Genomic DNA, 288,358 nt, shown 5'->3' on the forward strand with positions numbered 1-288,358 from the left:
TCTGAGACTGAAAAAAGGTACAAAATGAAAAGCAAAGACCTGACATTTAGAAAGGTAGCACATAATTGTTGCTCAAGTGGAATGATAAAAAAGAAAAGAAAAGAGTTGATGTTATTTTTTTTTTAATAAACATAGTAGGACCCTCGCTTGGAAAGCCTACAGATGATAAAACAGGTGGATAATGCCCCCTGCAGGTGTTTACAAAAAGTGAAAAATATCTTATGTCTCTGTATCACCACTGTGTACAACATCTTCCTCAATGTGCTTCATTTGGAAATAAAAGTCACAGCTGGTTCATGTACACCAGGGAAAACAGACATAACCAACATTAAGTGCTACATGCCAGTATGACATCTTACGAAGGGGATTAATTACATTTAAATGTAGCCTTTCCTCCATACAAGATGGGCCATCTATCTCATGATGTAGCCTTTTATTTCCTGCTGATGACCTGACCCTAATTGGCATGCTGTGGGTACATTCACTGCAATTTTCTTCAAAGAGCCTCCTCTGGACACCTGCATGTGCTCAGTCTCTTTGTCAGGGAGCCGGCAGAGGCGAGCATCACCCCTCTTTGTTCTAATTGCTTTAATCAGATAGCGGACTGCATACAGAGGCCTTAATAACAAACTTGGGGATGCTCTGACTGTAACTCAAAGCTAATGTTCACTTTGAGGACGGCTGGAGCTACATAATAGTTCTGTTAGCAGCAGTCTGTTAACAACCGGCCTAATTTTAAGCAGGATTCCCAGTCAGCAAGTGTAAGTTTACCACAGTTTGCTTTTAACATACAAAATCTATATTATTTGATCCCTGACAAGAAAAGTTAATTATTTTTTTCTGAGTTTTTTCTGCTTTGCCATTTTTCGGCAAATTTATGTAGTGGAAAATTTATTTGCATTTTTCTTTTTTCTTTTTTTTTGGCAGGTTAATGATTGTGTGTGAAAAAAAATGAAACATTTCTTAAAACCAATTTGTTCTGATGACATATCATCCCGGTGTTTGTTGAAACAGCCTAAATATCAGGCATTTCAGTCTCATTTTATTTTTCTACAGAACACAAGTTAAATCAGTCAAACAGATTTTGAAGCATTTGCCTCACTGAGTATGCAGCCTCAATGCTCAGATGAGCACAAGCAGTGTTGTCATATTATTTGCTGCTCAGATACCACATCAAACTACTTATGAGTATGCCTTCTCATGGGCTAAAGCAAGAACAACTTGTCAAACAACACAAAACACGTTCAAAAACAGGCAACTGTTGGGCACCTGCCATGATAACCGAATTCCATGTGTAACATTGTGGTGTTCCCGTGAATGAATGAATGAATGAATGAATGAGTGGTGGAGATCCACTGACACACTGAGGTTCACAAGCAAAGTTATCATTCAGTGAAGAATATTTATTCCACCTGTAGTGGCTTACTTATAACAATAATAATTTACTTAGGTGACATGGAAATGACTTTAAAATCAAAGGTGGATTATAGCATTACGGATTGCTGACATTTATATTGGTGAACATGTACACAAATCAGCTCAACCAACAGCTACCAACTCAAAGTCATGAACAGTTTATGGTCTGAGTTGTGAAACATTTTAGGTATTAGTATTATGGCCACCTTAAACAGATGACACTGACTTCGAAAAGATTATTCCATCAGGATTTGCAGGTGAGATGATTCCATTCACAGTGTGAGTCACGCTTCTTTAAATCAGTATTCATTAGTGATTCACTATGCTGGTTTCCCAAATTTGATTGCTTTCTGTATTTTTTAGTATTTACTACTTTTTTTGTTTCTTTTACTTATATACTTTGTCACTGAAATTAGTGGGTCGTATCTCTTTCTACACAAACTAATAATGGTATACACTCACTTTGGCATATATCACCCACTATCACACTATGATTGAAGAAATATGCACAGCAACAACTGACATAACATACATCCTAAAGTTAAATCCTTCAGAGTAAGATAAACTATAAACAACATGAGTCACTTGATCATATTATACATGCATAACAAAACTCTAGTACATTTGTTGGATTCAATTCTTGCACTAATCCAGCAGATTTACAGACGTGTGTATTGTATTTTTCAATTTACATGTATAATTAAAACATATATCAGCTTAAACATTGGTACAAGGCAGGAAGCCATGCTTTCATCTTGTTTACATCAAATTCTGACCCTACCATCCAAATGTCACAGTAGAAATTTAGACTGATCAGATCCAACTATGTTTTTCAATTTTCTGTTGTCCAATTTTTGTTATTTTGGTGAGCCTGTGAGAGTTGTAGCCTCAGTTTTCTGCTGTTAGCTGACAGGAGTGGAACCCAATGTGGTCTTCTTCTGCTTTAAGGTGTGATGTGGTACGCTTTGACAGATGCTCTTCTGCAGACCTTGGTTGTTATCTGAGTTACTGTTTTCCTATCAGCTTGAAGCAGTCCAGCCATTCTCCTTCTTTTCACCCAGAACTGATGGTCACTGGATAGTTTCTCTTTTTTGGATATTCTCTATAAACAGTATAAGTGACCTTGTAGGAAAATCCCAGAAGATCATCAATTTTTGAAATACTCATACGTCAACAACTGTGCTGTGTTCAAAGTCACTTTGAACACAGCACGGTTTGAACTTTAGGAGGTCGTCTTGACGTCTACATACTTAAATACACTGAATTGCTGCCATGTGATTGGCTGATTAGAAATTGGCATTAATAAGCAGTAATACAGCTGTAACTAATCCAAAACAAATAAAATAAAAAATTCAAAAAATTCTACATTTCTCACACTTGAATGTTTCAGATCATCAAACAAATTGTAATCTTAGAAAAATATAATTTGAGTGAAAAGAAAATGCAGTTTTTAAATTAAGATTTAATGTAAATGTCCAAATCGACCTAGCCCTGTGTGAAAAAGTAAACCTAAATATAACTGCTTAAAACTAACAAATGGCTGCGCCATCCTTGACAGCAAGAACTGCAATCAAGTGCTTGAGATAATATAAAATAAGATAAATGAGTCTGCAGTATAACATCCCTGTGGAGGAGCTTTGGCCCACTTTTCACTGCAGAATTGTTTTATTTCAGTCATACTGCAGGAGGTTTAAACTGCAGGAAGCACAAGCATGAAGACCCTGTTTAATGGTCATGCTAAAGTATCCATCCACTCTCCTCTTCTTATTCATGAGGTCACCAATCTGTTGCAGGGCCAACATAGAGAGACTGACAACCATTGACACTTACACCTACAAGAAACTTAGAATCACCCTTAACTCCACTAACTGCATGTCTTTGGACTGTGGGTGGAAGCCAAGTGAACATTTAAACTCCACACAGAAGGACCCCAGCCAGATAGTGGAGCTGAACTCAGGACTTCCTTGCTGTGAGAGAGTACGAACCACCATGCCACCGTGCTGCTAAAGTAATTCAATTGAATTTAAGTCTGGGTTTTGACTGGGTACTTTCAAAAGGTTAATTTTGTTTTTTTGAGCAATTCTTTTATGACTTCCTGGATAAGTCACGGAGGCGCTGTTGGAATTATTTTGGTAGGAAAATGACTCCGAGGAAGGTTCACTCTTGTGGTAGTTTTCCTGATGTCTTTTTTTTTCATTTGTGGATAATGACTCTCGCCGCCTTTTAAAAAGGAAGTTAATCACAGTTAAATTATGATTTAACAAGGAGAGAGTGGCAACTACTAATGTAAATTTATATTTTGATGATCTGAAACATGTAAGTGTGTCAAATAGATTAAAAAAAACCAAACTAAGACATCAGGGAGGGGTCAAACACTTTCTATTATCAGCACTGTAACTGCTGTGCTGTCATAGTGCTATTTGAGTAAATCTTTTAATTTAAGGATATTTGTAAATACTGTTCATACGATAGTGATTGTGATGATAATGATTATAATAATAATTGTAGTGGTAGAAGTAGTAGTAGTATATAAATTTAACACAATAACAGGCTGTAAAGTTATGTGTAAAGTTCACAAGTTAAAATAATTTCTGTGGTGTCTTATGAAAACTGTTTGGGTTTCCCGCTACAACCACAGGTGCACAGTTGTTTGCACAGTTTGTACAGTCGTGTTCAACTTCATGATTTTATTTAAACTGAAATGCACTGGCTGATCATGCTTGTACCATCATGCATGTATATCACTCTGTCTTTGCAGTGACTTGTTTACAAGGACCAAACCTGTGTAGTCAAACAGGTTAAGCGGTTTTAAGTATTAGTTAGCATTTTGTTAATTGTCTCAAATAGGATGAAACAGATACCCTGAGGGATTATCCCTTTGGGCTTTGCACTTGAGATAATCCTGATACACAGTGTGAGAAACGCTTTACTTTGGTGTTCTCATAACAGCGTTCACTAATTATTTCCTTTGGAAATATCTCCATTAGTTTTTTTTTAGTATTTCCTCACTTTCAATGTCCTTTGTTTTGTTTCTTTTTTTAATGAAAACATAGAGATTGACATCTTTTACTGAAGAAAGTAACCACAGAATACACCCTGATTAAACTGTGACTACCTAAAAAATCAACCATATAACTGAAGAATATGCAGTGAAACATGAAATAGGCTGAAAATCCCATGAGCACATACAAGCACAAGCAGGTAAAATATACTTACGCCTGTTTCATGTTAACAGTATGATTTCAACATGAAAATTATACTGATATATTGGAAGGGATATATAAAGGAAACATTCAGCTTTGATATAACTACGTCAAAAGGTGACTATGCATGCATTTACAGAAGCACATATCTATTAATACTCATAAATGTTCAAATGGAGACACTGCAGTGCTAATAACAAACAGAATCAATTATGCAGAACAGTCAAACAAATAAATATTCATGGGAGAATGCTCACACACTGGTTACATGTATTTGTCCACTGATACAACATATTTCCATATTACATATTAGAGAGCACTTTAGTGTGATGTGTTTTTTCATTTAAAGGTAAGATCAAGCACTTATAAAGTTTGTAAAGTAAAATCATTTCTTTATGAAGAACACAAAGCCCCAGAATGATAACGCTAAAGCAACCAGATCCTATCTCAGTGTAACTGTGAAAGGATATTTTAATTGTTTTCTGGAAATGTAGAGTTTAGATTAGATTTAGATGAAACTTAGTCTCCCCCCCCCCCCCCCCCCCCAAAAAAAAAAAAAAATTGTCCACAGAAAATAAAAGGAAAATAGAAAATGCACAGTAAAACATGCAAAAGGACCCAGAGATCTCACAAACAGTATTCTTGAGCAATCATGAGCGTATAAGTTTATGTAGAGGATAAACTACGTTGTGATCCAAACCCTTCAGCATTACATTTAGTCAGCAATGATGTCATTTTCACAAACTCAAAACAGCAGTAGCAAATTTTCATTCAGTTCTCTACGTGCATGTGCACGGTCAAACTCTAAGTCACATCTCATTGACAAATATCATTGGACCTTGAGAAGCCACTTTATCTTCTCTGTCATAAATTACCGGTTTACCAAGATATGTCTGTGGTAAGCTGAAGCTTACCTGTGTCTGGTTGATGCTAGCTTGCCTCTGCAACTGGTGATCAAAGTCTCCCTTTGACAGATTGAAACTGTTTTGTCGAGAGGGAGCAAAGTTCTCCTCTGGCTGGTCGAAGCTGCTCTCGCTGTAGAGCCGCTGTCGCATTGAACCGGAGCGTTTCCCAGACGCACTCCTGGTCGGATATCTCTGTCCAGTCTTGTACCAGCCCGTCTCTTTGAAGACAAACCAAATATTCCCAGACCAAAGGACAACATTAACAAAGCCAAAGACCTGGAGGAAAAGAAAAAACACACTAATATAAAATCGCTTTCAATAGCAGTGCTTCAGAACGTGCGTCATTCTTTAATTATAGACATACCACAGATGTGTTAAGACGTGACCAGAGAGGCTCCTCTGTAGCTGTGCATTTGTTTTCCTGAGCTCTGCAGGAAGTGATGAGAAGAAGCACCTGTGTTGGGTTGGTGACTGTCTTTATATCAGAAAGAGTTTTGGCCCAACAACAACTGCTGACCAACCACATGAAGGAGAAGATGATCGTAACAACAAAGTCCTGAGACACAGGAGAAAGGAGAAAAAGTCAAAAACCAAATTGAGCAACGACTTAAAAAAAAAAAAAAGTAAAGTTAGATCATGAATGTCAGCCTCAGGCCTAATACCAGCAGATATGCTTATATTAATGCCACCTCATATCAGCCAATGATTCCACTACACAGTTGGGTATCTCATACAGAGTTAGTGCAAATCTGCAAGCTACTTGACAACCAGTCTCCACCCTAGCTCCACTTTTATGCCCTGTCTGACTTAATAAGCAGGTCTTGATGCTGCTCCCCACTTTATACACTTCATGTATATGGATGTGCAGGAAGGCTCCAGAGTGGAGTCACAAAATACTGCAACTATTATTTTAGCTATATTGGTCACGTCTGAATTGCATTTTATATAATACATAAACAAGACTCTATCAGACGGTAATATGAAGCTGGAACACTGAAAAATCTGAACATGAAAACTCACTGACCACAAGTGGACCTCTGTTGTTCTTCAAGTACTTGTTCTGGTAGAAGACATAGACAATCGTTGCCAACAGCGAGTACAGGAAAGCAAAGACACCCACAGTCATGAAGTATTGGGCAGCTGAGGAGAAGTCACCTTCCAGGAAAATAATCTCATCTCTGTTCTCTTTGCACAAAGGAGCTTTAAAATGCACTTGCTGTAATCTACAAAACAGAAAGAGCAGGTTTACGTGGAGAAGCGGGGGAAATTTGTTGCTGCAAAACTGATTGGTTAAATAACTCTTTATATACAATCAGTTTTCAAAGTCTGTCTGAAACTTGTTCACCAGTGTTTGGGAAAAAACAAAAAGGAAAGTTTGTGAAGGACAGCTTAGAAATCTAGTGGTGCTTTAATAAAAAATAAAGCTCAGTTTTCTCTTTCTTAGCTGTTGTTTTTGTTTGTTTCTCACGAGACTCTTGTGAATTTGGTGTTGCTCGTATAAGAAGCAATGCAATACAATATTTATAAAGTAGCTGCAAAAAGAAAAAAAAGCCAAGGACGTCTGCAAGATCTCTCTCCAATATGACGAAAGGACAGTGAAACTGCTTCTGAAATATGAAGCACTGACCAGTCTGATAACAGCAAACTGAGCAACTGTTACCCTGACAGGATCAAGTTTAAATCTTCATTAATCCTTCACTCAGTGAGGATTAGTCACTTTTTTCAGTTAGCATTTTATACTGGTTTATACTGGTTTATAATGGTTGATAAAACTTGAAAAACCGCAGACGCTGTGCTTCATAGTTGATGCTGTTTTCTGTCTCCTCCTCAGAGAGAAAAGTGTGATGCAAGGTGTTGCGTATTTATGCATGCTCAAAAAGTACAATATGGCCTAAAAAGCACTGAAGAAAAAAAATTCTACTAAGTAGACCCAATATTAATTAGGTCTTCATTATAAAATACTAAAGCATAAGGAGTACATGGTAAATGGACTGGTACTCATATAGCACTTTTTCTACTCGAGCACTTTCTTACTACAAGCTTCATTCACCTACACAAGCACCAGTTTTACCTTACTAAGTGCTTTTAACTTAATATTCACACAGATCCATCCACATTCACTATCTTGCCAAAGGATACTTCAACATGCAGATTAGAGGAACTGCTGACCTTCTCAAGCAAATGACCTGCTCCACCTCCTGATCCACCGCTGCCCAGTATTCTTAACAATGTATGTTTGACTTCTCTCAGCATCTATTCTAATGCAGTTGTACAGGGCATGAGAGGTTTGAGTGGGTCGGTTCATGTGGCTGGTTGTTTTTCACCAGGGTTTGGCTTTTGATCAGTTTGTTATAAATTAATGATTAAAAAAAAAACCCATCACAAATAAGAGCATGAAAAACAGAAGCAATTTTTTCAACACAACTCCCACTTTTACACTGTTCACATGCTAAGCGAGTTAAAATATATGCATAGAAAAGCAGTGTAGACATATTTGCCAAATGAACATTTTATTCATTTGAATGAAATAGCAAAGCAGTTGTAAATGTTCATATTTTTCATATCGTCTCAACCCCTTTTCCGGTTCAGGACAGTAAGCCAGCTGTGCATGGGCAAGAGGCAGGATACAGGCCTGGACTGGTCTATCACAGGCTGAACTCATGGAGACAGAAAATCATTCACACTCATATTCACATCTACAGTCAATGTAGCACCAAACTCTTTGGAGAAAGTCCATGCAGGCACAGGAGGAGCATCCAAACTCTACAGACAAAGCCAACAGAACCTATTTGCCATGATAGCAACTTTTGCACAACTGTCAACATTTATTTTCCACAATTACACTGCGAAGGTTGACTAATACCTGCACACACACACACACACACACACACACACACACACACACACACACACACACACACACACACACACACAAGACTAGTAATTATGATTAACAGGCACACCACTCATGGCTCAAATGAAATGATGTGAAAAGTGTGACCTCCCTGTGGAAGCCACTCACCTAAACCAGGCTTTTTTTAGACAATAAAAACCCCCAATGTTCATGCATTGCTCTTTGCACTTTACTGGTATAAAATTAAACTCTTCAACATCCACTTTTGGCTGGATTCTCTGTATAACACAGCAATTTCATTTAATCAGTGGGTAATTATATTCTATATTCCCACCACAGATCTGAAAATATGTAATTGCTGTGAATAAAAAGGATCTGCCAGATTCAACAAAGCAATAAGAACAATTTTTTTTTGTCATCCTGGAAGACAGCCGAGTAATGTTTATGTAATGGTTCACAAAGAAAGGCTGACATGGCCCCAGGTCATTGATGCAGTGTTTTCGAGTTGTGGACTTTCTAGTATTGTTCATTTTAATATTTTCTGTTGATTCTTAGGTTGCCTTGTTATTTGCTTCATGATTTCAATTTCCTTAGTTCCTGTCTATCTTCTCATGTCAGTTTCCCTGCGTTAGTTCAGCCATGTCTGGGTTTCCCCTGTTTAGTTATCATGCTTCACTTCCTGCTTTATTTTTATAGTTGTATTCAGTTTTACTTCTCCTCATCTTATTTTCCAGATTGTTTGCAGCAGACTGTGAGCACCTGTGTTGTTCCCCAGCTGCGTTCACTTCCCTTGAGTAGCCTTGTGTGCAGAAGCAGCTTCACTTTTCCTGTTATCCTTGCTCTGTGCATTTGTTATTCCTCCTGCTGATGTTCCTAGTTAGGTTAGTGTCCATTTTCCTGGAGTCCTTGGATTTTGTTATCTTTTTGATCTCAGTTTTCATTTGAACTGCTCCCTCATTTATTTATTAAAGGCATGATTTAGATTTTACTCCTCACAGTGATTTTTGGGTTCAAATTTGGGATCCGCTACCACACACACTATGACAAAGATACTAATTTGTGGCTCATCATAATATCATTGGGTCGCTAAGCATTCAAATCACCTACACGTACATGTTGTAAGATGAGAGCGAGTGGTAAAATAGAAACACTGGAACAGAAGTTAAAAACAAAAGCACCTGAAGCTAAGATTTTTCTCATAGGAGTCCAGGTACGGATGAATCTAATGATGCGGGGAAGTATTTTAGACTCTGGGACAATAAATGGGTCAGACTCCTGCTCAGCTGTCAAGCTCTCTCATCCTAAGTTGGACAAAGAAAAAGCAGCTCCTCTGTTTTAGAGCTGTCATGTCAATGGAGCAGGCCTGTACAATTTTAAAATACTTTCTGGGCCTATTTAAGATGATTACTGTGGACATGCTTTTTTAGGAGACTATTCACATTTCAGCTCTTAAAATAATAAAATGTAAAGAGATTTATTTAAAGTTAGCTGTGAAAGATTAAAGGAATCTTACTTAGAAGCAAACAACCAAAAGGGATCAAAAAGGAAACATAAGCAATTCGTTTACCTGAAAGGATACCCGAAATCAATGTTGATGCTGCGGTTATTCTGCCTCCTGTCTGCACAGTCCACCTTAACCTGGAGATGACCATAGTATCCTCCACATGTTGCAAAAGCACAGATGGCAAAAATCTTTGAAAGAAAAATCATAAACCAGTAACCATTAGTTGATCATTTATTCAGACTCTCCAAAAGTAGTTGACTCCAATCAGCGTGTGAGTGCAGCTTCCTGCATAATGTATACACATCAATAAATTATATGACAGATTATTAAGATTTATAATTGGTTTGAAAACAAAACCTGAATAATTTAAAGGTTGGAAGACAACAAACAGAGCTCCTGACTGTGCCCTGGAAGGAGGCCACAGCAGTACAGTGAGATTCAATTTGTCAATGCTAATACCAAACTCAGAGGTCTAACTTACTGTGAGACCCAACTGACTGTGAGGCAGACAGCTTCCTATTTCTTCCACTTCACTGACACAAAGAACAAGAGCTTTACTCTGCATCGGCAACTTTGAGTCCATTTATTACTTTTAACATCAAACACAAACTAAAAATGATCCCTAATTAAACTGCTGTTATTGATACAATTACATTTTAAATGTGAATAGAAGCAGACGTCATCATTTTCACCAACCCGAAGAGATAAATACAGAAAATAAACCACCAAGCAAAGAAACTTACCGGAGCAAATATAACCATACACATTTAAAAATCACAGAGCTCAACTCCGCACAGTGCAGACAGCTTTAGTCACCAGGTTGAAATGTCACTGATGTAGATAGGAAAACCAGAGCGACTCCTCCAGCAGAGGGGAGGGCTGACAGGAGGTGCCTTCCCCAAGGAGGAGTCGGAGACATAGTCAGATGCTATATTTATTCAAGCGCTGCAATAAGCTGTGTAAAAAATATCAGGTAAATATTTTGTTTACTTTACTTGTGTTGCACTGATTATAAGAACAATTCCTGTTTTTTAGGATTGGCGTGTCATGGCAAAAACATCTTTTCAAAATAAAGCTGCATTAGGAACATGAAACAGATGCAAATATCTGGGGCAGTGTTTTCATCATGACAATTATTTCTCTGAACTTAATCAGGTGAATTTGAATGCTGAAATTAAGGTTAAACATAAAACCTTCAACATGAGACACATAAAATTGAGGGAAATTGTGTTCGTAAACATAAAAAAAATGAAACAAATTAGTCTTGTGTTGTCTACCTTTGATTTCTGGGCTTTGAGCTGAAAATGAAAAAGCAAATGAAAGACTGGAGGTTTAATTTTCTCCTTCCATTTGGGATCATCACAGCTTATTTAGATATCCAGTGCATTACTGAAAAACTTCAAAGTTGATGGCACCCTTAAGCCGAAATCATCCTAAAAATATTAGTTTACATGCTGTAGTTGTTTATTTCTACCGTAATGAGGGAGTCGAATTGACACAGATATGCAGTTGGTTACTCTGGTTACTCTCATTTTAATGTAGCTCCAGTGTAGCTGTGTTGCTTACACTGAGGTCTGATGAGTATATTAATTACAGTTCCTTTGAATTGCTTTGTATTCATTAATAACAACATATGGGTCTCAGTAATTATTGGGGCTCAGTAAGCCCAGAGTGTCAGGGGATCTTGAGTAATAATCCTAAGTAATATTAGTTCAGTGACCTCCACAGACAAGTATATTTCCCTTCAATATTAATTTTGATCAGTTTAACAACTGATTGAGTTAAAACTATACCTGCAGCTGCCTGTGTTGAAATGAGAGAAAGCATCACAGCTCCTGTGCATTTTGCAGATTTTAATAATTGCTGGATTCTTTAATTACATTTTATTTTCTAAGCAACTGCTGATATTTAGGTCATGTGTGCTGATATAAAAAGTATCTTGCTGACCTCTTTTGGTGACAAATCTGTACTACAGATGAATTTTTAAGTAAGGACGGAATTAGGGTTGTGCATGTCACTGAAATATGTTTGCAATATACTGAACTACAACCTGGGTTTTAACTGCTTATTGGTGATCTGAAGATACTGCAGCAGGACTGTGCTTTTCCTAAAGCATACCTAAAGCAAATAAACAAAAACAAAAAACCTCTTTGTAGGTTTTGGCTTTTTGTCAAAATCTGATTCTGATTAGTCTGAGTACTCAAAGTGAAGCGATTTATTTACAGTACAGTACCATGAATATGTTTAGAGATTAAAATGAGGGCGAAAGAGAGGGAAGGTATCATCAAGAGAGAACAGGCCGGTTTTGTTGGTACAAGAGCAGCTACTGGATCTCTTCAGCAGACTATCTCAGTGAAATGTAGTTTCCATTTTTATTTTTCACCGGGGCCTCTATAAAAGCATCGCAATTACTACACATCACACCACCAAATGTTAATACTCCTGCTATCGATCATTTAAAGTGCTCCCACTAATAACGATCTAAGAAGCAAATAAGCATCGGGTAAATACATAACACACAGTAATTACATCATAAAAGCAACAATATAAAAACAGTATATAATGAAATAGATATTGTGAAATATCCTTTTACATCATGTGAATTGTTGGAATATATACTGGAATAAATATCCACTCAAATCTTGAAAGTAATCATTGAAGAGCAGCAGGCAGTGCGTGATTAAATAACGACTTAAAAAAAGTCAGAAGCCTGTTATGAGAAGTTATTTTAAAATAGAAAGTGACATTGATTGCCCAATTCCCTCAGGCAGTGACCAATCACAATTTAAGTCTGCACTGAGAAGCAGCCAGAATGAGCCAGTGCCAGAGGAAACCTAGATTCTTTGAGGTGAAAGCATCTGAAAGGTAGCAAGACGGCAGGTTTAATGTGTTTAGAAATCTCTCAAAATCAGTTGTGAAAGTGACGGATACCCAGTGTGCGAGAGTAAAGACAGATGTCATGTGGATTCTTTTAGAACCTATTTTGTTCCAGCTGGAGGCTGACAGGACCATTAAACTGATGTAAAAATAGAGGTTGATGCTGCAGTCTTGATGAGAAGAGACATGAAATCCCCTCCCTCGTTTAAGCAGAGATAAGAATAGTTTGTTTTTTTTGGTAATTCCCACGAGTAAAGACTGCTGCTTTGGGTTCTTTGCACCTCAAGTTAGTTTTTAAAAATGCTGTTTCTATGGAATGAGCCAGATAACTGTGGAGAGACAAAACAAAAGTCTTTGTTGTGAGACATTTTACAACATCCAGCTCTGTTTCAAATGAACTCTCATGAAGGTTGTCAGAAATGTTTTGAAAGGTCCAGTGCGTTTCAGCAATATAAATGTTTGTTGTTGAAAACTGCAATAGAGAAATTTAGATTGGGAAAAAACATCAGTTCAAATAGAGGTTGTTAGTCAATCACCTAAGGGGAAAGCGAATATCCTGTTCAGGAGGTTACATGAGCTCTGACCCACTGTGTCGATCGTTTGTTCTTCACTCAAAACAAAACTCCTAAGCACTGGGTTGTTTTTTTTAAAAAAGGACAAGAAAAAGTAAGTAAAAATCAACAATATGGTGAATCAGTCTCACTCTTTTTTTTCACTCAGTCTACCATAAAGAAAGATAGCCATTCACACTGACTTTCACAAGGTCTTTAGATCGTATGGAAACCCAAAAAGGTGCAAGGAGAACATGCAAACCCCAGATGACCAGCGGGTCTGATACCACTGCTGCTGCCATGCAACAATGATAGCCACTCCATCACTACACTTTATTGCAGGTCCAAGATGTATCCAAAAAAAAGGCAATCAAAAAGGCTGATAAATAAATGGCATCCAGGGAGCACACAAGGGTGGCAAACAGGAACACAACCAGATCCACAATCAAGACCGTGGCAGTTAAGTCTTTGTAAGTGTTATATTACCCTGCAGTACTTAAATGTTATTCTTTACTAATACTCATACACTGTGAAATTATCTGTGTTATTCATGCATATAAAGAAAATCCTTCTGAAAATGTGAAAATGCTCAATAACTGACATAGCCCTACTATTGTTAAGTAGTCTACCTCACCTTTATTTAAAAAGAGTGATTCAATTAATGCAATGTAATTGATGTCAGTGTTCCCCAAGCCTCACCAGCATGCACACAGCCTGAATAAATTCAACAGACCTCACTGTTAATCTTCAGGATGTAAAACCAAGAAATTACAGATAATCATCTTTTATTTAACACTCTAAAAGATGGATTTCACTGCTAGAAAGTCAGTCACGTCATGGAGCTATAATACTGGGATATAAAATGGTAACCCATACCTGACAATAAAATAAAGAGACAGCTGTGTTTTAAAGGGGCTTGAAAAGAGGAAATGACCACAATGTCTTGCCGGCCCTCTCTTCCATTATTGTTCAACTGGTAACCATTAGTAGTTTTGTCACGATTGACGCTGGCCAACCGTGGGGATGTAAGGAAGGAGGACCCAGGCGTGGAGCTCTGAATGCAAACAGCGCGTTTATTTACAGTGAAAATGGAAAACACAATAAATCCTCAGTGCGTTCCCGACTCCTTTGACATGTCCTCTTCCCAGTGCTAGTGTTCCTGTCTCCGCTTCTCAGTGTCTGAGCACCCCGTGCTCTCTGCTCTCTCGTCTCCACGCTTCTCCTGGGGAAATCAATCAATCAATCGATCAAAATTTATTTATATAGCACATTTTAAAGACCGAAGTACACCAAAGTGCTTTCCAGTAAAATCCTGATACAGATAAAAATCACAATATAAAATATAAATTACAGATATAAATAAAATATAAATTAATTAAATAATCTAAATGCAAAGCCAGATGTAAATTACCCTAATTAGCCTTAAATGCCAGGTTAAACAAATACGTTTTTAGACGTGATTTAAAAGACTGAATTGAATCGGATGCGCGAATATGAAGAGGAAGAGTATTCCATAACCTCGGTGCGGCAACGGCAAAGGCACGGTCTCCTCTGGTCTTCAGCCGAGACCTAGGTTGCACTAAGAGCAGTTGGCCCGATGATCTTAGTGCTCTCTGAGGGCTATACAGACAGAGGAGATCAGCTAGGTAGTCAGAAATAACAGAGAGGCCACCATCAGACATACCACCATGCAGCAGCCTAAACTTAGTAACTGGTCAAGAGACTAACTTGAAGCCACGCAATGATCCAGCATCGGAGGGAGCTCCACCACACTCTAAAGCAGGGGTGCCCAATCCCGGTCCTCGAGAGCTACTATCCTGCAGCTTTTAGATGCATCCCTACTCCGACACAGCTGAATCAAATGGTTTGATCTCTTCAGCATGCCATCATGTTTGGCAAAGGCCTGATAACAAGCCATTCATGTGATTCAGGTGTGTGGGAACAAGGATGCATCTAAAAGCTGCAGGACGGTAGCTCTCGAGGACCGGGATTGGGCACCCCTGCTCTAAAGTAACTCCTCCGACGGGGCTTGATCAGCTGTATGATGGTCTTCAGGTGTGGCCAACCACCTGGCAGGGCCACACCTACCAGGCCTGAAGGCGCCTGTAAACAGGTGCTCCCAGACACACCAAGACACACACACACACCTGCAAGCAGGGAGAACGAGGGACAGCAACATCAAAAACACATATAATAAAATACAGGTCCATAACTGCTCAGAGACCCTGGATCGCTCAGATCCAGGGTCCCTGACAAGTTTGTATTAGGCTGGTGTTTATTAAGGTTTTTTCTTAGTTCACTGCAGAGCAAGTTAACCACAAGCCCTTTTCACAAAAGATATGCTGACATTTCTCAGGAGGAAAAGCATAAATAAATGCCAAAATGTCAGTTTCGTGAACTGTGTGGATCATTAAGTGGATGAGAAACCAAACTGCAGAACAAAGGACATGTAAACAAAGGCTCATTGGGGGGGCTGATGCAAAGCCCAAAACAAAACAAGGTCCCAAAGGTGATCAAACATATCCAAATCTGACCACAAAAGGAATTAGAACCACTAGGGATCTATCCAGGAAATCTCAGAGGAATGCAGGCAGACAAGCAGGCAAGCTACACAAACAACACAACAGAGAACAGAGAGAAGACTGAGGCTTTAAATAAACAGAGGCGTCACAGAGGACTGGACACAGCTGTGTCAAGAGAGACAGGTGAGGACACAAAGACAGTCAATGGGATGAAGTCAAATTCAAAATCAGACATGATTTTAACAAAGTAAAATAAGAAGTAACTCACAGAGCAACCATTAAACACAGACCCGAGGCAGCTAAGCACAAAGCACACACTTCACTAATACTAAACTAGGATTAAATATAACAACTAAAAGGCTCAAAATGCAAGTGTAACTAAATAAACAAAGCAAGAAAAGAGGCTCAGGATGAAACCAAACAGAAAACGCCTAAAGATACAGAACTCAAAGAATATGTGCTAAACATAATGTAAAACGACAGAGGGGAGGTTAGAGTAACATATACAGAACATTAATGAACTCAAAAAGAAAACAAGGGAACACAAAACCAAAGATTCAAAAATATAACAAAGGACCAATCTGAGGAAAATATGTCAACACAAAATCTAAACTATTATCTTCAAAACAAGACTAAAACCTGTGACTCATAGCATTTAATCAATAATGGTTAACGTCAGGGTTTAGCTCCTTCAGTTTGTTGAGGCCAAGTGTTGGTCTTTGCTCTAGAAAAAATTACATCTTAAAAAACAAGAGTCCCAGTCCCCAGGGGGACTAAACGTTTGGGAGGACTTGAGCCTTACATTTGTGTCCCCATGCAGCTGATATTCTAGCGTATTCCAGCTGCCACAGCGCAAAAGCCAGGGAACAATCTATGCCAAGGCCATAGATATGTGAATTTTAACAGTCATGTTTCACCTAAAATACACATCACATCTTTGGCCATACTCATCTTCAAACGCAGCAGCTCAGAATACTTTAAACGACCTTTCATCATTCAGCCAACAGGGGGCAGTACTTAGCCACGGTGATGAGAAGAAAAATCTCTCGAGCTGCAGTGACGTGTTCTCTTCCTTGATCCTTCTTCTCGCTTCAAAATTCAGTTGACAAATGTGTCAGCTGTATGCACAATAAGCTAAATGCGCTGTAACTCATCTGCTGCTGTGTGCACTGGTTGGGTAAACTGTATCCTCCAGTGGGTAAAAGGACTGTGCTGGCCTAACCTGGGCTTTTCTTTTCGTCATGTAAAGTGGTGAGGCTCCAGCCTCTCGCTGCATTATTAATGAATCTTTTTCTGGCATCACATCCCTTCTATACTCTGAAAACTGTGGGAGGAAGAGACAAGCATAAATCTGGCGGTTGTCATGAAGCCTCCACCTATCAAGGCGCCAAAACATATATAATACACTCTGAGACCCAAATGAGTTGAGTGCAGGTTGTTTTGTTTTTTCCTGAGGACTTATCTGGAGCACACAAAGATACAAATCCAGATTAACCCAGAGTTAAGACTGATTACATTTAACGTATATGAAAATGTTCTCTGCAGCCTTATACTTAAGAGAAGGAGCTTAAAACTATGCATGCTATATACTGTAAAAGGAGTTCATGCCACTAACCTTTGCATTTTTAGCTGTTAAGAAAAATGCTAATAAAACAAAACACTGAATGGGCTCTTCTGAACCTGCTGGGTAGCACTTAAAATTCACTGCAAGATTAATGTCAGGAAGGGAACATGAAAATACTAAAATTACGATTTCTAGTTTTTGGCCAAAGGGGTTTGGGGGCGGGCGTGGAAGGCCGGGTTATGTAAAAGGATTTGTAGATTGGTAATTTCCTCAGAATAGCTTTCTCTTTTCTCCTTTCCATTTTAAACTCATAAACTGTTTCCCTCCCTGCAATCCATAAGTCCTCTCCACCGTGTTACACTTAGAACAATATCGGCTTAATCTGAAAGGGCTTAAAATCCCAGTTTCCCTGGATGTAAACTCATTCCTGGTGAAATTAATCGTCATCACTTGCTGGGTGCGAACTTCCCTAAGAGACACGGCTATCGTAGCTGGAATGCTGACACTGACCCTATTCTATCAATCTCGCATTAAAAACACTCCGAGCATTTAAATATTTCAAAGAGCTCCTCCAGAGAAGCTCTGAGTGTGCGTGTGTGTTGTATGTGTGTGCCATTTTCCTACTGACAAACACTATTGAACTTAAAACACCAAATGAAGACTGTAGAGCTGAATGACATAAACTCCAAGTTAAATCTGTTAGTGCAAAAGTAATCCCGTCTTTGTTGTTTCCCTCCATTATTTACACTGTTTCAGAGGATATAACATCACGTGAATAAAATAAACATGCTCAGTGTCTATATACCATAGAGAGGTTTGAGAAACGACTGAAGTGAGAGAGGGAAGTTATGAATATATCATCAAGCAGTTAGTCTGAGATGTTTCCACTGTGCTGCACTGTTTGGTGCATCGCTGTGCAGTTTACCTATCCAGTCTCTGCTAGCTTTACAAAGAAAAGCACTGTGCAAAAGAGACACACATGTCTATGTACTTTAAACAGGTAAAATCGACATTGACCTGGCCAGCAACAAAGACAGGTCCGTAGTGTTTTCAAGGCTTTTGTTTGTGTGGTTATGATCTTTGTCCTTGTTTTCTTGATAGCTTTCATTAGGTCTTTTGATGTGTACTTTAAACCTTCAGTGTAAAATCCCATCTGAGAAAGCGGCTGCCATTTAACATTCACACTGGCATCAGGTGTGATGATGAAGTCAAGCAGGTCCTCAAAGAGTATGCCTGTAATTAATATTATGTTTCTAAGATAGAGTCAAGGATAGTTCAAATGATTCATCTCATCTCTACAAAAATCTCTGCTCAAAGTCACACATGGTCATTTTATTTACTCCGAGGGTTTTCGTTTTATGAGTTATTTGACAGATGTGTTGATAAATGTGAACACGGCTGAAGTAAAAACAAAAAATAAATAAAACATTTTGTCTGGTGTTGATTTGTTACGTGAGCAGCACATTATCTGAAACTTCATAAAACTCAGGTTCAAAGTTCAATATTTTGTAAACAACAACAGCTGAGAGAAAGAAAATCTCACCAAAAGGTCAGTGCTGTGCTTGTTTTGGAGCTTTCCGTGATGTCACATGCTTTTCATCACCAGATGTCCTGCTCAGTGAATTGCAGATGTTAAAAATCAGTCATTTATTCTTTTTTAAATAGTTTTTTGGCTAACAACAGATCACATGACTGTTTGAATTTGACAAACTCATCGACAATACATTTTTGGGCAATTGCATAAGTTTTGTCATTTTTACTCTTCACAGAAGATTTTAAACCAAACGATAAAGATAAAGTGCAGACTTTCAGCTTGAATTCAAGAAGCTTAACAAAAGCATTGCATCAACTGTTTAACTGCAGCCATTTTTATACACAGTTCCTCATTTTCAGAGGCTCCAAAGGAATTGTGCAATTGACTGATAAATTATTTTATGGCCAGACAAGCCTTGTTCACAAGTTGTTACATGAAAAGCTTAATAATTAAGCAGAAAAAAAGATTTTCCACGTTGATTCCAAGAGTTGATCTTGCGTTTTCACTGAAATACTCGAAGTCCAAAGAGATTTTGATGTCAGTGAAAGAATGCATGATTGGGCTGAAAATCCAAAATAAACCAATCAGCAAAATTTAAAAAAACAAAAAACAAAACAAAAACTTAGGAGCACCCAAATCCAAGTTAGTGTAGCTCAGTCATCAACTAATTAGAAGGTTGGTTTTTGAATCCCTGCACCAGTCTGCATGCCCAAATATACTAGGGCACACTCCATGGCCACTCAAGAACAAGAAGAGCAGATTAGACTTTGCTGGTGAAAAGAGCCTGCACAGTTCTGGAAAAAGAAATCTCAAATAGATGAAACCAAGATTAATTTGAGAATGATGGCAACAGAAAAGTACGGAGCATATCACATCATCTGTCAGACGTAGTGAAGACAATGTTATGTCATGAGCATGTATGGCTGCCTGCAGAGCCAGGCTGTTGACAGGAGTAGCAGGAAGGCCTAACTGCTCTGTTCAGATTCATCTGAAAGCTAAAAAATAATGATTGGGCAGCATTTCACAGTGCAAATGGATAGTAGACCATCTGAGATAGTAGCCAAGTCAGTCACCTGAACAACCCAACAGAGCAGCTTTTCAAGCTGAAAGACTCACAAACAAGCATCAATTGAAAAACCTATGGACCTAACTATAGCCATACTCTGTGCTTCCCAACATGTTGTAGATTTCCAGCTTCCTACCTCACTGTTTAGATCACTCGTGCCAGTCTCATAAAGACACTATTGAAAAATTTATCAAAAGTTCAACAAGAGACTGTCCTCCCAGGAAAAACAACTTCAGTCATTTCAGCCTGTAATGAAGACCTCTAATGACTGCATTTATTATCATGGGAGCAAAGAAGAAAGTTCTTCTTCAAACTTAAAGTTTGTTTTTCATGTTTCCAAGTGTCAATACCAAAAATAAAACTTTTGAGCTGTAACAGAGGCGAAATCTTCAAATGCTTAAATTTTTGGGGCAACTGGTATCTCAAACTAAAGTGAAGAAAAACAATACTGCAAATGTTTCCTTTAAAACAAAAACGAAAACAAATTTTGCATCAGTTGCACAACAAGAAGTTTTTTCTGCACTTTCAGTTACATTATAGTACCCTGGAGAACATCAACATTTAATGTGTACACACTCTAGCAGAAGTAGAAGAGTAGGGTGAAGAGCATCAGTCAATAATTAATGTTTAAAAGGTTTTGAAAGTTCTGCTGCTAGTTTTGGTGCTAAACCTCTCCAAGGGCTCAAAAATGTGTGCAGAAAACCGAGCCGTGTCAATGTACAAGCACCCAATGAGAGCTGTCAGTGGTCTGTTGAGGACTTAATGAGCTGAGGACTATGGGGAACAAAGGCAAATGTCATGCTTGGTATTAACGTGGACAGGCTGTGTGAGTAAAACCTGAAGAAGAAGGACAGTTAAATGCCAAGTCAGGGCAACAGAAAATACGGGAGTCCTTGAAAGCATGGTTACTTGCTGCTCAGACACTTAAAGAACATCTGGAGTAGCAGCCAGTCAGTCCAGCTGTCAGAATCAATTAAATCACAGATGAAGCATGCAGGCCTGCTCATCCTCCGTCCATGCTGAGCTCACACTATATGGGCTGTCATGGATGTTCTGGATCTGGAAGTATTATAAGAGTGGGCAGGGAAGGTAAACACAAACCAGGGTCAAAAGGACAAAAAATAGTAAGGAAAGATAATTTTGCAGCCAAACATAACCTAAAAATAAAGTTGGTTTCCTAATTCTGAGGAAAGGTCAAAACTACTCAGTCAACACATTCAGAAAGTCTGCTCATAAAATGTTACTACTTTGCACCACTTTTTTACACAAAATCAAATTAAATCTTCACACTTTTAATTACTCTGATTATTTGTGAATTTGTATCCATCTAAACCTAAATAAGCTACACTGAAAGGAAAAAAAGATTCTTTACTCTCGATAAACATGAAGCAATAATTCTGAGTCAGATGCAAATGCAAAGGTTTATTCATTCAAATAACGAATCACTGAGGGATGATGTGCTTGGTATAAACTGGATATCGATTAAGTAAATTTCTTTAAATGTAACATTTTATATTGTATTTTGAGCAGATTTTTTTTTTATTATTTCAGTGTGTGATATATGTGAATCTCCTGAATTTGAGTTGAATTGTTCAGTACCTAAGTAGAGCAAAACAAGGGTGAGCTGACAATTGTAGAGCCAAAGAAAAACCAATTATATCATAAAAAACTTTAAGTAGTGGAAACTTTTGGGTATTTTAGTGCGGCTACTTCTTGAATTTTAACACACAATATTCTTGGCAGTGCAGGTTTTATTATAAAGTATCCTAGCTGCCCTAGACTGTAGAACACATACATTTGGATACTGACTTTGATATAATTCAGTTATTGTGTTTTGTTGTGTGGAAAGAACTTCTAACATAAGGAGGTTTTGCAAGTTCTCTCATTCAGCAGGGAATGTTAAAAAAGATTGACTCTTACCAATTTGGCATTTCAGAAGCTATTATACTCCAGATTAGAGCATTTTTTTCATGCTTTTGTTTTCTAATTTGGTTATATCATTATTTATTCAACAGAGTTTGTCCATTATTTATAGTTTTTCATTATTTTTGAAAAGGTAAGATAAAAACAATATTTATTTATTTATCTGTTTAACATTCAGTTTAATGGTGTCTGTTGAAAGTTGTTTTGTGGTTGTTTTTTTTTCCTCGTGTGTGTATGTATCTATAATAGAAGGGAACAGTTGAGAAGCAGATATTCCAGCCCGCACCTCAAAAATAACCTTGCTTTCTAAGATACAGAAAAATGTAGTTTGTGCTGTTATGGGGTTGCAAGTTCTTATTGCCAGGGTTGATTTTGTGTTTTACGGACTCTGACCTCTGATCTGTTATTTAGCATTCTCTGCTTTTGATCATAATCTGAGTTTAGTTGTTTGGAGTTTTTTGTCTCTATTCTTGTAACGCTTCCTTGTTTAGTTTTTTTTTCTTACAGCTTTTGTTACCTGGTTTTCTGTTAGATCAGTATTGTTTTGACCCTGGTGTTTTACTCTAGCCTTCCCAGGATGGAAAAGCTAGACAAAGGCTTCCTTTTGTGACTTGATAAGCCTTTGCCTCAGTTAGTGATTCCCTGTTTAGTTACTTCCTGTTTGATTTTGGTACTCTGCTTTTGCTGACACCTTGTATTTAATTTTACTTCCTCCCTGTCGTTTCAGCCACGAATCCCACCAGCTACCTCTCCCCTAATTATTTTGTGTCCATGTTGTTTGAGCCTCTCCTTATCATGTTGTCCACATTTCCTAAGCATATTCTGGATGTTTGGCTTCCTTGTTATCTTCGTGATTGTGAACTTTGTGACTTTGTCATTTTTTAATTTAATTTAATTTCTGCTTTTTTTGGACCATGAAGTATTAAAGCTTGTTAAAACTTTATCTCTACCTCAAGAGTCCCACATATGTCAAACTTTGTCGTTTACACAGAATTCTGGACATTTAATGCTGGCACTGTTAATAATAATATTTACATCAAATGCAAGAAAAGGACTTACTAGTTCTAAAATGCCCAGATGGGACACTATTTGGACTAAATTGGGCCAGCTACACATGACACATTACAGTAGTTTTATTACTGTATTACAGTAGTTTTATTACAACCCTGTATGCATTACAACCCTGATGTTGGATGAGAGAGTCTGGCTTTCAGCCACCATTCATTCCAAAGGAGATCAGGGCCAGTCAAATTCTTCTATAGCAAATTCATCCAACAGAGCCATAATACACCTTGCTTTCATCATGTCCAAACGGGCTTTCTCAAGCTGAAGCATTTAGATTTCGCTTCTCTGGAACTAAAAAGGAGGCTCTCAGGTTCAAGCCCACAACATTTCCCCCCAAAATTTAACTGGCACAGTGGAGAGAGACAGGTAATGTTATCCTGGCATTTCAAAAACTCAGATTTATCCATCAAACTGTCAGGTAGAGAAGCATGAGTCGTCACTCCACAGGACAAGTTTCCACGGTTGCAGAGTCCAGCGGAGACATGCTTTACACCGCTCCATTCAAAGCTTGTCAGTCTTCTTGGTGATGTAAGGCTTGAAGGCAGCTACTCCGACATTAAAAGCCATGCCACACCTGGCTCACAGTTTTTGTGCTGATGTTAATGATGATGTTTACTCACTATGAAGCTCATCCCTCGGTGACCCCTCTTTGTAACTTTACTGCCTGAGTTGCTGTGGTTTCTAAACACTTACTCCTTTGCAATAACACCACTTACATTTGATGATGGAATATCTAGTAGGGTAGAAATTTCACAAGCTAACTTGTTGCATCAGTGGCATCCTATTAAAGTAACATGCTCAAATTTATTTAAGTCTTTAGAATGACCCATTATGTCTTAGTCATCAAATTTGGCATTCTGAGTAAGAGATGTGGTCCAATACTTTTGTCCATATTGTTGTTTTCGTTACCGCAAAAATTTTGTCTTTGTCTTTGTACTTTATTTTTTAAAATTCTTGACGTATAATTCATTTATCCTTTACTTTAAGGCTGCTAGTTTTTACTTCCTTGTTCCACAGCACAAGTAGAACAGCTCCCAATACTTACAAGGGAGTAAGGATCTTAGGAACCAGCAAGTATTTTTAGCTACCGAAAACACCCTGAATTTAGAAGAACTATGGGGTGAATGTTCAGAAATTACACCATGAGTCAAGGAACATATAAGCAAATATGTCCTCTTCTTTTACTTTAACAGAGCCTTTCCATGAAATCTATTTTTGCTTGTTGCTATATTGAAGACGAATATTAAGTAGACTTTGCACAGAGTAAGATCTAAAAGACTGGGGGATGATAACCATTCCTTTCTGCTCTGCTTACAGTGAAATCGAAAGCTTTAAAATCTGTACAGGAAACAATTTTTTTTTGTTAAACTGCTTCAGAGTTATCAGTACAGGTCTATGTTAAGTACTACCATAAAAGACTGTAAGACACTGCAGTGAAGGCAAATTGAAGCATTTTATTTGAGAGTTTGTAGTTCCAGTCAGGATTAACAGGTCAAACAAGCACATCTCAGTCTCACACTCAGGAAAACTGTCTCACTGGAGTTACTATAATTATCAACAAAATGTCAATACTCTGAGCCTCAGTATTTAAAGCTAATGCTGTGAGTACTGGACTGGGGTAGGGTTTCTTTGGGGGGGCTGCTATAAATATTGCATGGAGGACGGATGAAGGGAATAAAAATGTCCTTTTTCCCCTTTTTTTTATTAAGAAAAATGCACTTCACGAGGAGAGCAAGCCACGTGTCATATAAATACGGTCGGACTGTGCTTCCAGTATTGTAGTGTCTGCAGGATTTAAAGTATCACGTGACTTTTCGTGTGCTAAGCTCTGGCAGAACATCACAGATTAGTGTTGCACGAAACGACTTACTACAACACATCTGTACTGTAACACAGCCAAAACGGTGTTTTTGTTTTTGTTCTCTTTTAAAGTCCGATTCACATTAAAGATCAACGCGTTATGCAGCATATTCACACTGGCCCAGTAACTAACAGTGAGTCAGACACCTGGGGGATTCTGTTCAGCTTGAATAATTAATTCCTGTTTAGTAGAAGAAACGCTTGTGTGGAGAGATTTCCTGACAAGGGATGCCAGCACGCGCTGTAACAATTAATTTGTGTAGCTTCAGAGAGGTCGCTCCGTGTTGCAACCCCACCCTTCGACAGCACACGGCATTTTACACCCGCTGTTCTGCATCCCGTGCGCGGCCCGTGCACTTCATAATGTTCCCCATTTCAGTCAGTGACAATATCAGAGAAATCCGGTGGCAGCCATCTTAGGTGTGCCACTGCGTGAAGTTATGAGGGGCTACACTAAACGCGGAGCCGCGCGCGCTTCAGACTCGGATCTTTGCTTAGAGTGCGAGTTCAGGACCACGGCCAGCTCCGGTCGACCGGGTTGGCAGGAAGGAAGAGGCCATCTCCCGCTTTCACCGAAAAAAAAGGAAAGGGGGAGGGAAAAAGCCGATCTCGTCCCCTCACAATCCCTACACTACAATCCCTCCACCCCTCCTCTCCCACTCTTCTCACCTCCCCCTCTCACATCCGCAGCAGCGACTGGCCAATAAAATACCGAAAATACGTAAGCACCGACGAGTGCTCGGCGCAGGCGGAGAATGGTCAGTGTGAAGCAGACTATAGCTCTTCCAGCATTACTCGTATACAGCTGACATCCCTCAGCCAGCGAGTACAACCAGGGCCTATCCCTAACTCGACTTCAGGCACATCCTGCAATATATCTATGCACGGGTAAGACAGCGGCTCGGCCATCATCTGGGGATATATACATATATATATATATATTTAAAACAATTAAAAAAAACCCAAACAAACTCAGTTAGTAGGTTCGGATTTCTGTATAGGCGCACCACTTCTAGTGCAAGATGTTAGATCCGTCGTCCAGCGAGGAGGAATCTGATGGGATAGTGGAGGAGGAAAGCAAAGAGGCAATGGCTCCTCAGGCCGGATCCCGCATCTCCCCGAGCAGGACCAGCGAGAGCTCGGGTGGACTAGCGCCCAGCAGCAGCCGCAGCAGTGCCCGTCCTACTAGCCCGAGCCCCTCGGCCGTCAGCGAGGAGAAGGAGGATCTGGAGAAGCTGCACAGAGAGGAAGAAGACCGCAAAAAGAAGCTGCAGCTATATGTTTTTGTCATGCGATGCATCGCTTACCCGTTCAATGCAAAACAGCCCACAGATATGGCAAGGCGGCAGCAGAAGGTAAGAGCACCCGGTGCAAAGGCATAACTGATAGCCACATGATGACGAAATACCTCCTTTCATATCGCAGATGTTGTCATTGATGACCTACATAAACCAGAGTACAGGTCTGGCCACTAGGCCCTATCCGAAAGCGCATGGAGACAGCAAGGTGCCAGTGAAAGCACCGTTTGTTTGTTTGACGCAAAATGTTGAATTCATGGAGCATGACAGGAGCATATAAAGGTGCTTCGAGCTTCTGGTAGTGAAGGGGACTCGTGGTGCTGCAGAGCTGCAGGCTGAGTGCAGTCCATGTTCCTCCAGCACTCTAGCTTGTAGATGAAAGCAGCCCTACAGCCCAGCAAGCCCATTAAGTGAAAGGGCGTTCAGGAGATGGTGGATGGCAAGTCACAACAGGACAGTGTTATTGCCCTTGTTGGCCTACATTTTTACCGAACTCCCGATGTCAATTAGATATGCAGCTGTATATTGCTCTGTCCTGCCTGCTTGGCGGATACCCAATCCCAACCCGTTTGCGCCATCACTTATCCCGTCAATTTGGCCTCCCAAGGTGACTTTTAGGCACAGACCTCTTGAGGAGGGTAGCTTAATGGCCTCTCTTCTCTGAAGATGAGCTTTGCTCCTCTCAGTGGCCTGTAGAAAATTAATTGCATTAAAACATTTTCAACGTTGACACATTTTTAACCTTTTACTATTTATTATTATTATTATTATTATTATTATTATTATTATTATTATTATTATTATTATTATTATTATTATTATTATTTTAACAGGACATTTATCTTATAAGATTTATATACCTTAGCTACTGTAAAGGACAGGGCCAACACCCTGGCTTCTCAGGCTGCTATGTTGGTCCACTGATGTTGATGCCAGTTTTGGGTCATGCTGTCCTTACTGTCAAAGTCACCATGCACAGGCCTACTGTGCTAAGGGGAACGTTCAACTGATTGTAAGTTAGGATAATGCCCCTTGTATATTTCCTTTGCTGTATGCAGACTATCTGTTTGACTGACCTGTCAGTTATGAATTAAGAAGCCTCTGTATGGATCAGCATGTTTTATATAGAACTGCTTGAATACTGAAACCTTGTCATCACATTGCATGACAGTATCAGGTTCCTAAATCTCTCCTCAGAAGGAAGAAGTTCTTTGTTACTCACTGTGGTCAGGAGGCTTTCAGAAGAGTCATTCATTTTGGTCGCTCATTCATTTTAACACCATGAATACTACTATGGAAATATGCATTTATAAGTGCTGCTTTCATTTAACATGCAGACAACTTGTCTTCCTCTGGTCACTGTTAAGCCATATGGTCTGAATTTTCTGCTGACTCATGCACAAGTCCATGTAGGAGGCATAAACTGCAGTGTTTCCGTCCATTTGTTTGTTTGTAGTCTGTTGAGCGTAGGTTACTGATAGTCTAATGCACGCCTAGTAATGCACTTTCATATCTGGTTGCTCAGGCAGCCACAATTCTCAGTTGTGGGTGAGTGAATATCCGAACAAACAATCAAACCAGGAACTCAGAGTGTGTCTGTCTGCCCACAGTCTAGCTGGTGTTTCTGATTTGATCCAAACATGGATAAAAATCACACATTAAAATAATTGAAAAAAAAAAATCTCAATTTTAGGCACAGTGAATTGGTTCAATCCAATCACTTGATGAGCATGGCTTATAACACAGAACTGTTAACAAAATGGTGAGCACCAACATCTACGTTGATTATTTTGAGGCAGTTGTGTGCATTTATAACATCATGGAGTTAGACAGTAGTCATCAGTTCACTGTCTTTTAATTATATTTCTGTCTTGGGTGGATATGGAGAAATAATTTATCACACAAAAAGAATATTTAACATTTGTCTAATTACATTTCTATGGATTCATCTTAGCCATGAACCTCATGTGAATGTGGGCTCCTCAGATGTCCATAGACAATAATTTATTAAGGTAATTCCTCACAGTGTTGGCAGCACAATCTAATATGTGCCCTATTACAATTTTAGCTATTATAGATTAGTCACAGAAAAATGATGAAGCAATTTCTGTAATGAAAAGACTTAAAGGCCTCAGCAAAACATGTGGAGCAGCTCCATGATAATCCGTTATTAGAAGCTCTGGCACACAAACAGCAGTGATGGGCTATCACAGAGAAACAGGCCAGGCTGTAGACTGTGCAAGCTCCACTGCTGCTTCTTGAAATATGTTGCCATAACCTTGTGGAAGATAAGCCAACAGGGCAGGAACAGGAAGGTGACTCTTTTTCAGGGTATAAAAAGTAAATCTTACAGTACAGTCTGAACAATGTCTTAAAAAAACAGCAGTTTGTTCCTGCTCACTGCTAGCTTGGGTGTATGTGCATGACTGAGTGGTGACACATGTGTTTGCTTAAAAGGCTAAGTATCTTGGGACCCACACAGCGAATGTGTTGAGTATTGAGGTTACAGACAGATTGCGTTGGTACAATTTATGAAATTTTAGCATCATTGTGATGGTCCCAGAGGGCAAAAACCTCTTTCATTCAATGGGAATAAACTGCACACACAGAGGAGTTAAATAAATAAAATACAAAATACCAAATTTCCCCTTGTGGGACAATTAAAGGATTATTCTATTCTATTCTATTCTATTCTAAAGACATGTTGGCAATACAGTAAAATCACAATTTTGCATTTTGTTTTCAAAGTATAATGCAAAAAGAAATGTATAGGTTTAGAAAAATATGACTGTTTTTAATGGCTAGCAATGTTGATCTGATGGTTGTCAGCTTGTTTGGTTGGTCAGTTTGACTTTATTCAGAAAATGTCAATATTATGTAACAAGTGTTTGGTATTTAATTGGACTGCCACTAAATGTTTGTTAAAGGAACACCTACCAAATGTGTCAATGAGAGCTTAACTTGTTGATGTGTACAGCTCAAAGCACAAGAAACAAGCAGGAACGAAATTCTGCTTTGATTCAAAAATGTAGCCAAGGAGAATAAAATGTTTGCAGTCTGATTAATCAAACCAAGACCATTTGCTTTTATAGATCGCAGTTTATGTTGATTTTCCAAAGTGAGTAACTGTCCATGTCAGAATTACAAAGTGTGATTCCCTTGAAGATAATCTGACCTAATCAGTTCATCTGCCAGCAGGTTCACTTAATAGAGTTCCTTCTGGCTCAGCATTTTAATACTATACAGTATGCCATTTATACTGTGAGGGAGAGGGGCTGTGAATTGTACAGCAGGGTTTGTGATGTGAATTTGAATTAGACTGAAGTGCAAACCGATGTTTGCCACACAGGTGTTTGCAGAGAACTGTGGGAGTTCCACTGTGAACAACTTTTCAATGAGTGAAAAAGATGATTGTAACGTTGCACTTGGCTCACAGATTGCAGATCTGTCTAAATGAACATCTAATTTTTTTCATTGGTGCTTTTGAACAAAAGCATCAATTTTGCCCCTTTCAGTTTATATTTCTCAGTGTTTCATTTTCGTTTCGATTGTTATCATTTCTGAGGTTTAATCTTTCATTTGTTTAGGGGCCAGACTGAATATGTTAAGAATTGGTATAACAACGCAAACACTTTGTGAAAGCAGTTGATTTACTGCCATGCAGACGTTCCTGTATTAATAGCAGCTGCTGTTAGCTGTGTAAATACAAATTATATACAATTTCAGCTGCTATTTGTTTCTTTAAAGTATGGTAATGTTTTATTTTTGTTAACTAAATCCACTTAATCACACTGACTTTCAGTTTTTAGTTTACTCTAACTTTGGCAAAAGACAGGAGATTATCAATATCGAAACAATAACACTGGTAGCGGTCAGGGTGTTTGCATAGACATTCAATGTTTATCATTGCTATTGACAGCTGCTACATTTGTTTATTGGATAATTATTGTAATATTCACGATTCAAGTGACTACTGCACGGTTTTAAAAACTGCACTGTGTAGTGTGCATTCATCTCTTTACTCAGTGGCATGTATATTGCCCCTATTGCCTTCTAGTTCTACCAAAAGACACCAGATTATCTGAATGGTGAATATGTAGATATAAACAACTCAGAGTGAACTGACAAACCTCAATATATTCATAAGACATTCAGTCATATGTGCAAAACACAGTGGCACTAAATGGAGAGCTGAAGTATGGCACTGAAATCATTTGCATTATTATGTAAGATCGCTGAATGGTGTTCTGCTTGAAATTAAAAAAAGACATCCTTCGACAATAAAAGAAGCTTCGCTGTCAATGGCAAAGTCAAGCATTGAGCTGAAAATAAAACATGTCAGTCAGCGCTTGAGAGCTGATAATAGGAAAAATTGTTCTCTCCCATTAAGCAGCAGTCTTGGTAGCATGTTTTAGCACCGCTAGTATAGGAGAATAAAGGTGTTTATTGACGGTGCGGATAAGCAAGTGAATTCAGAAGGGGTGACAGCTGAAAAGCAGCAGGCGAAATACCCCCTCACCCACGATCTGTGCAGCCACGTGTAAATTATCACAGCTTCTCAAATTAAACATCCTCTCTATGGGGACATAACGAAGGAGGGAAGCTTAGATCTTATTTGTCAGAATACTAACAATGTCTTTTCCTAACAGCGCTGTACTTTGAAGGCAAGAAATAGGGATCAAATTGAATAATATGTGCTCTAGTAATAATCCAACATTTTGGTGTGATGCTCACATGACATGTGCCATGTGCTCAAAAAACAGGCTACCAAAATGCAAATGTTAGAGCACAGAGTCCTGGCATCTAAATGCATGGGAGTTTAAAGCTGGTATGGATGGCATCATGTGAGGGATTATTCCACATAGGTGGGAAGACGTGAGCGTGATCTGGCTTAAAAGCAATATCCCACGTAGTATTTTATCTCCTTCAATGGCTCTCAAAATACAGGATGTGCTTGTTAATTATAGTCTCGTGTGTCCTCACCCGGGCTATGAATTCTTGTTGGCCTTTCAAAGCAACAGATACATTTGTGCCAACGAATGTTAACCACCAGTGTGATGTGAGGCAAGATTTGTCTGGCTGAGAATAGCTGCTGTGTCCCAACACTGCATTCATGCATGGAGACAAATTAAGCAGGATTGTTTAATTGCTGCATAAGTTTTCATTCCTGCTCCCAGTATTGCACATTCGCCTTACTGGAAAAAACTAGTGCAAAAATAAGGGTCGGCTTATTGAGAGAAGACCAAACATTAGCAATTCTAAAGCGGCATTTCATTTATCATTTTTACTGGTATACAAGTTTTTTTTTTTACTGAGCTTACCATAATTAAAACTGCTACTGCTTTAGTTTTATGTATTTAATCATTTTGGTCTATAATAAGCAAAAAGCAGGGCAAAGCTGTATTTATTCAATGTATTCTCATGTAAGTTCACAACAACAGGCACAAGCTCACTTTTTATCAGTCAGAAAATTTGACTTTGAAGTTATTTTTGTTTACATTTTTGTTTGAAAATTGATTAATGATCAACGAAATGCTGAAATGTTCCCATTTGCTGTTACATCAGTTGACTATGTGATTAATCAACAAACTGTCTGAGCCCTGATCAACATGCTTCCTGTAAGCAAAGACCATTTTATTGGAAGTGTAGTGGAAGAAAACAGCAGGGATCCATTTGTACTTTGTGCCAAATGTTGACATTTACACTGCAGCAGTTGCAGCATTTATAATGCCTGTCAAACTTTGCAGAGATGGAGAATTCATTCTGAGATTGGTAGCCTGCTAGAGCGAGATCAAAACAGGTCTGCACGTTTGACAAAACACTCCTTTAACCTTGAAAACGTGCAAGGTTAAAGGGCTATTCATAATGACATGTGCATTGCCTAGTCACGCCTATAAGTGTGTCATGTAAAGGAAAGCAAATCGAAACGAAATCAGCTATTGTAACATCTTCCTATTTCTGGCTATAATCGCATACTTTTTTCTTATACTGTAATTGTGACATAATTACAAGACAGTTGTCTCATAATTATGGGACTCTGATTATGCGTTATGGAAGTTATAATCACTCTAAGAGAACTTTTGTGAGTCTTTTGATGGATACTATGTGCGGCTGCATGTCATCACACTTTCTGATCATTGTTGAGTCCCCTAAGAGAACTCAGGCGGCTGTTGGTGGTTATTTAGGGCTCAAGAGTTTGTTGGTGCAAATGTGTGCTGTTATGCTGAACCCTGTGTAACATTGCTTCAAAGGGAAAATTACACAGGTATGAGTAAAAAGGACAACAAGGAGAGATACTGAGAGAGAGATTACTAGTGGTGATTTTCCACATTAAAGACAGAAGAGCTATAGCAGGGCCATTACTGCACCTCTCCTATGAGTCTCTCTTTCCCACTCTCCACTGAGGCACAAAGAGCACAAACAGCAGCCTGGAGCAGGCATGAGGCGGTATGTCAGGTAGATACTCTGAGTTTATTGTCACATGTTCATGCAACCAGTGCTTTAATGGTTCCCTCCTTAATGAAGCTCAAACTTTATACTCTTTCAGAGGCATTCTTCTGTGATATTGATGTAAAGTAACACAGGGGGTGTCACCAAGCAGTAAGACAACATAAAAAACAGACTTAAACATAGTGAGAAACTGTTAAAACATCTCTCAGGACATGGATTAACGCTGAGTCTACAACCTTTTATTGGTGAAGACTGTTAAGCCTTCCCAGCCAATAAATATTGGATGCGCGTTGATCTTTCCTATCACTAATTCTACAAAAGTTTTTCAAAAGCCTGATTAATTCAGTCTGTGTGATCTTTTTTTTCAACACATCTCGTGCCGCTTTCTATTGGTGAAAACCCACAAAACAAACCTTATTGAACATCAAACAAGACTCTTGTGAGATAATCACCTTTGAAAGCTAAAAGGAGGGAACGAAGAGAGAAAGTCGGAGAAATTACAAAGGAAGACAGTAAGTGATTTGTGATGGGAGGGTGGTTGCAGACTCTTAATGAGAGTAATGCACCAGGAATGGAGTTACTGATTCACAGTCAGCTTCGTGTGCTCTACGGTATAAAGTAATGCAGTGGTACTGCAGTGTGTAGCCCTTTAATACAAAACTGTCATGGTTGCGGCTGTGTGCAGGCAGGATGAGGACCCAAACGCAAGCTCACAGAGGCAGGAATGAACTCAAAACACAGCTTTATTGCTGGAGAGAAAAACTATACAGACTAAACTGGAAACTATAACATATTACACAGAGAAACACACAGCCATGAATGAGGGAGATCGCAACACTGACACAGGGAAACGCAGGTCTTAAATACACTGGGAAATAATGAGGGGAATGAGACACAGAAGGGGAGCACAGCTGGGAGAAATCGGACATAACAAGACCCAAGGGAAGCGAAACTCAATACATTCATGTAGGACACAGACCTTCAAAGTAAAACAGGAAATGTAACATAGACGCAGACTTGACTAGGGGAGACAGAGCAACTAAGAAACACAGAGAACAATAACAGCGGCTAACTAAATACTCAGAAAACTAAAGAGAATACAAGAAAGCCAAACTAAGACACTAGACTAAAGAATAAACTGGGGCAAGAAAGAGAACTACGATCATAATACAAAAACTCAGAGACACAAGAAACTCAAAACACTGGGTCACCGACCCAGGACCGTGACAAAAACAAAGAAAAAACAATATCAAATCTTTGCTTAATTGCCTATTTGTGTTAACATATTTGTGTTTGTGTATTTTAAGTTCTGGGAGCATGCTCCAAAGTCACTTTCTTCCAGTTTCCAATTTAACTATAGATTTAGTTCAGGCCTCCGTCATTCGTTTCTCCAAAATTCAACAGAATCTGTGGCTCTTGTTTATCATATTTCGTACGTACATTACCACACATTTCTAAAGTGATCGAGGAGTACAACACATGTGCATTTAATTACAGGTCAACAGATGAATTTCATCAAAATCTGTCAAAGAGAATTTGAGTTTGGTGTTCTTAATTTGTGAGTGTTCATATTCATGTGGTTTTACGTTCGCTTCTGCTAAGCGATTATTTTCATCAAGCGAATGAGCAAAATGAAGAACCAGCAGAACAGACTGCTGCCTGTGAGATGGTGGTGTGTGGTAATGGATGACACTTACTAGAAGGGGCTTTGCTGGTTGTGAAAACAGTGTTTTTCTGAATATATCAGCAGCTCCACAGCTCCCGAATATGACAACACCGTGAAGGCTAGTTATACAGAACCGGAGCCTCTTGTTTTATCCCTGTTTGCTGTGTGTCAGGCTCTGTCTGTGGAGTCTGCACCTGGCTGTTTGCTAACCCAGCGGAGTGGTATTTACTCACACAATGCTGTGTGTGCATGTGACTTCAGAACAAATCTACGAGTGCATGTCTGGTTCCAGGATAATAGCTTGTGGATGTGTCTTTGTATAATTGTAGTTTTGTGACCATAGTCGCTACGCAGTGTTGGTGTTTTGTGTTTGATGAAGCCTGCTGTTGGTAGATTTTGTGCAGCTGTCATGCAGTACTTGCTCCTGTACCCTTGTTTGCTGTTTACTCAGATGTGGGCTGGTGGTGTCATCTACAACATGAATAACCTTGTCTGGTGATAGCAGCCACTGATAACATATTTGCTAAAAACCAAGCATTGAGACAGGGCAAACAGCGGCAAACAATAGAACTGAGTTTATATAACACCCTTTCTCCAATTTTTACATTAGATTTCACAAATGTAAAGTTTACATTTTTTTTTTATCTCTATTGATATACAGATGTGTAATTGTATGTTTTCTTTTTAAATATTTTATTTCGTTTTAATGAATCGATTACACATCTGTTTTACTTCTGCCCAACACAGAAAACTGTTCATTTATTTTGCTGCCATTTAATTTGGGAAAGCAGCCTAATTTAACTTCCCCCTCCCCTGACATTATATAACTTTAAGGAGCTCAAGTGTGAGTCAGCAAAGCAAAGTCCTTATCGTGCTAAACTACACAAGCTACAGTACAGTGCACCACATTCAATTAGCTAATTACTCCACCGCAGACAGTGGATACAGTATACATCACAAGCTGATGACATGTTGATTCAGTCAAAGAGATACAAATATCTATATGAATCCAATCATAATGTACTGTGTACTGAAAATTTACTGTGAATCAGGTGTTATCCAACTTACTGTACTTCAGATTACATTCAGGATCTCGGATACAACATTTAATCTCAACAATGTCCATTGTTTTAGTTTTGCACATATTTATAAAACCTTAAATTAATTTACACTTCCCTTTGATGGTTTAAGATTAGATCTCATACATTTAGAGTAGTACAGGTACATTTTTTTTTTCAATTTTAAATATCATGCAAAAATGGCAACTACAGTTGAGGTCATTTGCTACCATTAGATGTTCAGTTTTCTAAATGTAAAATGTCCTGATTAGAATGCATGTTGATCACAGTTTTTAAGATAAAACCAATGTACACGAAGAATCAAAAACAGAAAGACTGGGTTTTTTAATCTGTTTTTATTGCAATTTTTGAAAGTGGTTTTGAGCAAGATTTTTCCAGATTTTCTGAAGATCTTTTTGACAGCTTTTCTCTTATTTATTTATCAGTTTTAGAGAACTTTTGTTTGTTTGATAAGCCGTTTCACTCTGAGCTATGAATTATTCAAACATAACAAAAGCACCAAACTCAAAGGAAGAACCAGTATTGTGTCTACGCATAACAGACAACTGAAATACAACAACTTAGCACTTAGTTTCTAGCAACCTGTCACAAAAACATATAATTTGCTCTGATTTCCTGAGTTGAATCTATGGAAAATGCCAAAGATAACACAGTTCAATAGTTTTACAACAGCAACAAGGTCAGTCCCAAAGAGTGATTAGCTGAAAAATTGTCGTATCCCAGCATCATGCACAGTATCCTTAAAAGTTTAAGGAAAATGGAAAACTGGTAGACAAAAGATGAAAAAGTTATGTACAGCAGAGGCACACTTTCTAAAAGTTGTGTCTTTCAACAAAAGAAAGGAAAATCCAGCAAAGACCTGACATAGGACCTGAGAAATGCATCTGGGTCTTTAGCTGAGACATCTACTGTTCACTGGAGCCTCATCAGAAATGGTCTCAGTGGAAGGACAGCTGTTCTTGACAGCCACAGGAAGGGAAACTATGAAAAAAATGGACTGGACTGGAAATCAGTGGGCTGATGGACTGATGAATCCAGTTTTTTGGGCTTAAATCATTATTAACACATTTGGAGGAGGTATAACAGTGACCGTCTACAGTCATCCTTAAAACACGGTGGAGGCTCTGTCATGACTTTAAGTCAGTGGTTCTGCAGATCTGGATCTGGTCAAAAATATAAATACAGAAAAGTGTGGTTCCATAGTGTAGTGGTTTATGCTGACTCAAAATGCCTTGGGGACTGCGTCAGGAACAGCATCCAGCATAAATCTGCTAAAACAAGCATGCGGCTCTGAGAGAAGCCAAAAGTAAATTTACGAACACAGAAAGGCACCCTCAGAATTTGGTCCATCATGTAATGCCATTGGAGAGCATCTGATTAGCAACAAACACAATGGCATTGCAATACAAGCATAGCTGGATAAAAAACATCAACAGCAACAGAAAAAATGGATCACAACCAATCAAGGATCGGCCTCCGCAGAGCCTCAACATTATTGAAGCAGTGTGGAATCATCTTGACAGAGAGCAAAGGGGAGCCAAATTCCCCCAAAAAAGAGCTTTGAGTGACCGGGAGAACTATTCATAAGGACTCGTTAAAAGAATGACAAGAAAGCTTCTCTAAGAGGGTTCAGGCTGTGTTGAAGAATAAAGTAAGCCATACCGAATATTGACTTTCAAGATCATTAGTATAGCACAACCCTTGCATTATTTGATATACTGTATTTCAGATGCAGTAAATCAGAGCGCATTTTTACCATTTTCCTTGTAAAGGCTTTGACCCCATCATGATGTACAAAACCAAAACAGTGTACAAATGAAAAATTAACGTCCTAATTCCAAATAACAAAAACAAAGAGTTATTTCACAGCAAATGCAGAGACCCCGACTCAGACTGTGGCAAAATAGAAACATACCAACAGAAGAACAGAAAATTACTCCATAAGCTCACTGAAGAATGACTAAAGGTCACTGATGTTTTATAAGACATGCGCCTGAGGGAACTTAGTACCGCGAATCTCTGTTAGAGACTCAGTGGGCATTTAGATACAAACTGAAATTATGCAAAGTTAAAGTAGACGGACTTTCTAGCACACAGTAACAAAGAATATTCCCTAGAAAAATTAGCAGGGAATTAGGGAATTTATCAGCGCTAATCCTTCATCGTGGCCAGTTCCCTATCTTGTGACGTAAATCTGCTTTTGGTCATACAAAGTTGAAATACTGAATTTATTGAAGTTTTATGCAACCTAACTATCATCCACATGGCCGAAGTGAAATATTTACTCTCAGTTTAAACTGCAATGAAGCTGCTGTACATGTGCATGGCTCCTCTATTGATATGTGAACGGTGATTAATACCAATGCCCACTTCATTGCCAGCGAATGAATCACTGGGTAACACTGCAATCTTGATAAGAGCCACAGAGAAGAATCAATATGACCAAAGCAGCAAAGTATGTCTTGGGAGTCTGGCAATACTGATGAAAATGCAGGCATTTTCTTTCATCCATTAACACAGCACGGTTCTCCAATGAGGGAATAAATGAAAGCACAAAAAACTCCAAATACTTCCAGTAGTCAAGCTGTGCTTCAGCTTTCTCCCCACATATGCAAACTTGAATGGAGTTAGTAGCTTATTATGTTGTCACATGATCTCAGATCAGCCCGAAGAAACTGTCAGTGGAAGAACTATTAGCTTTGACCTTTCAAGGTAAAATCTTCAAGTAAAACACAAATGTGCTCTCCCACTGTTCCAATCACAATATCCCATCTTTTTGTCATTTTTACTCCGGTACCTTTTTAAATGTTATATTTGAAAAGAAATATCTCACATTCATATCATGTTATTGAGGACAGAAACAGTGAGGTTTTCTGTATTTCATTTTAATTACTGAAAGAACAGATTAATTATTGAAAGAGCTGCCTGATTCATTTTCTGCCAGTTGATACCTTGACTAATTGTTTCAGCTGTAATTACAAACGCTCATTAATATCCAGTCATAATGGTCACAAATCTGTTCTGGTCTACACAACACAGACTTTGTGTTGTGCACAAAGTCTGCAGTATAAAGAGTATATATCAGTGCTTGGCTCTATTTATGCAAGCTACACTATGAATGACCTCAGAGCTAGTATTACAAGTGTTAGCTTTGCTAAAACATTTCAGTCAGCCTGATTCATCTTTGTTTTTTTCCTCTTTTGAAAGCTCAGCAGTAAAAAGCATCTCTCAGGATGCATTTTCCTCTCTGTTTGACATATTATTCACATTGCTTTCTTTGCCTGTTTTTGAAAAACATTGTACATCATTACTGAGCATGCGACTTCAGTCTGAAGAGCCACACTCCTGTTTAGAGTTTTATTACACAGAAAGCTGCTTAGGAAATTTCCATCCGTCCATTCACTTTCTTAATTGTGCTTCTAGGCTACCTGTAATAGGAGGAGAGGTAGGGTACAACCTAGACAGGTTACTAGTCTATCACAGGACCAACACAGATAAAAAGAAAACTAGAGCCAGTTTAGAATCACCAGGGAACTTAACGTGCATGTCTTTAGACAGTGGGAGGAAGCTATAACCGGTATAAACCTGGTATAAACCCGATATGGATTTATACCAGATACAGGAAGAAAATTCAAACTCTACACAAAAAAGCCAACCAGGACACTGAGGTCAGACTTCTCTGCAGGTATTTCTGAAATGTATAAGAAATGTGTTATTGGGAGGAAATATAAAGGGAATTAAATCTTCGAAATTAAAGTAACTCAGTTTATTATACAAGTGAAAACAGATGTTTTTATCCTCAACCTCACTTTCAGATATGGATAATATCTGACTATGGACAAGTGTGTCAACCCCAGCTCCCGTGTATCCCCATAGACCAGAGCAGTTTGCATACTCGTGTTAATATTAACATCTCTTGCCTTAGGATGTTCCTTAAACGCCATGGTTTATTAAAACACAGCAGGAATTGCCTAGATTTTTCTTTAATCTCACATCTAGCTGTGGGAAACATGAATTAATCTGAAACCTGAAGCAGAGGGGCAGTATCGATCCCCGATGTAGATGTGCCGTTTTATGTTGTAAGTGGAACTTGTTTGGACGTTAAGTGGATGTATCATCCTGAGATCCTCTGTACCACAACAATCGCCTAAAGTAAAAGAGATGTCTTGGTGAAATGATTTGTGATACCTCCAGTTTCAGTCCATATTATTTTTACTGGACAGGTCATCTCATTTTTAACCTCTGGTGATAGTATCGACTGGCTGGGTGTTTGTATTTTGACATGAATACGTTAAAGCTTTCTAACTCTGGCACTTGGCTCTAATAGTGAATTCTTAGAGGCTATTACTTTCTGAGCACTATCAAACGGGGTTGGGGTAATATGATGGACACACAGATGGTGTTGAAATTGCCTCACAGGCACACGATATGTGGTGCTTTTCCACCTCACTCCTACACCAAAGTCTGTCACTTGCAATGTGCTGCTGAACGCAGGCAGACACACACATTACCAGCAGGTCCCGTATAATAACAGGTTGAACTGTAAGATTGAAGGCACTTATCAGAGGGAGACTGTCAGTCTTGACCTTTAGATTACTGAGTCAGTAACCATGTGTGAAATCAATATATGGACATCAAGACTGTAATGAAGATCGAAACTGGAACAAAAGGAAGTGATGGAGAAAATCTTACTCATGTGCACAGATGTATCTCAGGAAGTTCACAGATAACAAGCACGCCATGTTATGTACTTTAGCTCAGAATAATTTTATTTAACTGATGTTATAACATGTTATAACAAGTTTATAATCTATAGTGAGCCATTCTGTAATGCTACATAGGTCAACATGATGATGTTAAACAATTTTATATTGACTGTAGTTTTGCAATTTAGCGTGCTTTGCTAGCTGCTAATCAGCAAAATTCGAGAGATTGCTGAGACAAATATAGTCAGTAGTTTTGTAGGGGTTTAATATGCAACCATTGCACACCTTTTTAGCTGTGTGTGATTTATTTAGTTTGGCAGATTTCCACTGTTTAGGTTTCAAGTGGGGAAGCCATTAGGCAACGCATTTCATCTATAAGTGATGGTAAAAAAGGAGTATGATTGGCTGTTGTTCAGAGGCACTAGAGGTAATGTGGGTTTAGGATGTAGATGCAAAGCTGGAGCTAGCAAACACTCAGTGTAACATCATAAATCCACTTGCACTTATATTCTGTGGGCTACGACTGAAGGAATGAGTCACAGAATGAGATACAGTTAAATGAAATGAATTTGAATAAGAGGAGATATTTGGTGAAAATGGCGAGAAGCATGCTCGATGCTTGTTCCGTGATTTGTGTGAATCTGACCGAGGTAAACAATGAAAAACTGGCTTTATTATTTGGTTTAAACATTTTTTTCTCATGACACAATCTTTGTTTGTTCTTGCTTCCACAGATTACCAAGCAGCAGCTTCAGCAGACCAAGGATCGCTTCCAGGCCTTCCTCAATGGAGACACACAAATTGTGGCTGATGAGGCATTCATCAACGCTGTGCAGAGTTACTCTGAGGTACTAACAACCCACCCTACGTAGCCATAGCAGCACAATCACAGTAATAACCTTTTCATTCAAGCTCAGGCGCTTAATGCTTCCAAATATGCTGCATTTCGTATGATTCTAAATGTTCACATTTTCACTCTTGTAAAGAAAAGCGCTTTTTGTTGTGTGTGCAGGATATTCCGCATTATTCTCTCTAAAATGTGTAGCTTTCAATCTAAAAAGTCAGAAAAGCACTGCACAGCGCTCTTGCTGTTCCATGTCAAAATGCCTGAATTCTGAGTGGTAAAATGGTGGCTGAAGCTTTTCACTGCACAGATTATGAGTCAGAGCATGTGGTTGACACAGCCATCTTTTCCAAGCTCACTATTCAATCTGCAGATGAAAAAGTCATTACTACAATGCTTACAGGACAAAAGGAATTACATATAGGGGGATGTGTTAAATTAGTGATGGAAAAACAAGCCATTATGAAAAACGTTAATGTGAGACTGGAACCCTCAGGAAGCGCACACACAATTACTCTTTTTGCAGAAGTTAATTAGGAGATAACTGACACAGGCGTGACAGCTGAACAGGAATCTCATTTATTTTGTGATATTTAATATTAATGTGAAATACACAACAAGTGTTCAGAATTAAATATTGAAAACCTGAAAGTGTGCATCCCTCTTGCACTCATATGTAGGGTACAAGATGTCTTATATGGTCATTCAGCCATCATTGGTGTCATAGAAAAATTTATGGTAAACACATTTTCATAAAATAAGGACATATGAATTTCAAAAATAAAATGTCACGAGTAATTTACTGCTGCACTCTGGTGTTTCAGCACAGTAGTCACTGCTTTGAGTCATAATGAATGCTAAGAACAAAATTTGACTGTCAAAATAACAAAGCAGTCATCTTTGATAATTGCTTCACAGTGACAATATTGCCTTGTCTGGATGTCTCCCTGTTAGGCTGTCATTAGCTGCACACAGAATGCCTGTCTTGAGTCACAGCAAATGCATACATGCTCTGATTTTTCACTCCAAAGTTATTATTCAGTTTAATGGTTTTGTTTTGCTGTTGAAGACAGATATTTGCTGTTTGAAGCCAAGAGTGACAGCAGAGCTGCCATATAATTACTGATCAACATTTTTTTTTTTAAATCCATTTCCTATTCAGCTGCAACTATTGACACTGGTCTTTCACAATGTAGGTATTTCTTAAGAGTGACCGTGTGGCAAAGATGGTCCAGAGTGGTGGCTTCTCAGCCAACGATTTCAGGGAAGTGTTCAAGAGGCACATCGAGAAGCGCGTGCGCAGCCTTCCGGAGATCGACGGTCTGAGCAAAGAGACGGTGCTCAGCTCCTGGATGGCCAAGTTTGACACCATCTACCGTGGCGATGAGGATCCGCGGAAGGCGCAGCAACGCATGACTGCCAGCGCGGCTTCCGAGCTGATCCTCAGCAAGGACCAACTGTACGAGATGTTTCAGAATATCCTCGGCATCAAAAAATTTGAGCACCAGCTGCTTTATCAAGCCTGCCAGGTAAGGCATCACACCTGTGTGACACATGGCTTTGCTCCTTGACTCAAATACATGCAAATTCTGTCCCAAGTTGGGACATGCCAACCTCTGAGCATGGTCCATCGACTTCTAATTCCTTAATTAGACTAACTGTTTAACATTATGCACAGTGCAAACTGTTACTGTGGTTTATTAGATCCCTCCTTTGTGTTTACTTTAATGCTGCAAGTTTATTTCTTCACCTTTTTTTCCCCCTTTGCAACTATACGCCACAACTTCTCGGTTCTCCTGTCTGTGCTGTGGTTAGAACACAACAACAACACACTTTATCCTTATAATACCACAGGCTAGTTGCCTTTTTGCAGGGTGTGAACCGGATAATTTGTTCATAGATTATTAATAATAACAGTGGCACATTTATGACTGTAGGTGCATTTAGAGTTATAAATATTTGTCCCATATGGAACTGTTAGTGCTAGTGTTAAATGGGGATATTATAAAAGCAAATTAGTCTCCTTGACATATATCCCTTGATACCAGACAAGCAATGCTCCATTGTAGTGGAGATATATTGTGATTGCTGGTGGATAAAAGTGGACACTTGGGTGCTTGTGTCAGACATAACTCTCCTTCCCTTGCTGTCTTTACTGCTCACTATGAGAAAGCTAAAAGCACTGCTAATGTTGCCTTTCTTTGCGATTTGGCAGCATTTGGAGGAAACCTCTGAAATGTTCGTATCTGGTCACTAAATAATTTCATTTAGTTCTAATGAACACATCTTATGGGAGGCAGTTTAGTTTTTAAAGCACTTAGCTACTTTGGATCAGGTGTCATTCTACCTTCAGCAGCTGCTAAAATACAAGCAGATGGCATGAGATGCTAGTAAGCTAATTAAATTAGTTTAGTATTATTGAAATGTTTCAGATGGAAACTAACTATATAGGCAGTGTTCTGCATGTGTGTATTGCTTATGAGCAATACATGGCGCTCATATTCAGTGTGTTTTTCCTCCCAAGCCTTTAAAGATGCTTAACCTATTTTTTTATACTCTGGCAGCAGAGCTGATGGTATAGGGTCACAAATTTGCATGCAAAACATGCAATTTCTTCAAACGGAACCTAGCTTGAACAATGCAGATCAAGAATCAACAATTCACCAGTACAAATGAACAAATACAAATACACATGGTGCATAATTGTATTTCTTCACCCTTGCATTGCAGTTGCAGGTAAGTTGGTCATTTACGTGTCTCCTCGTGAGTGAAACAATCTGAATAAGTGCGTTTGTTTTTATATCTGTTTTCACTGTAACTGTTTTTCCAGGTGTTCTTGGCATCTTGTTTCATTTCTTTTGCTGCTGTAATAAATGTATTTGACTGTACTATTGGTGCCTTGGAGCATCTCTCAGTAAGCAACCAGCTGCTGCATACTGCCCTCTACTACACGATAAAATCCGCACTAAAAGGAAATGCAGCAATCCAGTCTGCATGGCTCAGGGCTGCTGGGATTTGATGAAAGGTTTTCATGGATTGGCTGGGATTCAGAGGCCATCATTTTTTAGCTGTTATCACTGGGGATTTATATTTTTTGCACTTGCATTCAACTAGTCAAAGGAAACACTGGTCTATTTCTGTCTCGTGCTAAAGTAAGAGCAGCCCCTGGAAATGACTAACAGACTGATTAGACGTGTACGGCCAGCTGCTGCGCCAGCCAAACTCTGAGCATGGTCTACTGACTAATGGCTGCACATTTATTTATCTGCAGTGACACCAAGCATGACCAAATAACTTAAAAATGTGCTTGGTGTCTACACTGAAAAGTCATAATTAGTCTAATCTATGGTGAAGTCTGTGTCCACTTGTAATTCTTCATATGATAGCGTTTATAGAAAAATATGTTTGTATTGGGTTTTTCTTGAGTAAAATAGTAATGTGAGAAACCAGTTTTAAAACGTCTAGGAAAACTTTTCATGTATAAGTGTTGAGAGTTTTGTGAGCATTGGTTAACCTGCGATGGAAGAGCTTTTTACTGCTGTTACAATCACTTTTTGTGTGACCTTATTTGTATGATTGATGGAGTGCTAAGTTATTAGCTAACTTGCTGAAACTTAAGTTTCATCAGTAGACTGTAAACAATAGAACCAGGCACCTACCAATTAGCATTCGGTAGCAAATAAAATACTCAAATTTCACTAACCAAAATTGGAGCACAGACTTTCTTGACGGCTGTCTGTATTTTTGGTCAAATATTTGCAATAAAAATGTTCCAAAAGCCATTAGGACTACAAACAAGGATAAATTTGGTCCAAATTTCATGACTCAAATTAGCTGAGGTGAAGCCAAGAAGACACCTACTGTTAGCAAAGATTAGGCCTTTACAAAATTTGAATTCCTTTTGTAGCCAATATACAGTTGTTGTGATTGTTATGGTTAGCTTTATAGACAAAAATTGCTATGTGTTGTTGTGAAGTTTAACATGGGCACCTAGCATGCAGCTTTATACTTGGATGTTAATTCTACAGGGATGTTATAACTAGGGCTGGGTATCTTCACTGAATTCTAGAATCGATTCGATTCAATTCGATTTGAATCTGGGAAATTTTGCCTCAGACAGTCAGAAATATTATAATTCAGATCAGTACATTTACATATTTTTGTATCTATAAAAAGGAAGCTGACACTTTCCAGACTTTATCAAAGGTGTGAGCGTCACAGCAGATGCCTTTGTGTCAAAGTAGCTGAAGATAAAACACAGAAAAACATGAAGGTGATTTTCCTGGCCTGGGATTTTATAAAAATATTCTGCAGTACATCAAAAACAAAAGAAAACCATTAATCAACATATGAACATTACCTCTGAAATTACAGCGGTTTTATTAGAGACACAGCGTTTTGCATTTTGTATAATTTTAAAAAGTTTAAATTTGTTCAGAAGCCTATTGAACGGCAGAAATTAGGTTTTCTTTTCGGAAGTAAGTAAAAGGAAAAAAAAACATCGACCGACAGCGCTGTAAATAACGGTAGTCTTGTGCATAACAAGCAAGTGAATAATGCAGAAAACAGATTTCGGGGATAGACGGGAAACTGTTCTTGAAGTACACTGAGAAAGAGAGAGAGAGAGAGCTGTGCATGAAGTGTGATTTTATCGTGGTAGAAGCAAAACAGTGAAAGTCAGAGGGAATCCATGACGATGTTTATGTGAAGCGCAGTTTGGATCTTCTTTTGCTGCTGGTTCAGTCAATATTGTTTGGAGAGAGATAAAACTAACAGCTTTGGAATCAGCGCAAAAAGGGAGTAAACACAAAGCGCGGACCCGCCGAAACATCAGAATCAGCGAGCTGTCGGCTTTCAGCCCCGACCGTGTCCGTGCCGTCGGGTGAGAAAGGCGACATCTCACTGATTCTGATCCGCAGGTCCGCGCTTTGAGTTTACGTCTTTGTGCAGAAGCCGTGTACCTGCTCTCATTTACTGTTTTAAATGTTTGGTGGTTGTCAAAATTTTGTGACGTTTCACCTGAGATTCTGGAATTTTGGGCAAAATACATTTATATAAAAAAATCGATTCAGGATTTTAATGAATCGATATCACGTTATCCAAGCCAGAATCGATTTTAATCGATGAATCAATTATTAAAACCCACCCCTAGTTATAACCCCCTCTGTGGCATAACTTACACCATAATCTGATGGTGCACCTCTATTGAAATGTAATTGTCACCTTGTCACCACCTTCTTTTATATGTGGCAAATCAACAAGGTAACTAACACATAAAACAACACACGCATGAAAGCTGGTAACAAGTTCAGCCAATTATGTAGGTTACATTGTAATGTAGGCTCTACAAGGATTGCCTGCAGAAGCCTAAATCAGAGAAAACCCACTTTAAGTAGCCAATACAGCTTTTGGCAGTTTTTTCTTTCTTTCTTTTTATTAGCTCAAGAGTTGATGCCTGCTTTTATTGCTATTAGTTTGATTGTGTGACTGAATTTTTTTAAGGTATTAGTTAAAATTATGGAAGTAACACAAATCCAGAAACAAACACACTGCTTTAAAGCAGCAGTCCGGCAGCTCCTATGTTCTGCAAGGTAAAATTATAGCTTTTGTAAAAAAGAGTCTGTTGATTTTTACAATCGGTTATCCATCAGGAAGAACTGCGGTGAAAATAAAATGCAGACTTAAACTGAGGAATTGATTTTTACTTTTTTATAGATTTCCGTCTCTGTCCTCGGCAGTGCATTCTTTAGCTTTGGTCCCTATGATAAGTAGCTGATAGTGTAAACTACAACACAATTTAAAACACAGAAACAAGCAAACAAAGAAATCAAACCAACCCTTAAGCACTTACAGTATGTTTGCTCTTGCAGCTAACAACAGGACATTTTGTATCCATTGCTAGTGGCTGATGCATTTTTGTTAATGGCATGAAACTCACTTCTCTTGCACTCACCTCAGGAGAAGTGAGCATGAAGGGATGGCATTATGCACGCTTTCAGGTCAACAACTGCTCGGTAAAGTTCTTACTCTCTTGTAGAGCTTGGTGGGAACCTAGTTGCTGAAGGAACTGAAGTAATTAGCTGACAAATCATTTCGGCACGAAATGCTACCACTGCTCGCAGATTCTCATTCTGAGTTGTTTTAATCACTGATATTTATTCACATCAATGGGCTCTCACTTAGTGAAATGATTCTCTAATCTCGAGCGACTGATTAAATTACCTAAGCCTGGGAATAAGAAGAAAAGCACAAACAAAATGAAACTTTCCCCTCTGAAGAATTGCAAATCATGGCCTGTAGACACCCACCCAGAGCGAAAGATGATATTCCAATCAGTTTGCCTTTGACAGGTTTTTAAAGGAGATCCCTCCTTTTTCCCTTAAATTTGTTATGTCAGCAACTGTTAGTTGGGAAATGAGGCCTGAGCTCTTCCTGGTTTAGCCTGTTGCTGATATAATGGCGTAATGGAGCCTCTTCACTCCACACAGGATTGGGAGAGGATGAAAGCATTTGCTATGCCTGGCAAGCCACCTCTTAGCTGAAAAAGCAGTGATGTGAAGCTTGATGTGTGGATGGAATATAGACAATATTTATTATATGGGAAAACTATAAAACAAACTATTTCCATGTTTTCCAAATCTCCATTATCACAGCAAAATAACAACCTCTTTTCCTGAAAAGTGTACTAATAGACTATTTTATAGTCCTAGCTTGAAATATTCCCTAAGTCCAGTCCTTAAGACATGGTGCCAACTCTCTGTGGGAACACCAAGTGAGTCGTGACATCTTCTTGTTTTTCCTCTGTGCTTTGATGCATTTGAGCATCCCAGCTTTACCTATAAGCAGAAATCAGTACTTGGAAACCCATGTGGAGTCATTTCTCTTTATCCAGAGACACTCACTAACCGGGGAGGCTTTTGCATGTTGATGGGCCCTCTCTCACACTTCCATCTTACAGAATAGCCTTGATATTGATGTGGTTCTGTAGCCTGTTTTGGTTTTCTAGCCACAGATTGCATTGAATCCAAGCTCAGTTTACTTCAGCTTCTTGCATTCAAAGATCTACCATACCGTTCCATCCCATATTCTCTGGAGGTTGCAAAACATATTAGGAAACCCTGATAGTGAAGTTTTTTCTGAAGGTCTCCATCTGCCGTAGCTCAGCTCTCTCCGATCTCAGCTTTTGTTCTTCCCTTGTCTGAGTGATGACCTTCCCGCCTACTCTTGCTGATAGTTTCTCAGGCAACACAAGCCTTTATCTCTGAGACAGACTGCCCTTGTTTCACGGCACACTTTGGCTACAGCGTTGCTGTGCTTGAGCACCAGCTTTGCCTGCTTCTAATGGGGTTCACTCTAGCTCTAGGATGCTTTTGCCAAAAAGCCCTATGACCAAATTTTCCACCATTGTTTCATATAGAGTACACTGCCAAATAAGGCATGGACGTAATCAAAATCACTTACATCATAGCACCAACTTGCAATTAAGTGTTGTTCTGTTGATAGAGTTATTATAGGTCAGCTATAAAGATCAAAAAAGCTATGCCCATCACAATGTATAATAGGCTGGACCTGGTTTAAAAAGATCATGCAACAGGTTTGAAAACAGATTCATCCACATGTCAAACAGCTTCCATAAAATGATTTCTGTGCAATGCTTCGAGTTCAAGGCTCTTATCAAGGCTTCTGAAAAGTAGAGTTACAATCTTAAACACTCATATAATAAGTGTAACGTAACATATCTTATGTGTTGTTAAGTGCTGTAAGCAGGAGCCCATTGATGTGAATTTGTATTTGTATACAAGTCTATCTCTAATAACTCAAATCATTTTTTAGGACTTTTTAGGACTCAGGGTGAATATAATTCATGCCTACTTCCTGTTTTGAGGTGTCCCTAGGTTTTAAGAACAAGGCACTGTGTTGAAGATGAGCAGAAATGAGATGGATGTTCTTGAAAAAAAAAATGTAGTTGCAATTACATTTTCTAACTGGGGTACCTTGCACGATGGTGCGCTCAAATAACTACAGCCTTTTCTCACATCGTGCAGATTAACACACATAAAGCACAAACGCATTGATGCACACAGCAGCAGTTCTAAATATAGGACAGCTTCAAGTCCTGCAGGTCCCATCTAGCTCCGATCTAGCCCTGCCCGCCCTGTCTTTGGTCTTTATAAAAATCTGCCTCTGGCAATGTTTACAGGCTGCCGCTAATGTCCCAGCATCCACCTGGGAATGTGTTATCAGCTGAGCTGTTAACTACCCGCCTGCTTCTGCTCTGTCACCTTTAACCTGCTGTCAGTCTAGCTAACACTGAGGAAGTGTCACCTTTATTTAGCTGCAATGGTGCTGTAACATAGACAGAAATTTACCTTTTAGCCAGTCTTATTTATATGAGATTACCTGTCCACCTATATTGTCCCTGAGAGCCACTGACAATAGTGACCTTTCAGTAGTTGTAGGCTTGATAAGATTGGGGTGCAGTGGGCCTCAGTAGGTGGTGGCTGTTAGTTCCATCAGCTCTCCTCCCCTTTCACAGCAAGCACTGTCTTTCCTTTTCAAAGCTGTCAGGGCAGAGATGACAGTAACAGGAGAAATGCGACCCCATCCCCCCCTTCACATTGCACCCGTTAGATTCACGTGCTCTTTCCATGTTAGCAATTTTGCAGATGAACTGCAATTTACACATATCTGTAATAAAATATGTGTTAATGCCTTGTTCAATTTCACTTATAAAAGATTTTCCTGTGAAGAGATATTTCCTTGACATATGGGTTTAGGTCCGTCGTATTCTCTGGATTTAGCAGGAGGGGGAAAGCACACAGCACACATACAATAAAAATGCAGCGTCAGACACTAACAGGCTGAGCTGCTGAATTTCCAGGCTGTTCTTTTGGGATTGCAAGAATCAGATGTCGCTTGCACCGCAGTCCAACAGTACCCAGATCTCTGAGCGTTTTGACAGGCAGCACAAGACCAGCAGCAGCAGGGAAAGAAGGGAAAGGAAAGCATATAGGATCATTCAGAGCTGTGGCTGTGGATAAATCTGTTTTTGGGGTTTTTTTGCTCTTGGACAATGAAAATAATACTCTGGTTCATGATATTTCCTGCCACAGGATGCTCTCCATCATTTAAGAGTCTCAGCGTGGCAGAGTACTGCTGTGCTTCTAATGCAGACATTCTGCTGCAGCTGGTGGCAAAGTCTGATTATGTGCTCTACTAAACAGGAACTCTGGGTTATGTAGTAGGGTGGCTGTTCAGTGGCCAACACTGGTAGCACACCACACTTGACAGTTCACCATTTAACACACATCTGAATATATTACAAACTGATAACACATTTCAGTAATGAAAACAATATTCCATTAATTGCATGACTAAGCTTCTAAAATGTATTGCCTTTTTTTCAATGTACAGACCGTGACCACGGGTGTCTGTGTCAGTCTTTTCCCTCCTGTGTGTTACTTACTACACCCCTCCTCTGCTTCTAATGGCTGCACCGTGACTTCACCTCATTCTCTCTTAGAAAGGATTGCTGGAAGGGGCGAAGAATCAATATGGCAAAGCCTGAAAGACAAGGCCTGTTAATGTAATATAAGTGAGTGAAATACCATAAGGCACAGAGAGGTCAGGTCTGGCACGCATCCCATTAGCAGGAGACCAGAGGAGTTTAAAGCACTGTTATCACAAATAGAATCGGGAGCTCAGCTGGTGAGACCAAGTGGCTGTTAGTGATAAAATCAAAAATTGACTGTGATACATTACCCCTCTCAAGAACACCATGCTATATGCGTTGCATATTTTATGGTATCCTGCTTCTGTTGGGGCACTATTTCATGTTATTTTCAAGCTTGTCATATTGAAAGTCACTTAACCCAATAAGGGACATATAGTTGGAAAAAGTATTGCCACATTTTCAAATAACTGAATGATTTTTTTAGACAGTGAGAAATATAAAATATTTTAAAGAACTTATATTATTACAGTGCAGCTCATGCTCCTGCTGTGCATTGAAATATTAGAGATCACAGGTTTCTTCTACAATTTTGCAATGTTTTTATCGACAGTCTCTTGTCCTGTATGTTTGGCAAACTGAAGTATTTTTATTCTAGAGATTTACTTTCTCTTGAAAGTAAATCTCTGATACGGTATGTGTGTGCCACGAAAACTGTAGCGTCACATTTTCCCACCAGTTTTTATGCTCATGTAAACCTCAAGAATTTTACAGTTTAACAGCGCCTTGGTGAGACGGGGCTGATTTTTATTTTTCACTGTAAAACTCACGCACACCACACCGCTGGGTGGAGAGGTTTGTGGCTCCCCAGGTGCAACTGTGCTGCAAAAAACACCCCATCTCAATTAGGCTGCAGACCTCATAGTGGGAACGGTGCTGACTGGTGAGTCACAACATCAAATCTGACAAGAATGAGACATTTTGGCTGAGAGAATAACTGAAGGAGTGAAACATGCAGAAGCACAGTGCATGAAAAAGACATCAGCCATTTCCACTACATCCTCGTGTCAGCTAATATAAAACTCTCATTCATTATTGATGTAAGAAAGACGCAGATTTCTCTGCTTATCATTACTCTGGGGCAAATTTTAGGCGAACAGATGTCAGGCCTGCATCTAATGTTGTCGAGTCGAGGCACTTTTCAAATATTGTAAATGAGTTGCGTTATCTCTCGTTTTGATCCTGTGCACCAGAAAACGTTCTGGATGGCTCATTTCAAGACAGAGCTGTTCTTTATCACTGTTGTTGTCATTTCTTTTGGCCCACCCAGCTTAGCCTTTCCCGAGGCATCAATTTAAGATCAGCTGTTTGAAATGTGCAGCTTGACCATGGCACATCTACACCAAAAGCTATAATGTGAATGAACCTGCGATAAGAGTGAAAGCACTCAATTAAACAAATGACCCAAGCTCGTGTATTTAATTTGGGATGCTAGAACAATAGAAAGCAGCAGCTTACTGATTTTGGTAATTCATTATTAATGGTGGCACAGTGGTGCAGTGGTTAGTGCTGTCACTTTATAGCAGGACGTTCCTGGAGTTTTAATGCAGTGGACAGCCGGGGTGGGTGTCCCACATGCTTGTTATGTTAACTGGTGATTCTAAATTGGCCGTAGGTGTTAATGTTAGCATCTCTGTGTTAGCCTTGTGATACACTTGTCACCTGTTCAGGGAGCAATACTGAGATACCCTCCTGCCTCTTTATGATCCTGAATTGAATCAGTGTTTAAGAAAATGGATGCGTCATTAACATTGGATGTACTGAGAGTGGGCTGAGCAGTAATAGCAAAGGATGTGTGTCATAATGGAAAAAATAAATTAATAAATAAAAATACAAACAATTGCCCCGAACAGCTAATTGTAACCAAATGAGCGCCCACGCAGTTGCTATGCTGTATTCCCATAAACTAGTTCAACTAGTAATCGGAAGGTTGGTGGTCCGATCCCTTGCTCCAGTCTGCATGCCAAATATCCTTGGGCAAGATACTGGCTGCTCTCCGATGCATCCATCAGAGCGTGAATGTGTGTAAATGTTAGAAGGCACTTAGGCTTGAATGGATGTGAATGAGGCATGTGCATGTCTTCAATTGCTCAGGTAGAGTAGAAAGGTGCTTTATAAGAACCAATCTATGTACCATGTACAATAAACAACAGCTCCACCAGTGTCGCAGTATTTTTTAGTAATAGTAGCTTTTTTGTTTACAACTTTTACTTTATTCTGTTTCTTGTGATAAATTAGATACTTGCTAAAAAAAAAGGCCTCTCAATAATTATCCAGTACCTTAAATTTAATTATCTAAATTTAGAGTTTTCTTTGTTCCGCTTCCAGCATCTGCAGCTGAAAGTGTGCGTGAGCCGATGTTGCCCACATCTTTGTTATGTCATTAATTATTTATGACAGCTTGCCAGAGCTCAAAGACAAAACCACATTCAGTAGAGTGTTTTTCAGTATTTTAGCAACACCAAGTCAAGTTGACTGTCCTTGTGTTTGCGAATCCGGTGCGACTTGAGTCCGAGTCCCAAGTCTACAGCCTCACAGTTCATTCACTCAAATTGAGTCATTGAAAGCAACGCCTTATGTGACTCCACAGGGAGCATAAGACCAGCATAAGACCTCGGGCCATGTGACTTGACTCAGCAACAGCTGTTCCTGAAGTGAAAATCTGAGAGTTTAATAATAAAATTAAAAATAAAAATCTAGGGAGCTTACCAGATCTCTGTAACGTGCTCATATTTTCTGTCCAAGGCAAAGCAGTTCAAGGTGGCATTACTTGCTTCTAATCTCACTTAACTGTTGTGGCCCAAATTACATTGTAGGAAATGTATGTGGCAGCGCGTGACATGGAGGAAGACTGCGTGAAATGAGAAATATATGTGTTCCTGCTGTATCAGTGTTGATTGTTTCCTTAGACCATGTGCCCTCGAGGTCTGATAAACATATCAAATTTATTGTGCTATATGTCATTGTGTTTACTACCGTTCTCTGTGTATTATCACCAACAACTGTTATCTGGCTGTATACAATAAGAGCAATATGCCGTGCAGGTCCTGTCTGGTTCCTCATGAGCGTACGTGCACCTCGTCAGTTGCCATGACATTCCAACAAAACTGGCTAAATACCTATATTCCTATGCAACCTAAACAAGTCATTATTAACAGTAACAATAATGATAATATTTCACATTTAAAGCATTGCAATACCTAGTGGGATTCAACTGACTTGCTTTTCTCTGGTTACCAATAGCTGGACAACCTGGATGAGCAGGCTGCACAGATCAGACGAGAGCTGGATGGTCGTCTTCAGATGGCAGACCAGATTGCCAGAGTGAGTCAGACTCAGCGGGGGAATTCATGCTTTGTTATATAGTTAATATGTTGCCAATATGGTGTAACTTTTATAAACATCGTAGTGGAAGAGAGTAGTGTATGGGCAGTATTTACAAATGTTGCTGTATTTACTTTACACATAATTAGCATTGCTATAGGAAACTAATTAAACTGACGTAAATGAACCTTTCTTTGATATTTTTATCATTTTTATTTTACCCGACTTGTAGTTCTCTTCTGAGCCTTTTTATATTTTTGTCAACAGGGTGGAAAGTTCCCCAAATTTGTATCTAAAGAGATGGAGGCCATGTTCATCGAGGAACTCAAGTCTTCAGTGAATCAGCTGATGGCCAACTTGGAGAGCATGCCTGTGTCTAAGGGCGGGGAGTTTAAACTCCAGAAGCTGAAGCGGGGACACAATACCTCTATCATCGATATGGGCCAAGAGGATGAGAACACGCTGTCCAAATCTGATGTGGTCCTGTCATTTACTTTAGAGGTAATTAGATACTAGATATGAGTGTGTGATGATCAATATGTGAAAATCACAAGCATTACAAAGTTTCGATGGTTTTGAGATGGAGTACTGTACAAATGTTTCAGGCACTCAAAAGAAGTAGGGATATTTACAGAAAATAAACTATTTTGACACATTCGCTGCATCCCTAAACCGTTCTAGACTTTTAGAAAGGTTTAGGGATAGACCCTACGGAGATGCATGTGAGAACACAAGTGTCTGATGCAGCTGACATTAAATAGTCTTTAATTTACTTGTTATTAAGTCAGTGTGACATCTGATTGTGCTATTATGAGAATAAAGCAGGTAATAGCCTGTTGAATTAGATACAAGGACTTCTCTTTCAGAGACATCCTTGTATCTTCTTCCTTTTCGAGCCAGCTCTTTATGAATGTCAGAATGAGTCTAGGACTAATCAGACACCTTGATGATGGTATTGTGAAATGGATATCTGACATATAGCCAACTGTCATATAAATGCAAAACTGCATCTGTCTACAACATAACTTTTAATTCATAACTTGTATCAACTACTTGAGACTAAGTATAGAAACACACAGCAGACCTGTTCAGGGGACTGAACAGACGCCGTGCGAAGAGCAGACTGGCATAAACACATACACACAAAAACCCCCTTTTATCTGCTCCTTAACGGAGCAGGTAAATGTGAGTCATCTTGTTATCGGCTTGTCTGAGATGAGCTATTACCATGGAACAGGGAGCTATCGCACCTCACTTCTTATGATGCGGTGCTATTTTGGAATCAGGAAGTACATAATGTGCAGAAGAATAAGACCCTGCTTCTTCTGTTTGCTCACAAACAATTTGGCACACCACTCTAGAGATTGAAGTCTGAAATTATTTGCACAGTAGCAAAAGAAGTATGTGTTTTTGTGAGGTGGCACTGTGATAGGTCTTTGGTAAAGCACCAAGTTTATTTCCAATCGCTGAAAGAATTCACCTCTTCAGAAACTCGAGGTGGAATCACTTGTGATACACAACAAGTCACTTGATTCCTGCGTTGAGTACATAGAAAGAGCAGATGTTAAGATTTTCATGCACTGTTCAAAAAATTTTTAGAGGAACACCTTGTAATCAGAGTACATCATCAAGTCAATTACATTTCTGGAATATTGATCTGATCAGTTAAGTAGCAGAGGGGGTTGTTAATCAGTTTCAGCTGCTTTGGTGTTAATGAAATTGTACTGGAGGGTCAACAATGAGGCAACCCCCAAATGAGGACTTATTTTACAGGTGGAGGACACTATATTTTCCCTCCTCTTGTTTTCTTACAGTTTATTTCCTAGTTTTGCATTTGATTAAGGCTAGTGTCACAACTGGCAGCATGAGGCGATACTTGGGCCCTGTAGAGGTTGCACAGGTAGTCCAGCTCCTCCAGATTTGCACATCCCAGATCCCGGAGCAGATCCCCTCGCACACCGTCTGCTGTTTAGGAGCATGCCGCAATGTTGTTAAGCCATGCAAACTATCATGTTGGTGCTGCAATGAAATTTGAGCACAATGGATTAGCCTGCTGCAGCATTTTTGGCTTTGGTTATTGGGTGTTTTTAAATTCAACCCCTTGTTGATCATTTCCATTTTCATCAAACCATGTGGCATCGTTTTCTTCACAACACGTTATGCAGTCCATATCAGTAAAGATATCTAGCATGATATTTCTCTCATTGAGATCTGATGCATTTTCTACGTGTTCCTTAAATTTTTTTGAGTGCACCCCCCCACCCCCCACCCCCACCCCCACGCAAAATCTGCAAGATGACTAGATAACAAACAGCATAATATACAGGAAAGTTAAGAATTACTTTTGCTAAGTAAACTCTTGTCTTGCCAGCACATATTTCTGCCTTTGGCTCTCCCATTTGAAATTCATGGTTACAATTTAAGAGTTACCTCTGGCAGTGTTATCTCTATATTGTGTTCAGAGTTATTAAAGAGTGAATATAAGACCTGATGTGACAGATTATTCCTACTAGCACTTTTGATGATAGAGAGTTATACTTCACTGGAAGGAAATCTGAAATTATTACAGCCTGTTCCAGTAAAAAAAAAAAAATCAACTACAATCTACATTTTTGTACAACGAGGGCACTGGCCGTAAGCTTAAATCGTCTTTGTGGCTGGCATACTGTTTCGAAAAATTACTGCCTAGAACTGCTAGCTGCTCATAAGATGCTGACTTTTTAAACTCCGTTCAGATAAATCGCTTTACATCAGTAACCTCCACTGAGGTGTCTATGCTTCCCAGGTGGTGATCATGGAAGTGCAGGGCTTGAAATCACTGGCTCCAAACAGGATTGTTTACTGCACCATGGAGGTGGAGGGAGGCGAGAAACTCCAGACTGACCAGGCAGAGGCATCCAAGCCAACGTAAGAGCCTTAGCACGCACCTGCATGGTTTTCCACATGCATATATATGAATGACAAATACCTTAATAATGTAACTCAAATCAGTAGAGCGTAGGCACTGATGCCTACTGAGGAATCTCTGAAGTCAAACCTCTGGTTTAATGGAAGATGAATGTTAATGAAGTGTTAATAATTGATTTTTGTTGTTTCCTTTAGATGAGCCATCTGTGGTTTTGAGCTTTGCGATCAAAACTATGTAATGGTAACACGAAGTGTAATGTAAGATCCATGCTGAACCACACTTTGAGAAATTAATTGGCTCTGAGAAAAATACTCTAAACGTATGCTGTTAAACTCTCCCACAACCCAGTGGCTTCTTGGTGTTCTCTCTAGTGTTCCTCATTCTCTTTCACAGGCACTTTGTATGTAAATGACTGCATTAAAAGGAAATGGAAAAGCACTGTGAAGTTTACCAAAACATGAGTTTGCTTATTTTCTCAATTGAAACCTTTTTTCTTTTTTTGGACCAGGGCAGGAAATTCAGATCTCAAACACCTATATATGGAAAATACCTGCACTTAATGATGATTATATGATTTGCAGCAGTTGTTGGGGTATTATCTAGAAATGCAACATTCAAACTTAGGCTTTCGTTCCTGGTTCAGTGAGATAGAGAGAGAGAAAGTGAACAGCAGTTGAGGAAGATAGAAAGCGAATGAGAAGTGCAAGCATCAATAGCGAGAACAAGAGATATATTTTTAAACATATTTTTTGATATTCTTTTATTCATAGCAGTCATTTTTAAAGCACACACAACCTTTACATAACCCTGTGAAAAAGATTCTCAATAACTAGACTTTGTGTGAATGCAGAGCAGAGACATAGACCGTCTTGTCTTGCAATTTTAATGAAGTCTTCTTCAGACTCTGTACACTTGTACTGGCTTGGGGAGGGGGACTGCACATTTAGAAAATAAACAGTGGAACAGGGAAACACTGTATCCTGGCATTCACATTATGCTTCGATGCATACCGCTTATGTTTTTGAAGACGATCGTCGGGATTGATGGGCAGCAGCAAGTCTAGAGTCTGTGGGAGCCCTAGACAAAAATTCTCATTGTGTTATAAATTATCTATCTACTCGTTATTATCTATGCCATTCAGAATTGCCTTACCTTTTTCTCCTCTTCCTCTTCTTTCGCCTTTTTCTTTTGTCACTCCCAGATAGACAAAAGAAACAGAGAAATAACCTCCTCTTCATTTTTATTGATTATCTTTCTTTGTATTCAGTAGTGTGTTTAAGTGGTGTCATTCAAGCCAGACTGAGTGAGTCAAGTGAGTGGACCTGCCCAGGCTGCACTCTGTTGATGGATCAGGGCGATTCTCAGTAGCTTCCCAAACAAGGCATTTTTTAGCCCATTATATTATTGATGTACTCAAATAATATTATTATGTTTATTAGATTTATATTAAATTCAATCTGCGTACTATAGATGCTATAGATTCATGTTAGCATCATTATGTATAATGTATAGTTGGGACAAAGGTGTGTGTAAGCACAGCTGTGTATCCTATCATTTTTCCAGAGTAAGTTGAAGCAGAAATGCTGTGTTTCTCTTTGATTTTAAATTGGAACTGAAAGTATCAGAGACCACACACTTCTGGTGACCCGTTAGTAATGATTTTGTCTGGGTGGAGGAGGGGGTTGCTTTTGTAGAAGTCTACACATATAGAACCTAATGCATGTTCCACCTTTAATAAAAGTGGGTTTAAGGAAAATTTGTCTTAACAGTAAATCTCTAGACTCATGGGACAGCACAGATCTTTATTATTAAAGCTGCTGGAGTAAGCTATGATCTACAGCTGAAACCAACGTTTTTGACTGGTTGAGGGTTGTTAAAATCCCATAGCATGTTAAATACAAAATGGCATAACATAGTTCCCTTCTGTGAAATTCCCCATGGTTTGTACATATCCTATATCATTCCGTTGCTTCCCTTCTTGTTACCAGTTCATTAGACTCGATTAACAACAATGACGGTGGTGATGAAAAATATATCTGCTGCTAAATATATCTACCCTTTTTCCTCTAATTAACCAGTACTGCACAGTACAAGATACAAGATAAATGTCCATGAAACATTCATGCAAATTTGAGCTATTTTAAGGCCCAAATGTCTTCCTCTGATCTCCTTAATTTAAGAACCATTTTATGAAGAGAGACGGAAGGACATGAATGAGGGGACGGATTAGAGGAGAACAAGGCAAGGGTAATGTGTGTGTGTGTGTGTGTGTGTGTGTGTGTGTGTGTGTGTGTGTGTGTGTGTGTGTGTGTGTGTGTGTGTGTGTATTCCAGCATATTCCATATGTTGTGGGGGCATAAAGCTATTTACAGCTATTGTGAGGAACCCACACATTAAAGTTGCTTTTAGGTTAGGGTAAGCCTCCCAGAAATTATTGTAGTGACTAAAACACAACCGTGTGCGGTTGCTTATATGCAGCACAAACAAGTATACACAAAAAACATTGCAAAGACCTATATGAGATAAATGTGTTAATGTACAGACTGCTGCAGGATATTTGCATACAATAATTGGATGTGTTCAGCAGCCATGTGCTCAGACTGACATTGAACTGACTATCGTGGTTCTGATTTAACTCGGATGAGCCGATAAATTTTTTGACATTCATTTAATTCTCTCGTAATTTTGTAACTCAGATTTTTTTCATTTGACCCATTTGAGCAAGCACATAGTTGTATCATATTTTGTAGGAAAAAATTGCAGGAGGGTAGCGCTTGCACGTCCATTAATAGACCTTAGAATAAGCCACAAGGTCACCTTCATGCTGGTACAATGGTTCCATCTGAAATCAACACAGCTCACAGTCACTCCTCACTGTCAGTCACCAGCTCTTCTTCTCTTCCTCTACATGCTGTGTCTGCAACATCTTTGTGTACATAAAGCGGCAATTAATTATGAATGTTAGAAATGCTTACAAGAAAAAAATCCTTTTCTAGACTGGAAACTGACACCATGTTTGTCGTGTCTTGCTGCAGAGTGAGAACTTAGAGCGTGGCATTCATGTTGTATTGCTAAAGCTTCATGAGGCAGCTTTGGCACGTTAGCAGCTATAGATGACAATGAGAGATAACAGAGGCTTATATATGTTGTATCCTATGATTGCAACAAACTGCTTAGTTTCTTGTCATTCTTCTTGCTTGTGCATAGCATAGCTGGTGAGATTCCAGTTTGATATTAATGGCTTGCTGTTAAATGATAGCTTATTTTAATATTTTTGTAAACACTGCCACACTCATGAATGGCAGTTTAAACTAAACATTTCAAAACTAATTCTGCAGAATCAGATATACAGTCTCATACATTACCTTACCTGTCAAAACATGGTGCCTAATTATTATATTAAACGATACATACAGGTGAAGTATCCTAGTGCCATAGCCTAAGGCAAATATGTTGAGTCACTGACAGATATCTAATGAAGCAAAAGCTCTGAGCTATTTCAGAAGTGAGCTGTAAGACTTCACTCTCACTCCTCACATCATATACTGTACCAAACACACCCTCACAGTAACACTGCAAAATCCCACATCGCCTCAAGCTGCTTTTGCCGCTCTGGACTGCTTCCTGCTATTTCGGATCCTCCAACACCCGGACATCCATCTGTAGGCTTCTAGGGCATATATGCACAACACTAACCAGTTTTAGTTGGATATAGTTACTTAGAAGTTCAGAAATAGAGCCATACTTACATGTATATTACTTTTCATTTACCCCAACCTGCCTCAACCTGTTTCTTTCTTTCTCAGTTTGGTACCAGGGGTATCTGACCAGTGAGGCCTTTCCCTAAGCACAGTCTCAGACCTAGATCTTACATAGTCTATTGATAAATGGTGCCTTGCTAGTAAATTGAACATATTTGCAAATAGTAATGAGTTTCAAGCCTACATGGGAAACTACATATATATAGATATATACACTAAGATGTAGTGCGCTGCGTTAACCTCAACTATACTTACTGTTTTAAAACACTCTTTGTATTAGGATATTTTCTTAGCCGATTCCCAACTTTCCTAAGTGTGACCTGTCAATAGTCATTTTTGCCTTTCTTTGCTGTAAATGACAACATATGCAAAACAACATCTAATTTCTCTTAATGCAATAACTTATTTTCTCAATAAAACAACTGAAAATATAGTGCTATGCTTTGGGAAAGATGTCCCTGAGGGGACTTCCCCAAGAGATTAAAAAAGTCCTATTCTATTCTATTCTATTCTGCTCTATTTTATTCTATTAAATGAAGATGAGTTGCTGTACAGCCACCTTTATCTCACATATTTTAGCTTAGCAAACAATAGCAGGAGCAATGAATTTATGCAACAAAACAGATGTCAGACTTTTTTTTTAAATTTTCTTAATTTTCCAGTATGTGTATAAGTATCAGCAGATACCTTGAAACTGCTTTGATCCTTGTACAGCTCACACTGAGGCTGCTGGCTCATGGCTGCCTATAAGCTCTGGATCGCTGAAGTCCCTTTGCCTTTGTTGCTTCTTTGTCCATGTTCAGCTGGGTGAGGGTGATTTAAGGGTCTAATTAGGTTTGTTGTTACAAATGTTTGTCTGGTGATTCCTTTGCAGTTTACTTTGGTGAACTTTGTGTCTTCACTTACAGTGAGTAGCTACTACACTAATGGCATGTTAGTGTGTGGCTGTGATGGCTGTAAGTGTGCGTGAAAGTATTTGCCTGGCTGCTGTGCACATTTTGCAAATGTTGCACACCCATGAAACGTGGAGAATGCTGGAAATCACATGATGTCAGTGTCTAGGGCTAATATGTAGTCAGTTTACTTACTGTCCTGGTAGAAATGGTAATAACTAAATGACACCTTTGATACCAGTAGATACTGAAGTAAATTTAATTGTTTTTTCTTTCTTTCTTTCTTTGTGTTTCAAGTATGCAACTTTCATTGTGACCAGACTACTCCAGTCTGGCTGGAACAAGTCATGATGGACTATAGATTGATTCACAACTTGTCTAGAGTGTTTACTGCCTCTCACTGGCTCCAATCCCTCCCGTGGATGAATTATTTATAATACAAATATGAACGAGGACACGTTTTGTTTTGTTCTTTTAAAGACAGCTAGAAGTTCCTGTTTTGCTCTCCACGTGGACCACTCGGCTGCAACTGATAAATTGATACTTCTCACAATATAAACAGACTACAAATCGACTCGAGAAATCTTCAGTACCAAAAATATTGCAGTTGCAGTTTGTCTCTATATAGATTTTAAGCATTTTAAAGATCCTTGTCTTACTTTTGAGTCACAAAAATCAAGTAGAAAAGATACATTGATTTTGACTATTCTCTGGTCTCTGACTGTTTGTTTATTTATTGCTGACAGAGAACAACAGTCAGAACAAATAAATTGTGTCTGCTATCTTGTTTGTTTTATCCTGACTTTGATTTACTGTAAGTTCATGCAACTTTGCCGTAATCGTTGTTTTTTTTAATTCCTTCAATCAGACCACCTCTATCTTTCTCCTGTGATACAAAAGATTGGAGTGTTTGTGTGCATAAACATTGCATTGTATGCTTCAGTCCCAGGAGGCTCAGCTGAATTTATTTGATTAAACCAAAAAGCATCTGAAAACGGTTTAATTTGAATTTGAAATTGTTTACTGACATTTTCGGTGTAATTTACATATAAAATACTGCAACTAAGGTGAAATCTGTCTCCCAGACTGACTAGCAATTAAAAATGACAATTGATGGGAACATGGACTCACCGTGGTGTCATGGAAACTAACCTCTGGAGTGCTTTTTGTTGTCTGTTTCAGCTGGGGGACCCAAGGTGACTTCACCACTACACACCCTTTGCCTGCTGTCAAGGTGAAGCTGTTTACAGAGAGTACAGGGGTGCTGGCACTGGAAGACAAAGAACTGGGCCGGGTAACATTTCTGCTTATTGTTTTATTAGCGCACTAACACTCTGATGTTGACATAGCGATGAAAATAGTGCAAACTTGTGTTTTGATTATAGAAATACATGCACAGTCACTCAAAGCAGTTTTATTTATGTAGCTGTGCATCATTCTGATTGTAATACGCTCAAAAGAGTCTCCAGGGTCCCGTCACATGACTGCGATTTATAAATAGGGTTTTGTTATTTTGCTCTAGTTCCAGTATTTTTTTTTATTTTTATTTTTTTCCATGAGCTCCTTTGAAAGTACAAACGGCTCTCACATTTTGAAATTTTCACATTGTGCTGTATCTGAATTTGACTGCTGCACATCTGTTGAGAGTAGACTGATAAAAAATTCTTGCCTCATTCCTAACAAGAGACTTCCAGCCTTTGAGCATTACTCAAACATGACTCAAACGTGAACAAAGCAGAAACATGAATCGCTTCTTTACCCTGCTTTTTCCTGTCGTGTAAATGTGACAGGTAGTTAAGGAAGGTGGTGTTGCTGGTTTGCGTCGGGGCAGCGGCGCCTCAGACGTCCCTGTAGTGGCAGTGACCTTGGTTCTTTGATCTCCCACTGCAGCAGAGTTGGCAGGCTTCCTCAAAGCTCTTTAACTCAGCAAAGAGAGATTAGACCCCCCTCTTCGGGGAGGGAGAGCAAAGCACAGTTCTTCTTCCTCGCTACCTTTTTTTAAATTTCTTTTGAAAAGCAAACACACCACAAAATCACTAATGCATGCAAGCAGACTGATTGACACTGCTCAGTGTTGTACAGATCAAAGATTTACCACCTGGTCATGTATAATTTCTTTTATTTAATGATCTACTTTTCTGCGAGTGCAGGTTGTCCTCCACCCAACTCCTAACAGCCCCAAACAGTCAGAACTCCACAAAATGACTGTGACCAAGGCCTGCCCTGACCAAGATCTCAAGATCAAACTGGCCATACGTATGGACAAACCACAGAACATGAAACACTGCGGGTAAGCGACCCACTGTCAAGCAGCACGTGCAGTGGTGTTCTTATTTTTATATTCCACATCTTTCCTATAGAACTCCAACTCTGAGCTCCTTGGCCTCATTTCTACTCACCTACCATGGAAAAGTACTGTGAAGTGCATTACTCCCCCTGGTGGATGCCAATGTGTAGTTTCATTTAATCATTTTAGAAGATGCTAACACATGCAAAGCGTTTGGCATTAATCACATTTTATTCATGTAACAGTTAAAGTGCACTTCTTAAGAATTTCAACTTCTAATTTCTATTTTTTCGTTATTATGTAGCAAATCCACATAACTTAAGATCAAATATAAAAAACTCCGCTTCAGATGGAGTTAGCATTTGTGTTCTTTATGACAGCTTTACTGTGTTTTGTCATCATGTGTGAACAATGTTTTGACAGGTATCTGTGGGCTTTTGGGAAGAATGTTTGGAAGCGCTGGAAGAAGCGTTTCTTTGTCCTCGTGCAGGTAAAAAACAAAACATGTTTTTAAGATCATTGCAGTGTTTCGGGTTTTGGCTTAAAGGTTCCTGTAAGCCTACCCAATCAATATAGAGCACATGTCACTCAGGAGTCCGTGTCGTTGTTTTATATAAAACTAGCATGTCCCAGTTTACAACCCCAAAAGCTTTAACATCCTACATCCCACATTTTTTAACCGCTAATAACAATTAAATAGTAGTTTATTTGGTCTTATTCCTCACTAGTTGGGCCTGGTCACAGTTTGAGAATCACTAGCTTAAAGATTGTATAGAAAGATTTTATTTGTGACTCATTTGACTGCAATTTTTTTCTTTTTACAGGTGAGTCAGTATACGTTTGCGATGTGCAGCTACCGAGAGAAAAAGTCAGAACCACAAGAGCTTTTGCAGCTGGACGGATATACTGTGGACTACAGTGATCCCCAGCCAGGTGAGGATACACACCAGGACATACCTATACTCACACACACATAAACAAAAGACACACACAATGTAAATATCTACCAGCTGATCCCCAGCTTTGCGTTATTAGGCTTAGATGGTGGCAGGGCTTTCTTCAATGCTGTGAAGGAAGGCGACACTGTGATCTTTGCCAGCGACGACGAGCAGGACCGCATCCTGTGGGTCCAGGCCATGTATCGCGCCACTGGCCAGTCCCACAAGCCTGTCCCACCCACTCAGGTCCAGAAACTAAATTCCAAAGGGGGTGCCTCAGCCCAAATGGATGCTCCCATTTCTCAGTTCTGTAAGTAGCCCAAAACACAACATAATCACCCAAGCAATAGCAGTTTTCATCCACAAAGCAGCGAAAGCTCTAACCCATAACTGTCTCACGCCATGCGCTCCACACTGCAGTCACAATACGTGCTGATAGAACTAACACACAAGCACGCACGCACATGCATTTATCTCTCACAGATCCCTCCAGCATCTGATGGACTTCCACTCATTGTCACCACTCCCACAGTGTGTAAAGGTGCGATTCCATGCTATTTCATCAGTCTGTTCTCAAGGAACAACCAACCTAAAAAAGACCTTATCATACAGAAGTAGGCCATGGCGTGCAAAGATTTTATGAAGATTAAATAGGTCACCATACATAAGATTTGAACATTCAAGCCTACTGGGGTTGAATTCAGACTGACAGTGCCAGGGTGTGCTGCTCTTGTCCGAACCATAGCCCTGTTTTAATACAGTTGCCAACTCTAGATGGCTGCTGCGAGGGCAGCTGTTATTCTGAGACAGTTTCTCAGATGGTCCTCATGTTGAAAATTTTAACCAATTTGTCACTGTACTTGCACTTCTAAGCAGTCCACAGGTCAGGTAGCAAAGTGAAGGTAAGACTGTCTACAGTAGTGTGGCATCTCTATCACCTTCTATTCTGACCGTCTCTTATGTCCCCTCCCTCCTCATTAAAGAAGGGAAAAATATATATTTTTGTAACTATAAAATCTAGAAGCAACATCTGTATTTATTCAAGTGGTTACTAATATGCAGTGAGTCATAATCACTAAGTTCTTATTATTCTTGTGCAAAGGTTTAAACTACCTTAAATTTGCCCATGAGAACACTAACACAAAGCTTATTTACTTACTAAATGTAAACTCACATGCTGCTTAACAATTCACAATAATAGATCCTGCTATTCAGAACCAAACACGACTTTTTTGTGTGCATCTTTTGACTCTTTGGGCTGAGAATAATTTCTTTTTCAATTGTAATGAGATTTTTTTTTTTCTTAGAATAATTATGTAAATTTAATTGGCTTTAAATACAAATACAAAAAAAACAACCTCAGGGTTGCAATAATACTATTCAAAAGTGCAAAGCCCCAAGTTTACTCCACTCTTTTATAAAAGTATCAGAAGACATGAATTGGGTCACTCAATGCAAATCCTGTCACATGAGATTCTATGTTGTTTCTCCATCGGTTTTTTTGTCCAGTATGTGATCGTTCTTGTGGTTAGTTGACTCCTCTGATGCCAGCTGTTGCCATTCAAAGCCTCTCACAGTGGCACAGACCTCCTTCCCCTCCCTGAAACATTGTGGCACACCACGCGTACATGTTTCACCCCCTGGTGGTCTTGAATGGCACTGGGACCATAACATACACAGCCCTCCTGACTCTGCTGCAGTGAAAGGATGGAAAAGAAGAGTGCTATGAAGGTTCTGCAGCTTTAGTGCACATCAATAAAATGTTAAATAACACAGGTTTAGTCTGTGCAACAGCTTTCTGACATAATACTGCAAATAAATATGATAGAGTGTGAGGACATCCGATCAAAGGCCTTTATTTAAAAAAGAAAACCCCATATCTTGTCGTCTGTCCTTGACTGTAATATTAAAAGGGTTGTTTTCTTGACCTGACTCAGCTCCTCCAGAACACAGAAGACAATTTCTCTCGTGAGGCGTTTCTATCGACTCGGTGCGTTTTTTTGTTTTTTTTAATTTGTTCAAAAACAGATGGACTTGTGGAAATTGTAGAAAAAGAATTACATCATTGCAGAAAAGCTTCCATTTCTGGCTATAGCGGAAATATCAAGCGCAACAAAAGGCAATTAGAATCAGACAGTAAAGTGCAGTAGTGACAACAATTACTTGCAAAACGAGTAGAGTGCACCTTTAAAGTGTGCTTAAATTTGTTGCTATAATTGTAAGAGGTTGGTGATAAAAACCTGACCTTCATTTCATCCAGCACCTTCATAGTCTCTTTTTCTTCTAAAAACGATTCGGGCCACCTTTTACAGTTTCCTTTATAATGTAGGTGTTTGTGTTTGCCAGTGTCCCTTTTAAGAGTAAGCCTTGTGTTTGCTCTGTAATCAAACAAAGGGACAGTACTTACTGTGTAGCTCTTAACTCTTTAAGTAGCTGTCCATAACCAAGAGTAAACTGCAGTAGAGTGATGAGGATCGTAAGCTCTGTCTCCTTCCTCTGTCTCTGTCTGTCTGTCTCTCTCTCTTTCTCTCTCTTGCTTTCTGTCTCCCTCTTCCTTTCTCTAATATGCCTCAGCATCTGTTGTTCACATATCCTCACATGTACTCACACACCACCACCCACAAACTATCATGTTGGTATAGGTTGTTGTTTTTGAGTTGTGTTTTCTTCTTCATGCTTTGCCTGGACCCTTCTTAAGTAATGCAGCTGCTAGGTCAGGGTCTCTCGTGATTGCTCTCCTCCAGCCTTGTTGCTAGTCTTTATGTTATTCTGGTTTGTCCCTTCTTACCCTGCTGTCTTCTAGCTGGACTCAAGGGTAAGTGCTTCCCTGTAGCCGGCACAGCTCAGATAATCCCCGCCGATTATCTGACAAATGCAACGTCCTTTTCTCTCTTCTTTCCTTCTTCTCCTTTTTTTTCACGTCTCGCTTCATGTCTTAGATATTAGTTGAACCTTTTTGTTTTTAACAACCTCAGCTCTGAGGATGAAAGTATAAGCATCCATTCGTGCCAATATAGGATGCATGTATTTTATTCTTAGGAATTATTATTTGGCTCAATAATAGTTAAAGTTGATATCATAGTTGTTTCTGCATAATTGCCTTCTCTCTTTATTCTTATTGGTGGAAGGACCCCTCAGAGTAAAGCGATATCAGGCTAAAATGTGACGTGCTATTCATGAAGAAATGATTTCATAGTTTTGTATTACCAAGAATATTTAGTGTAAATGTCTTATCAAAATCAAGAGCTGCAAACAACCCGATTCACAGACGAAACTGTAAAAGACTAATGTTTACATGTGTTTCTTTAAAGATAGAGATATGGATAAATTACGATGACAGCCTGTGTATGCAGTTGTTTCCCCAAAGTGTTTATGTTAATTATGCTTTACTTCAGAGGGCTCAATTGCTTTTAATTCTTTTTCTTTGAACTTTTCTTGACGAGAGTTGGCAAATATGTACGCGGAGTATTCTGAATGCCAAAGACAAGGAGTAGCTAATGCCGCCCCGTCTTATGATAAAATACTCCGGACTCCCACTCCTTCCTCCTACAGTAGATGGGCCTGTAGATAGAGGCTAGACCGGTAACTACACCTCCAGAAAGGAGCAATCTCATTTGATTTCTTTTGACTGCCCTTGTTTGCCTGAATAGGAGAACACCTGTGTCATGTGTCCATACTTTTGTACAAATACAGGAGTTTTCATTCATTTCCCCCATCTCCCAGAGAATGATACAGTTTTGCCTCTGTCGGCTTCATGCTATTTACCCATGTACTTGCACCAAAATTGTATTGCTACCCTATTAGAGTTCTCCGGTAGTGGTATGCCTGTTAGTGTGCTCTGTAGAGATCATGAATACACTGCAACATATTCAAGTATTGTCAACTTGCAAATGCGTAGAGAAGGGAAAAAAAGAGGAATGCATAAAAAAAATGATCAAAATTGCAAATTTGAAAATGGGTCTGCAGATGTGCATGACATAATTAAAAGCTTTACGAAAAGTCACACTGTTCTCCAGCATGTAATCATTTATAAATGTATGCAAAAGTACTCTCATATTTACTTTGGCAATTTGGTTATTTTATCTTGAGAGTTATAGTAATGTTACTATAGCATTGAGTGTTTTCTGGACTTAAACTCCATTTTTATTCCAACTAAAGGAAATGTAGCCCACTCTCTGTGTCTCATAGTCCAACACCTGACACCTTGTGCTCACTCTTTGGATGTTTTCTCAACGCCTCACTTCCTTTTTTGTCTGCCACAGTGTTTTCTTTGTCACCACTTTCCACCATGTTATTGTCAAATTGAAAGATTTTCTGACCAACCAGATCCTTTTTCATCCTGTCATCATCTCTTAACCAACGCTCCACTCATCTGTAACGCCGTTCACTGTCTTCTTTCATAGCGTTACCTTTATACATGATAACTTACTGCACCTGTCTTGTCCCTCCTCTCCTCTTCGCTCTGTTTCCCTGTTTTATTGTCCACATTTTACTTGTTGTCTTACAGGTTTTCTTTCTCAGATTGGATTAAAAATTTGCTAAAATGTACCTTCCTTCAGGTTCCTTTTTTGGCAAACTTCAGCTAAGTTTTAGCACCCACATTAAACCCTTCCCCTCTTCCCCCTTCACTGACCTGGAGGTTGATAGATGTCACTTGTGCTTTATTCAATATTTTCCTGCTCTACCACGATCAGGTCTCCGCTTCCCTCACCCACCCCCCAAAATCATCATCACTCATGTCAGTGTCTCTCGGACATGACACCTGTCACTCACACAGAGGACATGGCTGTGCCTCTTATCTATTTTGAAACATCTTCGTCCCCATCATTTTTTCCATTTTTCTCTTTGACAGCTTTAATATCTGCAGAACAAGAAATGACTGTTTTGGTTTAGAGGGTAGAAAAAAAAGATTATCCCACTAATGGTTTCAACACCCATTTTTACATTACTTCCATTCCATGTTTTTCATTTTGTCATTGTTTAATGTTACTAATGTCTTTCTTCACTTAGGGAGCAGGTTTAACATTTTGAAAAGTCCTCTTGTTACAGAGAAGGTTAGTGGCAAAAGCACTGTAGCAAGATAAACATTAAAAACCCAATAGAGCTCGAGTAGAGGTTCAGCATCCATATTCAGAGAGAAATCTGCAAATCTTAAGAATTTGTTTCTCAAAATAACTTTTTTTTTCTTTTGTTAGAACTGTTTTTTACAGCATGTTCAAATGATTTCTCCTTTGCCATATTTGTGCCTTTTTTATTAGCACACGTGTCAATATTTATCAGGACCTGAGTGACAACAGTCGCGAATGGCAGAATCTATTGAATACATAAAGAAGAATGGATCTAATATTTTTTTTTACATATTATTTACAGCATTTCATCCAAACACCTTTTGGCTCTTTTAGGATTTTTTTCCCCTGCAAAACTTTAGATGCATGAATGCACATACAGTAGAAACACTCGTCCCTTTGAGTTTAGCTTCAGTTTGATAGAATCTCATCCACCAATACAAGAAAACTCTTTACGCTATCTGACACAATGCAAGTTGACAATGTAAGCTGTAAGTGTTTATAATTTGCCCTTAGAAGTAGCCCAAAAAAAAAGCCTCCCTGGTGTTTCTCGTGTTGTAATGAAGACTGTTGCCCTGTGCCTCACTGATGTCGTCTCCTCTGAACCATGTGCTTTTCCCTGTGCCTTTGGCCGGATAGACGCTGACAGAGCTCAGAAACATGGCATGGATGAATTTATCTCCGCTAACCCCTGTAGCTTTGACCACGCCTCGCTTTTTGAGATGATGCAGCGACTCACGTTGGACCACAGGCTCAACGACACCTTCTGCTGCCTGGTGAGTTTGTTTCCGCTCGTTGTCGCATGAATGACAGTGAGTGCTCTTTAGTCAGTTGTTATCAAGTAGTACACTGTGTGTCTGTGTTTGTGTGGTGTAGGGATGGTTCAGTCCGGGCCAGGTGTTTGTCTTGGATGAATACTGCGCAAGGAACGGAGTTCGGGGTTGTCACAGACACCTGTGTTACCTGCGTGATCTCCTGGAAAGGGCAGAAAATGGGGCCATTATCGACCCCACACTTCTTCACTACAGCTTCGCTTTTTGTGCCTCTCATGTCCATGGGAACAGGTGTGCGCTAAGTCCTTCTTTATGAAACATTATGACATTTATAAACATATTTACATTTTATGACTTTCAACCTTCATTTGTTACAAATTACACTTTGTCAGGCAAAGCTATGCCTCCTATGGATGCAGCAGTTGAGAAATTTAAAGATGCATTAACACAGGATAAGATCAGAACGGAAAGGTTTTGTTTCCATCAAATTATTTTTGTCATGTTTATGTTTTCTTAATTTTTTATGTTGTTGTACATTTTTTTGGCCTTTCTTTCTGTAATTTCATGTTATGTTGTTAATCAATTGCGTATCTCTACATATTTCCTTGTTTTCTACCACTTTCTTTGTTTTTTTTTTCTTTTCTCTCTGTCCTTTGTTGCCATAGTCTCTTACTGTCCATATTATTCATCCTCCCATGCATCTGTTAAAGTCAGAGAGGGCATCAGTTACTGGGGCCCACTGGGCTATGAGGTCCTAAAATCCCCAAAGAGCTCCCAAAGCCCAGATCCCCGTGCTGCCTCTAAACGAGCATGCATATTCAAGTTTAGAAAGAAAAAGGAGTCCAAAAATCCACTGATTCAAGGTGAAAACAGGTGAGACATGGTCATTTTTTCAATGTGTAACACTGGAGGGAACTCAAGAAAAAGAAAAAAAAAATCACTCAATCAGTTCCCTGGGGTGTGAAAGCTGTTAACCAGAGATTTGGGGGCTTAGATAAAGGGTTATATACGTTGGACTTTGGGGTTGCAGCTGGGTTAACGTTTGTGGGTGCGATCTTCATAGGCCAGACGGGCTGACTACAGTGATAGTGGATGAGAAGGAGCGCTTTGAAGACATCAAGGAGCGGTTGCGTGTGATATTGGAAAACCGGATTGTAAATTTCAGGTGATTGCCGCCTCACTAAAACCAGATTACACCAAGTCACAAAACATCCCGGTTATTGGTATTTTTCTCTGTTATTAAATCTTCGGTCTTCCCTTGTAGATATTGTTTCCCCTTCGGTCGTCCAGAGGGTGCACTGAAGGCCACTTTATCTTTGCTGGAGAGGGTTAGTAAATGCTTAAATAAAAACATTTTATGAACAATGAAAAAGGTGCCCTCTGAAATATTGAGGTTCTGTGAGTCATCTTCGATGTGGCCTGCAGGTCCTGATGAAGGACATTGTGACCCCGGTTCCACCAGAAGAAGTTAAAGGGGTAATTCGCAAATGTTTGGAGCAGGCTGCTCAGCTCAACTACCAGCGGATTAAAGACTATGCTAAAATTGAAGGTAACCAGAACAACACAATTCACTGTCACATAATGACTGCTGGTATCAGGGTACAAATGCTATGCATCTGCTAAACATTCCTACTGATCATGAAGATGTCATGTTTTACAGACTCAGATTGAAGTGCCCAGTCAGTGGTTTGGTAGAAAACGGCAGAGTGAACAATCAGTATATCTCCATATGTTCTTTTTCTTCTGTAAGACTGCCTGTCATGTTATCAATTAATTTACACATGGTAAATTCACTTGGTATATGGTATATTTGTGTCCATATCCCAAATGATTTGTGGCAAATGATTTGTCACAGTCACTTTCTGTCTCTCAGTCCAATAACTCTCTCCTTTGTTTCAGGCCTGCTTTAGCTCTGTGCTGTTCTGTAGGTCAAGTTGGCTTTTGTGTAGAGGTGTGTGAGTAAAAATGCATTCAAATCCAAAGCCCTGAAATCTGTTGATGTGCCGATCTCTCTTTGTGCCTTGACTATTCGAGCTGTGTAGTATCCTGGCTTCTGACATTTGATGATTGGATTGTAAGTTCAGCTTAAATGACTCCCAGCTCCCAGTCGACACACACTCCCTCTCTTCCACTATCTTACTGTTAGCTCCAACCTCTCTGATACCTCCAGCTGACTCTGCCCGCCCCTCTTTACACTCCCTGCCTTGAAATACCAGCAGCTCTCCTGTCAACTGTGTCTTATGCTCTTGCTGAAGACCACTATCTTCTGCTCCCTCCCCTGTCTGCTCTGCTTTTTTTCCCCCCTCTCCACACAGATGTCACTTTTTCTAACCTCTCCACTATGTGATGAGTGGCTTCTAACCAAAGGAATGCTGGGATTGAATGCATACAAACCAGCATCAGCCTTGCATGTGCTTTGAGACATAACACGGCCTTTCTTTACTGGCATGGATTACATATGAAAAAATACATAAAGACATTTTAGGATGTCTTATTTCTTCCTCTTGCTGTGTCTATTTTTCAACATACCAGTTGCACTGACATGCACATTTACATAGAGATCTCTGATGTTGTTTATGCCTTGAAAGAAATCCCTCAGGGTGCTAAAGATACTAAGGATTGAAACCTTACTATCTTTTCATGCTGTGTGAATTTATTTCCACCTGTCCTTGTGAGGCATCTGATTCAAATTTTACCAACGATTTGACCTTATTATTGGGCCTCCTGCCCAACAGATTGTCTCCTTCACCTGGACAGCCCTCTTCCCATCACCCTCTGACCTCTAGACTTCCCCCTTCTGACCCCATCCTTTTGCATGCCCCGATCCTTTTTTATAGGGAAAAAGAGGGAAATGTTTGAGCACCCTGTCTTCTGCTTGGCATCTCAAGTGATGGATTTAACCATCCGTGAGTACCTTCATCATCTCTTCCCATTCCCCCCCTCATTCTTTTAAGCGCACCTTCACCTCATCCCCTCCCTTCTGCCTCTTCTCTTTCTCCAGAAATGTTGCTCCTGCCATGCTTGTTTTTATCTGTGCCTTTGTCTGTGAGAGTGAGTGGGGAGTGCACCAGTCGAGAGATCTGAGCAGTACCACACAGAATCAGTAGGGGTCCATTTTTTTGCACCATCTGTTTGTGATGGACATGAATGAGCGGTCTGGTCTGTAAGCTTCTTTCTTTTGGTTTGAAGCCCATTCCTTTGACTTGAATGCATTTTTATATTGCTTACATTGGTATCTGTTTTCAGTCATTTGGTCTGATCATGTGTCAGTGGTGTGCTGTGCCGAACAGGTAGGCTTGTTTGTCACCGTGTCTCCAGTGACAGTGAAAGAGCATCTGTTGACAGAGCTATTGAATGGGAACAACAGGATAGAGTGTATGGATGTAACAGCTCCAGTTTGTGTTTTAACTTGACTCAGGTCAACTCAAGTCACTCAGCGTGTCCTGTCTACGGTCCTTTAAGCTGTTTGTGTCCCCTACCTGTTTGCAATAGTCGAAGCTTTGTCTGTTTGTTAACAAAAAAACCATCTTATCACTTTTTTTTAAATTTTCCACAGGCTACTGGTTCAGTGTTTCTATTTTTTATTGTGTGTTTGTGACGTTTGTCTGTTGCCCAGAAGCGTCAGTCCCTGGAGCTGAAAGTGTCCCAGCAGATTCATTTAAAGGGTCACGTGGCGATGAACAACAAGCCTGAGTTCCCCCAAGCCCCCATCCCCTTTCGTGAAAATAACCATAGAGCCGTGCTAATTCTAAACATCTCCTTTTTATCTTTTCTCTCCCCTTTTTCTCGCTGAAGTTGAGAAAGGTCAAAAGGATCAAAAGGATCCAGGTGAACCCATGTTTAGCTTATGGTTTATCTATAGTGCACACTTACATTTACATATACAAATACACCCACACCTTACACACATGTTTACTGCAAATCAGTGTAAGACATATGCATGCATTTACCATTAGCACATCTTCTATACACACTTTAAATATTGTACAAGTTCTCAAATGTCTTGGCATGTCTTAAAAAAGCAGTAAATCTGTAGAGATTGTACTACTTTATATTTTTCCAGATTCAAATCTGGAGCAGTGAATTATACGGCTGAAAATGTTATTCTCACTCAATTCAAATGTAGTGTACTCACACTTGAATAAAGGTGAACAAGTGTGTTTTTCGGTAGACATGTTAAGACACCATCAAAACCATAAAGTAATGCAATCTCTTACATATGGTCCTATATTTTTATCTACATTATAATGTAATTTAAAAAGACATAAGCAACACTTTAATGCAACCTCCCCCCCCCCCCCCCCCCCCCCCCCCCATCACACAAATTAGCATACATTTTCACCACAGGCCACACATGAAAATGAGCTCATTATATAAAGATATGCATTATGGGGATTTTTGTCTGGGAGTAAAGTAAAGCAAAGATGTAGCACAGATGCTAAAGACAACCACAAAACCTCAAGTATAAGAAATTTGAGACATCTGAAACCATCCCAAATATCCCCATTGCCTCCCAGTCAGGAGGCCCTGGGTTTAAACCTGGACAGGGCCATTCTTTGTGGAGTTTGTATGGCTTTCTCTTGGAGCGCATGTGCAATGGAATAAAAAAGCAACAACAAAACAAACAAAACTTTGCTCCTCTTTAAACCATATTATATCTAATTCAAACCCTCGTGATCAGGCATTATTAGAAGTCTTAAATATTACTTTACAGCTCAGTTCCCTCTATGTGGCATTTGAAAGTGTAATCTCTACTGCTAGCTTAGGGTTCCTTCATTTAATTTTTCACCAGGCTCCGAAAAAAATATTCATTTGGCTTGAGCAGCAATACCTGCAGAACCCTAAAATAATAATGAAAACAGCAAAAGGCTTCCAGTTAGAACTGCCGACTGCAGACTTCTACTGTTTTATGTAGAGTTATGTATTTATGTGCTTTTGATTTCAGATCTGTGTAGCCATTCAGTTCCATGTTCAAAATATGTCATGCCATATAATCACAGTGTTCAAGGAACAACTCCATTTCATGACACATATCTGTTTTTATCAGATCGTTCTGCCGACAAAGGTACGAGCAAGTGATTTGGAGCTTTTGCTAATCATAGACCAAAGTCACCAGCTGATAAGTGAGGAACAGCTTTCATGAGCACATAAGCACAGTTTAAGAGAAATCCAAAATCAGCACGCTTGTAAAAAATATTCATTACCTTCAGGAATTTCATCAGATAATTGGCAACTATTTTATTAATTTGATCCAAGCACCTGCCTTTTTATAAAATTAGTTCTAACAAAGAAAACTATGAGCCAGCCAATGTGTGTATTATTATATTGAGATCAGATTACTTATAAAATAATATATATTTAAGAAGATTCTTATACACTTGTTGGTCTTAAGAAAAAAAGAATTACAGAAATATGTATAAATGTCCCTTTCATGTAGTTCTAGCCACGAGTGTTTGTAGAGAACCCGATCCTTATTAGACATCCAGTACTATTAGCTTTGAATTAATAATCTCATCCAATCAGATAACTTCAAAGAGAAGGAATGAATAATTTTTACTGTGCGTGTTCACAGAGTATTTTTGGCCATGAGACAGCTCCTTATACAGATGGCTTATTCAGTACCGCTACACAATATGCATGTTTTCAATGCTGCATTGCACCTCCATCTCAGCGCCTCTATTCCTGTGTCTGATACTCCTCCAACATGAGTCTGATTATCCCATAAATGCATCAACTCTGTTGCTTTATGTCATGCAGCCCAAAATGCATACACAGTAAATAAGAACACGCTTTACTTGTTATGGGGGGTATGGTAGGTAAACATCACAGCGTAAGTGCTGTGTTTATACTTTTATTAAACGGTCAAAAATATAAACAGAAAAAAAAAATCTTTTGAATAGTCATAAAAATCCCCCTGGAATCCTCTGTGCTTGACTAACCACTCATCCCTCACCCTCATCCTTTTGTCTCAGAGAACGTAGGCCGCTTAGTCACGCCTGCCAAAAAGCTGGAGGAAACAATTCGCCTGGCGGAGTTAGTCATAGAGGTCCTCCAGCAGAACCAGGAACACCATGCGGAGGTGAGTGAGAACCCTCTCCTCCTCTCCTCCTCAAAGCACTTTCCCTCTATGCTCTCACTCTTATCTCACTTGCCCCACAGCAGGGAGCTAGCCTTATTATCAATCCTCTATAAATAAAGCTGCTTTCATCTATGGGTAACTAAAAAAAAAAGGAAAAAACTTTCAAAGATTAATTTAATTTCGGAAAGCTCTAATTGGTGTTCAACGGACCATCGCCACATGGAATCAGAGGGCCATGTTTGAGGGTAGACTGTAAATTAGACAGAAATGGTACAATGGCATCTTTTTTGCTGTGATGACAGTGCATTAGTTTTACATAAGTTGTTAAAACGATAGTATTATGTTGAGGATACTCCAGTATAGATGTTTGGCTAGAAGAAAAAACACAAGGTGAAACAAGTTAATGCGCATTTTCATGGCTTCTACTGCGCTGCTTCCCTTTGGTCACACACAACAAGATCACTTATAATAAACCTCAGGCCTTACACTGAATTTAAAGTAGTAAGTAAAACACATTGTTCCCAAGAAAACTGATCTTTGTGAAATTCAATTAGATGCTTTTATCAATAATACTAAACTGCCATAGTCTGTATTGTAGTGTGTTTTGTGACTCTACCAATGAAAAACAAAAACATTACCTGATTTAAATATGGCTGTTATCTTCTCCAGCGCCGTCTCCTTGTACGCTTTAGGCACCGGCATGTTTAGATTGCTCCCTTGCAGTCCACCATTGTGTCAAAATGGTCAAAAGCCTTTAGCTTGAATTGCATTTTGTGGAAGAGGCCAGAGTTACAGGGACCTAAGTCTGGCAAGCTGGCTTAGCGGGGAGCAACAATCGAAAGCATTAACATTTAAATTCTGAGGGATGAATTCAAAGCTGGTGAATTTTTAAAAAGGAAGCATACTCCTGCTCAGGGCTGGACTGGGACACAAAATCGGCCCTGGCATATTTGGTCCAGGCGTCTCCCTCGCTGTGGTCCCTCCTCGTGCACTTTTTTACGAGGAGGAGTTGACGGTGCAGCAGCCCCGACAGCTAACATGTCGGTTAATTTTGCTGCATTTATTTCTATTTTTCTGTCTCAGCATTTCAGCTCCACTTTTTCGCTACCTCATCAACACTAAGCTACTTGGGCGAATGTAGAGGCGGGCTTGGTAGTTAAGACATTTTATTGGGCAATACAGTGGCAGTAATGAAGCTGAATGAATGGGCTGCTGTCAGTGCTTGTGGGGCCAGTGTGCAGCGGTCTTTTAGTTGCCCCATTGGTCCAAAAGTGAGTCGGCCCACTAGGAAAATGCCCGGTATGCCAGTTTACCAGTCTAGCCCTGCTCTTGGTCCTGCTCCTCACCCGATGAGCCACCTTCAGTCTTGTTGTCTGTTGGCTCTTCCACTGAAAACTGTTTTTTCTTCTCTGGGTTGTACTGAAAAGCCAGCTCAGTAATGAGTCTCGACAGGTTGAGGTAGTTTGACACAAAAGTGCAAGTTTGAGATTTGCGGTGAAAGGCTTTCCAGAGGTGCACAGGTAAAAAGCCTTCAAGGAGAGATCACCACATTTAAATCAGATAATGTTTTTGCTTTTTCTTGGGGGAATCGTGAAAGCCATGTAAATGAAACCTGAGAGGTTTAGATGGGAATTCACATAGCCACATGTGAAGTATTTCAAAAAGGTTCAAAAGCCTAAAAAACTGACATGTATGGGTTTAAATATAAACAGAGCATTCTAAGTTGTAAGTTCAAATAGGATTTTATGTGAATAAATATAGTCTTAAAGAAAAGATGTGTGTTGAATAAATCTAGTGGAGTCACAAGTATAATACATCCCAGTGAAATGGAGTGGAGTGGAGGTATAAGGTAGCATAAACTGTAACAACTCAGTCAGTCTTAATTTCACCAGTTTATTCCAATGGAGTCAACAAAGATATACTGCTGTTTTGACATTTAGCATATTTTTGTCCCAAATAAAATGGTGAAATTGACATTAGTTAACTTTTTACTTAAACACAGTCTTTGCTACTGTTTTACCTTTAGATCTGTATGGCTTTGGTTTAGCACTACAAGCTAATGGACATGTTCTCATCCCAGGGTGTCAAACACTGCTGTCCTGTCTAATTCTGCTATATATGTTTGCAGATATATGCAAAAGTTCTTCTTTGTCAAATGTGCCGTGACACACGAGCTCTAGCAATACAGGACACCTCCACAGATCCTCCTTTAAAGAAACCAATTTGGCATTAAGTGATTGGAGGAGTCTTTGTGGAGCAAATCACTTTGGTTTGTGAGCCATTTGCGCTTTGTGCTTTGTTTTGCTTGTTTTTCACTAACTAATTTTAAGCATTTAGGCATAAAAATCGACTCGGTTAGAAGTAGGAAGAGATCTCACTTTGGATTTTGCCCCTTTACAACTGTGCACACTGACAAATTGCACTTACCCAGTGGGTTTAACTGTGATACGAGTGTCATCACCAGTCAACACCTTGCGCATATCTCAATATATTAACAGCTTTTGACAGAATGGTAGTATTTGGCACTCTGGGAATGAGAACAAGCTGAACCAATATTCAAGGAAGGCATCTCCTTTTAAAAATCCATCTAGCTTCCTTATTCCATCGTGTTGGCGACTTTAGACATCAAGCTGATGGAAAGCATGATGAACATGTGCAGCTGTGTAGATCTGAAGGTGATCCAAATGTGATCTTAGAATATACAGATAAAGCAGATTTACTGTATCTCTCTGAATATGCTTGACAGGCGGCAGTCACAAGTTCTGGAGATCAATCGGTACAGTATTTTTTTTTCTTTTTTTCCTCTTCAGTCCCCATCACGACCCTCCTGTATGGCATGTGCGCCACTATGGCAAGAAGCACGTTTCTAGACAGAGAATGAACTCAGTGGGTGGGTTTGTAGGCACAGAAGTGAGAGCAAATCTGTTTAAATATAAATTTTTAAAAAAACACTTTAGCTTGCACAACATAATTGTTATCATAAAGCATGTTCATCGGGCCATAAAGAGGTTTCCTTTCTATCCTAGCATGCTGAACCAGTAAATTTCCTAAAGTATGCTCCATGTGAACCTTTGAAGTTTGATCCTCCATAAACATTTGTTTCCCCTCCATCCAGCAGTTAATTTCACAGTCCGCACCTGTTTAAGCATTACTTCTCCAGCTTCTCCTCTTCCATCCCTCTCTGCTGTCTATTCTCAGTTTACAAACCCTAACAAAGAAATGCTTCAAAAATACATTATTGTTCTGAACATCTTCCTGTATTCTCACTGTCATATGATTGGTGACTGCCCAAGCAGGGAAAAGAGGTATGTAGTCAAGTTGAATGAGAAACTCCCGTAATGCTCTGTGCATGTCCAGTAGATGATTCTACATCTCTCCCCTAAGCAAACTACACCCCCTTTAAGACTGGTCCCTTGACATGGTTGCACTGATACAGCACTAGAGTTTGTTTTGGCTGAACAGTGGGTCTGCCGTAGATTTCTCAGGGTCCTGTATGTGTTCCTTAACCACTAACAAAGGTTGGAGGCTACTCTGCCTGGTGACCTTTGAGCCTTTCCCCTTCCCTGTTGGAAGCTATTTACTGTCCTCCCCTTTAGCTGATATAAGAGTATATATCCTTGAATGCGATGGAGAAGAGCCTTGTTTGCTGCCTGTGTTTCTGACATTAGAGCTATCATGATTTTTAAACGTTTGAAGTGGACAGGTAAGTAGGAAGGTAAGTACGGTTCTGACTGCTGCTGTGGTGGTTAAATAAGGTGGTCGATTAACAATAAACAGCAGTAAAGTAGAGCATGCAGCATAACTTGGAAAAATTCAGCTTCATTAATTGAACTTGGCAATATGTTAGTCTGAATGATAAGCAAATAAGCCAAGCCAAGACTGCCAGCAAAGCAACTACTGTACCTCTGCTGTCAAAGGGTGAGAAAGTCCTGACTGTGCTAGAAAAACGATCCGCTGAATCTCAGACACCTACTTAACTAATTGGAACAGACACACTCCAACACTAGAGATGCTGTATGCTGCAGTCTTTGGTGTGTCTAGACAGTGATGTGCATGAGACACATTCACATCTAGTGGGCTATGGGTTTGTTGGTGATGTGAATGGTGGACCCCCTCATCTCTCAGCTGGAGAGAAAAGCATGCAGGGAGATCCACGTTTGCATGAGAAGAGCACCCTAGATGTAAAGATACTGTCATGAATAGAAGGCACAAAGATGCAACCCCACTGTGCAAATCTTCTCCCAAGTATAATCTGGATTTGAATTCATGTACCAATTAGGAAGAGCTGTGGATTTGATCTAGTTGTATGCCATGGAAAACATACACAAGCACACAAGCTGACAGCTGTGATAGAATTTCTGTTCATTTGAAAGGAAATACCCGGCAATTACAGAATTCACACACGGCACGGAAAAGTCATTCGGTATCCACAAATATAACCAAATATCTTCTCAAATTAAATAACAGGGGACGTCTAATGGACACCTGTAACAGAGAGAAGCAGCTGGACTGCTCAAAGGTAGTAAATCAGTCTTCTGGCAACTCTGTTTACACTCAATTTTAAAATGCTAACCAGATCACAGATAAACAAATGCAAATAGCTACAGGCAGGTTTTGCAATTACTGAAATCATTTGAGAGGGTGGTCTGTGGTGCATTCGGCTTTATATGTTTTCTACTATAACAGGAAATGTATCATCAATGCTTGGTTGAGAAAGAGAAGCGCTAGGTTATACAGTGATGCTAGCAAACTTGTGCATATGAATACTGTGTGACCTGCCAATTAGTGTAGGTAATACAAAAAGCCCACTTAAAAACCAGGAGTGTGCCCTGCCTCTTACCCTGTGCTGTGAGACCCTGGTAGTCTAGCTGCTTCCCTCTGTTTCAAGTGTTTAAACTAAGTAAACCCAACCAGCTTCTGACTTTAGCTTCATATTCAAGTGTTACATCCAACGTATGAAAAATCAAGTCCCAGCAAGAAAGGGTAAGGATATTTGCCGAAATGCCAAACTATTCTCTCAACACACCAAACATGCATCAACCCAGTGGTATTTCCTTTTAAGAGCGATACTGTCCAGTAGTGTTTATTATTCCCTCCTTTCCCTCTCATCTTTTAACAAGAGGACTTGTTCACCTGTTTGCTTTCCCTCCTGCTGTGTCTCTAGGCATTTGCATGGTGGACAGACCTTATGGTGGAACATGCAGAAAACTTCCTGGCCCTCTACGCCATCGACATGGATGCCGCTCTGGAGATCCAGTCACCTGAGAGCTGGGACAGCTTTCCCCTTTTCCAGCTGCTCAATGACTTCCTCCGGACAGATTGTAAGTTCATGCAGTTGGCCCATCTTTATGTTTCAGCTACCTTCAGGTATTTTCATCTAAAAAAAAAAAAAAAAGTATGATATCCTTTTGTAACACGCTTTTTTCCCCCCTCATAGATCATCTGTGCAATGGAAAGTTTCACAAACATCTTCAAGATCTGTATGCTCCTCTGGTGGTTAGATATGTGGATCTGATGGAGTCCTCCATCGCACAATCAATTCACAAGGGCTTTGAGAGAGAGTCCTGGGAGCCTGTAAAGTAAGGAGCTTCCGTCTTTATAGCTAGGCTGTAGGATGGCTGGAGATGCAAAGCTTTTTTATGCAGATGACAGACTGACTGACTGTGTGGAGGCTGAAAAATCTGGTAGCGCAGCTGTAATGTTCATCCAAGCTTCCTGTAGCTTCACTTTTAAAGAACGAGCCAAGTGTGGGCTGAGCAACCTCTTTATCCTGTAGAAGAAATTGGTTTTTCTAGTCTGAAAATAGTGCTTGATTAATGTATGTCTCACCAATTCTCGCCGACACATTGGGGTCAGGGCAAAACATAGTATCCCTGTTGTTCTGTGTGTGAACTAACATTCATGACGTGTGCTTTGACATGTTACCAGAAAAAAATTTGCCTCCAGTGTGTTATGTTGCTACTTTATTTGTTGTGGCTTTAATATGTCTGCTTTCACATTTTCCTTTCATTGCAAAGATTATATTTAAAGTGTATTAAGGTAACCTGTATTTTCTTGGTCTTTATTCGTGTTCATTTTTTGGGTTTTCGGTATTACTTTGCTTGTCTCTATCGCTGCATTTAATACTTTATGTGTGTGTCCAGCTCTCTTTACTCTTGAGTATTTTTGTAAAATGTGAGTCTTTGACAGTTACCGTCCCTTTTATGTGCGTTACTCTTTGTTCCAGTCTTCACATATTTTCAGATTTTACTTTTATGATGAGTGTTACATTGCTTTCTGCAGCTCCCACGCCACTGTTATGGATTCTTTTTTTTTCTTTTTGTCTGTCTTTTCTGCAGGAGTTTAACAAGTAATCTGCCCAATGTGAATCTACCAAATGTGAACCTCCAAATTCCCAAAGTACCAAATCTGCCAGTGCCAGTAGCAGGACTATCAGTTAACCTTCCACAAATGCCTAGCTTTTCTACCCCGTCATGGATGGCTGCTATATATGACTCTGAGTGTGTATTCAACTAGTTCACTTTAGATTTACTGAGAAAGCAGTGATAACTTGGTATGAAGATGCCCATGAGTAAGGACAATTAAAAAAGATTTGCCAAATTTTGAAATTGTAGCAAAAAATGTAAATGAAGTCGAAACTGACATTTAAATTCAACAAAATCTGAATCGGTTTTCTCCTGTGAATACTTGCCACTTATTGCTGTTCATGTTCATGCCAAGGTCACTGAGAGGTGTTAGAGTAGATGGGGACGTGCTTTCTAAAATGAGAGGCTGTAATGCTCTCATTTGTCTCAACATGCATGCTGTTGAGCTGAGGTGTGGAGATACAGGCTGAAAAAAAAAAAACGAATCAAGCAAAAAAAAAAAAAAAAAAGTAGTTCTAAGGCTATTGGAGTTCTACCGTGCAGAAAATGTTCCCCATTTGAAACATCAAGATCTCCATTGTACAAAATGTGTATCTCCCCAGAGTTGTTGTCCACAAACATTTGCTCTAGTGATGCTTAGCGAATTGTAGATTGTACATGGCCGTAGGTTCATCTCTGACCTTGACCACCTGCTAGTAGTCTGATTGGGAGGGCAGACAGAGCGGTTCGGAGTGGAGATGATAAAGTGTAGAGGCTTAGAGGCAGGAGTTCAAACCTCTCCGCCTCTGTTTTTATCTCCTTTCCTTCCTCACTCTAAATGTAACACTTTTCCCAATCAGCTCTACTCAGGATGGCTAAAAAGGTCTGCATGGTTTGTTTGATAATCCTTCCAGGGGTCCCACCAGCCTGGGGACATGGATGTTGAGAGAGGGCCTGTGATGAGTGAAGCCAATTTGGAGATTTTTTTAAAATGTTTTTTGGACACTGACTATAAATGCCTTTTTTTTTTCTTTCTTTTTTTTGCACGCCCTCCCTCACTTCCTCCATTCCCTACTCCTTTGTGTGATTAGCTACTGTATCTGCAGTGACTTTACCTGCATGTGGCCACTTCACATACCAGTCAATAATCATACTCTGTAGCATGGTTATTGATCTGTTACAGTAAACCCTTCCCGCTCCTTTTTCGCCCATAAACTGACTGTCCAGAAACTCCTGAACAAACAGGAAAGGAGACACGTAGGTGGACCAGTCAGTATATGGCCAGAGCAAAATTGTGTTAAAAAAAAAAAGTGTAGCGGCACAGCATCCACCTCTGCTCCTGCCACTACAACCCCCCCCCCCTCCAAACCTTTAATCCCCCCCCCCCAGGTAACAGGTTGACATTTGTCTTCTGACCTGTGTATGTGTGTTTGGGTCAATGGCAGTAATGGCTCCGGGACATCGGAGGACCTCTTCTGGAAGCTGGACGCCCTCCAGACTTTCATCAGGGACCTGCACTGGCCTGAGGAGGAGTTTGCCAAACACCTCGAGAGCCGCATCAAGCTCATGTCGAGCAACATGATCGAGAACTGTGTCAAACGGTGTGTATTTGTGTGACTGTGCGGGAGATGATGACAAACTGCGAGAGACACAAAAGCTCCAAAATGCAAAGAGTTTGTTTTCTGCATAATGAACATCTGCAGCACATTTTCATTTTAGAGTGTATCATTTTTAATTTGCACTGCAGCACCAGGATGGCATTTGAGTCCAAGCTGGCAAAGAGCAGCAAGTCCACAGATTTCCGCATCTCTCCAACATTATGCACCATGTTCAACGTGATGGTGGACGCCAAGGACCAATCAGCAAAATTGTGTGCTATGGAGATGGGCCAAGAGGTAAAAACTTCATCTGGGGCAATGATTGCATGTTGGACAATGAGGCTTTGTGCTTTTAATTTGCTGACGTGAATACTTTTGTTGGAAATTCTTCTGCTTTCCACAGAAACAGTTCCACTCCCAGATAGACGAGCTGATTGAGGAGAGTGTGAGGGACATGATTCAGCTTCTGGTTGCAAAGGTGCAGCTTCATATCAGCTTACTTTGATAACAATAGTAGAAAAAAATTTAACTTGACTTTTTTAAAATATGATTATTAGATTGTTCATGATTCCTCTCGTTTTTCAGTTTGTTGCCATATTGGAGGGAGTGCTGGCCAAAATTTCCAGATATGATGAAGGCACTCTCTTTTCTTCATTCCTTTCATTCACGGTAAGATTTTTCTTTCTTCAGTCCCTCAGTTTATTTTTCTTGAAAGTATTCTTTAAAAAAATTCACTTTATATTCTGAAAAACTGAATGTATTTCCTGAAAGCCTGCTTTTTTTTGTCTCATGGGGGGTTAAAAAAGGGTAAAAGAACTCTAGTTTTGTATCTTTAATAGTAAAATATTCCAAGCCCTAATGAATCTGACGATAATTAACATTTCACCTTTCAGCCACTGTTTGACGGTTTTGTTTCGACTTTCAGGTGAAAGCTGCTTCAAAATATGTGGATGTACCTGTAAGTTTAACAGCCTCCGACTTTCCTGTTTTGTTTGTGAGCATTTAGAGCTGAACAAAATATCATCTGAGTGATTTTGTTCTACCTTTTTGAAGACAGTAATTATTGGTACAGCCGCTTGTTTGCTCTTCTCCTGAGTCGTGACCCTATTCTTTGTCTGTTCTTATAGAAACCTGGAATGGATGTAGCTGACGGCTACGTGACCTTTGTGCGCCACTCTCAGGATATGCTTCGTGATAAGGTCAATGAGGAGGTGTATATAGAAAGGTTATTTGATGTAAGTAAGATGCCGTCTCCTCCTCACAAAAAGGGAGGGGCCTTCCAAAATGTGGCAAAACAACAGGGCAGAGAGGGATAAGTCCCATTTTGAGACCAGGAAATGTATTTCTGCCTGGAAGAAGAGGCTTTTCTGATCCCTTCTCGACTTTTCTGTCTCTCTGTCTCTTTTCTTTCCGAATCTCAGCTGCCCTCTGCATTCTGGTGTGCATTGCCACAGTGCTTTTGGGCCTTTGTGTATTAAAAAATCAAACTTTTACTTACCAAAGAGTCCATAAAAGCATCTTCAGAAAGGATTATCTAAAGCAGTGCTCTCTGTGGAAAGAACAGAACTGTCCATACTGATCATACGCCAGGACACCAAGTTCTTGTATTTTTTAAGTCACCACTGTCCTCTGCTTTCAGATGCTTTCCACACAAAACATGTCAGCCTCCTGAATGAAAATAAAAACCCACTCAGTCCTTTTGTCGTCAGTCCACAGTGAAGCACCTGTGCCGTTTCTGTGTGTGAAATGAAAACGCTGGGTGAATGATGCACTGCTGGACGGGCCTGGGTCAATCTGAGAGGCTGACATGGCAAATACCCTTGATCTGTTAGAACAGTGGTTCCCAACCACCCAAGGAAAATGCGATCAGTCATGACGATGATGATAAATATGAACAGAAAGGAGACATCACACCCCCCTTTTTTTAATTACACCCCGAGCAGTCTGTTGCGCAACTTAGACTGAGGTGAGTGAACAGCAGTGTAAGCATAAACCAAATTTCATCATTTAGATAAAATGCAAGAGAAAGATGAAAATAGATGCACTGGTAGTAAAAATGATAACCTGCAACAGACTTTTCAGTCCTAAAGTGCAAATTTATCTTTGTAACACCTTTTAAATAAACATTGCAATTCAAAGCATCCCCCAGGAGAAAGTAAAAAGGGGAATAAAATGAACACAAAATGAAAACATGCTTTGAAAAAAAAAGCTAAAACTGAATAAAAAACAGAGTTCGGGAGTCGAAGGTATTGGGAAACAATGCATGTTTGACTCATTAATACTTTAATAGGCAATTACAGATCGCTTTATCTTTTAATAAAAATGAATTCAATTCATGCTTATTTATGTATCACCAAATCACAGCAGTAGTCAGCACAAGGCTCTTTATATAAAAGTAAAGACCCTACATCGATGTACAAAGAAACCCACTGATCCTCTGCGAGGAAGCACTTGGCGATAGTAGTGGCAAAAAACACAACAATAAAAAAAAAATTCTCTTTTAACACAAGCAAACCTCCAGCAGGGCCAGGCTCAGGGAGGGGCAGCCATCTGCTGCGAACAATTGGGGTGAGGGGAAAGAGAAACGAAGGGCAACGAGACATGACAAACAACAAACCGGACAAAGCACAAAAGACTAAGCTTTTTCAAATATAAATATAGTCCTAAAAACAGCACAAACGCCTTCTCCCTTTTCTATTGTTGTTTTTACACAATTGATGAGAACAGATGATGAATGACTTCCACCTGCTCGGACCAGGTTTGCACTTTTATGCTCTGGGGGCATTAATAGATCTACTTTAGCTTTCTATTGTTAGTATTCTGAGGTCCGAGCCATTTTTAGTCAGTTTTATGTAACTCCCACGCTGCTAAACTGCAGCTGAACTTCCACACGGCTGTTTCCATTGCCTCCAGGGATTTGAAACATTAATGAAAGCAACCTAAGAAGAAAACATGATGCAGGTTAAAAAAGTATAAGGTCTAATGAGGGTTCATAAAAAGGCATGACTTGGATGTGAATTGTTGGGAACCAGTGTGTTACAGGGGGAAGAGAGCACTGTCTTACCAAACATAATCCTAATGGGATACATTGACATAAATGTGTCCTCCATGTGTGATTCAAACAACACATAATGCTGTGATGTGTCTGCTTCATGTCATTTAGAACCTGTTTGTAAAGACCTGTGTCTCCACAGGCGTGTGATTGCTTTGTGTGTCTGACAGATTCTCAGTTCTTTCTGTGAGGCAGTGACGTCACGTTTTTATGTCTGACAGACAATGGTTTTCTATTTTTGTGCCAGATGAATATGACTTTTTTTTTTAATCTTCTTTTTTATTTGGAGCCAGGAGTGATGCTGTTGTGAAGTGGGTTTTGCTTTTGTCTTTGAGGTCCACACTGGCTCCCCTGTCTCCGTGTGTCCTTAATTTTTTCTACTGTGGAGCTTTTTACCCCCTTGTGTCCCCCGTGTGGCCCCAGAGTGCCCAACTGAGATCCTAGTCAGCACCGTTGTGTTGAAATTGACTTTTTTTTGTTTTGTTTTGAGCTGTGAGTGTTTCAGTTTTAGCAAGTTCGAAGCCGTCAATGTTTTTTTCCTTTTGATTTGAATGCATTTCCATTCATTCATTTGCATGCATGTGGAAGTCGTTCCTAGACGCTGCATAGGCTCTACTTTATCTCTCTTTCTTACGCTGATTTATTTCAATCCTTTTAATCTCCTGTTTTCTGATTAACTTCATTCCTGCTGCCTCCTCTAGTCAAAAAGTGGCACTTATCTCTAGCGTTGCGTTGCCTTGTTTTATCACATTATGTTGGTTGGCATGATTTTAGAGTCAAATAATCTTCCTGTGTACATCTTCTAGCATGACCCTCCTCAGAGTTCTGCCTCATTTGCACATAGAGCAGTCGTCCTTAGCACGTACTCAGCCACTCACCCACCCACCCACCCGCGAAGTCTGCATGCACTGCACGCTCAACTCGACTGTGAAGTGGACAGGCATCTGCAAGTTCAAACCTTTCAACCATTCACCTAATCCTGATCTCAATAAACCTCAACCTAAAAACGAAAAACACACCAACTAAGCTAACTCCTTCCACCTCTAATTCGGGCCTTGTAAAGCTTCTCTGCGTTCCTGCCTACTCACAAGTTTAAAGTTGACCTTTTTTGGAGGTATGACGCCCGTTTCTATCAAACATGGGTGCTGTTCTCTTGTAACTTTGGTGCAGTCTGGAAAATTGCCACCCCAAGGAAACGAGAGCGAAAAAGGTACAAGAAAACAGCACCGCTGCTCCCTGCCTGCAAACCATTTACTCACTCTCATTCTATTTTTCTTTTGCTAATGTACCCGTGTCAAAACTATAATTTCAATTCCCCATAGTAGTTTTCTATCCACAGTGTAGGGCATTTCAAACGCAGCACCGCGTTTCCACTTGAATAAATTATAAATAAAGGCTTAGTAATTGCCTTCAGTAATTGATGGGCCATGCAGCTGCTACAAAATATCGACTTGAACATTTTTTAGAAGTTGAAAAGGTAATTGCAGTTCAAGACAGATACATTTTTCAATGCGTTATGACTTCCCTCTTTTTAATTAATTCCTTCAAGTCGCTGTAATATCAGTGCACTCAGGGAAATTCCATAAACTTGCTCCTTCCATCTCTTCGTAGCGCTATAAATGCAGTTTCCTTGTGTAAAAGGTAAACGTGTGTCTGTTTGTGTCCTTGAGTGTGTTGGGATCACTAAATGAAATTCAAGCAGTTTCCATTTACTTTAGTAAACATTACATAGAATTTAATTTGATTCCATCTGTTGGTTTAGTGCGAAGTGTCGTTGGGGGATTTGACACCAAAGAAGCTCTTCTGTTTTTTGTGTGTCTTATTGACCACTGGGATAAGCTTATAAGTCCGTTGTTTAGTAAAATGACCCGAGTACATATTTCTATGACAGGGAACCTATTTTGCTCATTTCAAAATGATATTTTAATTCTTGGATATTGTTACTGTAGCTTTTCATGGTTTACTGCTCAGAATAATCATCTTCTGTTGTTTAATGGCCCTTGGTGGAGCCGCTCAATTCACCCACTGTCTAAAAACAAGCTGTCTTGGCTCCCTTTACCCTCCCTTGAAGCCAGTTTTCTTCTGATTGGTTGCCCCTCACAGACATAAGGTGGGTAGAGACTCTGTGCTCACAGCCACATCTGTGTCTGAGACGACCAAATTGACTATATCTCCTCACTTTTAACATCATGACACCGAGTGTTTAGAGCAGTGTGGATCCTGAGTTTTTGGCACACAGCTCAGTAAGGTCTGCTTTTACTTTTAACTCTTAGTATGACAATAATTGAATATTTCTTATGGATGAAGTCAAAGCAAGGAGACAGTTTATTGCTTCATGTTTTATGCTAAGATAAGTTTTGCACTAACATTGTGCAGTTTCTCTTACTCAGACCTAAAAAGCATGTTAATTATGTTTGAGCTTTTTGATTGTACTTACCTATTGTTAAAGCCAGACTAGCTGTTTCACCGTTCCCATTCATTGTGCTATCCTACCTAGAGACGTTGCACCAGTTTTGATCTTTTCATCCAAATTAGAGACCCCCAAAAAGTGAGAGAAATGTTTGAGAAATGTAGCAAGTCTAATGTTTTACCATACAGTTTGAAGTTGTCACCACTTCAGTGCACCAGCGTTAACTTCCAAAGTTTAACTTTGATATCGGCTCAGTGATTTATATTTAATGCTGTCCGGAACTCCGAGTTAAAAGCACGCGATGAAGAGATGAGGCGATCTGACATGTAGAAGTTGGAGTATTATATCTTTTAATCTACGATCAAAAGAAACAGTTGAAGCACGTCCATGTTCTGTAGCTTGTAATACTTCTGTGGCTCGTGAGATTTTATTTATTTTGAACATGATTTCCCCTTTTTCGAAAACCTCTTAACTTGCATTATTTGCTCGTTCTGACTCATGCAAGAATGGGTTTCTTGTGAAGTGCGATACAGACTTTGTACTGAGCTTCAATCCGAGTGACTGAATGCTGATGTTATTATGAAATGTACATGTTTAGTTCTGGTTTTATACCTGCGTCTTAAAGGTTAGCTTTCTGTCATGGTGTCTTTAGTATGTGTGTGGGTGTGTGTTTTGCTGGAGAGTGTTGTGTTTGTGTTTCAGCAATGGTACACTGCCACCATGAACCTGCTGGGGACCTGGCTCACTGAACGCATGGATCAGCAGCTCCACGTCTACCAGTTAAAAATCCTCATCAGGATTACAAAGGTAAGGTGTTGATAAACTGGAAACTTTTTTTTGTCTACAAATCCTAACTTGGTCTATCTTAGAGCACCGTGGGTTCACATGGATGGGTTTTGGACTCCTGCAGCTTACGTGGTCCTTTAAGATCCAAAAGCTGGCCCATGGTTTCACTATTTCTCTGACTTCCATGTATCTCATGTCAACTTTCTTTTGTAGTAGACACAGCAGGAAGCGTGTCACGTGACATATATATTTGTCTTCATGCAGAAAAAGTACCGGGACTTCCGCCTGCAGGGTGTCCTCGACTCCACCCTGAACAGTAAGATGTACGACACGGTGCGCAACAGGCTGACCATGGAGGAGGCCGCTGCTTCGGTGAGGGAAGGAGGCATGCAAGGCATCTCCATGAAGGACAGCGACGAGGAGGACGAAGAGGACGACTAGACACCGAGACTTCAGCCCCGGCCTCCCTCTAGGACCCTCCCTCACCCCGACCCCCTCCCTTTCACACTTTTGACTTTAGCCTGGTTACCGATGCATGTACCAACTCAGATAGCCACTCTAGGACCTCTTTGTCAGCTCGAAATGCCTATGAAGGAACTATTAACTATAAAAATAGTACTTATACTGAAGAAAATCAAAATAAAAATGTTTTAAAAAAAATAACCATGATTGGCAGTTTAGCTGTGTCATGATAAAGATAGCACCTATCTTGGATTCATTCATTTCTAAATTCATTTCTATGTGTTACTAAGCAATATGGAGAACCATTTGTTTGACAATGTTGAGTGAGATTAATAGGTGTGTCCCTGTCCAATGCAATCCTATATGGCGCTTCTTTGTCGTATTCTACATTCATTAATGGTACATTGTCGTGATGATGAGTGTGTGGACCCTTTTCTTTGTCTCGTCTGTTTTTAAGTGAATGCCAACTGCTTCGAACTGAAAATAAAACCTCTGTATTTGTTTACGGCTGTTACAGATAAACCGTCGTCTACTCACTGTTCTTAACATCGACAGTAAGTCTAGACCTGCATTTTTTATCATGTGTCAATGCTATGTGATCTCATCTCAATTACGAATTAGACATGGTTCAACAGGAATCTTGAACTTCGAGTGGGTATTCTAGAGATGCAATATTCTCATAGCTCCATTTTGATAACTCGGGAGATTCTATTTTTATTTCAACATTAAAAGGCCTTGAAACAGGTTCTATTTTAATTGAGTTGCACTTTTACAAGGAAAAAGAGCAAAAAGAATTTTTTTTATTAAAAAAAAAAAAAGTTGGTCCGTCTTTGTTCTGTAATTGTGTAGAATGAGATGTCTGGCATTTGTTTGGGTCTCACTGTTGTTTTGTATATATTATATAAATATATATAAATATAAAATGCTGTACATTGCATTCTGAGCCATTGCTGCATGCCCGTGGGTTCCCACCCTCCCCAAATGCTTTCTGTTTTCTGTGTGAATTAGCTGGTGGATTCATTCTTGCTTTTGCCTTATGAAAGCCAACAGTTGTAATATGCAAGAGCTGTGGCCTCTAAATAAAAATTACTGTACATGTGCATCACCTGTCATGTTTCCTAAGCTGTACCTGGGACACAACCGTCAACACTGAACACAAAGAGTTCCTGGTGCAAAGTAACAACATTTAGTAGTTTTGAGTATGAGGATATCCGTGATCTTTAGATTCTGTAATATATGTTTTTCCCCTCTGTATTGCAGTTTGTACATTCATACAGGACTAAATTGAGCGTGTGGACTGCTAAAAGTTAATTATGCCTATTTTTTTCCTAGCACGTATTTATCCATTTTAACCTTTTATATAGTGACAGTTCAGATGGAGAGCAAAACGAAAGAGAGAAAGAGTAGAGAAAAGAGCCCGAGGCGGACTCAAACCCACCCCTAATTTACAATACTTTTAACAGTGCCAATTTCTGCCAAAATAAAGTGCGGCATTAGGGGAAAATGAACCTATGGTGCCATTTCAGCTCATTCGGATTTTCAATTTTATGCCACTTCATATGTCTACTCCACTACATTTCACAGGGAAATATTTCAGTCCACCACATTTATTTCATAGCTCGGGTTACTCGATGTATTAGGATTTTACAGTCATTTCATCATGAGTATAAATATGAATTAGAGGATGTGATAGGTTGACACGGCAGTGTATAAAGATTTAAATGAGCAAATCACTTGCATATATTAACACACAGGATTGTGCGTACTTCTTCCACCACTGTTGTTCGGCGAGAGTGTGACAGCAGGGGGCGACATGGAGAGCAGGTTCCTTATTTTATTTTCCATACTTCATGTAATACAAGGATGCAGTGCACCCAAAGCCAGACTTTATTCAATGCAGAGCAATACAATTTACCTAAATGACAGTATATTATAATATGGTATATAATAGCATCATAGGAATAACTATGATACTGTCATATAAACACGTAATGTGACTGACAAAACCTTTTTTTTTTTTTTTTTGAATTTTCGTAAGTTACAGATTAGAGTTAATGACCAGCGTAGCTGAAGTGATCCGAGACCAACATATCTGATATCTGATCTAAATCGTCATGGCGGATCTCAGGAGGGCAGCTTCGTTTGTTGGAGTTTTGCTGAGGTGTTTTCACAAAAGTACAATCTGTTACAGGTCCTCTGTACAAACCAAATATTTGTATGAAAATATAAACTTCTATGATCACAAAGGTTACAGATTTTTTTTTTTCCTTTTTAAGTAAATGCGTGAAGCTACAGCACTTGTGTTTCAAATGTGAGCAGAGAAAGATGCTGGCATTCACACTCACACACACACCAACACGAGGTGAAAATTTAAAAATGAAAAAAAGTTTCGCTGTGGAGTTTTGATGTTTCTCCAAATGTCAGAGGGGTTTCAATGGATTTAGCAAACTCCCGGGTGGAAAGGAAATAGATGTTATCAGATGAATTTAAAAAATATACATGTTAAAAAAATCAAATTGAATTAAAAAAAACAAACAAAATCGATCTCAGAAAACACAACCAAGAGAGGAATGTTAAGGGTTGAAAATGGGTTATAATTACAGTTCCAAACTAACGCAGTAAAGTCCAATAAAATACAATTTACAGTCGGAATTTGAAACCTCGTCACACAAGTCTTTGATCTTGAGCTTGTGGAAGGCGAGTTTGAGGCTAGAAGTGAAACATGCTCAAAGGATAAGTTCACACTTTCCACAGGGGAAATCTGCGAGATTTAACAATATGGATTTCAAATTCTATCTGGTTTAATAGATCTCAGGATAAAACCAATAACATGTTCCAAAGCGGGACCACATCTTTGGTTACAAATAAAGCATCACCTCCCCCCCCCCCCCACACACAGAAAGATTTCACCTAATTTGACTTTTTTCAGTGTTTGTTTACAATTTTAAATGGAAGTAACATAATTTTTTTTGACACTGATCAACAGCGGGAGAAAAATGACCCATATCAATATGTCTTTATATGAATGTAGATTCAGATCGATTAATTTGCAAACACATTCACCCCTTTTAATAAAATCTAAATAGTCCATCCTTCCGTAAGTTAATCCACTTTGTGATGACAGTACATTGAGCAATTTCAGTCCCATGAAGTCCAAGTCCTAGTTCCATTTTCCTGCAATAACTTCATTACGAACAAAGATAACTATCGAAGATAACTATCCAAAAAAAACCCCAAAAAACAAAACAAAACCCAAAAACATCTGAACAAGGCACTGAATAACATCTTCACCAGGACGCCTGGCGGGGATTCTCCTCTGTGGTAAAATTGGGTAAAACAATGAACTATAAAGCATGAATTTCCTTAATTGAGAGCAATTTCTACTCATTTCCTGCTTCATCTTTTTTATTGTGGCACTCTAATGGAGCAGCCTTGAATGATTCACAGTTTAAAACAGCCTCAGTTTATCCTCTTTTAGCTCCTGTCTCAAAGTCTCTCTGCCTACTTTCTGTGAAGGGCTTCCACAAACCTTATGCTTGTAAGGCTCACCTCCACATCTCAAGCTCAGGCATGCACCATATTTTATTTTGATTTATTTATTTATATATCTATATATATCTATATCTATATATATCTATATATATATATCTATATCTATATATATCTATATATATATATATATATATATATATATGTATATGTAGAGAGAGAGAGAGAGAGAGAGAGAGAGAGTCCAGATTAAGTCTTGAAAAACTGGCAGTTTCCTCACATCAGCTTGGCAGGATTATAAAGGACAACAAAACTGCAGTATCTTTATCCACAAAACTGATGTGCACATATCCTCAAATGACTCAACCCAACCAACTTCTACATGCTGCCAAAGATCCCTCTGTGAATGTGGCCTTGAAGTCCTTGAACGTTTGTGCAGAAAAATGTGGGATTTGGATTTTTAAATGTTGAAGACTAATCCGCTGCCAGTTGTTTTCACTTTGACGTGAATTTTATTTATTCATTTATTCAATTTTGGTGTTGATCAGCGTCAAAAATAAATTCTCGTTACATCCACTGCATTGCAAAAACACATGGAGAAAAAAAAAATGATGTAGAGCAATTACATTTTGTTGGTACAGATGTTTAACAGCTGAGCTTGGACCGCTTGGGTTAGAAAAGCTCAAAGAAATGCTGGAAAAAAAGAAAAAAAAAAAAAGAAAGAAAAGAAAAACACAGCTGGAGATTTGTAGGCAATACATGACAAGCTACAGATCTCCATTTATTTAAAAAAAAGAAAAAAAAAGTAAGTTTACACCAAGGCAGGTGGACAAATAAGGAAAAAACAAAACAAAAAAAACAATCATTGGCTGGCTATTAGGGATATAATATTTATAGATATATTTATATATATTACAAAACAATTTAACAATATAACAATATAAATCCCTGTAAAAAGCAATAAATGTTCACATTAGATGTTGTAACACACTTTAACAAAATAAGCCATAGGTACATTTTACAAGACAGCAGTGAGATACTGGGGAAATAATATATAGGCAGGTGTGAGTCTCTCACGAGATAAAAAGCTTCACCCCTGTGGAGCGGAGCCTCAAAACAGTTAGTCTGACTGAAGTGATAAAGTGACATAATTCATGCTTGTAAAATGAAGTGAAGTTTTGTTCCGAGACAATCAGGAAGCGGATCGCTTCAGCGCATCCCGGCCTTCGTGCCTCGCGTTTGTCTCAGCGCGGTCCAAGATCCGAGTTTCCTCGCGATGCCAGGATTTAATGATGTCATACTTTTGCTCACTGGATTTTAGGCAGTAACACTGATAGTATAGTGCAAACTGGACAGAGCTGCTTATTCCTCGTGTCAAATTAAAACAGGTGCAAACGCTCAGCAGGATAACATTTAAGACAAGAAATAAAGGACAAAAACATAAATATCAAAAAACTTTTATCAGTATAAAAAGTAATAAGGTTATTCATTTTAATCAATAGTCTGGCAAAAAGGCCTCAGAAATGTTCTCGGATTTTTACAAATTAAGTGCCTGTAAGAATGTCCTCAGACGAGCGACTCCATGCTCTCTGCGGGGTCCGACTCGTCTGCGATCACCACCGCCCCATTAGTGTCCATGTGCATGGGGCTCAGGCCACACTCTCGGTTACTGACCAGGCTGAGCATGGCTTTGTAAAGGTACTGGTACTGCTCCTGTGCACACAAACACAAAAATAGGCACCAAGTTCACTCTAAAGATCACTTAATTTTTTTAATATAATCACAAGCATGTCTCTAGGTACCACCATCAAAGGACGTTTCTGTTACAAACAGATGAATGAAAGTAACTTTTGCAGTGAGTCACCTAAAAAGTAGAAACATCCAGTTCGCCAGCCTTTTTGCCCAAATGATCCATTTATGAATTCTCACCACATACCATAGAAAGCTTTAAAAAAAATTATACTAGATGGTGAACACCATGAGGCATTTAGCAGCTAAAGCCAAAGACATTTTGTCAGGAATTGGTGAAGAAAACAGAGCTTAAGGAAAACTGGACAAAGCCAAGAATACTAATGGAGCTCCATCTCTGCTGAATGAAAAGTGTGCTTGATGTGAAGACACCTGGCAATTTGTGTATCTGCCAGCCTGTTTTTCTGCCTGCTGTTGACAAGAAAATAATCAATGCAGCAGTAAATGCAGCTTAAGGCAGTATTAATTGACTTTCTGGCCACTTGGGGGCAGCAGAACAAGCTGTAAACGCAACAATGTCAATCGCAAGCTAATGAAGTTGATATGCAAAAGGTGTTAGCAACCCAATCCAAATCTATTTATACTTCCGGCAGATACAGAGCAACATTTAGCATTAATTCAGAGGCCCATTCGGAGCAGATACTCGTTTTTAGTTGGGTTTTATGGAAAATGGTGACAGTAGACTACACAGTAAAGCACTGTGCAAGCAGACAATCCACTTCAACTTCAAAGGTGTTTGACATGCTTGTTAAAGGAAAAAAAAAATGATAAAAATATTTGACAATTGTAACACAAAATTTTAGGCACTCGATGTTTTACCACAGTGTGAACTTACTATGTCAGTGAAGACTCCTGGCCTCATGAGATTGATCATCTTAGCCACCTGATAGATGTCGACAACACCCTCGTTCTCCAGCTGCTGGGACAGCGTGGTGAGGGCACAGAGCATTCCTGCTGACACTGCTCCATACCTGAGAGGAGATACCCAGAATCAGCTCTGCTGGCTGTTTTCCTATTTTTGTGTTATCGCCTTAATGACTGCATATGTAGGGCTAATTTCTTGTATGTCGCTTTATAGCTTGAATACAGCTACTACAAATAAGCTGCTGACGTTATGCATAGTCACTGCTGGTTTCTGGACTACTGTTTTGGTTTTGTTTGTTTTTTTAAACCGCAAACACTACACGTTCGTTCTGCAGCAACTTATCAAGTAAAATGTTGCCAGGCCTAAAAGTAAACTTTGCTTTCTTACTTATTCAACTCTAATTGGGACAAAATGAACATCATGTTCTATTAAGGAAGACTTGAATGTAGCGCTTGTGACCACAAACTCATACCAAAGGGTTAATTAGGCATGGCAAAATTATTAAGTGTCATAAATTGTTATTTTTGCCCTGCACATGCATACTAGTCAAAGACATCGGAAAGGTTCTTCCTCCCTCCCCCAAAGTTAACGGTTTCACTTTGCCATGTCCCTTTCACATTGAATAGTTCCTTGTGCTTATATCACTCTTAAACTGAGGTTAGATCATTGTGATCTTCATTGTGTGCTCTAAAGACTGACATGTCACAACACAGTATCACTCAAGGTTATCGGACACTGAGAGAAAGGGCTGTCAGCGAGTACACTTGAATCACAATGCCTCGGCAGTCTCTGCACTAGAATCCAGTTGAACTGCATAATGTTTGAACATTACCAGTTAAGAGTCATGCATGCAGTTGCATATAGAAAGCACTGATGGAGGTCACAACTACATTTGCCACCACTGTAAATAACTGAATAAGTAAAAGTGAGAAAAACGTCAAATTAATTAATATAAAATAAAAGGTACAGTGCCAATTTAAAGGCAAAGTTGTAAGCAAATTAAATTAATTGGGCAGTAAGATGTGTTTCCCACTGACCTCTAATACTACTGGGTGTCTTTCTGCAAGACTCACAACAAGTTAATTTATAAAGAAAAAAAAATCATCACTGCACTGAATCAAAGAAAGCAAAAACCTGGCTGCATACAGCTTCCCTTGTCAGTCATAAGCATCCCATCATGTTCACACCTAGTATATAAATGAGTGGGGGAACACTGGGGCTATTTTTTTGCTCTTTGACAACTACAGGGAGCAAACAGATTTATTTTTCATTGTGAGGACATTGTGCAATGAGAACTATTCTGATAGGCGCTGCTGTTACCAACAGCAGCTAAGTATTTGTACAGACGTCTGGAGGAAAGACATCAGCTGGGAACATGGAAAACGTTTTGGTTGCCTGGTTACTAAAAACACTTCTGGCGTTTTGGTTTATCCTCCAAGTGCACACACTTAAGGATTTTTCAAAGCCCAAGCCATGGAAAGCACTCCATCTGTATCCCACTCGTGAAGACCCTACAATGTCACCACATCTACCAAAAATTAAGTTAACATCTGAGGAGACCTTCCCTTCTGAACTCTTCACATTTAGATTAACTTAACTTGAACCTTAACCCAAAGATTATTTAGTCTTTTCTCATCACAAAAGCCATAAAGGTAAATATAAACATACTCATCATGCACAATAGTGGGGCCATCTCGAGTCATGGCTTCCTCCTTGATGACACTAATGAGCTCGAAGGTGCTGCTGAGAGGGGCATCAGGGTTTGGCCATTTAGGGCACTGGAAATGCCTCACCTCCAGAACGTAATCGTCCTGTTGGAGAAGAAGAGCGCACACCCATGACATGTTTAATTAGGATTCTACACATTACAGCATTTCCCCACTGAAATAAAATGTAATAAAGATGATGAACTCCTGACGTGATGCGTCATGTAATAATAACCCAACACTGATGTAATGAGGCAGAGGAGCAGCTACCTGTGTGGCCTCTAGAATGAAGTCATGGATGATGATCTGCTCCTCGTTGGAGAGGCACAGTCTGTCCTTACTGATGAGTGTGACAGTGAAGGCGATGCAGTTCATGGCCTCTTCGCGACTCGGCCAGTAAACAAATTCATCCTCAGCCTGCAGGGAAACCATGAAAGAAACCTGGTATTTACTTTTTCACTAATGATTCATTTTCATTCTAAATGTTCACGTACAAACGGCGCACATCCATCAGAAACTGCGGGACAGACAAATAAGAAACTTCAGAGAAAAATTGTATATTCTTCCTCCATTACTTACCAGGCCGTGGTTGTCGGGCAACATGACAATAATTTGAGCGTTATGGTCCCAAATCATTCTCCAGAAGTCTGTGGTGGTATGAGGCAAAGGATGCTGGGTAATGATGAACTCATTGCTCCTGTAGTAGCCCTGAAATGACAGACAGTGAGCTTTTAGTTTTTCTCAAGGCCACAGCACTCATGCATATGAAATATTTCCCACACTAAAAAAAAAACCTTAAACGTAGTTAGGTCCATAATTTGTGGAAAAAGTAATTTTGCCTCTGTACACCACCACAGGTGATTTTAAATCAAACAACTGAAATGTGAATGAAATGCAGATTTGAGTTCAGTTGAAATTAAATTTCGAATTAAATGTTTAAGAATTCCAGGCATTTTAATACAAGAGATCCAAAATTTAGTAAAGAATTGACTGACGACCACATTTCATGTCCAGGTGAAGCTTTGTAATTTCACGACAAATGAAGAAGACATAACATCTGAAGCAGATTCAATGTAGTTTTGCAGTTTTTCCTTGTAATTTGAAATAAACAATCAGGAGACGCTTTCATGAATGTAAATACAGAGGGTTTACGACATGGTGCAAACCACTGGTTACGCTCAGGAACGAGAAGAGCAGATCAGACTTTGTCGGGAAACATTTAAAAGAACTCTGAAACAAAGACTTCAGACCGATGAACCGAGACTAATGTACCAGCATGATGACGAGACAGGAATACGGAGAAGGAGAGAAACAAGCATGACACGTCATCTGTCAAACAGGGTGGAGGCAATGTTAATGGCATGGGCATGTATGGCTGGAAATGGAACTCAGTCCCTAGTTCTTATTGATGATGTGACTGCTGACAGAAGCAGCAGGATGAAATGTGACATGTTCAGGGCTATACTCTGCTCAGATTCAGCCAAATGCTGCAGAACCGATCACATAGTAAAGACAATGTGGTGGTTTTGTGAGGTAGAACTATAAAATTCATGTCTCTGCTCAACAAATTATGGACCTACTTGTAACCTCCACATCACAATCACCATCATTGTCATTTAAATATAGATCGCTCTTTCAGAACTAGCCAGGGACACAGCTACAAACTAGTCTATAGCTCTAACTCTGGTTCATTTATAGCTATTTTCTCAGACACTCAGCACTGTCCCTGTCAAACAATTGCAAGACAGGAAACATCAGTCAATAAAATTCTTCAAAAAAAGACCACCCCAAAACACAAAAAACCCCACAATGACAAAGAGTAAACAAACAAAAAAAAATCTCTCAGGAGCTATCACACTGTACCATTATGTAGGATGCATTAATGTAATCTGTTCCTTTCATGCCAGGCAGAGTGGCGAGTCCAACCCTTGCTCGCTCCGCTGTTGAGAGGCAGAGATAGAAAAACACATTTTGAATCAGAACCCCGGCCTCTGTAATATTGCACTGACTGATAATGCACACATTTATTACCAGTCCCGACTGTTGCTATAGCAACAAGGACCTCCTTTTCCATCATCAGGGTTTCACCAAGGCATGGAAAGATTAACTTATAGGACTACGGCAACCGATTTTAATGTTGGAAATATGAATAAAGAGAGGCTGCAAAATCTGCCATAAGCAAATCTGAGTCCAATTCTCATTTCCTTTCATTTACAAAATTAACCAACACAAGATTGATACGATTCGTGGAAGATTATTTAAAACACGTTCTTGCCGAGAGCTTGTTCGACATGACCTTGGTTCGCCGAAGCCTCGGCTCCATGTCAAGTATGCTGTTGTAAATACTCACAGGGAACCACTGAGGAATTGCGGTTCTTTTCCTTGTTGCAGTCTTTGTGGGCGCTGAAGCACTCCACAAAGCGTGTGTTGCACTGAGTCAGCAGCTGGCGAGAGAGAAGGCAAAATTAGATTTTAGTCCGGAGAGTCGCTGTAAATTAAAATCAAACACATAAAAACTAAGATATAACACTGTTTAAACCCCAAAATTAACAGCAAGTCTTTCACATTAATAACAAGCATGTGAATCTCAGGAGGAAGTGACATTATGTGGGAGCAATTAGTTTGTCTCTCCTGATGTTGAAAGAGCAGGAGCTTAATGAAACATTCATCAAGCTTTGCATAAGGCGGCAGGGGTGACAGACATGACTTTATTAGCATCAACATCAGAGACGCTCTCAATTTATTTCTGTCTGCGAGTGGAAAGCCGCCTGCGTGTTGCTAACAAGCTTCTGAGTCAAAGACCACCTCAAATGCAGCTGATGGAGCCACTGCTGATGCAGACAGCTCGTCTAACGCGACTAGTTAGACTTGCGCGCTTACTAACCCTGAACTGCTTCTCCAGCCGTGTGCGGCCTGTTGAGTTGGGTGTAAGGACGCTGTTGACATAGCTGTGAAGCTGCCAGGCGGGCACCTCCGTCTCTCTGCTCAGGATAGCCTCCATTAAAGCATCGTGGATGAAAACATACTGCTCCTGGTGGGAGACAAAAGGTATAGAGCATTCAGAAATGTTTCAATGTATCTTTATATTTTGCTTCCAAGGAGCCAGATTCTTTTAAAGTAGTCTCCAGCAATATCTCTCCAGGCTTTTTGAAGGTGTTTCAAAGTTTTTATTTTGACAACGCTCTCTTTTCGCTCATTTTCAGTCCAGTCGTTATACCTAAACAGTCTCACAGGAATTTTTTGTTTTGTTTGTTAAGTCACTTGACACTGACCTACGAATCATTCAAACATAAAAAGGCACCAAACTCAAAGGATGAATCAGTGATGTGTCAACACATAAAAGACAACGCAGCAAAGAACTGATTTTAAATTGTATCTTTAGGCACTTTGCTACTGGTAACCTGCTGCAAAAGCACAAAATTTGTTCCCATTTGTTTTGTTGAATATGTGAAAAAAGCCAGAGACAACAGGCACAAAATAGTGTTTTCCCTCCAACCAGATGATTCCCAAAGAGCTTTAAAAAAAACAGAGGAAGATGGACATGTGGAGAACAAAGGAGCCATTCTTACCAGAAAAAGCTGATGTATCCCAAATTACGTAAGAACTAGACTTCATCCAGTTATAGCCACCAAGCCGATTTACTTTTATTGACAAAAAGTGAGTTTATTAATTAAAATGCTTATTTAAAATGATTGTTAGGAAAAAAACATTATTATTATTATACATTTTTAATTCCAAGTACTCTTCCATGCCAAGTTTTAGCATTGTTTACTGAAGATAAAAATCAGACATCTACAGACATTATAAAAACAATATATTTAATTAAAATATAAATGATTAGATCATAAATATTGGATTCTGCAGAGTAACTAGTAGAGTCAGTCAAAAGAAATAAAAAAAGAAAACAAAACATTTAATCTGAATTTGTCCGATTCCCCTTTAAAAGTTGCTTCCTGGAAATCTTTCACTGCAGACGTCAAACTGACAGCAGGCAGAAACCTCTCTGTCAAACTGAACCTTTCACGGTGAGGATCATCAGTGCTGATCAGAGCTGGGTCTGCCGCTATGAGCCCGATACCAAAAGGCAGTTTTCAGTTTGAAGAGTTTGCAGGTCAGGAGCGTGACCAGGAGTCTGCTTTTTGTTGGACATTCTCAGGGTTGTATGCCGTGAGGTGGGTCAGCCTGTCATTGTGGACTTCTAATGTAACATCCAAATCTTTGACAGTGAAATCAAAACTACAATACCTGCCTCTAACATTTAGTGAGGGTATTAAGATAAAATATGTAATATCTGGTTAAATTAACTGTTTTTTCCAAGGTAAACTGGTACTAAAAAGCTTACATGAAACCGTGGAAGAGACAACAACATCACATTTCCTGACAGTTGTCTGTGAACTGATCTCATAGAGAAGATAGCAGGAATATAAATGGATAGGGGCAGCAGGTAACTATGACCAATCATCCCATAGTTAAAAAAATGACTAAAGTGCTGCCAGAGGACAGCCAGTATGGACTCATTCTGGTCTCACCACATCACATTTTGCTCTGCGTGTTGCATTGAAACTGCAGGAAGCGTGACCTTTACCTGAGCTTAGAGTATCAAAGTGAACAGCTTTCATAACTCCCTATCCATCTTTAATCAGAGATGACCTTTAGAGACATTTCCCAGAGTAACTGATTATTTAGTGCTTCTTACCTCAGTCTGGACTAGGTAGTTGCGTTGTGTGCGGATATGTTTGAGAAAATCCAGGACGCTGACTGTGCTTTTGTCCTTGATTTGTTGCAGCATGCTGTCAATGACAATGTATGTTCCGGTGCGCCCCACGCCTGCACTGAAGAGCAGAGCGACAAGCAATATAAGCAAACCCGTACAGGAAGCTTTTGGCCAGGTCAGCAAATATGAGCCTAATGCTAATAAGTAACACTCATCTAGCCCAGGAGCTAAGTAATAATGATGTACCTGCAGTGCACCAGGACAGGGCCCATGTCTGCAGCACGAGCTGCAGACGAGCGGTTGATGAAGGTGAGGACAGGAAGGGTGTACTCCGGTACTCCCATGTCAGGCCACTGAGTGTAGTGATACTGGACCACAATGCGCTCGTTTAGTTTCCCTTTCGGGTTCCCCTTCTGCCCCTGAAAGACATCAGAAACAACATTTCTGAGCACGGAACAAAATAGTCGGGAGATAAACAGCATAGCATTTGAAATCTCCCACTCAGCATTTCTAAACAGAAAAAAATAAAAAAATAAATAAAAATAAAGCCTTTATTTGTTCTTTACAACATTATAATGCGTGTCCTAGCGTAAGCATGTACAAAAAACTCTGGATCTCCCCGTGGTTACCCATGAACTGTGTACGGCTGGCTACTGAAAGAAAAATGGGTGATGAATGAATAGAAAAACTCGCACCGTTCACCTTTACACAAGGACATCCTGTGACTGCTCTGTGCTGTTTGGGTCCACATAATCCCTTAGAGGGTAGGGATACTACAAATCAATATTTCTCAGTGATTGCTTTTATTCTGTCCTGACGCAAATTTGGCACGGCCTCCGTTCACAGGACATGAGGGCTCACTAATGGTTTGATGAATATGACATTTTACTCTGTAACCTGCCCACAATCACTTAAAGTTCTATCCCCACAACAAAAACAAGTTCTAATATTAAGAATAGTTGTTACTAAATATTCGTTTCCAGGAAATGACTGGTGCAAGGTAGTCACTATGGTTACTGAATGTCTGGGGGTGGGGACCATACCAAAATGAATGATAATGAAAGCTGCGTTAAGATTTAACAGTCAGAGAGAGAGAACATGTTGGATAAATGTGACCTGATAAATCTGATTACCCTTATAAATCTGTCCTGATTTCATTTTTTGGGAAGGTTTTTAATTATAATCCACAAACCCCCGCGCCCCCCTCCAAAAAAAACATGACGCATCTCATGTTACACATGGATACAACCTTGGCTTGATCCGTTGATCTGTTCAGTGTAATCAGATGTTTCCCACTAATTCCAAATTGGAACAATATTAATAATTTTCAGAGTACACAAAAATTCTCTGCCATTAGAGCAGATTCATATTTACGAAATACATTTCTGAAGCAGGCAGATGTCGACCAGTGTTTTCTTTTGACTGGACCGTGATGTCGATGTTTCAATATTTCAGCAGGTTCAACCCACTAAGACAAAGTTTATTATAGTGCAAGTGTCTGGTTACCTTTTTAACTTTAGTGTTCCTAATGAGGAAACGGCGCAATGTGTAGCAAGCGTGCACTTTGGTGCTTTTCAGGGTCACCACGATGCTTCCATACTGCTCGCTGTTCTCTGTTGGCCAGTACTGGTCACATTTCCTCTGAAACACACAGCATGCACAGAGTTACATTTGAACCTATCTGAATTACAGTCAAATGTTTGCTTCGATTATGCGATAGATCAAAGTGAACCTACTCTTCCTTTCTCCACAAGGTTCGTGATCATGACTATGACTCCAGTGTTCTGCTCCCACACCATCCTCCAGAAGTCCTCGAATGTAGACTTGAGAGGGCCCTGAGCAGCTATATAAGCTCTGGGCTGGTTGTAGCCCTGAAAACAGGAGAGTGGAGGGAGTGTTGTTTACTGGTAAGATGCAATCACTCCTCTATCAATATTCCTGATATAGCTGATGCAACCGATTTACTGGCGAAACATTTGCCGGTCATGAAATTCACTCCTTGAGCTGACAGTAATGATACGTATTCATGCATGAATACATTTCTCAAATATAAATGTAAAATTTTTTATTACTATCTGTCAGGTTTATGACTTGGACACCTCGATTGATATTTTAAACAAAGCTGTCAGCAAGCCGTTTAGCACTGCCAATAACTCTTTCACATCGCACTATTGCTTCATTCAAGTCGCTGTTCAGCTGAAGCGGTTCAGACTCGCAACCTTTCCATTTCAAAAACAAAAAAAAGAAAAGTAAACCTTCAACAATGTTAAGTGGCTGGTTGAACTCACATCCACATAGTTGGCATTAATGTAATCCGAATGTTTGGCATCTTTTCCTGCCAAAGCCCGTAATTTCACCCGGCTGTGGTCGTCTAAGGGGAAGCATTGACATATTTGTGAGAATTATTAAAAAGATGAAAACCCGTTTTATGAACACTATTGGAATCCAAAGCGGCAGACGTAATCAGATTTTACAGCTGACTCACAGGCCACAATGTTGATGTATCTGTTTTTGTGCTTGTTGTCAGGATGATTGGAATGTTCTGCTGTGATTTTCAGGTCGGCTGTGGAGCGTTGGACCTCCTGCAGGGAGGGAAAAAAAATAAACAGAAATTGATTTTATTAAGGAGGCTAGATCTAACAGAATTACATTCTAAAAAGAAGTTATATTTACTCAAAATCTCAGTGTTCTTTCTGATACTATATTGTTGGGGAAGTTTTATTTTTTTCCACCCTACAGATCTCCCCTGTGCACAGCTCATAGCCCCCAATTTAAAGCCGAACCTCTAGCATGGATTCTGTGCCTTATTCAAGGACGCTTCAGAGCAGATGCTTGCTGCAACTGGGGCTTGAACTCGAGCCTCTAGTAGAACAGCCTTCTTCTTTTCTACAGCACGATGCATTCAGTCACCCCCCCAAAAAAACAATCACGTCCAAAACGGCTTCGTCGTGGTGCATTTGAACATTGCGCACACAGGCATCACATTACATGACCCCAATTAGAAGGAATACACTGGGGGTGAAGCTTTTGCCTCCTTTCTTAACCTAGTTACACAGAGAGTGTGTTCCCGTCCGGTCAACCGGCAGACAGACCTTCTCTAATTAACCTTCATCACTCTGGTCTCTCTCTCCATCTTTCTCTCAACCATCTGTTCAAAATTAGCAACCCCGCGCACGAGTGTGTGCATGATATAATGTCCAACCATTGTTCAGATTTGGCAGGCCCATTTGGAGAGAGCGTGCACAAAAGATAAATTCTGCGCTCAGTAGTTTAGCAGTATCAGCACTAGTTTATGTGCTTTTATGCAAATTTACGTAATTTTTTCTTTTTTTTTTTTACTTCAAAGAAAATCTGGAAACTTCTCATTTGGTTTGTTGGGTTTGGACTGGTGTGAAAACCCCTTAGTAGATGTATCTAAAATAATGGAAAGTGAAGATTGCAGTGACAAGATTTTCATAAAGCTTGACCTCTGACCTTTAGATTGATCAAACTTGCCTGAGATTACATTAGATACAGATACACAGCCTGTCTGACTCGGTGACAACAACATACCATTGGCCTTTTATGGCTGAGCGGTAAACTACACAGAGGAAGACTACGAGGAAAGTTCTTCCCTCGAGCAGAGTGTGGCGAGGTTTGTGGCGTGAAAGCAAAGCAGATCCACTGGATTGGCTCGATTTTATGGTTCTTTGTCTAAGTGAAAGAAATACATAAAACGCAGCAACAACACAGTAATTATTTTAAAAAGCTTTTCGTACCCTTTCCACTCGCTCATCTCCATTCATGATGATGCTCCTTTATCAATAAACCTTCAGGACCTTTTCTTTTGTAAATACAAATGAGTAGTAAAGGACTGCAAGACCTGCTGTCAGCACAAAGTTGTCAAAACTGCCCAATCAAAGAGCTGCATGTTGGCATACATGACCTCTTGTTTAGTTTGTAGGTAACGTAAAGCAGAGTAGAACTAAAAGGCAACAATGGATGTTTTAGCTCCTTCATGCAGACCAACAAAACCCAGCTCTGATGTAAAACACGACTCTGTACGCAGCGAGGGTTAACAATGCTTCACAATGTTGTGTCAAAAGAGTACCTCAAACTCCTCAGCAAAACCCTGCATGTTGTTTTTGTAGAGCTCCATGACGTGTTTCACAAACTGCTTAACAGGGATGGCCTCCATGTCATCTGCAGGGGAAGCAGTAAAAACAGCAAGTGCCCATTATGTCATCGCTTTTTTACTCACTAACAGAAATTAAAGAAATTTGTGACTTTGTTTACTTTTACGCGGCATCACTACATCAGTGAGACTGGTAGATTATTTTTAACAAAAGGAAAAGATTTAAAAAATAAATAAATAACCAAGTGACCTCTATCACAAACACCTAGATTTTGGCATTTTGAGCTGTACAGGAAGACACATCTGTCTCATCTGAGCCAAATCAGCTCCAAATCACACATGAAAGATCTTTGATAAGGCTGGTCAGCATCACACAGGGACAGTGCAGGAGACCCAGCTGTCATCGCTGCCGATTCCGGCCAATGTCTTAACTAATACACACTAGCAGCTGGGGCCTCCGAGGCTTTTACTTGCCTCAGTGGCTACAGCATAGAGGTGAATTCTTGCCTATTAATCTGGTCATTTATCAAAGTGTCTTTTTTCCATCTATATTAGTGTCAAGAGACTTATCAGCCTGATCAGTTCATCAGAGTAGCTCTGGGTGAAATGTGGCTTTGTGGCAGCTAGAAAGTGTAATAGACTAAGGCTGATTAGGCCCATTCTTGACAGGACATAAAGCTGAACAAAAGGTGGGCTTAAAGGTCCCACGGCTCCATTTCAAACTTCTGAATCACTACAAATACACACAAATAGATAAGCAGAGAGAAAATATAGTGGGGGGAAAAAGAGAGGAACAAACAAACAAACAACAAGAGAAACAAGGGAAGAAACAAAGAAAGAGCAATAAAAACAGAGTGCATGCAGAGTCAATACTAGCATCATGATTATAGCTCGACTGATGTCACAGCCTTGAAATGTCCCTGAGCTTAAAGCGACTGTGAAAGTAAAGTCTGATATCGACTAGCTGCCACTCCACTGCTGCCTGGGACAATAAGGGCTAAGAAAAGCCAGTCACACAACTTCTACAGTGCTGTTTCCGGAGTCAATTCACATGTAAATGAACAGAAACTGCAAAGCAGACATTAAGGTAATACAGAAAACCCTTTGAAAAGATTTAATGACGCCTTGTAAATGTGCAATACATCAGTAGACATAAATCGATAAAAGTCAGTCAAGATTCCATTAGTCCTCTGTTTATGTCTTAAAAAAAACTATTTTTAAGGTTACAGAACAGATTTAATAAACTAAATTTAAGTTTTGTCTTAAATCTTTTTATGGTTAAAAAACAGATTTATTAGATCAGACTCAAAATTTCTGCAATGGGAACATCTGCAACAGTGATTCCTTATATTTGTAGTCTGATAAATTACCTCTTCACTGGCACCATCATGTACCTGAACCATTTATGGATTACCTTTAGCAAACAAATGCTGATCTGCTACTGTTAGCCTAAAGCGGTGGAGAACTTGAGAAAACACTTCAGCCATTACTTTATTTTTTGGTTCATTTAAATCACTTTTAGCAAACTTCAACTTGCTTGTTGTCCAACTTTTTTTTTGCACATTAACTAATACAATACAGTACTTTTTTAAAGCCACAACCTCACATACAAATCATACCAAACAGGCTTCATGCAAGTCCCGTTTCAGTCTGATGTGTGACAAAGTACACGCTGGCTCGTTAAAACTGATAAATTAAATTTCTGGCACAGTATAGAAAACATAGCTCACCTGGTATAGGGATGACTGGGATATTCTCATTGGCCACCACCCGTGGAGAGCTGCTCTCCTCCACATAAAAGTGAGCTGTCTGGAAAAATCTCCTGCAGGGACCCAGAGAGATAAGTATAGTGAATGTGGCACAGTAAACCCACCCACTATCAGCTCAAATGATGCAGCCAAGTGTATTGAGGGAGTCGTTAGCCGGTTGTTCTCAGATCCGGTCCGTCAACATCAGCATAGAAATGTTGAACAGAATGACAACAGCAGAAAACTCCTAATGAAAACCCCAGAGAAGTTAGGACACAGCTGATCGCACACAGAGTGAGTGGCTCCTGGAAACAGAGCCTTCGCTGACTATAGGGACCAGGTAAACAACTCACGGTGACACGCTGCAGCGCCGAGCCGAGTTTGGCTCTTTATGCAAACCGAAGACAACTAATCCAAACACATTTTCTCTTCTCAGGGCCTCTTTCAAGGGACTTTGAGGACAAGGAAATCAACTTCAAGATGCATTTTCTGGAGTAAATACTCATTGTTGGCAGCAGCTGCTGCCTCTGCTGCTGCTCAAAAAGCTGTTTCAAAAAGCCTGGATCTTTGCAAATACTGCCAGGACAATTCAATCAAAATTTTCATACAGCCTGAAGTTCAGAGTTCACAGAGTGACAAACTGCAAGCAGCCATGCTCTTTCGTAAGTATTGAGGTTATTTATGTGGTGATATTAAAACAGATTTGTAAAAAGGTCAGCTGTGCATTAAAAATAATCAGCAGCTCTAGCGTGACTGACAACAACCAGTGAGGAACCGGAACACCTGGTATACCAACTCGCATGCAATCTGTCCTATAAGACCCACGTTTCATCCCAGTGCTAACATACCCCAGTTTTAACCCTACCTGTACGCCATGCAGAGGAGGGAGCAGATGCTAGTCATTCTTAGAGAGATGAAACCGAAACAAAAAGGTGGAACTGCATTTAAAAAGAAAATGCACAAAGAGAGGAGCCAAACAGAGACGGTGACAGAGAGAATTGATAGAGAGAAAAGAGAGCGCGAGAGAGGAAAGGTGAAAACAAACGGGGGAGGAGCGCTCCCCCCGGTTTCAGTCGCAGCCTCCCGATCTAATGGCCTCCTTTGAGGGCAGATGTGGTCCTGCTAACTAATCGGCATCGTCCATGTCGTCTTCCTGACTCTCAGAAGAGCAGCTTGCATTAAGGCCAGTTTAACAGCTTTATTAATGAATTCCAATTAAGAAGAAAAAGAAAAGAAAGGAGGTGGGACTGGGTTTGTTCTCGGTTTTATATCCGTCAGTTTTCAGCCAACACCTTGAGCCTCACAGGCTTCCAGATGGGCAACACCAGCAATTAACACCAGACTCATAACCTCAGATAAACCCAAACAGGGAAGCTTTAATAGATAATTCACTGGCCACACATTTCTCCATAGACGCCTCTAAAAATCAAATGTATGGTGGAATTAAGCCGATATGATAATGAACAAAACATCTGGAACTAGAGAAACTCACGGGTTTAGCCTCTGTGTCACTAAGAGAGACCACGCAGAGGATGAGGAGTAAACGGCTTGATTTCATCTTTCACCGTAGCCTTTTCCCTAAGGGAAGCAGGCATTGTCTGTGAACTGTCTGAGCTGTCACAACAGCAGCTGCGATGGCCATTTCAAATCTCAAAGCTGCCCCTGCTTTTCTACTCAAATACCCAAACTCTCGCTAACCGAATCTGTACAGTCATCTTGCTTTCAGCTCTGGTTTTTTACACCTCTGTGGAGCCAATAACCCCGCTTTTAATTATATCTCACTGTTTTATTATCTGTCACAGCAAGGTGATATAAACATTTGCTGTGGCGATCAAATCAAAAAAAAAAAAAAAAAAAACATTTAAATGCATTTAACACATTTCAAATATTTATTTCTAAAGAGTCTATAAACAAATAAAATCCTTTACAAGTAGCGGCAGTAAATATACACAGGACCAGCTGAGGAAGTAGCCTACAGTGCCATTTGTTACTCATTAACCAGCCGACATGTGCTTGTGGCCTGGCCTGTGTAATTACTCGGGCTCCAATAGCATGGCTGGAAATTAGCCCAGCAGATGAAGACACAGCTGGGACCCATGCTGGCATTGCGGGGCCTTCAGGTCTCCTGCCCCTCACCCAAGTGGGTGATGGGCAAAATGTACAAAGCAAAGGGAAGAAAGCAGCATTAGTACCCTTGCTAAGCCCAAACCATGCTGAGGACACTTAAACGCAGGTGGTTTACTTAGTAGAAAACATGAACAGAGAAAAAAAATGCATTCAAGAGGTCCAGTGTGAGTGAGGGGCAGCTGTATTTTTATACCTCTAAAGGAGGAATCAGAGACATCATCATCCCCACACCCAGTAAAGATAAGGCTTTTTATTTTCAATAAAAGGCTACAGCACTTCATCATAGCAATTTACTGTTCTAACAAACTAAGATGGAGCCCCGGGAATGAGGTTGTGAACTCTCTCTCACCTCCAGTAGACCATCACAATTAGCAGCATGATGAGGCACAGCAGAGTGAGAGCAGACACCACCACCAAGGGGACAATCCACACCATCCTGCCCATCCCCGGGTGAGGTGGCGGCATCCCATTGGACATGGTGGTTCTGTCTGAAAGACAAAACAAACACATGTTAAATGTCTAAATATGTCGTACCGACTTATACAGTTTCATCTGTGCTCTTATAAAGTGCCTCCGTGAATATATTTAAAGGCTATTCTGATGTTTTGTTCGCAGATAAAATGGAAATCTTGGAACAGAGTAGGGTTAGTCTTTGCGTCTTCTCTTCAGTTAAACGCTGGGACACTATGCTAGGCTTTTCTCCATTAATTCTATAATGTTCACGAAATAAATTGTTTCCTAAAATTAAAAGCCTAGACAGAAGTCATTATGGAAAAAAACAAAAACAAACACAAACACAAATCAAGGAGAGAACAAACACATTTTACAAGAGCTCAAGATTAACTCTAATTAGATGATTAAAACAATGTGATTGGGTTGGTTGATCAGATTCAAAAGAAAACCGCAGTGTTGTTTGTTTATATTGTTATTGATAATCACTAACGGCAACTGCCTTTTAACATTTTTCAGTGCCACTTCTAGTATTTTCATGGTTTGTTGAGGGGGAAATAAGACAAAAAAAAGAGGCAAAGACATCTTCATAAATGCTCTCCCTCGAAACAAACTCTTTTAAAACATGCTTAAAGGAATTCCTTGAGGCGCAAGTCCCTCTGGCAGACAGCCTACTTCTTCCTTCAGGTCTCTGTGTTGTAGTGACACAAATGCCTGGGGCTCCGTCTTTGACCGAGATGGTAACCAGTGTAGTTAGCGTCTTATATCAAGTTATTTGTTCTGCTAAACTGGTCTCTGTAAGTGCTGGTGGTGTTTACAGAACTGTGCTTTGGAAAGAAGTCTTGCCTGGCACAACAGCCGACAACAAGGGAAAAAAGGCTTAACAAGAGTTCAAAAGATTTTTCAGTATGAGGAGGGGGAAAAAAAGAAATAAAAAACAACAACACAGGAATCGAAATGTCCTGCTCACCAGTGTGGACAGAGAAAGGCCAGCTGTTTGCATTTTCATTTTCAGTGGGGATCTTTGTAGGTAAATTCTTGGGAATTTGCGTCTTTACGCTGCTATTACGCGGCTCCTGAGTGGACACTGGGTTTACACCTGTAGGGTTGCTCTCCACGTCTTCACCAGTGCTCGGAGGTACTGTGGTGCCTTTAACTGTAGGTTTCCCTTCTCCTTTCTCTTTGGCTGTGGATGCGGGGGTGGGGATTAAAGGTTTTTTGGCCAGAGTGCTGTTTGCTTGTTTCTCCCCATTGTCAGTTCCAGTCTTTTCCTTCTTCTTCTTCTGCTGCTCTTCCTCCTCCTCCTTCTCCCCATCTTTCTCGCCTTCCTCCCCCTCCTCTTCACCCTCGTGCGGAGCATTATTCTCCTCAGACGCGTTGTCTGTCTCGGAGCCCTGAGGTGGCGTCTGCTCGTTGTTGGACTTTGCGGGCGCGGTGGATGGACGAGTGGGGTTCTGAGTGGCTTGAGGCGCCTGCGTGGGCCAAACAGAGCTGGGCATGGAGGAGATGACCCCTCCGCCGACACCCAAGCCTGCCAGCAAGGTGCTCGTCACTACCGATGCCACCGTGGCCTGGCTGCCACTAGAAGAGGGGCCCATCCCTGTTGCCATGGAGACAATGGAGAAGTGGATACCAGAGGACGTCCACGTGGAGGAACCAGAACTGATTGGAGCCATGTCTGCTGAGGACGCAGGAGAAACTGTGGGCTGAGGGAGATGGGCAGAGAGGGGGGGGGAGAAATGGTTACCCAACAGAATATGACATGAACGTCACTGAGATGCAAAAAGAAATGTGCACTGCCATCTTCTGGTCAACTAACCATCCCAGTCTTCACAATTCGAGATCCTTCAAAAATTCTTGTCGTATTAGCTGTGAAACAAAAGAGGGAGGGACATAAAATATTTATATATTCATCTATTAGTGCATTTGAAGACGGAACAAAGGCCTTAGAGTACACCTGCTGTGACCACATACCTCTGAACAACAGTGTTTGGCTAAAATCACTGCGCAGATCATGTTGACACACTGCCTGCACTCTGAACAGGTACAGGATGTCAGGAGAAACGTTAGTGATGACTGCTTTCTGTAAGAGAAAACACACATAAAATACTGTCAATTCTAACTGAAATTGCATCGTAATAGATGAACACATTTGAAAAGGCAGATGCTAATAATTCAAATAGCCTCCAATGAACGCTTTCCATTTTAAACTACTGCTTGGCCAATAGTCTGTGGCCCACAACTTCCAAGCTGTTTAGAAAGGTTATTTTCTGTTTAATTTAATTGTGTTTTTGCAGGTTGCAGATGGCTTAACTTGTATTCAAAGTGCCCTCAGAATAGGTGGGTGATTGCCTCTGGTGTTGCAGAGCCAGTATTTCTCCAAAATAATTCAGATAAAGGTGTCCAGAGATAGAAACTGAAAATTGAAATGGAAATGAAGTGAGCAAAATAAGGACTTTAGTGCAGAGAGGGAGAAGTGGACAGAATAATGTGAGAAAAAGAGGCTGATCGACTGTATTAATGGAGTGTAACTGCACGGACAGAGCACCACACGGACACTATAATCACTCTCTCAGTCAGCCATTTGAAATCAAAGCACAATGCAAATTTACAGGTCTCCCACTTCACCACGACAAATAAATCATGTTATTACATTAATGCATTCCACGCAAAATAGTCACTTAGCCTCACGAGCCCAACATGGTTCACCAGTCACATCATGGGTAATACATCTTCCGTAACAAAGTTTAGATGACACTTGATATCTAAGTAAGCATTTTCACAGTGCAGCAGCCTTTATGGAGAACGCGCTGCTCTTTTGTGGCCACAGAGTACAGAAAATGAAGACTGTAGAGATATAAGAAGAACATCAGGGTGCAGTAATCATTAACAGAGAGCTAAAAAGAGATGCCAAAATTCACAAATAATGAGAGAAAGCTATGGGTAACATCAGGTATAAATATTGTTGCTGCAAGTGAGATGTGAACTTCTGTCCACAATGAGCGGCAATAATTCAACAAAGGGAATAATATTAACTTATGGTATGTTTTCTGATGAGAATAACAGTTTATTTTGTGGAGGAGTTCTTGACTGCCAGAAGCCTGGTTGCATATTGATTTCAGCTCACTTGTCCATCATTTTCTAAGCTTCAGTAGCTACATTCGAAGCTCAAGTTCTCCTCCAGGCATGTTTTAGGAAACACAGTATTAAAGATAAGCTGCGCGGAATAATAATTTGTGTCTGAAGTGTTTTTACCCTCACAAAGTAGTTCAATTACCTGGTTTAAAATTCTTAAAATTACATCTCCTCCTCCTTTCTCCCAGAATCTATGAATATGCAAATCATTGTTCATTGTGTAACTGCTGAACACAACGCGTCTCCTTATTCACAGAGTGTGTGCGCGCACCGGAGGCATCGAACTCGTGCAAGTTCCACGCTGCAAAATTTGCTTCATAATGTCATGAAATCATCCTGTAGAACGATTGTTTAAAAAAATTTCAGTGCCAGACTCTGCAATTGGATCCTTCTGCACAGTGAAGGTTAAACATCAAAGTGAGGCAAACACGCTTGAGTGAAGGGGGTTATTACCTTAAAGGATTAGCCAGCTCTTGCTCTCAGATCTCACCCCTTCTGTGCAGTTACCCACACCAAATAGGAGTCGCTAGTGCAGCAACATTACAAGATCCCTCACGAGCTTCCAGCCCATGACAACTGTGTTTATTGGAATGCGCCAAGCTGGAGGTAGCATTGCCACCAGGGAACTGATCCCAGGTCTCTGAACTGGTGAGATGAGATTTTTCTCCTCTGCACTGTTTATATCAAAAAGCCAGTCATGCAGACTATAAAAACAGCTGGGGGTCAGTGGGCTTTAAAGAGATGCACAGCTGGGTGTTGGATTTCCACAAATGCAAAAATATGTGACCAGAGAGAAGAATATATAGAGTGAAAAAGAACAGCCCTGTAGGTGCAACCTCCTGCAGAGGGAGGATATATCTGTGGACACCACTGAATATTCTGCTGAAAAGCTACAGTAAGAACCAAAGTGTGCTAACTCACTGTTTAGGGCAGCGAGATGAATTATATGATCAGTGGAGCAAAGATCTAAAAGGGTACATTTGCTCTGCATATGTTACTAACAGAAGTTTCTGTTGAAAGAGCTGCTCGTACTGCCTGAAAACTGAAGATTTTTTTAAATGATTGCTTTTTAAATTGGGAAAATAAAAGCGAATATATTATTTTGTTTACGCCGCCTCGGTCTGTATGCGTTTTTTTTTTTGTTCACCCTGTAATAGAGGTGCCTACTTCTGAGGCTGATTCAAACCTAAATGCAAATAAACAGAGGGGTAAATGCTACACCTGGATAAAGGCCACAGCTGCAATCTTGAACACATTATATATACAGTATCTCAGTGTGACACGTCAAAGTTTGTGACGGGCCTGTGCTTCTATTCTTAGACAGGTGAGTGACAGCAGAGTGTCTGGGCCCTCATATCAGCCAACAGCCACATGCAGAGTTCATCATAACCTGTCACCTCCAATACACACCGTCACTGATCTGGCCAACCTCTGATCCTGACAGATACATCTGAGGCTCTGCACACCAATCGGAGCTGTTTATGCAACATTTATTGTAAAATAAATAAATAAAAGCTTTTAAACAGCCACACTCACCATGCTCTGATCCCCGGTCTTGGTGAAGGTCTTTTCATCAGCGACATCACGTTTCACCCAGCTGTAGGAGACCATGTAACTGGTGATAGGTGGGTGGTAGACTGTCAGAGGGCGTTCCCAGCTCACCATCAATGCCGTCTGGTTTAGTGGCTGGATCTTCATGCTCACTGGGGCACTGCTGCACACTAAAAAGACCAGAGAGGGAAAAAAAAGAAGGATATGAGAACAAGGCAGCATGAAAAGAAAGAAAAGGGGAGGAGGGGGACGAAAAAAAGATTGACAAGGAAGTAAACAGTGGTGTCACTTTTTCACTGACTGAATACAGCTCGGTGAAGATGGAAGACTGTGATTGGGATGACTGCTTGACCACATGTGTTTTTGTCTGTCGACATGTGTGGGTAGAATGAAGGTTGCCTTTTAACGGGCTTATTACAAAATCCCGCTTGCTTTGACTCAAAGCCATTTCCACTTGAGAAACACCCAGAAGTGCACAAAGCTAAAGTAACTCAATAACAAAAATACTCCTGAAGGCTTCAGTTGGGTCACGCACAACCTCCGGCGTGTGCAGATTGTCAATCTGGACGCGTTGTGCCTTTTTCATGCCAAAAAAAAGAAGAAGGGGAAAAAAAAAAAAAGCACAGGCAAAATATAAAAGAACCAAGCGCCGCGTGGCGGGCATGTGGTACAGATTATCTAGCAGCAACATGCCCATACCCAATTTGTCAGATTAAACACTACGCACAAAGGAGACAAAAGATAATCTGTAAATCGTCCTCAAGGTGGCAGTGCAGGCTGCAGCAAGGATATTTACACAGGGCTCCATCAGTATGGGTAAGGGACAATCTGGACATGCTTCTCAGCAGATCAGGGCAACAGCAGTCAGGAAATAGTGTCAAATGATTATGTGCTCTCAGAGTTTCTGCCAAATTGAAATTGTCACCACAGTTTTCTCCATTTGCACACTGAAGCTATGACACAAATTATGCACCACGATATGTGAAAGGGAGAAAAGGGAGACAGGGTGGAAAGAAATCAGTCAAGAGAACACGGGGGAAAAAACAAAAGGAAGAAAATCTCGGGGTGTTGATTAGATGTGACAGGTGCGAAATGTATTATAAACCTGTCGGATGTGTGTTGTCAACCTCAACAATGATAATTTAATAGCAGCTGAAGATGTCACTGCGGTTTTACTGCCTGCATCACTTCTGTCATGGCAATCATCATCCTTTTAACAATCAGCACGCACGTATTAGTAACCATCTCAGCTTCTCCCGTTCTGCATATTGCAAAGAAAACTTAAAAAAAGAAAGAAAAAAAGATTCTTCTCCTAAAAATGTGTCATCTGAGCAACCTTTTCTTAAATGTAGTCAAGTTATGAGCAAACGCTGCGACCCAGGCACTGATTTCAAACTTAGATGTGCACGTGTTCGTTTTGTGAAAGTTGCACTTGGTAAAAACCGGCGCAGAGCAGGATCGAGTGGAAACAAAACCTTAAGCTGACAATAAAATGTACATACTGTTTTAAAAGTGGAGGAATTCTTTTAAACGCTGTAACCTTCAAAATTCGTGTTTCATAGAGGTTCCACCTCGGTCTACAACACCACTCAGCACAGAGCATGAATCTTTCTCCCGGCACTGTCTACCGAGCGGTGATGAATCGACGGTTGTCAACAAACAGCAGTTCCAAAGCGTCTCACTTCTAAAGCCTTTACAGTATTTTTTTAAAAGAAGCTGTTTGCAGCATTGAATGATCGAGGAGACAAGGATTTTACTCTAAACACAATGAGGGGGGGGGACAAAACTATTCATTGTGAACTCTGCAGGCGAGCTGAGTAATGCGAGTCATCTCAACCACCAAAAACCAACGCAGTAACTACAATAATCATTTAACGGTGATGCTCACTGTCTATAGCTTTAACCATAATCTTAACACCTACTGATTTTTTTTAAGACTAATGCTCCTTTAATTAAAATGAAAGGCTGACTGGGTGAAAATCGAGTAACTGCCTACTGTAGGAGTAAAATGCCAAACATTCTTCGGTTATAATTGTTCCGGAACAAGGACATGGCAGCCTTTCTCCACTTTATATCTTTATACATTCATTACTTTTCAGTTCTGTGCTGTAAGTGACAACACAAGAAAGTTTAAAGCATCATTGTGGGTTCTTGGAAACTGTCGCTGTCATTTTCTACAGTTTCGAAACATACTATCAGTTCCCTAACCTGAGAATATAATGAACACAGCAATCTGATAAGACATATAAAAAGCATTATCACCATTGTCTCAATTAATTAAATTTTAAATGGAGGGTATGGCTTTGGCAGAGCTGGGGGGTTTTTTTTGTTGTTTTTTTTACACATGCAAAGACACACCAAAGATAAAATAAATAGTGCCCTATATATCTTGGCATTATTACTGGACAAACAATGACAGTGCACCACCACAAACTAATCTGCAATCTCTATTTTGCATCTGAAAGGTTAGCTCTGCATTTGTAATGGCCAAACAAATTCCATTGCCATAAAAGCCACAGCGGTGGAGCATTCAGTGAAGGCGCGGCCCTGGCTCTCATACGCCATTTACAAGCAAAGCCATCATTTATTGTGCGCGGACAAACAGGCCCCGTTGCACAACCTTGACAGATGTCATCCTTGCAGATGAGATTGACAGTGTTTAAACCTCCATTCGCCTATACATTCTTGCACAAAAATATTCTTTGATAAAAATGCAGATTCGATTTTGCAAAACAGAAAATAAATAAATAAATAAAAAGACGAGGGAGGGGTAAACAAAAAATTAAAAGACACTGGTTCCCATTCATTCTGCCTACTGACATAATGCCACAAAAGCAATTTCACAACTTAATTTGTATGGGTCTATTTTAGCTGTACCACATATTAATGATGATTGCTGATCGGCCCCGTTAGAGTGCTCCAACTTCATCACAAGCATTCCCAATCAATTCTCCCTGCCAGACACCAACAACACCACTTTAAGGAGCAGCAGCCTTTCTCATTAGTCTCCATAGTTCCTGTACTGTTCGGTTAAAGCCAGCACGGCAAGATGCACACATAAAAGAGAAAGACAAACAAAGATACTCTGATCAAGCACTGCATGAGGTCCGTGCCTGGTATTAATATGTGCTTTGAAGAATCAGTTGTATCAGTGAGAGAATCAAATGTGCCAAGTTTTACCCAAAAAGCTCCTGAAATTGGAATTATTACATTAAACTACTGATTTCTCCTCTGTTCGACTTTTATCTAACAAAATACGAGAAAAAAACCCAAAAAAAACACAATAAAATTGTCCCTTTACTGAGAGACTGATTTTAGCCGAGATCTATGATTGGTTCCCTATGGCTTCATAGTGTAGCGGTTTAGATATTTGACTAACAAACAAAAGATCACCAGTTTGATCCCGAGAGAAGAGACAAATCCTTTTGGGGGTTGTGTAAGGAAGCGCATCCGGCATATGCCAAATCAGACATGCGGCGCCGCGCGCTATGGCAACACCTTGTGCATAAAATAGCAGCTGAAAAATATTTTTTTCCCTCTGATTAGTTCCTGATCTCCCAGGATTCATGTTCTCTAAATTCTAACGATGCTAATGTTAGCCTGATTAGCTAGTTAGATACAGCAAATAAAATCTGCCTCTATAATTTCAGTTGGCAAAAATCAACACTTGCCAGCTAACAAACTCTTTTATCCGTTAGAATCTAGGAACAAAATCCAAACAATGCATAAACTAATTTAAATAAAGCACTTTATTCATATTATTTTATTTACATGTATGCACCGAGTCTGAAGAAGAAGAAGAAGAAGAAGAAAGTGTGTACATTATTGTACTTTATTGAGCCCCGTGGGGAAATTGCTCTCTGCATTTAACCCATTCACTCAGTGAAGCAGTGGGCAGCCATTGGGCGCCCGGGGAGCAGTGTGTAGGGACGGTACCTTGCTCAGGGGTACCTCAGGGTAGCTGTTAAGGGGAATCGAACCCCCGACCTTCCGATCATGGGGCAACCACTCTACCTACTGAGCTATCTGCTGCCCTCTTTGCACATTTCATTTAATAATATCGATCAGTATAGACAGTTTCACACACGCCCAGGCACACAGGATTGTTAGACTTTAAGTCGAAATCATTATGTAGCTGGGTAGTTTGTGACTTGGTTTCCAATGTGTGTGTACACACACACACACACACACACACACACACACACACACACACAAATTAGGGCCCATATTGCATAGTGAACGGACTCAGTTCTTAAAAATCTGAAAATTAAGTGTTTTTCATTAGCATGTTAACATTTACTGAGCCAATCGAGTATAAAATGAACAGGTTTAGATTAATGCCCACTTATCTTGCCAGTATATATTTAGGTAGACTGTGATTGAAATTAACCCACCGAGATAGTTTAAACACTCATCTCCCATTTAAAAAAAAAAAAAGCATAAAATCCCATCATCATATTTAAAACCCTGATAGAAGTACTTATATTTAGTTTGCCCTTTCTAAGCATTTTCCTGCTTTTCAGTTTTTTACTTGTATGACTTGTAAGACTGTTTCCATCACAGATCTTGGTCCATGCAACATTGGCTTAATGTCAACACTATTCTGCACAGTGTGCATTTACAACATTAATCCACGCTGCAATATTAGCTACCAATTCAAGCAACTATTCCCCGCTGAAAAAGTAAGTAATAATTGTAATTATGGGAGCTCCGTGGATTAAGCAAATCCTTTTATAGTAGTGCTGCAGCTGAGAAAAATCTAAAAATCATAGAGAAAACAAAGCTTACCTTTTGAAGCCTCGGTGCTATGAGGGCTTCCCAGGATCTCGGTCAAATCCCTCTGCCATGCATTTTCTACAGCAGACTTAAAAACTTTGCGATTGCCCAGGTCCTGCAGGGGCCTGAAGTTGTTCCTCAGGTACTCGACAGACTTGACGTGGTCCTGTTGCTCTGTTGTAAAGATGGAGTAGAAAGCCTCCAGCTGGATAGAAAGAAACAAAGAATAGCTATTGAGGCAAATTCAAGTGCTATTGTGCATATGTATACGCGTCTGTCCACGCGCTTTCAATATATCATGCAGAACTGCATTTGGAGCTGCATGCCAGTAGCTGACTCTTCACAACTGGAGTACAGCATTTGCAAGTAACATTCACACCACAGGCACCAGTAGGCACAGACTTCAATCATCACCCTGGGCTGCATGCTGGGCTGTAACTTCTCAATGGGGCAAATTTGTGGCCATTGATTGCCATGAATGATCTCCTGCAGTGTGCTGTAATGACTACACATTACAGATACTGTGGAATCAATGTGTCCTATGCGTGCTTGGAGAAATGAATTACAGGTTCATAAAAGACTATCTGTGAGCGTCACAAACATTGTAAAGGTGGGTCAATATTCTTGCAGGAGAAGTCATTTCTGAACAAAAGATTTGTCCTCTTGCAAGATGATGGAAATTCCACTGAGCCTTGCAAATTTCTACAGCACAGAATTCTCTAGAGGATATGCAGCTGGGTAACCTAAGAATTGTTTGTATAAAAGATGCAGCAAAGGACTGTGTATGGGATCAGCAGAAAGCACTGGGCATGGCTTGGCATATATTATCTCTCAAATCAAAACAGCAAAAACCATGGGAGGCAAGATGCTGTAAAGCACATAAATGAATAGTTTAAAGGCATTTTTTTTCATTACACGTGTCAAACTTTTACTTCAGGTAAATGAGAATTTAAATTGATGAACCTGAACAACTTTAATAATATGATAGCCAGCTTCCACACAGAGCAGTATTCCATTTAGGAGTCTTTAGTCAATGTCTCACACTAACAGCACAATATATGCATAGGTGCTATCTCACACTTACTATCATTCAAATGCCAGTAATTGGCTCTCCCTTCCTGCTTAATCATCCACTATATAGGCAGTGATGGTTTCATATGCAGAGGAGTTGGAGAGGAACGAAGGAAAAGGGAATAAGGAGGGGAGGCAGATGAGGGGAAAAATTGCTTGTGCACTGACACCGTGGGACAGCAAGCGATCCACTGACTGTGCGCAAATGGGATCTGACTGTGCGTGGAGAATAGAGCTGTATGGACAAGTGTGTGTGTGTGCGTGCGCGTATGTGAACTTGACGCACCTGTGAGTGGGACAGATACACAGGCCTGGAGAAGATGATCCACTCCACTACCTTGCTGCAGGGCGGAGTGGTCAGAGAGCCGGTGTATCTGTAATAACTGTCCACCGACGATGGCAGCAGATCCCTCAAGACGAACGACCTGAGGTAGGTCTCCTTTTCTGTGTAAAGAGATCAAAACCTGTCAATACACAGCGCTGTAAAGCATATCGCTCGGCGCACTAAAACCCTTAATGTGTCAAGTTACAATTACACCAACATTAACAAGGTTGTTTCATTTCATTCCCGGTATGGCATAATTACTGCTTTCCTGAAACCTCCACGAGTGGAATGGCAGTAGTTAAAAGCCTCACCACTTGTTATCACTCTGGCCAGATCTCTGTACTCAGATGGACTGAGAGAAGAGCAAAGGGAGAGGAGTGTGATAAAATGGCCAGCTCTGACAGCTGATCTGTGGCTGGGTGGTAGCGTGCTCTGCTCTGTGCAGCAACTGTGGCATGGGCCATTGGAATTACGACAGATCATAATGATTGCTGGATCTCTTCAGTCCTCTGATCAGAATCAGGTAAAGCTGTGCAGAAAAACAAACACTCAACAAAAAAAAAAAAAAAAAAAGCAGAAGCATCTTTTAGAGGAAAATTCCTATATGTCCTGCGATTATGTAAAGTGGATTATGCAAGTCGGTTTGATTGTTTTTTTCTCCTTGAATTATGATGACAAATATCAACATAAAGCCAAACTTAATTCAGATATAATCTCTCGTAGCTCATGGGTTTAGGGTGTGGTTTATATTCAGGCTGGTGAGGTACGGGAAGCTTCGCCCCCGATGCCTCATCTCTACCCCGACTGAAATTCAGCGCGCACAGCCTTTCCTCTCTCCGTCTTCAGACAGTGTACGTGCCCTATCGCTCATGGGCCACCGAGATGTTGATGGATGGATGACTGCGGGATAACGAGCTAGTTGAAAAACCAAGCATCCTAACAGGGGAGAAGGCACGGAGGAAGACAGGCCAAAAACCACCACACCCACACCAGGCTCTCTTTCAGTCAGGAAATGAAATAATGTGGTGCAAGCACGGACATCTGTGCAGTCCAGGCACTTGGAGACTCAAAATAATCAAGTATATGCAACATGTTTGATAATCTGTCTTTATCGAGGTTATATAACAAAAGAAAAAGGGAGCTTAACTACATCTTTGGAAAATAACCACACGCACACACGTTATCCTGGTTTAAGGCTAATCAGAATATAGTTATTTAAAATTTGCCAAAACAAAGTGACCCCTTTCCTGGTTCTGAGGCCAAATTCCATGTGTTCCTGTAGCCTCCAGTGGTTTGCTATGGTCAAATTTTTACCCTTATACATTTATCTTTAGCAAAAAGAAAACCGCTAATATTTTTTTCCCCTCCAACGTGAATGCCAAATGTCATAACCTCGCTAGCCCACAATGCAAAACATCGAAACGCCTATCTCCAGAAAGTTGAGGTTGTTGAATTATAATTAGAATCGATTCAGTGAAGCCCAGCGCTGGTCTTTCAAATCCAGCGTGAGTGAAGAGCAATTATGCTGCGCTTCTATATATCCTCATACTCTTACATGTCCTTGTCTGTTTACGATTATGGTCACAAAAAGACCGTCAGCTGCAGGCTGTAAAACAAGTCAAACGTGTCCGTGTAAACAGAGCTGTTGTGCCCTCATCTGTAGTAAAGGATTACACACTCGTGATAAAACATATGCTTATAGACTGCATAAGCCATGAATCCCGTGACGCCGGCCCAGCAGCAGTAATTTAAAACAATATGCCATGAAGAATTGTGCCATAGCACAAAACACAAGACATTAATAGCTTAAATATGAATATAAGCCTATGCAGGAGCTGCAGTCCATGAGAGCTCATAGATTTACATTTGAGCCTGACTAAAACAAAGGGTTGTCTAATTAAGGCTGAGATGTAATTAATAGTTCTTTCTCTGTGAGTGAAGCTCCTTGGAGGTCTCCTACTGTGGAACCACAGTAGCACGGCAGAGGCGGGATCTTACAAATTTTATCTCCTTTTGAAGTTAAACTCTGCTCATAGCTTGTGTTTAGACTCATTTGGAATTTTTAAAATAATAGTGCTTAAGCAGCTGAATGCAAGAGCGTTGACATTTTGTTCCTGGAGGAGGAGGAACGGCACCATATCTGCAATGGCAAAAGGATTTTACCTCTGCGGATAAATCAAAACATCTATTACGAAAACATCAGAGGGATTTTGTAAGGGTCAATTGCTTTTCGAAGATCCCATTAGAACTTTATTTCCCCAAATGTAATGTTTTTTTGCGAGATTGAGAGATTATGGAATTAAAGTTAAAACTATATGAAATAAACAAATAAAAGCATCGCAGCTCAACAAAGAATGACGAGCACTCAACGGCATGAAAACTATTCTTCTACGGAAAGTAGAGTGTGTCAGGGGTTACGTGCCCGTTACTTACCATGATGCACGACTCCCTTCAATCCCTGGATGATGGGGTCCACAGCTGGGTTGTCTTTTTGCCCCAGCTGCAGGAAACATCCAGAGACAAAGGATTAGAAAAGGGATTAACAGACTTCTATAATAATCCAAATAAAATACCAAAAGACAATCGACATCAGCGGACTAAACTGCAGCACCAGAAGCCATCTTTTTCCATTCTGCTTCTTGTAATGGTTTTTGTTTCGGGGTTTGATTGTTCTGGTTTACTTGGAAAATAACCACCAAAAATCTGAACCTATCATCACACAGTTTTAAAAATGTGTTACAAAATAACCTTGATGTTTATGTGCAGTACCCACTCGCCAACATAACCATAAACTACGTCTCCAATTCCTGCTCTGCCTTTAGTATGTTAACCTGCTTTTGATGCTTTGATTGTTATAAAAGACACTAAACATATCTGATCATTTCAAAGACTGCGTTCGCCTTTTTAGCTGTGATACTGTATGTACAGTAAAACCTGCACTACTTTAAAAGACAGTCACATCTGCTGCAAACGTGATTTAAAGCAAACTAAATTAAATCTCAGCTACAAAACATGCTTTCAACAAAGTTTCATACGTCTGTTACTAAGGTTCTTTGGATTGAACTTTTCTAATTAAAAACTATTCACAGCACAGGTCTGATAGAGTGACTTCATATCAAATGTCTTTGCTCATCTGATAGGATTTTCATTATGATGTAGATGCATGAAAATCATTTTTAATAGTGTACATTTTACAGATGAAGGTAGGGAGAATGAGCTCACGAGTGTGTTTCCTAATGCTACGAAACTCAATAGAACGAAATGGTGGCAAAAATAACTCAATATCTGTCTGCTGAGGCACAGGTTTGCCGAGGACTCGGTGCTTTTACAGTCGAGCCGCAGAGTATACTGATAAATTCTGTCTGAGAGAGCTGTCTCATCCATTTTCCTAAATGCCAAATATTTTTCCAAACAAATGCACATTTTCTGGTCTTTGCAGATCTACGGGTAGTATCCATGTGTGGCCTGTGACCTAGAATGTAGATCACACACAAAAGGGGGAAAATGGGAAAAAGAAAACTAGAGATGAACATTGTGATGTTCACTGAGCAACATTCAGGGAGACACTTTCTGAAACTTTTTCCGATTTTTGAAAAATCCACATCTGAATTTCTTTTTTTCCAGATGATTTAAAATGTTTTAATGACCACAGCCGTCCTCCTCCTGTGCCGTCTCCAGAGGACTGGTGATGATGCCTTCTTTATCTGTTGGGCTGGCAGTTCATTGTTTGAAATGACAAAAGATGAGCAATATTGCTCAGTCCAACGCTTTTAAATATTCCCAGCGTCCCACTTAAGAGACAAGACTGGACAAAAACAGTGTTGGGATGCGGGGACCAATAATACCTTGCTCGACATTAATTCAGGTCAGTCAGAGGAGAGTAATTGTTTGGAGCCGAATGCTGAATGTGGATAATATGCACACCTTAGAGGCCATTAATAGGCCTTTGGGGAGCAGAGGAAGAATACTTTTCATTGATTAGAAATAGTAAATCTGAGCCAGTGTGTGCATGCCCGCTTAAAAACCTTCACACTGTAAACTGTTTTTCCAACAAATTGTGTATGGTGGTGCTAATTGCAGTAAGCAATAGGGCTGTCAGGACCCAGCGGAGCCATTTAGGTCCTCGTGCACACGCGGTTCATCATTGTCTAAGAGCAGACCTACATTGCAAACACCTGTGTCCCGATTCCAGCCTACCTCAGTCGAAGAACAGAATCTTTTCTATAAACTATTAAGGTGAAGGTTAGCAGATATACATCAGCTGCCACCAACTGTAAAGTTGTTGCTAATAGAAATTAGTCTAACAGAGATAGAAACCGCAGAGTTCTCAGTGCTGCTGCTTAAATCTTGGAGGTGTTTGCACACCTAATAGAAATTAGGACCATTGTTGCCCATTAAGAGCTTACGTGCTCAGATCTTCAGGGGACAATTTGTAGTATCTCAGCAAACAATCTGCTGTGTGCCACAGAACAAGAAATGCAATCAGCAACCAGCTGGAGAGGAAATTTCCTATCGCAACGCAGGTGCCAAAGATCATTCCTAATAAATATTTATCATTTACGGACTTGAAAAATTTATATGATTACCTTTCTCAAAATTGGACCAAAAACAATCCCAATGTTAAATCCATAGTTCCAATGCCCCGTTTTAATCCTCCTGACTCCTACAGGCAGCTTCCTTTTATCTATTCCATTTATTCCCTCATCTCCTTGGTTTTGTAAATGATCTCTTACAGCTGGCAGTAAGTCATTTCATACAACAGTGAAAAAGGATATTTTCCATCAATATTTCCAGCAACTACACCCAGAGCTACTACAACGAGGTTTTACTCTTCTGAGACCTCCGATGAGGAAACTAAGCTGTGCTATGAAGGATGCACACTCATAAGGCTGATAGTAATGTCAGTAACTTTTACTGATATCTGCTCATAAAACCCCAATGATGCCATCCATCACAGTTCAGCTGAGAGGAACTTGAATGTGTATTAAATTTCATGGTAGGTCATCAATTGGGTATTTAGTCTGGACCTAAATGGTTGCCCAGTCCAAAAGACAAGTGCTGCAGTGCATTGTTGGATTTTCTTGTGCACCTCAAACTCCAACTCTGCTGATACTTTACCTCGAAGAAGATGGCCATGGCAGCAACGATGCGTCTTTCCTTAATGGCAGCACTGAGGCTGTCAAAGTCATCCGGATTGTAAAGGTAGATCTGCATCTGGGGTGGGAAACAGAGCATAAACAGCTTAAGGAGTGGACAAGGAGAGCGAACAGTCCTGTCATCAATCACTTGGACACACTGCTGAGGAGCTGATGAAAAGCTGTTTTGAGGGGCATAAAAGAGGGTGTATTTATCACTCCTATAAATCTCCCATAATCTGTGTCATTCCTTTTTGTGTGCTGCCACTCCTGGAGGATGTTAGAGAAATACAGCATCCCATTCCTCAGGGTGACTGTCCTAACAGACAGTCACAAGCAGAGTGGAAAAGCTGGAGGAACGTGATCCCCCTTGTGCTGAGATCTAACAGAATGGCATTCTTCTGATCACTGCTTAAATTACCTTAAATCACCCACAAACACCGCTTCGGATTTCAAAACAAAGCTTTGGGCGTGTGGGTTGTAATGGAAAACCAGCATACAGAGAATACACCATATATAGCATGTACCATGCCTTGGGTTTTCAATTAAAAAGAAAAAAAAAAAAACAACCCCCTCTTCTTTCCATATTTCAAAGCAGACATAACCGTAATGCTGACCAGAATCAGCAAATGATTCTAAAAGTAGCAATTGGAGCTGTCTATCATTGCACATTCAAGCCTCTTTAAATTGAAAAACCCTTTCATGTCACTGAACCGAGTTAATTGGCAATAAGAAAAAGGTTCTAGATGTTGATTTAATTAAAGGGTATGCACGTCTTTTTTCTTTTCAAAGGAAAATTACGAGAAGCCACAAACCACACGTGGCTGTGCTGACAACAGATTCAAAAAGTCAAAGTAAATAAGTGTATAAATCCATTAATGCTAACCATCAGCTTTAACCAGGTACAAAATTACTCAGATAATTTAAGTTAATCAGTTTCCTTCAGAGTTCCTTTAACTGCAGCCTTTAATGGAACTAATTTGTTGTCTGAGAACTCAGCAAGAAAGAGCATCGGCCATTCATCACCCTTCAGATGTTATTAACTACTTTACCCAATTAAGCTCACCCCCTTAGGCTTCATTTACTCAGAGAGACTGGCTCATGTGACCTGCTCTTGTTAACAGCACACTTTGGAAAACTGGATTCTCCATCGCAGTGAAAACCGTAAAGGAATTTCAATTATTTGATTGCAGAATTACAACATTTTGTTTTTAGGTTTGTCAGAATCCCTGCTCTTTAGAGTGAGCTTTATCCACGCTTACAGATAGCGCTCAAAGTCGTTGAAAAAGGAGCAGATGTGGGGTCTGACCAATCTTTAAGCTATGAGTAATGCATAGAGATATGCTGTCCACATACTCTGAGCCTCCATCTATAGCAACCCATTTTTTTTCGCCACCAAGTGACTGTGAACACAAGTGCTGAAAGCTGTTCTGCAATCCCGAGTTCCATTTAGGCGCACACAGGTGAAAAACAAAGTCATGTTTGGCGTGATTTCCCAAGACGGCAAAATATTGAGGCAAGACACAAAATCTACAAGAAATAAGTTTGTTGGCGGAGGGAGCTTAGATGTTATTCACAGTATCACAAATGCATTTCTTCTTTCCTTTACAACAAGTGTGCTACCGCAGCATTTTGTCATTAACAGATAAATCTCTCCATTCTTGCACTCAAATCGCACATGATCATCTACGTTATCATTTTACTTGGGCACCTACAAAGTGCTAGAGATTTCATTTTCAAGACGAATAAAGTGTCAATAAAGTGTTAATTTGCACAGTAGGTGCTGCTGAACAACTAAATTAAACTTAGTATTTCACATTACAAATGACTGACAGAACTTTATAGACAAAGTAAAAGACAGCACATGATGGAAATCTGTGAACTGTATCTAAAAGATGGAAGTGTCAACTATGACGCCGTTTCACATAACTTGTTACTGACAAATAGTCAGCGAGCCAGCACACCCCGTTTGACTCTAATAATGACCGTGACATACAAAATAAATTGAATTTTAGTCAATAAGACCTGAAAATAGTGATTTAGACTATAAAGTCAACAGAAAAATGTTTACTGAGGTTATAAATCATAGAAACTGGGTGCAACTTTTCATAAGCATCTATAAAAATTAAGCACCTTGGCAACCAGCAGCTTCTCAGCCAGAGAAGCTAAGCTCATCCAGTCTATGTAACTAATGCTGTGTCTCAAATTGCGCATTTCCATGCTTAACACAGTGCTAATAGTGAGCGTAAGTGTATTCACACTGACAAATACAACTACATGAGGGACCTGTAGAGGTACCCAAATGAAATGATGCAACTCATAATGGCCATATAACTGTGTGTGCTTTTCCCCTTTAACTCACCCATCTCGGCTGTGAAGCAGAAGGGAAGGGACCAGCCAGGAGGGGGAGAAGCTGCTGTCAGCGACAATACTGAATCCAATGCTAAGCAAGCGGCTAACTTTTTATCTCCATCCATTAAAGTAACATTTGTTGTGGTGTTGCTTGGCGTTTATGCGCGTTGAAAGGTAGTCTTCGTTGTAGAAAAATCTACTATTATACGAGTAGTCAGAAGACTGAACAAGATGCTCACGAAATGCAGCAGCCATGGAGGAAATGATTCGAGTCGGCACTATCCTGTCAGAATTTGTTTCGTAAGAACGCGTGTTGTGTAGTTAGTCTCTTGAGTTATTCAAAACAACACAATATATGTGTCAGTAAGTACATACAGTACAATCTATACTATAGCTAGCTATCTAGCTCTCTATTTCTAAACTTAATTCACATATAAATATACACACATCCATATTTCTTTTCACCAGTTTTGTTCTTGTAACACTATCTGGATTTGTTTGCAATTTTTGTAATTGGTTGTGTGCGTGTGTGTGTGTGTGTGTGTGTGTGTGTGTGTGTGTGTGTGTGTGTGTGTGTGTGTGTGCGTGTGTGTGTGTCCTCTTTTAAACATCTTTTGCTTATTTGAGTTATCTCAGTGGTGCAGTACACTGAGATTTCAGGCTCAGCATACATCGGCTGGCCAATATTATCGACTGTTTCTGGCCTATTGAGGGGCTTTACTTGGCCCAGAAGATAATTCAGCAAAATATGCTCAAGGAAACGTTGCATCAGAGATTGTTAAGCAAAACACGCTCTGACTGCATTATTTCTGATCATCTCAGCACTGTCTGCAGCACAGAGTACCAGAGTAGGATCCATTTAGAGTCACTGTAAGTTACTTTTTTTTTTTTTTTATTAATACGCATATATTGCTGTAAAGCAATTAACTGTGATCCTTTTATTATAACATCCAACCACTAAAAACAAACTTTTCTTTTCAGGAAATTGGCATCTTAATCAAAATCTAAATAAATAATGCCAGCCAATATCTGGACCGGCCCCATCCTTAAATCTTTTCCAGTAGTTATTAGGGAGCTGAGGATATCTAATGGAGTGGCCCTTCGCTCATTGGACACTCATCTTTACTCAACTTCTCCCTTTCTTACTGTACACTCACCTCAACACTTTTCATACATCCCTAGTCCTGTGTGCAAACGCATACCCTTCGAAGGTGTGATTTGTAATCCATGTATAATTAATCTAACCTTGGTGACACCCTCATATATTATTAGAAAAGATCTCCCTATGGTACCCTGAGGGAGAAAAAAAATTCCAGTTTCATTTTTCACTCCGCTGTTTGAGCGAACAGGTGGTCCATCTATCGATTTCCCCACTTCACTCCCACGAAAAAGACCGCGGTTAGATTAATGTCAAGCTCAGGAGCCCATTGTTTTGTTTCCCCCCTTTACTTTTTTAAAATAACCATGGTACAAAGCCAGACCTGCTCTATAATACAGCTCGTTGAATTCAAATTTTGTGTTTCGACCCTCTGGGCACATGTGAACTACATTTGTATACACTTTAGAGCTTCTGGGCAGGTGGGACAGTAAATCCCCCCCCCCCTCCTTTTTTTAACACTGAAAAAGCAAAAGCTTTATGCACAGTGTTATATGTGAGTCAGAGCTCAAAGTGACGCATTTAAAGTGGAGAGATAATTAGACAGCAGCAGATTGGAAAACGGTCTCTGTTTAGCAGAGACAAATAAACCCTGGAGCTCAACCTCCAAGGTCATGCTGTTCAACTCTTGAAGAACAAAAACATATACACAACAAAAGCCAGCCTCTGCTATAAACGATCACTGGGTACATCAAGCACAAACATTTACCGGTATACATAGGCTGTAACACGCAGGGATTGGCTGCACACATCGTGTCAGGTTTGATATCATCGTAAATACATCAAATTCTGCCAAGTCATATTAAAAAAAAAAAAGGAGAAAAAAAAAGGAAATGGCTAAGGGCTATATCCTACACAACCTCATTTCCCTTCAAAACATATCACTTTATTTCATGTTTGCTTTCTGGTATCTGAGGTAATCTATCATTTCTGATGTACAGTATGCCAGCTGACTGTTTGATAAGAGGAAAAAAAAAAAGGACCTCCAACTCGGAGCCGCTTTTGTGCTGCACCTTGTACATACATTTCCTTTTCCTATACAGATGGATGTATTTGCTGACGTCTGGAATATTCCTTTTTGTACTTCCTATAGGAAATGTCATCGGGAGCAGCACATTCTGATACAATACGGTCACTATTTGTAGTTACGAGTGGCTTTTGGTGAGCCTACACCCCCCAACACACACACACACACACACACACACACACTCCCCATTATACTGTGCCAAGTCAGTCCTATCTGGGTTGCATGTTCTTGACATGCTTGTTCAAAGAAGACATGGCACAAGAAGAGGGTCACCCATTATTTAAGTTGCAGTGCCCATCCAGAGAGAGCTTCTTTTGAATGAGCCGACAGCACACTTGCTCTGATAAAACCACTGCAGTGATAAAATAGAAAACAGAAAGTAGGACAGCTGATAGCTACAAAGATTTGAGTTCAGAAAAAAAAAAAATTGCAAACAGTGTACATATATCACATTCACAATCAAATATGAGAGAGCCCTCCTTTCTACTGCCGTGCCCAACTTTTCTACAGTTTTATTATGTCTGTGAAGGTTCTCAGTCATCCAGGTCATCGTAGTCAAAGCAGCTTGTAAAGAAAAGCAGGAATTTGCATGATAAGGTGGGGCCAGGTTTCACAATGAGCTCATCCGAAACTCTGGCTGATTGGGACCCACACCCATTTTCACACCTTGGCTCAGGCGATTAGAGGATCATCAGGGGGTCCTTCTGTCCCTCTGTGGGGGATATTCCCACTAGGTTTAAATCTGGGACTCCCCACCATTTCACCTTAGAACTGAAGAAGCTTCTTGGATGAGAGGTGAAACGTCTTCAAGCAACTTAAGTCCAGACGCTTTTCTTTACAAGCTCCTTTGACTACAGTTTTATTAATTAACCTCTGCTGTTGGGTGGTGCGTCATCAGTCACATGTGGCACCACCTATCAGCAGAGGTTAATTAATAAGCATACCCTAGATGTAGCTACAGTTTTTAAATCTAAATAGCCTTACATGCCTGATGGTAGACACTACAATGTTGGGACTATCAGTGTTCAATAATGCAATCTATCAGTACAAGCTACAATTAACTGAAGTTCCTGAAATACTTCACATGCAGATGGTAACAGAAAACAACTGACAGCCACTTTACATTCAACACCCCACTTCCTTTCATCCCCAGCAGTGTGAAATAGACTGTAAGAAGATTTGCTGAGAAATACAAAGGACCCACATGCACACATACAGAGACTCCTTCATTTATTAGTGAGATAAAGGCTATAGCAGATGTCCTTTGCAAATGGCAAGAGTTTCATTCTTGATTGCTGCCACACATTAAGGAGCATTCAGTCTAGGGTGCCAGTACCATACCCACATTTTTGCAATTTCACTGTCGGCAGACAATTATTCAGTAATTGTAGATGTTTAGCTTTATTTTCTGCGTGTTTGATGATGGATGTATGTGCTGGCATTACAGCAGAAGTTTATCTTGTGCAGCTGTAACAATATTTTTTTAACCTCTGTATGTATGTATATATTTCTATGACTTTGGAATTTTTCCACTTAATTATTATATCATTTATGTGTATTTAAGCACCGCCTCATGTATTCTTTGACAGAGGATTCAACGCAAAACCTTGGCGTATAAAAAAAAAAAGTATACTAAGCTACAAATCTATATTTCTCATCTATAAATTGTATTACTGAAAGAAATGCTTTGTTTTCCAACAGCTGCTCAAATTGGCTATTAAAGTAAATTCTTCAGTCTTATTAGGTAGCACACCATCAAAGGAGCCATATGCACAACAGCTTTATAATGGCTGTACATTATCCGGTGCCCTTTAACACTACACTGAACACAAAATTATGTGGCAAAAATAAATCTAATTACCCAGCCATTCAGCATCAAAAGCTGTGCCTGCAGAGATGGCTCCAAAGAGGAGGGCCAAGAAACAAACACAGGAGGCTTCTAGCTGTGTGTTTGGAGATAGGACAGAAAGGCTCACTAACAGCCACTTCCTGTTTTCATATGCTGCTAAATTTAAACTAATTATCAACAATTTGACATAAGAGGGGGTAAAAACCGTATTCTATGACCCCACTTTGCAAGAAGAGCATTACACAACTGCAATTCCAATTTTAGACGGCGACTAGGAATGGCTGGCATAAATGATGCATCCAAAGTCACTAATATCTCAATCTATGCATGATATTAAATGTGAAATTTGTGCTTTAATACGTGGAGACAATCAATAATTCAGAGGGGCGTCAGTCTTTACAGCCATGTTACAGGAACTGAACCACTTCCAGTCAGTTTTCTCATGTTTAGCCAGTTCCGTAATGCGATCGTAAGACGCTCCCTATCGCATAAAATCCCATGTGTTTTGAACAACATAATCCCAATTTATTAAAAAGCCTTTCTGTATTACAAATGTCATAGGCTGTCAAAATGAGGCAAGACACAGATTTCTATCATCAGGGGTACTTTCTCACCAATTATGGCATACGGCTATTTTCTAGTAGACGTGTGAAGACAATCTGTAGCAATGTGGCAGCTAGCAAAAGATCATTTAAATAAATGCAAACTAAAGACGATGCACTGTCTCTCATTTTCCTTGGATCCAGAATTTACTTTAAAATATGAAGAGGATTTACTTTGATCCAATGATCTGCCTCAAACTAGTACCGTGTCTTGACTTGAAAACTAATGTTTTTGTGCATCAATATGTTCCCTTAGCTCAGTACAAAGGCTTATGACAGAAATACCTGCAAATTTTTTTAAACTACCACCAAATCCTTGTCATAAATAATTTGGATAAATATTGGGGGGGGGGGACTTAGATGCTGGTGTTTATGGATAAAAAAAAAAAGCTATAGAAGTAGTTCAAGCATAAACTTGAATTCACTAATCTCTCTCCAACATTCATTGTTGACCTTCAACACTCCATATCGCACATTTATCAGATTGCATGGTAGCAACATGGCATTTTACCTCTACAGGGAACCTTCTGCCATTTATGCTGTGTTCTGAGCCTGCTGATCCATTACTCTGGCCCCAGTGAAACTCCATCTTCTCAGCCTTAAAGCGCCCTGGCAGTCCAGCCCCTGCTACAAAGTACTCATCCTTCAGGAGTATAGCAACTGGAGAAAAAAAAGAAAAGAGGTAGAAAGAAAAAAAAAAAAAAAAAAAAAGAGAATCGAATCAAACAAGGGAAGAAAATAAGCACACTTGTGTTAAGGCAGGGCAAAGCAGATTACTCATCAAAGAACATGGTCTACAGAAGCTCAGATGGGCAGTCTAAAGTTAGAAAAATAATTTCTGTGCCTATTATTATTACCTGAATCCTGATTTGTCTTTTATTTTATTTTTTCCCCAATGACAACTAACTCAGTGGCGAGACCAATGTGACAAATCAAACTTGCAAAGAGTAGCTAAGTAGCTGTGATTTGCTTTAATGATTAATGCTCGGATGAACTGTCCAAACTCAACAATTCTTTTCTACAACTTGCATTTATTAAACGGATTAACTAAGCTGCGTAGACTGCAGACTTATTCTGAAATAATTAAACTAAAAAATATATATTCATTAAAAACTAAACTAAATTATCTGGCAATAAGAAATGTAAAAACCTCAAAGTATCTTAATCCTTTGGGGAGTGACTGATGCAGGAGACATTTTCTAACAGTCAGCTCATAAATTGTCATGATTTGTTTTTGTAAGACCTGTAATGCATTTATTAGTGTTCAGACCCTTTCACATTTTCCACAATTTCAAATTTATTACACAAAAAACACATTTTGAGACTATTTTTAAAATATTAAAGATATAAGAATGAAATTTTCAATTTCCTTAACATAATTAGCAAGTGTAGACACCGCTCTATACAGTGTGCCATAATGAAATGGATGTATAAGAATGAAAACAAATAATTGAGGGTGGGAGAACTCCACAGGTTTGACAGGATTGTGAAAAGGTACAGATCTAGAGAAAGACATCATATTTCTGCAGCAGTGAAAGTGTCACAGAGCTCTGTATCCTCAAATCATCTTCAAGTTTTGCAGCCACCAGTCATCCTCAGTGCGAGTTTTGCAGGCTAACAGGAACACAACAGTAACTCTTTTGTGCAGACTGGAGAACCTTAATGAACAACAACTATCAGTGCAGCACTCAGCTAATCAGGCATTAATGGTAAAGTGGCCAGAAGGAATCCATACTTCACTAAAAGGTAGACTGAACTCCCAACGTGCGCGGAAGAAGCCAGGCACTGAGCACCGCCTCATTAATACATTCCCTACAGTCAAACACGGTGGTGACAGGATCGTGCAAGGAGCGGGAGACTAATCAGGATGGAAGTAAAGATATATGCAGCAATCTTAAGTGAAAATCGTTTCCAGAAGCAGTCGTGATCTCGGACCGAGCGAAAGCTCTAGAAAAAGTTGTACCCAGCTAGATCTCAAACATTAACCTGCCAAAGCATCTGTAGAAAGAACAGCAGTGCATCGATGCTGCCCCTCCAGCATTGTTGAGCTTTATCAATTGTGCCAAGAAGAATGAGAAAAACTTGCAAAAGAAAAGTCCGCCAACCTTGTACAATCATTCCAAGAACACTGCTACTTAAAGCAAAAAAAAAAAAATCAACCCTATGATTAATTATCTAAATACTATGTCAACTCCATGCTAATAAACAAAAACTTGTTTTTCCATTGAGCATTGTGTGTATGCAGATTAATAAGAAAAAAACTCTGCCTCTATAGAATGATTCATAAATGAATCTGCAGAATTCGGTGGTGAGCAGATGAGCAATGATCACAATGACGCATCTCAGAGAAAGCTTGCACCGGCCGCCTCCGCTGACCTCGACATTCCACTAATCGACTCCAAGACGCCGCTTCAAAAGTAAAAGCCAGAGTTTCTTTAAGTTGTTGCATGACTCGCTAAAAGACACAACAGCCTTCTCTCGCATTGTGAGCTTCTTCCATGCGTTAGCTTTTCACAAGGCTTTAATGCCATTGCCTTTTCTTAATAGCAGCCATTATTGCATTCTCTCTCAAAGGATTATAAACAGTTTCTGCAAGCAAACTTTAATTACATTTTGTGGGGAAAATTAAGCTTTTTGTAGCATTTTAAATCGTTCTATATTAGATAAGTTCATTACAATACTATTTAAGTAAAAGAATTTAATTAGCTTACATACATTGATGTGACTTTAACAGGTCTACAATTATAAATTTGCCCCCCCCCCCAAAAAAAAAAAAAAAAAAAATCAGTTAATCTATTTCTAGAAGCTCATCTGAATGTTGCTGCTACCTCTTTGAATTTACATCTGAACTTGTGATTTTATTGCAGAATGAACTAGCACATTCCCTACAAGCCTGCCATTTCTATCAGGGTTTTCATGCAGGATGTAATTAACTCACAGCGGTATTCAATACAGACATTTTTTTTTTGCCTCAGTTCTCTGAACTGAGTATCAAAAGCCTAAGAGACAGAAAATGAAGCAGTATAAAAATATTTCCAGCTTGAGAACTTTATGCAAAGTTAAACTATGTAGAAAATTACTTAAACATCGAGAATATCATACTCAAAAACTGATACTTATGGACCATGTTGGTATTTGAGAGAGAGAAAAAAGAAAGCTGGTTGTATCAAAAGTCTCACACGGGCAGCCCATCAAAAATTTTCAATGTGGAAATTCTACACCTTTTAACAAACTACTTGTCAATAAGGTCATGTGACACAGTTGCTGTAGATTTGTTGGAGCCACATCCATGAATCCTTTGTTCCGCCAAATCTCAAAGGTGCTCTGTCAGATTGAGATCTGGCGATTGTGGATGGCATTTGTGGACAGTGATGTTCATGTTCAAGAAACTAGTGTGAGATCATTTAAACTTGGTGAACGCCGTTTTATCCTGCTGAATGCAAGGTCATGAACACAGTTACCAACAATACTCAGGTAAGTGTTTACATCATGTTCAGTTGGTACCAAGGGTCCGGAAACGTGTGCCAAGAAAACATCCCACACACTATTGCACCATCGACCTCAGCCTCGATCCATGCTTTTATGTCGTTTATGCCGCATTCTGACCCCACCATCCAAATGTTACATCATCAACGTTTTTCCTATTTTCTATTGTCCAATTTTGGTGAGCATGTACAAATTGTAGCCTCAGTTTCATATTCGCAGAGACGCTCTTCTGCATACCCTGGTTGTTATGACTGGTTATTTGAGTTGCTGTTACCGTCCTTTCAGCTTGAAGCAGCTCATCCATTCTCCTCTGACCTCTGGCATCAGCAAGCCATTTTCAAACCAATAACTGCCGCTCACTGGATATTTTCTCTTTTTCGCACCATTTTCTGTAAACTCTAGAAATAGTCAGACCACCCCATCTACCACCAACAACCATGATGAATTTAAAGTGACTTAAATCACCTTTCTTCCTCATTCTGCACAGTTTAATGTTCAGCAGGTCATCATCTCCATGTCCACATGCCTAAATGCATTGAGCTGCAGATGTGTGATTGGCTGATTCATTCAATTCAATTTTATTCATATGGCACCAAATTACAGTCGTCTCAAGGCACCTTATATTGTGAGGTAAAGACCTTACAGAAGAAAATGAACCTAATGAAGTGACTGGAAAGTACAGATTGCTCAGATTATAACCTTACGCATCAATGGAAACTTTAAATATGTAACTTAAAGGCTGATGTGCGAGTGGAAGATCTGCAACCCATCTTCAGAAGTTAAAAAATGTTCTTATGTTTTCATGCATCCACAGCTACTGGGATTCACCTTAAAAATTCAGACTATCTGCCCGCTGTTACACTCAGAAAGATCGTGTAATGTTGAGTTTAAGCTGTGTTAAATTTCCACAGCATCTGAAACACCATGGCACAGCAGATTATCATCCCTCCCACTGTCCTGGCTGAGGTTATATGCTAATGCTTCTACAGCCCTTTACCACATCTATGTTTGACATCATTAGCCAGATTAGACCTGGTGCTCCGTCAGTTGATCCCTCTAGTTACAGAGGATTTAGTCAGCCTGTGAATAAGAAAAGCCCACTTTTAATCATTTCACAAAGCAAACTAGGAGGATGAGCATCTGAACAAGCAAACACAGACTGTCAGTAAACAGATAACATGGCGAACAAGTTGTCCTGAGCGAATGAATGGAATCAAAGTAAGTCAAACAGACCAGTGACAGGTATCAGGAAGAAAATGAGTACGAGATCTTGAGAAAAAGAACCAAGAGACAAGATGATCTGAAGAGAGGAGAACATTGTGTGATGAGGGATGATCCGAGCCCCTGTCGTGAGGCAAGAAAGAATCTGCCAGCAGCATTAACGTGCCAGTGCCGCTTAAGCTGAAGGCCCACAGCATGAAGGAGAAGAAATGATGCCGGAGATTTCCAAGACTGAAAGCATCAGGTCAAAGTGAAGGATCAATCTGCACAGGAAATAACTACCCACGGCATTATCATAATTGTGCAACTGCTTTGCAAAACCGCAAAAAACATTTACATAGATGGTAATAAATCCCTGTTACTGCCGTTGTTGAAGTAGTGTAATCCTGTGTGCAACACAAGAAAGCCAAGAAAAGGGGTTGCTGGCTGGCCTTGGGAGTTTCATTAAAAATGCGGCCCTGCGTGTGTTTGAACCCTCCAACAGCAGAGGAGGAATTAGAAGCTAAGCCAAAAAGACCTTGAATCACAGCCTGTGAAAGAAGGGGAGTGTGTGTGAAAGTAAATCCTTGATCAATGCAAATGTCTCTGGGGCCTTCCGATTCCCCATGAATTTGGTTGGGAGTTGTTTGAAATTTTACTGAGAAATGTTTTGTTGAGGAATACTGCTTGAATGGCAGCCAATCAGCCCGATCTCAAAGCAGGTCAAGGCACAAGGGAATGCCATGAAATCAATCGCAATGAACTTTTAAGATCTATTCACTCACTTCTTAATTACAACACTGACTTTTAAATAGTGTAACGTTAAAGCCACTCCCTGGAGGAACTCGGCACTTTGATTGCAGCACCTCCTGGTGGCGATGATGGGTTGAAAAACGCAACGCTCGAAAGAGTCGGGCCATCGATCTCGAGAAAAATGCTAAAATTGCTCGAATACTTTGCACAAGTATTGGATTTTAAACGCCAATTTCAAAACTTAAGGTATTTGTGCCATTAAATCAATTATAATGTGTCAAATAACACAAAAGCCAAACATGACAACATGAAGAGTCAATAAAAATGACAAACGTGCGTGAAATCTGCAGCTGCCTTTCCCTTCACAGAGCTCTATACAAAGTGTCAGCTTTTGTTTAGCTTTCATTCTTGAGACTTTAATGTTTTGTTCAGTTTTCAGCATCAGCAGGCAACTGCTTTCAGCAAAAACACTGTGAAACATACTACACTCCACCAGCTCAGCTCCAAATGACAGGAACAGTTAGCGGCTAGCTGATGAACATGGTGGAACAATCGGCTCCTGAGAACAAGATATTTCTTTTAGAGGGAAAATAAAACAAGTTTGGCCAATTTGAAAACGCTCCAACTTCAGGATGTCTTCGCATGGACAGAGATGGAGCAGACTTGGTGTATAGACCTAATGTGGTTATAATTCATGATATCAACAACTAGGATGACAAAAAGGGAAATGTAAAGAGGTTATCACGGATCAAAATGATGATTTAGAACATATTAACCTTCATGAGAACATAGCAAAAAAAAGTTTGCCAATCTCACCTTCGTTCACAAAAAGCAGTTGAAGACTGCAGCACGGCCAAAATTACGCTAACTGTTTGTGATAATGCAGCTATTAAATGTGATAAATCAGCTAAAAATCGCAAATCTGTAGCAGTCTGTTCCAAATGCATTGCCAACTACACATACAGAAATTCACATTACCTACTTAAAAACAGATCGGAAGATCTGAAACTAAAATTCCTCTACAGGTAGTGGAATAGTTGCTGCAGGATGGTGATTTCACAGCAAATTGACAGTCAGTCAGTCTTGCTTTTATCTTGGAATATAACCAGAACACAACTAGCTGCGACCAGTTGAGTCCAATCCCCGATTGCAAGGAGACGTGTCAGACAAGTCGTGCTCATTGGTACAGGCTGAATTTGATGGTGACTATTTGCAGACCTTTGCCAATGTCAGTGAGTGTGACCACAGGCAGTCTGAGTCGGACCACGATTACAGTGGTCCCTCTCTATAAGGTGGCCTCGCTGTTTCGCTGATTTTTTTTTTTTGGTGCAATTTTGCTTTTTGTTTTTAAACACCACATTGTGCTCTGCGTCCTGATTGGCTGTAGACCAGCGGTCCCCAACCCCCGGGGCTCGGACCGGTACCGGTCCGTGAGTCGTTTGGTACCGGGCCGCGAGAGTTGAGGCTCAGGTGTGAAATTAATAGTTTTCAGGGTTTTTAAATCTGTTTTCAGCATTATTTTGTTATCGTTTACTCTGTTTTCCTTGGTCTTTTCACGTGTGTTATGAATAAATTCTTTTTTTCGATACCGGTACTAGTTTTATTTTATTGTATTTATCCGCGACACCTTAAAGGCCAGTCCATGAAAATATTGTCGGGCATAAACCGGTCCGTAGCGCAAAAAAGGTTGGGGACCGCTGCTGTAGACCATTGTCAATCAATCTCGTGCCGTGTCTCCTGTACAGTACAGAATCCGTTCAGCTTGTCAAATTTACATAAAGCTTCGATCGCTAGCAGTGTGACTTTGAAGTGCTGTACCGTATATTGTAAGTTATCTCCCCAACAAACACAATGTCCACGAAACGTTTTGCACTGTCAGAGGCAGCTGCAGTAGCACCAAAGAGTGTTTAAACAACAGAGAAAAGTGTGAATATGTTCATGCCTGTCTGAGAAAAGTGTATAAAGTGTTTAGTGAGGGCTTTCACAGCCTTAAAACAGCTATAATAATTGTAAAAAATAAAGTTGACTACTTTTCGGATTTCACCGATAACAGGTTATTTTTAGAACTTAACTCCCGCGATAAACGAGGGGCCACTGTATTTGTTAGGTTGCCTCCCAAAAGACGACCTGTCCAACTGCCTTGCTATCAAAGGTGATCAATAGTGTTGCGGGCTCAGCCTCTGGGCAACCAGTTAGTCGACTGGCTATCCGTCTCTGACGGTCTCCATTTTATTTTTAAATAAATAAAAACAAAATATATATGATCACAAGGAAACCATTGAGTTTTCCTAGTTGCAAGGAGGCTGACGTTCTGTTTTTACACTAGTGTGACTGAGCCATAAGCAAAGAGGATGAAACTATCAAAAATTAACAACACAGTAAAAAGCTATCGCTAAAGATCAAAGGTCCTAAGCAGAGGTTACAACTTTATAGTAGTTTCATTTCGTGCGTGTCTATATGCCAAATGTAAATGCTAAAAAGGAAAATTTTAAAGTTACTTGAAACACTGACGAAAAAAAATGAATGGAATTGACGATATTTTTATTTGCTCATTAAAAAAAAAAAAAAAAAAAAAAATATATATATATATATATATATATATATATATATATATATATATATATATATATATATATATATCCATGTTAACATAAAACTGCTATGACTTTTGCGTATTGTGTTAGCTTTATGTTCAAAATTTGTTTCCGTTGATAAAACTGGCTAAGAAAAAGCAGAACTAACAAAATTAGAAGTAGATCATTTAAAAAAAAATAAATCTTATTAATACAAGCTATTTCTTTACTGGCGTTAAACATCATTTATTCACACAAAATGGCCATATGGTAATGCACTTTTGACTGAAGGTCATACCACTGAGACTAATGATTTGACAATAATGCTACCCCCTGCTTTAGTCTTTTGAAGCAGACCTTGAAAACTGAAGAGCCTCGAATAAAAACTGTGATAATCTAACAGGCAAAAAGAAATGTTATATTGCAGCCAAGCGGAGAAGGGATACAAAATACTAACATTTGACACAGGTCAGGAATAAAGGACCGCTCTACTTATTAAGATGAGTTAGTGGCAATAACAAGAAACCAAGACCCACAGCACCATTACAATCAATGCACTTGATAAACTTTGTCATCTCAGGCATAGGCTGAATTGAGAACCATCAAAAGAACAAAAGATTGTATTCCTGCTATTCTGTTGACTGAGCTAGACCAAGTAAACATCAAATCAAGGATGCAACAAGTAATGATGTGGAAAACAAAAGATGATGAATGTGAAGGCCAAAAAGTAATCTTCATGCACAGCTTTGTTGAATAGTTGGATCAATAAAGTATTAACAACCTCACCCTGTGAAAATATTTCAAGTGATGATTTCAAGGCCTCTGAGAAGCTAATAAAAGTTTACACACTGATTTTAAACATGTTCTGAGCTTCTCCTCTCTCTCTCTCTCTCTCTAGATATATATAGATATATATATATATATATATTTTTTAGGGTTGAAAGAAATCTATACCTCCATCCATACAAATCTGATTTTCACACATTTCAAAAGAAAAATCATGTACAGTGCTATTCAAAAGTCTTGAGCTGCTCTTCATTTCTTTAAATTTGGATTAATAGGAAATTGGTGCAGCAATTATTCAAAAATGTGGTAAATGTAAATACAATGTATGAGACAAAAAACAGTAACGAAGAGAAGATATAATTTAAAATTGGTTCTTTGCTAAGTTTTCTGTTATGTGTAAACACAACACTTGTTCATCCATTGAGTCAGGTGGGGGGTTTTATGTTTGAGTGCTTCATGGGTCACTGTTAAGTGGCTTAACAAACAAAAAAAAAAAAAACAAGAAAAAAAACCACAGTCCTCTTAATATGGTCAGGAACAAGGACTCTACTGAAAATGAGTGAAACTTTTTCTTTGGAACTTGACTATCTTTTCAAAGACCTTCAGAAAGTCTATTGATGAGACTATTTAAAAAAATAAATAAATAATACAAGAGTGTGGTGCCTTGAAAACAAAATATAAAGAAATGAGTGGCTTTAGATACTGGCATAGTACTATATCTATATTTCATCTTGGAAATGTAATATTTTCAGTAATTCATCAGTCAAGTCAACCTGTCCTCTCACTAAAAATCCAAAAACCTCCATTCAAGTGAAACTGATTAAATCACATTTCATGAGACAATGACATGAATTTGCTAAAAAAAAAATTAAGTAGACCTCATCTAACTAGCTTTTGCACTGTAATATTCTGTGGCAGTATAGTTTCATGTTCCTGATTTGGACAGTGCTTTAACAATGCAAAATACCCTTTGTACTGTAAACGTCCAAAAATTGCACCCAGCCGTGTTAGTTCCATTTTTGTAAATAAGCACCCCGCAGCACTGCTCGGCTGTGTCAGTGGCCTTGGTTGTCATGGAGGCTAAAAACTCTCATTATGATCAAATGCAAAGGATGACATTACTCGCAGAGAGAAACCGTGCCAAAAGCGCAGATATCAATTAGGGTCAAGGTTTTCACACCAGTGGTCCACGGATTTGCTCAGTGGGGGGATAAAAAAAAAAAATTAAGTTCACGGTTTGAAGTAGCAGTCAACAAGTAAACTTCAAAATGCATCTGTAAACAAGGCACTGAACACAAAGAGAATGAGCAGAGCAGAGGAGGAGGACAGTAGAGCCAATAACAAAGAAATCTCTGGATCCACTGATAGATGTACAGAAATCTTGGCAGATACTACTGCGCGTAATTTCAGTGTTTGTGCTGCTGTGGTTTGAAATTTGACATTTCAAGTATAAAATCTCTGAAATCCACATACTTAAATTCCTGTGTTTAACATGTTCATATGCAATTTTTTTTAATCACTTAAAGATTTACATTTTGATATCATATTGGATAACTTCAGTCTTGCATCACATCAGTGAAATTATATTTTAAAGCAGTTTCCAGACATAATGACCACATTTTGACTAATCTAGTGATTACATGCAAAGTGAAGCTACATGATTACAATGATCGTGCAAATCAGAGTCCCATATTTCCTGCTGTATGAGAGTAGCATTACTCCCAATGGTCATAAACAACTACAGATAAAACACATTAAAGCAATCTTAAGTCATGTTGTATAATATAACCGTAGTATGGAAAACTCTGGGTTTCCCTGGTCAGTAATTCCCATTACTGCAAAGAGCTAAGTGAGTAGAAGATGAATGATTTCCACATACTGTAAAGTAAAAGATAATTTGCATTTTTTTTAAGCACAGGAGAGAGAAAAAATAGAGCCCCACATAACCGTCTCTACACCCTGAGAGATTTGAGCTCTCCGATATCTTTTATCAAGGTCTCGGAGATAAATTAGCTTTTTAGGGATTTGGCTTTTTCACAATCATCCTTAGGAAAGGCCAGGTGATTTAAATATCAAAGCTTTAACTATACAGCGACTCTTCAAACCTTGTCCCAACAATCAGAAGCAATTGGCTCCTCCAAGCAGTGTTTTAGTATGCTAAAAGCTAAAATCCTCCACAAAGCAGGAGAAGGAAAGAAACAAAGGGTTTTCATGTAGCCACTTCCTCAGTTCATGATATAATTAAGAAATAGCAGTGAACAGGAACCGTAGGGTCAATATAAGTTCAGAAAACTTTTTTTTTTCCCCCCCCCAGAAAGAACTGCTATAAGAATGTGAGCTTTATGGAAATGTCAGGTGGGAAAAATAAACTTTCATGCATCATTATCAGAAAAGTCAGCTTTGGAAATCTGCAAATAAACAGCTAAACAAGCATTTTAGAGACGAGTTCTGTGGACTGGAAAAGCAAAAAAAAAAAAAAAAAATCATTTTGAGGCTGCAATAAGCAAAGCTGTTTTGTGCAGGATTTCATAAAAAAAATGCACTACAGTAGCAACTGCTAAGCAAGGGGATAGATCGATCATACTTTTGGCTTGTGTTTCAGCCAGTGGCACGGGAAACATTTCGGTGGTAGAGAAAAGAATGGATTCAATGAAATACCAGCAAATTCTGCAAGCAAACATGAGACCATCTGTATAGATGCTGTAGTAGGAAAGAGGATGGCTTCTACAACAGGATAATGATCCTAAACACACTTTAAAATCCGCAGTGGAGTATCTCAAGAAGCACAGGCCCTGACAGCCACCCCAACTGTGGATCACAAAAGAAAAGACGGTCAAAGACTCTCACAGAACTTTTGTAAAGAAAAGGGTTGAAAAAGCACACCTAAAATGAAAGACTCTAAGCTGGCTGAAAAATGTGTTTACAAACTACGATATTTGCCAGAAGGGGTGTTACTAAGAGCTGCCCATGCTCAGTCTCATGCTTCAGGTTCATGTTTCTCCTCTATTTTGAACAATAGATGATGGAAATGATTACCGTATTTCCCGGACTACAAAGCGCACCTGAATATTAGCCGCACAAGCTAAAATCAGGGGAAAATCCTGTTTTGTACATACATTAGCTGCACCTGACCAAAAGCCGCAGGTGTTTCAATGTTGACTTATCATATGTAAGAGAATATGCACAAAGGTAATTGTCAGGAAAGAGATGGCTGTTTGGAGACATCACTTTTATTAATATTTTGAAAAACAAGTTATGGGTACATATTTGCATAACTTTTTAGGTATAGGTACAAGTAGCGGTAATTACAAGTACGAAACATGTACTGTGCTTCATAAATGAGTAACAAATGCAGTACATAACAATAACCTACAGCACAGCAGAAAAATAGATTCGGACTACCTTTTAGGCTCAGGTGCAGTGACACGGCTTTAACAAGAAGAAAAGTCAGTCATTCACCACCATATTCCTGCGCACTAAAACCACCAAAGTCCTCTTCTCCAGTGTCGGATACGAACAGGCTCAGGATGGCTACTTCATCCACTCTCCGCTTCTTTCCTTCGTTGTCACTTTCAAAACCAAAGAAATCCTCGTTGTCAGTGTCAGAGTCGAACATCCTCTGAAGGGCCGTGGCGGTGTCCTCCTCTCCATCATGCAGCAGTCCAGCCCTTCGAAATCCGTTGGTGATCGTGGATGTTTTCACACTTTTCCACGCTGTCAGATTCCACCGGTGGAGTTGAGCATAACTTGCTTTTCGCAAGTTTATCGCCGCTTGTCATCCACGCCTCCGGCTGAACGTGTAGCGCTACTTTGAAGTTTGTTTTTCGCGCTACTTGTATGGCACTATGTTGCCTGGCGGATGGACATGTGACCAACATACTACTCTTGAACCCCGATACTGTGTGTCTGATCACATGCCCTTCCGCCAGGCAACGTAGTGCCGTACAACAGCGGAACAAACAAAACAAATCGTCTTACGATATGACAAAAATCATGGACAATCCATAGAAAAGTCGCACCTGACTAAAAGCCGCAGGGTCCAAAGCTTGTGCAAAAAGTAGCGGCTTATAGCCCGACAATTACGGTAAATAATCCTGCTCAAATTATCAAAGAAATGTATCTGGTTTGAAAATCAGGTCATCTATTACTCACTTTGTGTATTCACGGGAAGAGAAATTTTAACCAAGGGTACCAAAATCTGCAAGCCACTGTATATAGTTAGGGATTCAATTATTTCAACTCCAGCTGATTTTGTAGGTCAGTCTAGAATTTCAATGGAAGGTTTATTTGAACAGTGAGCGACAGGAACAATACCACCCCCCCCCCCCCAAAAAAATCCAGAAAAATGCATTTCAAAAAGTTGAACAAAATAAGTATTTGATCAATCAGCAAGATTTATGGCTCCCAGGTGTATTTTGTACAGGTAACGAGCTGACATTGGGAACCTTCGCAACTCGTTACCTGTATAAAAGACAGCAGTCCATAGAAGCAATCATTCTATCTAGATTCCAAACTCTGCACCATGGCCAAGGCCAGAGAGCATTCCAAGCATGTCAGGGACAAGATTGTGAACCAACGCAAGGCTGGAATGGGCTACAAGACCATCACAAAGCAGCTGGGTGAGAAGGTGAAAACAGATGGCGTGATTATTCGCAGATGGAAGAACCATAAAATAATTGCCGATCTCCCTCAGTCTGGAGCTCCATGCAAGATCTCACACGTTTCAATGATAATGAGAACGGTGAGGAACCAGGCCAGAACTACTTGGGAGGAGCTTGTCAATGATCTCAAGGCTGCTGGGACCATAGTCACCAACACACTACACCGAGAAGGACTGAAATCGTGCAGTGCCCGCACAGTCCCCCTGCTCAACAAAGCACGTGTACAAGCCTGTTTGAAGTTTTCCACTGAACATCTTGATGATTCAGAGGAGGACTGGGTGAAATTGTTGTGGTCAGATGAGACCAAAATCGAGCTATTTTGGCCTCAACTCAACTTGCTGTGTTTGGAGGAGGAAGAAAGCTGCATATGACTCCAAGAACACAGTACCCACCGTCGAACACGGAGGTGGAAACATTGTGCTTTGGGGGTGTTTTTCTGCCAAGGGGACAGGACAACTGCACCACATCAAAGAGAGAATGGATGGGGCCATGTCAGCTCTTGAGTGAGAACCTCCTTCCCTCAGCCAAGGCATTGTAAATGGGTCGTGGGTCAGTATTCCACCATGACAGTGACACATGGCCAAGGCAACAAAAGATTGGCTCAAGAAGAAGCATATTAAGGTCTTGTAGTGGCCAAGTCAGTCCCCAGACCTTAATATGGTAAAAGGTAAATGGCCTGTATTTGTACAGCGCTTTACTTAGTCCCCATGGACCACAAAGCGCTTTACACTACATTCAGTCATCCACCCATTCACAGACACATTCACACACTGGTGATGGTAAGCTACATTGTAGCCACCGCCACCCTGGGGCGCAATGACAGAGGCGAGGCTGCCGGACACTGGCGCCACCGGGCCCTCTGACCACCACCAGTAGGCAACGGGTGAAGTGTCTTGCCACAACAACCAAGACTGTCGGAGCTGGGGCTCGAACCGGCAACCTTCCGATTACAAGACAAACTGCCAACTCTTGAGCCACGATTGCCCCATCAAAAATCTGTGGAGGGGGCTGACGGTTCGAGTTGTCAAACACGCCACAAAACATTAATGACCTGGAGAGGATCTGCAAAGAGGAGTGGGACAAAATCCCCCCTGAGATGTGTGCAAGACTTGTGACCAACTATAAGACTGGTCTGACCTCTATGATTACCAACAATTGTTTTTCCACCAAGTACTAAAGCATGTTTTGCAAATACTTATTTCATTCATGCAAATGCAAATTAATTTATAACCTTTCTGAAATGCATTTTTCTGGATTTTATGGTTATTGTTTAAATAAACCCACATCTGAAATCATAGACTGATCATTTCTTTGTTAGTGGGCAAACTTACAAAATCAGCTGGGGTTCAAATCGTTTTTTCCCTGACTGTGTAACCATCACATGTCATGTCTCAAAATAGCAGTCGTGGAAATTAAAGATGATTGGTATTGCTGCTGCACTGCTTTTCGAATGAGGGATAAACAAATTCTCTACTGCAAACCTGTCTTTCCAGTGTTCTTCATCGTGGTCTGGTTGGAGGACTCTGTGTTGAACTTGTCAAGCTCCAGCTTCAGGTACTCCTGAGAAATCTGAGCTTGTTCATCTGCAATGTCCACAGGTGATTGGTTGTTTCCGGCACATTCTGGGTATAAGGCTGCCCAGCCTCGAGGTCCATGGCTTCCTGCAGAAATAAAAGACACAAGATGTATGATGATTATGCACAATGCACACTAGCCCCTAGAAATCACATCTGTCTAAGCATACTGGCTCTGACACACACACATAGAAACCCTGACAATATTACTGGAACAGCAGCAATAAGAGTTCTGTGCTATATTCACTGAGCTGCAGTGCCTTCTAAATCTGTTCGCACCCCACCCTCCCACTGCAGGGAAAACATGCAAACATTATGAAAATTCATCATCTGGGTAAAGGCAATTCCAGTCTTAATTGTCTATGTATATGATATACATATCCATAGGAAGCATAATCCCATCGTGCTGCACTAATTGAAATTGAGCCTACAGTGGGCACAGAATTGATGGGCACCCATCTCTCCTTCCATCCTTAAAACAAAGCAAAATATAGAAGAAAATAGGGGGGGGGGGGACCTACAACAAATATTTAAACATATTCAACAGAAAATACTTCAGATTAACCATTAATCTGCTGTGTGTGCTGAAAACGAACTTCCTGTAACATCATCATCCACTGTCTGCACTTTTCTAATCCTCTATCCCCTACAGTGGCGGCGCTACAAAGGAATAATCCACAACCGACAGGGGTCCCCTTGATCTCTTCTCGGGTACAATTGGCCAATGCAACAACAAAAGCTGAGGGGATCAAGGGAACAAGGAAGCATGCATGGATTTTAACTTTTCTGGGTTAACACAATATTCATGATCCCATTCCCCACAGACATAGGGCAACTTTGCTACAGGCTTATGAAAAAGATATAAGAGCTCCCCTTCATGAGAAGACGCCGAATCAAGGGTGGCTTTAGGGCTTGCTGCATTGAAATACCTTGAGCACAAAGTCTCTTAAAATGATAGTGTGACATTTAAGATTATTTGGAAATAATCAGTGTTTTAACATATCGACCAGAGGACAAATATGCACTTGGAGTGTGTGCAGATCCAGAAAGAGAAGTTGCTTTATTAATCGCTCAAATAAAAAGGGCCAGGTTCTTAAAAGTGCACTAAAATCAAGGAAATATCTTTGATTTGTCCACCAAATTCACAAGACCACCTACAAGAGTATAGAATAATAAGGTCTGAATAATAGTGAAATATTTAAATGGATTGGAGCTACATTTCTAACTAATGAGTACATCTATAGAGCGGGATTATATTTATCAGTCATGATTGTAGACTCACCAATATATTTGTACCAATATCAAGCCTAATATTTCATAAAATGAAAGAGGACTCCATTATGAAAAACCAGTAATACTATGAAGCAAGTGAAAGCTGCTTGCCAAACATAAATCCCGAAAGGATTTGCATAAAATGGGAGCAAATGTCGACCATGATGCAATACAATGTTACGTGCACAGAAGTTTGTTAAGCCTTTATATAAAAATGTACATTTTTCCCTTATCATGTTTAACTTGTATTTTAAGGTAGTTACTACCTTGCTATCTAAATGGAAAGTGTATCGAGACCAATCTTTTTAAAAAGCTAATTTTTAAATGAAAGTTCTGTAATCTATTAAATTCCCCAACAACAATGAAACAACTGCTTCCTATAACGTAAAAAGCTGCTTGTTACTAAGGCAAACCACCAAATATCTAGCAATTCAAAGTGATTTTATACAGCAACCACAGCAAAAACATCCTCGGGATCACTAAGCAGTTGGATTCTCATATTGCTTCATTTAAAAAAAAAAAAAAAAAAAAAAAAAAAAAAAAAAAACCCTAATGCTTAGAATCAAGAAATTATTTCACTGGTTAAAGAAAATCCATCTAACTCAATCTAAATCAAGACAACCTTTCAAGTAGGTAATCTCGTTCAAAATTCTAACAATCACTTCCAAGAAGGTGCAAACCACTGGTTACACTCAAGAACAGGAAGGACAGATTAGACTTAGACAACTTGTAGCTTCTGTCAGAATGATAGGAAGAGAAAAGAAGCAAAAGAACAGCTCATGATTGAAAGCATAACACATCAATCTGTCAATCATATTGGAGGCAATGTTATGGCACTGGCATGCATGACTGCCAACAAAACCAGTCTGTTAACAGAAGTAGAAGGATGAATTCTGAAGTGTACAGGGCTATGCTCTCTGCTCAGATTAATCCAAAAGCTACAAAAACTGATTGGACAGAGCTTCATGGGGTAAATGGATAAGACCCAAAGGACACTGCAAAACCAACCCAAGAGCTTCTCGGTGCATAAAAAAAGTCATGATATTCTTCAGCAGCCAAGTCAGTCACGTGATGTCAACCCAACAGAGCTCGCTTTTCAGTTAGTGAAGACAAGTTGAAGGCAGAGAGATGTTCAAACAACCATCAACTGAAGGTGACTGCAGTGAAAGCCTAACAGAGCATCTCAAGGAGGTTCACTGACAGTCACTGAAAGCTAAGAATTTTCATCCAAGTATTAAAAACAATTCCTACATTTAAACGGTGTAATTTTGTCCATTTAAGCTGCCGGAAATGGAAATGTATGAAAATTGTACCATGCAATTTCTAAATAGTTACAGCAATATTTTGTTTAAACCTCTTAAGTTAAAGCTGAAAATCTACAGTTCAATCACATCTTGGCTGTTTGATTTTAAAATCAACTGTGGTTGTCTGCAGAGGTGTAATTATAAATGGTTTTCAGATTGAAAATTTGTTTGGTTACCAATGTTGCTGATAAAATTACACATTACACACACAATTACACAAGTACACATTTGAGGTAGTCGTACAGTTTGCTACGACTTGCTTCAGTCTCATTTGTGTTTGCAGAAAATGTATGTTTTCTTTGGCACAGCGGTCTGAAATGTCTCCAACTGCTCTGAATGCTTACCATTTCCCTAACTGATAAAAGCGAGCTATGGGGGCTAGCAAAGCTACAGATAAAAAAAAATTAAATAAAAAATCCATCACCCTAAAAACTGCTCTGGTTCTGCAGTGGGCAATTTCAATCCTCATTCTCTTGCTTTCCCGTTCTCCCCCTTTAGTGAATCGTTTCAAACGACAACAAATTTCAGATGTTACTGAGATCCACAAGGCTTCACAGACCTTGATAACATATTTCAAAATGAGTAAGTCACGGAATATAAAAACAACTTTGAATTATTGTTGGTAAGCAATATGATATTCAGTCATTAAGTTCAGGTGTAAATGTTATTAAACTAGCACATTGGATTGACTGTTGTTTCACAGGTTTCTTTCATTTGAAGTGTAAAACTGTGTAATCTTTTGCTAATTTTCCAGTGAAACAAACATTACATCCCATTTACTGCAAGAGAAATAATTCAGCCTTTCAAGAAGAGAAAGGGAGGAGCAGTGCTAAAATCAGATAACTGCGGGTTACACAGCAGTCGATTAATCTGTCTCATCACCATCCATCAGAATGACTATAATCCTAGCGGTTAAGCCTTTCTCATTGCAGCCTTGCCTCTCTATAAGGCTGAGGTGAAGAAATTAAAAAAAAGGTACTGGTTCCAAAATGCGGTGAAATGATTTATCTGAAACATTACACACTATAGATATTTTCAACTACACTGAGTACGTGGCTCTGTGAGAAGAGCTCCTGCAATATGCTACATGTCACATTTATTCTACTGAAAATCTTTTGTGCCGTCAGGTAGTTCAATGAGTATGCTGGATTTTATGAGCATATATTTGACAAACAAAAATAAATGACTTGCGCTTATGTAAAAGCTCCTATCTCAGGAATATCTCCAGCTTAAACGGAAAATCACAGCATGGTTCAACAGCTATGAATCACCGCTCACATTTACAGTTCGCCGTGGGATTCAAGAAGGGGGAAAGAATGAAACTAAATGGCAGTTCAGCTGGTAACTGCAGGCGTGATTAGAAGCATGGTTGTGTGACTTTTCGAGACCAGTTGCAAGTTAGAAATATCAAGTTCTTCAGTTCTACAGAATAAGCTAGACGCTGCTCAGATGCTGCGCTGATACTAAATTAATAAATACCCAGTGGTATCAAAACAAAAGCTCACAAATGTGATCATATGGTTAAAAAAAAGAAAGAAAGAAAGAAAGAAAGAAAGAAAGAAAGTAGCAGCTAAATCATCAAAAAAAATGTTTTATTTAGTCAGCTATTTCTAATTCTTTGCAAGAAAAGGGATGGTGATGAGTGACAAGTGGCTCATTTATGCAGTTTGGTGTCTTTGAGGGACTTGCAACACACTGCATTCTTAGGGGGCATATTGTATGCAATAACTGCTTAACAATTAACTAATGATTATAGGTTATTATAAGGTGTAATCTTGGTTCAGAAAATTCAATGCACACAGCAGCAAACAAAACCTCTGACAAGAAAGAATAAATAGCTGAACAGCAATCAGCTCGAAACATGCTGAAAAAGCCTCACCAAGGTAAAACTATTTTTATTCCTGCAGGTTTAATGCTAAAATGTCTATATGCCGACATTTTTTTCTGATGGGTTAAAATGCAGGCTTACTGCTAAAACATCACCTCTAAATATGGATTTTATGTAATCAAGCCTTCATCGGGCTACTTACAATCTTCGCTAGAATTAAGATGGGTGAGGCCTATAACATTCTTCGCTCATTTTTGTTAATCCGAGCTGTTCCGGGCTTAGCTCTGTGTGATGTGACTCTGCTCTCTGCTATCTACTTGTTTTTAAGTAAAACAGGCACATGTTTCTCTCAATCTGGCACTTTCAGTTCCAGGCGTCATCCCATTAACCTTGGGATAAACAGCCGTGCCTGTGCTACCATGGCAATGCTGACAGAATGGCGATTGCCTTGTCATTTCCGTTTTGTCCCCTGCAGTGAAAGCACGCATGCTGTATGCCGGCTGGCAGACCTCCCAGAATTGGCACACTAGCACTTGCAAAAATCTACGCCGATCAGTCCATATGCATGAGTACCACTGACAACAAAACATGGCCAGAAGATAGAAGGCACAGTGTCAGCAGTAAGGAGGGTCACAGCGGTTGTATAGATGGAGAAGCGCAAAAGAAGATCATCCTATGTGTGTGCTGCCTAATCTGTTCAGTGAATGCAGGCGCATCGGATAACATTTCGAACAACGCTCCTGCTGTCAGTTTCAATATGCTGATAACACTCCAGAGGGTGGAGCCGCACATGCTGCAGCACTCAGGAGTATCAAATGTCCAGGTTAGACAAGCGATGAGCTCACGGCTTGTATGATGTTCAGACAAGCCAAAGGAACAGACTGAGTCGCTAATCAGACAACGGCTGCCAAGGATGATTTCTTTTTTTTCTTGTGTCCTCACAAAATAATGGCGTGGTAACATTAACGTTGTTTAATGCAATATCGTACTGTGTGAGATTAGACCCAACACAGTAAAATCGTGCACATGGTGTACACGTTAAACTAGATTATTTTGGCAACATATTAAACTAACTGAAGCTAAAACATAAAGTATATCATTACCAAATAACTAAAAGGTTATGGACCAGCCAATGGACTTGCTCAATATTGCCATTTACAGAATGGTGTCATCAGCACAGCTCATGTATATATACATGTTTGTTTTTTTTAACCTTCAAATTAAGATACTGATTCACAGTGAGGTTAATCTAATTATACATAGCTTTTGAAGCCTGGATGGGGCCCTCGCTGAGGATGTAGAGCGTTTAAGGGTTTCTATATTAAAAATGAACTTTTAGGCACGGCAAGTAAAAAGCACTAGTCTGTCACACTACGTGCATTTTACAGTCCTATCTTCAGTAAACTGCTAAGCCGGAGCTCCTTTGCATAAAACAAACCGACAGACTTTATCCCTTTGTTCCACTTTCCCTGTGTCAGGCAGATCTCCTTACATGCTTCCTGGCAGCTCTGTGACCTAATGGCTGGGATGTGATGTGATGAAGGAAAGAGAGAGCGAGTTCAGAGCAAAAGCTGAAACAACTGAGGGAAGGGTGGGGGGCAAAAAAACCAAAACAAAAAAAAACAAAAAACAATTCAGTTTACTGAATGATGCTGATTGTGAGTGTTTAGCAATTAAGATACAAACTCCCACTGCACCAACTATAAGCTGCCAGGAACGGTCTGCAGTTCATTGTCATTTCTTGGATTTGCTACAGTGGGGCTCGGCCTAACACCTTTATTTTCTATGCAATGTGGGATTTAGGTATCATTGTAAAACACAAGAGGCTTCTTTGAAAGAAAGAACAGAGGGGAAGATCTACCATAAAGCTCTGATTGCAAATGAGTCTGAATACATTTGAAACTGTATCAGACAGCATGCAACTACAATCAAAGTGAGGAAACTCATTCTGGCAAAACTGGGGCAGCCAATTTTGGTGACTGACTGTTCCAGTCTAAATGGGGTCATGCTGCCAAAACTACCAATGTTACACCACAGTGAAACAACATTTCAAGCAGAGACAGAGTCCTTTTTGCTGGTGTTCAACAAGAGAAATGTAATGAATAAAAACTGGTACTCTTAGAAGTTTCAATACGTCCACAGATGTCTTACCCAGACATATAATGGAAACTTTCAGGTAACTGGAAAGGTGTTTATGAAAGTGAATCATTAGTTGCAACAATTAAGATTTCTATTTCCTGTACTCTCAAAAGGAGTTTCTTTTCAGAATCCTTTACTGGCTAATCTGCATAAGACGACTCAATTATCAGTGAACCATGAAGGTACAAACCATAATGCCCTCAGTGGACGTCGGGATGCTTCAAAGAAAAGTGAAGAAATACGTGAATAAGAACAGTCAACCCAGGAATTGCAAAACAAGAAAATAATTGCAGTCGGCCTACCCACTTTTAAAACATTTTTCTCAGCGTTCTCAACCAATATCCACTTCTTAGTGAGATCTAGTACTTGTATATCAGTGCAGTTGGCGAGAATGAAAAAAAAGAAGAAAAAAAAAAGGCGTCTGGGGGTCACTGTGGGGGTACGTAGAGGGTGAAGCATGAGTGAGTCTTCAGTTACACTTCACCAAATTAAATGTGCATTTGCTTGACCTTGTCAATTCTGTGATGAACAAAGAGGTAGAGGAAAGCAAGTACACCAAAAATGTCTCTGTTCACAGTACTGTAGTGGCACTGGCTCAACTAGGAGAATTAAAGCCTCAGAAAGCTAATACAATATGGCAACAATTGGGCCTCCAGGAAGAAGGGGAAAAAAAGAATCACCAACAAAGCATGCATCTTTAAACTTTAGTTTACATTTTCACAAATGATCACCAGATTTTTATTTTGCGTTTATATGTAGGGCTGTGCGATATGACAAAAATGTCATATCGCGATATAAGACATTTATCGTCCTGACAACGATATAAATCACAAAAATGTAACATTTTCTGTCAATTCTGTGAATCTCGGGCAGCTCGACTTGAGTGAAGTTTTTCCAGCTGGGCGTCCTTTACCTGGATTCGAGTGTATTAACCGATGCATGAAACGAGACATTTTTAGACATAAGTTGTAACGGTCGCCATTTTCTTTCAAAGTTTAAGGTTTATTTTTTATCACCTGACGGCTCTTTTTTTTTTTTCCTCCATCTCATCCATAAACTGCATACTCTTTCACGTGATTCAGTTTATTTTGAAAAGTCTCAATAGGATCTTGAGTTTTATTGTGAAAGGTTTATGTGGAAAACAAACAAGCGGACAGCGGAGCCACGCGATGGTTTTACCATCATTGTTACTAACGACAACCCATATAAACAGGCGCTTGTCCGTCCATAGTGTGGTTATATTTAATATAAGAGAAAGAGAGAACTTTAAGAAATTAATACAGTGACCATCAAAACGATGCCGTAAACAGTTTATTTTACGACACCACGAAACAAACGATAGCGTAAAATGAAACGATAGACGTTTTTATATCGTCATCCAATATATATCGTTATATCGAACAGCCCTATTTACATGCACCGTATTTAATGCAGGTGATAGTTGTACATGTTGGTACATGCAGACTCTGAAGATCTCCATGTAAAAAACTAATATAAAAGTTGAGTCGTTTTATAACAGATTAGTGCAACAACAACATTTGCAACTGGTAATTGAACATCACAGGGCTGCGTTATTTTAATCTGAATTTTAAATGTTCAAATGTTAAGATTCTTCAGACGCTACAGAGGAGGATTTTTTTTTTTCAAGCTTGTCAAAAGGAAGAAAAAAGTAATCAAAAAGCAAATAAAAGTAAATTAAGCAAGCAAGCAATTACATTTTTTATTACAGATTAAATCATACCAGGTTTGGTTCCTTCTCATGATACGTTCACAGCTATTAGATTTCTGTAAGTTCAATATATGCAGTGTTTTAAAATGTATAAAAGTAATGTGAAATGTAACATTTACTTGTAATAGAAGCTTTATTATGAAATAAACCAAATTCAATTGTGTATGTGCCCACATAAATAATTCATTCAACTCTATACTTGGTTTCCATGTTAAATAGATTTACATTTTAACAATAACACTGTAAAAGTAACAACTTACAGTCTTAAAATGATCTAATTAACTGTAGAAATGCATTTTAGCAGATAAGACAAAGTTAAATTGTGCTGCTACCCCCTAGAAAGCATTTGAAAATATTCAACTAACAGACACAGTAAACATTTTTTTCCCCTCTGTGAGAGAAATATTTCATCACTCATTCAAATGACTTACTCAGTTTCAGGTGACTGCAGGTTTCTCCAACCTTATAAACAGTACTTTAACATAACGACCAAAAACTAGCACCACTGACTAACAATGAGCTGAATTCATTCAATTTTATGATCATTAATATGCAAATTGTCATGACCACTGATCAATGGCCCAGAGTGCCATTCACAGAATGTTAGGAAATAGTTGCAATCACAGCATTGTAAGATGGTAAAAGATGTACCCTTAGGCCCCCTCCTCAGTTAATGGCTTCCTTGACTCCCTGCTCAAACCAGTGATCCTCCCTATCCAGGATATCTACATCCTCAATACTGAAAGAGTGGCCACTGGACATTAGGTGTAATAAGACTGCGGAGTCCTGGACTGATAAGGTAGCTCTTCTGTGCTCCACCATCCTCTTAGCCAGAGGTTGTTTGGTTTCCCCGATGTATAATTCACGGCAATCCTCCTGGCACTTAACCGCGTACACTGTATTACTCGGTTTGTGTCGGGAGACCCGATCCTTGGAGTGCACCAATTTTTGGTGTAGCATGTTTTGGGGTTTGAAAGCCACAGAGATGTGGTGTTTTTAGAAAAAGCGTCTCAGTTGTTCCGATACTCCCACACATAAGGGATCACACTAAAGGTTTTCGCTTAGGCAGCGGTTGTCCTTCTCTGCTGGATTGCCTGGAGCATTCTTTAGATGCCTTTCCAGCTTTGACAAATGTCCAACTGGGATAACCACATTTATTCAGGGCATTTTTTGATATGATGTTACTCTGTTCCCTGACTGCTGTGTCTGTGGGAATAGGGCTGGACCATATCATACCATTCACAGTAATACCTGTATAATGTTGGGCAATGACAAGAAAATGAAATATCGCGATAGAATCTGGGTAAAACGTGCATGCGCAGTGCCTTTGTTTTCATACGCACATGACGGAAAAAGCATGGTGGCGACGGAGAATGAGAAGGGCGAAAGCGGATCGTTGAACTAAACGGATGAACCAGAATTGGTTTGTAAAAATGCTGCAACTTTAATGGTGTGGAACTGGTTTGGCTTTTGTCCGTCAGATACACAACAAAGCACTATTTTTGGTAGAGCATGCTAGCAGACCGTCGTTATTACCGTGTTTTTTGAAAAACGTTAACTGACCTCGAAACAATTTTATGTGGTACACGGCGCTCGAAAATCTGTCAAATGTTTTAGTACGACTTTGCTAAGCTACGAACCCGCACCGCTTGATGGATTGTCGGAGCATTACGGCTATCGTAGGCAGGAGGCTCGCGGAGTGATACGTACTGTGCTTCATAATATTACCGTATTGTGTGTGTATAACCTCTTTTTTTATGTCGGCCAATTTCCACTGGAAATGCCTTTTGTATTTGCACTGTTACATTTTTATATAACTTTAATGCACATAAAAAACAGCACTAACAAAGTTGTGGAGTTGTAAAGCATTTTGTCTAGTGTCAATTATATCGTCAGTTATATCGTTATCGCAAATTTTCAAATGTATATTGTGATAAATATTTTTGGTCATATCGCCCTGCTCTTTGTGGGAATCGTGTCTGCTCTGTGGTGTTCCAGGTTATGATAACAGAGCCTGCTTTTCCACTTCCTCCAAATACAAACTGCCCACAATGGGTTAAACTTGGGAACACATGACACACCCACACACACATTTCTGCCTGCAGTACTGACCCTTGAAAGTAAAATATGTACATTGAAGACCGTTCCAAGAGCAGACACACTTAGTCAGTGCTTAGGGTGGGGTCATCCTGTAATCTGTTATGGACTGCACTGCTTCACTAATTGGAACATGAGTGAGGGAAGATGAAACGTCATACGAGACACATTCTGAACGTGGCGTTTTGAGCTGCCTACCAACCCTGCCTTAAGACCAAAGCTAGAAAAATTTGTAATCAAGTCAGCTGAGACTGAAGAGTTAACTTGGGTGTTTGACAAAATGCATTTCCTACTGAAAACGCTACAAAATGAACAATATCAACTTTTTGGAATTTCCTTACTTTGATGATTGAGCATGCATCAAGACATGCTTGGACACATTACAAAAGTTAGCACTTGAAATTGAAAAATACCGTGTTAAACAAAATATCAGCCCGCTGGGTCATGAAAACATTTTTTTCCAATTTGTGAAAAACTTTTTTTTTTTTTTTTTAACTTAAAATTACACAATTCACTAAACTCAATTCATATTTTTAATAACAAAATTTAAGCCACCAGACTGGACTTTTCTGGAAAGTAAGAGATGAATCAAGCATAACATTTGACAATTAAAACTAATGTGGTTTACTTTTTTGCTGCTTTTTGGAAAACAGTAAATTGGAAAATTCATGGATAAGCTCACACACTCATTGTCTAACCCGTACCAAACCATAAACAATGATTTTGCTCATTACTAGTACAGCTGTGGCATAAACCTTTCATTGGGTGGTGGTAATGTGATTTGTAATGTGATGCAGACATTTGTGCATCGCATTACAAAAAGAACTATTTCCTGGTTATTGTAGCAGAACAGCAAATGGACTTGGGCTACATATGATCCTGTAGCCAGTAATTGTTTTGCCATCATTTGGAATTTTAGCAAGAAAAAAAAAAAAACATCCAATGAAACATTAGATCCAGCGGGTCATTAATCCATGGCCAACTTAGCCATCATATACAAGTGCTTAAGATTCATTTTGAAGTTGCCTTTTATCTATGCTGCAGGTCATATACTGACCCATTTTTAAAATAACAGGAGGCCAGTTGCTTTAGAATTTAGCGATGACTGACATGATAAGACATAGGTTTCATTAAGAGATTGTCCTTTCAGTTTCAATCACACGCTTTCCTCTGACTGCTTCTTGGGTTGGTACGACATGGTAGCTGCTTGCCAAGTCTGGAAGATCAGCATTCATATATCATCCTCGACAACTACAGCCAAAGTCACCACTATGCCTCTAACAGACTCTACCGAAGGCTTTCCTCTGCTGCTATCCATCTGCCATGGAGGTTGTAGGCCAAATTAATTTCTTGTACAGTCGTCAAGCACAAACAAGTTTTCTGCCACTGAATTAGACACAGAGTGCTTTGGGTTTAGCTTGACTTCTTAAAAGCTTTGCCTTCTTCAGAACAGTCAGCTTTTCTAAAATGTGAACAAGCTTGCTGGCTCATCCGAAAAGGATCAAGCAGTATGGTCATCACAAGAAAAGGGAAAAAAAAAAAAAAACGCAATGAAGTTAACCTGTGTCAAGAAAAAGCTTTTCTCCTGCGGGGGGCTTCCCTGCGTCCAATTAGCGGGACTGAAACCAAATGTTCCAGAGAGAGAAGTGCAGGTCAAACGCATTATCCCCAGGGAAGTAATAATCACAAGCTAGAAAGTGATGAACCCATAATATGGAACTATGATAGGAATGGGCTCTTTGAAAGCCCGTTCATAAGTCCGGCCAATCTGCCTTTTCCATGGGAAAGTTACTGTTGGAGAGCGGCGATTCTGAGGGCAGCGCTGACACTGGAATAAACTCACTCTTATAAAAGTAACTTGCCAAATTAAATCATTTAGAATCAAGCCAAATAAGAAGGTTCCTCATACACTGAAGATCAGTGACTGGAAGTAATGCACATTAATGTTACTGACTGGCCCTTAATTGGTCTACTGAATTTACTGCTACTGTCCCTTTAGTCACAGTCTAGAAAGCCACAGCTTCACAAGAGTAGGCAGGAAAAAAGAGAGAGAGTCTTGTAAGTCAATAGACCTTTCAAGAAAGTCACTAAGCTGGCAAAAAAATTTCCACCACCCCCTTTCTGCGATAAAGAACAAAATACTCGTGTCGTACATGATTTCACATTGATCCGATCATTACAAAAAGAGAATTAAAACCCAGGAAAAGTCTATACACAACCTAGCCAGATGAGTACTTTTTATTCCGCTTTCTTGTAAAGAGCCATTAGCATCCTGTGACATGTTAAAGGAACTGACACTAATTGACAGGTAACACTGAGGGCCCAACCACTACTAGACACTGGAATCTCATTTACCTTGAAGCGAGCCACTTTGTGTTTGCAGTAAAACATGTGTTGTGTGACTAAAATCTGGAGACTTCGCCTGTTTGCGGAGCAGACAGGTTAGGAGGAGGAGCAGTAGCGGGAGATTTTATTTGATTGGCTTAATGGCTGAGAAAATGACACTGTTTTTCCAGAAGTAATAAAATTAAGAGATCTGTAAACTCGGCCGTAAAGGAAAACTGCACGTTTTCATCTAAATTTAAGTCCGTGCTGCTTTTAGGTTACATAACAGTTTCTTTGAAGCATTATCTTAACCCAGACACGTCTCATTATGCAATTAGCAGCGTGACCTCATACCCCTCACTCCACCCAAACATTCAAGATCTCAGCTTCGCCTCCAGCCTGCGTCTGCAGTAGAGGGTGGAGGAAAAGACAAACAATGCATTCGTCTCTGCCCATAAAACAATGTGCCCCACTAAATGCTTTGAAAGACAAAGGGCCGCTAATGTTTATCTACGGAATCGTTCAGCGATATTAGGCTTCAAATTATTAACTATATTATACATTTTCAGGTAATTTAGATCAGAGTTTAGAGTGTCATCTGCCTTTTAGAACTAATAATAGAAAGCAATAACTTTTAAAACCCCACATAAACACGAAGCATTGAAACGAGATTGTCCATTAGACGCCTACATGAAGCCCAAAAGTCGATTCAAGATCCAAGACCTCTGTCATTATGGCAGCACAACAAAATTACAATTACACCAATCTCACCTGGTGCATGACATTGAAAAGAAAATTTAAAAAAAAGGTATAAAAATATTCTCTCTGTAGTATAATGTGGTTTTTAAAAAAAAAATAGGCCTGTTAACGAGGGTACGAGCCCGAGAAACATTCCCATCGCCATGAATTGCTTTCTACAAAACTGACAATATTCAAATCAAAATCTAAATATGCTCATTGTCTCACTGCGTCAGTGTGAGACTATACATGCATTGATTTCAGGTGGTCTTGCTGAGTTCTGAGAAGAAGGCATCTGATAAGAATGGCGCCACAGCCGTCTCAGAGCCTGAGCTCAATCTTTAATCAGAGGTCATTGTGTTCCACACAGCAGCCCCAAACACATAAAAGCAGGTAGAGGAAGTGCTAAATCATACAGGCATTGGGGTCTAATTGGCCACCAGAATGAGCTCCAGCCAAAATATTGTTTTCCCTTGGCGCTATCTGCTTCCATCTCGTGGGCTTTCATAGAAACTGTGGCTTCCTGTTCTTGGGTGTTGGCCACTGCATAAGTACAACATCCCCTAGTCTGTAAAAATAATCTCCAGGACCTTGTGTAAAGAATGAGAGGGACAGAAATACATTCTGTCCCGCGAGGAAGAGCTTCCCTTACAATTCAAAAGCTCTAACAGTTTCCCCTTTAATTTGGCCAAAAGCCAGCAAGCCAACAAATGCTTTGGTCACTCTGAAAAGAATCTGTGGATGGTCAGCACATAAGCAACTATAGACTCTTTTTTTTTTTTTAAATTAATTACAAAAGCATTACTCAAGCTTGTTGGCATGCCACAGAGATACTGAGAACAGTACCTTCAAACACATTTCAGATGTGCTGTGCTACAGCGTGTGGTGTGAGTAAAAGATGATGCAAGACAATGAATCATTGCAAACTTAGCATTTACACCGCACACTTAACTTAACCTTTAACCCCAGCATGAAAAATTCCCAAAATAATCAGTCCATATTTACACACTCGAGGCCGATTAAACTCACTCTGGGTTACATTTCCCTACTCTTGAATAAAGTGAGCGTTACACAACTAACACGACTAGCGAGGAGATCGGTGAAATGTCTGCCCGTTTATTTCCAAAGCAGCTCAGTGCACAAGAATTAGCTCACCTCTGTGCTTCGTAACAACATGCTAGTGGGAAGCTGTTACAATTTTACGCATTAGTGTCCATTTTATATCATTTATTGACTGTAAATTGCAATTTGAATTCATCTATATTGTGTTGTAATAAAGACAATATATTGTTAAATGCAAGGACGTGACAGAAACTCATGCTTTGTTGACATTGGCTGCTGAAGTTAATTCAGTTACAATTTTTTGCTTTGTGGTTTAAATATTTGTTGTATAAAAAAAACAAATAAAAAAGTCATTGTACCAAAAAACTTATGAGTGTAACATGTAACATCAAGTCCAGATAGATGCTTTATTGTGAAATACACATAGAATTAAACCTCCTGTGTGCCGATGTAAAATAAAGCATTTTTTAAAAGAGCATATATCCAAGAAGAGACATGCTCATTATTCTTGTGCATTCACCTCATCAAAACAGGAGATAAATGGGGGGAAAAAATATTGTTAACATTATGACAAGCTTTACAAAGGTTCATGTGTATAATTTAACGTAGGTGTTAAAAACTGACCAGCAACATAATCTGGGCGCAAAAAAAAAAAAAAAAGTTGCTTAAATGCCGTATTGTAAAGAACTGTGCTGGAAAGGTTGACAGCATTTCTAGCCCCAGGGTATTTATACATCTAGCTATGCAATTTAAATGAGTTTAGCTTTTTTATTATAAATTTAGTGCGAATTGTGAATTTGGAAGTACCATACTTTATGTAGATTTCTTATAACATGCTTCCAGCTAATTTACGTCATTTAGCTAAGGATTACAAGCCTTATGATTGCCTGGATAATGAGTAGGTTTGAGAGAGTAGGGCAGCGCATAACTAAAATAAATAAACCGAATGATTAAAAGCCTTTTCCTCTTCACTTTATGGTTGTTTTTCCTGCACATTTAAGTTGTTTTTTTCCACACAAAGACCAAGTGTTTTCTCTCTGGGTTTTGCCCTCTGTGTATCAGTGCACACTGAAAGCAATCCAACACTGCATCACTGTAAGGAAGCCTCCTGCTAATTGTAAACAGGAGAGGGTGGTGAGCACTCTGTTGAGCAGAACGCAGATCTCCTCTGTAGAGCTGCAAAGTGAAACACTGATTAGTGATGCTACATTACTCTGCTTTGTCCAAGGGCAACTGTTCCATATCAGCCAACTCTGGGAAACGCAGACGCTAACCTCAGCACTCATAAATGCCCTGCAGCTGCGTGTGATGGACGTTTTAATATAAGAGAGAGTGATTGTATTCAAATCACAGTCAAAATTACACTGAGGGATAATTAGCATTTCAGGAGTAGTAGTAGTAAATGGCGATGAAGATGAAGCACTGAGGCTGAAGTATATAGATACGCTAATGTGGCACGCCATCTGTGCTATATGCATTTATGTTAGTGACGGTCCTCAGAGCAAACACTAAATAATCATTCCTGCATACTCTTACTGCAGAGGGAGCGCTGGTAGATGCCTGCCACAGGGTCCTAAGTCCATGGATGAAATGGTATGAGGCTGAGATGACTGTGGGTCACTGTGCAGCGATAAACCAGAACAAGCATAAGGAGGCTGCCGCCTCTCAGGGGGAGAGAGGTTGTGAGACAAGCAGAAACCTCTCACTTACCTGCCTGTCTGTGCATCGGGGATGACCCCACAGTATGAGGTCAGGACTAAGCAGACCATTAGCCACAGTCTGCAGGTGGAGGTGAAAGATCTCCACCCACACAGTGCCCCACTCCAGATGACATGTTATCTGGAATTATATTTCACCAGCTTGTATTATTTTGTAAGAGCTCCTATTTTAAGCCTTTGGTCATGCAGTGCCATTTTTACGGTGTGAAAACCAGAAAATGTCTGGCAGTTAGAGTCAGTGTGAGTCGTTGCAAAATGTACGGGGAAAAAAAACAAGACTCGTTTCTAACACTAGTCAAAGTTTCAATATAGATTGTGGAAGAAAAAGAGAAAAGCATGAATGACAGTGAGGAATTTTGACTTTAATCGCATAGCAGAGATCAGCACTGCGAATCACTTGTATCCAAGCTGCCTGGGACTGAGATCCATTGTTTACCCTTGTATAACAACCTCCTACAGGCTTATGCCCTCTTCTGTTAATCCACCAGTATTAACAGAAATAATAAATGTGCAAAAACACGGGAGATTCACTGGTCAAAACGAAAGAGAAAAGTAAAGGACAGTTACTCTAAGTAATGGCAAGAATTATTTGTACTAGTTTAGAAAGAAGCAAGGCCAAAAAAAAGAAAAAAAGAAAAAGCCTTAAATCGCTCCACAGTTCCTAAACATTTTCCGAGGCTGCTGTTACTACTTCGGTGTCTGGGTAATGAATGCAGTAGAATGGCTGGTTATAGCCAAAGTTTGTGACCTTCCCCAGACAATCACCCAAAGTCTCCACTTTTAATAAGCGCCTTCCTCTTTGGTTCATGAACTCCCTAAAGAGATACATCCAGCAAACTCCGAGCGAACTCAGCCATTATTGCGAGATATTTAGGTAACAGAGCAAAACAGACACCGGTGGGCCATCTCTAAGACCTTCTTGGCACAGGTAAACATCACCTTTAGCCAAATGATCTTTTAGATTTGCTCCGGTAAAGTTTGACCTGAACTAAACACACGTTTTCATCTGCTCCACGCTGCACGGAGAAGCCTCCACAGAGCCGAACCGTTATTTTCTCAGCTTATTCACACGGATCCAGTCATTCTTTGTCCGGATTTTTCCTTTGCCAGGTCGAGAGCTAAGGCAGAGGTGGGTTTTCAGCGTTTTACTGTCTTAGCGTGTGTCAGAAAGCCTTCATAAAAACTAACACACCACATTTCCTGAAACTTGGTGGGGTTGTGGAGCATGGCTTAAGCAACTCATTAAGTTTTGGTATGAATCCAGACCACTTTATTTAAATTTGCAAAATGTGGCATTTGCCTTGGCACAGGATAGGCTCTCTCCAAGTGCCCTTTCAGTTAAAGCTCAGCAGAGCAGAAAATCTGTCCATGTGTAGTTACAAGTGCGTCAGTCAGTAGATGCAGAGATGGAGGGAGAGAAAAAAAGTGGCAGAAATTAAAACTGAGGGAAGATGAGAGAGCAACAGTGGAGTTTTTTAGCCTTGGGTACCCCGAAACCGCTAATTAGGCCACAAACTCCCAAGATTGCACATGACCACACATCCCAAGACGAGTGTTAAGCTTGAGCACAGCGAGCAGCCATTTTAAATCAAGCCGTAATCCAGTCCACGTCTCCCCCTCCTTACTACCCCACGGCACCCACAAGCAAAGTGCTGCTCGGAACTGAGATGTGGTCAGCATTAGGAGCGATGGATGGGGAGGGGAATTTAAGAACAGAAACGAGGCGGGCACTCACATAAAGAGGCAGAAAATTGATTCCCGGGGAGAAGAGAATGCTGCTGAAAACCAGCTACGTTCATTTCAAAATAAAGTTGCTGTAGGCAAAATAAGAGTTTGGAAAAACAAGTTCTCTATTCCCCGTCACAGACTCGAGTTATTCCGTCTCCACTACACCTCACAGATACATGCATTAAGCGATCAATAAGAAGTCCATCTTGTTGTGAGTCCCAACTCACTCAAATTAATACAAGATTGGTGACGTCAGCAAAGTGGCTAATGGATAGCACTAAAGATGCTCGTGTTCTCATGGATGACTGATAAACTGGTCCTTTGCAGTCTGGTTTTAAAGTGGAATTTTTCCTGAAATGTATTGTGTGAAAATAAATGGCTTTATTTATATTCTCAGCAAAGTGTAGACATTAGCCCACTCGCTCCCCCTCCAACATATGAATTATTTTTTTTCCTCAATTCAAACAAAGGTCCTTTTATAAACCCTACTTACTGCGGGAGTATCATTTTCACCTTTCAGCTTTAAACCTACTGAAAATAAGCGGAAATCAGAGAGGATGTTTGGGTACTGCACAAAAGGTTTAGACTACCACACATTTTGCAATGCAAAGAACAGCTTCTACTCCAATAATTTCATGATACATCTACATTATTTATTATCCCTCGCAGGTATATGAGCTCCAGCTTAAATCAGTCATGAGACTCTGCAAGACAAAGGATGACAGGCCTGAGTGATCTTCTTTTTTCTCCTACTTGCTACCGTGAGAATATGAAGCTGGGTCACCCCAAATTAAAATAAATGTCTTTGTGTTTGCAGAATGATAATGATACCGATTGTTGGAATTTCATCGCAGCACTTCTCAGGGACTATATTTAGTTTTTTTGAATCAGCAATACAAGAGTAGTTATAATTCATAAAGCAAAATTACAGACATTAACCCAGTCACCAAAATCTCATACATGCATTTTAATTACAGAAAAAAAGAAGACAAAACAAGATATCGCACATCCCACAGGCACAATTAGCTCAGAAAATACAGTATTAAAAAAAAGGCCTGAACCACTCTGAGCTACAGCCCTCTGTGCTCAGCTCACATCCTCAGCAGCTATTACTCTTGGAGTTGTTCTGCAAGCTAAGCAGGGACAACAATGGCTACATGTTTACACAGCAAGTGTCCTTATAATTTAGACTCTAGACAGAAATCAGTGTAACTCAGTAAAGTAGAGGTAGTAGCGCGGCATAAACAATCTAACAAGCCAGGGAAAGTCAGCGAACTGGAAGCAGTGCTAGACCTCATCAGCTACTTCCATTCAGTTACTCACTGGTTTGAAGGTCTAAGTAGAATTTTATGCCAACATACCTCACTGCACTTGAACAAATGATCATAAATCAAACGTTGTTTTAGAATCCGAGGGAAGCATTACACGTCTTCCAAAATTGTGCCATTATGCCACTATTATAGCCTTGCCCCCTATAGTTAACTCCTCACCTCTAGGGGGATGTGCGCTCATTACAAAGTAAGTCATCATGATTATGAGTTTAAAAATTTGCTGAACCGCAATCTAGCTCATTCTAGCTCATCAGCATAACCATATTAGTGAGGAAACCTGTGGGCTGGCAATCTCACACTTCCTCAATATTGCAGTCCCAGCAGGCCGAGCATGTCCGCATCCATTAAGTTGGACCTGAGCCACCCACTAAGCCTAATATGGTGCCACGAGGCACACTAACACTATGTGACGTCTGAAATTTAATTAATTAGGTTTACACAACAAACATGTCAGTCCAACGCATCAATCTGCTCTAAACAAGGAAACCAGGAAATTTGGCTGCGCTTATCGCAGATGTTGGACTTTTTGCTTTATGCGTCAAGGTGGTGGCGGCCGAAGACGCTGTTCTCCGGACATATCCGTGTATAAACGCAAGCAATTAAGTTCTGCAAAACCTCACTCATACAGCATTAACTCAGGGTGCAGGAATCCCTAATTTATTTCAATTCTTAATATATTTACCTCATCTAGAAAAAGGAAACAGATTGTCAGAGGCAGTGGGAAGTAAGATGATTTGGAGCTCAATTCTGCTAAATTGGTTGCTGCCAGTGTGATACATCATGGAGAATTAAGATGCCTCTCCCCCAGCACAGAACTTCGGCAGCCATATTGGCACATCTGTCAAGGGCCCACCCTTGACAGAGACAAATAGACCAATTCTGGCACAGGAAGGCTGATCCAAACTGCTAGCAATAACCAAGATGAATAATGAGCCAGCTTGGTCCCCTCGCAAAATTCATTTTTAATAATTAGTGTTCTTGCACCTCTCATTTTCTCTCAAAATGAGTGCAGGTACATCTACAGGTTGATACACACAGCAGCAAGACTGGAGGAATATAGATGATGTTGTGTTAAGCTTCCATCATCACGTAGAATGCCTGCGACTATAAATGCAGGGTGTAAGACAGATGAATCTCTCTCTGTACTCCTAGGAGGAGGAAATTAATCAAGTCGCTCTGTGGGTAGGCAGTAAAGGAATCTCACAGGATGAGCACAACAAAGTTCAGGAGGACCTTTCGTTTCACAAACTGAATACTGTAAAGGAGCGCAGTCGCTACTGTGGAAACAAAGAGAAAAGTGGAGGAGGACGCTGAAGAGCAGAGAAAACTGATTCCTACTTTTCTGGACAATCAACACTTGTCGTTGGATAATAATCTTTGTCAGGAAGCTACCAGTATGCACGTATAACTAGAAAACAATGCAGCCACACACTGTCCGTGCGTTTCCCTCAAATCCTGGAATTCTGATAAAAGCTCCTCTGACTCATTGCTTCAGGATCTAATTTGTATTTAATATTTTTCTTTCCCCATAACAATTCTTTGAGTTATTAGTCTGCGCACACTCTACCAACCAGGGCTGATCGAGCATGCTCAGGCCCTTAGGGAGGATTCGCACATATGTTCAGCTTCAGTGCTCGACAGTGGGCATGCCTGACGTTTGGTGGGGGAGCAATCTTTCCTGGCGCTATTGTTGTAAGCTAACAGAGCTTTGATCGGCAGCTAGGGTAAATCAAGCTAGCTCGAAAGCAACGTGGTGGTTGCTAACATAAAAGATCAACTTCTCCTTCACGCTTCACGCACAAGCAGCTACCGCGCTCTCACGGGATGCCCTCATGTCGCGAGCTGATTAGGCAGCAGCTGCGGCGTTCTTCGTTCACATTGGGCAAAAGTTAAACTTCTTCCAACTATTCATCACGAGCAGCATCAGTAAATACACGACTCAGCCGAGCAAGAGTTAGGATGGCATCCCGTTTAAAATGCCTGCGTTATAGACGTGTGACTCTTTCCTTTGTTTAGCAAGCAAGAAGAATCAGTGCGGACACTTCAACAGTCTGGAATATGTGAGCGGCCTCTGGGTGAGTGCGCGCAGCAGTTAGGTGACAGATCTGTTTAAAGTGTAATGACTCACTAATGCACATTTTTGCATGGTTAGTACAAACATATTGGATTGTAATATCAGTCATTCTGATTGGAAACTCAAACGACATCGCGTCTATCTAAAAATATCATTCGACTTTACTTTCATTGGAAATTAAATCTAACTGTAATTTCTAGCTTACATTCAAAATATTTCATCCTTGGGGGGGAAAAAGGATCAAACAAATTTTTTTGTGTTAATTCGGAGAGCAAAATGATTCGTTCTACATCATGATTCAAAACAATCAGGGGAAAATCACCTCCATTTATCATGAAAAACTTGTTTCATCACTTGGAGCATGGTGAGCCGCTTCTTTCATCGGGGAATGAGAGAGAGCAGGAGAGGGGAAAAAAGTCATCTTCATCCCTGAAGATTACGTCCTGAAGGCTATGCCCCGTACATTACCCTCTATGCCTACTCATAGAACATCCATATAGCGAGGGACCTTTACTTTAAACTCAAGTGCTTCTTATACACGGAAGTCTACTGGGAGCAATCCTCCTCTCGATTCATTACCTCCAAGAGGCAGAGCTCCTTCTGTTGGGCACCATGACAACATGGCATTGCTCTTTTCCCTCCAGCAGTTGTAAGGGGGTGTCAAAACGCAGGAGAAAAACTGCACTGCCTTCAAAAGCACCGAGCCAATTTAAGGTTACATGAATCACAGGGTTTAACATTTAACCTAACTAAGCAACCGGAGAGGAATAGACACATTTTTGAAACCAGCCCAATCACTGGGCTCTAAAAATCAATCCTGCGGCGTGTTGTTTAAACAAATGTGTGTCTTAATAAAGATTTATTTATAGTAAGATCAATTATACAGCGGCAGAGTAATTTGCAATTGACAAGTTTATCTTAAAAGCTAGGCAACAATTTTTTGCTTATTAGCTATGAGGGAATAACGCAATACATCTCAAGAGGTGAAGCCAAAAAATAAAAAAAATTAAGAAACTCAAATCGCTCGCAGTGCCAGAGCAGAGGGTTAATTCAAAACCAAAATAAACAGCCCTGGCAATCAAGAACAGTGAGTTACCTAATCTTGTTCTGTATCCTCTAAAGTACTAATTAAGTTGGATCAACATAGCAGTTGATTGAAAATGACACTTCATTCACTTCATTATGTGAGACATGAGTGGAAAGATTGCTAATGATCATGGGCAACCTCAGTGAAGTGGAATAAAACAGTTAGGCTGAGGGGAAACATAATCCACACATATCAGACAATCCCAGGCTCATCCAGTTGCTACAACTGCTTGTCGGGGTGGCTTTCATCCAAACACCCATAACCGCTGCATGAAAGACAGTAGGAGCTCTATTCATATGAAGCACTGAGCTATTAGTAAGTTATTACTGTGAAAAATTACTGAAATGCAGAGCCCTTAGCTATGTTATTAATTTGCGGAGGTGGACTACTAGATCATCTGAAGGATTATGGTTTCAGCGTGTGCCCTTTACAGCATTTTTAATTTCACCAATTTTGCAGAGTCATTTTTCCCCCAAACCAAAATCATAAGTTCCTACAGTGATCAATAGAAGGACCGTTTAAAAATAAAAATAAAATTAAACAACGACTGCTTCAACAGTCTGAAATGACATGCGAGATAATTCAGCGACTACAGAAAATCTCATAATACAACGGATGGGGGGGGGGATGACAATTTTCTTTGGGACGCTGATCTATAATTTTCCCCCAACATCTAGTGCTGGTATTTCTTCACTGTGTTTTTCTTTTCCGTTTCTCATTCTACACACTGTTACAGGGGATCAGGCGTAATGCTTCTGCAAATGCACGTTAAGGTACTCCAACTGTTGTGCTGTAATTAAACTAGAACAATAAATCCACAAGAGACCAATCAAAAGCAAACTACTGCATATATTGGCCAAAAACATAAAACTTATGATGAAGGAAGCCAAAGAAACTAACAGAGATGATGTGAAAACCTGCAGAGATATAAAAAGGGGAAAAATGATGCATAGCTATGTTCCTGTGGGAGTCTTACAGTGAGTATGATATCATCCCTCTTATGAAAAATGCCTCCATGAACACTACACGAACACCCCCCCTCCCACACACACACACACACACAGCATGCCTTAAATAACTTTTAATCAAATTTCAGGGTGCAGGTTTCGAGGCTACTTTTACTGAGGTTCATAATCCAAGCACACAGGAAGGTGATGTGTCATGTGCTTCACTCCTCAATGCACTAGACTAATATGTACAAAGTAAGGGGTTAGCACCCTCTTATGGAAAATACGAAGCAATAATGAATATTATTAAAAGCCAACTCACATCACTGTCACGTGTAGCCAGATTTTTTAGAGAAAAACAAAAACTGCGCAAAAGTCACTCGTCCTATTGATAACGCAGGCGAGTTTAAAGAAAAAAGATCTGATCATCAAAAATTAAAAAAAAATTTTCATCACTATGTTTTATTTTGGCCTGAGAAACATCATTTCACATTCTTGGAATGCCCTCGCTCCTAAAGTAATCACACTGGTGGCACAATGCTCCTCTATAGGTTACGTTCAGTACTCGTGTGTCTCGCTCACAGTGCTAGTCTATCTATGCAGTTGCTTCTAGCTTCAGGCTAGCCCGACTGTGTGCGTTTCTTTTTACACTTACTTGCACAGAGCAAATGCCTTTAATAACCATTTAGCTGCTAAGGCACGCTCCTCTGTCCTCCATTCACAGCCTTAGCCGCTAATTACCTTCCCCAAGTAATGACCATTTCTGTATTCCCTCAGTTCTTTCCTTTTATTTTTTTGTACAATCTGCCAGCTGTCTTGACTGGTAGGAACTGGTGGTCTACACGGACCTGAAATGAATGTCCAAAAATCAAATCGTGTCAGCCAGTTGCCTATCTTGATAATTTTTTTTTCCTTATTTGTTTTATTTTATTTTTTGGCCACCATCCCAACATAGAAAAACCCAGATACCCAATTACCGGCCCTTCTCTTGCCAACCATGAACAAACAGCATATCAAAATGAGACCTTAGCAAGATAGTTATAAAAAGAAGTATGTCAATGGTGCTGCAGGCTGTTTATTAACGATACCTAACATACTGTCAAAAAACAAAGCCCTAGAATTTAATTGACCAAAGACGCATGCCTGATGTTCTAATTAGAAAATAAGAAGGACCTCAGCATGAATATCAAGATTGTGTCCCACAGGAGTGTGGACTCAGGTGTGGTCAAAAGATGTTCCTGGCAAATAATTTATAAGTCTTTTAAATGGGAGGGGGGATGGCGGGAGAGGGATCAGACTAGCTGCATAGCCTAAAAGTAAGAAATCATTATCATCTCATTTATAACTGATATTAGCCATTTGCAAAGTGCCGTCATCAGTATTCACAGCAGCTGATAAGAGACGGGAGAAACACCTCAGTTATGTTATTGGGTTTTGACATTGTACAGTTTCCATCAGAGGGCAGTCTGCAACAAGTAATCCATAGCACTGAGATTGTTAGTAACGACTCAAACAACTACACATGACAAATGTTACTGAAATCTGTTATTGTGTCTCAACGAAAAAAAGAATATGAGCGATATATCAGCTTTATAAAATCATCAAATATTCACATTTGACTTAAAAATCCTATATCACTCGTGCTCCATGTACAAGGTTAAACAAACTGGCAACACAAACATTTCAGTTTTCATTCAAAAATACTTTAAATGTCACTGTGAATATAATTTACCCATTACCAGGCATTGCTAGCAGCAGCTAGCACTTGCTTCCCTGCAGGTTAACGTCCGTACAGGAAGAATGTGGTTACGCATCATTTGGGTCAACTGGTGATTTCACTTTAAACCCACGCAGCAGACACTTTTCATTTTCTACATCCAAGTACTGCAGACATGTGTTGCTTAGCATGACTAATACATGTTTACATTTGGTCCTGAAGAAAACAAACAAACAATATCATTATTGGAAACAGCTTAAATGTTCTAAGGCTTTTCAGCTTTTTATTCATGTCTATCGCTGAACATTTAACCAGTGTAAAATTGATGTGTGACCCAAAACAAAAAGAAGCAAAAAACGGTTGCTCTCATCAGTATTTTGTCACTTCATTTGCTAAAAGGCAAATTTCAAATTCTGGTCGATGAATGCATGACAGGACAGAAATACCAATGAAGCGCAAGACACAGTTACAGTGTTTTACAAGAGTGGTGGACCATCTAAACTAAATCAATTATTACAACCACTAACATCATTGGAAAAAAAGAAACACACACTCTGACCTTTAGGGGAAAAGAGCAGAAGCACCACTTCATGCAGCAAATGCCATATATTTGGAGTGTGGCCATTACTGAAGGTACAAATTAAAGTCATGTCAGGTATTTGTGATGTACCGCCTCACTTAATCCTTGCTACAGGTGATTTTTCCACCAGGCTTACTGAGCCTACTGCCATTACACATTGGCACAAACACAAAATACTAAGTGGGCTAGGGCTGTGCCACATCATCTCGTCTATGATAATCCTGATATAAATGTATTGTTGCTATGGCGATGCCATGCATTCATGCCGCCTTGCACGCAACAATGAGACAAGCCCAGGCAAGTCTGACAGCAAGACCTTCTGATGACAATTTCGCACCTATAAAGGAAGCCACTTCAACAACCTCGCACAGAAACGCAGTCGTTTTTAAATTATGCACGAAAATTGTTTCCAGCATTAGTGGGAACAAAGTCGTTTCAGCGCTTGAAGCAGGGAAAAAAAAAAAAAAAAAAAAAAAAAAAAAGGCAGCACACCGTCAAGCACGACCAGGCTATGAAGGAGAAGACACTAGCAGCTGGTGATGTGTGACCCAAAAGTAAACAAATGAGTCAACCAAGCAACACTTGCTGCACTCGCTAGTTGCATTCCATATGACAGGAAGAGCAAACGGTGGATGGAAATTACTGATGTGAAAAGCAAAGCTTTAAGCAGCGAAGCTCGGCCCAAGACAAAACATCACAGGTAGAAAATATTTCTCCGTTTTATTATGTGACAATACTATATAAGAGTTTAGTTTAACAATAAAGTAACTCAAGTGTTAAGTAGTCATGTTGTATTTGTACTTAAGATTTCCATGGAAAGCATCATTTAGGCTACTTTTGTGCTTACATGTGACTTGAGCTGTGTCACTGGATATAATGCTGTGTCACTGCCACCACACTAATGCTGCTGCTGGAACCTCTTTTCACTAGATTCACACTTCAAACTAGGAAGTGTGTCAAAAGATGGAAAATGCCCTGTATTTGCCTACATTTAAAAAAGCTGCTGCATGTAAGCTGCGAGCAATAAGTCTAATTCTTTATTCCTTTCTTAATCAGAAGTATCACGATATAATTTTGAGGCTATAATGCCCACCGCTAAAGCAGACCAATGCCAAAAACACTGTATATGGCATAATGTTGCATCATTATCTAATTAAAGAACCAAAGTTGTTTATATGATCACAGTTAAAATGTGATCAGGGCTTCCGTTTTTGTAGGCTGCACAGAAAACAATGGCATCTCTGAAGTGACCAGAACTCCTAAAACAGGCACCACACACCTTGTGGCGAAAGAGCAATCACGCTTGGATAGTCAAAGCAGGCATTCTTTTCACTGCCTTTACTCGACAACTGGGAGAGACGAGGGTCACAATCAGGAGTGACATGAATACCAAACAAACTTGACTCCAAAGTAGCCACAGTTTGTTTTTGTTTTTTGTGTTTTTATTTGCACAATTTTCTTGCCTAAAACCACAAGAGTCTAGGTTCACAACTGGAGCGCCGAGGACAAAATATTCCATCAGTATATTCATTTTCAGAGCCACGATGCACTCCGCCGGCAGAGGGGCCGAGTTAGTTATTTGCAAGGTGGTGTTTTTGGAACTTGGAACCTGTAAATACGATTTTACCGAGTGCTCCTCCCTTCCTGAGCTCTTCCAGTAAAGTGCCCTCCATCAAATCACATAACCCCTATTTCCCATCGGAGCTGCTTGATGGCCTACAGAGGGCTATGTTTGCGCCGGGGTGTGGACGTGTACAGCTGAATGAGAATGAATGCTTTGAAGGAACAAACTGGATATGCTTATCAATTCACCACCACAAAAACATCTTCTGCTCTGCATACAACTGTGCACACATTTTGCATCCGAGCCCAATAAACAGCAAATTTAAAGACTTTTACCATTACAAGCAGTGCCAAATGTTGCGTGCTATAAAAAGAAAACAAATACCAAGTGCTCAGCAGGTACTCAGATACATTAACTCATGGTCTTGTAAAGTGCTGCTGATGAGTCAAATAATGAGCCATGCCATTATAAATGCATAGAGCCCAGTGCTTTTATACTTTTTTCTCCCCTTACAGCAAATTTAGATACCAGAAAATGGGAAAAATTAAACTCTTAAAGCATTTAAATACAGCTTTAGCTTAGAAGTTGATAAAATATGCTTCTGATAGTTTAAAATATTATACCGTGACATACCGTTTTAAATATTTTGATACATTATTTGAGCTCAGCTTCTTTCCTTATTTACAGGTTTATAACTCTAAAAACTTTCCTCCAAGACTACCACCCAAAAAGATGTGATATGCAAATTTATACCCAACTGTGAGATTATTTACAAGCATAAGAGTGCGCAGAATGAATCATTCATTAAAGTATACATCAGACAGTTCACTGAGGGCTGCTATATTCATCCATCTTCCAAATGTGTTAAGGTAAACAGCTAAGAGATTGCAATACAGAGTAAGCAAGTCTTCTCAAAAACATTTATTTAGATTAAAAGCAAAGCACCAATAACGCGGTTAGGAATTAAACAATTACATTTTCATAGTACTGCTGACAGCATCCATCAGTCCTAATCTATACTTTTACAAATGAGATAGTTAACTCATTATTTCCCGTTATGAATCTGAACATAGACTCGCTCCACAATATGTCACTGCTGTTCACTCCAGAGTGCATTTGTTTAATTGCTCTTATTAAAAGCATACATCACAGGTATGCCATTATATGAATCATAAATGCTTTATTAAACCCATTTTGCTAAAGCGAGGAGGGGGTGGGGGGTGGGAGTTTGATGGCGAAACAGCAGGAAATAAAATGGAAAATGGTGGGTAAGGTAGAAAAGGTAAGCAATTTCCCCTCCTACTTAGGCTCCAGCCAGAGCATAAATGAGAGTTCACCTGAATAGGACCAGTAGGGGTCATCAACTGTCCTCCTCTCCCTCATTACGCCTGTGCCTCCATAATGGTTGCCTCCAGTGTGGTGACCCGACGCGACTGTGGGAGGGAGAGATACAGGTCAGAAAACTCAACAGGGAAAAGAAACATTTCCTTTGCAATGCAAACACATACTATGACAAAGCTCCTGTCCCTGCAGCAATTCAGTCTGGATTTTTACTAGTTCACAAACTACTGAAAGGATTTCACGCATAATCAGCCGAACACAGATAATTGCAATAAAATCTCCTGGTTTTCTATTTGAATACGATTTGATGGATATTAATCAGAAGGCTTGTCAGTCGATGTTAGCCAATCAAAGATGTATTCATATCTGCGTATCTTGCATTTTTGTGTGTGTGCAGCAATATTACTAAAATGATAAAAACCACATCGTTTTCTTTTTCCTCACATAAATTGTTGGAGGGACACATAGAGCACAAAGAACACAATTAATAAACCGGCAGAGCAAAGCCAGTATTCCCCCATGCATGAGATTTACTTGGCCACCCAAGAATATTACATGCCACCAAAATATAAGTGGCCTGTCATTTTAGCATTTCTCCATTTTTTTCTTTGACAGAACTGGAATAATGTGCTCTTATTTGTGCACTAAATTTTCACACTGTCCATCCCTGGCTTTTCTAGTCTTGTGGTCCCCTGTCAGCAGGCTGACCAATCATCGCCGTGGCAGTCCTTGACATAACTCAGCTACCTCGCCAAAGAAGTGTTGCATGCAGACGGACTCCAGCTCCACTGTTTTAGACCACAGCCGGAGAAGGTAGTCCTGTTTCTCCTCTGCTGTGTGCTGGAGGGTCACTAACCAGAACTGGATTAATCCAAGCTCACAAAGGCTCCAGAGCAGAACAAGGACTACCATGGTTAGATGAAGTACATAGTAATGCAGTGGGGACTCTGTACATGCGATAAGAACCTCGCTGAAGAGGCAGACACACACGCACTGGCACACACACACACACACTGAAAATACTGTTTTACTTTGTGTTTTTGCCTGAGATATCTAAAAACCTTTTTCGATCACTGTTGATACACACATCAGGTCAGACTGCCTTGAATGTGTGTTTCAGAGTGCAGCTACTCTAATCGTTTGAGTTTGGTAATGATCACCATCACCAAGTTTATCCTACAACCCACTCTGGTGCCTCCTACACTCTTGCAGTTATCATTAATCACACCCTTTACAGTAGCAGTTGGTCTAGAAAAGAAACAGTCTAATTAGGCTGGACTGTCATTATGCTAACAACATATGCATGGATCTAACAGTATCACAGCAGCTTTTGAGCTAAGCTCCAGTAATGTTCAGACTGCCACATTGCTAGGAGTGCAGGCAATTGGTCCCATGTCTTTCAGGCCACAACTGTCTTTCACTTGTGGAAAATTACCAGCAAGAAATCAAAAACACTCAAAACACAATGGTACAACAACGTTAGGGGGACAGATTGTTCTTAAGCATATCTGCTCCCTAAAGCATGAAACCCCAAACTACAACAACCAAACTCATTGGGGAAAAGAAATGCTCCAAAACAGATGCAGCCGGAGGGCTAGGATGGAGGGAAAAAGATTGTCTAGTTGAAGTTATTGTGGGATGAGCACACCTAAAAATAAGAATGTTTTGTGTTGCTTTAAGGATTCAAAACCCGCTGTAGGTTTCAAAAGGTGGAGACGTGGTAATTCTGGTTCGCTGTTGCTTCAAAGATGCAAGAAAGTGGGTGAGCAGATCGTTTCTGTGTAGGAACAGCAGGGCGAACTAAAAACAAAACCAGAGACGACAATCTGCTCGACTGAAAATGGAAGAAGCCACTGTTACTTCTTTCAACATACTTTCTGAATCCACTGAGATTATCCATGTTGTATTAGTTTTTGTACAACTGGTTGGTATGTTGAGTATTGTGTTCTCACCACTTTACATTCAATTGGACACAACAGCCGTTAATATCACTTTTCAAATGCAAAAAAAAAAAAAAAAAATCTATTCATGTGGGTTCAATCATCACTTCATTCTCACACAACACTTACTAAAGAGTAAAAAAACAAAACAAAAAACATTTAGCACTTAGATCACAACTTAAAGTGGGCATCATTTGCTCACTTGTACATCCCTAGTCTCGTTTGGTCTGGGATTTTATTTGATTGTTAGGCAGTGATAAAATGACAATGTTTGGATAAAGCTTTTTCTTTTGGATGAAATCATAAATGCTACAAATGAGTAATTTTAGCCTATTCATAGGCTGCTGCTAGGTAACATGATGACATCATAACATAATAGGGACAGGAACCTTCAGGGGCCTAAGCTGTACCTGAGCGCAAGGTCTGACTGTGTTCACAGATACTATAATAGACCATCAGACAGCATTTGTGAAAGGTTTTTTGTTTTGTCTTGGTTTTTAAGCAGACACTTTTCCCCTCAAACAGTGCTTTGTTGAAGCACCTCTTCAACAATTTTAGTTTCAGCCTCTCTAAGGTCTCTCTCTCATGAAAAACCTGGTGGTGGGGGAGGCTGGGGACAGTGCCACTCTAGCCCCACCCCTGAACCCTGCCTAAAGGGTGTTTTTTGACCATAAAGTCCATCTCCCAAGAGCGACTCCCGGTCCCCACCGGCATGCCTACACCACAGGATCTCTGCGGCTGCATGCAGGAGTGAAGAGAAGCCCAGAGGCAACAGACTCACTTGCCTCAGGGGGCCTGTAGAGCAGCAACAGGAAGGGAGATGAAGAGCAAAAGCCGACAGCCAAATGTCACGTGCCGTTGAAAGCGGCTGGTTGAGAGACCCTGACCGATTTGGAGACAAGGGCGGCTGGAGGTTATCATTAATAATCCTTTCACAGGTTGAACTGCAGAAATCCTATGACTTTTAATTCTTCTGTATGGATCTTGTTGACCAAGTGACTCTCCCCCCAAAAAGTCAACTTGGCTGGAGCTGAACAAAACAGGTTGGGCTTTCAGGGAGCGGCAGAAGTGCACCACTGTAAAGAAAAGCACTTGCTTTCCAACACAAGAAATTATCTTGTTATTACAATAATCGTAAATTAAGTGAAAATTCCATGAATCGCTCAGCCGTATAAGAGCTAGTGCAAAGGAAGAACCCAGATATTTCAACACAGATCTGGATTACACAACTGGCCTTGTTGGCAACTGTGCTCTTTTAGCTGGTCCATGTGTGCCACGCCAGTGAATGCAAAAACGAAAAGCTGGTTATAATAAAGCAAGAAGTCAAAGACAAGAAAACATAGCAACCCACACCCAGTATTTGTTTATTGGTTTAAATAAAAATCAGTCTGAAATGACACAATTTCTGACTGTCCACTACCATTACACTTCAGACAAAGCTCTGGCCTGTGGGCATGGTATGCGATCAAAGCCAATTGTAACATAAGCCATGAGCCACGCAACATGCCAACAGTTAGAATTTTTCTTTTGTTGAGGGGACATTACCATCAAAAATAAAAAATAATCCACTGTGTCTTCAGTTCCTCAGATGCTGAGAGTGCACTAAGACTCAATTGCATTTGCTACTGAAGCCAACAAAGAACATTTGGCGTGCTCTGCTCGTGGCAGAGACGTTTTAGAGTTAGCAGAAGCGGCTCTGGCAAGTAAATAAAGGGGCAGCCTATAAGGCAGCTGCTAATCCTTTGAGGTTGAGCCAAACTAGCCGCAAGGTGGGCATTATGCAAATGTGTAACATAGTGACTTAGATAGGTCTCAAAAACAAAATAATATGGACACTTTAAAAACTCTGTGCATTAGCTGCCTAGCATTATTTACCAAAAGACTGAGAAACAGATCATATTTGTTTTAATGAATTTTCTCACAAAAATCACAACAAAAATAAAGCTTTAATGTCTCAATTTGCAACACAAATGTGACAGGATTTCCCGGCTCTTACTGTATTAAAAGACGCAACACTGCATCAGGATGTCGTAACAATAGCTATTTAATATCACACTTGTTAGTGTTCTCATGAGGTTAAAGGAAACTTTGAAACAATAGCAGAACTCCCCGGAGTCCTGAAGCCGAACCACATTTAGACAGTGAGTTGTAGTTGGCTTGATCAGCATCGCCGCTCATCGAATGAACACACACACACACACACACACACACACACACACACACACACGATACACACACACCCCTCCAGCCACTTAAGACAACCGGAGCTCTTACTAATAGTTGCATCATTACCGAGGATTAATTAAACTAAGCACAACTTCAAGCCAAATCTTTTCTTGCACTTAAAGCCAGTGCATTACTGTCTCCAAAATTGGTTTCCACTAAGGCGTGAGCTACATACACACCATTTTCCAAATCAAATTCATTGCTTGGAGGGAGGTCACAGAGGCTACATAAGGAAAGGCATAAACAGCTTCTTTGTCTTTGTCAGATGTAGCGATTTACCACGGGGAGTCACGGGTTAATAACAAGTGTGAAACAGAGAGGCAGGGAGTCTGTGAGACTTGGAGCATATTTGAAGGCAGGTTGTGAAACAGGAGGGCTGCACCGTCTTTGATCAGAGAGCATAGGAGACAGCACCATGTCAACAGTTTACACACATCCATGTCAGCCGTCCCCTGTGGGCAAAGGATTAAAGCCACAGCATCTCTGATAGAGCAGAGCAGACAACACAGTCGGTGCTGGGCCTGAAGGAGACTGAGGAGAACCGTGCTGCAATTAAACAACATACTTAAATGCGGAAAGCACATGTGGAACACAGGTAGTCAAATAAGATATTTTATACCATATATTTTTGGCCTGCATCGCCCCACCGTGTGGAATCTCACAAAATAAAGGCTTCCAAACAACTACATAACAACAGTACACTGTGTAGCCTACAGAAACATTTTTCCCCCCTTTTTCATCGCCCCGAGGGCAGTTAAATCATCTGCACCACCATTAAGCCCTACTATTTGTTCCATAATATCACACTCAACAACAAGCCAAGAACCCCTGAGAGCTCTTGAAAAACAGGAGCCTAACAACAACCACAGGAGCATTTAACTTGCATTAGTCATTGGGGACAGAGATAAAAATTCAATCTCATCACCAGCATTAGTATCAGGTATGTGAAGGATAGTCGGGCTAGCACATCTATGTCACCAAGAGGATTATTTGAGGATGGATTAAGCTATCAAATACATCCTGAGTTGCAATGTCTGTGTAATTTGGATAAACCGTGACAGAGCGCTGGTGTGTTTAATGAGGTAAATTCTATCATCTATGACTGAAATGCACAGTGAAACTATCTCAGTTTATTACTGTAAATTGCTTAATGCAGTCAATTAATAAACTGACAAATTCTCTGCACAGATAGTTTTTGTCCTTTGCCTGTTATCGAGGCAATTACACATCGTATGGAGAACCAAAAGTGCCAAAATAAAATATTAATCTTTTTTTTTTAAATCATTAATTTTCTCATATTAATTAAAATATCAGTGCATTAAAAACATGTTGAATTGTTTCACTATTTAATAAATTATTTCATGGTTCCTGTACAACATGAAATAATTTCAACTGTCACTGCAGCTCATCAGCAGACCCAGAAGACTATATAGCAAGTAAAGACAGACCATTCCCCGGTAACAGTCTGATACAGTGGGTATCCCAGTGGTATAGACAAGTTTGAAATACTACTGTTTGTGTCATCAAATATACTTGGGATCTTTTTTTAAGGTCAGAATCTAGTGGCTTAATCTTTAAATATCTAAGCCTTTATTCAAAAGTGCTGCGTTTTCAAAGGTATCAGGTCTCATCAGCCTAACAGCCAGCTCGCCTCTCAGCTGACCAGGTGGTCAGACCTCATGATACCCACCAAGAAAAGCCTCCTCCTGGCACACTGTTTTCACAACCCAAACACTCACTCAGCTCTCAGTGGAGGGTGAACACGGGATATAATTCACTTCACCGGGGAATTATGCTTTCTGTGTCCGTGAGGGGCCATTCAGGGGCTGGTGTCATAAATTACATCATTAGACAGTTAGCGCGAGGGTCCGTGTGCCGGCCTGTTTTATGTGATCGCGCAGACTAATCTGCGGATAATTGACTTTACAGTGCAGCAATTATGCGCGATCCTCAGGCGGCACTGTTGCTGCAGATGTCGGACTATAATCGGAATGACTACTCGGCCTTCAGGTCTCCAGCCACAACAGAGTATAATCTAGGCTTTCAGATGACATCTAACAGGTGATGTATGGATTATTGCAGTGTTTTATTTATTCCACAATAATTACATTTGGCCGAGTTAATCATAATGTTTCTCCAGAGTGCTCTCAGTACATTATTTCATTAAGTTCAGATGTGTTATATTTGTTTATAACTGTTTACTTTCAATTAAAAAGTGAGAGTAAACATATTTTAAATACAAGGAGGAAAGAGTATTTTTCACCAGGAGCACAAACATCCGGACCAGGATGTTAACGCTGCATGTGGATATTCTGATGACAAGCCTGCTCCATAAATAATTATATTATCTCTTTTTATTATTTATTCAACTGTATTCTAAACACCAGCTGTCTGTTAAAGGTTTTTCTACTAGAGGTAAAATGAATAAATTGTTCTTTGTTTTTTTCTTCAATGAGCATTGAGTTATGTAAAAAAAAAAAAAAAAAGTTTTTAATGAATCTGCTGTTGATTAATCAGAAACACTGAATTTAACATACCAGTGTACTCCAGTCCAGTGTTTGACCTTTCAAAATAATTTCATATTAACCGGCCATTTATAGTTGAGCATTTTGCTAAAAGCTTTACAAAAACGTATATACATTTTAAAAGAACACAGGTAATTAGATCTCTTATGTGCCATTTTCACTGTAAAAATTAGTCAATAGTAAAAGAGGCAGTAAACTATGCAGTGAAGCCACGCTGATGTTATAAAAGGATGCTGCTGTGTTACTATGAGCCGTCCTCAAATCTGGACCCCTGAGAGTGGTTGTCAAGTAGAAACTAGAAAGTATGCAAATACAAACTCTGTACTTGATATTGAGAAACTTAAATTAACTAAAAGGCATAGTGTCCACTTGATTCCCCGGCAAAGTCCCCTAACTTTGATAGCTGACCCATGAAATAGATTCATGAAGCAATGCAGCACAGCAGGCATAACATATATTTTTAAATATTGGAAATTCTTAATTTATGAAATTATTATTAGTATTACTTAAAAAAAATGTTTTTATTAAAAATAAAATATCAATATTTTAATTGGTCAATGGTTCATTAAGCAATTTTATTTAATTAACAGCATATTTAATTATGAAATTATTTAATTTTGAGACTCTTAGCTATCCATAACAGAAAACCCTGCCAGATGATATTTAAAAACAAAATCCACACAAACCCAAGTCATGCAGTTTCATTTAGTGCTCAAAAAAAAAGGAGGATAATGCTTCATAATCTAAAAATGGATTTCCAGAAATAGACGACCAGGCCCGTTTTTCATGATGTGTTTTGGTTTCATCTAACGTAAAAATAAAGATCAAATGTACTTGTACTAGTACATGGAGAGCCTTCGGGTAGTCTATCATTTGTTTCGAACCTCAGTGGCAGCGTTTGGCTTTAAAATATAAACCTGTCAATATTCTATATTTTAGCCATTAAAGGCAAATCCCATAAAAACACCAAACCCTCTAAAGCACCGACTCTGTATGTTAGCATTTCAGGCTTTACCTGCTGAGAACAAACCAATTACACAAAACACCTCAAGTTTTTCAGCAAACTTGAGTCATTAACAGGAGGAAACAGCATATTAGTCCAGAGCTATTTTCAGTCACAGATTTTGTTCGCTAATATTTACTCCAGCAGGACAGTGTATGCGGGTCTGACGTAAAATAAACTGCCCGTGTTCGTGGTAATAATGAGAATAAGTCACGAAACAACAACAGTGTGGCTTATTGATGTATTTTTAATTAGTTTTGACAAAACTATGCTGCAATATGCAACATCATGCTTTGAAAGCTGAGACTATATTTGCTAGTAGGATCAATTTAACACTGGCCTCTCCATGGGATTTCTTGAACATAAGAGAAACAAATGATCAGTCTTCAAGGGCTGCAGCGATTTAAGCACTCTCTTACCAACAACTTAACCTTAAAGGGACAGTTCATAACAAAAATTTAATTTACTTAATTTTCCCTGTAGCCTACGGTGCCATATATCCTGCTAAATCCTTTTACATCGAACAGTTTGGGAGCAGGTTATCAGGTGATGGGAAGAAAACAGCACTAGCTCGGTAGATTGTTTGAGTAACCAGGTCATTATTTCTGGAAAGCGATTGCTGCTGAGTTTTTACTGCTCCGAGCATCACGAGGCATTTGGTTCCTTTATATTCAAGAGAAATAATCTCTGCAGCTGATCTCTCCAAAGCTGGGGAACTTGCATTGTCACAATCTAAATGGATAACTAGCATCACAGGCTAGGGGGGAAAGATATGCATTTTATTATGGGGAGAATTGTTGCTTTAAAAACTGAGAAAGGCTTGTTCCAATCCCTGTAGCATCCCCGATGTTACCCTACCCTAATATGCCTGTTTATTTCAACTTAATTATCAAAGGAAAAACAACTTGGCTCACTTGCACCATTTCATTAACATAGTGTGTGTCTGCCTCACCATTTCACCAGGAGCTTTTTAAAGAAGGAAAGAAAAAGAAAAAGAGAGAGCGATAAGAAAAACACCTTTTGGCAACAATAACATCCCAGAAAAGTGCGCACTTTGAGCAAGGTATTTTGCATCACCGTCATAGCCCCTAATGGATGCGCCGATGTGTTTGAATGAAGTGGATACTGTCCAACGAGTGCGTCAGCACTGATCCATTTTTCATATTCTCCTCCACATTTGTCCTGCTTTAGATTCACACAGCGACATACAGACATTTTGACAGTAGTTGTTGTGGGAGAGGGAAGCTTCACTTCACCCGCCCCCATTTTCTCAGCCATCCCCCTAATTAGAGGGAGAGAGAATGCATATAATTAAATGTACTAATTAGACAAACTACAGCCTAAACAACTTTTACATTATTCTGCCTGAATTCAGACTCACGAGAAGCGAGCTGCGTTTTTACAGGCATCATGAGTGTCTAAAAGGCTAGACTCGCGCATGCAAAATCTCTATCTATATAAAAGGGAAATGTGTATTCTGAAGGAGACAGCTGCTGTCAAATGGAAGGACATCTGCTTCACTTTCTGTTTAACGGATATCTTTTCGCCAAACACACGTACATTTCAAATGGCTCTTTTTTTATTTGATATGCCAAGTACCTCAGTCTATCCGCAGCGCACGGTGCATAGTTCCACATCAAGCTACAGTGGTAAAAACAAGGTCGGCAATCTGACTGTGAAGCAGAGAAAAATAAGTGGAGTTTGATCTTGTGAGATCATGTGTTTCTCATTCCTCGGGAAGCGGTCACACCAAGACCTCGGGAACACGAGAACTGCCAAGATCAGCCAAAGATATGGCGCACGGGGAGCCAGGCCTTAGGGCTAAGACATCAAACTCAGAAATAATAAAACAACAAATATAATCCCAATGCAGATATTTAGAGCTACACAGCTAAAAGCAAATGAGCAGCTTCAGCAACAAGGACACCGACATCCTTGGGCAAGAGAAATGTAGTTGTAGTACAGTAAAATTAAGCCCATTAGTCTGGTGCTAAAATTGTTCCGCGACTGAAATTTCCAAAATTTCCCTTGACACCTCTTTTTTTTTAATGCATATTAGCATATCTGTTAACATGTCCAGATCCATCTAGCTTCGTGTTCATCATGTTAATTGACAGGAAGTGCAGCCGCACATTCAGTACATGGCTGTTTTGTCAATGCCACACAGAGTGCTGAAAGCCTAAAACGCGGCTCCACGCCGAGTTGGAGAGACGGGCAGAGATGGTGAAGAGACAAAAACTCGCAGCTCGCACGAGTATACGAAAGCTATCAAAACACACACGACGGTGAGCATTGTGTGCATTATGGACCGCCTCCCAAACAGAAAACATTTTTTGTTTGTGTTTCATTAGGAAACCTGTACAACAAAGCAAGCTGAATAGGAGGAAGGGCAAAGGAGGCCTACTCGACTTTCTCATTATGCCACACTTGCTCTGCAGTCTTGTCTGTAAACTTCTCGGGCGAAAACTGGGTAAGGCCATCTCATTATAATCAAATCCAAACGTGTCACCCAGCCTCCCCGCTCGCAGTTTATGCGCATGCATTCCTAGCAGTTTTTCGCCAATTAGAAAGATATACTGTGAACATCTGTGTCACTTGCGTTTTAATATTATATAAGTTAGAGGTGATGAGGCCTGAGCAGTGCAGTGTGTCATGTGTTAAACCTTTTACCACAAGAAATAAGTGAGAAACGCAGTACATCAAATGTCAGACTTTGATAACGCATGTGGGCGAAAAGGTCTAGATGAAAGTCTCCAGTGTATTTAGGCTTCCTTGAAAATGGAAAAAAAAAAGGGGGAAAAAAGAACAAAGTACACATCCTGACATTTATTCTCTACTCATTAGATGCCGGTAAAGAATAGAACTGTTCTATTGTCTGACCAAAGCCGGCTCTTGCGAATTAAAATTGGACGGCTTCCTGTGGGGGATTCGGTGTTTAACATTGCCACTTACAACCAGGCTGAATCTACAAGGCAAATCTATAGGGCAAAGCTAGTACAGTGAATTAAGTGCATTAAGAAGCCAGAGTGTTCACTGATTGAGTGCATCAGGGCTTCTGATGAAAACCATTAACAAGATTAAAACAAATTCAGGCCTGCGACCTTTACTAGACCAGCTATAGCTTGTTCCTTTCACGGACTACAATAAAGCATCCTCAAATGTGCCTCCACACACAGTGGCAGGACTGGACATAACAGCTCTGACAGTGTCAAGAAAATTTACTGTGTAAAGTGAGTTTTCAATTTTCAATATGTGGCAATTGGATCACTTAAGTGCCAAGAGCTTATGAGGTCATTCCTCAGGACACAGTGTGCAGCCCTGCATGAATTGTCTAGTTATTGATTCTGAAATAAATTCAGCTGCCTCTGGTGGATGCATTACACTCCTCGCACATTACTGGTGTTCCTGAATGGTGATGCTTGATTACTGGTAATATAAATGGGTCCATCTAGGAGCATGACACCGACACCACCAGGCCAGATATTTGATCGCAGTGACTGTAGGACAACCTAGCATGAAAATGTATGTTGGCATAGCTTCACGAGGATGATTTAAAGACAAGCATCTACAAAACAATTGTCAATTTGAAAAATATTGCCCGAAATTCATTAAATAGTTTGGAACTAAATCAAATACCTGTAGAAATGTGCCTAGCACCGATGAAAAATACCCAACCTTCGAGTTGCTAGCCAAATGACTCAATGTTAACCATAAATAATAGCAACTGCATAGGGCCTTGCATCACTTCCAAACAGACTTTGTATGCCTGCCTGGGGCCATACAAGCAGTCAGACCTCCTCCTTCCCCCTTTAAATGCTTTTTGATGTTGGGCTCTAATCAATACTTGAAGGCTGAATTTAGAAACGATAAATAAAACCATGAAGTGCAATGCACTTGATACATCTCCAACGCTCTCTCCAGTAGCCTCGCTAGTATGCAGTGTCGACTATTTGCAGTTCATTAGGTTTTTACCCCACCCTGCATGCGGTGTACAACAACCATCGTGCACTTCCTCAAATATTCAGTGTATCAGTCTGCTGCTGCGCTACAATGTATTCTTTATATAGTAAAATAATCCTAATGAAAAACTTTGGTTTGCTACAGCAGGAAGTGTGCATTAGCCCATTCACTGACGAGTCCATGCAGCCATTGAACAGCATTTCCAATTACAAGTTTTCTTACTTAAACTTCCTGCATGATAGGGTCAGACTTGTCCCGTAGATTTCGTGATGCATGCTTTGGTCACATTCATCTAATGTCACTTTGTAATGCGCTAATTTCCAAGAAATAACATGCTTTAGAAAATTTAATTTTTCCCTCACATTGAGACGTCCTCAGTTCTCTGTTCCCATTGTTACCATTTAACTGCAAAACTGCAGTGCTTGTTTCCAGTAATTACAAACTGATTGATTTTGGCTTTGAAATTAAATTTTTTAAATTTCTAAGATAATTTCAGAAAAATAAAAATAAAAAGATACCCTTAGAACTACCTGTAGTTTTATTGGGAATGGCAATAAAGCTAATGAATTCTAAAGTGGCCCCTTACTGGCTCAGCATCCAAAGCAGTTTATTTTTTATCCGCGATCTTAAATCTTAAATTTAAAGCATAACGGGTCCAAACAATATATAAATGCTGATTAACTTGGGAGGTATTACACAGGAATCCGAGTGGCATGCTGCAATAGGGTGGCCGCTAATTAGCCAAAAGGGATTACAAGACTGTTAAAGCACCAGTCATCTATGCCAACATATCAATCATGACAAATGAGGACATCTGCTCATAACAGCTCCTCGACATTCACTCTTTTTTTTTTGGCCTTGTTTTCATATACACCAGCTTGGTGATTTTGGTGCCTAATCATTGGCACTTTTCTGTTCATTCAATGTTAGTCTATCAAAAGACCGCCATAGACTTTTTACAGCAGACTCACTAAAACCAACATGGCACGGATGTAATCTACATGTAGAAAAAGCTATTTAAGGCTGATAAACAAGAGATTCAGAGCACAAAAGAGCAGGCAAAAACAAACAGCATTCAATTGAGAGGTACTTGGCTGTGACTCAAGGTAATGATTCTAATCAAACAGCATTAGAGCCAGCTCGCACAGGCATTTAGTTGCAGTTCTTATGACCGAATGATATGGTCCAGAAAGTGGCTGCATGTGCCAAATTCCAAGTTGACATCTTTAGATTATGTTAAGATATATTTCATCAGCATCCCTTAAGCACGAATGACAACCATCCCAGTATATTTATAAAGCTGGAAACTGGGCAGTGTTTGCCATCATCTCTCTAAATATTGTCATAATAATTTCCATCTATTGACAAATTTATGAAGCAACTAATTGCTGCTCCACCACCACTACACTGCTACCCTTCAAATATGGTGGTGGAGTTCAGCAAAATGGTGAGCCTTGCAAGTAGTAAGCTGAATACCCCCTAAGTGCCATCATGCTTATTGGAAAAAGTACTTTAGTCAGTCTATTCAGAGAATATTCACATGCTTAAATACATGATTAACCTTTTATCTCAAAGCGGCAACTTCCACTTTAACAAGAAGACACTCAGTAATGTTACTGGTACCATAAGGCCTATTCAAAGCATTTAATTCTAAACATTACAGCAACACAGATGATTGTCTTGAGATCTGAGAGGCTGAAGCAGCAGAGTGGTTGCTAGCTCCCACCTGCTTGACGCTGGCTGTTAAGCGTGGGGACAGATGATCTCTGCAATCCCTGAGTGATTAGTGGTTACCTTGGGATGGATCTGCTCTGCTTCAGTAAACACGTGTGTTGTTAGGCTTAGATTAGCTGTGACAATAACACGGAGCAGCTATCACACTTTCAGTTTATGCCGGTGTTTGACAGATAAGCGGACACACGAGAATTTGTGCGACAGCGCAGCTCAAACTATCCAGGGATCAAACAGAAGGACTTTTTTTTTTCCTCCTTTTTTGGTTTTGATAAATGTTCAATAAATTCAGCTGTTTACTGTGTTGTCATAAAATTTCACTGTCTGGTGAATATGAGAGTTGTCTTTGTTGAGGAAGCATAAAACAATATCTTTCTGAAATATGGAAATGTCAAACGTAAAGGCCACGGTATTCAAATCCCTAGTTAATTAGGGTCCTACTACCAGGAGTGTTTGTGTTGAAGTACAGAAACATTTGCATTCCCCAAAGGGAAGCGTGTCAACAGGATCGATAGCGTAGACTCTAAACTCCTGGTCTGACTTAAAAAAGCCTCCAACTCAGCAGATCTTCTCCCCAGGAATCCCCTGAAATTAACCAACACCAAATTTTCCCCACTAGCAGCCTATGGTACTTATTTACAATATCCATTTTGTGAATGAGTGAAACATCCAAAAGCAGGCCATGAATAATGATATATTATGTACCTAAAAGTGGCTTAGGAGCACCACAGTAGAAGATGGTTAAAAACCCAATTACCCTGAACCTTTTACCTGTTGGTTTCTGGCTGAAAAGAACATCGATCTCATTCTCAACCCAAAGGAAAGAGCCTTGGGACTCATCTGTTAAGGTGTTAACTTAAGGAGTTTAATCATCATTACAACAATGGCGATTGTCTGCCCAAAAAGATTTGGGTCAGATGAAAGCACAAGGGGCGCCGAGCCAGCTCAAACTCCTTAAACAAATAGGTTTCCGGGAGTCAACATTGTAAAAACGGGGCAAAATAAACAATACCAAAATTTTACGTCATAAATCAAGAATGCCCACAATTACGTGTAACAGTTTGTGTTGCCTCTAATGGCATCGTTTTCATTAAGTCATTTACTTATGGCTTTGATTTTTGTAGTCGTGGTGCTCCATAAAAGCAATTATGAAAATGAAGGCATATATAATATATATATATATATGTGATGGCTATATAATACAATCAGACTAACGTGGCACCATGTCAAGCTTATGTTAATGTTCATTTGCTCTTCCATTCAAATAAAACACTTTCCCATCTCGTTGAAGGTCAAAGGCTGAATGATGCGTACAATTTCATACACAAGTCCTGCCGTGACCTAAATTTGAACTAGCAAAAAAAGAAAAGAAAAATGTCGCGCTGGCTTTCTATAGTTGCTCACGATAACAAGAATATAATTTATGTAAAGGTTAAAATGTAATTCATCACACACACACACACCTTGACTCTCATTCAACAAGCTTATTTTGCATTCTGCCAAGCACTCTGAGCTTGATAAAACATGCACCGCCTAATCCTATATCTTCAGTGATTGTCGCCATAATTCATGACAGGGAAAATGAGCCTCGTGGAGGAGATAGCCTACTTTTGAATTTGTTTTTTCCTCGCCTCAGAAAAAGACAATCTTGAATGTAACCCACATTTTAAAAAAATAATAATAAAAAAAAAAAAAGAGCAGAGAAACACACCAAGTGTGCACAAAGGAAATACATATGGTCTGTTGACACACAACACTAAGCAGCACAAAAAAAAAGCCCCATTGTTTCCATTCTCCACAGGGCAACACTGACAGACAGTTCAGCTGTAAGTAAAGCCGACACGGTATCACGTCGAGGCAAGATTTTTATTTATTTTTTTTTAAAGGGGAAAGAGGACACGGCGACGGAAGGACACAGGACATTTATTGATATAGCCAAGTCCTCCAGTGCAGCAGTAGATGTCCTTCGGTGAGAGTGCGTTATTGCCTGGACATTAATCACTATTGTCATGAAGCACAGGAAATAAGTACACGAGTTTCCCCGGCAGCATTTTCCCCCCTTTCTTTTAAGCCCGCCTGGTCCGTTCCAGTGCGCGTGTGTGTATGCGTGCATATGTGTATGCGCGTGCATCGTCGGGTGTTGCTAGGACAAATGAAATGATTTGGAGTGAAGTGGCCGTGAGTCATTCTAAATGATTAAAATGCTACTGTGACCAGCTCCGAGTATCTTGGCTGAAAGAGTGAGGGAAGTCAACCATACACGCACCAAGTAATGAAGTGATGACTGATTGCCTTGATTAACATAAGTTACACAAATAAACAGTTTAATCACCATTAATATCAAATTACAGTAATTATCTTATAAAATAAACACTCTTCCCAGAACGTTGAGCTCATATTGAAATTCTCCACTTCAATATTAATTCCTGCAATTTCAGGCAGGGCAATCTCACCCTCAATGTCAATGGAAGCCAGTGAGCTCAAATACACAAGGCCTTTCCGCTGTGTTTTTACACCAGATCAGTCTCTGCCAGACAGAAAATGTTGGGGGGGGGGAGATGCCTATATTTATAAGAAACAATTAAATTCATACTTAATGACGCTTCTCTTTTCTTATTAATTTTCCTCCGGTTTTTGTGGGAGGAGAAGGAACGCTGCAGTCACACTTCCAATTAAAGGAGTGGAAGTAATAAATAGAAGTAAAACAGTCACAAATTGTCTCCAGCCACATCAATTTTAAATGAGCTGCAAATGTGTCTTCAATACGCCTGTAAAACAAAAGGAAATCCCAAAGCAACTGACAACAATATTGGAAATGCAGTTGCTAAGAACAGAGTGCTCGATGATGCTCCATTTCTGAAACTTACATTAAGCACTACAGAGACATAAAAGAGCCGTGGCACAACTGCAAATCGATGAAGCTGTATCGAGTGGACAAGAGTTGGCCTTGGCACTCAGATCTACAGTCAGACACTTTATTAGGTACACCTTTCTAGAAACGGGTTGCACGCCCTTTTGCCTTCAGAACTGCCTCAATTCTTCATGGCACAGATTCAACGATGTGCTTGGAAACATTCCTCGGAGATTTTGGCCCACATTCATGTGATAGCATCACAGAGTTGCTGCACATTTGTCGGCTGCACATTCACGATGCAAATCTCCTGCTTCACCACATCCCAAAGGTGCTCTATTGGATTCGGATCTGGTGACTGTGGAGGCCATTAGAATACAGTGAACTCATTGTCATGTTCAAGAAACTAGTCTGAGACAATACCGGCTTTGTTACATGGCGTGCTAGAAGCAGCCATCACAAGATGGGCATAAAAGGATGGACATTGTCACCAATACAACTTAGGTAGGGCTGTGCTATTTAAATGATGCTCAGCTGGTACTAAAGTGGCCAAAGTGTGCCAGAAAAATATCCCTCACAGCACCAGAAGCTTGAACCGTTGATACAAATCCATAACGGTTCAGGTTTTTATGCTGTTTAGATTAAATTCTGACTCTACACATTTAAATGTTGCAGCACTAACAGACCTGTCAGACCCATTCCTCTATTCTTCACTGTTGTAACACATCCTTCCTGCCCTTAGCTGACCGGGACAGCACCCAGTGTGGTCTTCTGCTGGTGTAGCCCAACTACATCAAGATTCGATTTGCTGTGCATTCAGAGATGCTCTGCAGTGTGGCAATTCTCCTCTGAGTTTTAGCTAACTAATATCAAACAATGGTATACCAAGTCGTGACTAAAGGATTTCTTTTTCAAAAAACAGCAAATGTATATGGCACTTGTTAAACAGAGCAATGAAGACTGTGAACTAAAAACAGTGTTATTTAAAGGGTTAGCGAATTTGGTCCAGTTGAAATAATGATCTGCTACCTGGTGGCTATCATATTTATATTAGCCTGAGAAAAACACAGGATGAGGATTAATACAGTCTCAACGAAAGTACACGTGGATTCCTGATTGACAGAGACAATTAATGAAAGAATAAAATGAAAAATTCAGACAAGAAAACTAAGATGACCCCATTCACAACACAAGGTTAGTCATTAATACGATGCTGCATGGTTTGGATTACTTGCTATATAAAAGTTCTGATCCTAAGCTTAATGTCATCTTAATTTGGCGAGAGTTAGGGCTGGGCGATATGACCCAAAATTCATATCTCGATATTTTTTAGCTGGATGGCGATATAAGATATACATCTCGATATTTTTTTTAAGCCATAAAGTAAGAACAAAAAGAGAGTTCTTAGTCAAAGCTGTGTCCCAGATGTCACACAGGCACTTTTATTAACATACAGCACAGATGTACATGAAAAATTACTCAAAATTAAATTATGAGCATTCATTAAATAATGCTCCATAAATAAAAGAAAACAAGGTTGTTTTTGTGCTAAACAAAGAGCTCACGATTGTGCAGTCAAAATGTAAACTAAAAGACGCTGAGCGTAATAACAAAGACAGACAGATTTCACAGCTGCTCTGTTCCCAAGTTTTACTGTGTGACTGATAGCCTGGAGTTTGAAATCCGCTTCATAACCACCTCTCTTACAGGTGCCATTTATGGTCCTTATACACACACAATACGGTAATATTACGTTGATGCACAGTAGGTATCACTCCGCGAAGCTCCTCGGTAGCCGTAATGCGCCGACAATCTATCAAGCGGTGCAGCTCCGTAGCTTACCAAAGTCGTACTCAAACATTTTTGACAGATTGCTGAGTGCCGTGTACCACATAAAATCGGTTCGCGGCCATCAAGCACAACCAGAATTCATACATAAGGCGCGCTATCAACTTTTGAGAGAATGAAAGGATTTTAGGGTTAGCGCTGTTAGCTCGTTAGCATGTTTAGCTCGTTAGCACGTTGACGCCGTCCAGCCCCACGCATGGGGCGATGCGCAGTAACTCGTTAACGGAGATTTGCCGTGTCCGTCTTGTCGCTGCCTGCACGTGAAGCGATGGGGGAGGAGGGGGAGTTGTCTTCAGTGAAGGCGAGGCGGAGTAACGTTGCGTAGAGACAAAAGTGGACGAAAGAGAGGCAAACTTGCGGCTCCACAACTATAATTATAACGTAACATAGACTATATCGATATAAAGGATATTGTCACATCTTATATCTCGTATAAAATATATCGATATGTTTCAAAAACTCGATATATCGCCCAGCTCTAGCGAGAGTGATTCTTTCCTAAAGATTAAAAGGAAAACGTGTGCGCATGGGACACTGAGAGAACACAGGCTGTGGTGTACACCCTGTGTTTTTAAAAAATTTAGCTTAAAGACATGCTGCGCATGAAGAGTGCTAATAAAAAGCTGTAGAGGCTGAGAATGACAACTGAGTAGTTTTAGAGGGCTCGTGTCTACTCAAAACACAAGAGACAAAGCACTGCAGCACACTTTAAAAAAAAAAAAATCCAACATTAAAAAGCCTCCTCCAACTCAGAAGCAGCTTGGACCCAGAAACGAGGTCAATAAGTCATCACTTAATGAGCAGATTCCACAGATTGACAGCTGGTAGTTAATCAACAATAACGTCCCTAAAAAAGGCAGGGAAGAGAAACACCCCAGCTACCAGGAACGCAGATAATGCGGGCTTTGAAACCCACATTATCTTTTTATTAAACAAACCAGTTTACTTAATAAACCATAAGTAAGGAAACACATTCAATATGTTTGATTAAACAATGTGTAGGGGGGGAGCTCTAAATGTAAACATGTCTTTTGCTTGCTCGTTCTTTGAGAAGAAGCAAAGCTTTTCTGCTTCAGAATGCACACAGTGTGTTAGTGCTGGTACTTTTCCACAGGAGAAAGCACACTTTAACATAAAAATGTTGGTAATCTGTGAGCACTGATAGTTTAGACAGCCAGTATTTGCAAACCTTCTACAATCTCAGAGTGATTGCAGTCAGTCCAAGTGAGATGGCAACTGTTTGTAGAAATATCGTCTCCTTTCAGGCGACCTGGTCGACCAGCTTGCAATCAAAAGTGGTTGTGAGTGTGCAACATCAACAAACTCTGGACAACCATTATAGTCCTCACAATTTTCAAGTGGTCAGAGAACAGGAAATATTTTTAACTTAATACAATCACCATCCAACCATTTATTATTTTTATTTTTACTTTTTTTGTAGATACAACAAGGATGCTGTCCTCCTAGTTTTACTCATAGGACTGAGTCATTAGCTTCCTCTGAATAGCTTTGTCAAGATTAGCGTGTCCAGTGTTGGATGGGTTTTTTTTGGATTGAGCCAATTTAACATAAACCTAGTTACATGTGTGCATCAGGACAGGGTCACCCCAGCTTAAAATGCACAAGCACCAGGTGGTGATTAAACACTTCAGCATGACTGCTCAGCATATAGTTATGGTAATGAGCCTGGAGTACCTTACAAAAAAAAAAACAAAAAAAAAAACATGGTTGAAATAGTTTTCATGCCAGTCCTTGGTGTGGGCTTTTTTTTTTTGTTTGTTTGTTTGTTTTTTTGGTACAAGGACAAAACCTCTTTGGTGGGTGCTCGTATGTTTTTGTTGTTGCTGTTTTCCTATGCAGGAAAAACCCTGGATAATCTTAGGCCTGTTTGGTGCTTCTCTGGCACTGACAGCTACAGCGCTTGTCACTGTGGTTATTCTTCACTAGCTCAGTTGGCCTCTCCCTACCGGCCCTCTCCCTGCCTACACTTTCATAACCAGTGTGAGCACACTGACACAATGACACACGAAACAGTGCATTTAGCTGTTACTGTGTTCAAAAGATGAAGCGGTCAATAGCCATTTAAGTTTAAAAGGGAAAAAAAAGGTGTACAATAAGAAGTAGAACGAGAGAGAGAGAGAGAGGAGGATGTAGAAATCGAAAGGGAGGCCTGACTTATAAAATTTGGGGGTTTATAAAACTGACCGGGTGCAGGGGCTGGCAGCAAGACACCCCTGAGCCACTGAAGAAGAAAATAATCACAAGTGGTAGCAAAGTAGTTGCGAAGCAGTGTGCAAGTGGAATGCCATGTGTCTATACATACTGCCTGTCCATTGCAGGCAACTCTAAATTTTTAACAATGAGCTGACACACTCTCGTGAGGTGAAACGGGAAGCAAGAAGTACATCCTCTCACACTGAGCTGAAACACACCATGGACTCCACACTGCCATTTTGCTCTTGTCTTCACTTTCTTCTCTTATAAATCTGAGGAGTTTCAGTTTCAAAGGGAGGGATTCAAATGCACTACTATGCAGGCTCACGGGACCAGCTGCCAAAACATGGAACCAAAAACCTCAGGCTACAACTGCACCTTTACATAAAATCTCACTTTTAAATGGCTCAAAACACCGAGCTCCACCCAATCCCTCTCAATGGTTACTAAAGTACACGCTTCGTTTTATATGCATCTAAATGTAACAATTTATATAATAGAAAATGACCAATTTTGCCCGCCAGTGCTCGTGGCACTGAAACCTAGCCCAGAGATTAAAGTGCTTCGCAAATATCAAGTCCTGAGTCACTGTCAGTCTTTACATCAGTGAAAAATTAGACCAATTAGGACAGCACATAAGGCTGACTAACCACACTGCACCAAATGAAATCACGCGCAGGGGCGACTCACTGAAAGTTGGCAGCACCAGTGCTAGGACGGGGAAAGTTCATCTTGCGCCCTGATTGGATTTTCAGCATTTCTTGGAATTATTTTCACATATGAGAATATGATGGAGTGCCTTTCAATTTCATTTCACAATGACTATTCCAGGCGCACAGAAAACGTATGTCTGGTATTTTCAGTACATGACCAAACGCTTCTAAAATAGAAAACAGAACAGAACCGAAATAGAACAGAGAACAGGCACAAGATCTGTGTGTGCAATATTAGCACTAAAACTGAAAAGTATATATAATATATTCATGCATAAGAAATGTTCATCTTAAAACTGACACGATTCCTCAAATGTTTGTGAAAGTCAGTCTCATTTGTCCTCACATCCCTTTAAAGTAACAGCTTCTTTTAAAAAAAAATGTAAATGTCCTTTAAATGTCCTGCATTTAACATAATTGTCCTATTACTCCAACTGTGCTGCCGCATAAACAAAACTGACTCTTAATAGCAAGTACAAATTCTACATGAAACTGTGGAATAATAAAAAGGTAGCTCATTTCACAGGTAAATGAGGAACATTTTTCACAGATGATCAGTTAGAGGTTACACGCTGGGGTGCTTTCTGCACACCACAATGGTTGCCGGTTGCTAAGTTGGCTCCCTCGTAGTTCAAACAATCACGGTTCAAATACTTTTACCAACAATACTGCGTTCTTGTTTTAAGGCCCCCCCCCAAAACTCTAATTAGAATGACAGATAAGCTAGTCATTAAATTTAAAAGCAATAAGCAAAGGATGAGCATCACTAGCAAAGGGATAAACAGCGAGTTATCTGCACACTGCACACAAGTGAAAAGTGATTACAGTTGCAATGTTTCCCCATCGGAGCATTTAGTGGGTGGCACAGGCAGCTGGTGGAGAGACAACAGATAACACTGCGCTGAGCCCATCAAAGATTAAGAATGAGCATATGTTACTGATGCTATTTAAAAACCACGAGAGTCCGTTTTGAGACGCGGTGTCAGTACTGTACATATTGAACCAGCTAGCCAGAAAAAAAAATATTAAAAATACTGAGGACCTTGATGATAATGATGCTGTTGCCAGCTTCAGTGATGTCCAGACAGCTGGCATCCTGCTGGCCCAGCGGTATATCAGGACCTCATTAATTAGATTAATAATTTGTTTGCTCGGTACTATTCTATTTGCAGCAGGCAACAATGATGTTATTTGAAAAGGGTCATTTTTACAATTCAATACCTTTGAAAACATCCATTAAGCCGCACACGGTTATTTTTTAAATCTTTTAAAAGGTCCTTTCTCCTCTCCCCCCCTGTGTAACCAATTATTCCACAGCTGCATCGCAAGGCTGTATTACACACATATTTAAGTGAATTTCTATAATTACCAGTGAGCAATTCCTATGATGGATGCAGAGGTGCAAGTCCAACCACACACCATACAGTTTCTTTTTTTAAAAACACAATAGTAAATAATCTTCTTATAAGTCTTTATATACACCGTTTTACTGAAGAGAATTACATTTTGGGTGGAGGTGGAATCATGGTGCTTGCATTAGTGAGAAAAGACATGCATAACTGCCTTTGTATCCAAAGAAGAAAAAAACCCGCATAGGTTATCATGAAAATAAATCGGCCCTGACAGCCATTTGTTTAAATCTTGTATCCTTTTTTTTTTTAAGCAAATAGTTTCTCTTAACCTTTTAAAATTCATACTTTCACGTTAACTTCGGCAGTAACGTCTTTGTAAACCAGCCTAAGAATAGCAGAAGAACACAGATGAGAGAAACTGGAGGACTTATCCTCCCCCAACTTCAGGTGGTTTCTCAGTAAGCCGGTGCGGTCTTAATGCCGTCTTTTGAAACAACAGTGTTGTCACGACACAGGAACTGATATTCAAAGCCATTTGTAAAACCACGGGGCTGACGATGGCAAAGGACTTTTGAATTTCAATGAATGATATATACATAAAGATGTAGAGGCCGGTGAGTAAGGGAGAGGAGGTGGGACCGTGTGGACACTATGGTGTATGTGTCAACTCCCTGTTGGAGGGAGAAGAGAGGAAGAAAGTGCAGCTGGTACCGGTGTATGGCTATTGCCAAAACACAAGAAACCGTTTTAACTATTTAGAAATGATGTATCCTGATGGCATTCCATATTCAAGACACTGAAAATTGGGGCCTTTTTAGCCTACTACTTAATAAAACAGCTAACTGAGCACATGAGGATATGGAAGTGTGGAACTGAAGGATCTTGGGGCAAGAGAGAGAGGGGGGGGGGCAGCGAGGAACCATTCTCAAGTGTTACATCACTGCTACTTTTCTATAGAGGGTGATTGGTGCCACAGGAGCGGATCCATTAAACAGTTACAGACACTAATATGCTTGTACAGCGAAGCCATTTCCATGCACGCACAGCAGCTTTGACCTTTGACATCGCCAAGGGAGCCGAATGCAAATGTCCAAATCATTAAATGGTTTTTACCCTGCCAGTTTAAAGAATTTCCATAAATCGTTGGTTGTCATGTGTCCTGCCTCAAGTATGCTCTATCCTTGACAAAAATCAAACTGTGCATTTTCCACTACTGGGAATAAATCTGATGTAGAGAACGTCCTTTTGAGTGTTACATAAATTTAAAAGTTCACACCTGTCCCTGATTTTTCCACATTTTCTGGAGGACATATGTGTAAACAGCTTAAGTATTACAGCACAGATGATGGTGGAATCTATAAAAAATGTGTCTGTTTATGGGTTTTTAAATCTCTGAATAGCTGTTTACGAACCACATCTGTAAAGACAGAACAGGGATGTCACCAGAACCGATACTTACAACATCTTTCAATAATTCTGAAAAGGCAACGCTACTCATTGGTTTTGTTTTGGGGTTGTTTTTTTTACGTAACGTAGGTACCAAGGCTGCAATTCTTCTGGAACTGATGGGGGCAGAATCCACCTACAACTGTTCTAACCCATTGTTTCATACTGAAGAAGAAGAAGGAGACACCCCCAGCCCAACAAGCACACCAAAAACCACCTGTGAAAGATGGCAACTAGTGTGCTCTACCTCTAGCTACTTTGCTGATAAGAAAGGCAGTATCCATGTTTGTGTAGCGATCCTGAAATGTTCGAGGCTGATGGCATTGCCGTTGTGAAATCTGCCACATTTCATAAGACTGAACTGTTTGCAATGGCTAACATTAAAGAAATGCTTAAGCTAATGTAACTATTGTTGTAACTCATTGTGATGCTACTAGGCTACCCAGCAACGATCCTTAAATTTCAGTCTGTATCCCATCAAATAAAATATAATGTAAATCTTTTTAAAATAAACAGTCTTTGACCACCATCTTATTGATTTGAAATGATTTTAAAATAAAGGAGTTAATATTTAATGACAAGGGATATTCATTTTGTTTGTCTCTTTTTTTTGTCCATGGTATCAAATTGGGCAATGAGAATCATATAACTCCACTAGCACTAAAAACTACATTTCGGATATATGACACCTAGTACTGTGTCTTTAAATACCTTTAAGTATGGGAATAAAAGGGTAACAATGCTCACAATATCATACAGTAGAAAAATTATCCAATTATCCTCATGATGAAAGCTGAGTAACTGAAGAAAAAAAAAAAAACATTTGAAAGGGGAAAAAAGGGGAATGGTGTTCATTTATGTGGTTAGTCATTCAATACTATTGTGTTAACCTTATTAACATGCCAATTAGCCGATTCGTTTGCCCCGCTAGCTGCCACTATCTGGTGAATTTCGTTCACTTTACATTTATCCACTTGTTCATGCACTAACAACAGAAGTGATGAAGAAGTGACGCTCATAAATCAAATTGCCAGGAAACTGAAATGTTGGTGTCAGCTTACAGATGCATTCGTTGTCCAATACCTACTTCTAGTCCAATCCGTTCATTTATGAGCAGCTGTCTTGGCATATGTTGGCTTACAGGTGCCAAACAATTGCAATGCACCACTCCCAGAGATACAGCTGTTGTTAAGAAACATATTTTCATGTTGCAGTTTGACCACTGAAAAATCTGATTTTAGTTAACCCCCTACCCATCACAATTTAATGGAGCGTAATAAAAAATTAAAACATAAGACATGTGTTTAAAACTTACATCAGCTGTTTTAACTGTAAAATCCACGTCACTCTTGGCCTGGTATACAATACAGATATCATCCTTACCCTATCAATAAATCTGAGGGGCCATGAAGCACAAAGGAAAAAAAACCTTCAATATCTTAAAGTGTGTCATTCCACTGATTGTTTTGATCCATCTTAAAGGGGATATAAATCAAAACCTAATCACAATCCCTTTGACATTTGACCTCAAACCCAGCATTAGCCTTCACTCCGGCCTCCTCTGTGATTCCTGAATCTAAATGAAGTCCAACCTCCCCCCAACCACAAAGAGCACTTCGAGTGGGAAAACAACATTTAAAAAAGGGACACAGGCTTCACCACAAGACCCAGTGTTGCACCACACTTAGCAACCTATGACATTTTGTCATTTTTCCCACATTTAATAAAACATACTGAACGGGTGGCTGAAACAGCTGTGGCAACGGATACAACCCCTTAAACGCTTAAAAACGTCAATATTTAGTCATCCCTGTCTCTTTTCCTTTTGTTTTTGCACAGGACAAGCAGCCTACAGTCCAGACCTGCATTCGTACTCCAGTGGCATTAATCGCCTCTCATACATGCACATCCATCCACGAACCAACAGCGCTAACTATCGTCCTCATCCTCGCCTCTACCTACGCACATGACAGCGAGGAAAAGCACATAATATACCGCCACATAAACTAAAAGCACAACTACTGTGCGTCTGTAAAATAACTTATTAACCCCGCGATAAAACTGCAGGGCACCCGGATAAATCAATCTTCGTAACCCAACGTTAGAAGGGGGAAAAAAACACCAACGTGGAAACACCGGGCATAAAGTATAGCCACAGGAGTGCCTCCAGGAATGTTATTGTGCATTTCCATACATTCATATACCCCGAATCGCTCTGTGCGACTAGCCAGCTAACGAGGGAGAAGGGTCAAACGGCAGCTCGGAGACTAGAACCGGCTCTGCTTGAGTGTTCAGTGTGGCGTTAACGCAGGGATACTTTGCGCCATAGTCTCGCTGCTTAATCAATAACATGCACACAAATCACGCAGGCTAAACGTCTCGGCGGCTGGACGTTGAACTCGGCTCGGCCCTGAAACCGTTAAGCTAAACGTTACCCTTCATCTCCACAAGCAAAACCTTTATCCGTTTACCCTTGAAAATATAAGGGGAGGGGGTAAAAAAAAGAAAAGGGGGAGCTAAACTAACACTGTAGCGCGAGGCACCGGAGGAGTTGGGCTGAATAAAAATGATAGCTAACGCGTGTGTTTGCGAGTACTTACCAGGCTGACAGTCTTTGTGTTTGGGCAAGGTTAAAAACATTAAGGATAAAATCCACCAGTAACTCGGTTCCCGTATTCTCCGCATGTTAGTCTACTCATCGAGAGCAGCAAGAAGGCAACGGGTGACAAAGTTTGTCTTTTTCTTCTTCTTTAAAAAAAAGAGAACAACCAGAGAAAGCGAGAGAGAGACAGAAATCACTCACACGCACACCACCTAAGCTAAAACGAAGTTGGCACAGTGGCCACGAAGGCAGAGCATCAAAGTAATGGTTGGCGGTCAGGACACAGTCACTGCTTTTTCTTCCTCCCCCCTTTTTTCCTTTTTTAAAAAGACAAAAATTTTCGCCTCCGGTCTGAGCACAGGCTGCTCTTAGCTTCGAGGAATACAACGTTACGCACGCTATGGCTGTGCAAAAACAGTTCAAAATCTGTTGTTGGACTCCTCCGTGTGTGCAGCTGCGGGCTTCCAGATAGCGACATTCCCGAAGTGTAGCGAGGTCAATCGGCGATCAATCGCGGTATTTAACTACAGGAGGAAGAAGCAAGGGGGGAGAGAAAAAAAAGTGATCGAATAATATTGACTACATGCGGTCATTATTAAGTGATTATCCGCGGCGTCAGCGAGACGAAGCCCGAAGCAGAAAAGTGGTGCTGGAAATGTCCCATTCTTCCATCCAGGAAGTAGACTAGCGGTCAGGCGTGCACGGATATGTGGCTACTGGTCTGGTCCCATCCTACCGGACAGGCTGCGTGTGTGCAAAAGAGAGCGAGAGAGGGAGAGGGAGTCTGCACGGGGCGGGAGCTGAGAAGGGAGAGGAGAAGACGCGGGGGGGAGGCGGTTCTTGGATTTGCTGAATGCAAAATGACTTCTAACGGACCCAGAAGCTGGTTTCTGTCTAGGGTGGCTGTGATAAGAAAGACTTCAGAAATCGAGAGCTTATGTCCACCATCCACGCGACACTCCACTGCCTCTTATTTAAAAACAAACAAACGTGTTTCATCAAAACATGTTGCATCAAACAGAAATGTTGTTAGATATCTATCTGAAGCGCGGAGGCGGAAAACATAATAGCCAACCGGCTAATTCCACTGATTGCACCCCACCAATGCTGTCCTCTCGCAGTTTCGTTGCTTCCTCTCAGGTCCTATTATTAAAATGACCCCTCTGTGGCCGCGCAGTGAGGGCCCCCTTGCCTCCTGCTGGCAGAACTGTGAATGGAATACTTTAGCAGCAATCATCACCTGGAATATCCTCTTGTGCAAGTGTGTACTGATTGGAGAATTATGCATCCACTGGTGATACTCCCTTAGGTAAATGTGTAGTCAGTGGTGTTCTTGCAGAACTATCCAGCTGGACATTTAATTTGAGGAATCTGATTAAATTTCTCATTTAATTACCCAGTTCTCTGCAGGGCCATTGAGGACAGTCACAAGGGCCCTTTGCTTTTAATGTGGGCCATCTGCTTCCTCTCCAAAATGCCTACCTTTTCAAAGCCCCCACAGCCTCCTGGGCATCCTCGCATGATCCTCCAGGCTGCACTACCTCCACGTGAACAGCAAAACACCATCGTGGTTGACAGTTACTCCAGACCCTACTGTATTCTCACTGATCAGGTGCAGTTAACCTGAACAGAAGTTTACGATTACATTTTTTTCCTCCCCTTTCTTGTTCTGGCACATCACGCAACAGTTCCCTTGCCTCTTTGGTTTTCTCATGCAATCTCCAAAAAAAAAAACCCTTCTGCAATAGATCCAGCACACTGACCCTTATGTGAAGAGGTCAATCTTCTTAAACCAAAAGAACATCACACAGTATACTAAATAAGGATGATGCTAACTGTGGCTCACATTAGTGTGAATGTATAAACGTCAAGCCATCCATCCTCTTAACAGCTTATCCAGTTCAGGGTCTTGGATAGGACGTGGGGCAGAGGATAGGTTGCCAGCCTATCAAAGGGCTAACACAGAGATACAGTGGGGCAAAAAAGTATTTAGTCAGCCACCGATTGTGCAAGTTCCCCCACCTAAAATGATGACAGAGGTCAGTAATTTGCACCAGAGGTACACTTCAACTGTGAGAGACAGAATGTGAAAAAAAAATCCATGAATCCACATGGTAGGATTTGTAAAGAATTTATTCGTAAATCAGGGTGGAAAATAAGTATTTGGTCAATAACAAAAATACAACTCAATACTTTGTAACATAACCTTTGTTGGCAATAACAGAGGTCAAACGTTTACTATAGGTCTTTACCAGGTTTGCACACACAGTAGCTGGTATTTTGGCCCATTCCTCCATGCAGATCTTCTCGAGAGCAGTGATGTTTTGGGGCTGTCGCCGAGCAACACGGACTTTCAACTCCCGCCACAGATTTTCTATGGGGTTAAGGTCTGGAGACTGGCTAGGCCACTCCAGGACTTTCAAATGCTTCTTACGGAGCCACTCCTTTGTTGCCCGGGCGGTGTGTTTTGGATCATTGTCATGTTGGAAGACCCAGCCTCGTTTCATCTTCAAAGTTCTCACTGATGGAAGGAGGTTTTGGCTCAAAATCTCACGATACATGGCCCCATTCATTCTGTCCTTAACACGGATCAGTCGTCCTGTCCCCTTGGCAGAAAAACAGCCCCATAGCATGATGTTTCCACCTCCATGCTTCACAGTAGGTATGGTGTTCTTGGGATGCAACTCAGTATTCTTCTTCCTCCAAACATGACGAGTTTAGTTTATACCAAAACGTTCTACTTTGGTTTCATCTGACCACATGACATTCTCCCAATCCTCTGCTGTATCATCCATGTGCTCTCTGGCAAACTTCAGACGGGCCTGGACATGCACTGGCTTCAGCAGCGGAACACGTCTGGCACTGCGGGATTTGATTCCCTGCCGTAGTGTGTTACTGATGGTGACCTTTGTTACTTTGGTCCCAGCTCTCTGCAGGTCATTCACCAGGTCCCCCCGTGTGGTCCTGGGATCTTTGCTCACCGTTCTCATGATCATTTTGACCCCACGCGATGAGATCTTGAGTGGAGCCCCAGATCGAGGGAGATTATCAGTGGTCTTGTATGTCTTCCATTTTCTGATGATTGCTCCCACAGTTGATTTTTTCACACCAAGCTGCTTGCCTATTGTAGATGCACTCTTCCCAGTCTGGTGCAGGTCTACAATACTTTTCCTGGTGTCCTTCGAAAGCTCTTTGGTCTTGGCCATGGCGGAGTTTAGAGTCTGACTGTTTGAGGCTGTGGACAGGTGTCTTTTATACAGATGATGGGTTCAAACAGGTGCCATTCATACAGGTAACAAGTGGGGGACAGAAAAGCGTCTTACAGAAGACGTTACAGGTCTGTGAGAGCCAGAGATTTTCCTTGTTTGAGGTGACCAAATACTTATTTTCCACCCTGATTTACGAATAAATTCTTTACAAATCCTACCATGTGAATTCATGGATTTTTTTTTTTCACATTCTGTCTCTCACAGTTGAAGTGTACCTCTGGTGCAAATTACTGACCTCTGTCATCATTTTAAGTGGGGGAACTTGCACAGTCGGTGGCTGACTAAATACTTTTTTGCCCCACTGTATATAGAGAAAATTCATGCTCACATTCACACTTACAGCCCAACCTAGCATGCACGTCCTTTACCCAGAGGGTATACCCTGGGAGAACATGCTTACTCCACAAAGAGAGGCCCCAGCCAACCAGAAACCCTGAACCCACAACCTTTTCCACTAACCACTGCATCACCACATCCACATTAATCATCTAATTATGCTGCAATCATGGGTCAAGCTCCATGTTTCAGACATTCATCAACATTGTATTGGTAAGGTGAGTTTTCTCAGTTGAATACAGGTGGAACAGATGCAATCAATCAATCAGTACATGTACTGCATCTGCAGTGGGAGGGGGGGTTGTTTGTTTGTTTTTTTTTTGTTGTTTTTTTTTAAATATACTGTTCCGACAATTTACTTTCCATGTAATGGGTATATGCAAACTCAATCAGAAATCAGTGCACAAACAGCAATCAGTTCAAATTTAATTAATTGACACCATAAAATTAAAATGCTATGATCACATTCATGGTCATAATCTTACCAATAAGTCTCCTCAAAGCCAAAGCTTTGATGTCCTTGATTTTCTTTCCAAAACGTTGCCTTGCAGCTGTTTTGAAATCAATCATGACATGATTCAGGCTTGTGGATTTAATAAAAAGGATCTAAGTGTGTGTATTTGTGTGGGTGTGTGTGTATGTGCGTGCTTCTTTTTCTTTTTTTCAATCAATAGCATTCAAATAATAGTAAAACAAAGCAGATGGGTGACATGCTCTTTGCAATAAATCCTGACTTGAGAGTATTAAAAACAAAATGAGATCTTCATCAGACGAGTGTTTGTACTTGTAATTTTGCAGTCGCATCTCAGCCCCTGTTGAAACTCAATTTTCTCCTGAACAGCAGCACTTATTGGCCTCCCTACATGCAGTGCACTGTGGGCTTCTGAAACATGTAAATTAGGGGAACAGGCAATACATTCAAATCAATAATACACCATTAAGGTGCATTTGTGATATCCAACCCCAAAGTCTGAAAAATGCCCCAGGGTAATACTGCACTAACTCAGTCGAGAGATGGCTTTTTTCCTCTTCTTCTTTTTTGTTGATATACTTGCAAACATATAAAAGCATAGTCACGACCAACCTAGTTTTTAAAAAAAGAGTCATAGGCGGGTTTTTTTCAATCCTAAAACATCATCCTGAGCATCATACAAAGGCCTTGATATATCAAAGGAGCGCAAGTCTTACCGGTTTTCTTGTAGTTCATGAGACGTTTTTTAATGTTTGCTATGACATTTGACATTCTAATCTTGTTCCCCCTTTGGGAGTTTAGACCCTAAAGGCACCCTAACACGTTCTCTGGCAGTTAAACTGCACCCTGGATTTAAAGAAAGAGGAAAAGGACAGAAAAGCTGAGCTATAGGTGAGTGTGATACCAGCATTGTCCCACAGGCATCTCCTTCCCTTTCACCCTTAAGTGGTTCGAGAATCACACTTGTATTATTTTTTCAAACATATTTCACATGTTGACAGTTGCTACATAATGTACGACCGTGCGCATCAATTATGTAATGCAATTCAGGCTATGAACATATATAATTTATTTCATTCTCTTTCTCCTACATTATTTAATCAAAAGCTATTTTTACAATTATTACTCTCCCCAAATAGTTTTATCTTTTGTTGGTCTGTTCTTTAGTTCCCCCCTCATCGGTATGTCATGTTGCTGCGCTCGAATTCACGGCGCATTAATGCTGCAGGAGGGTGTCACGGGTGTCTGTCAGCCTGGGCAGGACACCCTTAAAAAGGGTAGCACTCAAAAACTGCAAAGAGGGGGTTCAAAGGAGTTCACAAGGTTGCTTCTAGCAAGCCAATAACAGCTTTTTCCCTCTAAAATGCCTTAAAGCTAAAATGTCAAAAAGAGTGAGAAAGGGAAAGTCACAATTAATGTAAAATAATGTGAGCTTCTTGTCGGTTTGAATTAGCGGCGAATAACTTGGAGGAACATGCATTTTAAAATGTAGGTTAAGTTATATTTGCATTTGAACAACACTATAAAATGATCCTCATCTTGTTGTGACTGAGCTGCTTTTGAAGCTGATTTTCAGAGACAATAACAGGCTTGGAATCAGAAGGGAAAAAAACCAATATGACTGCAACTATCTTTTAATTCAAAGATTAAAGGACCAAATCTGTGTTTTGAATGTTGTACCAGTTTTCTGGAGCCACATTTATTTTAGACTACTGCCAACAGTCTCTTTTGCTGCTTTCTTGGCAGCCACTCTTTCCATTTAATGTCTGCGTGACATGACAGACAACTTAATCCATTACAAAGAACATCATGTCCGATTTTATTTTTGTCAAAGTCATGTTACGCTGTGTTGAAATGCATTTGAAAAGTCTGCCTTTGTCATGCATTCATGTGCTGCGGGATGCCAGTTGCCAAACAGATCCGCGTTCATGATTTATTCTGATAAAAAGCTGTGAACACAATCAATTAGCAAATATGTCCCAACTGCAAAAGAAAAATATGAAGTAGGTACTTTTCCTGCAGCCCAGCTAAGCCCTGGATTTTAAATATGTTCACGGTTTTGCTTAATGTAGCGACTTAAAGTTGAGTTTTACTTTTGCAATTGTGCACGAAAACAAAGTTCCCCCAGAGGACAGAAGGGTCTTAATAGTGACAACACTCAAACAAACAGGAGCAGAGAACAGATGGGAACCTTTGAAGTATAAACTTGTGTAAACAGGAAAGTACTTCTCCAATGATATGATGTGCCACTACTACCCCCTGAATTGATTACTCATTATATTGTATTCTGTCTCCTTGAGCATAAAAATGTCTCTTTGCAGCTGGTGTTGAAACAAATAAGATAAAATCTGACACCTTTTCATGCCGCAAGATCAAGTAAAATGCCTCACACGGTTTTTTTTCTTACAGTCAGTTTAAAAAAAAAAAAACTTTACGAGATCATACAGCTGAATCATATGTACAAATTACTTCAGTCATCAAAGTAATGGAGTAATCTCAAATGCAGAGAGGTTTCGCCATGATGTAATATGTTGGTGCAGTTGACCCAATTCTGTAGGCTGGAGAATAATTTTCTTTAATGTAGGGATAACGAGAGAAACATGGAAAGTTTTAGTCTGGGGTGGTCAGTTAGATCAAAGAAATGTGAGGAAAAAGAAAGATGAGGTCTTTTTTTTGGGGGTGGGGGGGTCGGAATGAGAGAGTTATGTGAATGTTGTGAATGATTTGAGGCGGTAGTAGTTACTATTTGAAGCCAGTAGAGGGTGTCTGCAAAATTCATGTTGCCATTAATCACTGCAGTTGTTCAAACCACCAAGGACCATCAGTGAAGCTCCTGAAGAATATAATAGATTCATTTTTCACAGAAGGGCATCGAATCCCAGCACTGAACTTGTGTGTGATTTAATATCCAAAAAATAAATAAATGAAGAAAAAAAAATCCAGAATAGAGTGTCATCATGTTTAATCTGGTATATTGATGTCGCAATAATTTACTTTATATCCATTAGGGAGGCCTGGCACAGTGTTTGTGCAGTTGTCTTAACCAGCACAGAGAAAAATAGGCATCCTAGAATATTCAGTAACACATCTCTGCTCATAAGGTGAAACATCTCTCTTTTCTTTCTATTTTCCCCTCTCCTTTTATAAATAATTTGTACCAGAATCAGCAAAGCTCATGGATCAATTTTTCTTTTTCTTTCAACTCTTTGCACTAATTTGCGAGTCACAGAGGATTGTCGAATGCTAACGCCGTGATGCAAAAATGCCGGAGAAAAATGGAGAGAGGGAATAACATGAGAGTTCTTGAATTAAGAAGGCAATTTGCATACATGCAAACATGGCTCCTTCAATTGAATTTATTCAAATCCCATGTAGGATGGCTACATAATGGTTGTAGGATATTGAGTTACAGAGGAAATAATAAGCTTACAGTTTACAGCCACAATTTCTCTGCCTGACTGTTTCGAAATGAAAGCTACATCTCAGCGAAAAGCTTCGGTGGCTGCATCTTGGTCATTTTTGCAATATTAGATAATTTGGCCTGATTTTATTTGCTCCGCTGTTTCTATAATAGATTTCAAGACGGCTCATTGTTTAATTAGAGAGCGCTTATGTCCTTGGTGTGGTTGAAAAGAGCATTGACAATCCTCAAATTCCCCTCATGTCCAAAGTCATTAAAATTAAGATACCTCTGACTTTCGTCAATAATTCAGATGTTGCTGCATTCATCTCCCTGCTGGCACTAGCTGGCATCTTTTTAGACTCAGAGCAACTGCAAGAGCTGGCAGATGTTTGTACACATGGCCACACAGTGCTGAACAGAACAAACTGTCAGAGTAACGCGTAAAGGAAATCAGCTTGTCAGCATCGTGGCGGAGAACTGCATTGTGTTGTGTAGCACATCCATAACATGATTTGAGCATGATATCCCACATTAGTGCTTCATCTTGTGGGTCTGCTCAAGTCTTCTGTGTTAACAGCTGTGCACAATAGGTGTGAAGCTCATCAAAGCTTCCTGGTTTACATCTGTATGATGTTAATCCATAGCCACCCCCAAACACCAGGTAACCCAAGGTCTTCTTCTTCTTTTTTTTCTTTAAACCAATTTTTGCCAACCTATTATTTAAATCAGTCACCAATTACCTGCATAATTCCCACTATAAAACACCAAACACGAAGCTGGCAGTGAATCCCATCAGTGAACTTTCAATTTATTCCATCACTCACAAAACCTGCTGAGGTTAGCCTCATGCACAAGTTCATAGTACTATCCTTGTGTCAGCATTACATTTTTATGTGTCCTTTTCCTGCTCAAATGAAACGTGTTCTCAATCAGATACCTGCACTTTCTGCGGACTTCAATTAGCTTCATAGGGCCGGGGAGGTCTGAAGAGATGACCTGACACACATTTCTTCCTGCTAACAGTTCTTTAAGTGTGAGCTACTTGTGTTGTCTTCGGCTATATTAATTCCTTGTAATATATAATCTTCTCAGGTGAACCAGGTGAATTACATTTTGGATGTTTGAGTTGGCAAAAAGCTGTATTCACAGAAAATATTCTAAATATATAAGTGAAAATGTGAAATCACATAAAGACATTTCAACAAAATCAGAGGCGAAGGCAGTTTAGGATTTGAAGTTAATTACGCCACTGCAGATGAAAGTGGCATAACATTAATAATTTCTGTAAAAGTATGCAGCTGTATGCATAACCTATTATGAGATGTAATTTATGCAAAACTGAGGAATGAATATTTTACTAGCCTGCTTTTTTTTTTCCTTTTTCTTTTTTTTTTTTAATCTCCAATGCGAGTGTGAAAAATCACTAGCCAGAGTCTGAATGCAGCATAAGGGAAAACACAGCCAAATAGTGCTGCTGGGCAGGTGCCTGGAGTTCCATTTGAGCAAAGCAATTATGAAAATTGAAGTTATGCAGATGAACAAAAGGATTGCTTTTGGGAGATGTGTCATTGTCCTCTACCCGTGTCACACACCGCCAAAAAAGGTATATAATCAAATGTATTTGGTGGAAACTACAGCTCTGTTGTCGATATGTGGCCACAGTTTTGCGGCTCCAGTTAAGAAAAGAAAAGCAGATTCCAGGCAGTCCCTATGCTGTGCTGCGAACTACAAACAACCCAACAGCAAGGTCAGACTGCTTACAGCACTTTATTAGGCTGAATTAGGTTTGTTTACTCTCATAATGGGTCTTTCAAAACAAAAACGAACCTAATGTCTGAACGCTAAATGGATTTTAAAGTCCCTATATCTATCTTAATTTAAACATGCATCTCTCGCAGAAGCATGCCGTCTTTCCATTTCCATTTTCCGTATTTAGTTCACTTTTCTCGAGTTAGCGTATGCATAACTTACTCAACTTTTATCAGTCACAATTTCATCCACGGATTCTTTTTAAAAATAGTTTTCCAGTCCCACTGCAAAGTAAACTCCAGCGGCTCCATGGTGTAGCGATTGGCAGTGTTTGGCTCGCTCTTGTTACTTCAGTGCCTGTTACTCAAGTCTGTTCTTTAGTTTCTTCAGTTCTCAAGAGATTCTTGCAAGAGAGAGCATGGCGAAGACAGCTTTCACACATTCACAGAAACAAATGTATTGCTGCCATTGTTGTCGCGCTTATGCTTACATACCATGTTATTTGCTCTCGGCGGCAGTCGGGACGCGCTGTGTAAAAACGGCGTACACAAAGTATACAGAAGTCCATGCATAATCAGAAGTGCAGAAAATGAAAGACCAGAGACAAATTTAGACCTGTGATCTCCTGTGAAACAATCTTTATGTGCTGTCAGTGTAATTTGTCACCTGGATTCTTGGCACTCTGAAGGAATTTTACTCTGCATGCTTTATTTGAAGGATAACATGACAACACCGCATCCTTCACCTACTTCAGTGTGAGATTACTGCATACTGTGGTGTTTTGGTATATGAGAGAGACGATATTATATGGAGGAGAAAGCAAAAACATCAACTTTGCCATGAACGCTCTCTCATAACTCTTGATTATGTACTTTAAAAGGTCTCATATTATTGTATTACTGTGGTGGTCTGGTTGTAATAATTAAACCTATTTCAGATCTATATGGTGACCTTTATACAATACATCATCAGCCTTTGGGGTAATATGTTGATGTTGTGCAGAAATGATGGCCTCCTATGTTAGATATGTGTTACAAAGTATAATCATATGCAATCCTAAAGCTTATTTTACTATTTTATCTTTTCACTTTGTTGCCCAGAGCGACTATGCGCTGTAATTTGTTTGTTTTGCAGTGACAGCTTTGGAGACGAGCTCCATTCAGTCTCCCCCACCTGAATCATTGCTGGATTGATGCATGCTGAAGATCATTTTCTGAGCTACTCGTCTGTGTGGTGGCTCATATCCAGCACATGCTTTGTTTTAGGTTCCAGAGAAAAAAAGATGGATCCAAATCCAAGAGTAGACAAATAGAAGCCTTCCCCTACCTGGATGCCAAGATTCTGCCTCGAATCAGATTAAACTACATTATCGAATGCACAGAGTGGACCGAAAATAAATCAAGCTTTATTGTGTGGAGGAGACAGATACATGTCCCACGGGAGAATAGCAAGCTGAAGACATGCACAAGAATTTTACATTTAAGCAAGCACACAAAGTGCTGCAGTTTTCAATAGCAAAATAAAAAAAATAAATAAATAAAAAACCCAAACATTTTTCCTCCAAATTATGTTGTCCAGATGTCTTGCATTCTTACACTTAGCACTCAGGAAACATTTTGAGTGGAAATATGCTATGGAAGATAAGGAAGGCAAACACATTTATCTAGTTTTTAAGTTCCTTTCGTAGCAGCAATCATTCACCAAATTTCTTCTGCATTGTGCTGCAATAACAATACTGTCTTACTCTGCAGATATATGATACGGGCCAGCATACAGAGCATAGATTCAATATAAACGTGATAGCAGGCCTTACAGTCGGAAAAAAAAAACAATGCACTTTCCCGGACACTCCCCGAGCCTTTCTTTCATCGACCAAGCTCATGCTGCAGTCATTGTGAAGTCTATAATAAAAATGCATCAGATGCATCTCCCTGTCCTCAGCAAAACGTCACTCAGGGGACGCCATGTAGACGTTTATGAGAGCTAATGACCAACGGCTTTTAGAATCCCACGACCATCAGCATAATTAGGTTCAGTGCCTGCTCTCAACCCTTCGTTTATGTGCCCTTGAAAGAAAAAAAATGCCAAGTGATATTGACAAATGGACAAAAGAAACCTACTCAGATTGCAGAGTCTGGACATTCAATGTGATGTTGCCAACAGCAGGAACTCCACCCTGTAGGAATTACATTTTGGGTAACACTTCACCTTGAAAACTCTTAGATGGCCCACATGGACGTTCACTTAAATGTTTATCGTACTAGATAATGTGGTTGTAGGATAGACAGATAAATTGCTGTGAGGTTTAAAATTTTTATGACAGCATTTCTCATCCAATAAACTATAACACAGCTATAACTGGTTTAAAACAGTTATTCAGTGGCAATACATCAAACTAAATTACAGGGTGTTTAAAAAAAATAATAAACTAGATATGTACAAATCATTCAAAGGCAGGTTAGAGACCTATGCAGACACCAAGCCTGTTTGGAGCTTTAAGGCATGCTATGTGCATTTCATTAAAAGATTGTTTGCCAAGTTGTCATCGAGAGTAAATAACAACAACAACTGCAGATACACGGACTGCTGCACAAGTCTCAGAACAGAAAAGCAAACTAATAATATAACAATAAAAATAATAATTAATATAGGTGTTATAGAACAAGCTCATTCACAAGCTGATAACAAAACGTTACAGAGAAGCAACGTAGTTCAGCCTAGCCGGATTATGAATACTATGAAATGATGAAGTTTGTGAGGAAAAACATTCACAGTATGATTGGTATTTACGAAAATGATGATGCTCTAATCAGTTCAGTTCATTTTACTACCCTGAGCTCAGTCCTTTATGTTTTAATTTATGTTAATCGTGCCGTATTTGCACAGTGCAGATTTACTGTGTATTAATGCACAAGACGTTATTCGAAGTTCACAAAGGCACTTTTTTTCTTACCCATTTGTGATTTAAATTCATAGGTAAAATAATGAATTATGGATGCGATCCCTCGTGACTGGTTATACCTCCCACCCAACCCCAGGAAGATGCATATGTAATTAGCACCTCATATCAATGTGGGATTTGAAAAGTGTTTGGATATGCAGCAATATAATTATGATTATCTCATTTGTTTCTGTAATTTCCTCTTTTTCAGCTGACATTTTGCTCAAAGTGTGTTGCATAATTGAAAAAAAAAAAAGCAGGAAAAAAAGAAGAGCCAGTACCGCAGGGACAATACTTATTTTCACTTCTTTTTGGTTGATTTTTGTCAAGATGTTAATTGCTCTTAATTTCTCAATATTGGTGAGTTAGTAGGTTATCGGGCTGTGTTTCAAGTATTCAAGTTACTGACCCTCATTTAAAATGTGCTGAAAGAAACTGAAATTCTTCCTGTAGCACAACCTTTAATTATTTAATGTTCAGCTTTTGCTCTTCAGTGATGGCTACATCATTTGCGTCTGCGCACGTGAAGACAGACTCAAATCATCGTGACTAGTCATATTCATGAAAACTAATCTTGAACATAATACACATAATTTCTAAAAGAAATCTAAACTAACATTTCAGAATGTGACATAATGTCTAATTAAATCTTATCTAACACCATATTTTGACTGGAAAAGTCGGTAAATTGGAAAAAAAAATGCATTATTTATCTCAAGCACTCCGTCATATCCATAAAAACGGTCTACATTAGACATGCAATGAAAAGCGTCATCTTAACTGCAATGGAAGGAGATTGCAGATTGTCTGTATAGAAATTCCTCTTCTATTTCCAAACATCTTCTCGTTAGTTTTGAATTGTGAGGATAAGTGTTTCCACCACAGTTGAGTGCATGTTGTCTCCATTCGACACTGTCAATTAAAACTAAGGGAGTTTGCGCGTGCTGACATAATTTCAACACATTTCAGTGAGATTAAAGCTGGACGCAGACGCTGAAAGAACGCCACGCTAGCGGGAGAGTCCAAACTGGGAAGAAGTCACTGCCCAAACAGTCTTAATAATTATATGTAGATGTTTTTAAAAAATATAAAATAACAAATGATGCTAAAAGGTTTCGGGCGTTAAACCTTAGTTACAAGTCTTTGCATTTCACATTTTATTTTTTAGATCAGCATGCTATAAGAATCACAATTTCAATCACACTTACATTCAGACATAATTATAGCCATTGTGAGGCAACACTGACACTACTGGCAAAAAATAAAGAGCTCAGATCCATTTACAGTATCTCTACAGTCCAAAGCATAGACACTGTTACACTTTAGCTGTTCTCCAGACACTCATGTATAATTTTAAATTGTTAAAAATAAGGCATTATGTTAAAAGCCCAAGTCATATATACATATAGAGAGAAATTTCCAACACAGTGTTTAGACCTTCAAACGTAACATACCTGCTGTCAAACAAGATAATCATGTTTAATAGCTTGTGGAGAATCTTTTGCAGTCGGCCACTGCAAACTGGCATCAGCAGACGTTTTGCATATTCTCTACACTTCTCTTGTAGTGGGATATCCTCCCCCTCTTTATTCTGCACTTCATCAACTTAAAATACAGCTCAGTCCAATTCAGGTCATGTTACAAATCTTCACCACGACATACTCTCTGGCTGCCTCGGTCGTGCGCTTTGAATTGTTTTCCATCTGAAAGACAACATGTTGTCCAGTAGGTTTGATGCACTGGGCTGAACAGGAGCACGCACAGCGCTCCCTGTATGCTTCTGCAATCATCCTGCTGCTTCTGTCAGCAGTGAAATCATCAATAAATGCCATCAATAAAACAGAGATGAGGTGCTTTATTTTGGATCATGCTCAGTGCTTTTGTTTTGTTTTGTGTTAATCTCTTCCCTTTTCAACGACGGTGATATAGACTCAATTGAGTTTAATGCGTCCATGCTTTTGTTCCCTCTCAAACTGATGCTTTTGTGAGGATTCGCATCTGGTGCTGAATTGTTCAAGGTCAAGGTAACAAAATGCCCCGCTGATTATTGACGAGGAAACATTTGCACCTTCATCCCAAAGAGCGTTGTTGACTTGCTGTGAAGTCATATAGGTTTCTATGCGCCATGCTAATGATTTTCTGATCATCCTTGATAGTCCTGTGCACACCTGCTTTTATAAAAACATGAACTTAAAGGGAGAGTTTTGCAGAGGAACTACTTTTGCTTTCTCTCTGGCATAGCGAGGGCTGTTAAGGACTCGCTGTGTATTGGCAAATGATAAGGTCCATTCACAAAGAGCCATTTATTTAAAAAAAAGAGAGAAAAGGAAAATAAACACGTTGGGCTAACAAAATGAATAAATGAAAATAAATTCATCTCTTTTTCTTCTGTTCTTTGTCTAGTTCCCTGCCAATTTTGTGCACCAATGTCATTAATTAATTAGCAATTAGTCTTCCCACTATTTATATAATCTGTTTTTCAACTTCTTGTTGCCTGATTGTCATATTACTTCTTCCAGTTTGTCATTCCATCTGGTTTGTATTCTTCGAGCTTTTTGATGTTTTTCCTTTTTGTGACATGCTTCTAGTAGCTATATTTATGTGTGATTTCCTTGCTTCCTTTTGGAACATTGCCTTTTAGGTAACCCTTGCTGGAAATGTTTGCTAAACCGATAGAGCTCTTGCGTATAATCTCCAGCCTGGCAGTAAAGGCTTAGATTTTGGATTGCGGCCAAATTATCCACCATGCCTTTACCTAATCACTTTTCTGTGACTTTGCTGGAAAAATCATGAGGTGAAGGAGAATTCATAAGAAGGCTGGCAAAGAGAAGCACGGGGCTAACTACATTTAGCCTACACTACTTTATAATGTGAAGGCAGGTGCTGTTTGCATCGGTCTACTGTGGTGAAACCACAGCATTCAGAAGATGGGCTACATAAAGCACATCTTAGATACCTTTCCCTGTGAATTCTTGTTGTTGACAGACGCGACCTCATTACCAAGGCTGAGCTCTTTGAAAATAAGTGAATACACAGAAACTCACATTAAAATTAGCTGCTCATTCTGTCCACTCACATTTTCTCTTCAGTCCTGACAGATGATCGAGACAGACTCCTGCTTTTTATTAAGGCTTTCAACATATGTGACCGAAGTTAAAATAATTAATGGGAATCCATAAAGGCTGGAAATACAGCAATATATCATAACTAATGCGAACTGAATTATGGGAAACCTTATATTCCTTTAAATCGTTAAGAAGAGCATTCGGAGAGCATTTATAAAAAAAAATCCATGATACAAACGGCCTCATGCAAAGCAACGTCTTCATAATACAACTGATTAAACTATGTTAATAGCTTTCCTGCTGGTTTAACAAATTGTTGAAGGCTCAAAAGATATCTATATAATTTAGGAGGTAAAGAAAGGGGGATGCAGTCAAGCACCTTTCCTTAGTATTTAGAGAATTCAACCAGATCTTATTAAGGCTGCCTCACAGATACTTCTGGGTCACTTCACTCAGTTAGGAACCTTTCCAAAGCAAAATTGACTATTCTACCCTGGTGTCCTGTGTTCAGGTCCTCTTCTATGTGAACTCTCTTCAAATGTTACTTTATGTAATAACTTGAGCGGCTAGAAATCCAGCTCTGCACTCCATGCGAGCTCCAGTCAAAAAGCTGCTTCTGCCATGGCTGAGTATTTCACTCATCAGCCTACACTTCTTCCAAGATAAGTCCTTCCCAGGATGTCTCTCTGCAGCTGAGAGCAAGAATGATGCAAAGGTTATTCGACTTTCATTGTGTCTGACGTGACCTGACTGCAGCAGGCCGTTTACCGAAGTGGTACAGAAGGTCAAACGGTGATATCACTAACTGTCATAATCTGCAATCAGCTGTAATGTATTCTCTTCTGTCTCACACTACTTGCAAGGGATGAGAAGTTTTAAAAGCGACGGTTGTATTCTGAATCACTGCAGAGACGACGACCGCTGCTGAGAACAAGAAAGTCTCACTGATCACGCTCCCTCCTCCCTCATTTGTCATCCGGCCCTCTGCTTTGTTTAACGACACAAATCAGTGCGCATCATGCTGTTCAAGCTCCACTTGTGCACTGTTTAAAAAAGAAGCCATGCTTGAGGATACTTATGGAGTCACCGCTAGCTCGCACAAACCCGAGTGAAAGCTTTACATCACGGTGCGTGGTGTTTTGAGCTTGAGATTACTAGCTTGAGAATCTTTAAATTGTTGTGGAAGCTTAAGATTGCAAAAATAGCTTATGTGCAGTGCAGAAATATATTTCAGAAAACAAAATAGGTCATAATTTGCCATTCATCATATGCTGCCATGTGAGGCTCAAATCTCCTTAATGAGCAGAGTTTGCCAGTCATTGTGTCTGCCATCACTAAGTGAGGCTATTACAGCGTCTAATGAAGCTGATTCATTTTTACTGGACTTCCCATTATTTTATTCCAAGCTGTTATTCTTTCTATAGACAACTGAAAATGAGTTTCTTTGTACAGAATTACATGGAATAAAGCTTGTTATGCTGGATCTAGAGAGAGGCGGCATACTCCTCTGCGTGTGCGGAAGAAGTGTCTAAAAGCTATTCCACTGTTGACTATCCCCCTGTGTGAGCTAGCGACACTGAAATGCAGAGAATTTGCAATAGAATCCCATTAGATTGATGGTTCCTTCTTCTTGGTGCATGTTTCATTTCCCTGTTGTTTGCCACTTACAGCAAAGCTACACATCCCAGTGTATTTTCCCTGAGTATGGCTGAAGTTTTGCAAGTCTAATTTCTGCCCTTGAATTGAATTACTCCCCCCCAAAAAAGGAAAAAAAAAAAAAAAAGCGGTCACAGCCATACAGAGTATTTGCATTTGGATCATTTAATACTCCACCTTCAAGGATCATTAATCTTGTCTATGCTTCATATACAAACTGGGCATCAATAACATTGGTAAGGTAGGAGCGAGGAGGGTATAAATCACACGAGCAATATTTTCAGTTAATCAGGCATCCATTTTTTTAAATCAACAAAAGAGACATAAAAATTAACAACCTTGTTTCTGCTCATGCTCCCATTTAAAATAAACTGTGTAGTCAAGATCCTGTGGCACGTTGGTTTAAACAACAGACACAAACACTTTAATTTGTTACTCTCTGCTTCGGATAATCACACACTGTGCATAGATGACAGTAACATAACAGCAGCCTCACATTTAGAACCTGTAGCCAGCTCATTTAGCGCCACACAACACCCACAGCTTAATTAGCTCCGTTGGTATCATCTGCAATTCTGAATGCTTTCACAGCATCTTTTTGATGCTTGGCTGAAAGACACATTTTCTCTGTAATTTAGCTGGCTACTAATCTAATCATTACTATATCTTGGGAGTGTTTTCTCACTTTTGCGGGCAGTTAGCTGTGATCTGACGACCTACATTACAGTCTATGCTGTGACTGCACAACGCTAACTGTGACATGTTTGAGGCTCTAATTGTCGTGATGATTAATGAGAAAAGTCACAGGACTTATCCCACCTAGCTGTTGTGGAAACAGTTATTAGGTGGATTCCTTGAACGAGCTCTTTCTTGTTACGCTAACCAACATATTGGATCCGCTAACAATTAGCAGGCTAACTAAGTGTTATTGCCTGGATAACTGTTAGCAGTTATGTATTATTTTATTGCATATAGACATCCTTTTGATATCTAGAAGTCCAATGCTGATATTTGGAAAGGAAGTGTGCTACAGAAAGAGGAACACGAATGCTTGGATGAGGTCACATGTTTCAAAAACATTTTTGAAATATAAAGTCAATAAACGATCACCAACTTTGCTGTACACGCTTTGCTTCAGTTACCTGCAAAGCAAAAACTCTGTGCGCTACATTAGTTATAACTCAGGTGTTCCATTTTCTGTTTTTACCTTTAAATAAAATACTTTAAATCTTTTGGATTGATACAATTTTTTCCTATAAGCCAGGCATCACCTGTCAAACCCTTTGTTTCTATCCCCACCATCTCCTTGCTTCCTTTTCCCCTCTCTCTTTCTTATGTGTTTACTTCTGTGTGTGTCTGATTATAGGAGTGGGGACAGGTGTGCTGGAACCTAAGCTGAGCTTCACCAGCTGCAAACACTTCTCCTATCAAGTCTACTTTCAGTACCACCACTCTGCCAGAACGTAGTCTCTGCTTAAGCACTTCCATAAATGAGTCAGCCCCCTTTTCTTCCTGGTTCACTCTCTTTGTTGGCTCAGCCCGATTCTCAGCTAACTGGATCCTTCTCTGCCTGGCTCTCTTTTTGCCTTTCTCAGTCCAGCTTCCAACCGTGCCTCGGTCGCATCTGAGGTTCGCAGCTACTACTCACCCAAACCCAAATTTCAGTTTTCTTGCTGCCAATCAAGCTCCTACAACTTTTGCACTACTTTTTTAACTTGCTTTATTTCAGAAGTCTTTTAGTGTCGTCCTCTACGCTTGAGTACATCGGCCTTGACGTAACGGTACATTCTGGCCAAAAATGCAGACCCACCAGACGCTGGACTCCATTTGTAAAAACTTTAGTTGGTGACATACACAAACTAGTCTCGAGTTGCCTCCATGAACCTTAGCTCAGTTATTGCTCCCATCAGTCTTTAGCCAGCAGCCTGGTTGGTTGGGCTGGGCTCACAAGAATTAGTTCGACAGCCAGCTCACCACTCTGACCGCTAGCAGTCAGCCAGATGGTTTTTTGCCAGCCTGTCCCTGCCAGTTTTCAGACCAGCTGACTTAAACCCCTGGCATCCCGTTTCTGGTTGACCTGCCTCGCCTCAAAGGCCTCCACAAGAAGGATGTCTCAGCTACCCCTATGCCAAGTCAGTTCCAAGGCCTCTTCCATGGTTGGCCTACACAAGGTGTAGGTGTTTGTACCTGTTTCTTCTGCCTCTGATAGTTGACACGAAGACCGTCTCAGAACTGGCCTTCTCCTTACTTGAGTCATTTGACAAATCCTATGTTCAACTGGTCAACACAGAGTCAGCCAAAGCAATATCTTTCCCTGAGCTGGCCTTTAGCACTCATACCCAGAGGAGGCTGATGTATTAGTCAGCCCTGCCTGAGCCAGCCTATGTCTGTCCCTATCTTCTCCCCTAAGAGGATTCCAGTCTGTGGCCCTGGCTCAACCTGCTCCACTGCTGCTGGACTGTGCACTCAGAGCTACTGGTTCCCTGCTCGCCTTTTGCTTGGATCAGCTCCAACCTTGGGTTTCAGTCAACGAGCCTAGGTTTCCCAGGTTTCCAGCTACTTAAGCCATAGTTTCAGTTCTCTTGCTGCCAGCCCAGCACCTCTTCAGCCTTTTCCTCTAATCCTTTATTTACCTTGGATGAATCAACAGTCTGTTGACCTGTTCCTTTGCCTCTGTCTGCACTCGGGTTCAACAGCCTAGCTGTGATATCACAATCTACCGTAAACCCTGTTATGTTTACTTTCAACAGTAAGTTAATTCTACTGCTGATACTTCACCACTTCACGTGCTTCATGTGCATTACAAACAGCGGCACGTGTATGGCTGCATGCCTTTATCGTGGAAGAGAAAAATATAAAAATGGGCTTTGCTGTTATCTTTTAATAAACACTTTGTTCCAACTAGGTTTTGGTAATGATTGATTTTAGACATTTTAGGATTTTTCTGTTTTCGGTATAACTAAAATAGTTTTAAAATCGTATTCAGTTTGACACAGGTTGAGACACACACACATTCACACACGAACAAAAACACAGAAGCACTGATGGGCCTGATAATGTCTCTAAAATGAAACAGGAGCTGACATTTAATTATGGTGGGGGGAAGTATGTTGCCTTCCATTTTTAGTTTTAATTTTTGCTTCATAAATGTTATCTCAATGCTTTCCATGTTAGAGCACTGAGAAGTGTGCAATTAACTTGGTGAAAACAATCACGGCATAACTGACAACATTTTGTGAAAGCTGACGAGGTAAACTTGAGGTAAAATAGAAGCGAGATAAAAGGAGATAAAACGGCCTCTGATTTCTCAGTTTGTGCGTCCTCTCCTCTCCTTGAATCTTAGTCCTTCCCAATAGAGATAAAAGCATAAACAGCATAAAAGAGCCACTGTGATGTCAGCCTCTGATTAGGCCTCAGCATTAGCATTTTGGCTGCTGCCATGTTGGCTTTGTGGAGCCAAAATTTACCGTATATCGATGAAAGGATGGCGTGCTAATTTATCAGTTAATGTTAGTGAGCTTAGTTAGCAGATGCATTGATAATCTTTATGGGTGCAACACATTAATGCAAAGTATCAGACACAACAAAACCAAAGCACAAACATCTTGGATGGTCTGTAACATATAGCAAGGGACAATATTACTCATCTATTAACAGTGCTGAAAATAGTACCAACTCCTTTCACACACACACACACACACACACACACACACACACACACACACACACACACACACACACACACACACACACACACACACACACACACACACACACTAAAAGGTCTAGTTTAATGACTTGAAGTAGGAGACACTGATCACCTCCTGCAGCCTGGGGACACTTTTCAATCAACGTGGCCCATCCTTAACTCAATTATCCAGGTGGATGAGTTATAAAAGAACTCCCCTCCTACAGGTGGTATGAGGGTGGTATTATCCATAGAGGCCAAAACCATTTTTTTTGGTACCAGGTTGTAAATATGGTTTTTAATGCTGTAAAGTTGGAAGTCTATGTCGATTTTAGAGCCAGCTTCAAGTGGTAAGTAGAAGAAGCGGAGTTTCTGCCACTTATGCATTGCAAGTGATGGAGGCGAAGAAGAGATGGGGGAGAGTGGAGGCAACAGGCATTCAATAAAATGAGACATCCTTTCTCTGGAGCCTCATTTTAGAGCGATGACAATTAAAGATGACCTTTGACATGAGAACATCTTACTTTTAAAAAAAATACAGCTACTACTGTAGTTTCGGAGGATATTCAGGACTACTTTTGAGTAGTTCTGAAGGGCAGAAAGTCTAATCAACTTAACAAACTCAAATTAAATTAATACAGCTACAACCATTTATATATTACAGCTGTGCCACACATCTTTTAAGCACTTAATGTAAAAAAAAACTTCAACAAAAGATACACCTGTGCATCTTCAATTTTAACACATCTGGTCATCGCTTCGCTGTCCTCCAGGTGCATTTTGGGAATTGAGACATCCTTTACCATGGTACACTGAGATTGATTTCCAGGTCACAGACACGAGGAAGAAGAAGGAAAAAGAAGCGCAAATTAGACAAATGTGAAAAGCCTTGAGACTTGATGAGGACTTGGAAGGGAAAAAAGGAAGCAAAGTAAGAAGGGACTAACAAAGAAAGTTATTAGCAAAAGAAGAATATGTTAATTTCTCTGAGACACGCATAGACAAAAGAGAGGGGGTCAAAGGCACAGAAAGACAAGAGAAAATGTAAAACACGAGAAGGAAAACGATTTAAAGAAAAATGAACCAAAACCCGACATCACTACAGAATGAATTGTGTCGGGATTTTTTCATTTAAATCACGGGTGACCGTGGGAAACGCTAGTGACCAAAGCAGCACCGTATACCTTTCAGCGAGCGACCACCAGCAACTTCCACCAACTCAGCAACAGGTCAGGGGACACACAATTTTCACTAGAGATCAGAGGTTGCCAGAGGTTTGCTGACCGGTCTCTGTGTCTCTGAGAGTGCTCGAAGGCATAGACTAAAGTGCTGTGTGAGTGGGTGTTTGTGAACTGGTCAAGGTTGCTTGTAGTAAAAAGTGCTTTAAGTGCTCAGAGTAGAAAAGTGTTAAGTACTAGTCCATTAACGAACTGAAAAACATTTCTCAGTGTAAATGTTGTTTTACGTATATTTCTTATTTCTTATTTCACACATAATAACAAACAATGAAACACAGGTGCATTTATGGACTCCTCTACAATTTTTTCCAATTCTTCCACAGTTGACCTGTTCCTTTGTACCTGTGATTGTGTGTGTGTGTGTGTGTGTGGTGTTTTGCTGTTGTTGTTCTTTTAAAATATATGCTAATAGCGTATTGTATTTTTGCTCTGCATTTGATTATGCACACTGGAAACATTCCCAGCCTCATTAGCTAGTTGAGATAAATCTTCCCATCCATGCTTTGGCGTTAATGAGATTCTCAATTTCTTTATCTCACACCAAAGCTGAGGAATTGGCCTGATGATAAAAGGTTGCTCCGAAGAACATCTTTCGATTGACTTTTTAAAAGATAAGTGTCTCTCTGGAAAATTAAACATGATTATTAAACAATAATTAGTCTATTGTTCAAGCCAACAAAAGAGATTGGGTTAAGGTTTGGTGGTTTGTGTCCATGAACTAAATATGACAAATATCTGAATTAATTCAAAAGGCCTCCAATTCTCCAATTCTCATTAGTTAACTGAACTTCTGCAGTGGGTTGCAATGAATAACGAGGAAAGCTTACACAACTCGCTTGCACTTGACCCGTGAAAGGGTGAAGAGATGCTGGGCGGGAAAAAAAAAGATTACAGCTTTTTATTGTTCTTTACGCAAACACAGATTTAAAGTCATTCAGCACACAAGCTAATGTTCCACAGCAGAAGAGACAATGTAGCCATCCTTTCCTATGCTCAGACTTCTTATCAGCAAATTTAGTACATATGAAAAAACATTTTTCAAAAACAAAGAAGCCTGATTTTACCTGTGGCGAGGCCGCTGTTGTATAATGATGTCAATCGCCGAGGAAACAGGATATATTAAACATCTAATCAGTTTACCGGACTGAAGCAAAACATAATTTTCAGATAAAATCATTACTGCACTCCTCTAGTGTTCTCTTTGTTGATATTCTTTCCCTAATTTGTGAACTTGCACCTTGCAAGAAAAAAAATACTTATGAAGACATGGCTGAGCTGACTGAAGGTTTTATAATCTGATAGCTGATTCCTGCATACTTCAATTTATTTCTGTCTGGACTATATGGTAATTTGTCCAGCCCTTAATCAGCTTGCATGTCACTGTTGTTTACACAACAGTTTGCCTACTTTCTGTGTTATGTGGGAGACGGGGACCAAGTTTCTGCTGGTTTCACACAAGAAAGCGGGCACGCATCTTCGCATAAAATAATTAATTTTTTCGTGTATCGCCTCTGACATCATTATCGTGCAATAATCCGAATAAATGTGCATCATGTCTAAGGTTTAAAGGCTGCAAAAAAAGTCAAAAATCATCTTAAACATAACACAAGTTGCAGCAACGCCTTAATTGGTCAACTTAGTTCTTTTTAATGTTCATATTTTCTATGACAAAAGATGTGTTGCTTTTATCTTTGGTGTAACAGTTTTCATGTGGCGAATCAAAAAACCGTATTTGTCCTCTTGCTTTACTTAAAGCTATCTTTTGACTGAAGATGAAATCCTTTAAGCTGCACTGATCATCATCATTTCTGTGCCCGGTTTCAAAAAACCGACACAAACACGGTTTGTTCCTCTGTGCTTCAGCTAATCACATACTATAGTGTATTAGGGACAACTGTAATGTAATAGCAGCTTTATATTTAGACCTTTAGCCAGCTCATTTAGCACCACACAACGCCCACAGCTGAATTAGCTCTTTGAGCATCATCTCTTTTTCTGAATGTTTTCATATGAAAAAGTCCTTTTACTTTGTAACTTTTTCTCCAGTATTGAAACATTGCAGCAGGTTTTGCTTCTTTGTTGTTACACTGTCTAGCACAGACTGCCTTTCCCATCTACAGGTGTTAAATCCACTCTACTGAAATGAAGAGTGAACCATATACCTACTTGCCACTTTATTAGGTACCATTGCTAGACCCCCCTTTTCCTTCAGAACTGCTATAATTCTTTGTGGCACAGATTCGACAAGGTGTTGAAAACATTCCTCAGACATTTTGGTCCATTTTGACATGACAGTATCACACATTTACCGCAGATTTTTTGGCTGCACATCCATGATGAGGTTCAATCACTTCCCAAAGGTGCTCTGTTGGATTGTGATCTGGTGACTATGGGGGCCATTTGAGTGCAGTGAGTTCACTGGGATGTTCAACCACTTTGAGCTGATGTGATTTTTGTGATATGATGTGTTGCCCTGCTGAAGGAAGCCACCAGTAGATGGTTATAAATGGATCAGCAACAACACAGGGGTACGTTGTGGTGTTTTGACTATGCTCAGTTGGTATTAAGGGGGAAATAATACACTAGCCTTAACTGTTGATATAAAGCGGGGCAGATCTGCGGTTTCATGTTGTTTGTGCCAAATTCTCACCTTACTGTCTGAATGCAGTAGCAGAAGTTAAAACTTATCAGACCAGGTGACATTATTGCCTCCATTTCCTGCTAGTTGACACCAGTGGCATCAGGTGTGGTCTTCTGCTGCTGTACGCCCATCTGCTTCAAACTGTCAATGTGTTGTGTGTTGAAAGGTGCTCCTCTGCATATCTTGGTTGTAACAAATAGTTATTTGAGTTCATGCTGCCTTCCTATCCGCTCAAAGCAGCCTGGTCATTCTCCTCTGACCTATGGTATCAACAAACCCGCTACTGGATATTTTATCTTTTTCAGACGATTCTCTGTAAACTCTAGAGATGTTTGTGCAAAATCCCAATAGAGCATCAGTTTCTGAAATGCTCAGAGGAGCCCGTCAGGCACCAACAACCATGACACACTCAGAATCACTTAAATCCCTTTTCTTCCCTATTCTGATGCTCAGTTTGAACACAGTTTGAGGTCACATTGACCATTTCTACATGACTGAACATACTGACATGTGATTGGTTGATTGTATATTTGTGTTAGTGAGCAGTTCAATACGTAACAATGTGGACTGTGGATTTTGAAAAAAGTGTACTCTAATGGTAGCTAAGCTTAAAAGATTCAGGTAAGGAAATGTATTCAGAAAGCAGAACTTGCTAGTGAATTTCAAGAGTGACCGTTCCAAAAGAAAAAACAAGTGAAGGTTGTCAGGCAAGTACGGCAGTCAAATTCAAAATATGAAGAAGACGATCATGCTCCAAGGTTTGCCATCAGCGTAGGAGGAGAGTCTTGTTTTTGTAAAAACTCAGTTTGGGCTTTAAGTTTAAATTGCTTTTTGTTTGTGCAACTTAAAATGAATAACAGCATGTAGAGTTCCACCCGATTCCTTTTGTTTGTAGTTTTTACTGTTATTTTTATGGTCGGATAATTAAAATACTATCAATTCACTGTATAATTTGTTTTCCAAAACAGAGCATAAAAGAAGAAAACCTTGGGAGCCACTGCCACAGCGAAACAGTGAATCATTTATATAGATAGTTGTGTTTTGCTCGGAGCACGCAGAGCTGACAGATGAACAGCTGGGGTAGATTCAGTCCTGATGAACAGTTTGGTACCAACACTTAAAACCTTTGGTCTGTTGACATCAGAACAGTGTGAATTCAAGCTGGATCAGTGAGCAAACTGCCTAAACCTACGTGTGTCACTGATATTAGTTCATATTTTTATTTACCCATCGCATTAAGATGGGTTCCTGATCCAAATTGGGCGCTCAAATAAAGATCGCATCAATAAGTTTAAAATAGGGTCTTGAAAAACACCTATTTTTTCTACACATTCACCTAACAAGGGAAAAATCTGCCAAATCAAACATGCGGAGCTACCCGCTGTGGCAACCCCTCGCAAATATGGGAGCAGCCCAAAGTAGCTTCTTTACATCCTGTAAAGAAGAACAAACACATTCTGTACATGTGCCTTACATTGGAGAGAGTACAGGCGAGCCAACAAAGGCATAAAACCTTCACATGTAGATTATTTTGAAACTAAATAACAATATCTCACGTTTTGAACTTGTTGAGCTCTAGAGTTACTTTTGAAGTTTCCACACATTTACACCTCGTCTTAGTGCTTACTAAACCAGGAGTTCATTTTAAGAAATGGTATTATTAATGACTTTTCTACATTTTTAAGACAATGCATTTTTCACACTTTGCAAAGCCATCCATTGTGCTGAATTAGACCCTTTTTTGGTGCCAGCTCAGATCCGTGGGCTGTGAGTTTGACACCCCAGTTTAGAGTTTATTAGTATCCTACAGAATCTAGTGGAAAACCAGTGTCACTTTGAAGATTCAATCCAAGATACAATTTTAATGAAGATTGCTCGCTAAGCCATGAAAGTTTATGAAAGTTTCTAGCTTCTGAGTTTGCTTCTGCATTGATGTTACGGCACTGCAGGTGGTCACTGGGAAACTTGTAGCAACACCGCTTCTTGCTCTGTAATGCATCAGTGGGCAGAGCCTACAAAGGAAATTGTGTTTATCAAACGTTTATGAAAAACTTCACTGAATCCATTCATCAGCATCTGACTGACTAACACAACTCTAGTTATGCGCTTTTTGGATGAGTAATTTGAATAAATTCGGTTTTTGATGCCAGATGGCGTTCTTTTTAAAATCTTCTTTAAGCCTCAGAGAGGTTCGACAAATTAAATGCTGACATCACTTGGTTTATTAGAAAAGATTGCAGGCAATGATGTGAAACAGTCGGCGGAAGAAAAAAAAAAAAACAACCTTTAGGGACGTTTCCACAGTTCCTATCAGCTGAAAAGGTAAAGCTGATAGATAGCATAGATGGAACATTTTTAATGAGGTAATATTCCCAGCTTCATCTGGTGTAGAAATGATTTGTGGACGTAAACGGCTTTCGTACAAAGCTCTCACCGGCTTGCTTTCCAGGTGCTAATAATAAATATAACCCTCCCCTTTTTAAATGAATGCATTTATTTATTTATTTTGTGTCCACGTGAACACAGCGGGAGGAAATTGGAGAAAGTTTGTTGCTAAGAAAATCTAAATGACAAGTTATTCTCTGTAAAGGTCACAATTACTTAGAATCACAGCATCATGAAGGAGTAGAACAATTTTCCTTGGTAAACATGATATAGCCCATTACATTTAGTGGAGGCAGCAGGCAGCAATTTATAATATTGTGTGAGCTGCCAAGTGCAACCTAAGTCTGTCTAACAGTAGCAGGTGTGTGAGTTAGATGTGTTAAGCTGAAAACAGCTTGTCTTCGTTTCTTACCGCAGCAGATGGAGAGTGGCTTTCAGCAGCTAAGCGGGGTCATATGCAAGTATGATTATACAGATGACAGTGAGGAAGTGGAGAATTGGAGGAACCCGTTTTAAGCCCATTTTATGTAAAAGTCTGTATTTATTGGCTAGTCGTAGCATTAAAATCTGGTCACGAATACAATGAGTCATCGCTGAGAAGCTGTAAGTGCAGCCGGCCAGATTTAGATCATGACTTTAAGTTATGGCATGATGCTGTAGTGGTAATTGCAGTATAATGGGCCATCAATGTAAATGCGGATGCTGGTAATTGTAGCTGTCTGGCAGAGAATACACAACACGAGTGCAAGTTTATTTGGAATTATTGGTAATAAAAAAAATGTGTTTTCTTTTGTCACCCGTTGACATGGTTCAACTTTACCGTTTCATTGTAATTAATTGTTTTGATTTCCTCTTTATTGTGCCAACAAGATGAGAAGTTAAAATCCGACAAATTTAATAGGCTAAAAACATAAAAATAATAATCACAATAAAAGGGGGTGGTGATGAGTTGCATGCAGACGCTGGGTTTGATGATGTGTTTGGGGTTCATTAGCACTGGTCACTCTTTTTAGCTCAGTCTAATAAGCAGAAAACTGGCAGGCAGTGTGTGTGTCTCAATTAAAGAGCAAAACACTCACATTTATATGAGAATCAACACCACCACTATGAGAAATAATTTAACACTGCGAGTAATGTTCTGCTTGAGTGAAAGGGTAGCACAGGCCCTGCATCACAATCTCATTGGTATGCATAAAATAAGATATGGGCCTGCCAGTATCCTCTTCTTCACCTCAGCATTAATTGTTAGCAGCAGTAATGACTTTGACCTTCACCAGTGAGTTAAGTATATTGTGTGTACTTCTTCTACACCTGTCCCACAGCAGGCACTAGCTGTTATTTACACACTGACAAATATGTAAACATTTTTATGGGTTACTTTACATGAACTTGCATTTTTTTTCCTTTCTGCAGTGGTACGGGAAACTACTCAACATTGGTGCTCTTTTTTTGTTTTTTGAACAACTCATTGAACAGAATTGGTGTTTGATTTTATAAGATGTAATTGACCAATTTTCAGCTATAACAAGGGTGCTTCTATGAATTTTTATGGCAACCAGGAATCGGTTGGAAAAATTCAATGACTTGTAACGACAGTTGTGGACAGACCTCCTTCCCACCACGATAATAATTAACGGCGAGGTAATGGAGCTTACAAAATGGAGTCTGATTGCAAATGTAAATATGCTTACTTCTAGTGAGTGGCACTGTCTCACGCTTCCTTTGTTTAAAGTTTGCCTTTGAGAGAGAGCCACTGTGAGGCATATGAGGGGGAGTCAATTTTTCAAAACTAAAAAAAAAAAGGTTTTGTTTTGCATCTTTAATTAACACAAGAGGGCATATTATGATATTATTTACATTAATTATATTTACAATGATGCACTGGGCAAGAGAACACTGTTTTTCACAGAAAATGGAAATCCAGACTCCCTTGTGCCCATGCAGCCTGGGCTACAACCCACTTGTTGGCTGGTGTGCACGAGTGGAAAGTCACCAAGTTTAGTTCATCACACAGGCTGCTGTAAAATCTGATTCGGTCAATAACCACAGCAGAGTTGCAGCCTGATTCTGTCATAACTGGTTATAAGAAATAATTGTAAAGGACACTAAAGGAAGACCCTAGCCCGTACAGTGATTTATTGATAGGAGTTTGAAATTCACAAATGAGACTTGCAAGCAGAGGTCAATGGGAATTTAGGTCAACAGCTCAGGAGTTCACTTCTGCCAGAAAAAAATGTGATAGATTCAAGTCGCTTGGAGCACTGAAGCCCTAATATTTAAACTGAATTCTTATTTGGGTTTTCTAGAGAAGAAGAGAGAGAAGGTGGTGGAAGGAGCCAGGGTTCCTCAGTATCTGTGAAGGACGGACAGGTATTCAATTCAACTCGGTGCTATAACAACAGTCACCTTGTACTGTCAGTAAGAACCTGATAATAATAGAGAGAAAACCCCAACAATCATATGACCCCCTATGAGCAAGCACTTGGGTACAGTGGGAAGGAAAAACTCCCTTTTAACAGGAAGAAACCTCCAGTAGGCCCAGGCTCAGGGATCTGCTGTGATTAAACTGATCTTTTAATACAGACAAATGATGTCTTGATGACAAACAGGTTTGTAAGCTGAAACTAGGAGACACCACCAGCAGGTGCAGCCCAGGGCAGGCCTTGCCCACCTCCACCTAAGTCTTAGATTAATTCAATTTTATTTATATAGTGCCAAATCACAACAACCTTCTATTGCAAGGTAGATCCTACAATAATAATGATGGATTGGATTTATATAGCGCTTTTCAAGGCACCCAAAGCGCTTTACAATACCACTATTCACTCTCACATTCATACACTGGTGGAGGCAAGCTACAGTTGTAGCCACAGCTGCCCTGGGGCAGACTGACAGAAGCGAGGCTGCCATATCGCGCCATCGGCCCCTCTGGCCAACACCAGGGTTGGCCAGAGGGGGAGTGGGGGGATAAAAAACAACCCTAACCAGTCCACGACCATGACAAAGTCCTCCTATCAAACATGTACTTTAAATTCATGTAAAAGAAAAGGGAAAACAACAACAAAAATTGATGCTTCCTCCTCACTCCCAAATGGATGGCTGCCCCTGCCAGACCCTTGTTTCTTCCTGTTAAAGGGCGTTTTTCTTTCCCCCAGCCGCCAGGTTCTTGCTCATAAGGGGTTGTCGGATTGTTTGGGTTTCTTTCTAATATTGTAGGGTCTTTACGTGACAGTAAAAAATGCCTTGACACGACTGTTGTACTGAAATGGCGCTCTACGAACGCATTGAAGTTTCGGCTAGCATACGCAGCGGTGACTGCAAACTCAAGAACTTTGCTTTTGAAAAAAGTGCAGAGCTATACTAGTTGGTGACCTGGAGGATGTTTTTAAAAGCAAGGAAATGAGTTCCTGCCATGCCGATTAGATGTTAATTGACTTCCGCTCGCTTTACATTGAGATGGAAACATTTTACCTTTGTGTCCTTGAGCACGTCTCTTAATCCGAAGACTGTACACTGTGATGAAATTAAACAGTTCCGCACCGGTGTGTATGCGGCGTGTTTGTCAGGTAATGTAAGCCAAACGGCAATCCATTATGAAAACACACAAGATAAGCATCTATTATTTTGTGTTTTGTTTTGAAATGCTAATTGGTAAACATTTACTCAATATGCATGTGTATGTCTGTGTGAAAGAGAAACGGAGAGAGTATGCATGGCATCAGGAAGTTATTTGGTTTGTCGAACAGGTGTCTGGTCTGAATAAAAATGTTATGCTCATTTGCAAGCATAATTCAATATGAGATGCAGGAAGGGTTTTTATAGAAGTTATATAACTCTGGTGAATAAGCCAACCTGGATCAGCTGGATTTTCTATGACAAATCGCTTATTCGCCAAATCATCACATAAACAGCTTTTCCTGATACTCTGTATGACCATTCACTGAGAAAATACCAACTTTTTCTTTTTTCTTTTTTTACCCTGGGCTTCATTATCAATCCTCTTAGCATAATGTGAGATTGAGCTTTGTGTCGCAGTGTATTCAGAAAGGTGCAGCAGCATAGTGACAGGCACAGTGCGCCTCCGCTGTGAGCAGATAACAATCATCAGCTATCACAGCTCATTCAGAGCCCGCACCAATGTCAGAAGCAACCTTTTCAAGATGTTAGCGATTAGCATGGGTTGGCCTCATCGCTAATGACATTTCAGAGCATAGCCCGGCGACAATACTCAATACCCTGCGCATTAGAATTCAAGTCACACTAGGCTGGGTCAGAGGTGGCAGGGAGAGAGGCAAGCAGCCTGGACAACATGCCAAAAGCAGTACAGCTGTCCACTTTTCTGAAGACCACAAATGACCTCTCAGTCATCCTCGGAGTTGTGATGCAGCCTCACCCTCTGATGTGCAGGTTGCTGCTGAGTCACCCGCTGCATACAGTTGCCACAAACAGACTGTGATGAATGGGCAAGTATGCTGGCAGGTCCCTTCTTCCACCTGAGTTATTTCCTCTGCAGATATACTGAATGAGTGGGGAGTACAAGACATCAGTGGAAAGTATGGTAGAGAAGGTAGTTAGCAAGAGAAAAGCAGCATTATGTAGCTCTTAAAAGTAGTTTTTCTTTTCTCGCTGCAACTGCTCTCCGAGACACAAAAATCCTTTGATGTAAGAATACAATGGGGGTAAAGACAGAAAAAATACTCAAGAAATGACACATTTAGAAGAATGCAATCCAGTCTGTTTCTTTTAATCTTTCTGTCAAATCATTGCGAGAAGTCTTCTTTAAAATCTCTCGTTCTCGTTAGTTTTCTGGACATAATGCCATGAAAATAAAGGCTGAACAGTCAAAGTAAGAGATGCTGACAGGTAAGTTGACAGATGGTTTTTGGAGTCCACTGAGCTCAGTGAAATAAATAAATAAAGAACACTCCATCATGTCAGGGATTAGGTGCTACTGTTTTCAGCTCCACCGCAATAAGCAGAACCATTAGCATTCATTTTCAGTACTAAGATGGAAATCCATGCTGTCTTTCTGCCCATTAGAGTGGCATTTAACCCCATACAGGTGCTGCTTCTCATGCTGAGTCAGAGATAATCTTGTGGTTAAACACAGATACTGTAGGATTTTTATGCTCTTAAAAATGAAAACGGCAAACCTGTCTTTTAAAACCGACCTTCACCGTCAGTGTGTCTGCGTGCGTGCACGTGTGCGTATTGGGTTGTGGGTGGATGGTTAAAGGGGGTTTGGGTGGGTGGGGGGAGTGCTGATATTCAAAATGGTAATCACATATCTTATTGCATGTATAATGAATGCACGGACAGTGAAATGGGCGATCTAAACCGCAAGCAAAATATTGTGCAGCTTATGTGCCATATGAAACTGGATTATCTGTTTACATGTGTGCATTTCAGGATTAAGGTTTGACTTTTCATTTGACTGACTGAGGCAGGAATTATTTATTAACTTATTTCCATTTTTTTAAAGACAGAAAATCTTAGAAAAAACTGCACACCTTCTGTTGTTTTGTCTCTAGATGACAGCTCACCTAAATCAATGCAGAAAAAAAAAAGAATGGACATACATTTATTTTTTTTCAGTATGAGTCAGTTGTAACATATTCAGTTTTTTGGTTCTTATCAGACAAATACTGCAAAGAAAAGAAAAAAGAAAACTCAAGGTATTTGACTTAATATGACAAAGAAAAACCCTCCTAAACCTCACCTCACATTCAAGAGAAACAGCAATCAAATGGGTCTGTTTGCCTAAAAATAAAACCCACAACTGATTCATGAAATATATACCATATAAAAATATATTACCAAGAACATAAAATAAATGTAAAATATATGGGATATTGTATGACTGATATAAAAAAAAAAACGTTAGCATTATCCGAATCTGAATATTTCATTAATCCCAAGAAGAAATATTCCAAAGTTAAATAATACATACAAGATGACATATATATTATGCTATATATTATGAAGCGAGACTAATGAATTATTAAGATTTGTTGATCTTAAAATCCGAATTTTCGGTGTCACAAGACAGCACTCTTTTTTTACCTGGCTCTGTTATGCTGGTAACTTATGCTAACCACATAACCTGGACAGGAGCAGGCTCAACGTTTCAGTATAAAATCGACTGGAAACGCCATCTTTTCACTAATTTAGGTTCAGGTTCAGGCCCAGGTTCCTTTACTTGAATAATACAGCTTTTATTTGAACCCGTAGATAGATTTGAGCTGCACTGGTGAGTCATCCATCCTCACTTGTACACTTTTTAATACAAACACAGACAACAGATGAGCATAACACAAAATACTGAATAAATAAATAAATAATAATAATAGAGAATTTACCCAGCCTCATGCAGGATCGCAGAGCTATGATTTGTTCATCTGAATGATGGTTGCTGGAAAAAGGCTGTTTTTAAACACACTATTCTGCGCTTCCATCATCCAGGAAGAAACCGAAACTCACAGCATCTTTTAAGTGCATTATGAATCACGTGCTGTAAGAATATGTTTTATACGTGTAACTTGTTAAGGTGTAAAAATTACAGACCGAAGCCCAGCTGTAAAAAATGCACAAAGCTGTGGTTTGTATTGCTGCTGAAATTTGCATGTATTCAACAGCTAAAGCAGATAAAATATAAATGTTCTTATAGTTTTAATCTGTTCTACTTTTGTTTCACACTGCTGGAACTGCAGCTGCTAGAGCATAAATTAGAAAATTGATCAGGCTATTTATCACCAACAATACCTATTCAATCAAAAAAATTAATCTTACTTTGATCTGGTGACAAATTAAAGTGAATTCCATGTTTCCTTTATTAGGCCACGGGACAGTAAACTTTAAAGTTTCAGAGCTTTAACGTGCAGTTTGATATAAACAGCAGCGTTAAAATAATCAACTTGAATTAAAAACCTTTATTTACCGGTCTGTGCACTAAATCCCAATATTAATGATTTTCTGCTGCATTAATCTCTCGTCTTATTTTCACCATGATGCATTTTACTGTCATGTTTTTATGTCCTTTATAAATTTTTAATTGCCATTTTATCATCATCATCATCTGATAACGTCTCTGACTGGAGTAGGCGGCATTCGCAGGGGTCACTTTGTGTGGAAGAAGAGTCATATGACGCATGAAACGCCCTTTTTTGTGTGAGTGCACACAGAGCCTGAAGCACTTTTGTCAAGGCAGCTAAGACAAAGAAATCCTGGCTATGTTGAAATTCCTTCACAGTCTACCCCTCAGGGGTCATAGGGAGGAGTTGTAAAGTGTGATGGCTTTGGTCTTTTACTGAGCTTGCTCCTGTGACTGTCCAGCACATCACGGAGAGATGGTGAAGGATTGATACTTTATACTTGCCAAAAGAACTCAAACTCAGGAACACGGGGGAAACGTAAGCCTGTCATGACCACTGGGTCTGAGGATCAGTGTTTTAGAATTTTACTCTATAGATTATCTTTTGCATTCATTTTTTATGTCTATATTCTTAGTTAGGTCCTGGTTATGAAGAGTTTTTTCAAATGACTAGTTACTTTCATACTTGTGTTTTAGTTATGATGCTTTTCATTTCCTGTTTTACTTTGACAGTCATTTGTGACTATTTTCTTGACTGTCAAAATGATGTCCCCTTCCCATGTTAGTCATCTATATACGTACACTTCACAATAAGACAGAGTCCAGCTCTGTCCACGTTTTAACAATCTGCTGTCCAGCCAAACACTGATTTAGGTTTGTGTTAATAAATCAAACAACTTATATATAGGAGTTAACATATTAAATTCTGAGCTGGAGTTTGTTAGAAGCTTCCCTCTGCTTTCCAATCCAAGAAGCTAAGCTAGTCTGACAGTATTGGGGCAATCGTGGCTCAAGAGTTGGCAGTTCATCTTGTAATCGGAAGGTTGCCGGTTCGAGCCCCGGCTTGGACAGTCTCGGTCGTTGTCTCGGACGCTTCACCCGTTGCCTACTGGTGGTGGTCAGAGGGCCTGGTGGCGCCAGTGTCCGGCAGCCTCGCCTCTGTCAGTGCGCCCCAGGGCAGCTGTGGCTACATTGTAGCTTGCCATCACCAGTGTGTGAATGTGTGTGTGAATGGGTGGATGACTGAATGTGTAAAGCGCTTTGGGGTCCTTAGGGACTAGTAAAGCACTATACAAATACAGGCCATTTACCATATATTGCTATACAAAAGCCAGTCCATGTGAATTTCATTTAGATGATATTATGAAATATATCAATTTAGTATGTTGCTTTGTGAATGAGTCATATATAAACAAGTTTCTCTCTGAGAGAGCTGAGAAGACAGTTTAGATTAGCACAAAGACTAGAGAAATATATATATATATATATATATATATATATATATATATATATATATATATATATATATATATATATATATGTTATGTATGTGTGTGTGTTGTTGATCTGTAGAATTTTAATTATACAGATCATTATACAGGGATCCTCATACAAAGAGCTTTCCCAACTAACGGAGTTGCAGAAAGGTGCGACAAATAAGGTGCCTAAGAAATACAGCAAGCTGTCCATACCTGAGGCCTTGGAAACTGCCAAGCAAAGACTCACAGCCTTGGCCAGCCGCTTGAGGAGGTACACCAGAGAGATAGAAGGCAGGAGAATAAACCAGCTGTTCTCCACAGAACCAGCAAAGGTGTACTCTCAGTGGCAAGGTAACAATAAGAGAACAGCACCACCAAGGCTGGAGACGGAGCAATACTGGAAGAGCATATGGGAGAAGGATGCAACCCATAACGGCAATGCTCAGTGGCTAGAGGATCTGAGGGCTGACCACAGCGACCTCCCTGAACAGGGTCCAGTAACCATCACAGTGGCAGATATCCAAGAAAGGGTCTCCAGTATGAAGAGTTGGACAGCACCAGGGCCCGACATGGTTCACGCCTACTGGCTGAAGAAGCTGACTGCACTCCACGAGCGTCTGGCAGCACAAATGAACCAGCTGCTAGTTAACGAGAGACACCCGGAATGGCTAACTGAAGGCCGGACGGTCCTGATCCCCAAGGACCCCAAGAAGGGACCGTTCCCCTCCAACTACCGACCAATAACCTGCCTCAGTACTACATGGAAGCTCCTGTCAGGCATCATATCGGCTAAGATGAACAGGCACATGGGTCAATACATGAGCGGGACACAGAAAGGAATTGGCAAGAATACCAGAGGCGCAAAACACCAGCTACTGGTAGACAGAACAATCAGCCGAGACTGCAAGACCAGACTGACCAACCTGTGCACTGCCTGGATTGATTACAAGAAGGCCTATGACTCAATGCCCCACAGCTGGATACTGGAATGCCTAGAATTGTACAAGATCAATGGGACCCTAAGAGCCTTCATCAGGAACTCAATGGGGATGTGGCGTACAACACTAGAGGCCAACTCCAAGCCCATAGCACAAGTCACCATCAAGTGCGGGATCTACCAAGGAGATGCTCTGTCCCCACTGCTGTTCTGCATAGGCCTGAACCCCCTCAGTGAGATCATTAACAAGACTGGCTACGGATACCGACTACGGAACGGAGCAGTTGTCAGCCACCTCCTGTACATGGATGACATCAAGCTGTATGCCAAGAGTGAACGAGACATCGATTCACTGATCCACACTACCAGGCTATACAGCAATGACATTGGAATGTCGTTCGGACTGGAGAAGTGTAGTCGGATGGTAACAAAGAGAGGGAAGGTAGTCAGAACTGAGGGGATTGAACTACCAGAAGGCAACATTGCAGACATAGAGGACAGTTACAAGTACTTGGGGATCCCACAGGCGAATGGGAACCATGAAGAGGCCGCTAGAAAAGCTGCAACCACCAAGTACCTGCAGAGGGTCAGGCAAGTCCTGAGGAGTCAGCTGAATGGTAAGAACAAGATCCGGGCCATCAACACGTACGCCCTGCCCGTGATCAGGTACCCTGCTGGGGTAATAGGCTGGCCAAAGGAGGAGATAGAAGCCACTGACATAAAGACAAGAAAGCTCCTTACCATGCATGGAGGGTTTCACCCCAAATCCAGCACCCTGAGGCTGTACGCTAAGCGGAAGGAAGGGGGGCCGGGGACTGGTGAGTGTCAGCACCACAGTCCAGGATGAGACAACGAACATCCAAGAATACATTGGGAAGATGGCCCCAACTGACCGAGTGCTCAGTGAATACCTCAGGCAGCAGAAACCCAAGAAAGAGGAGGGAGACAAGGAACCATCATGGAAGGACAGGCCCCTGCACGGTATGTACCACCGGCAGATAGAGGAGGTGGCTGATATCCAGAAATCCTACCAGTGGCTGGACAAAGCTGGACTGAAAGACAGCACAGAAGCACTAATCATGGCAGCACAAGAACAAGCTCTGAGTACAAGATCCATAGAGGCTGGGGTCTATCACACCAGGCAAGACCCCAGGTGCAGGCTGTGTAAAGATGCCCCAGAGACAATCCAGCACATAACAGCAGGGTGCAAGATGCTAGCAGGCAAGGCATACATGGAACGCCATAACCAAGTGGCCGGCATAGTGTACAGGAACATCTGTGCCGAGTATAACCTGGAAGTCCCGAGGTCAAAATGGGAGATGCCCCCAAGGGTGGTGGAGAATGACCGAGCTAAGATCCTGTGGGACTTCCAGATACAGACGGACAAAATGGTGGTGGCTAACCAACCGGACATAGTGGTAGTAGACAAACAGAAGAAGACGGCCGTAGTGATCGATGTAGCGGTTCCGAATGACAGCAATATCAGGAAGAAGGAACACGAGAAGCTGGAGAAATACCAAGGGCTCAGAGAAGAGCTCGAGAGGATGTGGAGGGTGAAGGTAACGGTGGTCCCCGTGGTAATCGGAGCACTAGGTGCGGTGACTCCCAAGCTAGGCGAGTGGCTCCAGCAGATCCCAGGAACAACATCGGAGATCTCTGTCCAGAAGAGCGCAGTCCGGGGAACAGCTAAGATACTGCGCAGGACCCTCAAGCTCCCAGGCCTCTGGTAGAGGACCCGAGCTTGAAGGATAAACCGCCCGCAGGGGCGTGCTGGGTGTTTTTTTTTTTTTAAGTTATAGAGGCTAAGCCTAGGCTTGGAGCCACTAAGGTATTTGATGGGCGGGGTTGACGCAGTGATGCCACAGTTATGAATGAAAGCTTTTGGTATTGAGAAAGTCCAATAACTGCAGCATTCCTTATCTTGTCACTTTAAACATTTATTGCTCACCACTGATTGCATTTGCTGTTTCATAGTTCATCTTAATATCCAACATCATCCAACATAAATCACAACAGCACAACAGTCACAAACTGTTTGGTCCTTCCGCCCAACAACACCTGACCCTAATTAAATGTTCCGACCTTAAATGCAATCATTCACGTAAAAAAGTGACATCTGGCGGCTCACATAAGGTAATAAACAAAAAACCTACATATGTCATTACTACAAGTCTGAACACCAAACCCTACTGCTGTGTAAGTGCTACTGCCAGACAAACCTACTGGTATAATAACTCAAAAAATGCAGCACGGCTTTGGTTTGGGAATCAACAGGCTGACCCACTGATCCACTGGCACAACAACTTAAACAAGCTACAGCATAAACAATTCCCACAGAAGGCATTTTTAATCACATCTGCTGAGGCTGGAATTGCACCGCCTTACAAAACAGCGCTGACAGTGGGCCTCATAATTGGACCTGTTGGCCTATCAGTGCCTTGCTCCACAACAAATGAAGCCCCCTGACACCCAAAGAAAAGAATCTTACTTCATAATTAAAAACAAAGCAAAAAACAAACAAACAACCAAAGACATGAACAAACAAACTAAAAACTACGAAATGTATCGTATTTGCCCCCCAAGAAAAAAAATCATCACAGCTGCTAAATGCATTCAGAAACAGCAGCATACACAATGTGAGCTACACAAGTTTACAAGACTGAATCTTTAAATTTATTTTACCCTTAGTTGTAATAAAGCACTTGGTCAGATTTTTTGTGATAATAGCCTAATTGTACTTTTCAGGTGGAAAATTACGCTAAATAAGCCGTCATTGTAAAAAAAATTCATTTGGGGAGATTTTGACACCTCAGTAACAGGTGCCACTGCTTTTCCTCACATTGATTTGTGTGTGCTCTCAAAGTGTTTGGAGGGTTTAAGCAATTAAAGCAAAAGCTTGTGTACTGTAGAGCCAGACTTTTTTTTTAAGTGGTCTTGAACAAGAGTTCTTTCAGCCGAGTTCTTTCACCCGGCCATGCTCAGATTAATTGTTTTTTTTTAAATCTGTTTGGCAACTTAACATTGACCTATGATTAAAAAAAAAAAAAAAGGGGGGGGGGGGGGGCTAAAAGTCATTCAAGGGATGAGGCAGTGTTGAATCGACATGTAACAGACAACTTGGCAGAGAAACAATTTTAAATTGTGTCTTTAGGCACTTTGTTACTAATAGCCTGTCACAGAAACACATAATTTATTCCCATTTCTTTAGTTGAATTTATGAAAAATGCCAAAGATAACACAGTTTGACAGGCATAACTTGTATTTTTGCACTGACAAGATGATTCCCAAAGAACTATTAGCAGAAAACATGGTGTGCGGTGTGTCCAGTTCTCTCAAAATCTTAAGTAATTTGAGAGAACTGGACTAAAGGAGGGCAAGTGTCAGGCCTCAAAAGCGATCTACAGATGACCAGTATCTGAAAGTCCTTAACAGGGAAAAAAACCCCTGAAATACAACCTGAAAGATGAATCTACTGTTGAATCCATCTACTGTTCACTGAACCCTCATCAGAAATGGTTTCAGTGGAAGGGTGGATGTCAAGAAGCCATTCTTAAGAAAATGAAACCGTGAGAAAAGATGTGGCAAATTACACAAAAACTGCACTGAAAATCAAATGCAACAAATCTTATGGAAGGATGATTCCAAATTTGAAATCCTTGGTTCAAGTTGTCATCAATATGTACGAAGGAGGTCAGCAGAGAGGTGCAACAGTGAGTGTCTGCAGTCATCTGTAAAACATGGTGGCAGCTCTGTCAAGGTTCAGGGCTGCATATCAGCTAGTGTCTTTGGAGAAAAATGATGGAATTATGAATGCAGAAAAGTACAGTCATTATTGAAGCAGTGTGGGATCATCTATTCAGAGAATGGAACAAAAAGCAGCCGACAGCGAAAGAGCTTTGAATGTCCTTCAAGAAGCCAGGACAACTATTTCTGAAGACTTCTTAAAGAATGCTCATAAAGAAAGCTTTTCTAACAAAGTTCAGGCTGTATCGAAGAATAAAGGTGGTCATACCAAATATGGACTTTCAAGGTAGAGACCATAGCTTGCCGTTTACGGTATTTGCTTTTGTGTTTGTATGTTTCAATAAATTGCTGCATCTGTTTGCAATTTTCATGGCAGTATATAAAGAATTGAAGAATGGCTTAACACTTTTGCACAATGCTGTATTTCAGTGTTTCTTTCTTTCTTTTTCTTGGTTTAGAAAGATGTCCTATCATAAGAAAAAAGGCCCATGGCAACAGGATTTCTACATGCAGTAAAATGCCTATGGTTAATTTTTTTTACCCTGAATACTGATTATTGTATAATTACAATTTGAGTAATTTTTACTTACTGCCGATTTTTTTTTATCTTTCATTGTCAAATACTTTTTAAATTAATTCATTTCTGTAGGGACATTATCAACCCATTTGATATGCAATGTTTTCTTTGTTTTGTAAATGCTCATTAAAACTGCGCCTCCGGTTATATACACAGGTACATGGTCTACAGATGTGGCTCATCACATGCTGTGTGCATCAAGACACTTTGCACCTCGGAACAGAGTCTCTGCATGACAAAAAATCAGAAACGTTCCCAAAGCAATGTCTTTGATGCAAAAAATCTACATCTCGGATAATATCTAGGGGATAATAATAGGCTACGCACCAAGTGAGGTCCAGAAAATGCATAAACAAAAACATTAAATGTAAGAAAAAAGATGGCGATGATGATTTGCAGTTACATAAAACCCTTCAGTTTCTTCTTTGTTCGGGGTATTTCTTTGCAAGTCTTTATTTTTTGCATGGAAACAAAAAACACAATCATACTTGGAGTTCAATCTCAGCTCTGAGGAGGAGGTATGCTTGCATATGATTTAGAATAAGTGGTGCTTCATAGAAATAATTTCTAAGTGACTAAATTGCCTCACCATTCACAGCACGAGTCAATGGAGATGCCAAAGAAATCAAATTACATTGAAAATTTCAATTATATCTCCTTTTTTCATCTGGACACAGTTTAGCTGAGTGCTTTGGGAGATGTCAGTCTTTTGTGCAAATCCTTTTTTTAATCATTTTTTATGCATGTAGATGGAAAGCATTCTGTGAACAATCACACCAGGGTCACGAACACACCAGTTTTAATGAGGTATCCTTAAATATTCTACAGGGGGTTCACGAGTGACTTTTTGTGACTGCAAATAAATGAAAGCGTCGTAGGAATATTTATTTGAGGAATCTCACTTTTTTTAAACAAGCGATCTAAAAAATGATTTGTGAACTTACTCAGAAACAGTCTCTATATTAGACATTAGCGGGTAATTGTGCTTCAGGATTCGAAGCATAACCCAGACCTAGGACAGCGACAGTCATAACCACTTATTAAATTCCACATTTCGGCAACCACGTCTCCTACAGATTGCATTTATATACTGCTAAATTGTTTTTTAAATTACATTTAAGTGCAGCATTATCTCTGGTTGGATTATGCTCAGAGCAGCCTGATGCCATGAAATGGTATAAGAATAACACCATGATTTCACATGTTATTAAAGTGCGTTTTCTTTTAATGCCTTTTTCATTTAATTTCACACTGACTTCATTCACTAATCAGAGCCGAAGGACAGCCTAACCCTGACCTGAAAATGCTTCCTATCATTATCATCAGGTAACTGTTTCCCTTAAAGGTTTTGGAGGATTACCTGTGTAGTTATTTTAAAAGCTATAAATGACACGCAGAAAGGTCGAAATGTGCAGAAATGACAATGTGGTGAAGCGGGGTGCTATTTATACCCATTGCATGATATCATCATGTTCAGAGACAAAGCTCCACGTTTATGAACTCCTTTCAAGACGGAGCGGTGGTGATTGGAATGAATGGTGTTTGCACCAAGCATCCAAATCTCACACCAGAGACCGGAGTCTGCATTCAAACTCCCGTCTGTGATTAGCCTTCATTAAGGTAATAAAAGCACTTTGGTTAAGGTTAATAAACGAAGCATTTTGATTAAAGGCAAATAAACAATTCATCTCCTAAGTCACGGTAATATCAAAGCAGATTACAATCTTTTCCTGTGCTTTACAAAGTGCCATCAGTTCCGGAAAAGGATGAATAATGTTGTGCTAACTATAGGTGCATCATATTATATTTGCACATTAGAGCCATGGTTTTATGTTGAGTTTGGGTGGATGTTCATGTCGAATGTTGAATTTTCTTGGAATTTGGTTTGGTGGGGTTGATTGTGATTTAATGGCAGCTTTGAGCTTTTAAGTGTCACTCCAGCAGCTGGTAAATGGAGAGCAAGTTACCCTATTACAGCCAAGCAACGGGTAAGTATCACAATTTAATTCTCGCTACAATCTTTTGTTATGGTAAAATTACACATCGAGAGTTCACTATATTAGAGCTAGGCTAATGTGCAGCTAAATATAGGTTTTTTTTTCTACTTCACCATTATCTATCTATTGTCTCTATGTTTATCATAGATCAGAATATCAGCAGGGTGCAAACTGCAGGGAAGCCAGGGGGCGCCTGACTGTGCCTAATGAGCTGCCCTGAAAACATGATTTGTAAAATTTTGGAGGGTCTCTAAAATGTGTGGGTTTTTTTTTTCTCCCATTGCATTTCTATTTTTTTCCCGTATCTTAAGCATCATAGATCCTACTTGAAATTAGGCTATTACAGATTTATGATTCATGCATATGGGTGATTCATCACTACTTCACTTTAATGAAGATACTAGCATGTATGCTATTCTTACCAAGCTTTTTCTTCTTACCAATGTAAGACAAAAAAGAAAAAAAAAAGATGGTATAATGCATAAACCAGAGAAAACAAACAGGTCTCCACCAGCTGCAAAGAGTTCTATTCTTACATAAAAAGCCCCTTCAGTCACTCTCAACACCTTCATTATCTGTTTATTATTCTCTTTACTCGTATTTTTATTAATAGAAATAATATTGCATCTCTATAGCAAAGTGCTTTAGAGATGCAGATGTATAGCTCCTTTCCGACTAAAATAAAAAGTTCCCACAGAGTAAGTGCTATAGTTCCCATATCACATGGCAGCATGCACACGTGATTCCTTGTGAACATCAGGGCATGTGTGGTGTATATATAGCTAATTTAAGCAGCAAGTGTCAGATCAAGGAACATTCATTATTGATCAACACATCATCAGTTACTTCTTAGGCAATCACACCTCAGAGATGGGGATCATTAACTTCTTTAGTAACCATACAAGGGTATTAGGTTATCTTTATGGAGCTCTATATTATCCCGTGATCTAAAGAAAATGAACCTGTTTTATTCTGATAAATTAGCTCCTTATCTTCCGAAAGCTGCTTCTTTTCCACAAGATTATGAGATAAATTGACTCATTATGACAAAAATGGTATAACACTATCAAATCACGGTTGCTTCCCTACTAAAGATGAAAAATCAGTGATCAAGAGACACTGTGTGGGAATCTGTTTTCATTTGTTAGGGTAAACTAAGGTAGGCTTTCACTCAGTTGATGAGGTAAACTGATGCAATCCAATAGAACAACCCTGTAATAAAGCCTGCTTTTTCTTTTCTTTTTTTAATGATGGTTAAAATAATCAATTTCTTTTAAAAAGTGCAGGTGTTAATTAACATTAAGGTCACCTTGGAGGCTGTCCCTGGCAGTGTTGAGCAGGACTGTGTGATATCAGGAGTTGTTTCAAATATTTATCATATTTTCATTGATAAATGAAGCATAACCAAATTATCATAAATTCAATCAAGAAACTTCAATCTGCAGGGCCTTTGAATTTGAATTTCAAAATTGTGGTTTATTGTTCCCCCAACTGGCTTCAGTACAAAAAAGAGAGTCGTGACTTGCCTTTATTCAAACGTAATTGTTAAAGTGGAACATTATTATGCCTTCTGCAGAAATTAAATATTACAGTGACTACAGATTTTTGAGTTAAGGACCGAAAGAATCGAAGGGCAGCAAAGGCATCTGCCGTGCATTTTTTATATTTCTTCTTTCCAGTTCGATTCCTGGGGTGTCTGTGGGAGCACAGAGGAACACAGGGGGATACGGCTCATTTGTTCAATGCTAATGTGATGGAAAAAAGATGAGGTCAGCATGGCAGCGGAGTCACCAAAGTGGGATTGATTCTGGATCACATCTCACTTACATGAGAAACATGTGTGTAAACGTATCGATTACGAGTGCTTAGAAAACTTCAGTGCCGCTGGATAGCTTAAAGCTGCCCGAGCCAGAATCAGCAGTGTCCTTCTCTTCTGGCCTCGTCCTTCTCTGACAAGATCGTGATTATCAGGGATCGGATTATGTCAACTCTTCCCACTGTTGGGTTTGGAGCATTAACAAGCAGACAGTATACCTTTGCAGGATATCACACTTGCTGAGGGTGTTTAATTAATAGCTATAAATTTCATTTGCAGGAATATTCCCCAAGTGTTACATCCAGGAAACTCAAGAATGACACATAAAACAATGCAACTTAATTTTTTTGTTATTTACATGACAGCAAATAAAAAATGGAATTCTATTGAGACGGCACAAAGGTTTATACGCCTGCCAGGATATATTTTAAGATGTCTCTGTTTTTCTACGGCCATATATTTTTACTGAATTCAGTAGAATTTTAAAGCTACAAGGAAGGAAAAGTGGCTTCTGTACAAATATCTAATCATTCACAAGGTGACACTTGTAGACCTCAGAGGCGGCCCTATTTCACAAGTCTCAATGATAATCTGCACTTACTTACATCATTGATTATGTCTGTGGAAGAGAAAGTCCACCGGGCATTCAGTCCCGCTATTGCACAGAGAAAGAGAAACACGAAACAAACAAGATTAATAATCGCCTGCGGTGCCCATCCCTGGGGCCAAGCGGCTAACAACTCTTGACAAAACAGGGTTTAGAGCAGCAGATGGATTGTCTGTAGAAATGAAGGGAATGTGCACTGGGAGTGTAATGAAGAAAGAGCGTTAGGTGCGCGCTTTTCCCCGAGTCCCTGCGAACGAGGCTATGGAAATTAAATCAGCCCGTGACAGTTCCCGTCAACTGATTCCACCTGGGGACAGTGACCACAGATATGAGCATACACTAATCAGCCTTTGTTTCATCTGAAGAAATGAGTGCATTTAATAATCGCAAACAATACTCTTGTGGTTCAATAAAAGACATCCAGTCCTTGGGAGGCTTACTCCTGAGAAACTGAACACGGCCGTCAACATCTTTGCTGCCTACAGGAAGAAACGTGACGTGCATCTGTTAATAAAAAGAGGTAAAGTCAGGGGAGAGTGTTGGAGAAGTAGTAAAGAAAGCATATTTACTTTTAAAAAGAACCTAAAGGTGAGCTGTAAAATCTTTACCCAAAAGTTTGCTTTCCCTCACAGTCTGGTTCATGTTTGACCTCGGGTGTCGTGGAAGAATGAGAGCGGCCTTTTCAGCCCTGAATCATCAGAGGTGCTCTTGAGAATGCAAGCGGGACATTGAATGGACTGTAAACAGACGGCTGCCTAATGCAAAGGTTGTGCTATAGTATGTTAAACCCACAGTAGTCCATTTGTTCTAAACATGTAGCAACCACTCCTAAACCTAAAGTTTTCCTGTAGTGAGAGAGCATGTCTGAAGTGAACTAGCCCTTGTTGCCGCATGTTAGACACTGGATAATACCCTGACCTCATTCTCACAGCATTATCAGGCCTTAGATTTAGTGTATAATGTCGGATTTTTGGTAACATTTCATACGTGCTCACAATTTTGCAGGATAAGTACAAAATGTATGTTTTTTTTTATATAATCAGTGGTTGGAATGAGCTGTAAAAAGCCTCCCAGAGTGAAAAAATGAGCCACTAGCCCCGTTACTCTCCTATTTAGTAGACCACCTACTGTTTCACTGTGTGCTGATGTATTTACAGTTTTTCCCAGCCCTATCACCAGACAAGAAATACAGAATTTGATGATTTCTGCCAAAACTCTGTATTATGTTCTGTGGCAATCTTTCTGTTTTTTTATGTCAAGAGTCCATTTCCTCAAAAAAAAAAAAAAAAAAAAAAAATCTCTCATTCTCCAAGATATGTGCTTGGCAACGACAACATGATTAAGATTAGGAAGAAATGGTAACAGTTCATGGTGTCCTTAAAATCTGCCTGGTACTGTGGTACACACTACTTCCTTCACTAACACCGAAAGACAGATTGGACCTAATATGTCACCGATATGAGTATAATTCCCATTGTAGTACTTGTTTCCCATTGTTTTTTTGCACTGCAGTGCAACTCTGCCCCAGATTTGCTGTGGGGTTTGATTAAAGAGATTGATTGGGGAATGTGCAACATATGAAAAGAGAAAGGATGCCGGTGCTCACTGATAAATTGTCTTCCTTTTTTGTGGGTAAAAAAAAAAAAAAAAGTGTCTCAGCTATAAGCCATCATCAGTGTAACCCACAGTTTGGCTATTATATAAACCAAGTGAGGTTTAAAAATAATTCAGCGAAGAGAATACATGAAACCCCCCCCCCCCCCCCCCCCCCCACAAAAAAACACAATTACTTACATGATAAACCAACCAGAAAGTGTCCATAAATCAGGAAGGAATCCTGTGAAATAATATCCAGCATCGCTACATGATAGTCTATAGTATATATAAATTCCTCCACTTGTTAATGAACTGGTGCTGCAGCAGGCATAGAGCCCATCACAGCTGAGGTGGGGTAGAACCTGAACAGATCAGTAGTCTGTCACAGAAAAACAAACAATCATCCACAACTGTGGCAAGAAACCATGGAGAAAACCCTCACAGGCACAGGGGAGAACATGCGACAATGCTAAATGATGCACAGCAGTGGAGCCCTCTGCAATATATAAAGGCAAAACTGGAATAATGTAAGTCTTAACGCTCCATACCGCACTGGGATAGACTCTGTTTTGAAATCTTTCTTTATCTTGCACTTTAGTTAGTTCTACTTCTGCCATTTGCTTTGCTTCCCACCAGTTTTGGGCCAAACTCGTGCTCAATCAGCTTATCGCTCACTCAATACTTTCTCCCTTTTGCTAGACTGGCTTTGTACTCACAGCATTTAAGATTTCCAGTCATGCCTAGTGCTCCTTACTTTTTGTCTTGTTTAGATTCTTATTGCATTTCCTCATTAGTTTCCTGTTTTTAGATTTTTGCTGTGTGCCTCCTACCAATTTCGTTTCCTTTGTGTAGTGATCTCTGGTGGATGACCTTTAGCCTGACTCAGATTTTGGACTTTTAACTACGTGTGGCACCAAGCTTTTTAGTCTTTCTCCCCCTGTGCAATTGTCACGCTAATCACATGACTTATATATGAAAGCTTTTGCTTGTGTAATGAGTTCACTAATAATCATGACCCATTTTCACAGCATAATAATAGGCAGAAAGCTAGTTTTAACAAAAAGCTCCCAAAAATTCACTGCATCCTATCTGTCCAGCATCAAACAGAAGAAAGACAAAGTCAGCAGGTGTTAGAAAACCCCACCCTGATTCTCCAGCAGGAACACCCATCCACACTCTGAATAACAATCAGATCATGTCTACTGAATAAAACAGTGTTAGGTAGCTTTAATCACAAGGTATAACTGTTAATGTTTTGCTCATGTCTGTAAAAAACAGTGATCAGAGATCAAATCCAGAGGCTGTCAGGAAACTACACCCACTGGAAGCCCCCAGGCAGCTGGCAGCACTGCAGTGATGTGAAGGCCAAGTACTACCCGACACATTTAATCAAGTGAGAGGGTCTACATTTAGACAGGCATGGTCCACAGGGAACGTGAAGGTTCTCACGGCAAAATGAAGAAAAAGGGAGAAAAAGACCAACTCGTCTGTGCTGGATTGATTCTTTCTAGCCTTGATTGAAATTCACCCACTGCTGTTTAAACACATCACCAGAAAAGGGGATTTATTTTGGTTTCAATGAAACAGTGAAACCTTGTAAAAATGAGTATTCATTTTGTGATTTTTTTTAAACAGTATTTTAGAAATTGTAACAGGAATCATTCAACTTTAAAATGAATTTTTTAGTATCTTACAGTAGAAGGCAACCGATTAAACATCCTCCGAGTTACGGATCTTTTAGTGACGGAGAAAACTAAAACGTGATCACACGATCCTTTGAACATTCGTGGTACGTTCTGGATTGCCGATGCTTGGGCAGCCAGGTTTGGAAATTCAATAACAAAAAAAGTGCATATTCATCGTTAGCAGGTCGAGAAATTTGTGACCCCTCTCTGAGAAAAAATGCCTTCAATTTCTGATTGTTTCTGAATATTTTAAAAGAAAGACATAAAAAACACCCAAATACTTTCATGTTGGCCTTTGATGAATTAGAAGCAGTACATTTCAAAGACTTGCATCACTATAGTCTTAAAATAGAATAATCAGTTTTTATTCGATTTGAATATCAAAAACTATGATTTGCGCATGGCCTTAATGCTTAGAATCATGAATTAGATGTAGCATGCATTTAAGGTCATAATCATCAGTAAAAGTAATGATTTAAAGTCAGAATGTAATTGCCCTCAGGGCCTGTTATCTGGAAAGCACATCATGTGGTCGGACATAATGCATGTTGAAGGTGTGGACAGTCCTCACAAAAGGCAACGTATTTACTGTAATTTAATTAAAGGCATCAATCTGTGGGCTAGTGTGAAAGTGCCATTGTGCCCTCTACTGCTGAAATTCAATATGCCCTGCGCCTGAGAATGAATGCACTCGTGAGTATGTCCACCTTGTCTATCTGGAAAAGCAACAAACACTACTTGGACCGCAGGTTGCCGATGCCAAGCGTGATGCGAAGATGGAGGTGATCCACACAGGTCACTGTGCGATTTAAAGGTACATCGGGAAACGTTGTTGAGTCCGATCATAAAAATAAAAACCAAGCATCTTGCAAAGATGCCATTTTTTCTTTAATGTCTTTCCTCCTTTTAAAAGACACATCAGCAGTACACCTTTACTGAACTTTTCTGTCTGAATGAAAACATTCAGACAGTGTTAAAGAAAGTACCTGAGAAATAAATAGGCACCAGCTGAAGTAAAGTGAAGTGTATGTGCATTGTGTCTGGAGTGTTGGCCATCAGGTCACTGGTTGTCTCTGCAGCTAACAATGCCCATTCACCCTTGACGTGGACCTTTCTGGTGGCTTGTGTTGCAAAACAAGCATCCACTGTTGGCTTGCATTATATTACTTTAAAGCCACTTAAATCGAGTTTTTTTTTCTTCATAAGAGCGATGTGTAAAAAGAAAAGAACATGTCAATGGATCTATAGAGCTTTATTGTGAGTTTTCATCTCATTGTCTATCTATCTAGCCTTTATTTTGGTCCAAGCTTCCCACTCGCGTACTGCTGTAACAGCAGGGAGCTGTTTTCTTCTTCTTAAAAAACAATTTCGAGACAGTCAGAGCCATTGACTAGCTAGTGAACATGGCAAAACATAGCAGCTAAAGAGCAATACTCTATTTTCCCCACAGGAGTGGGAAGGGAGCAAAAAGAGAACTAAAAAAACAACTAACAATAAAACTCAATGCTGGACTTTTTCTGTGGGGAAAAAAAGAGAGCATGCTTTCAAATGAATGATGAGTGTAAATACTGGATAGTTAAAATGGGACCTCGAGTTCCTCGTCCCCAAGAGTGGCCAAACAATCTGTTACGACAGGTTAAAAGGAAGGTGTGGGATTTGGGCTGGTACACAGTGGTGACAGAGTTTTCCCTCCTTCTGCAAGACACAGCAGCGAGCCAATCCCCAGCATGTTGTTTAGTGGAGTTATGTGGCAGGAGGGCATCGTTAAAGGCATCATGTGTAACCGGAGGGTGATTAGAGACACAAATGAGCAGATTGAACATCTTTAAGTTGCCAAACCAACTGCCAAGTAATCCGTGTTTACGTTGCAGCCTAGCAGTGCCAGCTACAGTATATAAGAAAGTGTTGTTTCAGCTCTTTAACAAACATACAGTACATGCCACAATTATTCACTGTCGCATAATGAGAGCGGTTTTCAGTAAATCATATGAGAAATAATATACTTTCATGCCTCCGGGGTGAAGCTTCATAAATTAAAGTGAGAATAGCATCTTTTTCAACCTTATCAGGTCATGTTCATTATTCAAGCAAACAGACTTTGGCACAATTTCCTTGCAGCTTCTATAGTCACCCTGAAATCAGTCATAAAAGTTGCATCAAGAAAAAATAGAACACACTGTAATGAGATTGTTTGACAGTGAACTCCGGTAAGCTGATATAAAGTACAAATGAATAATATACTTATTTGCATCTTAGCCTGAAGTTATCACATATTCGAAATGACTGATTTATGTATTCACCTGCCCCCCCCCCCCCACCCCATTTTCTTCTGTGCCATTATAGTGTAACATTGATGTATTTAACATGTATTTTCCATATTCCATCTTGACCTCATCAGCGAATCATCTGTGCTGAATTCACCACCGTTTTTAATGAGGCATTGACAAGATTCATCAGTGATGGGGTCTTTCATCACCCAAGTGACTGCATAACACTTGAACTCATGTAGCCGAACATATGGAGAGCATCATCAAGGCCTTTTCAGCGGTTTTCAGCTGAGACACATTTTATCTATCAATCCAACACAAATGACATCGGCAGTGGAAAAGAATCAAGCCAAGGGAATGTGTATCGAACATACTCTTCCCCATAAGCACTTGCAGACAAATCGCTGCCAACAGTGTTGTAAATTGCTCTTTGGATTTCTGGCTCTGAGGGGGGGGAATAGCCTGGACTATGCAGAGAAAGACAGCTGAATGAGTTCAAGATAAGCACTTTTTAAAGGCCCTTTATCCATTTCTGTCACTCTAATATCCTGTTAAGAGGAGTGTTCTGTTTTCCACAAACAAGTCTGTTATTAACTATTATTTTTCATTAGTAGAAGTCATCACACTGGATCGATGCATACATCACCTTGCCACATTATTGATTTTCATTTTTTCTCCCTTGTTTTCCTCCGTTCCCTCTTTTTCTGTGCACTGTGTCATAATTAAAACAACTCAGAGGCATCAGTGATGATTGCACTCTTTTTTCTGGCCTCAGCTGAGGAGGTTCATTTTTGCTTTTCTCTCTGTTTGTTTGCAGTAAATGTCAAAAACTCACTTACCTACCGCCCAAAATACAGAGCTGAATAAAATACATAAGCAAGATTGTTGGAGTTGCTGAGACTGATCTTTTCCTCATGAACTGGGCTACTGCATTATAAAGTATCATACTGGATGCATGGCATCTGTCGTTGCCTGCTATTTTGTGCTGGATGTGAACAGATAAGAAAGGGAGAACATCGGTTTGTAACTTTGACATGTTTTAACCACACACACATTTTCAGAACTAGATGTTACTTTCTCAAAATGAAGTCTTATGCACTTTCTGTTTTTTCTTATATAAGCCTTTCCAGTTGGGTGTGCCAAACACTGCATGAAAAGATGTGAATGTTAACCTAACCCTAACTCAATTTTTTTTAATATGGTCTCTCTATTTGGTAGGTTCTCACTATTTTGTAGGCCTGAACGGAAGCTCTAGCTGACTTCAGTTTGATGCTTTTGGTTATGCACCTCCAGAGGTCTCAAGGATAGTCTGGCTGCTCCAAAAAGCTTACCCACTTTCCTAAAACATACATGGGGGTAAGGTTAATTGGTGATTCTAAATTTATTGTAGGCGTTAATGTGAGTGTGAATGGTCTGTCTCTATGTGTTAGAGACTATCAGCCTATTCAGGATGTGCTCTGTCTCTCGCCATATGACATCTGGGATAGACTGCAGGCCCTGTGACCCTAAATTGGATAAGTGGAAGAAATGGATGATAATCTCTTTACCACTATACTGGTGGTTTCTATGGTCACCATCATACTGAACGCCTCTTATCTTTAAGAATAATTTTAAACCTGCATCTGCAACCAAACCTTAACCAAAGCAGCAGAGTGTAAGACTGGATATGGTACCTGATAATGTAGTGCATCTGCTTTTTCTGTGTCTGCAGTGAATAAAAAATGGTCTTGCATGAAGCAGTGTTTTCTGGGTAGGTCTCAAGGACTTCTTGGCCTTTTATTCCCCTGCCTGGACCACCACACCAGCAGGTTTCAAGTACCCACCTACTAATAGTAATGTACAAACTGTAATTACTGGCCTTTATTGCCCTTAATTTCTAAGTGCAGGTGAGGTTGAAGTTCACATGAATTGTTTTTATGTAGAAATGCCACTTGTCTGTGGCACAAAAGGAAATGTCAGAAAAATAATGAATAGATTATAAAAAAACGGTGTCAAATTAGACGGTATCTGCTTATTGTTAAAAATCTGACATGTCTGAGAGGTCTCATACTGACTTCACAAGTAAACATGTTATATAACATTCATGTGTTTGTTTGTGTTTGTTGTGTGTGTGTGTGTGTGTGTGTGTGTGTGTGTGTGTGTGTGTGTGTGTGTGTGTGTGTGTGTGTGTGTGTGTGTGTGTTTGATCACAGTGTTGGTTTTAGACCGCACCGTTACCTTGGATCTTGCATTTACCCATCCTCTTCTTTCACCCCTGCAGGTCACCTCGCTGCTCTGATATGTAACTGTAAAGCCCTGCATTTTATTTCTTTTGTTATTTTTTTTATTGGATTTATTTATGTCTTGAAGAACTTAGGAGAACTTAAAGAAGCAATTGAATGTGGTCAGGTGTTAAATGCACACTTCCACATTACTGTGTAATACAACAACAAGATGAACCCCAGAGTAACTACCTCCACCTCCACTCTCCCACCACAGAGTCCCTTCTTTTGGTAATTTCCATTACAAATTTGCATCTGATGTTTTGAGTTTGGATTTTTTTTCTCTTTGCAAACATCTTGCTGCACTGTGTTTTCATGCAGAAGGGCTCATGGGATCACTTAAAATGGTGTGAGCACAAAGTGTATTGTGTGCCTACACCAAGCAGTGACCTTGCCTTCCCTTAAAGAAAACATCCTTGAAGTAAAATAACTGTGATGCTCTGGGGCTCGGGAGAGAGCTCCATCCCCAGAAGAGATGTTAGCACAGGCAGACCTGCTTTGGGAAGAGGAGCGTCACAGCGCCTGCGGGCTGATGAGTCACTTTGAAGCAGATCTGAGAATACCGTTATGGCTGCAGGGGCTAGAGAATTGTCAACCAAGCGTTCTCAAACCTGAAGAGCTGCAGGAAGGAGTCTCCCCCTCGCTCTTTCACCAATATTGAACATCAGTGAATATTGAATCGGTTTTTTTGTCATAGTTCACGTCTATCCACGACTCAAGTTATTAAATTATTGCTGTCGTGCCTTCACTCACATAACGATGCACTGGTGAAGCTGGGAAATGACTATGTTTCCTCTGCAAAATACACCATAGAGCAGATCTCTAATAGTCTCTAGACTCACAGATAGTGAAGTAAAGATTCTGTCTTAAGTTCAAAATGCCACATAGCAGAAAATGAAAGAGTTTCCGTAGGGTCTTATCTTCATGTGTATTAGAAATTACTTTTTTATCTTAAGAAGACTGTAGAAACCGATGAACTTAATGCAGTGCATAAGGTCTCCTCTAAGCAGTGCAAAAGATTACCTTACTCTATTATACAGTAATTTGAAAGTGAGGTAAAGGTTAATGATGAAAGAAGGGCTGCTGTCTGTGGCCAAAGGTGCCATTCTGGCTGACAGAGGATTACCCACAAATGTTTTACCGAAATGACTCAACATTTAGGAAAATGTTTCAACGAATAGTAGCGGCTTGTATTTATTTAATATTTTTTTCCAGACAACACTGAACATTTTTCTCTTGCATAAGTGGAATGTAGTATGTGGTAAATGATTTCTACCACACTGACTTTCAATAAAATTCTCTTCTATATATTACAGATGATGTCTGAGGTATTTTATTGTTATAAATACAAATACAAATAATATGATATATAAATATTTAGGGTAAGAAATGTTTATCTGGGCTTTTGAATTTTCCAAAGTTCATGCTTCTGCTTTAATTCATTCATTTCTGTGCCATTTAAGCTTCTTTTGATGTAAAACCTTCATATTTGTCTTTAAGAAGGCACTTTGCATTTGCCCAGCCAAGTCAAATTTAAACAGAAAAGTATATTTTTCGTGTCTGATTTCAAGACTTCCCAGATTTTGTATTCCTTTCTTTAAGAGTCTTGTTGATTTTTCAGGTTGAGTTCTGTGCTCTTTGGGTGGAGTCTCTCTGCACAGCTGTCCTTCTCACACCTGCTTCAAACAACCTCACCAATCCCTGGGTATTTTATGGGTGGATGGTGCAGCAGATCACTGCCAGATTGTCTTTCATGGTGGTAATCTTCTTGTTAGCTGCATGTGCTTGTTTTTCTGTCAACTAAACTTTGTTGTTCCATCATTCTTCTAGTTGTCATCCCAGGTCTTTTCACTCTAACCCGCTCTGCTCCGAGGAAATATGTGTTCACCAACAGCCACTTAACTTTGAATCTTGTTATTGTAAAGAGGACTTACCTGAAACGTACGTGCCTGCCCACTCTTCATCGCTGCACCAGTCACCTTTCTGGAAACTCGGCTGTCCCCCGAAGACCGCTCCTGAGCCTCAGTCACTCACTCGCCTCCAAGCCAGACTGTTAAAATTGACCTCCACCTTTTACTACATAATTCATACCCACCTTGGCCTCATCTAATCCATCTTCTTCTCCTCCTCCTCAGAGATCCCAGTTGTGTCACCGCTGTTAAACCAAAGTCTCAAGTTTCACACTCAATATTAAGAACTGCTTGCCTTTCAATAAATCTTTTAAAACTGCCTTTGGTGCCCTGAGACATACCTTAGCCCAAAAATGACGCTTCCAGATCAAACAAAAAGAAACATGAGCTTTCTGATATGACGCCTCATCTACAGAATAAGACTTTTTTTGTGCTTTACATGAACGGACAATCACCTTGCTCCTATGTGAAAGTCTGTTTTTTGTTTTGTTTTTTTAATTCATCCCACTCATGGTGTAATAATGTCATCTGACTTCTTCCTTTGCTCCTATTTTGTTTACTTTGCTGGTCACACTGTGTGGGATGCGTGGAACACTGATGCTGCTGTTCTGTTTGGGGAGTGTCCAGGTAGCTGTGTTTGTGTTATGTATTTGTTTGAGGAAATATAGTATAATATATTTCCTTATTGTTAAATATAATATCAAGCCGTTAATACAAACCTTACCTCTGGTGTCCAGTTCACAGATGGTCTGAGATGTGTTTAGCACTTTAAACACAAAGACTGGAAGAAAAATGAAATCCCCAGTTATGTATTTGCACTTGAGATTCTGTTGCTTTGGTTTTGCTCTGTTAATGTTTTTTTTTTTTTTTAACTCCAAGTAGAGCTTAAGCACCCATTAGAAGCTAATATCCATTAATGGGTCCAGTTAGCAAATAGCCAAAAAATAGAGATGCAGTGTCTAGTCATAAAACTCTGTCTGTATTCTGTACACATGATGTGCCTCTATATGGTACAGAAGGCTACATTAGTATTACAAATGAGTTGACCTCAAGGCACCTCACATATCGGTGTTACTATGGAAACATAGTAACCAGCAGTAAATATAGCGGAGAAATGTACAATTTTACAGAGCAAACCGAAAAACTTATAAAGCAAACTTAACACCACCTTACTCAAAATCCAACAAAACAAAGCAAAAAAAACTCAGACTATTAATACACCTGAGAAATGAGACCTGCTGAATATTACAGACTGAATCACTCCAATACAACAACTCGGTGAAAGGATTTGATTGTGTGTGCTTGAAGCAGGGATCAGAATGTGTTAATTTAGTGATGCCAACATGCTCTTTATTGTTGTCTGTCTGTTTTGGAATAATGCAGATCTACAAAATGCAAACACTGCATTTTACATGTTATCCTGCACTAAATCCTGTTCACCAGTGCCTTAAGACTTGGCTTGCAAGTGCACACTTTATATGTATATCGCTTTTTACTGGAAATTAGACGGTGGTTATATTGAGATTATACTTCCCTTAGGGTGGACACATTTCTCCTGCATTTCTTGTAGTGTTTAAGATGACATGAATATCTATATCATGAATATCATGAATATCAACTACACTGCTCTCTAGATAAATGACCCATCATACTTGATTGTAACGCCCAGCTCAGGGTTAAAAGAAAGCTAGCATTGTTCTGAATGGATGTACATTAAAATCAAGCATTCAGTTAATACTTCAAAATGCATCACAATGATCTGAGGTTGGAAAACTGAATGAATGCCATTTATTAAAAAACAAACAAACCACGAAACAAAAAAGACATAAAACAGCTGTGAACAAAGAGAGATCCTCAAGCACAGAGGAATGTTTTCCACTTTTTCCAAAGAGGTTTTGGACCGAGTCAAGCCAAAAACACCCAGCAGTTTTATTTCACTTAAGTATTTTGGAATTTTAGTTGATCAGAAACAGAGGACAATGAAAGCTTTTATCTCAAATAATATAACAGAAAATTGTCACTTTTACTGTACTCAGAAATAATTTGACTTCTGGTCTAGAGAAACCCTGACACGTGTCAGAAAGTGTGCTAGATTTGAATGGCAAGCTTTGAATTAAAGTTTTAAGACAAATTTACAAAATGCTTTTTCATTTTTTTCTTCTCACCTCTGCTATAAAATTATTTTAAAACTGCTTCAATTTATTTCCTGGAAACAAAGTGGCTTACCGGCTACATAACCATGGCAACATGCAGAAAAGATGATGGAGATGGAATGACTAACTTCTGCTTCATAACCTCTCATTGTGTTTAAACCCTTCAACGCACACCTCACTGTGTTGAGCAGTGAGGTTCCTTTCTTACACAACTATATACCACTCAGGAATAACTGTATTACATCAGATAATCTTAGTTTGTGGCAGTGCAAGCATATTAGATGACTAATTTCTCCCAGTGGGCCGGACATTATTATGTGCAGGCATGTGTTTAAGATATAGCTTGCTTCAGCAAATGCCTCATACTCAGTAGCAAATTAAATTAAAATGACCAATAGGGAGTATAGAAAAGCTCGAGCCAAGTTAAACAATTTTTTTTTTGTCTCTGGCACTAATGAGGATAAGTCATGTGTCATGCTTTGATGAACTTTCAATTTGTATTCTGTGACACACAGATTGTGAATACTGGATCAGTTCACGTAAGGGTTAAAACACAGGTGTGCTGTCTATTTTGGCAGCTCCTCATTAAATGTGAGAAAACGTAGCAACCAGACTCCATTTGACAGTAACCACTCTCTTCATTTACAATGTATCCACAAAGTGCCAGATGCCAACAACTCCAGGTGTGTACTGCTCTCGAGATTCAAAATTAAAACTCTTAAAGAAGCATCAACAGCAAATGTATAAAGCTGTCCATATAGCCATCAGGGTGCTCTTAAATCAGAGCCAAATCTTTGTGATACATGTACACAAATCTCATTTCTATCTTGTTGACATTATTTAATATTTGCATATACACTCACTGGACAATTTATTAGGGTCATCTTGTTAGTACTGATTTGGAACTGGTTTTGGTTTCAAAACTGTTTTGGATTGAATCTATTCCATGAAGAGTCGATCTAAAGTGCAGGAAATGTTCCTCAAAGACTGACCCACAGCTGCAACATATTTATTTGCTGGACTTTCAGAATGTGAATGTCCCAGTCTACCAGATCTCAAAACTTTGCTTTATTGGACTCATATTTGATGACTGTAGAGACCATTTAAGTAAAGTGAACTCATGGTCATGTTCAAGAAACCAGCTTGATATCATCTGAGCCTTGTGACATGGCGTGTTATCCTGCCGGAAGCATCCAGCAAAAATGGGTACACTATGGTCAGAAATGGACAGACATGGTCACCAACAATATCCAGGTCCGCTGTGGCTTTTAAACTATGCTCAGTTGGTACTTAAGGGCTCAAAGTGTGCCAAGGAAATATCTCCCACACGATTATATCACCACCAGCCTGAACTGTTGATAAAAGACAGGCTGCATCCATGTTTTCATGTCATTTATGCCAAATTCAGACCCTATCATGTGAATGTTGGAACAGAAATTGAGATTTATCAGACCACACAATGTTTTGCCAACCTCGTGAGGTGAGCCCAAGGAAATTGTAGCTTCAGCTTCTTGTTCTTAGCTGACAGAAGTGGAACCCAGTGTGGTCTTCTCATGCTGTAGTCTCTCTGCTTCAGTGGTCAATGTGCTGTCTATTCAGACGTGTTCTTGTGCATACCTTAGATTATCGTTGCCTTCCTATCAACTCGAAGCAATCTGGAAAATACCTTCTGATCTCTGACATTAACAATTTTCCCTCAGAGAAATGCTGCTCACTGAATATTTTCTCTCTCTCTCTTTGACCATTCTCTGTAAACCCTAGAGATGGTTATGAGTATACACACACACAAACGTAGAAAAACATTTAGTATACGCATCCAGAAAGTATTATTATTATTTTTTATTATTTGCATATACTATTATATATTGTACATATATTTATTAGTTTCAGATTTAGCCATTCGTATATTTTGCCTGTTTATGTTATTGTATTTTGCCCAACTCTGTTGCTTGTGAAGCTCGCACATAAGAATTTCACTCGCATGTGCTGTACCAATGTACCTGCACATGTGATGTGACAATAAAAGTGATTTGATTTGAGGGAAAATCTCTGTAGATCAACAGTTATTCAGACCGGCCCACCTGGCACCAACAACCACACTGCCTTCAAAGTCACTTACACGAGCTTTCTTTGCCCTTCTAATGCTTGGTTTGAACTTCAGCATTCCTCAGTGCATTGGAGTTGCTGATCAGATATCTGTGTTAATACACAGCTTTTACCTAATTTAGTGGCCGGAGTTGTGTTTGAAAACACAAGTTATCAGGCAGCTGAGAAGGGTAATGCAGCTGCAGTAACTGAATAACCACATAACAATAGCACTAAGTGGCCTGAGTACAACATAAAATGTTTGTCTAAACAGCTGATAAATGTAATGATAAGACTTACTCACTTTATTTTAAATTTCCTCATAATTTCCACATGGCATGATGTGTGAGGTAGTAACAAGTTTTATAAATGCTGGTTATGTGAGAGGAAACAGTGCTTGCATGGCTTTTATTTGAACACTTCTTTTTCCTCTTGCTGTCATTATTGATCGTTCATTGATGTTTTATAATCTTTTCTGTTCATACATTCAGGCATTAAAAAAAAAAAGCTGTAACTAATTATCACCAACATTTTAAAGGGGTTAAATTCTCAAAGAACAATTCCTAAATCACAGCTGAAGACATATACACACACAAATATATATCCAATCTAAGCTGACTGAGTTGCAGTCCTCTTCGTGTCATTCAAGGTGACTACGATACACTCTCACACTTGTAAACACTTTGCATAAATTGTACTTGAAACACAGATCAGGTTTCTCCCATGAAGTGAAATTTGCCGAACCCCAGGATGACCTCACTGGGAATCCACTAAGTCTTCAGCAACTTTGGAGCTACGGATAACAGAACCAGTGTTATTATGTGTAATTGCTCTCCTTCTGCCAGGGCGTCCAGTATAGTAGCTTCCAAACAAAGACCCCAGTGCGCACACAGTAAGTGATTTAAAATTACTGACCCACAAGGTTACATGTGCATATTGTTGAAAAAAGATGCTTTCTAGTCTGTATTTTGTTCCCCCTCAATTTGGCAGTGTGTCATAGACAACGGGGTTATTAACAACAGCAAAGCAAACAAAGCAGCACATAGACCAAGTTACTTGCAATGTAAATGCATGATTTTGGTCTGCTGATATGGGCTATCTCAACCTGCAGGAAGATACTAACAACCATAATGCTGTCATACTGCCAAGCTTACCTCCAGGGGTGCAAACTCAAACACACACACACGCACAAGCACATACAAACTGGCATCCATGAATGATCAAGTACATGAAACCAGTTCCACCGAGACATATCTGCATAAATTACATTTACACATGAAATGTAAAACTACCCCCCCCCCCCCAAAAAAAAAATATATATATAAGACACCCACTTTGATCAGGTGAAAATGACAGAGCACTGTTTACTGGCAGGTAGTTTAGGTGGGTGTTGGTAGCCAGTAATGTGCCTCTGTCAGTGCCGCTGAGCTCTATCAGGGTTAAACAAAACCACCACTGAGCTCTTAGTCAAGCTATGCCAGCTACCACAGAAAATATCCAATTCTGTCCATCTGTCTTATTCTCTTTCCAGCTCTCTCACACACAGCGCACACATGCAGCTACAACTGTAATTTTTACAAAGACGGGTTGGATGAACCAGTCTCGAATCTATTCACAGCTGTCCAACAACATGAAAAGAATTGAGCTGGTTAGAAAAATTGGTCTTCCCCTACTGCTTCTCGCTTGTCTGGACTGTCCAGAAGCAGCATACCTCTTATTTAATAAGCATAAAGCCTCTTTACAATTATAGATTCAGACAGACCTCTAGTTTAATTAATAAAATATCTACAACATCAGAAAGATGAATAGCTTTTCACTATCCCCTTTCAAAACAGCCAGTGTGCATAGACTTAAATGCTACACTGACAACCTGATGTGTATTTGGCTTTGGTAGTGTCACTTTTAGATATAGTTAAAGAAAAAAAATGACAGAAAAAATGGAAAAAAATCCACAATGTGTTGTAAACATTACAGTTTACTTTAAATCACATATAACAGTGCATTATTGTTATAAGATTAGAAAGATTTTTCTCATTTTTTGCATTTTGTTGTTACACTACCATTCATGAAAATCGCACAGATTTTTCACCTCTATGTAAACTGTTATAAACCTGTGACAGATTGTTATGTTACATTTATCAGAATCCATAATACTACTGTCACACTAGGGACAGTGGTTTGAGGCTTTGGCACAACCGAAACTACTGTGACTGTTTGCCATGAAGCTCTTGTCTTGTTGTCTATGATATGGCTGCTCTGAGGACAGGGACTAGATCTGCAACTCCTGGCAGACAATTGTTGTCTTCAAAGCAACTTTGGTACATCGAGTTGGCAATAAGACGGGATGAGTCTGCTATCACTCTGTTATCAGTCTGCTACGAGTTTGTTATTGAATGGGGTCAAGCTGGCAATTACATGCAATCTGTTTGTGGTAATACACTGATTAACTGTGATAAATTGGATAAAATAGCAAATCTGTTGCCATCTGTTGCAAGTCTACTGCCATCTACATAGCCAGAAATTCACATTAACTATTTACATTTAGAGTCCAACTAGAACCTCATAGATGTGAATCAGAAATTCAGAAATTCCTCCATAAATGGTGATGTAGCTGCTGCACAATGGCCGGTTAAGTGCAGAATGATATTGAAAGCAATGTTACCTTGCTTTCAATACAGGAATATAGCCAGAACACAACCAGCTAAGACTGACTCAGACTGATTGCAATATACTGGCAATCGGTCTGCATTTGTAAATTAGATTGAAATTATTTCCAGCTCTTGCCAATCTGTCTGAGAGTCACTCCGAGTCGGACGGTGATTATTTGGAGCAGGTAGTTTGCCTCCCAACAGGTGACCTGTTCACTTGCCTTGGAATGAAAAATGACCAGTTTGGTAGTGCAACTACTAACAAATGGTTATCAAATGTGAAAAAATTCAAAGAAATCGCTTTAAAATTTTGGGGAATATATCTCACTATTTCACACATATTGCACATTTTACAAGCCATCCAGTCAGTGAAGGATAGCCAGTGTTGTACCAGTACTGAACAAATACAATGTGGTAGTTTATATTGTGTCTCAGCTCCACCACCATCATCAAGTTTGCTGACGGCCTGTGCCCCCCTTTCCCTGGCGGGTCGCGGAGTGTGGGAGTGCCTACTGGGGTCAGCGGGGGAGCTGGCCCCATGGAGGGGTCACCTGCCCCTCCCTTCCTTCCCTCCCCATCTCCAGCTGCCTCCCTCCTCCTGCTCCACCACAACCACCCACACATGCAGGGCCTTGGAGTAGGGGTATGTCACCAGGATGCAGAGGAGGCTACCCCCCCCCCCCCCCCCCCCCCCCTCTGTCCCCTTCTGGCTGCCTCTGCCTCAATTTTATCCCACAACTTAGACATTCACATTACTCACACCCTCATTACACATACATATAGGATCTTGGGGGTGGGCACGATACACGGAGTCCAAGTTACCATCAGGGTGTACGCCTCACCCCTGGCGTCGTTGCCCACCTCTCAATTTTAAATACATGTAGACATTGAGGGCTAGCAGGAGGGACTATGCGCTTACCTGCTGCTCTCTGGCAGGTAGCTCTATGCCCTCCTGGGTTTTAATTACACCTTAGAACACACATGCATCAACACTACAATGAGCGGGTGGAGGGAGGTTTGGAGTCTTCTCTCACCCCCATTCTCTGCGGCCTACTGGAGCGGGGGGGCTAGGAGGAGTGGGCCGTCCGACTGCGGTCTGGGGCCTCCCTGCTGCTGCGGAGTCGGGGCGGTCTGCCTCTCCCCACCGCAGGGAAAAGGGTAACACCACCTGGGTCTGGGTGCAGTTCCCCCCTCCAGGGGCAAGGGTACCTAGACCCGGTTAGTAGAGTACGCTTGGGGAGTGTGATTGTGTGTACAGCGTCTCTTTATGTCTGTCTCCACGTCGGTTGAGTGTGAAGTACATATGAGAGCATGAGGGTGGGAATGGATGTTTGTGTCTGTGTGTGCCTGTATGTCTGTGTCTATATGTCAGGTTGGGTATCAGACGCCACCTCTCTGGGGACATCTTGGGCCCTCCAAGGTTTGGATGCCTATCTCCACCCACCACCACTTCCCCTGCCGGTGGCGGACTCCCTCAGGTATCGGTGCGTTGGTGGTTCTTTGTATCTGGGGGTGGGCGTCCGGGTACACACCGGCTCACTCCTTGGCGGCCGCTTATTGGGGCTCGCTCGGGCCACTTTGGAGGTGGGGTGCCCCCGGCCTCTCGGCCTGGGGCTCGGTCACTCAGGCACAGCTGGCTGCCGGCGGAGCTCACGGGCGCGTCACTGCAACTCCCCCTGGCTTCTGCTCCGCGGCTGCTGAATGAGCCCTCATCTGGGACTCTCCTTAGCTCTTACTGGGACAGTGGCGCGGCTGCCCCTCTGTGGGTCTTCCTTGGTCTCTTGTGTTCTGGGGGCCTCTGGATGTCTGGAGTTTTGATCTCCTCCATACCTGCTTGATACCATAGAGGACAGGGCTGTGGCTCCCCACACTCTCTAGCAGATCATTACATGGAGAAACCTTTGGAATGCAAGCATGCTGATCCACACAGGTATGCACACAGATGTACACATGGGTATTCACAGATGCGGACTACAGCTTTCTTGGTTGCTGCCTCAAAGCACACTGTGCGCTGTCTATCTTGCGTGCTGCACAATATCGTTTATTATTTAGTAACTATTGATATCTATGACTAGCTAGTTTATTGTGATGGTGCTTTTTTTTAATTATTATTATGTTGCTCTTTGTTGTTTGCTGTCTCCCCTGTTTTTTTTGTTTTTCTTTCTCTCCATACAGGTGACCCAGGAGTTTTTTTTTTTTTTTTCTCTCTTCCCCCCCTTCTCACCGTCTCTTCTCCCCTTTGGTTTTCTTTCTTCCTCTCCCCCTCTTTCTTTCATTCTTTCCCCCTGTCCTATTAAAAAAAAAAAAAAAAAAAAAAAGGATGACAAAGGATGAACTGAAGCTCCGCCATCACGTGATGTCACATGCTGCTGTTTCTGATGTCACTTCCAAAAAAAAAAAAAAAAAAAAAAAAAAAAAAGTTTGCTGACGACACCGTCGTGGTGGGCCTGATCTCTGATAACAACGAGACGGCCTACCTGAAGGAGATTAGGAATCTGGAGAACTGGTGCCAGAGGAACAACCTCCTTCTAAACGTCAGTAAGACAAAGGAGCTGATAGTGGACTTCAGCACTAAGCAGGAGAGGAACTACCAGACCCCCGTCATCAACGAGTGCCCAGTGGAGAGAGTGGACAGCTTCAAATACCTCGGAGTTCACATCACGCAGGACCTGTCATGGTCCTGTCACATCAACACCGTGGTGAAAAAGGCCCGACAGCGTCTCTACCACCTCAGACGCTTGAGAGACTTCCAACTGCCCTCCAAGGTGCTCAGGAACTTTTACTCGTGCACCATAGAGAGCATCCTGGCGGGAAACATCTTAACCTGGTTCGGGAACAGCACCATGCAGGACAGACGAGCTCTACAGAGGGTTGTGCGGTCAGCTGAGCGCACCATCCGCTCCGAGCTCCCTGACCTGCACTCAATCTACAGAAGGCGGTGCTGGACCAAGGCCAGGAAGATCGTGAAGGACCTCAGCCATCCCAACAACAGACTGTTCTCTCTGTTGAGGTCAGGAAAGCGATTCCGCTCCCTGAAGACCAACACAGAGAGACTGAGGAGGAGCTTCTTCCCGCAGGCGATACGGTCTCTCAATCACACCACCACACAGTACTGACCCACACATATGGTTCTTACACACACACTGGACTTTCTGGACTTTGGTTTTGCACAACACTGGTCACTATATTCTTCATTTCCGGTTAATACTTGTACAGCTGCTGTTATTGTGTATATATTTATTTATATTTAGATTTCTTCATACATTCTTATATAGTTCTATATTGTGTATTGTGTATTTTGTTGTACAGTTATTTTATTTTCAACTTTAATTTATATATTTATCTTTATCTTATTCTTCCCAGTTAAATTTACCCTTCATTATAATTTGTGTTGTACAATTATTTCATTTTTAACCTTAATTTATATTTTATTCCTTCCTAGTTAAATTTACCCTTTTTAATTTTTCATATTTATTTCCTTTCTTATTCATAGCCTTTTCCTTTTTTGTTTTCTTTAGGTCACGAGCAGTTGTCCAAGCATTTCACTACATATCGTACTGTGTATGACTGTGTACGTGACAAATAAAAATTTGAATTTGAATTTGAATTTGAATTTGAATTTGAGTATGCATACATAATAATATGGGAAATTGGGGAAAAAAAGCTTTAAGTGCCTTGGTCACAAGGTAGATTAATCAGTCCAAAAAAAAAAAAAAAAGAAAGAAAATCCAACAACAACTCCAATATATGATTAAGCAAACCTATCCCCTTTTTAAAAGTATTTTACTTGGGTTGCTGAACAAATGATCAGCAATTGTGGCAAAACAACAAACAGATCCAGAGTGGGAATGAATAAAGCCTCCAAATATTCCATTGCCGTGTGCTGTTAGTCTGTTTTACCAGAACATTAATAGTGCTTGCTGACATGAGCCTTGCTAGCACAAAAGTTCTGGTACTCTGAGCTCTTGTCATAAGGAATTAGCTTTTGCAGTAATGGCTTACGCCCCCCAAAGTCCCCAGGTTAATCCATTTATTATTGGAAATCTAAAGTGTATTAGGCATGATGCAGTCGTTTCAATACAAGGATAACGATTCTGTCTCACCCACTTTAATAGGCGAGTGTAAAATGAGCAATACTTGTGATAACTACACATTATGAGCATATTTGTCGGCGTAATGTGTTTGATCAACACTGACGTTCACCCTATTGAAATCAAAAGCTCTATCCAGCTACACCCATTTGTTAAATATACAAGGATTCTCCTTTGTGTGAATGGGTGCCATGTTGTGCCACAGCTAGTATTTAATAACTACTACACACACAACCTTCTGTGAAGTCTGTATATGCCAATGTAAATGTTCCATTTGCTATTGACACACACGAAAGTCAAGTTTGAGTGCCTTTTAAAACATCTGACAAATTAACTGTATAAGGAAAAAAAGAAACACTTTCAGCATTAACATCAAGTGGAATCATGATCAGAACTGCAGATATTTTAGCGGTGCTCTGTTCATGCCTAATGTGTGATGAGGAGTTTTGCCTTGGGAAAAGATATTGGTCATATATTCAAGAGAAAAAGAAAAGACAGGATTACAAGGCCAACTGGTTTTAAGAATTCAGGGCCCTCTGCATTGTATTGTAACTGTATGATTTATGCCATATGTTTTCATCTTTTTGTGTAGAAAATAATATTAGACCTGGGGGCTGGGGTGGGGGTGAACACTGGTGACTTAATGCAGCACAGTCCATTTTTCTTCATTTCCTTTTAGGAGCGCATTACTGTAACCTGCAGAGCTCTCTAGTTATCTTCACAAACATCAGAGAGGCAATGCATTTTCATCATGTGCCTCATGGTCCCAGCCAATTCAAAGATCCACAGCTTTTTGTCTATATTTCACAGATACATTCATCAGTCTTTGCTCTTCCAAAACCTTGTCCCAGGGCATGTTTAAGGGGTTTTACTATGTGTGTGGGTGTTGTGTTCATTGACATGCTTCCTTGCACCCCAAGCAACACACCTCCGTCATAACAAGCAATTATTAATCGTCAAATTCAGAACCCTAAATCTTTAAATACACAAAGTGTCTCCAGCCATGCATGCAAATTATCACCTGTCACTGAGGTGTCCAGTATTATCAGAACAACAGCGAAATGAAATTTGGAAACAGCGTACTTTGACAAATTAATCAGCACCCTCCTTCATGATTTTACCGACTGCCTCAGGCTAATTTTAATTAATGACAGTCCTCTTCTCGTTTTTCTGTTTTCAGCTCACCTTTTGGTACAGTTTTTTTTCTCTTCTAGAGTGACACTTCATTGGATCACAGTATTTTTTTTAATCCAGGGAGGCTATAAAATGGCAAACTATGAAAACAATGATGACATGATTTTCTTTTTTTAATCCACATCAACTGGGAATTTCAGTGAGAGAAAATGTTGCAGAAGACTGTTGCGCATCTTTAGGCTTAAGGGAAGTTTGGTATGCAATTTAAACGAGAAATAAAAGTTCTCCTTGTGGGCTACACAAACGTGAAGTTACAATTTGCAGAATTTTGAACTAAATACATCAGCAAAATGTGAAGAAACAATGCAACAGTATATCCAAGATCTCTATGCACTGCGTTCCAGAGATATATAGTAAAGTTGAGCTATTGCCAGGCATTACCCTTGTATAATACCACAGTAAATCAATGTTGCATCTAGCCTGCCTTGAGTCCAAAGAAGAGAGAGAACAAAGAAGTAGAACTGATGCTGAGACAGTAAACAGAACAATGTCTGAAGCTTCTTCAAGAAATGAAATGATAAAAATAAAAATGCAACAAGAATAAACATTTGCACCACTTTCCATTGCCTCAGACAGCTTTTGGAGAAAAAAGGAATTAAGTTTGATGCTGAACTTGTTTCTTCTAGACTGCTAAGTAAACTGTTGTTAATAGTATGATTAATACTATTCACATGTGACTATTACCACCTCAGGACCTCTAGTAATTTGTAATATTTTCAAAGATCCATGTTGATATGTCTTTAATTTTTAAATAAAAAAAATACCTAGCACAAATCACAGAGGTAAAATCTTTTCTGCCCAAATATGGCATGTTGATCCTTTTTTCTTTTTGCTGTGATTTTATGCCATCTGAACCTATGTTCTGCCTCTTTACAGCACGGGAGTTATGGAGCCAACATTGGTAATTATAAATAAAAGTTTGGACAGCATCATAGACCCAAATTTAGGAGGACTCCTGTCGCAGCACAGCATGGAAATCCATTCATGGACACAAGAAGGAAAAAAAAGCCCAAAAAACTGTGAAATCTCCACGAACGGATGGACAACATGTTTCTGCCTTTCAGCAGACTCAACAGTTGGTATACTATTAATGTAGCTGCTGACCACAGATGTCAGCAAAGCACAGACTTTTCTTATCCCACGTGAGTGCAGTGCACAGATGGAGGCGGTTGGTGGGGGGAAATTTCGATCATAAAATCATGGTAATACTTTTCCTAAAATGCTGCCCCCTCTGTGTTCACGATTTCTGATGAGAAATCGCACATATTTTACCTTTAATACATTTTAAAGTGCTTGTTCTTTCTAAAAGAAAAAAATGCTTTAAAACATATTTTAATCGTGTGTACGTGTTTGTGCCTATGTGAACACATTTTATGGTCGTGTCCCTTGAGCCGTGGCATGTTTGTACATAATGGGCAGCTAAGTACGTTATGTCACATTCTCCTAAGAGTAATTTTAATGGAAACACAGATTTTGGTATTTTGTCTTTTAATGGTTCCACTGCTATTTTCAAAATAAAAAAGCTGCAATGCTTCCACTAAATGTTTCTCTGTAATGTACGTGTTCTGACCTCAGAAAATTACCTCTTGGTAATCCTAGTAGACTAGCTGAAAGCAATTCTATAAAGAATAAAAACAAAAGAACACAGTGACCTAAATATGTCTTCAGATATAAAAGAAAAGCTGGCCTTTCAAGGTGATACTGTTTATTAAACCAGAAGCTGGGACCTTTTGCACAAGCTCACAGCTTGCTGTTGAAATTCACACTATAAAATCTGGCACAGTATGTATACAAAATTTAACTGAATGCTGTGCAGTGCAATGCTGTGAAAAAAAAAATCACTTCACATAGTAAGGACTTAAGTGTGAGGAGATATTTGAATTGAGCTAAGACAAAAGCCCTTTTCAAGGGTAAGGGGTTGAGATGTAGGTTGTGCTATATTTGAAACATTAAGTGAAATAGGGCTTCATGAGAAACATGAGCAGATATAATGGACTGCTGTGTTGTAATGTAAGCTTTGTGATTTCCTGCTCAGTTGCTATCAAAAGACTAGAATAAAGCTTTTTGAAACACAAAAGCCGTAGTAGTCCAGAATTTGTCCCACGTGTCACAGCTAGCAAAAGGAAGAGGGCTATGAAGGATGTTAGTGACCGTGATATCTGACTACTCACTGTGATTAGTTTGTCTTTTTGAACTTGTGATGACACTCAAGGGAAGCATGTGTTCATATTCCAAGGCTGCACATTTATAATGACTACATACTTTGGAGGTTATTGCATATCTGTAAATGAATAAGTAGAATCTGCAGGAAAAATACTTTTCAGATGTGAGTTTTCTCATTCTGTATGCTGGTATACTATTCACTAATCATGTTTTAGCAGGCGTTGGTTGCATGCAAGTACACAGTCTTTGTGAGGAACAAAAGAGGGAACTCATTAAACTACCACCTACCACCTATCATCTGACAATGATTTAGGTTAATTCATCTGAATTCATAAGCTATAGCTGGCAAACTGAACACAAATTATAATATATTAGCCTAGGCTGGGGTTAAGAAAAAACAGAAACCCACTTGCATAATGGGATCCATTCCTTTTGGTGGTTAAACGATCTTTTGTCTTTCTTTTTTTTTTTTTATGCTGAAAGAAGCAAAGCATTTAGAAGAAAAAACCCAGACTGGATCAATACAAATGGCTTTAAGGTAGAGGTCTGCTACTATACTCTGAAATGCTCATCTGTAAGGTTCAATCCCTGCATCCAAATCATGTGTAAATGCAATGCGTAGTCATGGAAATGATTAGTTTAACTCAGAAGCCCTGAACTGCACAATAGTTTCACGATAAAGCCTGTATTTTGAGAGTATCAGTGGCATGACTGTGGTCATTCCATTGAAATCCTCTGTGTTGCAGTCACCCTACAACATTTCAGAACTAACATTGAGAACAGTAATTGATGTGTTTTGACTGTTGTAAATGAATAGATTCTTTTCAAAATAATGACTGAATAATTAGTCATAATTAAGTATGCTAACAAGAGCTGATTTATTAAGTGATTTCTCCATACCGGCTTCATCAGTGTTCACTGCATGCCAGGCTTTATTTTAATGATGCTGTCTGTCCCAATCAGCGTCAAGCCATTTCTGCAAAGAAAAAAGTCAATTATGAACCTTTCAAAGTACCATGCTCTGTTGACGCTGTTTCTGATCTTGCACACATCTTACACACAATTCTGCATCCATAATAAAATAGTTACGAAGAAAGGACAGACTATATAGAGACTACAAGCCAGTGGTTGATGGAGTTTCTTCACCTTCGTACTCTCTATTAAGGTTAGGTAAAGAATATAATGAGCTGTTACACTTGATAGATTGTATATGTTATATACTGAACAGCATAAGAGCTTAAGTATTACATGTCTTCCAATACCACACTCATAAAAGGTTATCAACCATTAAAACAAGACTTTCTGTTCTGCTGTGGATAGATTTGTAAAGGTATCTAATTATGTAAGTAGAGTTAATAATAAGAAAGGCATCTGTGAAGCAAGGAGTACCAACAATAGGCCTGACGTCTGTGGTTATTAACGTAGTAATGTTGGAGATTTCAGTACTGGTAAATTTGGTTACACCTGCATTTACTGGTTGTAACAGAAATGACGGATTGAAAGCACAACTGCACAATTCTGGAGTTGATGAATAAAATTATTGTCATTTTAATAAATAAGGAGGAAGTCGACTTTCTCCATATTTCCATAAGAAATCCTAATTTTTTTTATGCAACAGAGAGGCACAATGGAAGCTAAAGCTGTTTACCTTGCTTGGAGGTTGAAGTTTATTTTATCTTAAAGAAAATAAGTTGAAACTAGGCAAGAAAGTCCTGCATCGGCTACAATGTAAATTTTAAACTGGGAAATCAAAGGGGAAAAAACAAAACAAAACATGATCCAATGTCTATGGCACTCACCAAACAATTTATTAGGTACACCTTGCTAGGTATACCTTCAGAGCTGCCTTAATTCTCGATGGCACCGATTCCACAAGTTGCTGGAAGCATTCCTCATAAATTTTGGTCTATACTGACATGATGTCATCACACAGTTGCTACAGATGTGAATCTCCCATTCCACCACATTCCATAGGTACTCTGTTGGATTCAGAGCTGGTTACTGTGGAGCCATCAGTGAACTCATTGGCATGTTCAAGAAATCAGCGTGAGATGATCTCAACTTTGTGACAAGGCCCTTTATCATGCTAAAGCAGCCCTCAGAATAAGCCTTGTGCTCATTAAGGGATGGACGTGGCCAGCAACAACACTCAGGTAGGTCTTTAACCTATGTTTAGCTGGTACTAAGGGACTCAAAGCATCCCACCATCCTGAGCCATTGAGCTTGTGTGAATTGTAGCCTATCTGCTTTAAGGTTTGCCATGCTAATTCTTGTAGCGTGGTTATTTGAGTTACCCTTTTTCTTCAAATAAGCTCAGTGTCATTTGGCCATTCTCCTCTGACATCAGCAAGGCATTTTTACCCAGAACCACCTCCACTGCCACTCACTGGATATCTTCTCTTTTTCCAGACCTTTCTCTGTAAACCCTATAGATGGTTTTGTGGGGAAATCTCAGTAGAGCATCAGTTTCTGAAATATTTTGACCAGCTTGCCCGTCACCAAACACCACACTGCACTCAAAGTGACTTAAATAAACTTTCTTCCCCATTCCGATGTTCTATTTGAACTTCAGTAGGTCATCTTGACCACATCTACATGCTTAAATGCAATGAGTTGCTGGATTTAATTGGTTTATTAGATATTTGCATCAATGAGAAGCTGAAGAGGGGTACCTAACAAAGTGGCCAGTGAGTGTATACTTGACATTTGACAAACTGGAGACGTGTGTTTGGTTATTCATCTGCTGGTATGAGAATTTTCACAGTTCACAACATTATATTTTTGTTGCAATGCTGAGTTTTAAGATGTTGGTGTTATTGCACTGAACACTGAAATCCCTCACAATGAAAATGACTGCAGTACTTGTTTGGCAAACTCACTGTAGTCATCATAGGTGCGAGTGGATAGATTTCTTTGTTTTCCTTTGTTCTATATCCATAAATAACTGAGACCACGTCGTATTTGAAGTCGGATACAAGCAAAAAATGTTAATAAGCTGTAAGACATACAGTTGTACTTCCGGATGTTTCCTCCCTGAGTAGCTAATTAAAAGACATCTTTTTGATCTCATAATAGCTTTGCTGCCAGGGTAAACAAAGCAAGTGACAATGACACAATAATGGATTTTAGCATTTCAAGAGAGGCTAGAACTTAAACACTGGTCTATTTTTAACTGTTTGTTAAGCAGCACCTTTAGGAACGATATTCTTGGGATAATTAACACATCTTAGATTTTGCAACTCCACAAATATTTCTTGATAAAAAAAAAAAGAGTATTTTTCTGAGGTTTCTTTTCACTGCTAAACTCTCCATCTACATTGTCTGGCAACATGAAATATGATGAGACATAAAAGATATTATTTCTCTCAAATAAACAAACATCAAAACAAAAAAAAAAAACCCGCAGTGAAATCCAATAAAAATGGCCTATAACAAACTTTGGTTGTGAAAAAAGCAGAGTCAAAGGACATTTTGTGATCTGAGCTTTCTTGTTTAAATCTTTCAAATTTCATTGTGCTACATTTTTGTCAATAATGGGGCTAATTTATACGGTGAGTAACTATTATGTCTGATTAATTTATAGCACCCTGTCAGAAGTAGGCCGCTAATCTTGCCATCACATTAATTTCAAAATTGCGTTAACTGAGTGTCAGACAGGATTTTTTCTAAAAAAGAAGTGAAAGTAGGTTATTCGCCTATTGGATTTCATGAGTGGCAGGTAAACGACAACAGCTATTTACAATAAAAATAGCAGGTGAGAATTGTTTGAGTCACCTGTGCCGATTTAATTATTCCAGTTACCATCGGCTCTTGTTTGTTTTTACAGACAAAAGGTATATTTAAAAAAGTACTAGGTACCTCTGTCGGAAGGCTTAGGAAAAATGACTGGTTAGTTAACCTTTGGTCAGGTATCGCTTTATAAGACATGTCAAATTTGGAGTGTGGGGTTAATCTGTATTCTAATAGGGATTTTGTTCAGGTTAAGGTAAACGGAAACACACAAACAACATAAACAGAAACACTCGCGAGATTTGAGCTCTACAAGCGGGACTTTGCCGGTTGCTATGGAGACGTGTCCAGAGTTAACGAAACTGGTGTTCCTCAACTGCCTATATCATTTGAGCAGGGGTGTACGCCCACGTCAAAAAGTATTTTCACACCGCTGACGTTGTGTCATGTAAAATGTTCAGGAATAATTATCAGGTAAGCTTATTTTAACCGAATCAATTTAGCCCTTTATTTACTAAAATTCTTGCCCTGTGTATAAAAATACAATTTCCTCGGAGCTGATATGAGCTTCAGGCTGATGTAACATCGACTGCAGGCTAGCGAGAACTAGTTGTTTCTTGCAGGGTGGAGCTGTGGTTGAGATCTTCAGTGGACAAGGAAAAGACCCTGCGGCTAAATGGAAACTCTGCGGAGGGCCGTCAGCCATATATAAAGTTAGTTATTTATTTTTTTAGAGCTGTTTGTTTAACTTACTATTAGCTTATTACCAGTAACGTAATCACACTAACCTAGGCTTTATATCCTCTCAAACTGGCACCTGCATATGAGGACTGAAACAATTGCATTTCTCTAAACATATATGCTACAGACTTATTCAGATAAAAAGCAAACAAACAAAACTAAATACACAAAATAAATTTTGGATCTCAGAGAGCAGTTACACAACAGGTAGTCTTCTGGTCATAACACACGGAGACTGAGCAATTCCTCTTATGCATTATTTTCTCCCTTAGGAGTATAATAAAGAAGTCAAAGGATGTGTTTACTGTCTGGATGGAAGCAGCCAGACAGTCAAGATGCAAATGCCAGAGAATGGCAAAATGTCTCGTAAGTCTCTACTACTTTCATACAAGTGTGCAACTTGTTGTTTTGTTTAATTCTAAATATTAATAGTAACTCGTTCTTTTCGTTTGTTTGTTTTTTTCTTAGTTGGACTTCTCCAAAGATTTTTGGTGCTTCAAGTCAATGTTTCTCACGGTCATGACTTTTCTGCTGAGCTTGTGTAAGTAGCGCAGAGATTGTTCTTATGATACAAATGTTATAAATGTTAATTCAATTGACTGACTTCAACATTTTGGTATAAATCTTTAACATTCTGGCTGAAAAATGTATGCGAGCAGAACAAAATAACATTTTATGTACTCACTTAGAGTACTTGCTTATTGTAATGTACAGTGAAAAATGCTTTTCCAGTAATGTACAGTGTGACAAAGAAATAGTGATTGAATAACAATGGGCTCACAGTGAAAACAGCTTGTTTACATCTGGTAGGAAAAAACCCATCGAGCCACTTAGAAAACAAAGTGCCTCATTGACTGTTATGTAACAGCCTAAATAACCATTTATTATTAAGATATTGTTCAACAATTTGTCACAAAGAAGGCTTTTATCTTGTGTGCCACTATAAATTCTGAACAGCCACATTATTACAATGTAGAATGTGAATGTCAAGTGCTCGCTGTTTTTCTCCACAGTTTGCATTTAGTGGCTCTGATTGCATAATGCAATTGTGTGTTCATATATCGTCACTGCAGCATTTAGTCACTGAAAGAAGAATGCCACTCTACATTGTTTCATTATTTCAATCTTTATTCTATTTCAGTCTAATTTGGTAAATTCTATATTTACCCCAAAAAATCTTTGGTAAACTGCAGCTTACAGTATGCAGTAGAAACTGCTGTTTGGATATCAAGAGCATCAGGGAGAGATATTGCCTGAAATGATTTTCTTACACTTACCTGCTTATTTACTCGCACACTATTTTAAGAATTGGTGAAAACATCGTGTGTCGTTGTTCTTCTTCCATTTGAGTATGTCATGACAGCTGATTTCACAGCGTGAGATAAAAGTGAAAACATCTTTAAGAGCTTACTCTAGAGACCAATAAAGCTTTTTGTTTTCACAGGTCATGATTTCTTAGTGGCACTACTGATGCTGGTGATAATTCATGTTCTACTTTGCTGTCTGTTAATCACAGGATAACTGATTCAGAGGGCCTAAAAAGAAGACTCCACTTATCAACAGTGCATAAAGAGGTGTCTGCCACACTTTTGCATGCAAAGATACCTTTTGTTGGACTGAAACGCAATGTTGTGAGTATCTTATTCATCTTTGACATTCCTTTAGTATTAAATTTGCTGTCAGCTGTTTGTTTGTTTGTTTGTTTGTTTGTTTGTTTGTTTTTTTCCTTCTCCATGTTTCTTAGTAGGTATTGATCTTTATCTGTGTGTGGTGCTTTTAACTACAAATTAATATTGTATGTGTTGTCTCAGTGGTCAACATTATGCATCGACCTTGTATCACTGAGCGGTGAACTGTTCAAGGGATTTTTGACACTGGATGGCATCACGTTGTTCGCTACCTGCAAAGTCCGGAGAATCTTCACTGTAAGAACGGAGCATGCAGGAATGTCAGATGATGGTAAAGTAGATGGTTGCTGGTTTCAAATTTTGAAGTTTTATCGACTTACCCAATACGCTACTCCAAATGTGTTTAATAAAGATACAGTACCTAAGTACTTGCCACAGAAGCAAGCCAGTGGTCTTTGTTCTTGTGGGTTTGTGTGAAATTATGTTTGTGTGTTTGGAGAGATAGAGAGACAAACAGTTGGCTGTTTTTCTGTGGCTGGCTGAGAACTCAGTGGTAGATTTTGTTCAAGGCTGATATGGCTCAGCAGTGATAACAGCTGCACATTACTGGCTGCCTACTGCACACCTACTCTATCTACCAAAAAGGGTGTCTCGGTCAGTTCGTATTTTTCAGTTGATCAAAGTGTTACTTTTGTGGTGTGATGTTATATATTGTAATAATGTGTTTGAGCTTATTTTATAGCTAATATTAGTGTGAGATTGTTACTTTTTCCAATCTAGACATGTTTCGCAGTGGAGCTGGTCTAATGGACTTAATCCCACGCAGTTGCCAGTTCCCACCAGACGTGAACCAAGTCATTCAGGTGTTCAACAGGGAAAATGTGCGAAAGACAGATTTGAGGACTGGTCTTTCTAACTCTGACTGTGGTACGTAAGATAAGACACAAACAAAAAACATTTTGAGAATTGTAATTTCATCAAAAGTAACCATAAAGCGTGCAAAGTGTAAACTGTCATTAAAATCATATATGAAGTAGCTGTTGCTTTGTTTAACAAAGACAATTTAGACTATTTGGAGTAGGACCCTTTGTTTTTGAGATTGGTAGTCTTTTCAGCAACAGTTTGGAGGAAGGAGTTTTATCTGGAAGGATAACAGTACCCCTTTGCACAAAGCCAGGTTTGTAAAGAAAAAGGCTTTATAAGTTAGGTGTGAAGTAATTTTTCTGCACAAAATCTGAGTTCAATGCCACTGAGCGCTGTTGGGATAAATTGGAGTGCAGACTCAAAGACAGGCCTTATCTTCAGCATCAGTGCCTGACTCCACCAACAATGTTGTGGATGAAATCCCTGCAGCTGGATTTAAAAATCCGTGCAAAGCTCTTGACCCCAGAGGAGATGTGATAGTTACTATAGCATAATAGTGGTGTGTTATAACATTTCAAATTAATGTAATGTTCACAGGGTGAACAGAATTTGTCAGATATTTTTGTCCTTTAGTGTAGGTCTTCTTTAATGGATTACAGCAGGTTCATAGCGTTGATTGTTTTGAGAGTAACATTGAGAGTACACAATATGAGCCACAGTCCACCCATGAACTTACTTATTTATACAGATGAATAGGAAACGGTTCACAAATGGTTGCATGTAGAGAAAGTGTTTGCTACAAAGGCACTGTGATGATAATCACTTTGTTTTCCTGGAATGAAATTCCCGTGGTCTTCATTTTTGTGTTCATTTGTGCCTCACCTGTACTCAAGGAGCTGCAATTATCTCCTCATACAAAAAGACATGCACCAGTAATCCACTTCTGTCACCTTTGTGGCCTTTTTTATCAGTGCATATTTATTTGTTCTGACAGCTGTCTAAGTCATGTTGAGTCAACCAGCAGTGCCCATAGAAGAGAGCAGTAACCATGCACAAGAAATATCTTTTCATAATTAGCATCTGCATTATTAGCATAACATTCCTAATCATAATTAAAACGATTGCTATTAAAGTAGGCATCCAATTTTGAATTTGACAGAATTGCTGGGTGAATGCTGATCCTTCAATAGCCAAAGTGTCAGAAACTGTTAAAAGTAAGCTACAGCACTTTGTATCATGCAACAACAAACAAGCCCTGATTATCTCTGTGCTTCAGCAAAGACGTTCTCTTAATCCCAAAGACAAAAATTTCTCAGAAATTAAAGTCTGTTCTAAAAATATTTGTAGCTTATGCAGACATAGATCTTGTTGTAGTTCTTGCGGTTATATCACTCTTTTTCAAGTTTCAGGAGGAATGTACACATTCCAGCAGTAAAGTTCAATTAATTTAACTTGCTGTATCACACAGGGGCAACATCATCTCTGTCTCTTCTTAAATCCACCAAAGCTCTGCCTGTTTTTTATTGTAGTGTGTATGTGTGTGTGTGTGTGTGCGTGTTTTGTGGAGAGCAAAGTATTTGCTCACTCTTCTGATGAGGCTTTACAAGAAAGTGTGTTTGGCTGTTAACATCAGCAGAGGTGGTCCTGATGAGTCCTGGCACAGATACAGCGGGGTCAAGTTGTCGCCATATCACATCTCCCACTGTAGCCCATTATTTTCACATGATGAAATGGAACAGATTGTTAGATTAAAGAAAAACATCCGTTATATCAGCTCAGCAGTAGAGTCAAATTTGTATCCAATCATTAATTTTCATTCCTCATAAAATATTTTGCCCATTAGACTCTAATTAAAATGCTAAGCATTAGTAAAGTGCATAGTATTTTCTTGATTGATTATGTTTGCAATATAGTTTAAGAAATTTAATTAAAAAAAACATATTGCAGTATATAATCTACATAAAAGGGAACGTTCTAAAGATTTTTATTCACAGTTACAAAGGGACTTTAAGGGATCTTTTTAGTTTGAAAGAACACAGCTCTTTCCTCATCTTAATATGCTGGTCTGTGCCCTTCAAACTGAAATGGCCTTATGTATTAGCATAAGAGAAATCCTACAGGAACTAATCAATTCAGATCAATAACTAATGGGAATGCCTTACTTTTGTGCAGTTCCTACCACTGCCAGATCAACCTGTTATCGGAGAACCAGGCCCCAGGGCATTTTACACACAGCCTCAGGCTCCAGAGCCTCTGGACCACCTCTCCTAACTGGAAGAAAAAGCAAGGTAACATAAGATGGAGCTGAAAGAAATGTAGTCTCTGTTTTTCCTTTCCAAATTAGTAATCTAGCCAATCCTGTAAGAACCTACAGCATATCTCTCTGAATGATTTGTATGCCTGCCATAAATTGTATTTACTACAAAACAGAATAAATTTGTCTCTGAACTTGTATGTTTCCTTTGGTTACGTCCCACAGGGATCGAGTAGAATGAACCAAAAGGTTACTACAGAAAGTCAGAGCATTACCAACCAGAGTGAGAATTTATCACATGGAGAACCTTCCCACATTCTCAATGAGGGTAAATTTGACAGAGTACAGAGAGTGATTTATTGAGTCTGAATGCTATCTATGAACAAACCCTGTTCATCTTGCTATTTTATCACTCAAACACTTAGCATTGCTTGTTACAGACTTTATTTATCTATTATCTGTTTGTTTGTTTCTTTTTCTTTCTATTTCTTTGTACACTAGCTCAGGCTGAAGTTATGCTTTTCTGGGCTGCATGTACACCATTGTAACATATGTCTGTGTGGACTGGGAGTGTTGTGTATCTGCAGGAACCCATGCCACATTAAACAAGGTTTAGAAAATGAGGAAGAACCCAGGAAATGGGACTAGATAAATATTTAATTGTAAAATGATATTTAGGGGTTTCAACAGGGATTAAAAAAACACAGTTCTTTAACCCAAAAAGAAAAAAAGAGGCTGAAACCTGAAGAACAAAAATAGTCTTTGGAAAGAAGCCAAAAAAATATATTATTTTCACTTCCTCTGCTCATTTTTTTCTGTGCCGATGCTGAGCAGAATGATGATGGGTTATTAAACAGATACTACAAGCACTACTCCCCACACCCTCATTAGGTCATATTTTTTTAGATGTGTTTTTTTGGTATCACGCCTTAATTGAATAGCTGACAGCAAAGAAGGAAACAGAACATTGGGTGAGAGAGTGGTGTGATATGCAACACACCCGCTGGCTGTAATCAAACCAGGGGCATTGCAGTTTTGCACTGTGACCTTTCAGTTACTGGGCAGATATGTTATTGTTGAATCTGTGCAGGTCTTGAGGACCACTTTATCTAATTTGCCAACAAAGGAAATGAAGAGTTCATTAGAGTTTAGGTTTGTGAAGCAGATTCACCTTATACTTGCTGATGTGAAGTGTTAGATATAGGCACAAAACAACTAATGCCTATTTTATGAACTTAAATTGTGGTCTGCAAAAACATTTTCATCATACTTTGAACTAAACATTGGTATAATGAAACTAACTGAAACAGATTTTACCACAAATCTTCAGTGCAAAACTAGCTGCCATTACCTCAGTACCTGTGAATGGTTTTTGACACTAAACCCTCAAAGAGTAAAAAAGTTTTAATATAATAGTGGGGTTTTAATATACTTGATTTCCAGTGCATCTTTTCCCTTAGAGCATAGATGGTTACTTTGCCTTTTCATTTCTTCCAGATACTAGACATCAGTAAATGCATTAGAATCAACAAACTAACAAAATAAGAGTCCTCTTTCTCAGAACATGCTCTTTCAAGCACCTAATAACAGCTTTTATGGCTGGTAATACAGCATTCTTTGAGCATGACAGAATGAAAAAAATGGGATGATTAAAATTCCCTAATTCAGCTGAACATAATGTAGCTGGAAATATTCTCCTCACTGAATGAATGTAAGAAGCTCAGTTACTGAAATGCCTTCATTAATAAGGATTTTCACGGTGCATAATCAATTCACAGATATGCTTCTGGCAAGCTCTAATAACATTGTTGTTTGACTGTTTTGTGTTATAAAGCTTTTGTAATGTTGAAAGTACATTATGTAGGAGCATCTGGCAGTTTACAGCCACATCCCCCTAAAAAAAGAGCAGTTGACAAGAAGGGATCTAAGAAGCTGAGAGTCATCAGTGCTGGAGGAGAAAAGCAAACATCATCAAGTAAGTTGTATGCACTGTATAAACTCACCAGCCACTTGGACCCCATTTTGCCTTCAGCACTGCCTTAATTCTTTGTGGTGTAGGTTCAACCAGTTACTGGAAACATTCCTCAGAGATTTTAGTCCATGATGACATGTAGCATCACACAGATGCTGCAGATTTGTAAATTCCACATCCATGATATAAATCTCCTGTTCTACCACATTCCAAAGGAGCTCTATTAGAGATATGAGCTTTGTGTCACATATGGTCACACTGTGGTTATAAAGGGATGGATGATCATCAGCAATATTTATGTAGGCTGTGATGTTCAAACAATGCTCAGTTGGTAATAGGGGGCCTTAATTCAAGGGATACCGGAGCCATGCTTTTTGGTAGTTTATGCCAAATTCTGATCCTACCATCCAAGTGTAGCAATAGAAAGCAAGACTTATCAGATCAGGCAGGGAATTTTCAGTCTTCTTTTTCCAATTTTGGTGAACCTATACAAGTTTTAGCTGCAATTTCCTGTTCATAGCTGGCAGAAGCAGAACCTGGTGTGGTCTTCTGATGCTGCTGCTGTCTGTCTGTTTTAAAGTCTGACATCTTGTGCGTTCAGAATTGTTCTTCTGCATACCTTGGTTTCGTTTATTTGAGCTTATTTCAGTTACTGTACTTTGCCTTCCTATCAGCTCAAAGCAGCCTGACCATTCTCCTCTGACCTCTGGAATCAACAAGGCATTCCCACCCAGAGAGCTGCCTGCTCGGTGGATATTTGATCTTTTTCAGACAATTCTCTGCAAACTCTAGAGATGGTTGTGTGGGAAAATCCCAGCAGATCAACAGTTTCTAAAATACTCTAGCTCGTCTGGCACCAACAGCCATTCCATGTTCAGAGACACTGAAATCATTTTCTTTCCCCATTTTAATGTTTTATTTGAACATTTCATTTGCATGTCATCCTAACCATTTCTGTTGGCTATTAGTGATTACCTGATTTAATATTTTCATTAATGAGCTGGTGTGCCTAATAAAGTGGCAGTTGAGTGTATATTCTATGTGTGTTGTGGTGGGCTAAAGGTGTACTATTCTTTTATATTATTAGGTGTTTCAGTTATGGTTAACATCTCCTTGGGATGCTGTACCTCAGCACCATAGAGGGAATAGTGAAAGCTGGGAAAGCTGCAGTCCTTCATCCAGCAGGCAGGAGAGCAAGCACCAGCCTCTGACCCTAGCAGAAAAGTCAGAACATGTAGCCGATGAGGCTTAAAGCAGCCGTAAATAGACACCTGGAAGATGTGTGATATCAGTAAAAGTTAAGCACGACAGCAAGAGATGGGAACACGAGACAAACTAGAGCAATGTACATGCTGGGTGATTTTGATGACTGCTTTGCATGTTATGATTTTAATAAGCACTTTGTTTATGCTTGAGAAAAACAATATGTGTTCCCACTCTTACTTTTTAAACTGGATTGTTGAAGTGTTGCATGAATTTTAAAAGATCTCATTCTACATTGGACACAAGCTTTTCCCCCCTTTTTAATTTTGCATAACCTGTGTCAAGGCCACTTGTGGGATCCCTCCCCCACAAACTCTCCCCGCACTGCTACCCCACACACACACGGACACACCTATACCCACATTGTCCTTGTGAAGTGAGTGCATGTGTTCCGAAAGCTCAATTATGGATGTTTCTCCAGCAGTAAGCTCCTTTGCTGCAGCCCTGCCCACAGACGGAAAGCAGTTAGTTCATTAATGGTAATGTGGCGCATTAAATAAAAGTCAGAGGGACATCTCCTGGGCACAGGGTTTGCCACACAGTGGGCAATTAGAGAAAGTGATTATACTGTCGAGAGATTCAAATGTGCTCACTCATTCAAATTTAGGTGCCCCTTTCTGTGATCTCAGGCTTATCTCGCAGTATAAGGATTCATTGTTTCTCGCATACCAACAGAAGTGGATGCAGCATTCATTAAAGGCTAAAACAAGCTTTTATTCTCTTTGCTATGTATATACATATATGTATATAAAGTTGGCATAGGTGACATTTCATCAGTGACAAATTAGCAGTAAAATGGTTTTCTTACTACTGATGTTTTTCTTCTTTCTTTGTCTATAACGTTTCACTGTACCTAATTAACCTAGCAGGGTTGTTAATAAGCAATACAAACATGTCGGTGCAGGATAACTTCATTAATGCTTATTTTGCCAGGTCGTTGAATGATTTGCAACCCTATTATATCGTTATTATGAATTTCGTGTGCACATATTCAAATCAAATTAGAATGACAGTAACCGTATGATTAAAAAGTAATAAAACAGTGATTTATTGCTCATTGTAATTTGACTCCATGTCTAATTGTTTACATGCGTTGTGAAAGACATACTTGGGAATTTGTACATTTAAAACTCTTAATAACATTTCCTTGCAACTATTCTTTTGTTACTTGATCTTATTTTATCATCTTTCATTTAGATGAGTGTCACACTCCTGCAAAGGAAAGTTCAGCACTCATGGTCACAGAGTCTCAACTGTGCTCTGTGCAGCAAGGTTTGCCTTCTGACCTGAAGGTCTGGAACAGCTGGGAGAGTAATGAAGGGTCTGAGCCTCAGCTCACTCTGCAAAAGGAGGTGTTCACTTTCTCATCCCAGCCTCACTCACCCAAACGAGGACAAGGCCAGGGTGACCAGGAGAAGATGGAGATGGGAGATAATCAGGTTCAGAGCAAGATTGGGAGGCGGTATGATGTCCAGCCCGAGGATGACTTTATTGGCAGTGAAAGTGATGAGGTATGTTAAGGGAGAGACACAAGCACACTGTTCTTTGAGTTCACACACACACACAAAGTGCCCCTGTCTTGCGGGGACACTTAATGATTATCTGTCAAGCAAAAACTGCTTTATATTACATGCACTACTAGTTTGACATGGAGTAGAAATGAAAAACTATGTCTAATTCACTAAGAAATCCTTCAAAATGCCCAAAGTTTGATTTATCTCTGTTTAATCAGAGTAAGTTTGAAGTACTAGCTTTAATTTCACTTTAAATTTTTTGGTGAGTAGTATTTCATATTGCACATTTCATATTATGCATCAAATTTTCACTTGAAAGGTCAGTGTGGTTATTTATCATCAGATAATTTATTAATGGCTCTGAGACTTGTAACAAAAAGCGATGATTTTCTTTATGCTTAGCAAGGAGATTAAACTATGATCAC

The 288,358-nt window shown here is 39.8% G+C and overlaps 4 protein-coding genes and 1 long non-coding RNA gene across 23 annotated transcripts in view; 2 read left to right on the top strand and 3 right to left on the bottom strand.

Annotated features, from left to right (window-relative positions):
* Positions 1-5,188: 5,188 nt before the first annotated feature.
* On the bottom strand, positions 5,189-10,725 carry synprb (synaptoporin b). Its single transcript, XM_026166367.1, has 5 exons — positions 10,626-10,725; positions 9,946-10,070; positions 6,549-6,747; positions 5,889-6,080; positions 5,189-5,800 (listed from the first exon to the last, which is right to left on the bottom strand). The coding sequence occupies exons 1-5, from the start codon at positions 10,647-10,649 to the stop codon at positions 5,429-5,431; spliced, it is 912 nt and encodes a 303-aa protein (XP_026022152.1). The 5' UTR covers positions 10,650-10,725; the 3' UTR covers positions 5,189-5,428.
* Positions 10,726-14,363: 3,638 nt separating this feature from the next.
* Positions 14,364-14,907, bottom strand: LOC113021669 (uncharacterized). The gene is made up of 2 exons (XR_003272337.1): positions 14,829-14,907; positions 14,364-14,532 (listed from the first exon to the last, which is right to left on the bottom strand). It is a non-coding gene; the product is annotated as an uncharacterized LOC113021669 (long non-coding RNA).
* A 9,666-nt stretch (positions 14,908-24,573) lies between these two features.
* On the top strand, positions 24,574-92,181 carry cadpsb (Ca2+-dependent activator protein for secretion b). 13 transcript variants are annotated; one of them, XM_026167451.1, is made up of 33 exons: positions 24,574-26,199; positions 40,778-40,891; positions 42,084-42,416; positions 53,642-53,722; positions 53,990-54,223; positions 56,508-56,629; positions 62,467-62,578; positions 63,435-63,574; positions 63,995-64,061; positions 64,396-64,504; positions 64,607-64,819; positions 67,313-67,324; positions 70,215-70,351; positions 70,452-70,639; positions 71,063-71,221; positions 71,412-71,513; positions 71,613-71,676; positions 71,774-71,897; positions 73,186-73,254; positions 76,321-76,427; positions 79,174-79,203; positions 79,724-79,732; positions 81,592-81,748; positions 81,865-82,006; positions 82,766-82,927; positions 84,217-84,372; positions 84,519-84,666; positions 84,773-84,847; positions 84,955-85,038; positions 85,295-85,327; positions 85,497-85,604; positions 90,534-90,638; positions 90,882-92,181. In XM_026167451.1, exons 1-33 carry the CDS (start codon positions 25,867-25,869, stop codon positions 91,056-91,058), a joined length of 4,206 nt encoding a protein of 1,401 aa, XP_026023236.1. In that variant the 5' UTR covers positions 24,574-25,866; the 3' UTR covers positions 91,059-92,181. The 13 variants fall into 13 exon arrangements, with proteins under 13 accessions (XP_026023236.1, XP_026023237.1, XP_026023238.1 ...); XM_026167454.1 differs by lacking the exon at positions 73,186-73,254 and adding an exon at positions 74,144-74,176 and having other exon boundaries at positions 24,575-26,199; XM_026167452.1 differs by lacking the exon at positions 79,724-79,732.
* A 3,828-nt stretch (positions 92,182-96,009) lies between these two features.
* Positions 96,010-206,117, bottom strand: LOC113022260 (receptor-type tyrosine-protein phosphatase gamma-like). Its single transcript, XM_026167464.1, has 29 exons — positions 205,044-206,117; positions 178,631-178,726; positions 149,961-150,140; positions 135,532-135,680; positions 128,018-128,113; positions 125,333-125,399; positions 122,861-123,018; positions 121,516-121,708; positions 116,713-116,897; positions 114,016-114,124; positions 113,861-113,910; positions 113,012-113,747; positions 111,941-112,079; positions 109,447-109,538; positions 107,693-107,784; positions 106,088-106,184; positions 105,891-105,973; positions 105,339-105,473; positions 105,109-105,243; positions 103,849-104,021; positions 103,585-103,720; positions 101,773-101,919; positions 101,239-101,332; positions 100,752-100,828; positions 99,468-99,596; positions 99,159-99,305; positions 98,851-98,993; positions 97,153-97,288; positions 96,010-96,281 (listed from the first exon to the last, which is right to left on the bottom strand). Exons 1-29 carry the CDS (start codon positions 205,126-205,128, stop codon positions 96,135-96,137), a joined length of 4,206 nt encoding a protein of 1,401 aa, XP_026023249.1. The 5' UTR covers positions 205,129-206,117; the 3' UTR covers positions 96,010-96,134.
* Positions 206,118-278,043: 71,926 nt separating this feature from the next.
* Positions 278,044-288,358, top strand: part of cfap20dc (CFAP20 domain containing) — a 38,404-nt gene continuing 28,089 nt past the window's right edge. For 5 of the 7 annotated variants that reach the window (XM_026167465.1, XM_026167468.1, XM_026167471.1 and 2 more), the window contains exons 1-11: positions 278,044-278,171; positions 278,321-278,410; positions 278,711-278,804; positions 278,907-278,979; positions 279,955-280,069; positions 280,250-280,397; positions 280,847-280,993; positions 283,103-283,218; positions 283,410-283,512; positions 285,019-285,159; positions 287,617-287,930. In XM_026167465.1, coding sequence (XP_026023250.1) covers positions 278,151-278,171; positions 278,321-278,410; positions 278,711-278,804; positions 278,907-278,979; positions 279,955-280,069; positions 280,250-280,397; positions 280,847-280,993; positions 283,103-283,218; positions 283,410-283,512; positions 285,019-285,159; positions 287,617-287,930 — 1,362 coding nt within the window. In that variant the 5' untranslated portion in view covers positions 278,044-278,150. The remainder of the gene's footprint in view (positions 278,172-278,320; positions 278,411-278,710; positions 278,805-278,906; positions 278,980-279,954; positions 280,070-280,249; positions 280,398-280,846; positions 280,994-283,102; positions 283,219-283,409; positions 283,513-285,018; positions 285,160-287,616; positions 287,931-288,358) is intronic. The other 2 variants (XM_026167466.1, XM_026167467.1) reach the window with 2 other exon arrangements.

Source organism: Astatotilapia calliptera, chromosome 5, assembly GCF_900246225.1.
Source record: "Astatotilapia calliptera chromosome 5, fAstCal1.2, whole genome shotgun sequence".
Taxonomy (NCBI): Eukaryota; Metazoa; Chordata; class Actinopteri; order Cichliformes; family Cichlidae; genus Astatotilapia; species Astatotilapia calliptera.

Bases quoted from the DNA above. Each gene is read 5' to 3' on its own strand.
- synprb (XM_026166367.1), bottom strand. From the start codon at position 10,649: ATGTGTATGGTTATATTTGCTCCG. The intron at 6,748-9,945 runs GTAAACGAATTG...TCTGTTTTGTAG, and splicing joins GATTTCGGGTATCCTTTCAG to ATTACAGCAAGTGCATTTTA. The intron at 6,081-6,548 runs GTCAGTGAGTTT...CCTGTGTCTCAG, and splicing joins ACAACAGAGGTCCACTTGTG to GACTTTGTTGTTACGATCAT.
- cadpsb (XM_026167451.1), top strand. From the start codon at position 25,867: ATGTTAGATCCGTCGTCCAGCGAGGAGGAATCTGATGGGATAGTGGAG. The intron at 62,579-63,434 runs GTAACATTTCTG...CTGCGAGTGCAG, and splicing joins AAGACAAAGAACTGGGCCGG to GTTGTCCTCCACCCAACTCC. The intron at 71,898-73,185 runs GTAACCAGAACA...CCTTTTTTATAG, and splicing joins AGACTATGCTAAAATTGAAG to GGAAAAAGAGGGAAATGTTT.
- LOC113022260 (XM_026167464.1), bottom strand. From the start codon at position 205,128: ATGCGGAGAATACGGGAACCGAGTTACTGGTGGATTTTATCCTTAATG. The intron at 113,911-114,015 runs GTATGTGGTCAC...TTTGTTTCACAG, and splicing joins CCAAACACTGTTGTTCAGAG to CTAATACGACAAGAATTTTT. The intron at 112,080-113,011 runs GTGAGCAGGACA...TTTGTCTTTCAG, and splicing joins GCCTTTCTCTGTCCACACTG to ACAGAACCACCATGTCCAAT.